General features: G+C 44.1%; 3 protein-coding genes and 1 long non-coding RNA gene across 18 annotated transcripts in view; 1 reads left to right on the top strand and 3 right to left on the bottom strand.

The window, feature by feature from the left end:
• The first annotated feature begins 29995 nt into the window (after positions 1-29995).
• CELSR1 (cadherin EGF LAG seven-pass G-type receptor 1) lies at positions 29996-198692 on the top strand. 6 transcript variants are annotated; one of them, XM_064445454.1, is made up of 35 exons: positions 29996-33694; positions 101072-101710; positions 118454-118676; positions 122928-123043; positions 126087-126175; positions 147891-148048; positions 149191-149354; positions 151105-151230; positions 156194-156360; positions 156830-157015; positions 157349-157462; positions 157774-157948; positions 158665-158806; positions 160808-160928; positions 162179-162362; positions 163195-163296; positions 165124-165218; positions 165939-166148; positions 168769-168952; positions 171120-171263; positions 172440-172641; positions 172977-173144; positions 175614-175740; positions 176382-176582; positions 181474-181648; positions 186207-186319; positions 187269-187348; positions 188647-188773; positions 190739-190864; positions 191170-191306; positions 191797-191900; positions 192709-192879; positions 193740-193982; positions 194290-194554; positions 196472-198692. In XM_064445454.1, the coding sequence occupies exons 1-35, from the start codon at positions 30511-30513 to the stop codon at positions 196479-196481; spliced, it is 8772 nt and encodes a 2923-aa protein (XP_064301524.1). In that variant the 5' UTR covers positions 29996-30510; the 3' UTR covers positions 196482-198692. The 6 variants fall into 6 exon arrangements, with proteins under 6 accessions (XP_064301524.1, XP_064301523.1, XP_064301526.1 ...); XM_064445453.1 differs by having other exon boundaries at positions 29997-33694; positions 172443-172641; positions 196439-198692; XM_064445456.1 differs by having other exon boundaries at positions 29997-33694; positions 191170-191264; positions 196439-198692.
• On the bottom strand, positions 124473-142595 carry LOC135312385 (uncharacterized). Of its 6 annotated transcripts, XR_010371901.1 has the most exons (5): positions 142091-142594; positions 131800-137739; positions 129090-130545; positions 126780-126924; positions 124473-124743 (listed from the first exon to the last, which is right to left on the bottom strand). It is a non-coding gene; the product is annotated as an uncharacterized LOC135312385 (long non-coding RNA). The 6 variants fall into 6 exon arrangements; XR_010371898.1 differs by lacking the exons at positions 124473-124743; positions 126780-126924 and having other exon boundaries at positions 127385-130545; positions 131800-134313; positions 134527-137739; XR_010371900.1 differs by lacking the exons at positions 124473-124743; positions 126780-126924 and having other exon boundaries at positions 127385-130545; positions 131800-134308; positions 134527-137739.
• Positions 198693-215316: 16624 nt separating the features above from the next.
• Positions 215317-228014, bottom strand: TRMU (tRNA mitochondrial 2-thiouridylase). Of its 3 annotated transcripts, XM_064445444.1 has the most exons (11): positions 227887-228014; positions 227305-227470; positions 224988-225094; positions 224356-224478; positions 222798-222970; positions 221791-221844; positions 221178-221244; positions 220253-220353; positions 219114-219258; positions 218785-218867; positions 215317-217042 (listed from the first exon to the last, which is right to left on the bottom strand). In XM_064445444.1, the coding sequence occupies exons 1-11, from the start codon at positions 227969-227971 to the stop codon at positions 216896-216898; spliced, it is 1251 nt and encodes a 416-aa protein (XP_064301514.1). In that variant the 5' UTR covers positions 227972-228014; the 3' UTR covers positions 215317-216895. The 3 variants fall into 3 exon arrangements, with proteins under 3 accessions (XP_064301514.1, XP_064301519.1, XP_064301521.1); XM_064445449.1 differs by lacking the exon at positions 218785-218867; XM_064445451.1 differs by lacking the exons at positions 227305-227470; positions 227887-228014 and adding an exon at positions 225457-227247.
• A 1402-nt stretch (positions 228015-229416) lies between these two features.
• Positions 229417-234200, bottom strand: part of GTSE1 (G2 and S-phase expressed 1) — a 12114-nt gene continuing 7330 nt past the window's right edge. For 2 of the 3 annotated variants that reach the window (XM_064445432.1, XM_064445435.1), the window contains exons 8-12: positions 234120-234192; positions 233443-233691; positions 232104-232287; positions 230834-230974; positions 229417-229851 (exon numbers count right to left, since the gene is read on the bottom strand). In XM_064445432.1, the coding sequence (XP_064301502.1) occupies positions 229768-229851; positions 230834-230974; positions 232104-232287; positions 233443-233691; positions 234120-234192 (731 nt within the window). In that variant the 3' untranslated portion in view covers positions 229417-229767. The other variant, XM_064445439.1, reaches the window with a different exon arrangement.

Genomic DNA, 234200 nt, shown 5'->3' with positions numbered 1-234200 from the left:
GGTGGTGCAGAACAGACAGCACAGAGGTGTCAGGAGGGGACTGAATATTTGGGAGGGCATCCAGAGCAGGAGCGGAGGTGGTTAGCACAGTCCAGGGGAGAGGCAGGCTCCCCACAGAGGTCACTGTGGGCAGGTCACCTGGCCCTGCCTTCCCCGCTTTATTCCCCGCTTAGAAAGCAAAATCAAAAACTGGGGCTGGGTGGATATACAAGGACACTTGCCTGCATCCCAATGATACTTTAAAGATTAAATAATTTTAAACTACTTCAGATACTCCCCACGTCTTCTCAAAGTCCACAGTAAGGTAAGCAATAATAAAATCCTGATAAAAGCCATAGAGATTAGTGGAGGGACATCTCAGCTGCAGGTTTTTCTTCCCCAAACTGCTGGGTAGCAGAAGAAGAGCATGTGTAGAATTGGTGTGAAGTTGAAGCTTCCTACTCAAAACACAAGATTAGCTAACATTTAAAAAAAAAAAGTCAAAATCTCTGGTAGGCAGTAGCACTCAAAAAATATTCATGTCTTTAAAATAACAACTGCTTTCTGCAGCGTATTCTGTAAATAAAAAGAGCAGCACAGACACAGGATCCAGAACTAAGTGCAGGTTCTCCTCAAGGCTCAAGACCTTGTTTTTAATGAAAAGGTAAATTCATACCCTAAAATAACAAAATTGCAGTACATCTCTCACTTTCCCCTACATATCTCTATCCTGTTTCTTTACACTTTGAGAGTAATGGGGAGCCTTGACAAATTTACGTTGCTTTTGGAGCTGTAGGACTCTGCCGCTCCAGAGATTCACTTATTTCTTGTTTTTATAAGTGTTTATAAGTATTGTAGTCGTTTTCCAGTTGGTCTGAGGAAAGGGCAGCGTAGACCTGCTCAACCAAGAGCACCTCAGAAACCCAAGAGCAGCATGGGGTCCCATGTGGTCTCTGTGCTGGAGCGAAGGTCAATTTGCTTATGGGCTCCTCCGATCCTCCTGCCACGGCTTGGAGTTTGAACACCCCACACCCAAAAAGGGGCTTTCCTCCCATACTTTGCTCAGTGATAGCACACTCCAGCCATGTTTCATACCATAATGCCAGCAGGAATCCCATATAATATCTTTCAGAAGGAGCAAAAGCCAGGTCCCCAGGTGTCAGTGCCCACAATGAGCAGCTCGCAGCAGCAGGACCTGCACTCGTTAGCGCTGGTAACCTGGACCACTTGGCCAGGACACTTTGGAGGTGACAGCTTAGCACTTCCTTTTGTTTTCCAATCAAATAGTCAAAACCAGATACCAGAGATGAAAATGTACCTACAGTGGGCTTAGACCTGCTGTCCTTGGCCCCTCTCCCACCAGAAATCAGACAGCGGATGATGCAGAAGGGGAATATGGGGAGTGAAAGGGTGGCTGGCAGCACTGGAGGTTTCTCCTCCCATTCCTATGAGCTGCAGGTCAGAATTCATCCCACTGGGAAATCGTTCAGTAGGTAGGAATTCAGAGTGGAGTAAATCCACTCCAGTTCAAGCCGCATGTGTGAGCCAGGATACACAATTCTCAGGACTACCCAGCACAGCCTCTAAATCCTGACTCTTTCAAGCAGAGCAGAGTCCTGCTCCAGTCTCCGCAGGCTGCAAGAAATCAGGAAAATAAAATGAGCCATTGTCCCTCCAGGGTCTCCTGGGGAGCTGGGGACAAGGCTGGGTGTTCGGAGGAGAGCTGCTGGTCCCATACATGTACTCAAAGACTGGTCTTAGTTCCTTCTGCCACTGTTGGCACTCTCCATTTTTGGACATTTATTTCAGAGAGAGGAGAAACAGCAATTTAAGGCTATAAAAATACTTGAAGACTTAAAAGATTATTTTTATATTGTCCAAAGCCAGGTGACTGAGACTGGTCATCTCCATCCATTCATAGTTTAGGCTGTCATTTCACACATCATTTGCTCTTCACTCTCCTGTGGTATCACTTTTTTACTAACCCCTGACAATGTGGAGCACAGGATTGAGGTTAAAATGAACCTTTCTTCTTTTTTCTTGCAAGCTTCATTCTAACCCAGTTCTGGTGGCTGCTCTGATCTGTCACTGTCATACAGACACTTGTGCCAGCCAAGGGAAGTGCTGATCCAAGAAAGGCGAGACTGGCGTAAGCTAGGACTGCCTCAGAAAGCAGTTAGAAAATTAATGGCCTTAGTGTCAAAGGAGAAATGAAGAAAGGAAATCTGTGGGAAAGGGACTCTGCTCCCATTCAGCCACCAACCATAGCAGCTGGAGGCTCCTTGTTCAGCAGGCAAACAGCATGACCTTCCCACAGCTGCCTGCTACTGTATAGGCACATGCTCACAGCAGTTTAATGGGAATTATTTTGACTATGATGAGCTAGACTGAGCCTTAAAAGTAGAGGCAATAGAAAATGGACTAAAAGTTCAAGCACTGATTGTCCAGTTAGTCAGCTGAGGTGTGGCATATTCCACAGTTCCCTGGTAAGACAATTTGCTGCAGGAAAAGGGTTCTGCACTTCAGGACCTGTGCTTTTAAAAAATAGGTATTTTCAGCTCTGGAATTATTAAAACATTTTAAAAATTAAGATAATATACTGGGCCCCACTGTTCCTATCTGATTCCCACTGCAATCCCAGAAGCACCTCTGGGACATTCCTGTGTTTTGCAAATTAAAAAAAATATCAATGCAGACTGACAGTTGGAAAAGGAAGCTGAAAAACAGTAATACAGCATTGATATCGACTTCGTAGTAACTCCACAGAGGTCACTGCACTGGGTCATTTTTTTCACATACAATTTAATAGAGAAAATTAGCTGCTGTAGATCTCCTGATTTTTCACCCTGCTTCCCCAGAAAGGCTTAAAGTCCACCCGCCCTTCACGGCAGACCCCAACCTACAGAAGAACCGTGTGGCAGTGTGCACCGAGGTTTGCTCCTGCTCAGGACACACAGGTCTTTAGTCAAGCACGGGGAAAACAAGTAAAAACAAGTGTGGAGGATGAGTGCCTGTCCTGGACACTGCTGCGTGTCCTAGGAAGGGATGCTTGAGCTGGGACTGCTGAAGAGCCCTGCCCAGAGGAGCGACATGGCTGTGTGCCCTTCTCCCCTAACAACAGGCAGCCATGTGGAGGTAGCCCCAACTCCCGGCCACCCCGGAGTCAAGCTTGGCATGGCCCCTGCACAGCTCTGAGCGTTTGTCCTGTCATAGCATTTCCTGACAGTTTACATCCAAGCCAAATTGTTTACAGGGAAAGGAAGAATGTCAACTAAACCATAAAAATCACTTGCTGCCAGAATTTTGGGAATTCCCCAGGACGAGCACCTGGGGAACAATCTCTCTCGTGCTTACTCTCCATGCATGGTATCTTGTGGCTATGTACACAGTTTTTCTGACAGTGTTACATCAAGTATGATCCATGTTATATTACTGCTGATTTATGACCTGTCTTACAGCTAATTACCTGTTTTCTGTTAAATGTATAAATAAAATGTAAATGCCAACCTGTTGAAAGGTGGGCAAGACCCAGCTGTCAGGATGTCTTCGCTTCTGTGGTATCACCGGGCCCCCACAAGTCTGACATTTCTCTTTTGCCATCCTATTTCTTCCAGACCCAGGGTGAGAGCAGCCACCCTTCCAGCAGAGATGGGCACTGGCTCGTCCTGGCAGAGGGTCAGCCATAAACCAGAGCGGCCCCACCACTGAGGGGATGTGTCATGGGCTGCTGCCACAGTCTTTGCAGGGGTGTCACTCACCCCAAACGGGTGCAACATGAACACGTGTGTGTTTGCAAGCACTTCCAGCAAGCTTGCTCCAGGCAGAGCTGAGCCTGCAACCTGTCCCTGCCGCACTCTGGCTCGGAGTGCGCTCTGCCTGGCACCCATCATTTACCCACCAGAATGGGCAACACTTTTGACTTGCACTGACTGAAGCACTGTGAGATTCTGAGGCTGGAAAAGTGCTTTATGCATATTCAGAATTTCTGTTTATCTGAATTAACGATTGCTGCCACTAGAAACATCTTTCCTTGGACTATAGGCAACAAACATGGAATAAGATGTAGCATCTGAAAACCTCAGGAAGGAAGAGATCTTCCTTTTAAAGAATGATTGGTAAATACGCTCAAGTGAAACACTTACCTGCTGGACATCAGCATCATAATGCATGTGCTGGAGTGGGAAATGCGTGTGCCGTGCTAGATGTTATTGTGCTGGAGAAACAAGCTAAGACTTCAGATATGGCATATAACAGAAACTAGAGCCAAAAATATTTAGTGTCTCTTTAAAGATAGACTCATAAGCTTAACATAATGGGGGAAAAGCAGTATTTGGAGAAAAAAAAACAACCCTTATAACTAATTGATCTGAAGTATTTCTTTCCAAAGAAATAAATTATGCTACTTCTAATGATGATTTCCATTTTGATACCCCTTTGCAGTGCAGCACCCACAATGCACTTTCATAACAGACCTGACACCTGGGCCTTGGAAAGACCCAAACAGGTTAAAAAAGCTAAAGCATAACCTGTGGCCATGCTCCTTCAGGATGTTGGGAGATAACTTTTTTAGTTATTCAGTTATTATTGAATTTTATTAACTGGTTATTCAAAGACCATTAGCTGGACTCAGGTACCACATGACTAAAGCTGTTGGAGGAACCAGACACAAGAACTCAGGAGCATCAAAAGAAGCTATGAGAGAACGAGGTTTAAAATAAGTAAAAAGGAGGAGCACTTCATGCAACAGGTAGTCCACCTATTGAGCCCTTTGCCAATGGATGCTGGAGGTGTTACAGTTTTGTTCAAGAACAAATTAATGGAAGATAAATCCACTGATAGTCACTAAACACATATAAACAGTGTTGAAAAGGATTAGAGGCTGGGAGAGTAGGAGGAGGATGTTTCTATATGTGTCTGCCCTATTCCTACAGTCTTCCTTGCCTCTTCTCTCAAGGCCACTGCTGGAAACAAGATTTTGGGCTGGATGCACCAAAGGGCTGATACAGGTTGTCTGCATAAATTAATGTAATGTCTGCCTTGTACTACCCATGAACTGTGGAGGGTTTCAGGCAGTTTTCTTAGGCCTTTGATGCTTAGAAGAAAGTATAAAAGAAACCTTTTTCTCTTCCTTTCCTACATGGATCCTGCACTTGCCTCGGTGGTTATGTGGATCATGTTAGCCTGGCTTACATGAAAGATGTAAGAGATGTTTTGTTTCTAAAATAGTTAGAGTTAATAAACACAGATGGTGTGAGAAAAGAGAGAGGAATGGACCTTCTGCTTTCTCATATAAAGGAAAGCTGTTCTCAAAAACATTTCTCATTTTCTCCCTTGAAGCAGTTGATTTTTTTAAAAAAATTATACACCATTTCCTGCCTTTTAATGTCCATAATGCTAATTCTCCCCCCAAAAAAAAAAAATTCTTACAGAATTTCTTACAGAATTCATTCAGAAAAAAAAAATCTGACAGATTTAACTGTCTTCTAAAGACAGGAGATTGTAACAGTAATAGAAATGGGAAGATAGGTAAGATGGGGAAAGAATGTTAATGACTGGGTGTGAGGCACCAGAAGGGGCCAAAGGCAGGGCACTATAAACGAATGCTGTAAGAGTGGCAGGTGCTGATGGGACCTCGGTGAGGATCCCACCAAGATGCCAGCACACACTGCGTGCGGCTGCTCAGGACACAGTCAGGAAATGAAGGGCAGGGAGTAAATCTGCCTCCCAAATCTGCCAGTCTACACAGAGGTGGAGCAGGATCAGGGACCAATCTAAGGAGAACCCAGGAAATTTGGTGAGGACACAGTGGCACCATTCCTCATCCTCAAAGTCATTGCGAAGACAGACGCATCTTGGTGTCTGCATGCTGGTCAGACGGCTTGGATACACCCATCTGGTGAGTATGTGGGTACAAGAATATGAACGTGAGTCAAATCACTACTGCTTTAAAATAAATTCACCTGCCTACAAGGTGATAAAGTCATCCTCCTTTAGGGAATTGCACTGAGTTTGCTGCGCTGTGGCTGCTCATTTATTATTCGTGTACATCCAGCTTCTGTGCACCTCTCCAATTTATTGGCCATTGAACCTCCTCCTATGCAGGTGTGGGAGACCTAACGTGCCCCATGGGCTAGGACACATCTTGGTGAGTACCAGGCCGCCTCTGAAAAACAGACAGGAGAGCCATGAGCGCTGTCGATAGAAGCACTCAGCCTCCTCTCTTCACCTGAGACTGTCTGGGAGGACCAACAAAAGGAGGGAACATAAGTGCACCATACCCTACTTCATTAAAACTAAGGAAATTTGAGGCTCCTATTTTGCCATTTACCATTTTCTTTTTGTAGGCTTTCTGTTTCTTTGGGGTGCTGCAGTATTCAGGGGTTTCCAGGAAGCCTGGTCCTGAGGGCTCTAATGGAAACAAGCTATTGAACTGCTCCATGTCAACAAAACCTGCTCTTGCAGGAAGCTTTTTGAGGCATGGGTCAGTTCTAGCAAGGTGGGAAACCTGCAACGGCAGGGGCTGCTGGTAAATGGTTGCTTTCTCTGAGAGGTTACTTTCTTGGGATGAGTGTTTATCCCACACCTACTTCCTCCTGTTGTCAGGGTAATAAAATGTCACATCCGAGTGCTGACTTTGGAGATGCAGCTTCCTTCTGTCTCTTCTCACAAACTTGCTGCAATGCCATGTCTGTATGGTCACATCCATGTGAACCCTCATTAAGCTCATACTGCTCCCATACTGACTTGCACTCTGGCCCAAACTGCAGCTTTAAGTGGAAAACTCAGCAGGAGAGCAATATAAGAAAACACAGATTTATCCTCCCCACCACCCTTTTTGCAGCTGGCATTATGGCTAGAGGACCCAGACACTTCTCACCACAGCTGATCTCAGCTAACAAAAGCTGTCTCCATGGGGTCCACCATCAGCCCCTGGTCACTTAGCAGGAAAGAGCCAGAGCTCTTTTTAGCCCAGATGATTCAACACAAAGAAGCCTTTATAGCTCAGCAGCAGGCATCTCGCGCCTCTTCTCATCACGCCTTTTCTCAGGTTTTAAATACAAGGGGACAAACGTTCTTGCAAACCCCCGATTCTGTCAGTTCCTTAAGCATATGCCTGTAATGCTGTTCCTGGCCTGTAAGTGTCTTTAAACGGAAAAGATAGAGCTCAGGAATCACAGGACACTGCATGCACTCTGTCTCTCTCAAAGCCAGCATCTTCCCTGGCATAAGCTAATCACCACTTGTAATGTTCTGCATTTGTAGGGCAGGATACTGAATAACACGGAACTGAAACTTCAATGCAAGCAGCTGTGCTTCATGAAGAACGAACAGGAGGTCCTCCATGCCAAAGGGTATCACAGCAACCATGAGCTCAGCCATATTTTAAAGGGATTAGAAGTGCATAGATGGTAAGAAGAATTTTAATAACAAAAGACTAAATGGATGCAAGTTTGCAAGCACTAGGAGCTCTCCACTTTATTGCAAAGATACGCTAGTTACAAAGGAACAGCAGGAACAAGCCTTATCCCACCCTGCCAGCTGCAGTGAGGCTTGCAGCATCCACAGAAACAGCCCATACCTGTCAGCCCTGGCAAGGAGCCTCCACTAGGTAGCAGCAGAATAGAAATTCATGCTATAACTTCCATATTTATATGAATGACCAGTTCAGAAAGCAATACTCAATTTTTGGATTTTCCCTCTTCTTTTTTGTTTGTGATTTACCATTTGGATCACATTTTCCATGTTTTCTTCAGAATCTCAGGGATTAGCCTGGCTGTGGATACCTTTAACACCAGATACACACCTGCCAAGGCCTGAGCAGGCAGCAGCTCTGGAAGTGACCTGGAAAAATGTGAAGTCAACCTAAATACCTGCAGTTTGCTTCTGGGCACAAAGATGCCAAAGCATCTGTGCCTATACAAGGCTGAACAACTTTGCACTGATACTTAACCCTGATGTTCTTCCAGTTTCTCTCTAGCAAGTTGTCTTCGGAAAAGTAAGAGGACAGAGCCACTGCTTGCTCACTTAATGTATAACTCAGGGGGAAAAAAGCACCCTGATTTCTTTCCTGCCTCTGTTTGGATGAGTGAGTAAGTGAGCTTGAAATAAGACCCCGAGCTGTTAGAAGGAGCACAGGAATCGCTGGCTGTAGCCACCTGCTTTCCAGCTCACAACCCTTAGCCCTGCAGTTACTCCTATTCCTAACCTGGGGCATGCCTTTCTATATCTCTTGCCAAGGCTGGGCCACTATTCAGAAAAAAGAAATCAGGGAAAATACATGAAGGAAGAGGCAAGTGTTTCTGAAGAGGAGGATAAGAGATCAGTACCACAGAAACTGTTTGGTTTTATCCCTTAAAAGATTAATGAGAAAAGTGCACGTGACTTGGAGCAGGAGTCCATTCCACAGCAAGCGCCACCTCCTCCAGGCTTGGCATCAGGTGCACTTCCACTTTCTAATATTTTTGGACAAGGGGTCAATTTAGGACGGCACGAAGGGTGAGGACTCCTTGGAAGTTAGGAACAGCATTATTATTACTCAAATCTTCCACACATCTCTAACACAGCTAAGTGCCTGCACACAGGTGGAAATCCAACCTCTGCTTCTCATTCTAGCTTCAAAACAGTAGTCATCTTAACTGGGTCTGAAGATTCGAGCACTAGTAATAGTAGCATCTCTTGTTGTTGTTGCTGTTTGTCCCTGTCCCTGAAGGCAGTGTAACAATGAAAGCCTTAATATTATTTCAGCACTGAAAATAGTGTCCTCTTATCTTGGTTATGTCACGTTCCTGCACTTGTCAAATGATGACCCAGAAGAGGCAGAGCCATATCAGATGGTCTTCTCAGTTCTCTGGAGTCAGCCAGGTATAAGGTTTGACTGGGCATTATAAAATATTTATCAGAAGACATGTGGTTGAGCTGACATCTCTGATCACTTGTGGGGTTTTATGACACAGCACGTCAGGTTGTGTTTCGCTATGCAGGGCTGTTGTTCTCCTGAACTGGCATCTCCCTGGCTCTATCACTGAGCACTCACAGTCAAGATTTATGATGTGGATGTGCATAGTGTAAACCATACCACGTTATATCCTGTGTGTCTTTCTAGAGGCCCAGTCACTGTGCTCAGTAAGCTCCAGTATAAGATCCTACTTAGATTCTCTGGTTATAACTAAGTGAGATTTCACTAAGAATTGAACAGGTGGAAAAAGTCTTTTTTCATCTTCTGAGACTCAGTTCTCTCCTTCGAGTCACCCACCTGAGACACCTCTGCCAGGGTGCTGCGTCGCACACCGAAGACGGTAGTACCTTGTGCTTACAGAAAGGGGTGTGATATCATCTGGGTTTTGAACCGTGAGCTGAAACAGTGCCCCTGCCATACAAACAAGCTGAGTCACGGAGACAGCCTCAGGGAGAGAGGCCGTGGGCACAGCAAATACAATCCAGTCCAAAGCCCTGTCCCTGAAGGACAACACACACAGAGCTGCTTCCAGCAGCTCCTGTATGAGCTGGCTTAAACCTGCAGCTGACAGTTATTTTCATTCTTATAGATAAAGATAAGCTTTGGATACGGCAGAGCGGTATTTGGTGTAAATCAGTTCATTGAAGCTCAGCCAACTTGTGTCAGGGCTGAAATAAAACTGAAAAGAATAAGTCATCCATCCCAATTATTTTATTTTTATTTCAGCAGTTCTAAAATAATTCAAATGACAGCAGGTCTTGACAGCAAAGAAAACATCTTCTGTGCCAGAGAGCCTGCTCACAGGCACAGGGAGAGGATTGCAGGCTGGCAAGGTCACGGAGAGGTGGAGCACACCAAGGGACCCTACCAGGGTGCAGAAGGCGAGTGCGTCTCCCTGGCCCCGCTGACCTGCCCTGCCCCTTACTGACCGTTTGCAATCTGCTCAGTCTTGGGCAGGTCCCAGCGGTGCCCCATTGATGAGGTACAGCCTACACTTGCTCCAGGCTCCTGGAGAGAGGTTGTGACACCGCCATGTGCAGCCATTTATAGGGGACATTGGATAGTGGAGATTTATGCCTGATGATTTGGTCTGCTTGGCATAGAAAATGGCTGTTTTCTAGGCAAAAGTAGCCTATAGGCTGTTGTCCGTGATGTCTACTCCCATATTTCATGATCTGCAATAGCAGCAAGCTGTAGGCAGCAGGCAGGGGGTGGTGGCTGTTTTATTTCACCACTACAGCCAGAGGGAGCATGGGGCTAAACCTGGCCACCTCTAGCTTAGACTTTACAGGTGATCCTCTCTTGATTCAGCACTGACAATCGCATCACGTTGAGGAATTTTTCAGAGAAGATCCTGGTGACTGCCTCCATTTTGTTTTCTGCAGGTCTCTAACTGTTTCCAGACACATGCATGGCACCCCTTGTTGCAGTCTGTTTGGTTAACATAAAACCACAGTGTCAGCATCTGCTTATATCCTACCTTGTCCTCCACAGCTTTCCAGCTTCTCCAGCCAAGTGCTGGCCTCACCAGGTCTCTGTCAGCTCAGAATCCTTTCTGCAAAGTTTCGTTAAGCCTCCCCCTCTTTTTTCTGCTCCTCACTGCAGGTGGCTTTGGCCAGCTCTTCCCTAACAGGCAAGGAGGTACCATTTCCCTCTCTCTCTGGGCTCTTGTCTCCAGAAGTAGATTAAACTTCAAGAAATGAGATTTTTATCTGCCTCAAAGCCCCTTACCACAAAGCACAGGTGAAAAGGCCTCAAAGGATTGCTTATCATGCTGCCATGATGGAGGAGGCTGAGCACTTACAGTGCAGTTGAAAGGGAGTTGCAGTCCTCGCACACACTGGCAGCTGCAAAAACCCAGCACTGATGAAGTAACATCATATTGCTTTACTCTGCTCTGCCTGGATGACTAGTGCAGGTGCTGGTATCTCTCATCACTGGAGCGAAGAGCAATTTCCGTGCTGTGAGCCAGTTGACCTGCACCAGGATGAAGTGACCTACTCCCCAGGAGTGCACATTTCTCTCATTTTACAATGGAGGGAGCATGAAAACCTTCCTTGAAAACCAATATCTGAAATTAGGCAAGTTTGTAGTAGGTAGGATATGGCAGAGGGAGAACACAGACCCACAAAGGGCTCATCCAGCAGTGCCTGATGGCTGTGCCTCCCCCAGGATATCGCATCCCTGACCCTCCCACCAGCAGTCGTATGTAGGCTATTAAGTGTTCGCCATGGCAAGCTGCTGTGCTGAGAGATGCTGAACCACATCTGGTCCAGCTCAGCATGCTGGAGGCTGGCACAGGCATCCTCTCCACAGACCTCCTCTCCACAGACCTGATCCTCACCAGAACCAGGGACATACCCCTGCCAAAAGTCTTTCCAGAACTACTACATTTCTGGGATTCCCTTTATCATCTTTGTGCATTTTAAGGCAGAAATTCTGCCTGAGCCACCTCCCAGCAGGGTTTATCTGAAAGCAGCACATCAGGGACACGGGTTATGCCATCTTGGGCAGTGGAGACCCCCTTGAGAAGATTATGCCTGTGGCTCTGCTCTTAGTCACCCGCTCAGCTGGCAGAGCTGCCTTGCCTTCCCCACAGGAAGCATTTCCACTGAAAGGGAAAACTCAGTGCTTGTTTCTGAATCCCACAGAGAGCAAGACAAATCCACCTGTGGGAAAAAAAAGAAGAAATAGAGTGTGCAAGTTTTGCAGGCAGCTCTCGTGACACCTGGCATCAGTTGCACACCTCTGTCCTGCCTGCAGGCACTACAGAAGTCTTCTGCCCTTCCCAAATCTGTCCTGGAAGAGCTTGTCTCCCTGCTGTTCGGAGATTGTGGGCACAAGCAGGAGCTTGAGAACAGTCCTGGACTTCAGGAGTTTCAGCTTTACCTGCCTGTGGCATAGGCTTGACACCAAAATGGTATCCCTAAGCCACCTGGTTGTGCTTCTCTTGCACTGGGCCATGGCAGGAGCAGAATGAAGCTGGGCAAATTCAGCCTACAGCTTCTCACGGACTCAGTTCATGCCTAGTGCCAGTGGTCACAGAGTGGCCTACACACACCCTTTCATCTTCTGGTTAGTAATAAAACAGGAAAATTATCCTTCCTCTTACTCTGCCTCCCTTAAGGAAAGGGGTAAGGAAAGCATACATCCCTGAAGCTCATGGAAGGTGGTTAAATATCGTCACAGACTGAATGAGCATTGTATTCAGCCATCCCTCAGTGCTTCTTCTGCCTACCAGCACTGGTCAAAACTACGATGCTAATGTGGGTGTACTCCCATGGGCATATTCTGCAGCAGAGTTTTGATTCTGTTGTGAGGTGGGTGTTAGCTTCACCAGCATCGTCATTTTGAAGGTGGGAGCACAGGTTTTCTCCTCTACCGATGCCTTGGAGATGCCCTGAGGCAGACAAATCTGTGTACTTGCACAGAGGCAGCAGGAGGATTAGGGACAGTTTTTTAAGCCTGAGTCACTCCTCCTGATGCTGAAGGGCTTACTCCCATTGCACCAGTGTGGCAGGGGCAGAAGATGGCTCCATTTGAGTTTGGCTTCCCTTAGCTAGAAGAGCATGGTGCTTTCCTCAGGCAGCAGAACAGGCTGTGTTCCTTACTCTGTGTTTAAATCCAGGAGATTTGGGTTTCTTCGATTCTTCTTGCAAGTCATATCCTGTACTTTGCAACTAATTTCATAAAATACTTGTGGGAACAGAATCGGACATGCTGCATCTCTCCCTAAAACTAACATGATCCTACTAGAGTGGGAGTTTGGGGGATTAGTAGCACTTAATTCCACAGTTCTTTGAGTAGTATGAATCTTCCTCGTACGCAGGTTGGAAGAGTCACAAGCTAATGACAAATATTTGTTCTCTTTAATTATGTGTAGCAAGGAAGGACAGCCCAGCTCCCTCCAGCTTTCTTTCTTCATCACTCCGACAGCCTCAACACCACCTGTTCTTAGAGCAAAGCAGGCACAGAAATAAAATCCACACTGAATTTTGGACAGGGCATCACAGACTTGTAATGTGAGCACATGCACTTTATTTATAAGTACCAGCACACCTAAGACATCACAGACCTTCCTGATCACAGAATCACAGAATCATAAAATCACTTAGGTTGGAAAAGACCTTTAAGATCATTGAGTCCAACCATAAACCTAACACTGCCAAGTCCACCATTAAACCATGTCACTAAGCACATCTACACATCTTTTAAAGACCTCCAGGGACGGTGACTCAACCACTTCCCTGGGCAGCCTGTTCCAATGCTTGACAAACCTTTCAGTGAAGAAATTTTTCCTAATATTCAACCTAAACCTCCCCTGGTGCAGCTTGAGGCCATTTCCTCTCAGCCTATCGCTTGTTACTTGGGAAAAGAGACCAACACCCACCCCATTGCAACCTTCTTTCAGGTAGTTGTGGAGAGTGATAAGGTCTCCCCTCAGCCTCCTTTTCTCCAGACTAAACAACCCTAGTTCCCTCAGCTACTCCTCATCAGACTTGTTCTCCAGACCCTTCACCAGCTTCATTGCCCTTCTCTGGACACGCTCCAGCACCTCAATGTCCTTCTTGTAGTGAGGGGCACAAAACTGAACTCAATATTTGAGGTGCAGCTTCACCAGTGCCAAGTACAGGGGCATGATCAGTGCGCTACTCCTGCTGGCCACACTATTCCTGAGACAAGCCAGGATGCTGTCGGCTTTCTTGGCCACCTGGGCACACTGCTGGCTCATATTCAGGGTTGTTGTGACCCCAGTGCACGACCTGGCACTTAGCCTTGTTGAACCTCATACAGTTGGCCTTGGCCCAATGAGCCAGCCTGTCCAGATCCCTCAGTAGAGCCTTTCAACACTCCCGCCCAACTTGATGTCACCTGTAAACTTACTGAGGGTGTACTCAATCCCCTCATCCAGATCCTTGATAAAGATTTTAAACAGAACTGGCTCCAAAGCCGAACCCTGGGAACACCACTTGTGACCAGCCGCCAACTGGATTTAACTCCATTCACTACAACTCTTTGGGCCCAGCCACCCAGCCATTTACCCAGTAACCTTTCTTGCCTTCTTACCTTCACTTGCCTTTTAGAAGGCCCACCCCTAGCAAATTGTTCAGGTGAAGCAGGGAATTAATGTATTATTTCTGGTCACCGAAGGATTTCTAGATGTTGTGGAACACAGAGGCATCACTGCAGTTCTTCCACAGTCAGACAGAAAGGAAGGGAGCGGGGCTGTAGCTGCTGTCAGTTGTGAAACGCTCCACAACGTGAAGGGAAAGCCATACCTGACAGCTGCAGAATAACTACCTGGTCCATCTATCCAGCTCATTTGGGCATCTATGGGAAGAATTTTGATGTAAATACACATGAAAAAAGCTTACCAGCAGTGAGCAGACGGACATCAGCCCCTTTTTTGAAGCAGATGGGTTTTTGTGACCCATGTGCCCTCTGGGCACAGAAAGTTCATCTGAACCGAGCAAAGGCACTTCTCCATTATTGAAGTGTTCGAGGTCAGGCTGGACAGAGCTTTGAGCAGCCTGACCTAGTGATAGATGTTCCTGCCTGTGGCAGGGTCTTGAACCAGATGATCTTTGAAGGTCCCTTCCAACTCAAACCATCCTGTGATCTGAAGAGAGTGAAGGCAGCTGTCACCTGCATCTCCACGCCACTGACCTGGTGGCTGCCAAGCACAGGACAGTCACCCCTTGCTGTCACACTCAGGGGCTTAAAAATAGGGTTTTTACCTGAAGCTGCATAGCTGGGACTTACCCAGCCTGACCCCAGGCCCATGCTAGGCCTCCCCGCCCACAGCTGGCGCTTTGTGTCACAGCTCCTGTTTTGGGATGTGTCCACTTCAGACAGCAAGCCCTCAGGCTGATTAGATCTTTTCCTGAGGGTCAGTTAATCTTGTCAGTCCAGAAGAAGTGAAAAAAAAAATCCGTCTGGTCTTTCCCCTGAGCTGCTTTTCCTGTACATCACTGTTATTCTTCTACTGCCCTTCCTCCGTGCCCCCATCCCTCACAAGCCTTGTTGCTGAAATTCCCTCGGGAGCCAGGACCAACCTCGCAGGCTCCCACTGCTTCACCTCGCTTCTCACCCACCAAGGACCTTGAGCACTCTCCCTTGCCTTCCAGGATCTCCCAAAAATGGCTCCTACTCCCCAACAGCTCTTCTCCTCCTTGTCTTCCTCATCATCATCATGTGTTCACCCCTCTCCTTCATCTCTTTCATCTGGGAAGACAGATTAAGCCTCCCTCTGCTTTGACCAAACCCTAAAAGTGTTGGATCACCCTGATACTGAATCCACTTTCAGACTAATCAAATTTCAGTCTTTAGTGGTAAATCACATCATATAATCTCTGCCTCTATCAGCCAAAGGGTCTTACAAGGGTATCCTTGGAAAAACAGAGCTTCCTGCTCATTTCAGGAGAAGCAAGCGCTGATGATCCCTCTTCCATTTTGAGAAGAAAGGGGTTTCCTCTGAAATGTAATGAAACTTGTACAGAAGATAGCTCAAAAATGGGTACAATCATCACTCCAGGACCAGGTGTTGATCTTCACCAAAGTCTTGGCCTGCACCACTATGCTATGTCTGAAGCAGCATCCTTAACCTGAGGATATTATTAAATGGCACATATTATTTTTGCATTTAAAAATATTCAACAAAAGCTAAAATTAAAGGAGCATGCTCTTCAAAGCCAGGCTGGACAGACCAAAGCACTGCCAGCTCTACCTCTCACCACTCTGACACTCAACCCCTTCCCTGTGGTCCTCCTGCTCTGCCTGGCATTCCCGGCTCACTGCTGGCTTGCAGGGCCCTTCTCTGGTTTATTTCTGCTAAGTAATCAGACAAAAAAAGAAGTTCCTGCTCTTCTTGTGTAGCTCTCAGGTGGTGAAAAACCACGTTCAACACATTAAATTACTGGTGTAAACATGTTGCAGTGAGGAGACTGGAAGAGCTGACCCAGCAGGCCGGTCTCACCCTGCAACACACGGTTGGGTTTCACAGAGTTTACCAGCAAATGGAATAAAATGCATTTAAAGGCATCCTGAAGCTTCAGACCAAAACACCGGAGGGGTAACCAGACCTCAGTAAGTGCCAGACCCCAGGCTTTCAGGAATCTATGGCAGCAGGAGGATGGCGTGAAAAGAAACCCAGAAGCTGCTTTTCGATAGGAGTGTCAGCCTGCTGAGTGCCAGCAGCGTGCTGTGAAGCCGTGCGTCTCCCAGTGCTGCCCGCCATGCTCCGATGGCAAAGAGGATGTCATGCAGCCATGCTGGGACCTTCCACAGCAACACCTGGCTGGTGGAGCCACATCTCCATAACCCACAACCCCATCCTGGGGTGTCCTACAGCACACTCCAGATGTGGGACTGGGCTCAGCATTTATACCTTCTGCTCTGTGGGGCTGAGAGATAACGTTTTCAGGCAAGAGCTTGCCAACTGATGACCTTTCCTTCTGGACTGATTCTGGGAAAAGGGAAGGAATAACCCGAAGAGTGTCTAGGCCTGGAATTTTGGGTTGCTGAGAGAAGTTTCCTAGCACCTATAGCCCAAATCCATCCTGATGTAGTTGGATGTCTTTTGAGTTTTTTAAATGGTAAAACCAGGAAATGCTTCAGGTGAGATGAAATCTTTACAGTAAAGCACTGACAGCAGGGAGAAATCCAACACCTCCCATACTATCAGCAGCCAGCTGAGCAGTGTCCTCCCATCCTGAGCCCCAGCAGTGCTGCAGGGGGAGGCAGGGAAATTCACCTCCCCAGGTCCAGAGGACACTGGGAGGTGCTGTCTTGGTTTTGGTGGTGATAGAGTTAATTTTCTTCCTGGTAGTAGTAGAATGCTGTTTTTTTCAATTTAGTATGAGAATAATGCTGATTCCACACTGATGTTTTAGTTGTTGCTAAGTAGTGTTCACACTAAGTCAAGGACTTTTCAGCTCTCCATGCTCTTCCAGGTGCACGAGAAGCTGGGAGGGGGACAGGTGGGACAGCTGACCCCAACAGACCAAAGGGATATTCCATACCATATGACATTATGCTCAGTATATAAATTGGGGGTGTTGGCCAGGCTGAGGGACCACTGCTCAGGGACTGGCTGGGTGTCAGTTGGCAGGTGGTGAGCAATTGCATTGTGCATCACTTATTTTGTATATCATTATTATTATTAGTAGTAGCAGTATTAGTATTTTCCCTTCCTTTTCCGTCCTATTAAACTGTCTTTATCTCAACCAATTAATTTTATTTTATTTTTCTGATTCTCTCCCCCATCCCACTGGGGTGGGGGGGGGAGCAAATGGCTGCATAGTGTTTAGCTGCCTGCTGTGTTAAACCACAGCAGGTGCGTACCACCCCTCCCCCTTGCCAGCACCCTCTGCCCAGGGCCCTTGAGACTATTCAAAATGTGTAATCTTATATAACTTAATCATAACGAAATTCCAATAATTTGTATTCAGTTATATTCATATAAAATTAATCATCAGAGGCATTATTTTGCATGTATCGAATTCTGCTCCTCTGATAGATTTTAGGAAACCAGCAAGCATATCACTTCACTGTTCTTCATACAGTACTTCTAAGCTCAAAATCCTATGACATCTGAGAAAATCTTAAAATATCTATCAGTTTCACCAAATTGAAATGTTGGTGTACTTTAACTGCAGTTTTAATAGACTTTCCAGGTTTTCAAATACTTTTACTCAAAAGTACACTCAAAGGTTTGGGGGGGTTTTGTGGTTCGGTTTTGTTTAGTTTGGGGTGTTTTTTTTTTTGACTGCTGAATGAGCAGTTTTGTATGCTGTAATTATGGGGGAGAGCTGAACATCCACAACGCTGCTCCTCCAAGACAGGCATGGATTATAGGTAGTGTCATTCAACCTTTTACATGCAGAGTCTGTGGTGTAATGGGGTCCTGATCCACATGAGCTGCTGCAATATGGATAATAATAGGTACAGCTGATATATAAGGTCAAGAAAAGATTTATGTCATTGAAAGATCAGGATTGAATGCTGCTCCTGTACAGAGAATAAATTATACATGTAAATTTGGTCCTCAGCAGCCCAATACCTTACATTTGTTTGTTTCTTCTCCTTGTAAGTAATGCCTGAAAACTCATGAAAAGACCATGAATGTAATACAGATACTGCTGTGCATATTTAGTGTTTAATATCTTTGAGTTTTGGTGCTAACATTTGGCTCTTTTTTTAATAACACTTTCATAAGGCCAGACTTGAAAAATCTGTGACTTAGAGAACTCTCAAAAGACAAATTATTACATTTTCCACAGAAAAGAAAAAACACCTTATTCTAAAGAGCTTCACTGGATGGTCTTTGAGAGTCTTAACACTTACTCTACTGTTTCTATCTTTGTCTTGAAAGGTAGAGCAACTCTACCATGATTAATTTTTCATGGGTTCTGTAGGAAGGGATAATTAGAGTGTTCTTCGTACCTATTGTCTCCAACTGCTTTCTAATTAACTAATTGACTACAGAGCTAATGAGATTCAAAATTAATTTTTATATTTTAATTTGTCAAGACCTATTTTAAGAACCATGAATACAGATTGGCCAGAAGATTTCATTTTATGTCAATCAGACCCGTATTTTGGAAATACTGTTATATTATCACTTGGGTATCTATTTTGCAATGGCTTTTGCCTCTACCTGGTGGCTGGAAGATGAATTGCATGATTCCCAGTTTTTCTTTGGTGGGAGGCAGGCAGCCTTGTTGGATAAGATTATATAGAAACATGAAAAATACTCTAAGCTTTCATTATCTAAGGACTTTTTTTTTTTTCCCATTCCACAGTCGGGTCAAGAAACTATTGGAAAGGATAGGTAGTGTGGATATGTGAATAAATATATTCATCACAGCATCAGCGGTCATGACTCACATATCTGTAAGATTTCTTTGAAAGCATTGACAAGCGAGTGTCAACAGACAAGCAAAATCCTACAGATACAGTCAACTTGATTTTCAAAAGGCATTGGGGAAATCCTTCAACAGCAGCTCATAAAGTAGCTGCCATGGATTAAGAAAGAATGTCTTCATGTGAGCAAGCAATTGGCAAAAACCAGGAACACACTAGCAATATTCACAGGGAAGGGGAGTCCCAGCTGTACATAACTGTCCCAAGTAATAAGGATGAAAGTTACTGCAGCAGTTGCAAAAGGGTTTCAGAATACCCAGAAATCGGACTGCAAAGTGGCAGGTGAAAATTGCAGATAAAAGGTAGATAAGTTTAAGTCAAACCCATTAGCGAACCCAATTCTAATTTCCAATATGCAGAGATACAACCTGAACCAGCTATGGTAAATCAAAACATGATGTGCAGTTTAGGGCCCCCATCTCAAGGCAAATAAAATGAAAAAAAAACAAGTTACAGAAAACAGTTACAGCCATTAAACCTGAAAATAAATAATTGAGGGGGGACTATGATGGCTGCCCATGAAGTCCTGAGCAGTATGAGGAAAGCGAGCAGAGGGACTGTCTGAGGGTGTCTTAGACCCCGAGCAGGTGACAGATTCTACAGGGAGGGAAGGGGAAGGTTCTTCACACAACACGTGCTGAAGCTTCACAGCAGTTTGTGGGAGGATGCCAGAGTTTACAAGCCTCAGAAAGCAACCAGCCAAATTTGTGGAAGATAAATCCATTTGGCACTATTAAAAACAAAGGTATCATTTCTGGTCAGGAAGTCTTTGTACCACAAATGGTTGCAGTCTGCAAGCATTTTTGGGAAGCGCCAGTACCTGCTTGTCTTCTCCTTACACTCTGCCTGCAGGACCTGTTACTGGCCACCACCAGAGATGGGAACAAGCCAGGAAGCCTTCTGGTCTGCTTATTCTTGATTTTTATGTATCGCTCACATCCAGTACCTACCACGTTTGAGGAGAAACCCCAAAGGACACTAAGCATTTGCTGGAGCACATCTCATCTCCCACCAGATTACATTTCAAACCTCACCAGGAGCTGTTTATTTACAGGGTCTGTGCTAGGAATGGAGAAAGATAACCAGAAAAGCCTCAGCTAAATGTGAAAGAGGGCTAAAATCTTTTCCATTTTTAAGTCCATAGTGTACAACAAGTGTTACGCTGAGAAACTGCAACATATTCCCATAATACATGTACTTAAGGAGGATGTGTAGCATGCATAAGTCACCTTAATTCTGGCATACTCTCAAGAGCTTGACTTAGCAAAGGAAGTAATATTAACTTAATTTGATCTGTGTGTGTTTTTGGGTGAATCATTAATATGAATGATTTATAAAATCAGCAACACGCTACATTTGTGCTCATTTTGAGATGACTTTCCTTTATCAGACCCAGTGTGGCTCAAGCTGCCTGTTCTGTTCCTGTAAGTGCAGGCAAAGCCTGTGCCAAACACGAACACCGACCCATTGGAGGGTCCTGTCTGCCTGCATCCTTCGGTCAGACTGTGTCTCAGGGCAGCCAGTACTCCCACAGTGCTGAAACCCCACAGTGAGCACCGGTGCTTGGTGGATTCAGCCTGAGAGATGCTGAGCACTTGCTGCCATGGCCACCCCTCTTGCGGGCATGGTCCCCACTGCATGGCCAGCCTCTGGCAGCATCAAGAGCAAGGAGGCAGGTCTGTATGTCTTTCAGATATGCCTATGGGTGCCAGATAAACTCTTGCAACGACAGTGCTAATAACAGTGACACAGCAGCAATCCAGCCCAAGCAAGGAAGCTGGGCTCAGACCGCCAGCAGAAAACACGTCAGCTATGATTATCACATCCCAGTATATCTCACTTAGCAAAACTGTCAATGGGTAATTCAGCAATCTAAACGAACACTGCTGGTGAGGCCTGCCGGGGAGGTCCACCCAGCACTGTGTGGTTTTGATGCGCCAGCTGCTTCTGATAGAGCACTGCAGCGCTGCAAGTTCATGCCCTGAAGCAGTTCCAGTTGCCAGGATCCAGACTCCAAGGGAGAGGGAAAATCACAGAAAAATGCTTGATTAGGAGCCACATCTCTCGGATCACTCTGCCATCACCTCTGCACATCCACAGGAAACCTCTGTGTCCATACCTAGGTGATGAAGTGCAGGGACAGAGCAGATACTGGGCAGTTCTGGCACTTCCAGGTTTCACTGGCTCAGTATCGCAGGAGGGCAGGCTAGCTTGGCACAGGCTAACTACAAACCACTGACAACCATCCTGAGAAATTCAGTACCAGGTAGGAAGCCTAGCTGTGAGATTATTTCCATTTTCCAGCTTGTAGCCACTTTATATCTCATTAAGTCCTAAGAGAGTCTGGTTTCAGATGGGACCAGAAGAGAGGGAATGCTAAGTGATGATCCCTCCTGGCAGTCTTGACCCTCTCTTCTGTCCTGCCTCACTCCATCTTTCTTGCTCTGTTTTATCCTGCCCCTTCTCTGCTGCTTACTATGCTGTTTTGAATCACAGAATCACAAAACTATTGCAGTTGGAAGGAACCTCTGGGGCTCAGCTGGTCCAATCCCCTGCACAAGCAGGACCACCGATAGCAGGTTGCCCAGGGCCAAGTCCAGACGGCTTTTGAGTATCTCCAAGGATGGAGACCCCACAACCTCCCTGGGCAGCCTGTGCCAGTGCTTGGTCACCCTCACAGTGCAAAAGTGTTTCCTGATGTTCAGGTGGACCCTCCTGTGTTTCAGTTTGTCCCCACTGCCTCTGGTCCTGTCACTGGGCATCACCGAGAAGAGCCTGGCTCTATCATCTTTGCACCCTCCCTTTAGGTGTTTATATGTGTTTATAAGAATCTCCCCTTGAGCCTTCTCTTCTTCAGGCTGAACAGTCCCAGCTGTCTCAGCCTTTCCTCACAGGAGAGATGCTCCAGCCTCTCCATTGTCTCTGTGGCCCTTCACTGGACTCTCTCCAGTACGTCCATGACTCTCCTGTATTGGGGAGCCCAGAACTGGCCCCAGCACTCCAGCTGTGGCCTCCCCAGTGCTGAGCAGAGGGGAAGGATCACCTCCCTCCACCTGCTGGCAATACTTTGCCTAATGCAGCCCAGGATACTGTTAGCTTGCTTTGTGGAGAGGGCACATCACAGCATCACTGGCTCGGTAGTCCTGGCCTTGAGCACAGTAGGCCAAATTCCACTTTCAGCTATTCCCATGATTTAAGAAGATTTTCTGTTTCACAATTCAGAATTAATTTGGCTGCACTAGCTATGTCAGTATAACAGGGAAGGTAGAGAAGCAGAGGTTTTGCTCTGAGCTCATTTGTGGCAGACACATTCAGTATTACAGTTTGGCTGAAAAGACTTGCACAACCTCAAGAAAACCAAACTGTTGCTCACCAGAAGTAGCAAGGAAAATGAGGCAAAGAAACGAGCAGAAAACCTGATAAACAGCAGTTGCCTCCAGGAGAAAAATGCTGCAGAGCTCATCTGAGGAGAGAGGTTTCAGTGAAAGTACCCTAATAGCCACCAAGTTCCTACCTAATGGTTTAAAAAGGCTGACCCCTTCTCTATTTTAGAAAAATGCTCCCTTAGGGGTGAGCAAACGACCTGAATAGAATTACCTCTTCCAAACAAAAAGACCGAAGGCTTCCCTTCATCCCCTTTCCCAAGAAGCGACCCATTAGCACCCAGTGATATCCACACAAGAAGCTCAGCATCCCAACATTATGCCCCATAACTAAGCCAGGACCCTTCTCTGCCCCTGCCTGTGCTGACAGCTGGTTAAAATTTTCAGAGTAAGCCAATTTTGACAACGTTTTTCATTGGTGACTGTGGCAGCTGCAGGAATATTTTTAGTTCCAAGTCTCTCAACCTCCTCATAGTTCAGAAAATATTTTATCTTTTGCACTGTGGGTGGAAATGGAGATTAGCGCTTCCTGATGTTGCAGCAATGCTCCCTAGATGAGTAGCAGAGATGACGGTGGGAGTCTCAGCACTTTGCCCGTGGCCTGCAAAACCCAGGGGCACTCTGCATCTTCCTGATGTGACATGGCAGAAGGTGCAACTAATTGTAGAGACAGCAGCTAGGGGTGATGCTGCACACTCCAGAAGGAATGGTTAGAGATATTCCCAGAGGATTTTTTTCACCTGAAAGTGTATTTTCTGCCCCTGAGGACAAACAAATCATCAAGACAGCATTTATAGCTGTAGGTCAGCTCTGGAGAAGCAGGCAGGGTGTTATGGATCTGTTTTGGCTCTGCAGAGCCCTGTGCGTTTTCCCTGGGAACCATTGCTGTGGCAAGAGTGACGGTGGGATTTGAAACCAAAGTCACTCCATGAGAAGCTGTCTCATGTGTCTCCTGTTTCTTTGAGGACTGTGGGACCCATGTCTGTTGGTATAGGGAAGATCAGCCTGGCAGCAGCAGTAGGGATGAATTACAAGCCTGACAGCCTCACAACCTTCCCACTCCCCAGCCTGTGTGACCAGTGATTATTTTTGCCCTTTTTCCTGACTACAGCTTCCAGGCTACAACATCTGAAGATAAGGGTGTTTCAGGGAATGCCAGGCAGAATAAAAAATGACCCCTGGCTGTACCTGAGCAAGAAAGTGGGTACCCTTGTTTGCACATGGCTCATCCTCCCACAGCCACTGCCGTGCTGCTGGTGAGACTGCTGCATGCAGAGGGGCTCCAGCCGCTGCAAATAGGCTTGACCAATTTTACTCAAAGAGCAGAATTTGGACCGTTTCCCAGATTACAATTACCTATATATAAACATAATGATAATTATGCTACTTAACCAAGACCTCGGAGCGCAAAGCTGACAAGCGATGACAACTAAATTCATTAAGAGTGTGAATGTTCTTCCTCTCTTTTATGAAACATATTGATTGATCCCCAAAGAAATCCAACAACCAGACACATGATCTGCTAATAAGTGGTGAGCCCGGTGAAGGCTGCTGGAGAGGCAGGATAACCGATCCTCCCCAGGAAGAGCCTTGGTGCTATATAGCTAGTAGAAGAGCAGAAAAGTGGACCATTAAAACATTGCATTTTGAAAATGCAATATGTTTCATGCATTTGGAGTGAAACCTATTTTTTCACTTTATTTAGACAGGGAAATAAATCAGGGCAGGGGCTGTTCTTTGGCACAGAGGCCAACTGATATGGCATGGCTTGCACCCAGAGAAAAGCTCTTTTACCTTTCCCAACAAACACAGGGTAACCCCATCCACATTTCTCACTGGGCATGGTCCCAGGGCTGTGCCAAGCCCAGCCTGGCGTGGGCTGGCCGAGGGGGTGAGCTGGCATGGGACAAAGCTCAGCCTGAGAGCACAGCAGTGGTGCAACATGGCAGTCGTGCACCAGCACTCGGTCCTGACCCCTCTGGATGTCTGCAGGACGACAGGCTGTCTCTGCGTACCAGTCCCAGAACCAGAGAGAGTCTAGACTGGGGCCCGTCACAGTCTTACTGATGTTTTTTTATGCCATTTGGTATACTGATTTTTCAAACGCTTTCTATTTTTTCAGTCACAGGTGCCAAGCCCTAGGTATGATGACAAACACTCAGAAATATGTTACAAAATGCATCTACAAAAAAAAAAAATTACTCTTCCTAGGCTTCTTGGGAAAAGACAAAAAGGGATTGTGGTGCATGGTGTGCTTCCAGACCAGCACTAGAAACCAAGACTATATCTTCCCATTGAACTCTAGGTATGAAATAGCACTAAGAAAGGGGAAGAAATAGCAATGGCATAATACTTCATCTGCAGAAAATACAATGATTGAAAGACATGCTGAAGACCTACATCACCTTCTTGGTCTTTTTGCCGAGATAGCCACAAAGCCTCAAACCTCACCATTATCCGAGCAACCTGTTATGCTGCCTCCATATTCCCATGTTAAGCATTTCAGTTGATGTTTTTATTTTTCCAACAGGTCAAATAATCCCCTGCCTGCAAGTGTTTCATTACAGTTGCGTGCTTCCTCCCCTAACAGTCTGAAATACCTTGTCTTTGAATGTTGTTGAACTTCTGGAAAAGGAACAGTTCAGACCAAAGTCACAGTGTCCTTGCTTTCACTCTGCCTCCATGCCCATCCACCAGCAGCTCTTTAAATACTCTTTCATAAGCAGTTGAAAGAGTTTCTCGTGATGGTTTTCCTGAGCAAATGTTACTGTGTCCAAGGAGCACATGGCAAGCTTATGGAAAACAGGCTACAAAGCCCCACTGCCAGGAAAGAGCTGAACAGAAAGGTGACTGAGTGTGTAGTTGTTACAAAAATAGCCAGGACTGTTGAATCTAATGACATCAAATCTAAGATGCCTCTGGAGGGATGAAGAATATCATGATGCTGAGCGAGTGGGCAATAAAATGGCAGATGATATTCAGTGCTGATAAGAACAAAATAAGGGAGATTGGAGGAAAAAGCCTAATCACGTCTCTATGTAAACCATAAAAAGTTCAAAAAATATTATCTGTAGACCTGGACTTTCCGCTCCACTTACTTGAACTGGATCATTAATCTCAGGTTTTGTACACTATTTTGTTACAGAATTTGTTCCAGAACTTGTTAGTTTGTAGAACTACATTTCCGATGCACTAGCCTCTGCATCACTCTTCCCATAAATAAAAGTTGAGCTGTATTCAGCTTTTATTTGCTCTTGGCCACCGTGCAATTTTTTGCTCTTCTGTTGGTTTGTTTGTCTGTTTGCATGTTGCAACTAGTGGAGCCTTTAGCTAATGTAACTGAGGAGGGAAAAAAATACCCAAACCAATTTAGAGTGAGGAAATTCACAGGCAGTGTTTGAGAAGGGTGGAGCTGAGCTCCTTAGGGTAAATTATAAATGGATGGCATTAAGTCCATTAAGGAAATAAACAAGTTCCAACACTGAATCACTGCTATCTCCACCAAGGATTTTAAAAGAAGCAACAGTATGATTGGCTACAACCAAACTCGCTGTCTAAGAGCTCTAAATTGTTTCTTCTCTTTCTACAAAAGAGAAGCTACATACAGCCATAAAGCCTTCAACATCATTCCTGCAATAAGGATCCCATCATTTTGGAATCTGTTCTTGGCTTTAAGAATAATGAACATTAGCAATAAAAGTATTTTCTGAAACGTTTCCAAACCCATGTGGTTCCTGCAATAGGTGAAGGTTCAAGTTTCACCTTATGGAGCTCAAACTAATTCTTTTATTCTTAAAATAAACTCAGATGAAACATTAAAATAAAAATTTTTTTTGTTCATTTGAGCTTTTTTTGGGCTGGACGTGGAACAGATTCGTAGAGGGATCGGAAGTCCAAACGCCTGTTCAGAGAGCAACTTGTTATCATGCTTTCTTTCTGTAGAGGTTGGAGAAATTGTCTAAAATCCTGGTTTTATCCAAGATTTTTAAATTCACTAGAATGACACTGGGACTCAGCTCCAGTCCTGGGACCAGTTTACATGCTGTGCTGGGACGAGGCCTCCTGCGGGTGCTTTGGGCAGATGAGCACCCCTCTGTGGTGCCCAGCCCCAGAGAACCAGGGACAAGTCAGCCAGGGCAGCACCGGGCTCCCACCTGGCTCCTGCCATGGGCGGGGGGCACATCAGAGCAAGGCTCACCTCCGAAGTTGTGGAATTCTTCTTAGCTTGCCCCTGTCTTTTTTGGTTAGACTTTGCGTGGGATCTCAGAATACTGACCTCTGCTGATGTGCGCTCCCAGACCCAACCTTGAGGGTAGGATATAACAGCAACCAGCACAGGTAGCCTAAAAACAAGCAAGTTGTTTGTTATCCGGATTTCTTTTTTTCATGTCAATTTCAATGCAATATGTTGTCAATTTATTTGAAATCACGGCTAATAAATAATGTTCCCCTCCAGAACCTAGTTTTGTTCACTTCTAACGTGTGGCACAAAACTTCTAGTTTCTTTCCAGGTGCTGGAAAATTGGAAGGTTGAAGAATAAAGTGTGGTTAAAGGCTGCTTTACTGCTGCCTGTTGTGGTTTCTCAGATTATTTTCTCAAAGCATTACTTCAGCAGGAATAGATCACCGGTGCATTTGTGAAGTAAATAAACGCTGTTATGAATGCGTGTTACATGTATTAGTTTATGTTAACACTATGTATACAGAGATCCTGTACAAGATACAGTTTGCGCTGCATCGATGCCTAAATGTGAGGATAATTTTCCTTCTCGTGCATTACTTCCCCCCAAACAAGAGTTTAGAAGATAAAACCACTGGTTGGTGGGGTGGAGGACACGCTACAGAATAATCTTTTTGCAATATACCTCACAAATCCCATGACAAAAACATTTTCACCACTCTTATTCTTTGAAGTGAACCATTTGTAACACAGCATTACTGAACACAAATTTTTCTTTCCTCCAAGTACTGATGGCCCAAGGTGAGATAAGCTCTCTCCTTCCAGAGAAGCACCTCCTCCGCCGGGGTGGATGTTACACTGAAGCGCTTCATTCCCCAAAATGTGATTGGCTCTAGATGCAGGCAACCCCAGCTCTGCATTCCTCTTCCTCCGGGCCACAGATCTCACAGCAGAGTTTCAATTAAGGAATGATTCTTGGTCTCTTCCCTGGTCTCATAAACTTCATGTTTTAAGAAAATCCCTTAAAGTTTAATTATTTTTTTTTTAAGAGCTGAGCACTGAACTTTTTTCCTTTTTTTAGCTTCTCAGTTTTGTTTTAAATTCACTTTGGAAAGAAACTCGAAATACTTCACTCCCGGACAAGTCGAAACAGAGCATTTTTTGAACTGTGAAATGAGTATGTCGTCGATTGGTACCAAGGAAACAAAGGGTCAGGCAAAACCTCACCCACTTGCATATTTTTGTGGCTGTCGCCCATCATGGTGATGTCAGTGTGATTTCTTCTATAGGAGAGGGCAGCTTATAGCAGAAAATCTGCAGAAACAGTCCCAAAGGGAGTATCTGATTTTCATAGAAGGATCAGACTTCATTGAAACCCTGCCTGTTGAAACACAAGACACATGTAATTCTGATTCTCCTCTGCACCTTCAGTTGCCTTTACCAACCGTTTGGTTTTGCCATTGCCTTCTCCAACTCTTCCTGACCCACAGAAGCAGCGGCAGAGGCGGATCACGCCAGCCCCGACCTCTGTCCAAGCTGCGACCCCTGTTTCTGTACGGAGCGATATGGGAACAGGCGTGAGACATCTCACCACTGCCTGTGTGTCTGAACACGTCAAATAACCAACATGTCAAATAACCCACTCCTTTCATGAGGGCAACGAGTCGGCCTTCAATACTGTATTCACCATTTGCATTTAAAATATATTTTTACAGTAAAATTACATGCCAAGTTGTGTAACGCATGAAAGGAACAATAGGGACTATGCAATTAATGAGAAAACGGTGAAATATGTCAGATAACCAAGACAAAATTAACTGAAAATAGAGGGCAAGTCACGCAAACAGGAATGGGATGGAATAATCAGCCAGGAATAGGATGTGTAATTATGCACGTAATTGGTTTCATCCAGATGCCTTTACAATACCTCCCCTTTCCAGACTCATGGATATTGCCTCTTCTTGCAATAAAATGGAAAGAAAAAAGTTTGAGCTGTCTTTTCTTGCAATCTGTTTAATCTAATAGAAACTCTGGAAACGTACACAGATCTCACTTTTAAAAAGATGCAGAGAAGGATTTTTTGTAACAAAAGCTTATTTTTCAGAGCATTGGCATTAAGCATCACAGCAAGGAAATGTAGAGAGAGGTGAGGAAAAGATGGACTTAAAGTAGGGCTTTCTTACACAGATCCCAGGTTAATATTGGTATGATTTAACCCAGCTACAGAGTGAGCTGCTTGGCTTTCGGAGTGTAAAACAGATCACCACATCCACTCAGACTTGTTTAATTTTTTTAAGACCTATTTCTTTCCTCTTCCTTTTCACGAGCTATCATTTTCGTCGGAGGATCTGAAAAACCAGCTAGGCTTCTAAATTCCATTAAAAAAAATTCTAATTGAGTAAAGCTGAATCAGCTAAACATCTTCCAAAACTGCAATTTATAAAGCTTTTTCCCCCCTGACAGACATCTTGGCAATAATCCAGGTGGGGTTTTCCCTCCCTTGCAATAATGCAGTTCCGGGGATGAAAGCAGTTGAAAGAACCTGTTTTTTTCACAGCCTTCTTGTAAGTGTTGAAAAGCCCGAACTGACAGTAACAGACCGCTCTGAAAGCTGCCTTCCAGCTCCAACGCGGCACAGCGTTTTGCAAAACCCCAGTCGGCAACCTTTGGCGGCTTACTGCTCGCCGCCCCCCGGGCTTCTTTGGACGGAAAGCTCTTGCGCCCGAGCTCCTGGAGGTCAGCAGGGGTGCGGTGGGGCGACGCGCCCCACCGGGGGGCGACCCGCGCGGCCGCTCCCGCGGGCGGCTCCGCGTCCCGCGCCCTGCCCGCCGCACCCGCAAGAGGACGCTGCAGCCGCGGGGATGAGGGCTCGGCCCGGGCGCGCCGCGCCGGCGCGCGCGGGAGAGGCGAAAACCTGAACCGATATAACGCGTTAGGCGTAAATTCATAGAACTGACATTCTAATGACACGAGGGGCTTGGCTTTGCTTCTTCCCACAAGCTACCTAAGTTTGCGTCTTGTATATAATTATTTGCAATAGCCCCAAAGAAATCTTTGACTCAAGGCTCCGGGTCCTGCCGGCTGTTTTGCGCGGTTCAAAGCGGGAGCGTGTCGGCGAAGCCCACCGCCGGGGCGCAGGGCAGCCCCTCGGCCGGGCAGAGGGCGCGGGCTTCGCCCTGAAAGGTAATTTCGCTCTGTTTCTCCCTCCACAGGGAGAACGAAAAGAAAAAAAAAAAATCAGTTTAACTTTGTTCTGGGCGACGGACCGGGGACGACAGGTGGCTGCTGGGAGGGGGGGCTGCTGTGACCCGCAGCACCCCTCGGAGCACCCGGTCTGGCGGGGACAGCGGGGCTGCAGCAGCGGTACCTGCTCCGCCGCCCCCCGCCGGGGAGGGCAGCGCTGCCGGGGCCGGGCCGGGGCCACGGCTGGGGCCGGGGCCGACCGCCGACAGGCGCCGGGCGGCGGGGCGGGAGCCCCGCGGGGAGGGACCCGGCCCGGCCCCCGCCGCCGCCGCCGCCGCCCGGGAGGGGCCGGGCGGGGCCGCAGGAAACCCCGCCCCGGGCAGCGCCCGCCGCGCTCCGCGCAGCCTGCGCCGCTCAGCGCCGCCGCGGAGCCCGGCGGAGCGGAGCGGAGCGGGGCGGCAGGAGCGGGACGGGACGGGACACGGGGTGGCTCCGCTGCGTCGCGCAGCCACGCGAGACCGCGTCGCCCGTGGGTCGACCCCGCCGCTGGGGGGGACTTCGGAATTTAATTTTCTTTTTTTTTTTTTTTTTTTTTTTTTTTGGCGACGGAGACGAGCAGCAGGTTTATGCTAATCACCCTCTCGGGAGCGGCAGTGGGAGGAGGAGGAGGAGGAGAGGAGCCATTTTGAACTCACTTCAAAGTTTAAGGTGGAAAAGTTGGAGCTCTCCAGCCCGCTGCCCGGGGACGGGGCGCGGGGCCGGCGGAGCCCGGGCGGCGGCGGCGCGGGGCGGGGGGAGCGGGGCCGAGCCGGCGGCTGATGGATGAGGGCGGGCGGGCAGCCCGGCGGGTGGATGGATTGTGCGGCAGCCCTCTGCCCGGCACCGCTGCCCGCTGAGCCCCGGAGATGCTGCGGCTGTCCGCCGCCGCCTGCGTGTCCTGGGCCGCGCTGCTCTGCGCCCTGGCGCCGGCGGGCGGCGGGGAGCTGCGGCCGCCCCGCGCCGCCCCGCTCCTCCACCTGCCCCCGGGGGCGGCGGGGCGCCGCGCCGCCCCCGATCCGCCGGCGGTGCCGCCCGCCGGGCGCCTGAGGGCGGCGGGGGCCGCGCTGCGCCGCGCTCCGCCCGCCGAGCCCCGCGCCGGCCCCGGCCCCGGCCCCGGCCCGCGGCACGGCCGGCGGGGGGCGGCCGCCGAGCCCCGCGGAGCCGCCGGCGGCTGCACCCTGCTGCCGCGGGAGGAGGGCGCCGGGCGGCGAGCGGCGCGGCGGGCGCGAAGCCCCAACAGCCCCCCGCAGTTCCAGCTGCCCAGCTACCAGGTCTCCATCGCCGAGAACGAGCCGGCCGGCACGCCGGTCATCGTGCTGCGGGCCCAGGACCCCGACGAGGGGGAAGCCGGCCGGCTGACGTACTCCATGGAGGCGCTCTTCGACGAGCGCTCCAATGACTACTTCTCCATCGATGCCGAGACGGGCGGCGTGGTCACCGCCCGCAGCCTCGACCGAGAGACCAAGGACACCCATGTGCTGAAGGTGACCGCCTCCGACCACGGCTCCCCACGCCGCCGCTCGGCCACCACCTATCTGACAGTGACCGTGAGCGACACCAACGACCATGAGCCGGTGTTTGAGCAGCCCGAGTACCGGGAGAGCATCCGGGAGAACCTGGAGGTGGGTTACGAGGTGCTGACCATCCGTGCCACCGATGGCGATGCCCCAGCCAATGCCAACATGCTTTACCGCCTGCTGGAGCCGGGAGCTGGTGACGGGGTCTTCGAGATCGACCCGCGCTCCGGGGTTGTGAGGACGCGAGCCCCAGTGGACCGTGAGGAGGTCTCCGAGTACCACCTGGTGGTGGAAGCCAATGACCAGGGCAAGGATCCGGGACCACGCAGCGCCACGGCTATGGTGCACATCACCGTCGAGGATGAGAACGACAACTACCCTCAGTTCAGCGAGAAACGCTATCTGGTCCAAGTGCCAGAGGACGCCCCAGTCAACAGCCAGATACTGCAGGTGCAGGCCACAGATCGGGACCGGGGTAGCAATGCCCAGGTGCACTACAGCATTGTGAGCGGCAACCTGAAAGGCCAGTTCTACATCCACTCTTTTTCTGGTGCCATTGACCTGATCAACCCTCTGGATTATGAGACTATTCGGGAGTACACGCTCCGGATCAAAGCCCAGGATGGGGGCAGGCCTCCCCTGATCAACTCCAGCGGCATGGTGTCGGTGCAGGTCGTGGACGTGAATGACAATGCCCCCATCTTTGTGAGCACTCCCTTCCAGGCCACGGTGCTGGAGAACGTTCCTCTGGGCTACTCAGTGCTGCACATCCAGGCCGTGGACGCTGACTCTGGGGAGAACGCCCGCCTGGAGTACAAACTCATAGAGATGGCACCCTCCACCGGAGGTGCCCCTGTAGCAGCTGACGCTGGGTTTCCTTTTCAGATCAACAACAGTACGGGGTGGATCACAGTGGCTGCAGAGCTAGATCGAGAGACTGTGGAGAACTATCACTTTGGGGTGGAAGCCAGGGATCATGGCGTGCCAGTCATGACTTCCTCAGCCAGCGTGTCCATCACTGTCTTGGACGTGAACGACAACAACCCCACCTTCACAGAGAAGGTGTATCACCTCAGACTGAATGAGGATGCGGCTGTGGGCAGCAGTGTCCTGACCCTGACAGCAGTGGACAGGGACGTTAACAGTGTTGTGACTTACCAGATCACTAGTGGCAACACCAGGAACCGTTTTGCCATCACCAGTCAGAGCGGAGGGGGGCTGATCACACTGGCCTTGCCCCTGGATTACAAGCAAGAAAGGCAGTATGTGCTCACAGTCACTGCCTCTGACGGCACTCGCTTTGACACCGTCCAGGTCTTCATCAATGTCACGGATGCCAACACGCACCGCCCAGTCTTCCAGAGCTCCCACTACACAGTGAGCGTCAGCGAGGACAAGCCCATCGGCACCTCTATTGTCACCATCAGTGCCACCGATGAAGACACGGGGGAGAACGCGAGAATCACTTACATTTTGGACGATAATATCCCCCAGTTCCGCATCGACCCTGACACAGGCACCATCACCACCCTGATGGAGCTGGACTATGAGGACCAGGCCTCCTATACGTTGGCCATTACAGCCCATGACAATGGCATCCCCCAGAAATCAGACACGACCTATGTTGAGATCCTCATCCTGGATGCCAATGACAATGCACCCCGCTTCCTGCGCGACCGCTACCAGGGCTCAGTTTTTGAGGATGTGCCGCTCTCCACCAGTGTCCTGCAGCTGTCTGCCACTGACCGTGACTCAGGCCTCAATGGCCGTCTCCTCTACACATTCCAAGGTGGTGATGATGGAGATGGAGACTTCTACATCGAGCCCACTTCTGGAGTGATACGCACACTGCGTAAGTTGGACCGCGAGAATGTGGCTGTCTACAGCCTGCGGGCCTTCGCTGTGGACAGGGGCAGCCCACCGCTGAAAGCCTCTGTGGATATCCAAGTGACCGTGCTGGACATCAATGACAACCCCCCTGTCTTTGAAAAGGATGAATTTGACATCTTCGTGGAGGAGAACAGCCCTGTAGGCTCTATTGTGGCACGAATCAGTGCAGCTGACCCTGACGAGGGGACCAATGCACAGATCATGTACCAGATTGTAGAGGGGAACATCCCTGAGGTCTTCCAGCTGGACTTGCTCAATGGAGACCTCACAGCCCTGATGGACCTGGATTATGAGAGCCGGACAGAGTACGTAATCGTGGTGCAGGCTACTTCTGCCCCTCTTGTGAGCCGGGCAACAGTGCACATCCGCCTCCTGGATCAGAACGATAACCCGCCTGTGCTGCAGGACTTCCAGATCCTCTTCAACAACTACGTGACCAACAAGTCTAACAGCTTCCCCTCTGGCGTGATTGGCAAGATCCCAGCTCATGATCCCGATGTGTCTGACAGCCTGGCCTACACCTTTGTGCAAGGCAATGATTTAAACTTGCTCCTTTTGGACTCTGCCACCGGGGAACTCAAACTCAGTCGCGATCTGGACAACAACAGACCCCTGGAAGCCCTCATGAAAGTGTCAGTCTCAGGTAAGCATGCGTTCGAGGCTCATAAAGTGCGTAATTCTGCTTGTCAGACCAGTACGGGGGCATGGGCAGAAATAACCCACTTGCAGTTTAGCGCGCAGCTATCGGTTTCCCAAGGCAGCAATTTATCTGTGAAATTTTTGGAGAGGAACCACAAAAATGTATCAAGCCCATGTGCTGTGGATTGAAGTGGTGCATTGAAATTGTTTAGTAAATGTAGGTCACAAGGGTAAATAAATATGTGTGTGCGTGGATGGGTATATACTCCCTCAGTTGAGGTGGTACCTGGGCGGAAGGTTTTCTGATGTGGTTGAATAGAGGTAATAAATGAAGTAACTTGCAAAGATGTAAGGAATGCACATGAATCTGTAATGCTGCCTCCCCTCCCTTGTTTTTTCCCTCTTAGGGGGGGAAGAAAAAAGTTGAGGTTTGGTATCTCTACTTTTTTAGCAACAAAACATGTTTAGTTCCTTCTGCATCCCAGAGGTTTGTCTGGCAGGTCCTTGGACCTCAGACCAGTCTTCTGCTGGCGTGGCCCGGTGGATGTGACGCTGGTGGAGCTGCGCTGGTTTGCATTGCTGGTGTGTGTTCCTGTGGGAAATGGCGACACTGAAAGCAGTGACTTATGGCTGTGTGATAGCTGTGTAACGCTGCTAATGGCACTGGAGTTGCTTTAGTAGAGCTAGGGGCAGGTGCTGGCCAAATAGAGCCCCCAAATCAGCGCTGTTGGGGGGAGAGAGGGGTACTGTGCCATTAACTTCCTCAGAGAATTTGTGTCTCTGTGTCTGTGAAGACTGTTCGATATCGTCCAGCGTATACTGTTATATGAGCACATATATGGTCTTAGGATATAATTCTTTTTCTGCTTGGTTGCTTGTTTATCATGGAATTACTTTTTGTGCCTCTAATTGTGGCATCAGTCATGCAATGAGTAATTTCCTCTGCAGGTGCCACTCTATAAAGTTTACTGTGGACCTGATCCCATACTTCTGTTGACTTTCAGAAGTTTAACCAGATACTTTCCTCGCTGCCTCTCTCTGCAACCTAAAGCTAATATTTGTATTCTTTGTGCAAAAAATAGCTAAAGTACTAGGTACATAAAATGACACTTTGGGAGATGCTTCATTTTGGATTACTGTATTGAAAAAATATTAATCAAACTGTGACACAATCCTGGCAGCGCTTTTTTTAATGTAAGTAGTCATGGTTTTGCAGCGGGGCCTCGGGGAAGTGAGCCATGCTCTCCCTTGTGTTGGCAGGCTTGAGGTCCTTTTTGCTGCAGGAAAATGAAAGTGGTATTAACTGAACTGATTGAATTTACTGTTGTGCATTACTTGACAAGCCACTCCTGTTTCTTCCAAAATGCTGGGGGGCAGCTAATGTGGTAAGGTAGATCATAAATGCCATTTCCATGTCCTGTGAGGACTTGCAGAAAAAACCAGGCAGTTGGCTTGTGACCTTAAAGAAAAACATTTGGATTAAGGTGCAGGTGATTGCGTGGTCATTGTCTGTCTGAACCAGTAGCTCCTTATCTAGTAGCAGAAGATAAGAACTTGACTTGGAGCAAGAAGCTTCGTTAGACCAGGTGAGGAGAGTGTTCAGAACAGAAAAATAGATTGCATGACCTATTCCTTTCTCAATCTAATGATTTGCGCAGTTTAAGTGGATGAAATCTCAGGTAGGAATGAAGACCTCTCCTTCCTTAAGTAACCAGGAGCTTGATCATTCCAACGTTGTTTTCTTGTTTGGTGAAGGTGTGAACTTTGAAACTCTGCTGTGATGTTGATCAAAATTGGCTGTCCGCTGGATGTCTTGAGATATTTGAAAGATTGAAGCTTTTGATGGGTAGGATTTTAAACTGATTTTGACAAGCACTGAACTCCATTTGACGTTAATCTGGAGAAGTTTGCTGTTTGGAAATTGAAAGGGCAGAAGTTTGAGATTTGGCAGTGTGTGATTGTGTCCAGAAAGTCTCACCTGCCTGCTTTCTCTGGTTTATCAGATGCTTTTGAAAATAAAATAAAAAAAAAAAAAAAAGCAGCAGCTCAGATAGAAGTACTCCACCACAAGGTTATCTCTAAGTGTTGCAAAAGACCTGCAAATCATCTGCTAAAATGACCTGCCAGTTAACTGAAAAATGTGTCTATGGAGTAGCCATTAACCTCTCAACCCAGACAAACCCCAAGTCCTGCCTTGCTCACAGCTGCCCTTCAGGTCAGGGAAGGATTGGAGCTCTTGACAAACTTGGGGAGTTTGAGCAATATCTGAGTCGGAAGTAGCACTGCTGCTATAAAAATGTTACTTCCACATAACGATGTGTTGTGCTGTGGAGGCATGTCAGTGTGTGCGATGCTAGTGAGGAACCATGCTACTCAGTTAAATGAGTTTGAGACTTTGGTACTTAGCTAAAACCAGCATTTTTTCATTTGATATGGGGATTATTCAAATAAGCACGGTAATTTTGGTCTTCTGCATATAAACAAAGCCTTAAGAATCATGAAAACGAAGCAAACAAAGCTAAGAAATTTCATAAAACCTGAGAACAGCACACTCAGTGTTTAAAACTTTCCCTAACAGCGCAGACATTGTCAGAAGCTACATGGGAAGGTGGGCAGCCCTGGGCAGGCTTGGCCCATGCGTGGCGCTGCCTTCGCCCTGGGGCCGGGGTACCTGTGCGGCTGTGCCCCCGCAGCTGGTCAGGAACCCACCCAAGCCGAGGAGGGAAGAATGTGGGTGGTGTGGATATTAGCATTTTGCTTTGGATCTGGAGGGAGCTTTTGAAGTCAATCTCTTTTGAAGTGAATTTCTCTGGGTGCCCTTCTGCCTTTGCCTGTTGCACAGAACCATCTGAGTGAACAAACCGGACCCCTTTGGAATGAAACTAATCCAGATATGCTCCAGGGGTGCCCCAAGGGGACCCTTAAAAAGATGCATTTTCCTTTTTCCATTCTACCTTCAAGCCTTTTCTACAGAAAAGCAGAGCTTGACTTTATATCCCCACGCCTGCACATAGCGTCGTTAGGTTTATGTTGTTTCAACTGGGGTGAAGTGTGGACCCTGCTGAAACCCTCCCTCGCTTTCCAGGGGGGCAGGATTTTCGCTGGGCTTCTGAAACAGGTGGTCAGGGGTTGATCAGTCTGTGATGTCTTAGTGTTATTAATAAATATATGGCTTAAATTGACAGGATCATTAAAAAATTAGGTTTTGTCCACAGTGATGTTCACAATAACATCAAATTGGGATTTATCCGGTCAAAAAATGGGTTAAACATTGCTCAGGTCCCATTGCATTTGCCCATGTTAAACATTATACTGCGGTCCCCACCGGTGCTAGGGGGGAAGGCTGGTGCTAGCCTCAACTTTGCACAAATGTTGCACAGGTTTGCCTGAGTATCACGTTGCAAACGCTGCTGGCACCTGCTTGGCTGTGCTGCCACAAGTACTCCCACTTATCAACGACAGCTTGCCGGGATACAATAGATGTGTGCGCAAACTCCCCTGGGAACCCAGCCTAACTCACCAGTGCAGGCAAAACCCAACCTGACTGTATGCTACAGCTTTTGAGCGGTCCAGATAAATGTAGAGTATCATGGTGTGACATACAGTTCTGGAAAGGTAGTGCTCCTCAGGAGAGCTGGTTTTCCGCACTGAGGGATAGACACCCAAGCGTTTTTGAGGACATGCAAGCTCAAGTGTCGCCTTTTACATTTCTTTGGCTTTTAATCTCTAGTGGCATTTAGTGGGGTTATTGACTATCAACAAATACAAATTAAGAGAGAGCTCATTTGTGCTGCAGTAAACTTGGGATTTTTACTGAAGGCTTGTTAAAGGATCTTCATTATTATTGTAATGTAAAAGTCATTATGCTAATGATCCTGGATCTCCAGCTCTGTGCCTTCTCCATACAAATGTAACAGAAGATGGAATACTTTGGTTTAGCCCTTCTGATGAAACGGTATGGCCACAGGTGTGCCTGAGATGCATGGCATGGGGGCGTTATTTGTGTGTGTGAAAACGATTTGAGATTAAAGGGGGGAAAACAAACTCGAGGGAAAAGACGTCTCTGTAAGTGCAGGAGCACCTTTGGGCGCAGAAGGTGAGCACAGGGCGACAGCTTGGGATGCAGGCCAGGCGCCTCGGCAGCACCGGGGTGTGCCCTGGCCTCATGCCCCCACCTTGGGTCAGCGGGGCAGATGGGGCTGCTGGGGCCTTGTGAGTTCTGGGGGGCAGATCTGCAGGGCGACTGGTTCTTTTAGGGGTGATGCTTCTGGCTGCCTGCAAGGACTTGCTTTCAGGGTCACCAAGGGGCAGTTAGCACCGGAACTATTCTCCATGGCTCCCCCCGCCCAAAGAAACACATTCTCTCACATGGCTGCGGTGGGATCCCTGCAGGTTATACAGTTAGGAGATGATGGAAACGGACGGGTGGAGGCTCCTGTCTCCCCCCCTCCCTCCAGTGGGAGGAGGTGTGTTGGTGTGTTGTGTGGCTGCAGGACTTTTGCACACTTGTGTTCCTGGGGACTTTCGGGCTCTTGCACTTCGCACGCGCATCCTGCACTAAGGGGGGAGAAAGCAGCAGCTTGAAGCCTGCAAAGACCAGGGACGCAATGATGAGGAACCTTGTTTAGGAAGATGGTGTGCTACTGTGAGCTGTGAGATGGCAGCCTGGGTTGTTACTTGGTGTATTAAGTGGGGCTGAAGTGAAGGATGACCCGTAATGGTTAGTAGCATTGGTTTTTAACACTTATTTTCCTAAAAGAGCAAAGCAAGAATAGTGCCCATCATTTTAAAGTTAGGGTAGCTTCTGGATCTGGTCTGGCTACCTAAATCCTTTATTCCAGCCATATAGGTTTTATATTCTGTTCTGCTTTATAGGCAAGATGCATTTTAGATATCTGAGCCTCCAGCCTGCAGGAATTCGACTTTCCCTCTTCAGCTGTATGATCTGTTCCAGCTGATAAAAAGCTGTGGCTGCCGTGTTGCTTTTGTATGTGCTTCCTTCCACTTCATCCCTGGATTTTATAGGAGTGGTGTATTTTTGTTTCAAAAGACAGGAAAACGTCTGTGGCTATGCGAGGAAAATATTTAATGGAAGGCTGACTGACAAAATAACTTTTTACTGAGATAAAAGCAATCTTCTGCATGGAAATAAATAAAATAGGGAGTTATCTGCAGCTCAAGTTACTGTAAATAAGCAATTTATTTGCTCAAACAGTTATCCCCAGTAATAAAAAGAGAAATGTTTACCACAGCACACTTCAGAAAGTAAATGAGATGTTTTAACTCAGATAAAAGATATTTTGTCCATCAACTTCTTTCATTTCAGAAAATGCTACTGTGCATTGTAGCTGTCTCTAAAAACGTTTGTTTCTCCCTGTTTCTGTCTGTGTGCAGTGCAGGCTATATATTTCCATTTTTTGTTACACAGTTTTTAACCAGATATTTCTACCTTAGTGTGCCTTGGTGGTTGAAGTATACACAGATGGCACTTCTTAACCTCACCCCAGAAAGTGAAGCTTTGAACTATAAATACTAGAGGTCACAACTGGTTCCTGGAGAAAAAAAAATAGTGTATATCAAAGCCCCATGTAAACCCAAACTCAGCAATGCAGCTTAGAAACTGAAGGGTGTGTTTGTATTTGCAGCATCTTCTTGTTGAGATTTCTGTACAAGCTATTCGGTTGCCTTGATTGAGAAGGCATGAGAAATGGCTTATTGAGGTTGCAGGGTGTTTGGGCTGCTTTTGTACACGCTTTGCTCAGCCTACTGATAATTTTTTGTTGTTGTTGCCTAAATGTTGATGCTTTTCTCAGTGATTTCTGGGAAAGAGCAAGACTTTAGGATAATAGGAAGAAGGTATAAGAAGAACAAGGCTGAAGGTGTGAGAGGGAGAAAGATCTACTAGGCTTTACTTGATAATCAAATCCCAAGGGATAGAAATTAAATTTAGGGAAGTATGATGGTGGGATTGCCTGGAAAACTTTTTTTCCCCTATTTTAAAATTAATTGCAAATGGGGAGATAGGTGTAATAACCATTTTTAAATTGGATTAGTAATTGTTGTATGTTTTTTTGGTTACTTTTTAAGCTCCAGGGTGTACTAATGAATTTGTTTCCTTGGTGTTTTCCCTTGTTGTGATTTGCTTCCCTCTTAGAAGTCACTGAAGTGCTGTTACTTCTGACTTGCACTTGTGGGTTGGGAAGAATCCTCTTTTGTTCTGTTGTTCTGGTCGCACGTTTCCTTGCAGTTCAGAATTGGTTTAGGCTGGGGTTGTGGAGCCTGCTGCAAACTGCCAAATAAAGAATAAACATGAAGTTGTTGTTCAGGGTAATGACAGAAGAACCCTTTGTTTAGAGTACAGTTTTCTAGGTTTGGATATTAGGATGATAGTAAACGTGCAGTACAATTGGTGGTAGGGAAAGTAGGTGATGTGAAGCAGTGGGATTTTGTACTTCATTATCTCAACATCCCAAGTGCCACCTGAGGAAGTGGCTGGCTGCTGATAAACTGTATAATTTAACATTTTCTCATTGAATTGTCCATTTTCCTTCAGCATATGTACTTAATATCTTGAAACTCCCTTTTATTGTTGACTCCCATCTTTGAGCTGAATGGGTTTTCTCAGATATCCCACAACCAAGGAAAGTAATGCTGGGTTTTACAGTATGACATTAGGTGAAGGTAGGTAGCGTGCTCACTACTCTTTTGGTAGGGCTCTTACTGGTGGCACCCTTAACAGACACTTGGATGGGACCTCAGGCATCCTCATGTTTCCACCAGTCTGATCAGAGCATGGCCTTGGTGTCTCCCAGCATCTTTATGGAAGGGTTGAAGAGGCTCATCCATATTCTCCTGCCTCTTCCTCAGAGTGTGCTGCAGGTCCACCAGACACCCCTGCAGCTGGCGGGTTGTCTCAGGTGTTTAGGCTGGCTGGGTGCTCAGGGTTCATGGGTTCAGGGATATGTGATAGCACGCAGCACCTAGGACGGTGTTTACAGTTCAGCCAGATATGTAGCTGCTGCATACGTTGGCACAGCTGAGATTGCTTTCATCTGGTTATTTTGGGTACAGATGGCAATGACTGCACCGTAGCATGGCTTTGGCTTGAGATCTCACAGGGCCTCTGGATTCCCTTTTGGGTCAGGTGAGACAGATACAAAGATTGTGGGAACGTGACCACTATTAAAAGTTGGGAGCAGAATTACTTTCTGGGAGGAAATGAGCAAACGTGAAGCAGAAACCTCTTCTAAACCTATGTGCTACAAATACCTTTTCAATATTTAGCAGCGTAGGCAACTCTACCTGTAACACTCATGCATGGAAGATGAGTAAGGGGAGGATCAAATGTTGGACACAAGATCTATTTTTTCCATCCCTTATCCCTCTCTTTTTTAAGCCCTTGGGATTTTGAGAGCCAGTTGGTGGGGACAGACTCGCTATGTTTGAGTGCTTGAGATAACAGAATTTAGCTGCTTACCTCAGTATTGCCTAATTTACAGGATTTGGGCATCTGTCTCTCTTGGCTTCCCTTGGCATACTGACTTGTATTTCCAAAAATATCTACAGAGAGTCTCTAGGAAACATAGGAGAGTTAGTAGACCTGAAGATACTCAGATCAGATCTCATGATCCTTTTTTGGCAATATTCCATGTTACAGTCTTTCTGTCCTGGTTTCTGTGGGAATAGTGATGTTTTCAGGTAAAACAGTAGCTACTCTGACATAGGCTTTGCCATTTAAGAGACAAGTATGGCAGTGCTGTCTTTTATGAATTATAGGCTTTTTTGTTGTCTGCTTCTTAAGGCAATTTGGTCAAAAGATTGCATAAACCAGAGTACAGAACAAGTTGACGAGGGGCTCAGTTCCTCAAAGCCTTGTTTGCAGTGGTTGTCCACTTGAAAGAAAGAACATCTGAGACCTGAATAAATTCAGTTTTTCCACTTTGTGTTTCTCTGACAAGCGACAGTTTTATTATTTTCGCCCCAGTGCAGCTTTTTTTCCAGTGTTGAAAAACACTCACCTATTTATAGATGTAACACAAGTTTCCAAAAGGGGCAGGATGTAATCTGCTTGGAAAATTTTGAAATCTGCCATCGAGCGAGCTTTTGTTTGTTTGGCAAGGATCTGCCTAACAGCTTTTTTTTTGTAAGACCTGGGTACATACACTTCTGTTGAGATTTCATTGCGATGTGTTGATTTTGTTGGATTGAAACAGCATAATCAACAGTATGGCTTGGGTCTTACGGTCAGATTTGTATCACCCTCCATGATCTGCCCAAGAAATCAGGTACCTCGTCAAAGGCGATCGTGCAGGCTGCAGCCATGACTGGCTGATAGGCAGGAGGGCTGCTGGCTGGGCATGCCCATCTCACCTCACTGATTAAAGAGGGAACACAAATGACTGACTTAGGCTGATTGCCTTGTTGTTAGGTGGCTAAAGTTCGATGGGATGAACCCATCCTGAATGTGTGGCCCAGGACAGAAGGGTTATTTTTCTTTTGTAGCAATGATTGTACTCATTTCTGTTACAGCAAACTACCTGTAGTAACAGGTGTAGCAGACTAGATGGAAAGAAGAGGGGAGGTTATAATTTGCAAACAGGAAAATGTTTTCCCATTAATAATGTTAGGAGAGACTTCAAATATTGTCAAGAGTTTGAGTGAACGAAGAGGGAAAGTATGCTTTTATGGGGGTTTGGCATTCAACAAAGAAATAAAATTTTAAAATACTTCAGAAAGGTGATATTTGCACTTGAAGAAAAAACAATTGGAGAAAAAAGTAGGATTTGCTGGAGAGAAAAGAAAACTTTTGGACTTTGTTTCAACAAGTCATTAATGCTGCTAAGCTGTAACCACATTCGTATTTATTCCAGTATTTACACTAGACAAGCACAAAAAAGCAAATAAATGAAAGGGTAAACCTGTAATAAATCCTCAGGGGACCACATAATAAACATAGGCATGTTCTGCTTATCAAATACAAAGGAAAGTAATCTGTTTTCAACACCATTGCAGAATGTGTGATAGATGCTACATTCTGTCAGGTCTCCAGCACTTTTGGAAATGATGCATCTGGTCAAAATATTTCAGCACTTTTTGAAGGAGGGAGGAGAGGCCATTGTTAACAGCCATTGTCAACACGGCATCTCCTGCCTGCTGCAGAGTCTGTGGGCTAGGTCCAGTTTCAGGGGGAAGCAAAAGCACCTGGACCTCATCAAAAGGGGCAAAGCAGGGACTATATTATTAGATTTGAGTTTCACAGACATGATGGCCAGCACCTAGCAGTCTGTCTTTGCTGTGAAGTCCCAACGGGCTATTAGGCTTGGAAGCAAATGTACTCAAGGTGATTCTCTGTAGCTGCCATGCCACCAGAGCATGCATCATGAGTACAAAGAGCTGCTGGATCAGTTGGGTTTGCTCTTTCCTTTCCCTAGCTCCAGATCAGACACCTTGGCCCTATTTAAAACTGATGTTAGGAAGTCACTGAGTTTATTGGATTGTTCTGTCATCGCACTTTTGGACTTTCCAGGAACCAGCCCAGTCTCTCATTTACTTGTGTGCTTGCAGCAATGCTCATGCTCGGTGTAATTCTAAAGGAGAGCCTTTAACATACAAGCTGTGACTTTTGTTTTTAAAATTTATTTATTTATTTAGCTGTCTGAATTTATTTTAAATCATGTAAAAGCTGTCCCACACTAATGTATTACTTGTTTTAGCAGAGCGTGATTGTCAGCCAGCAGACGATGCAGGCACAGCTCAGCATGGCTAGAAAGAGGCATTTGGCACCTCTCACAGCTTAAGTCCAGTATAGAGAACTTGTAGCTAACCACCAAATGCCACAGCGCCTCGCTTTTAGGTGCCTGTTCCCTACAGTGGTATCCTGTTTTAGGCAGTTAAGTGTCCTATAAAGTGCGAGTACTTGAAATACCATCCCGTTACAGCCTGGGCTCTTCACTCACCATAGCAATCAGGACACTTAGCGAGGGCAGAGATGGGCTGGGCTCCAGCCCTTGATCTCAAGGCTCTGACTGTGCTATGCATTAAAGAGGAGCCGAATAAGGTACGGAAGCCATTGTGGGACTCATGTTTCCCATCTCTTAGGTAAGTGCCATAAGCTACAGGGTCATGCTGACACTTGCAGGGTGCTAGAGAGAAGGCTTTCTGGCTCATGTTCATGCATGTGGGCACCTCCGCTTCAGTCGAGCAGAGGTATGGGCAGTCTGGCTTTAACCCTCAGCTGCTGGATTTTGTTTATGCCACAATAAAAGCTGGATCATGAACCGTTCAGGCTGTGTCAGGACTAGGTCAGTTCTGCCTGTAGCCAGGGACTTGGCTTTTCCCACCTGGGAACTCAAAGGTAAAATAAACAAGAATCCCAGGGCTTTCCAGGGAGTACTTTCCTATTGATCAGAGCAGATTTGTTTGTCTTCTGGCTTTAACTATTTGTAAATGTATTTTGCTTTTATGTGGAGCGGCCCCCAGATGGGCTAAAGGGTCAGTTATGGAAGGATTCACAGGCTCAGACTTAAATTACACTGCTAAATATCAACCATAGTTCAACCCATCTTCGCCTACTGTTTAATCCTCTTTCTCACTGCAGTTTGCCCTGATGATAGACTTGCTAGTAATTATCGACATGTTGCTGCTCGTTGCTTGGATCCTGTGGCTTTTCCCGCAATGTGCTCATTGACGCTATAACTAGCCGACATTGTCCTGACACATACAGTAAAGGTCTCTTGGCAGCAATGACTGGGTTGAACTACCCTGTCGTTGACTCGGTTTCCCTTCTCACAGGGTGTATTTCTGATGTTGGCCTCCTTTTATTGACACAGTGTAATTTAGCAATGTGTGTTCTGCATGATGAGCTCTCCATCTGGCAGATAATTGCCTGCTAGTTTAAATCCCATCTTAACTTCAGTTTCTTGAGATCATGAAACCTGCTGGTGTCTTCTGGTTGGTTTTGCAGGCTGTTTGCAAAAGGGTTCATTACAAGCTAAAGCGATGCGAACACATTTCTGTGAGTTTTTTGGAATGTTAGGTAACACAGATTAACTTTTAGGTCCTGGTTACTAAGCTACCCAACATTATTCTGCATTGAGTTTGGCAATCTAACACTTACTTTTGTTGACCAAGCTGCTGAGAGTAGGTGCTGGTTGTTTGCACTGGTTATGCAAAGTTGGAACCTTGGGTACATTTTAGGACCTGGTGGATGTTGAAGGGTTGTTAGGCAAAACACACTGGTGTTTCTCTTTCCTTTTTGCTTATCTTCTTCTCACCTCTCCCTTTGTGTTCATTTGATCTGTTTACCATGTGCTGTTTTGCAGTGAGGTGCCACATCTGTGGAGTTTGCCTGCTGCAAATTTGTACAGGGCCATGCGCAGTGGAGACTTCATGGGGGCTGCTGTAAATAATTAGGATTGCCACCAGACATCGACTGACCAGCAACCCCATGAGATCGCCAGATACAGAGGGCGGCGCTGGGGACTGCCCCGGGCCTGGCCGACGGTGTGTCCCGCAGGTGCTGGGAGCTGGCTGGCGCCTGCCCACCAGGCACGGTGCTTGACAATGGTGTGGGGGCACCCTTTCTCGCTGCCTCCCCTCTTGCCTTTGAGGGGGCAGGGCAGGTTTCTTATCTGTCCCTCGCTCTCTTCTGACCACTGTGCTGTTAGTGGCTATTAGGTGAGTGCTTTGGCCCAAGGCAAGGGGCAGGGTCGGTCCCTTCCAGGGGTGCCCTGTGAGATGCTGCCAGTGATCTGGTGACAGGCATCACATCACCCTCATGCTGCCAGTGGGTGCTTTGGGGTTAGGATCTCAGTGGTGCTGGCTGTCGGGTGCAGCTTCCAGAGGTTTTGCAGGTGCAGCCCTTTGGCCTGGTCTTGCACAGGGTCCCAGGGGCCATGGCATGAGGTGTTGGTGGTCCCACGGTGGTTTTGCTGCCCGACATGGACAGTCGCAGGATGGCTGTGGCCAGCCCTGGGTCATGGGGCACACTGCACACTGAATGCTGGTGCTTGTCATCTTTGCAGTCCATGGGAGCAACACCTGTACCCATGAACTAGAAATTTAGCCCAGTTTGTGTATAAATGGTGACTTTAGGTTTTTTTCTGTCCCTTGTGACAAGTTGCAGTCGCCTTTAGTGGCTCATTCCTTCATGTGCTGGCCCCCTTATGGCTCAGCCAATAGCAGTGTCTGGGACTTTATTCAGCGTTAAGAAGCTTTAAACTAAGACATTCCTATTTACTACCACCAGCATTGATGGACGTGACCAATTAATGGCAATAAACTCAGGTGAGAACTGAGAGACGAGGATATTCTTTATAGTGTATGCAGTGAACTTGTTTGTTTTGTATGAATGAGTTTTATGAACTTTTGTACGATCTGCTTTTAAAATATGTCCCTTGCCAAATTGTTGGGGATTTCTTAAGCTGAGATGACTGATTCATTCCTTGGCTCAGCCAGTGTACATCAGGCTGTGCTGAAGCCAAGGTGCTGAGATGATCTGATAAAATTACCCAAATTCTTCACACCACCCTGGCAGTTGAGCATCCATCCCCTTTTTTTCCTGGGGGTAAGTCCTCCAGGAGAGGCCATTTTGCCTGCTCTGAGGTAGTGTTGATGACTCCCTGGGTTTTTGCTCTGGGTCTCCTTGATCAGACTTTATCTGTCACAAGATCCTATCATTCTTTTCAAGGGAAAAGAACACTTTCCCTAAAGGGAAAGTAACGTGACAACTTTGATGGCCAGTTTGAAAGCTTTCTCAGACTGGAAAGTGTCCCATGAGGTAAACAACTTTACTCCCATTCTGCCCATCCCACACTGATCATACAGGATGGTGTTTTACTGGCTTACTGCTGCATAAAGTTGGGATATTGTGCATTTCCAGGTATCTAAATGAACTTCTGTAAATGACTAATGGTAAAACAGACTAATTAAATTTTATTCCTGTGCTGAAACTGAATTTTAAAGAAATCAGTCTGAGATGCCAGCAGTAGTGAAATTTGCAGTGTTGCTCTTTGTACTGTAGAGCCTTTGTGCTTACTGCTGTAGTCACGTTACACAACATTGCCTAATACCCGGCAAGGTGTATTCTTGGCTCATTCAGCAGGTAAGACTCCCTCAGGGTCACTGAATCCCTCCATGTACTCAGCAAAGAGCTCAGCTTGATGATTTTATGGCCACACATCTGTGTTCACATTTCCAGTGCCTTTTCCTTTTTCCCTTTTATGGTATGGTGATTATTAAAAGCAGGGTTCTGACTAGTTTGTGACCAGTGTCATCCCTCCCTGCTTCCCACTCCAGGCAGTCACTTGGTGGTGGTCTGTCCTGGGGATGGGATTTTTGCTGTTGAACACCTGCTCCATTCTCGTGGTGCGGTGGAAGAGGCTGACAGGTGTAGGCACCATGGGGAGATGTTCAGGTCCTGGGTTAGGGGCTCGAGCTTGCAGCAGAGAGCTGGTCCTGTAGCAGATGAGGTGCTGATCCATTAGAGCTTCAACATGATTTAATAGATTTTGGAAAGCACAATAGTTAATAATCCCACACTAAGAAACTGACACTGCTTCTGTTTTGTATTAGACATCTTAATTAGTTTATTTTCCATTTCTCTTCTTAGGGATTTCATAGCATTTAATTTTCTCTACAATAATTTATGAGTCACGAGATCTCTTGGAACAGGTTAGCCTCTGAGTGATGGTGTTTCAGCACCTCTTGTATTTCCTTCAGTTGGATCGTGTGTTGCTGCTTGTTTAGAGGCATCGCTGCCACTTTCCTGAGGAAGACAATATATTTTTACCTGGGTGCGATCTGCCAGGACCACACTGCCTTCTCTTTGGAGTCAGGCTCTCCACCTACTTAGGCAGTATTTAAAGTGCTTATCAAATACTGGGTTGGAAAATTATTCCATTTTCTGAAATGACAGTATTTGGGTAACTCACTTTTGTTGTCCAGCCACTGCCTGTGTGTTTGAGTTGGTTCAGAAAGATGGAAGCAACAGACCAGCTGAAAAATGCATTGGCGCATGGGGCTTCCACCGCAGGGGTTTGTTAAGTGGGATGGGTTTATTAAAGAAAGTGAGGTATTACATGCTGTTGTACAAGGCACTGCGAATATCTCATCTCTGTACTATTCTGATAGCTCCTAGTCAAGAAAAGTTCATTTATATTATAAAGAGAACAAGTTGAGGAACAGAGAATTTGTTTCACTGGAGGTATCATTTATGGTAGAAGATTGCATCTTTCGTATTGCAAAATGAAAACCAGAGAGGACTATGATTGCTACCTACCTCTCTGAAGTACTTATGGAAAACAAAGTTAGGAGCAGGGCAGTTTAAAGGAAAAAAAGTCTGTAAGTGAACCGACTCTCAATAAATTTAGGTGGGATGTTAGAAGGCAGTTTGAAACCTTTGGGGAAGCAAATTTCTGGAACAACCTCTCTGTGAAGGGCTGCAAAGAAGTGTTGCTGGGTTTAAGATGAAGCTTGATAATGAAGGCTTGATAGTTTATGAGTAGTATTATGTATATACAACACACTTCCTTAAGAAGCTTCCTTGAACAGAAAATTGAACTTGCTGGTGGGAAAATTATTTCCTGTTCTCTTCTAGCTGCAGAAATTAAACACACATATTAACAAATAGTAAATGCATTAGCACTTTGAACTGCCTCAGCTTGTGCAAGTTGTTGTGTGTTGATAACAGCATTGCTATCTTCTCCTAAACTTGGTATCAAAAGAAGATAAAGAATCCACAGGGCAGCATGGTTCAGCAGATAAACGAATAGGGCTGGAAGTTATTCACAAATGTCACAGGCTGCAAGTTGCAGCAAATCTGAGCCAATCTTGCTTCTGGCTGTTACAGTCTTTCCCTTCCAGCACCTGTATTACATTGTGCTGGGCTGTTTCCATGCACCAATTTGCTAAAAGCCAACCTGCCATTAAAAAAACTTCAAAACAAAGTTCTGACTTAGCATGAAGAAACAGCTCAGTCCATCAAATGAGTATCAGAGACAGTGCCAGGGACGATGAAAGTTGATAAAAAGCCAAACTCCCAATAAAAACCAAACCAACAAACAAGTTCTGGCTTAGTGTGGACAAACAGTTCAATGCAGTATGAGATGAGTGCCAATGCAGAAGAGGAGAGGGACTGCGGCAGTCAGCCTTTAGATGAGCATAGGGCTGCTGTGCATTTACAACCAAAGCCCAAAGAAAAACATTCATTTTTGTTGGGTTTTTGAGCAGGATTTTTATTACCTTGTGCTGGAACAGTTCAGCATGGTCGGGCAGGTACCAGGGATGGTGTAAAAGAGGAGGCAGTAATTAGGCGGGTTTAGGCTCTACCTTTGGCTTGGTGGGTTCTCTGCAGCTTCTTCTGGGAGGAGATTATAAATGTTTGCCTATGTTTGCATTTTGTTCCTCCTGGAAGGTAGAAAGTCTCTAGAAAGTCCTTTCAACATATGAGAAGGTTATGCTGTCCCTCCCTTAGGCATGTGCGACCACATTGACTTAAACTAAGGGGAGAACTTGTTCCAGTGCTCTGTACACAATACTCAGCACCTAACCCATGTAGGCAAGTGTGTCAGCACTCGCCACTCTTCATCTGAGGGTACAAAACTCCCAGCTTTCATTTGTATGAAGTTCTGCCACCTGGACGTTCTACAGCTTGAACCTACCACAGATTTTGCGATGCAAAATTCAGATGCGTTGTGCTAACATCAAAACCGTAGGAGATTCAGTAAACATGTTTAAAAACACCTGTCTTGGAAACACACAGAGTGCAAGAAAATATTGTAGTAAATGAATGCAAAAATAAACAACTGAATAATATTAGTTCTTTATTCCCTGTAGATTGCTGCCTTTCTAGGTTTGTTAATAAAAAAAAATAACAACAAATTTTTGGTTAAAAAAGGTAAGAAATTCTCTGGTAGTAAGGATTTTGCATTGAGAAAGTGTATGTATTTATGAGTTCTGGCTCAGTCCTTTGAATTATCTAGGCACTACTGTAACCGATAAGTGAATGCTGATAATACTGCTAATATTTCAAGGACTCTTTGCAGCTATAGGGAAGTAGTCAGTAACTATCACACTCCTCTGCATTGCAGGACAGTTTTTTTTATTTGCTATCTTAATGGTGTTATATACATACAGTTTTTCTGAGCTCTGGTCACCTTGTCATGCAGCAGGTCCTTGGGAAGCAGCCTCATGAACTCTTTAAGATGCTTCTTACAGCGGCTGGGCTCATTGCCTGCCCTGGTGTGGATGGGATTTGGATTGCAAATTCCTGATCTAAACAAAGACGAGGACTAGAAAAGGCTGGTCTTTGGCCTCTCTCACACTTTAGGAAACCTTGCTGGCTTCAGGGGATTGTACTCATAACTGACTACACTTAAAAAAAAACCTCCCAAACTTCTGTCCTTGCAAAGATGGGTGCAGCCCCACCAGTAGGCACATTGCCAGAGGAGGGAAGAGAGAGTTGGCTCCAGGGGGCTGCTGGGATTTCAGGCATCATCTTATCTAGAGCTACTTCGAGCTTTGTCCACACGGGTTCCCTTTTTCTCTTTCCCGCTACTTTGTCTCTTCAGAACTACAGGGCTGGAAAACAGTGTTTTTGGAAAAGGCAGAGGGTCAGAGAAAAACTGGGTGGAGGCAAACTGTGTGTGCAGGATGTGTTCCCTCACTGCGCTCGTCAGCTGCACCCAAAGGCCGTACAATCTCAGAAGCAGCTTCCTTTAATTGCTTTCACGAGACAGTATCAACTGGTCCGGATTTGGCCTGTAGTGGCTTGTGTTTGGTGAGAAGCAGAGGAGATCAGTCTAACTAAACAGGGTGACTCATCAGAATTGGGCTCGTGCAATGGTTTGTGTGTATAAAAGCGCTTAAAGTTGGGAAATGGGCTGTCGTGTTCGTGAAATCATTATCTCCCTTTGGTTTGCCACTCTTCAGAGCTGTTGAAGATGACCTGTAAAGGCAGTGTCAGCCGTAGTCAGAGCAAAAGGTGACTGTGCTTTGCTGACACCTAATTCCCCAGGGGCTGTGGGCAGGGACACTCATGTTACTGCGAGGCAACCAACGAGACTAAACTTGTGTCCTTGCAGCTGGGGTTTTTGCCATCTTCATCATCGAAGGTGATCAAAAAAGCTCAAACCACTCGTTTGTGTGGAAACCTGTATGGACAACTTTGCACAATAGTTAGCACTGAATTAAGTGTCATGTAATTATTCATCAGTTGGGTTTAGAAAGTGTGGCAGTTGCTTCCCTGAAGCCAGGATTGTGTAGCATGGCAAGGAAAGCTGATTTCATGTCTCCTGAGCTGTGTTTTGATTTGAAACCATACTCCCTCTTACTCTTCTCTCGGGTATCCTTGTTTTAAAGATATTCACCACACGCTGAGATCTCCACCTCTCTTGTGGCATAAAGTCACAGGTCTTCATCTTAATGGACTCAGAGGAGCCAGGTGGAGGCAGAGAGAGCATATCCAGATGGACACCAGGATTACCCTGCTCCTTACCCTGGGAATCCAGTCAGGGATGCACGAGAACCCTCCTTAGGAGGGGAACTGGAAGGTAGACCCAGCTGCAAAGGCTTGGGAGGAGAATCTGGTTTGATCTGCAGATGAGAGCTCTTGCAGACACAGAGCCAGAGCGGTGGCCGGGAGCTGCCGCGGGGCCTGAGGGCCGTGCTCGGCGGGAAAGAGCCCCGGGGCTCCCTCACACCGATCTCTGCAGACGGGAACAGTCTCTCATTAAAATGATGTCTTGAATATAATATGCACAAAACCAGCCTCTGGGAAAAGCTGGTGCTTGCTGGAGAAGTTTTTTGGGTGTATCCTGCTCTGTGAGTGAGTTACAATTTCTGTGAGGTACAACACACCCTGTTTGGATGTGTTTGTTAGTCAAAAAGTACACTGACTTCCTTCTGCTTCAGAAGAAGTGTCTGAAGGAGAGGCAGGTAAACAGTGAAAGCGGATCTCCTCGCACAGCTCGTTCTGGGGCTAGAGGCTGCACAGGGACTGGGGTTTAGCTGGGCTGTCTGATTCAGCACCCTGTGTAGGTAATTAAGGTATACCCTCCAATTAGCCTAAGCGGCCGTTTTATTGATGTGTGAGATCAATGGGCCTAACTGCCGTACAGATAGCAGAAAATAGTCTGGATTATTTTAACCACTGTTTTGCATGTTTAAGTAATTCAAAGTAGAAAAGACCTGCCCTGCTAGTGTTTACAGAAGCTCATTAAGCAAGGCAGGGATGCTTGCCTGCTCCGGAGGCTAAATGGCAGAGCCTGGCTGGGCCGGCACGGCTCCCTCTGCTCTGTCCCATCCTGGCGTGGCCAGGATCCGTCCCTACAAGGGAGCCAGCTTGGCAGGGCGCTACCGCACCGGCCAAAAACTGCACCAGGTCCAGCACTGATGCTGCTGCAGGTGATGGTACGCAGCGCCTTGTTTTATTTACTACCATAAGCATCACCTCTCAGACCTGCTAAATTATATGAGGCCAAAGGGATGCCTAAGCTAATATCCCCAATCTAGCTCTGCCTAGTAACAAATACTAAGGAAAGAGTGTGAGAAATAGGACAAGTACAGACTGGTCCTTCCCTTCTTGCACTGTCCCAGCTCCTGGCAGGCAGATAGCTTTTGGGGCTACAGGCTTCCCTCAGATCACGGTGTTGACTTGCCATGGGGCAAGTCAGTGCCACAATCCACGGCCCCGTCATCTCTCAATTTGTTTAATCCCTCTCTGAGGTTTATGTGTTCCCAATGCCTGATCACAGTCCTCACTGTTCAGATGCACACACTTACAGAAATTGTTTCCTGTTAAAACATGTTGCCTGATCATTTCACTGCATGATCTTCAGTTCTTATATTGTGAGGAACAGGGATTATTTGTTCTTTGTTCCCCATCTTATTGTGATTTTATATTTCTTTGTCATGCCTCCCTTACCCCTCTGTGTTCCCATCCTACGAGGAGTGCTCCTAGTCGTGTAACGTACTGTGAAGATGATTTCTCCAGATGTGCCTGACTTGCCCAGGAGGGTATACATTAAAGTATCCCACTGTAAATGGGTGCATTTATGCCCAAACCATTTCCAGGGAAAGGGCAAATTACGGATTTGGTAACTGTCTGCAATGTTCTCAGATGCTTTGAGCTTCTTTTTTTTCCTGCGAATTTTTTAGTGTGTTTACATCATTCTTTAAAACTCATTTACAAAACTTACAAAGCTTCGGCCATAGACCCACCACTCCCTGGATAGCTGCTGCTGGTGGCTGCTGGCTACTGTCTGAAAAGCAGTGGGGTGCCCCATCTAGGTTTTTGTTATTCTCTTTGCTTATCCCTCTAACTGCGGTGTTTTGGGTACATCTAATACCCATTTCAATACACAAGTAGTAGATATATTGCCCCACCACTCATGGTAAGCAAAGCTTAGTCATGTGCTTCAGAGAAGAATAAAGAACTAGGTACAGCGAATGTATTTTTACATTTTTATTTGTATTTGTTGGCAGCCTTTTAGCCTGCAGATTGCCAACACAAACATGGGCAGGAGAGCTGTGCTAAGCAGGGTTTGCTGTCCTGCCCGTGCTGCAGGTGATACAGGGTAGCCATGACCTGGGCTGGGTTTCTTGTCAAAATTAAGAAGTTTGTCCTTATTTGACTTTCAGTTCCATTCGGGCCTGTCTTCAGGTAATTGCTAGTTGTGGAAACAACCAGGAGAAGAGGAGGGTGGGAGATACCCATGACTTCAGGGTCTCTGCTCGCCTTAAGCCAGTGTGGGCGTATCACACCTGCCGAGCTGACCCCTGTGCTGTTCCTGCACCGGGAGCAGGGACCGTCGTGGCGCTCTCATCCCTAAGGGAAGAGCTCAACTCAAGCTAAACATTTCCCTCCATTTGCCTGTTTATTTATTTGTCTGGGTACTTTTGCTATTATAACCACATTAATTGTGAGTGCATCTGAACCTCATACTTTAATTGCTGTATGAATCACCTTTGGATCGCTAAGGAAAATCCCTGTATTTTTCTTCAACAATTAATGCTGCCTTCCTGGTCAGGATTTTGCTTTGAGGTGGGACAGGTACAGCTGCCTGGTTTCTTAGATGTCTTGCTGAGCCCCTTGTTATAGAAAGACCAAGGTGAGTGTACGTGGCCAGATTTTTTTCTACAAGAGCTCTTTCCACTAAAATCAGAACACACTGCACTTCTTTACTAAGCCAAAATCCGTTCAGGAAAGATTACTGTAGGCTTCAAAAAAAGACCAAAGCAGTGAGAATATTATCTAGATAGCATAAGGAGTTCAGAGCTTTGGGAGCCTCATAGTGCTGGGGGAGAAGCTCTTCACAGGTCTCTGTCACCAGCCCATCAGAGAACAGCTTTACCCAAAATGGGAGCTCAGAACTTGCCTTGAGGCTAACAACATTGGATGCATATTATTTTTAGGTGTTAGGTTTTAATTTGTCTCTATTTACTGGTTTTAAAAAAAAAAACAAAACCCAAAAACCCAGAAAATCTTCAGCAATGTTGTTCAAAGGACATCAAAAGGAAGGTGTTTGCTGTATTTCTTGTGTTTATGTTTGTAGAGCATAGGGTCTTGGTCTTGGTCCCATTTTGGATTATAAATCACTATAATAAAATGAAAAAAAGCTAGCAACTCTGCTTTGCCTTGCACACAAGTATGATAGAACATTTCCTTTATTTAATTTTTTTAAGATTTCCGTATATGTTTTGGACTCCACTTTTAGCAGGTGAGACTTAACTGGAATCTTACTGGTGCTGTCTCAGTCACAGATGATTGAGCAGGGAATTATTAACCCAGAATAAGAGCTAACATGAGGATTACTGTAAAGTTCCTGCCTCTGTCAGCTTTAAGTGAACTGTGTTACTGCAAAAGCTGTGGAAAGTTCAAATTGCTTGAGATCATGCCAAAGGACTGTCAGTGGTCTTTTGTTAGACACTGACCACCTCAGGCAGGGCTCACAAAGAGAGCCTATTTTGTTTAAACTGAGCAGTGCTAGCTCTGTGCTCCAAAGTTACAGCCTAGCTACCTTCCCCTACATCAGTGTTTGGGTATTAAAACTGATTAGCAGTGTCTCTGCAAAAGCCTCCAGGAGAGAACCTGGCAGCAGTGTGACTCGCGTCTTCCTAGCTTTAATGGAAACTAACTGCAAAGCCCCTGTAGTCCTGTGGACTACCTCCGTGTTTACCTGAATCATAAAACTTGGTTTTGACCAAACACTGCTGGTTGACCCCTCCATATTGCTGGCACCTGAGTTCACCAGGCTGAAATGGACATCTCTGCTGTCATTGAGCTCTGTCAGGTTGATAGATCATTAAAACAGAGCAATACTCTGGACCCTGGACAGTCCAGATGAGGCTCTGCATCTCTTAAGCAGTGCAAAGCTGTGATGGAGACATCTGCAAGGCTCCTTTTGTGGTTGAGATCTGGGGATCAGGTCTCTTTGGCCACCAGTTCCCGTCTCACTGTTGCTGAGAGATGCCCTCTCCATTGCACATTCTCCTCTGAACAGCTTGCATTCCTCTGGGGGATCTCAAACATTGCACTGCCGTAGTTCTTGTGGAGCAGAAAATCCTGAAATGTCGTCAGCTGCACTGAGGAGCAAGGTCTTCAGTGGCCAAATGGGGCCATTGTGGCCAAACCTTTCTTATCAACTAGAACTGGAGTTGGGAGGCTGGACAACCTGTTTCTCATATTGTCATTTAAAGCATCCTCCACTGTAGAAATGGTGTCCTTGATGCCAATATCTGCAACATCTGGATTTTACCTCATTTTAGCAGGAACTTTTCTAGGTTGCCAAACCCTTGGAGACAGAGGAAGTGGTGATATCAGCAGACCCAGGAACTATTATTCTTCATTGTCAGCTCCTGGAGAGGTTGAGATCACCCTCCAGGAACTGGAGGATGTTGAAACCTGTTGTACCTTGCAATGGGAAACATCTAAGTGGTGCCTTCAAGAGGCCAGTTACAGGGCAGAGCAGTGGGGACTGGAGGGGTTTCCATCAGTTCCCCAAACTGCCCATGTCTATCAAAGCCATATGTTGCCAGCAGCTGCCCTGAGTATGTGACCACAGGTTTCCCAGGTGTTCGTGGAGGAAGCTGAGAGGACCAGCTGGAGAGCTGTGTACCCTTGTTGCCAGTGGAGCTTGATGCTCTGTGGGTAGAGTATCCTGACAGAAGTCTCCAAACTTGAATGCATTTTGTTAAAATAACCTGGTTGGTGGCACTGTGCCAGCAAAATTCATGACTCTCACCTCTTTTCTAGATTGACTGACCTGTGTCTTTAGCTTTAGCTTGGGAGGTGTTGCCTTCTGGGCTGATTTTTTTCCATCATTGTCAGGAGATTGGTGGGGTTGTGTCTGGCTTTCTGTACCTGTGCCTCGTTGACTTTGATGGATGCACGAGTTTGTCACTGTTCAAGCTACTCCCAGCTTGGCCAGCATCAGTTCTGGAGGACTAGACAAGGACCAGCCTTTGTCTTAGCTGAGAGACAATGTCATCTATGTACGGAAGCTATAGATAGCCTAGAGCTAAATGTATGCTCGCATAGCTCTGCTGTCCTCAGAGCAAGAGGCCACATTTCAGGAAAGGAATTTGTCGCTCTCATAATTCAGTGAAGAGCAGCATGGCCAGTCCTGCCCCGTCAGCATGTCCTGCTCCCAGCGGTCCTCACTAAAAGGCCTTTTTGCTCGCTCTTGGGGGCTGTGGACGCACAGCCTTAACTGGGCATCGTGTCTTGAAGTGGGATCTGGCTGCCAGTCCCTTTACTGATGTAATTTTTCTGACAAAGCTTATTTTCATTAGTCAAATGTATAGGCATTCATAAATGTTTTGTAGGAAAATTCCTAGATCCCCTGGCTGAATGCTTTGGAGCTTAGTTTCCTTTTCTCTAATGTCAGAGACACAAGTATTACCAGTTATTGGTGGTTTATATACTCTGAGAGGTCTACAAATATCCTTAAATTGCAATATTTTTCATGTTTACTGTGTGTTTGTATGTGACCATATCCCAGTATATCACTGCAACTATTTTTGAGGTCAAAATATTGAGATCCACTGTTCTGATATTTTAACTCATAGATAGAGGCAGTAGCAAGATACAAGATCTTGTACTAGTTTGACAATTTAAATCACTTTCTGAAGCAGTAGATCCTAGTGAGAGTCAAAAGCATGGATATGCGGGGTTATGTGGATTCTTCCAGAACCAAAGATGTTTCCCCAACCCCTTTATGTGTTGTGGTTTTTATTGTAATGTCTCTGTTGTAACATACGTGCTGCTTCTAGAGGAGAAGGCTCAGTACAGTAGTTGTACTCTTACCAAGTCAAAGGCTAGCCTGGAGGATTACATTCTACTCAGGCATGTCTTACATAAAATTGCCTCCTTTCTTTTAACTATTGTATATTTTATACCACTGTATTGTTATTGTATAACATTGAAACCCTCTTTTTTTGTGTGCATACCTACACGTGGGAAGAACACCACTGCGATAAAAGCGAACAATTCTTGCAACACGTCGTTACGGCTGCCAGTGCAGGTGGTTGGTTGTGTGCATGGCCTTTCCATCCCTCAGATTCAATAGCAACAGCTGCTAGGGCTTTTGTGTCAGCTACGATTGGATGGCAAAACTATTCTCTGCCTGTTTCTTCCCGTGCCGCTCCGCCACCCCTGCAGCAGGCTTCCTGTGAGCTCTGGGTAGTGAGACTGTTTGTGCAGGGTGAGGCTCCAAAATCCTCGTTTTGCACTCCAGCATCTGCCACTGATTTACTGCAAGCTGTTTTAGCTCTGCCATGTAACCTGGGTTAATTTATTTCCCTGTGAAATTAGTAACAGGTCAGAAATCAGAGTAGAAAATGAGCTTGCTGGAACCTGGGTGGGTGGAAAGCCTCACTGAACGGGAAAACCAGGCGGCCACATGGCTGCAAACCACCCCGCGGGAATGCAGAGTCTGTACGGGGCTGCGCTAATGTGCCTCTAAATTGACACCGGGTTGGGACTGTGCTGTGAATATTGAAGAGTCTCCTTTATCGTATTCCCCATGAGGTAATTCTTACAGAATAACATCAAATCACTGATGAAAGGAAAACCCTTTATTTGCTTATTCTAGAGAGAGATGGCAATACAGTACAAGAAACACTCTGTAAATACGAGTTGTGAGAAAAGGTTGCATTTGATTTTGTTGATGAAGATGTAGCAGAGACTTAGCAAATAAAAATGGCAAATGTTAAAGAATCTTTATTGTGGATTGAAATAAAATGTGGATTTGGAGCAGGTACCTCATATTCTCCTTATGCGTCCCTTACATAACGCATCTTTATAGGTTTGCAAACTCCCCAAGTGCCAAAACCATTAGACCCCAGAACGCCCATGTTTTACACAAATGATGCTTATGGCAGATTGTTGGTTGGTTATTTTTTTTTCTTATTCTCTCTACTGTTTTTTCCCTTTACAGCAGCAATCTTTTGGCCAACGATAATGCAAAATTCCCAGTCCTTTTCGAAAGCTGATGTTTGCCAAAACAGTAACCTCATAGATTATCTTCTTGTCAGTAAGGCTTTTAACCACAGTTTTGGCAGAGCCTTGAAACATGCCCTTTCTCAGGAAAAAGTTGTCTGGGCTAGAAAAGCATTGGCATTAAAAAGAGGTTGTCATAGTGATTGAAACCTCCTCATAGACATTCCTCAGGAAAAGTAGGCTGCAAGATGCACCTTTGTAGTCCCTTTTTTAAGTAAGGGACCCTTTAAATTGAAGAGCCGATTTCATTGTCTAAATGCAGATTTCTGTCACTTGTAAAACAATAGGACTCTGGAGTGCTGTTTGTGTATCAATGCTTATTTTAATTACTTTCTACAAGAAATGGCTCAATGGGTATTAAGTTCCAATTTCTTGCTATTGCAAGGCTCCAGGTTTTTTTAGGTCTAAACCAGAATCACAGCTTGGTTCCCTAGATTAATAGGAAAAGATTCGAGGAAGACACTCAAACTGAGCCCTGAATGACCGGCCCTGAGCAGGCTTGAAAAGCACAGCCTGGGAAATCTGTCCTTGTAGATGTTTGGTCTTTTACCTGAAAGGCCTAAAAAAGGTCAGGACTTCACTGTTATCTCTCAAGCAGGCAGATCCACATGTATGACCGATGTGTTTGGCTCTGGACAGAACTGTGTGCAGATAAAATAAGAGAGAATTCAGAATATAAACAAATAATTTTTATATTAAGTCTAGAAATATAGCATTTAATCGGTATGTTTTTTATCTAGAGGTGCAATTATTCATTTGAATCACTGTTATATCTGTGTTATATTTGTTTACCAAAATAAAATGAGGAAGCATACGTTTCTATGTCAGGGTCTTCACTATAAAGTGCAGCAAAATATATGCTGGATAATCTGGGACAATACTGGAAGATAATTAAGCTAGGAATGAAATATATGCAGGGGGTGGGGTGAGATTGTAGAAGTCCCCTGGCAATTATGTCTTTCAGTGCTTGGAGTCTCTGGCTGTGCCTTATTCCATACACTTACTTTCAATTCTTTCATAACACATGCACACACAAGGAATATTAATTAGATGAAAACTAAACTCATGGCTAGCCCAGAGCCATCTGTTACAGACCCACTTTTTTTACCTGGCTGCCCAACAAGAAAGGTCTAATCCTGAGACGTTTGGAGGTGGTGGCAGAATGCGAGGTGTTGATGTGAGCTGCGCTGGATTTCAATGCTTACTCCTGCAACAAAATTAACCCCAAATTCCAATCCTGTTGGGATTAAAGGAAGAGACAAAGAAAGAGACCTTTGGGAAGATCTTGTTATTTCTGGAAGTACCTAAACCCTGCTGGGAACGGGGCCTAATGAGAACCTATTATTGTTCTTATTGTTCTCTCTGAAGTCAAAGGGACTTCTGCAATCGACTTGAAAGGAGCAGGACTTGGGAGCCATTTATTTTACTTTCATCCCCTGTGTGAGAGTTCATCAGTTCTAAAATAGTGACTTTGGGGTTCGCGGGTGAGAAACGGGCTCGTTTTTTATGTTGCATCAGGGTGTCTGGGAAACTGGGCAAAGCTGTGTTGTAGTTTAAATCTGGCTCACAGTGCGTGCATCTGCCCCTTTCAGTTCAGATCACAAGTGTGCTTTTGAAGCAGATCTGCTGATCATTCCCACTTACTCCACTTCGATGTGCATCGTGGAGTCGCCTGGGAGCACATGAAATGGGCTCCTCCCAGACAAAACTAATCCAGTGGATGTACTCTATCTGCGATCACGCAGTCCTTGGGACTGAACCAGGGCGGGCAAGACCAGGAACCCCTGCAATGGTTGAGAGAGGCTGTCGGCCCCCTCTGTTTCACCCAACAGATCCTATTGCACTGCCGTGTCTACATCATGTGCTTGTGCTGCTACAGCAGCCTGGAGGGGAATACATGCTTGACCCTGAGTATCCTGGTTGTCCATCCTTGCCTGGGTGTCGGGCTGTAGTCTAGAGCAAGTCCGCGGGGTGTGGAAAATCCATGTGAGGGACACCAAGCTCCCAAGATCTTCAATAGTGAGAGACGGGTTTTGTCATTTCAGCACACAGCCGTGCTCGCCCAGTGTCTGCCTCCTCTTGCTCTTGGGATGCTGCAGCAGGCGCCGGATTACTGCTTTCATGGAAAAGTTTTTTCCTTTCACATAAGCAGCTGACTTTAAATACTTAAGAAATATTCCTGGGCTGATTGAAATATGTTGGGCAATAGATTTTTAAAGCAGCACAACATGTCGGACTCGGAGTTCCACTTGGCAAAGTGATTGCTATAGGTGAACTGTGGTTGAAACAATGTTACGAAAAATTTTTTGTCTGCTCTTTCTTCTTGAAAGCCCCAAAGTTAAGGAGGACCAAAATCTGGATCCAGTTCAGAGCTTTGTGGCTGAAGTTCCTCTTACATGTTATTCTCCACATGAGAAATTGCTATAAGTGCTCATTCAAAAATTCTTTAGGAAGAATAATAAAGGCATTTCAAGAAATTTGCTTTAATATTTGCTTTATGGCGACTCCCACCAGCTACAGGTGTCTCTCCAGCTGCACTTTCAGCTTGGCAACTTTCCTGGTCCGCCTTCCCTGGCGTTTGTTTCATGCTGCAGCCTTTCATCCCTCGTTCCCTGGCCGGCCGGCGTTAGGGACCTGGTGGGAGCGCTGGGTATGTGCCTTTGTCCCCAGGTTACTCATCAACCGGAGGGGCTGGCGGGGCTCGGGGGGCGCCCAGTTACTGTGGTTACCGGCGGCATCGTGCTCTGCTTGTAAATGCGATCTTTGACCGTAGCTCCGGAGGAATTTTCACAGCTCCCGGAGAAGACAAAACTCCAGGAGTCGGGATGTAAAAGGTTATCTGATACAAGGCAGATGAAGCAGAGGCTTGTTCTGTGGGAAAGCAAATCCCTCTGCCTCACAACGAGGGAAATGTTGCAAGGTTTTTCAGTTTCAGGCGTATTCCTTTGCAGCTATGGGCTCATTAAACTTGTTTTCTCTAGCTCTGGTACAAGGGTCATGTCATGCACAGTGGTAGGGGTTTGGTCGTTGGCTGTTTGGAGAAGTATAAGGTCACTCAAAATTGTTCTTCTGCTTGTGTGTTTGCAGCAAGAAAATTTTATTGAGTCTTTCATCAGTAGTAGCCAGATCGTATCTGCTCCAGGGTATCACTCATCTGGCCCAGCAGAGTTAGCACATTGAATGCCCTGAGCTAGGGGCTGAACTTACAGAAAGTAAGCTTGAGACTTTGTCTGCATAGTCACAGCAACAAAACCGTGGCTGAACTATAAGTTTCTCCAGGATCTCACAATAAATGTGTTTTAGCCTGAAAGGTTGCTGTCACCTGCCTGTGGGAGGGTGTTCTTAGTTGGGACTGTTTTAATTTTGTTTCTGTCTGCTGAAAAAAGATACGTCCCTGGATAACAGAAATCAGGGCCAGAGCACTAGACACATGATAATATTGCTTCATTTACCTTTGTACTTTGTCTTACAATCACTGTTACATTACTTTAATGACTTTAGTTTTCAGAGGATCTTGCATCCATAGACCACATATATCTATTCCACATCGCATCGTTGTTTACTTGAATTACTTAAAACATTTCATTCCTGGTGTGGGTTTAACAGGGGAAGGGGTTGGTGGTCCCCAGTGTTGCTGCAGCAGAAGGGGAAGCACAAGGGGTGTAAGTACTGAGATTGCCCCCCATTGCCAGGACTCTGCCCCCTCCTACCCGCTTCAGATGCTCACTCCAAGCTCTGCTTGGGATTCTGGGAGCAGTCCTTGCTTCTTATCACTCCTAGTACATCCCCGGAGTTCAGTCTTCACTGCCTTTATTCTTTTAATACTTATATGGAAAATAAGCCGGCACCTGTGCAGTTGATGAAAACACCCAAGAAATTATTGCCTACCTGAGTTTAAAATCTGGGTGAGCAGATCCTCAGCCCTTACGGTGGGAAGATGGCAGCTGGCTGCTGGCAGTGGAGGTCCTGCCCTTGGGTCAGAGGAGAAGAAGAGGCAACAGTGGAGCACTGTGTTGGCTCCTGGTCCTGGGAAGGGGGTGAAGGGGGAAGCCAGTCTGTTTTGGATGGTGTCAGGAACAAAACCATGGGAGCAAATGCAGTTAAGACGGTATCAATTTTTTTTTCTCAGTTCCCTTTTTGCTTATATGGGAAGTTCCCAAACCGGGTATGATTCAGTGCGGCCCGACAACATGGGTGTTTGAGGACACTCCCCTTGCACAACGTCAGGAGCTGCAGACGCAGAGCTTGAGGGGTGCTGTGAGGAGAGATGTCCCAAGGCAAATGTGCGGGTAAAGGGAGCCAGAGTGGTGTAACAGGCGGGGGCTGTGTGCTGCTGTGAGATTACAGCCCCAAATGGAGATGATAGGCCAGATACAGTTTCACCAGGGCTTGTTCCATTGCATAAAGGGTTCTTTTTAGTGCAGCCAAGAATCCCATTAGCCTTTTCTTTTCCTGAACAACCTGCCTCCTATCCATTGGCAGTACATTTTAGTTACCTAGCATCATATAGTGCATCTTATGTGGTTTAGCTGTAAAATGCATCTCTACATGTGTTCACATTACAGTGAAGTCTGTCGCTGCTACGACCAGCCCCTATGAGCCTTAGTCACGCAGTGTCCTGCCTGACTCCATGGGTCTGTCCCAGCGGGAGATGAGCAGGATTTGGCTGATAGTGTGGCTACAGCCTAGCACAGTCTTGGGGAATTAAATGTATCAAATTGATTTGAGTGGTCTGGGATGTGATGCCTTAGAGCCTGCAGCATTGCAGTGATGAAATTTTTGTGAGGTGTTTGACTTGTGGGAAATATTTTGCTCCTTTCCTGTTATTTTTTAACATCTATATAATTTTCAAGACAGAAATCCTCCACCTCTTCCCCTTGAATAGACTGAGAAAGCAACTCTCTTTCTGTGTTATAAACATTTTAATATTAGCTATGTTCACCTTCTAGTTCCTATAATGTCACATTACTCTGGACTAGGAGCTTGAGAAGGTATTTGCTTCCAAATGTTAACTGCTGTATATGAAATGATAAATTAGAAAAATTATTCATTTAATTAGTTTAATTGAAAGAGCACCCAAAATATCCAAATGTTGTTTAATCAAAATTAAAATAGTAGATATTAGGCAATATCACTCTTATGTTAGTATCTTCATCTGCATTAGAGGAAATCTGCCCTATGAAAATCCTTTTATCTGTGTATAGAAGTATCTTAAAACTGTTTATAATCTTGCTGAATTACATTTGAGTTGTCCTTCTGCTGTGAGAGGTAAATACTAATTTAATTTCACTTTTTGATGGAGCTGTTCCATGTGGATACCAACAGCTTATAATTAGTCATGCCATCACGCACTGCAGAAGGTGTACCATCCAGTGTTGTTTCTCAGAATAAATTGCTTCGAAAAACTGTGAGCAAAGAGGCTATTGCAATTAGACAATTTAGAACAGTGCTAATGAAGATAAAGCTGCAGGGATATTTGGCCTAAGTCAATGTGGCTAGCAATGACGGCCTCTGCTGTTTCTGCCTGAAATACTAGAATACGTGTAATTTGGCTGCAAGCAGTAACAGTTTTCAGGTATAAACAGGTCAATTCACTGTAAAGCATAGAGACACAGAAACTTATTATAATAATTTTCAGGTCTAAAAATTCTGTCTGTCCCTCATAAACATTTCTCCAGGCACCGACGCTGCAAATTCTTCCCTGGGTGAGCTGTCCTCTCGTCCCTGAGCAATTTCTGTATCTTCACTGTAACAGCCTGGGTAGAAAGAGGTTTTCAAGACCAGGTCAACAGTTTGACTTCCTTTCCCTCGGGGTGCTAGAGTTTATTATAACAAACCGATTTTTGCCATTTTCAACTCATTTTTAAGAGGACAGACTATTTTTGGTAAGCAGTCTAGACCTGTTGTTTGTCCTCTTTTCATATGGATTTTGTAATGCTTTCCTCCGTTGAGATCTGTTCTTACTAGAATTGTTATTTTGGCAAAAGCTGTACGCTGACAGCGGTGTGCATACCTAAAATGCTGAGGTCGCTTGTACAGTGATGCCGTTAGGTTTCTGTGTCTCGTGTATTTGTCTCCCTGTCGGATTAGCCATTCTTGCTACGCCACCAAGAACATCTGTCAATCTTTTCTGTGCTGTCTGGCAGCTTCATTAAGGATCTCAGATGCATGTAAACACCTTGGGGACTGGGGCGCTCTCTGACTTTTCTCTTGGCCAGTGCAGTGCATTTAGCCAGTGCTTAACCTGCTACATTTCTGAGTAATAATGACACAGATACTATGTGAGTACTCATAAAAAGCAGACAATTCATGGTCTCATTTTGAAGGGTTTGGGAACCGGCCTCTCCCACAAAGGTCATTGGGGTAGGGAGAACTCAGACTTTTCCATGTCAAGCTTTTAATGTCCAGAATGTCCTTTTTACTTCAAAAAGGCAAAGTTGTCCCGCTGGCTGTTGTTACTGCAGGATGTTCCCAGGTCATGTTCTGCACTGTGATTTACTGGTGGAAAGGTATTTGAGGTCCTGGTAACTGTATTTGTTTATTTAGGTGGGCTTTTTTTGTGTGATTGCTTGAGGGAATCAATGACTTCTTTTGTTTTTCTTAATTTTATTTTCTACCTGCATCATAAGTTGTTGGACAGATCAGAGGCAGTTTTCTCGTGGTACCTGCACTTCAGGTGACATTTCCAATGGCAGTCACATGAAAAAGAAGGCAAACAAACATAGTAGATGCAATCCTTCCTTAGGGTACAATTACTTTTTAGATGGTGCAATAGTGGAATATGCCTTCTAATCAGGAGGTACATTGAGGAGAGGGCGAGAGCGTCACTGCGCGGGTAGGAAGGCAGAGGGCTGGGGCTGGTGGTCACGGGGCCTTTGGCTGCAGAGCGCTTGTGGAGCGTTATGCCCGGAGGTGTGCGTCAGGCAGAGCTGCCCCAAAATACAAGGCCTCCTTTCCCTGTTGGGGTGGGGTTTGTCTTTTTTTGGAATCCTAGGGCTGAGCATAATTCAAATAACCTGTGATTGATAGCTGTTATTAGTGCTTCTCTTTTCAGATAGAGTTCAGGGAGGGTGTGAAGATCGAGCAACCAGGAGCTAGATCTGTCCTGTCTGGGGTGGATCTTTTCCATCCATACCTGGCATCTGTGCTTCTGAAATGATGCAAAGACTTTATTAGCGGATGAGTTCTGTATTTTTTCCTCCAAACTTTATGCAATGGCAGGCGTAGTTTCTCTGCCTAAAATACCTACTTCTTGAGGTTGTTTTCACTATGGAAAATATGTTGTATTTTCTGAATCGGCTCGAACAGTTCACTTCAGTTACCCAAGGCACAGCATCAAGAAAGTGAGGGACTTCTGTAATCCTCTTGCAAATTTGCTGAGGTCAGTAGAGTTGTCTTATCTGAGCCCTGTGAGCTGACCTTACAGAAGACAGGAGTGCCTTATCTTGACTGTATTTCCCTCAGGGTCGGTGACATGCACTAGTTAACTGCAGTTAAAATAAAACAAAAACCTCCCTCCCATGAATTCAGATCCCAAATATTCTGCTAAACTTCCTTCCTGTGCTTCTGTGGATATTGCCAGTGCTAACATAGCCCTTGCTACCAGAGTCTGTGGTGCTCCTTCCCATTGGATGTGGATGACGATCTAGAAGAAGGGTCCGTATGTGTACCCAAATACAGAAGGCAAAGGGCTGTAGCTGTATCTCACAGGAGAGTTTGTTTTGTTGTTTCGCTGTAGCTTTAGATCAGTCTGTTTTCCACGGCATGCAGTTGGCCCGGTTTTAAATATTGTACAGGCTTGGATTTCTGCTGCGTATTTTTCTGTATAAATTATCTCTGTATATATTCATGAATGTATCAATATCTCTGTGTATTTCTCTTATAAAAAATTTAAAACTCCATAGAGCTTTTTACGGCAATGACATAAACTATGGTGTTATTAAAAGACATGAACATGTTGCCTTGTTCTTATATTTAGCCCAAATTAAAGTGAGTGGAGAGTGATTTAGATGGCTTTGAGGATGTAATGAGTGCATTAGCAGTCTTAAAAAATCAGTTTGTGAATCAAATCTTGACTCATGCACAAGAACTTTTGACTTGCTGAGTTAGTCTGTTGGATTTCACAGAGCCAGCAAATTCACGAAGTATATGAATTACTGGCCTCTCGGCAATTCCTTTTTCCTTTTTTAAAATACGTCAGATTTTCTAATACTGAAAAAGTTGTTTTCATTGTAAGCATGGTCATTTCATATTATCAAACTATTTTGGTAACTGTAGACTCCTACGCAGCAGTTTTCTGGCCTTTCTTCATAAAGCTGATGTTCAGGTTTCCAGGAGATTTGCATTGGCACAAATCACTGTCCAGCCTCAAAGGGCCGCAGGTGCCTCCTGCACACAGACTGTGCCTCTCCTCCTCCCTTCGAGCTGCTCTTTGCTCCTTGAGCAGTCATGGCATGGTCACGGCAAGGTTCCTTAGCCAGAGGAGAGTCCTGGAGACAACATTACCATTTTTTTTTCTGGTGTGAAACTCTTGCAAGCAAGCACGCTTACTGGTTTTCTTAATGCCCTCACACCTGGAGCTCTGCTATTTCACAGGAATCTGTTTCCCATTCTAAGAAAGGTGGTTTTCTAGAGAAGCTTCAGGAGCCCCCAGTCCCCAGTATCATTAAGTGTCTTAACTTTATAGCACGAATAGTAAGATACCAACATTTGTTTTTACTTGGATAAACCTCCGTGCTCTTTTTGAGGCTTAGCTCCTGATTTCTGAGGGCATTGGAAAAAATATTATAAACATTCAAATACTTTTGTAAAGGAATTCTCTCAGGCTGCAAGCTGGGAGAGCTAATATTCTTGCATTAGTATGGAAATGCCTTAGGCCTTTCTTTGTTCTCCTTTATTGATACTATCTGAAGCATCTTTAGAATCAGGTTCTAGATTCATTAAGTCTGGATTTATATGGGTGAGGCATTGCTAATTAGCCATCACACTCTGTTCACATCAGTCCAGCTGACACTGCTCTTCACAGAAATCTGTAGAATTACGTGATTTACGTGGATATCACAACAAGTGTACGTCCCCTTACAACAAGTAAGGTCAGGGGACTTTACCAGGTTCGAGCATGACAGGCTGGGTGGCAATTAGCAACTTTGATCATTATTGGAGCATTACCGTGCTTTGCTGCCGTGCCTCTTCTTCATGTACAGCGTAAATTGGGTTAACCCTGGCTGTAAAGCTCCTCTAACAATTTGAAGTAGTGTTGTTACAGCTAATGGGACTTGCACATCCTAATCTTTTAGATCACTTTGAGCATCTTAGACTAAATTAAAAACAAAAGGGAGAAAAAACCAGTGTTAAGCTAATGTTACGGATCTAACTTAAACTCTCAAAAAACAAGAGGATTTGGCATCATTATCTCTGCCTGTTGTTCCTGGGTATTACTGCTATTGTGATCCCTTATAAGAAAGAGACTGACCTGCAGGAGATTGAGAGCTTGGGTGAAAAAAATAAACCCCTTTAGTGAGCAAACATTTAACAGCTTTAATACAAGATTTCCCAACCTGCTTCAATTTACTTTTAAAATCATGTGTTGTTATGAAAAAGCAATACTCTTGACAGTTGTGCCGTGTTTTAATAGTCCTAGGGCCTAATTCTGCCATGCTTGCATTACGGAACAACTTTGTTCCAGGAGCAGTCATATGGCAATTACCAAGTGTACGCTACTGCACACCATGAGTAAGCATGTGATTTAATTGCCTGGTGGGAGAGTCTCAGTAGTGTAAAAAGAAATATTGACCTTTCTAAAGCCTAATACCTGAAGTTTAGCAAAACTAGATAAAGCTGTTTTCTATCTAAAAGCCAAGAATATTCATTGAGCATTGGGAACTCCATGTAAAAATGTGATGAGAAAAGTTGGCCACAGCTCTGGAAGAAGTGTGGTACAGGTTGGAACCTGCACCATTCCCGGGGATGGGAATTTTTCCTTTGACTGGGCGGAGAGCAAGATAAAGATCGGTTTGCTGAGCTCTGAGGGACCAGTTAAACAACTCTGGTGTTGGTCGTGTTCTCATGGAAGGCCTATGGACTAAAAACGTACAACTACTTCACCAAGTAAATGCCTCTAAATTAACACTGATAAATTAACTAACCTAAACCTTTACTGTTCTGTGCCATATTTTAGCATGTTGGGATCTGAAAAGATATATAACAGAAGAGCAGAGTATGCACTCTGATGAGGGAGAGTAACAGTCTGCAAGCACATCTTACATATACCTTACTTTTAGGGATCTTAACTGGGCCTTAATCAGTGTATAGTTCATTAGCAAAATTGTCCTTTCAAGTCTATTTACATAAAACACACCGATCGCCTTTCATCAGATTTTCTTTTAGAGGGAGTGGCAAGAATCTCTGACGACAATTTTCTTAATTTCTCACACGATTTTCTTAATTTTTTTGGTTGTTCTTCATTGAGTGTCTTAGTTGTTTTCATTTGAAAGATGTTTTGCTGCCCTGTAGATTTCTCTATTGTTTGTCGCTATAAAGCTGTTGAGCTGGATTCTCAGCTAAGCTCTCTTCTGGAAGTGCATCTTCTCAGATGATGGTTTCGAAGTTGGAAGCCAAGAGAGCAGAAGATCTTGGTGTGTGCTCACACAGAGGTAGAATGGCTCTGACCAGGACAGCTGCTGAGTGTAGCCATGGTGTGGTGGTTACATTGACCTCAGGTCAGGACAGCCACAGGAAGAAAACCTAGGAGAGATGAGACAAATGGGGATTATAGGGTGGAGGTTTGGCCTGGGAGGGAAGAGTGCTCTCTCCTTAAAAAAAATAACAAAACAAATTACATGTGGTTTGCTTCTGTGAATGGAACTCATTTGGTGCACTGAAAAGCTTTAGAGCAACAGCATTAGCCAACAGCATTTAACAGTTATCTTCCAATAGCTAAAGAGTTGGTTTCATGGGGTAAGGAATCGGATCTGCCTCCTTTCCTCACTGAGCCCTTTCTGGTTTGCAGACAAGCCAGGTTGCCTGTCTTGTCTTCTCCACTTGACCGTATTGCAGCTAACATTGTAGCACATGCCATGGTGAAGAAAGGGTGCGTGGAAATGCTACGGCAGGGCGTGAGCCCACGAAGAGCTCTTCAGTGTTAGAGTTGCCTTTGCTTCCCAAGTGACACATCCTGAGGGTTACACAGTGTATCGTTTTGGTCATTGTCTGAAAATTATTTGTGACTGGGGATGTCCATTATCTACAGTCTGTTTATTCATAAATATCAGCCCATTAATTTCATTTAACCTTTCTGACTTTATCTTGGCAAATAGTTATCTGCGGTACTATAGACCGTAAGTGCCTATAGATGCTGTGCCTTTTTGATTTTTATCAGGGGCTTACCTTGGCCTTCAGAGAAATGCAGAGAAAAAATAATTAACTGTATAACATCTGCTCAGACAACTTACTGACTGACTTGCAGATGTGGTTGGATTCATATGCACTGTTGGTATGTTTGCTTTGTGGTATATTTGACCAAATTTGTGTGCCAGGTTGATGGAATACAGTAGACATCAAGTCTACCATACCTTCTGCATAGTGCCACTGTCATGCAGAATATTCCTACCCTGTGTCACAGAAATATCTCAGGTAGTTCTCATTCCCACAACAAGGAAAACAGATTTCTTATTTCATTACTTTTGCACCGCAAAGCACTGGGTGAGGACTCTGTGGCAGGCAGCGTTGAAATGTTCAAAAACAGAAGATAATGGAAGGACAAAAATAGGTTTTCCCTCATGGCAGGAATCCCTCTCTACTAAAGTAAACAGAGAAAGAATTAATCTATAAATTCCATTTTAAAACTTCTGTCTATTAAAATAGGATTATTTAACCAACATAATACAGGAAGTTATGTAAAGATTTTAATGATGTGCCATGTACTGCTTTCAATTATTAATAGACATCTCTTTCATGAATTGTATTTTGCTCTTTTGATGAGTAAGTGTTTTCACCTGAAGATGATGAGTGAAAACTATGCATGTTTTGGTGGAGCGCATCGCTCTGGCGGATGGATGGCCCCAGACCTGCTCGGGGCATCTTGTCAAGTAGGTGCCCATTGCTCCTGAGGCATCGGTGGGAGCGGCTTGAGGGGAAGCAGTGCTTGATGTCTCATCCTGGTGGCAGCCATGCTGCTTTGATGGATACGGCAGTAAAAGAGCCCAGTTTATGCCACTTTGAGTAAGAGCTTGATCATACAAGCCTTACTTCATCAGAATTGTCTTCTTAGCACAAGACCAAAGGTCATTGCAGAGTGTTTCTCTGAGAAGTAACTCTTACAAGGGTGGACCTGAGTTGACTCCTCTGGCATGGGCTGTAGTTCCTCACAGCTTAGGCCTCGCAGTTAGATTCTTCAGAGGTGTGAGGGTTTCTAGGATCGAAAGAGTAGACTAACAGAGAAGTGTTTAATACAGAGATTTATGAACTTTCTGTATCACACATGGAGATAGATATTTAAGAACTAAAGTGACCACAAATGGCATGTGTTGTACGGTTTCCCAGCTGTGGCATGTGGGGCAACGTAACTGTCCCCTTTGGTCACAGCTCATTGTCTCCGACTGGAAATGTCAGCCCTCTTTTTTATTCTTTTTGTGCTGCTTTTATAAACCTTTGGGTAGGAGCACATTCTTGGCATTGTTGGGTGTTTTTGGGGAAAGCAATTCCATGCATTCTTAGCTTTGGGAAGTGATCAGGCAGAAAGGCGTGAGCTAACGTTAGATGATTTATCATTGTTCCACCAGAAAAGGGACAGAAGACATTAAACAACTACTGCCTGTATAAGCCCAGAAAGTTATTTTACATAGGGTTGCTTAAGCCTGAAACAGGAGTAGTGACAGCCTTGCGTACTGCAGAGGTGCACTCTTGTTTAAAACCACAGGCGTTTCATACTTGCATGTTAATTTTGATAATGCAATAATATGAAAAAGTGTAAAAAGGAGAGATTTGCATTCAGGAAGAATATTAAGACTGTGAAGGCTTAATATGTCAAAATGTTGGGTACTTTGTTCAGTGCGGGAGGTCTTTATCTTTGTGTTTATAACAATGGTCTTCTCCAGTCTAGGATTTAAGTTCATTGATGTACTGTCTTGGTGAATGAAGAACTCCCTTTCTGTGATACTGAGAGAAAGAAAACAGCCTACTTTACTGAGATTCCCCTTTTATTAGATCCAAAATCAATTACTGGACATCTGATCTTATGTTCCCAAGTTATTCATAGCAGAATCCTTGCATTTAAGCCCCTTTCTTATTCTACTGCATATACTGTGTAGTAGAAATTGGCTAATTTAAATACAATACTTGTAAAAGGAATATGTCAAGTGCTGTCTCAACTTCACTGTCTTTCAGAAAGCACTAGCAAATCAGATAGGCAGTAAATTGTTCTAATCTGGTTGTGAATACAGTAAGAATTATCTACAAAGCCATCACACTTCTAGGTTTTCTTGGACAAGCCTCCTTTCTGTTCCCAGCAATTTTGTCCAGGCAGAAAAACAGTATTTTGCCTATATGAAAGCATGTATGTTGGGCCCTTAGATACATTCTGTAACTGTGTGAAACTTTTGCCTAAGGAGATATTTGATAATTAAACTAACTAACAGCAAGCACTAGGGCAGATTCGCTGAAGATATTTATGAAAGTTGTTTCTCTGTATAAACAGAAAGAAAGAAATAGGAGCAAGAAAAAATACAGAAGTAATTATAAAGGGTGAACCTCACCTTAATGTACAGCTTTTAGATTCGCTTAGGTTTTTCCTCTTGCTGTAAGCAGTCTCTGAACATCTCCATACAGAGGTGATGCAAAAGGACCCACCTTCCACATCGGTTTGACTGTCATGTCAGAAGTGCTACTTAAAAGGATGAAAACTTTATTTTGGCATTCTTCAGGCCTGAACCAGAACAATAACTAGCACAGCTGCTACTTTGGCTTTAAAGATAACACTACTGTGAAGAGTGTCTGATTTTTTGGTACATAGTTTTCTGGGTGATAGTCTTCTGAAGTTTGCGATGGACTACTTTGTACAAACACGTGCATGAAGTGTTTCCAGCCCTGCATCACGATAAAGCCTCTTTAAAAGAAATCAAGCAGTGATTTTGCTCTGGTTCGTAAAAGTGGCATTGAATAACATAGTAAAAACCTTTGCTACCTAGTGAACTGGGAGAGAAACAGCAGTCTGGCCCTGGAGGGAAGACAGTAGTGATGTACAGAGCCTCGAGAAGGTGAGGTCTCAGGGCCTTGGGGTTTATATTCCAAAAGAAATAAGGTAAATTTTATTTTAGAGACAAGTCAGTCTAATTCTGACTTCCTTCAGATGGGAACCGCGGGCAGAGTCAGGAGCTAACTGTGAAGCAAAGTTGTGAGAACTGAGGGACGTCAGAGGGAAAAGAAAAGGCTTCTGTTGTGGGAAGCTGCTGGTGTTGGACACACTTAATCCCAAAGGTTTACTTTTCCTGACTGACCTGGAGTTCCCTCCCAGCCCTCCTGGGTGAGAAATACCTGGTACCCTGGACTTCACAAAACGTCCATCTCTGAAGGCGTAGAGATTCCTGTTTACAGCTTTATTGAGAGAGGGAATATGTGGAAGGGGAGAGTGGGAGGGGAGGAATATGGGGTGGGTCCTGGGGGATGTGTTGTGTTTCCCAGCATGCGAAGCACATGGGAGTTAAACTCACTGCTTGGAAAATATGACTGTCAATATATGTGTTTGTCCTCAGTCCATACATATATATATATATGTGTGTGTGTATGTGTATGACTCTCTAATATATAGTCAAATGTTGGGATTTTATATGGCAATGCAACTTCCAGTTTTGTAGAGACAGTGTTGAGTGAGAAATTGCTTATATTGTTATATAATTACTTAGTAGCATTTGGACTAGATGGAAAATAGTAAACAAAAGTACTTGAGTGAAAAAAACCCCTAACACCAAAACAAAACAAAACCTCCATTCCTAAAATGAAAAATTACCATATTCAGCATCTGCAGCTGGAAATGGTCCACCTTCAAACTTGAAAGTGAAAACTTCTTAGAATAAAGAGTTGGGGAAAAAGAAAAAAATCATAAACCCAGGAATGTACATTCAATTTTAGAAATTTGAGCTTTAATACTCCTAAGAAAGGTGAAGGCATTTGTCTTTATGCAGTATGCATACACTTGTGTCTGTTTTCATTTGCAGTAGTATAAACCTCATCAGAACCCCTGGGATTATTTCATGCTGGCATCTGTGAATGTGAGAATAATATTTGGCTTGTGATCTTAATGTTTTAGCTTCTCACCAGAACTCAAAACCACAGGTAAAACACACTGATATTTTCCTGTGACAGTGTGAATTCACAAAGGAAAAAAAAAAGAATGCATGGAATAATATAGTTAATTTTGAATTAAAAGTAAATTTAGAGAATTCTCTCTAAAGAGAAATTATGCCAAGTCCTAAACCGCAGATACTTAGGCTCACATCTACTTCCATTATAGGTAATGCCAAAACTCCTATTGTTTTCACTGGGAGCTGGATTGGGACTGTTATTGATGTTGTGCCAGTTTGAATTCCTTCTCCTGATCTTGAGCTTGATCTTGACAATCACTTTTTCCATTACAGTTCCATTAGAGATTTAAAACACAGTATAATAAAACTCAGTGCAAAAATAACTTAATGCACCTAAATTATTATGCAAATGGTACAAATTTAAACTCATGCACATCATTTTAGTTCTCTCTTCTCACTGAACAATAGGATCTAAACTTTATTCTTTTCACTTGCTAATAAATTTTTAGTTCACTGTCTTTTTTTTCAGGGGTTTCTGGAGTATCAAAATAATTTAAAATAATTGGTCTTTCAGATGTTTTACAGTTATTACTTGGATAATGAAAAATGGAACAGATTATGCGTGTTGTATTTTAATAAAACAATTAATTATTATTCAGTGGCCCTTATTCAGTGGCCTCTGTGGAGTATGCCTGGCAGCGCTCAGCCCCAAACCGATGGAGACCAGTCCAGATCACAGAACTGGCCTGTGTATTTTGGCAGCAACTGAAATTGCTTATTATCGAGTCTCCACAAGGAAACAAAAATAAAACTATGGAACTATCCTTTTTTTCCCTGGGAGAAGTTGCTGCTGCAGAGATTTGGGTGCAGGGGCAGCGCAGAGGCTGCACGTATCAGAGGATGCCAGGTCAGCGACATCTCTTCTTCATTTGCTTTGGCATTTTTTCTAAGACTGAGGTGGCGGTGTCTATTTTAGGACCATATGTAGATCTAAATAAATAGACCTTAGTCAATATCAATGTAGCAAATTCAATCACAGGTGACATCAGTATGGCAATATTATGTATTTACATAATTCTGAAAAATTGTAAACTTGATTTTAAAGACTGTTGGCTCAGAATTTGCCTGTAGAAATAAATGGGTATTAACTGGAGCTGCTACTGGCTTTCAGCGTGCAACTTTGCTGTCATTCAGACTGACCGTGATTTATTTTTGTTTCTATGGTTTTGATATTAATTTGGTAGATATGATATGAATGAATACAATAGATATGAAGATATGGTTTGAATGAAATTGATATACAAACATCCAAGATGTTTGCAGTGGAGAACCAAAGCGTTTTCTTCCATTTTGGTTGTGGGTCTCCGTGACGTGAGTTCATTTGCCTCCAGCTTCTGCATAGGGTAGCTGTAGGAGCATTGCTGTACTGTTTTACCCCTTCATCTGGCAAATATTAAAGACAGTTGAAGACAGTTTGAAAAATGACTGTGTTTTTCAGATTTGAAAGAGCTTTTACGAATAGAGAGGCCTCTTGTTCACAGTCAATATACAACACAGCTTTCATATTATGCCAAGTAATAGTGCCTGATGCAGACAAGGGAAGTTCTGCAAGTGCCGAATCCCTGTGGGGTGTCAGGAGCTGAATGTCGTGGGACATTCCTATGGCTTATCTACATTAGCAGGGTCTTCAGGTACGGCATACAGACACTTAGTATATAGTGGTATGGTAAGAGGCATTGTTCCTTCTTCTGTAAATAAGGGCACACAAGCATTAGATGCAGAGTCTTAAGTCAGTCACAGCAGCCTGTTGTTCCCTGTGAAGCTCAGGCCAGTACATAGGCTGGTTAATGAAGCAGATGTGCATGGCCTCCAAAACTTTTGCTGTTCTTATAACCAGGCAGTTTTTTAATAGAATAATGTGGGGCTAGGGAGCCTGTCACGTCACCCAGTGCTGGCTCTGTGGTGGCTGTTAGAGAGCATGAGCATGTTCATGCATTTTCCCTGTGTGGTTGGACCAGGAAAAGGAGAGTAGATTAGATAAACGCAGTTGATGGAAATATTAGAGACATGTTATACCTAGGTTTTTTCCCCTTCTTTTCATGCATTTTATTCTACATACATTTCAAGCAGAATGAGAATTGCCAAAAGGAACAAGTGCTGTACAGGGAGGATGAAACCTGAATTTGGCAGCCTGCTGAGGGCTGGGAGCTGGGGTATGCAGCCTTCACGGGCGCCAGACCAGGTAGGCTAGTCACATGCAAATCCTCATTTGAACTGCAAAAACACTTTTGAGGTGGATCTTCCTGGGACGGGTGTTCCAGATCATTCTCATATTCCCAAGACACGTGTATTACTGTTTCAGCATGTGGTTGAGACTCACAGAGCTAAGTTAGCTTTAGTGTTGAAATCAGGTTTGCCAAGTTCAGTAACAGTTGTCTAAACCTCGTCAAAATTGATGGAGATACTTCATGTTGTCATCTTTTGGGGGTGGGGACAGTGATGTTTAGCTTGCCACCAGACTTCAAGTACGCAGATAAAAAGGAACTGGTTTCTTTTGCCTTGCTACAAACCAACCAGCTTTGCTTTAACCAGATTTGAATGAGTTTTAGTGGCCTGAGCCTTCCATACGTCATGCATGAAGCATGGTGCAAAGCTGTTCTGCTCGAGCTCTCGTGCTCCCTCGCTTTGTAACAGCTCTGTTCACATGCTCACAGGTGGGCAGGTTTGCCTGGAAACGTGCATCGAACCAATGTGGTTTCATTCTTCAAGGGTCTTCTAATACTCCACCCAAAAGTTGCTGATAAAATTGTTCTTTCCCTGCAGATTTAGAAAGATCTCTCGGCTCTGCTTTCAAGTAAATTTACATTATTTAATGGCATATGGTGACAAATCTTAGGTGTTGCGCAGCACTGGCGTGAGTTCTGCGCCTGCAGCTGCAGGGGCAGCTCTGGCTTGATACCCCTTTAGGGTCCCAGTACTGTGTACCCAGCCCTAAACAGCATTTCTGAATTTCTCTAACAGAGTTTTAGGGGGTATTTAATCATTATACACAAACACATGCAAAAATCTGTATCTCTTATGACCGCAGTAGGTTTATGGGCTATGCAAAGGGATCTCACTAAGGAGGGATGCTGGGGGGGAAGGTGTGATCCAGGCTGGTGCAGCTGCAAGGACATCAGCAGAGCCATTGCTAGTGGCTTTCTGCTTTCTTCTTTTGAAGGAGAGACAGATACTTTCTGTGGCCAGTGTGGAGTGTCTCCTGCCTTAAAAAATCCCCTGGTCCTCTACGCTCTCTGCAGGACCTCTCAGGTGGGTGAACACAAGCTTAGTAGAACACAATAGCTCAAATACTACTTAGGTGGTTGTTTGGATAGTAATATTTTTTTATCCTTTTCTTCACAAAAGGCTTCAGCAAGGTGTGGGTTACTTGTTAACAGCTGAAGTCAAGTAGTGATAGGCAAACCAGTTCTCTCTATTTACACAACATAACGCAAGAAAGCTGTGTTTTTGAATAGTCTGTGTAAGGACTGTAAAAACAAATGTCTCCACCCTTCACAAACAAAGGCTTTACTGGAAAGGCCATTTGCCAACTATAGAGTAGAGAAAAAGGAACAAAAAGAGGTAAAAATACCCTGTTCTCTGTAGAAATGAGACCCCTGGACAATCTTTCCTCCATGTTTGCAAACACATCTCTGGTCATTCCATGAGCTCTGCAGAGCTGAGCACAAGGGAGGGAGAGAAAGGCTTGGGGTGAACAGTCAACACATCGCCCAAACCAGTGCATTTCTGAAACAGGTATGAGAAGAGGCTAATGCCAGCTGGCTCCTCTGAGCTCCTCAGCATAGATTGCTGATGGGGGACTTGGTTCCTGAAGGTTGATGCTTGCTATTTCTGAAGGCTGGTGCTTGGCTATACCTCACTTCTGCCCTGAAGATACCCATTACTGTGCTAGTTAGTCACCCATCTTATATTTTGTACGTGCTAGCTGCTGCTTCCAGAGTAACCAGAGGTGCTCCACAAACAGGTTGCAACAAGACCCTTTAAAATGCAGAAAGGTTAGAATGCAGCAAGTGGATTTTTCAGCACATTAAAAAAAAACCTTGTAAACCTTTCATCCCCAAATTTTTAGTGTCTGTGTATCTTTCTAGGAAAAAAATTTACTTAAGAAGATCTAGAAGCATAAATTCAACTGTAAATTTAATTGGGAAGGAACGTAAAATGAGACTCTTCTCCAGCATTTTCGAAATTGTGCAGTGCAAGACCTTGTAATGATTTTTCTGTTGCTTAATTTTATTTTTTTTTTAATACGGCCAGCTTTCTCTCTGCCTCTTTTTCTTCAAAATGAGGCTTGGTATGAATTGGGAGGTATCTCAGATCTTAGCAAATAGGGTATCTGAGCTCTACACCAACTGCAGTTGCAGGTCTCCCCCACGTCAAAAAAAAATCCCAGAAAGAAGCATTTTTCTCTCCCTGTCTATGCTGACCAGAGGAACACTTGGTTGTCTTCTCCTTCCTTGCGCTGAAAAAGGTCTGCAATAGAGGCTTCATTTGCAGAACACAAGGCTGTTCAAAGTCTCTTAGGCTCCTGTTTCTGAAATAGTGGTCTGCAAAATAGCACAGAGAGACCATTTGGTGCGTTTTGGAAACTGTGTAGTGCTTTCCATTTAACATTTGCTGTTAAGGTCATGTTTTGGTGCTCAGAAAAGTCAGGTGGCCCAAAAAGTATGGACATTGCTGCTGCAGATCTTTTCTAGAGGGGACTCTAAAAGACATTAGCCGAGGCAGTGGTCAGCAACCCGCAGCGTGCCAGAAGTGGTACGTGGGCAGCGTTGAGTGACATGGCACGGGGCAGGCGATGGGGAGCGGAGTGGGAGCCACCACTGCGGTGGCCCCATGCCCTGCCCAGGGACGCTTGTACGTAGGACATTTTAGCAAAATTCAGTGCTGGGGTGTAAAGGAGTTAAGCAGTTCAATGTGTCTTTTTATTGTTTAAATTGCCTAATTGCTGCGTTCTATGGAAGTATTATTTTACTCAATGTATTATTCTTTAATTTGTAAGGTAAACTTTAATTCATTGTCAAAAGGTCAGCTCATTAATATTTTTTAATTTTTAGTTATTTAACTTTGCTTTTAAGAAGTCTGTCAATGACCAACATATGCAACTTTACTATGCTAATTCTCTGTGTCCTGTGAAATCACTCTTGAATTCTACTGAATAAACTAGAAAGAAGAAACACAGGGGGATGATCAATAAAATTTGTGACAAGCCGTGTGCCACTGGGTTGCCCAGGCCTAAACACTATCGATCAGTGATCACTGGGTCTACACCATGTTAGCCAGTACAGCAGCAGCAGCTTGTCCAGGAACTTGCTTAGTTTCTCTTGGCAAAGGTAGCCTCTGATGCAAGGAGGAAGAACATCCCCTGGGTGCCAGCCTTGAACGGCTGCCGACCCCTGCGCTAACCTGCATTAGTGTAGTGGAGACAGATCAATGTGCTTCTCCCAGCATGTTTAAAAATATTGCTAAAACCTTCCAAATGCTAGTCTATACAAGTTAACCAAATTAATTTTCTCCCTCTTCAGTGCTGTAGGAAGGCATACTGTTTGTGTCTGAGCTTTACCTGAGCTCGGTTGTTTGCACTGGTTTGGAGTAATATGGGAATAGCAGATAATATACATTCTTTCTCACAAACGTATTCTTTTTTCCATACTCCTGCTTGAATGAGCTTGTGCCAGAAGTCACTGAGATGTTAGGAAGCCTCCGGAAGCTGGTAATTTGCTCACTTAGAGCTCCACAAAAGATACCAATTTTTTGTATAGTTCTTACCATCTAAAGGCAAATATAATTAAGAAATTGAGTCAGTTTACAAATGGGTCATGGATCATGTAATAAACTGCAATTGTTGACATTTATGGAGGCTTTTTTTCCCAAACATTGTTTATGAAAGGCAACTGGCAAAGGCAGCGAGACAAAAACTGCTGTAGGCTCCTTTTCTGGGCAGCGCTCAGCCTCCCCAGCTCCTCCTTTCTCCTCAGCATGTCTTTTGAAGCTCCCTTTTAGTATTTTCATGTACGTACATGTGCTACACTTCAAGTGGTGCAGTAGTTGATTTTCTTGTACTGAGAGCTGTGGGATGTTAATTGCTGGGCTGGTTTTAATGGGTTTCACCTGAGTGCTGGCTTTCCCCCGGGGAGGCTGCAGTGCACATCCATGATTTCAGCTGTTGTCTGGAGCTTAGCAAAGCCGCACAGGGTGGGTGACCCAAGCGAGGTGCAGTGTCCTGCCAGGCTGCCAGACGTCCTGCAGGACCGTCACCTTCACCAGGTCAGTGTGGAGACCTCCAGCTGTCTCCAGCAGCGCAGACCTTTGTGCATTGCAGCCCCAAATTAACCTCTGGAACAGCTGTAGGCACACGTACGGTCTTGCTCTTTCCAGGAGAGCAGCAGTACGTCAAAGCATTGTAGCTGTTGTAGTCAAGAAAGGGTCAAGGTATAGCCTGTTCTTGAAGCAGCCAGTAAATTAGCCGTCGGGTTTTTCATATTTCTGTGTGCTGTGGGTTGCATCCCATTCTTGTACCAGAATCATCTACTCCAGTCAGAGGCAGCTGATCTGAATGAAAAAACCTCTTGCTTGAGGCAAAATGCATATTCTCTCTTCATTACCCACACCAGACTGGTGAGAAAAAACGAAGGTGGGGAAGGCAGCAAAAACCAGATCAGGAACAGAGTTGAAAGACCTGGGGCTGAGCTGAAGCCTCAGCTGTGTTCATTTTTTTCTCCCATATCTTGTGTGCTCAGAGGTATAGTTAGTTGGATTCAGGAGAAGGAAAATAACGGTTAGCCAAGGGATGACCTGGAGCTGAGCTTTTCCAAAGCTGGCAGTGTTGGGATGCAAAGTTGTTTTTCAGCCCTGTTGGTAAGGAGGCAAGGTCAGGGCCAAACAGGGTAGAAGCTGCATCCTGTGGGTATCTTCGAGGAACAATAACATCTTTCATACTTCATGGCTATAAAATGCATGAATCAACTCACCTGAGGCAGGAGAAGTCAGGAGCGGCTGACATCAGCCACAGGAGCCGAGTTGCTCATTCTTTTAGGGTTAGCACATTTTCCAACTGACCCAGTGTGTGCTCCTGAGGCTGTCTCCCTCCCTCCCCATTGATATGAGCCAGGGACAGATGTTTCACAGAATCACAGAATCACAGGTTGGAAGGGACCTCAGGGATCACCTAGTCCAACCTTTCTAGGAAGAGCACAGTCTGGACAAGATGGCCCAGCACCCTGTCCAGCCAACTCTTGAAGGTGTCCAACGTGGCCGAGTTTCATATACTTCTTTCATTGCATCAGATGACTTGCCTCTCCCGCAGAGCCCACCAAGTAGAAGCATAGTGAGAGACCTAGGTGGATGCTTCTGTTGCTGGACATAACCCTGGGCAAGAGGCATTGTTGTGGCGATGGTGGCATCCTCACCCAGGTGTGGTACCCTGCTCCGTGCAGGGTGTCAAGGACAGTCCTGCCCAGCACGGCCTGGGGACAGCCCTGCTCTCCCTCCCGATGGGCAGCTGGAGATCAGCATGCAGGGCTTGGCTTTTTGGATAGTCCATGTGAAGTCCCACAGTCAAGTCTGAGAGGCCACCTTTTTTCCCCCCAAAAATTATGTAGTTGGAATTTTAGTGCAAAAGGTACAAGAGTGACTGAGCTGGGATTGAACCTATCCATGAGAAAACCCCTTGGTGCAAAATACCCCCCTCCTCATGCTGCATGAGTTGGTGTTTGCGACACCGATAAAAGCCAGAAAGAAGCCAAGTTAAATTCATTTAATCTTTGTCTTTTGCTGCGGTGCTCAACCTGGTGTCAAAGACTCGTATTAATAGGATTATTCTCTTGTCAGATGGGAGCTGGAGATAGTTGTCCCAGATGTGCACGCCTGGTTTGAAGGCCTGATTATCTTGTTGGTGTCAGTTCTTGGCCTCTTATCAAAGGGACTCTCATGCACGTCACCTTTCAGCTCTTCAGTCTCAGCTCTGCAAGGAGGAGTAAACTGAAACAATTTCCAGCTAGTAAGCCGACATTTGTCATTTTTTTCCTCCAGGGCAGTAGTGTTAAGATGAACAGGCTCCTAAGCTTGTCAGGTAGGAGGTAAGATGTCAGGTTTCTCGTGGTTGAGGGCGATAGGTGAGGACAGAACTGCCACGCCGCAGCGGGAGGGTTACTGTGTGGCTTATTGCCAAGAACATGGCGCTGTTGGAGCCTTTTGGGTGGCTGGTATATGGTTTATGGCAGAAGATCGTGTCTTTGCTCTGCCGACAGCAGGGTGTATCTGCTCAAGAAACAGCAAAATGTTGCATTGCTTTTGGTGGGCATCATTTAAGAAGACCCTTTACTGGTAAAATGCAGCTTAAAATCTGAAAGTGTTACCGACTGTCTCAAGAGGTGAGCTTAGAAAGCAATCGGAAATTGAGTAAGTATTCACTTTTAGAAAATCACCTCTTATTTCACTTTTATCAATATATCAAAGAGATGAACTAGGAAGTCTAGTGTTTCTGGATTCACTTACACGAACCACTTAGTATCTATTTGTAATGAAGGTATCAAGAAGAGAAACCAACTGTGTTTCCCACCTCTAAAATCTCCAAACATCATTTGGTGCCTGTCTCTGTGTCACCAGGCTGAACACGGGCGTACATCCTTCTGAAACCAGACAGAATATAATAAATACAAGGACCTTCAATCTCTGTCATTCACTGGAAGGCAAAGCTTGTCCTTTCCCAAGGCACGTTGACGAGTGGCTGTTTAATTGAGCTGAACAAACCAGTACTTGGGGGACTGTGCTGCGATGGGGGGGAGCTGCTGGAAGAAGAGCAGCACTGGCCTGCAGGGCAGCTGAATTGGCTGGGAAACCCGCACTCAGCAAGGAGTCCTGGCTTGAAATGTTGAATCTGCATTCTCTGGATGACTTCATGAAGTGCCGAGAGCCAAGCCCACATGCTGCACTGCAACCGGCAGCCAGAGAGATAAATCAAACTAGAGGTGGTGGCAGTTAAGTAAGAAGGTGTGTCGCCCCCAGTTAGATCTGCAGATGCAGCCATTGTGGCCATCTCTTGGGTCCAGGCAGACTGGAAGTTACTTCTGTAATTCAACAAAAACACTCCAAAAATATTCAGCTTTTATCATGTATCATTAAAATCAGTAACTAGTCTATGTAAGGAAAGTGCAGCCAGTGAAGTTTGTGTTGGGTTAGGTTAGCTTGTGTCGTGTTTGAATCCTGCAGGTAGTGGCATCACTAGAATTAAAGGTTTTCTTGTTGCATTTGGCAAATCACTTTTAAGTATGCTGGCTGCTCTGTTCATTACTAGCCCACGGTTACTAAAACTGCCATGTTGTTGCATTCCCAGCTACTTCTTGTTTTCATTTGTAAGACCTCTCAAGTCTCTTTTCTTGTCATTAGATTCTACTATTTCTGTACCACAGAACTGTTCTATAGCCCTGCTAGCAGAAAATGAAGATATTTTTGTTACAATGTGTGAAAACACAGTGTGTTAAAACGCCCTACCTCTTTGAACGGTGTGAAAAGCCAAGCAAGCTTATATTGCCCTGTGATCTTTACCTGATGTCCAAATTCAGTTGCCGCTTACAGTTGCTTTGGTTTTCACTCCATTTAATCTATCCCATAATGTTTCACCTCCTTATTCTTCTGTGTTACCAGTTGCTTTTGCTTTTCTTAGCAATGTCTAGCATTGCATCACCTACCCTTCCACCTCTGTCTCTGTTCTCTCTCCTCATTGCAAGTCCAAGAATCATTGTTCTCTGTTTAGTGATGTTGCCTAGGTCACAAATTCACAGACTAAATTGCATCATTTATTAACGGTTTTACCATTGCTTGCTTGTTTCCCATACCCTCTACATTGTGTGTGCATCCATTAATGTAGTTGTCAATGAGTGTTTATATGTTATTCTAATTAATATTTTTACTTTTGGGGTTTTTTTAAGCCATAAAGAGTGCCAACAGAGAGTTGGATTTGCAGAGTCACATATTCAGCCATTCCCCCAGCCTTGCATAAAAGCCAAATTACATAGACCCGAGAGGCATGTGTGTGTTAGGATGATGTTTACATACTGAGGAGCTGGCGGCAGCAGAAGCAAACACCAGCCATCAGCATACAATGTGTGTCTTAGCTTCATGTAATGTGTATTGTGGTGCTAAACTGAGATGTGAAAATACATATTTAGGAAGTAAGAAAAATAATTAATTTATCTTTTCTTTTATGCTTTATGCTGGAGCAGTGATGGGACCTCTGAGCCAAGTGCCTCCCCTGTTTTTTTCCACTTATCTTGAAGCTCTTCTGAATTGTCAGCTGTGAACACAGGGAGGTTAGCACCCTCTTTGCTTAAGACCATTTAATCTTAGTACTAACCTTTCATCGCAGAAAGCACCCATGAGCCCTGCCAATGCAGGTCTGTTTCTGCAGCACTCCTGCATCCTTTGGCTGCTCCGTGGTGTCTCTGCTGACCTGTGGTGGGTGCCAGAACAGTCTCGGAGAGGGCTTCCCCTTGGCTTTTCCAGTCTCACATTTCTAATGTGATCCTGTTAAGCATTGACTTGCCTGCTGCTCGTCTCATTAGTTTTCACTTGGAAATAGTGACTTGGAAATTTCCCCTGTATTCCTGAGGTTATTTTCCCTCCATACATTTACTATATTAATCCCATCGTAGCTCACGGAAGGCAGCAGCACATCCCATTCTCCTTGTTACAGACTACAGGTGTGGCTCCACACCATGAAGCTACCAGTCACGGTCACTTATTTCATCCCCCTGTCTCATGTTTGCTCCCTGATTGTGAGTTTGGAGAGTTCTGGGTATGCGTCCCTTTGCCCATGCAGTGGTCTCTGTGGGAGCGGCAGCTCAGTCAGTCTGAGCCGTCCCTGAGGCCACGCAGTAAATTCTCCACAAACGTATGTATTGGGACCACAAATCCTTTTCTGCAGAGGCTCCTCTTGCTGTGTTACTGTTATCTTCTTGCTGAGAGCCAGAGCAAGATGTACAAACACAGGACAGACATCCGTCCCTTGGGGCTGAGAAAAGAGATGGTATAAGTTTGTCAGGCTCACTCAGGGTGAGGGGTGGTAGAGGCAAGGCCAAAAGTCAGCCATGTACATTTACATCTATGTTTGCAGTTGGGACCCTTCTTTATACACATTAGCGTATGAAGAAGGTATCAGTGACTTAAGCCACTTGTGCCTGCTCTCACCTGCCATCACAGGCAGGCAGTTTCCCATAGGCGCCTCAGAAGAGAGAAGTTTACAGTGAGAATAGGAGTGAGGGCTTTGTGGCCACTCAGAGGTGGAGGAAGGGGCAAACACGTGAGAGGAGATGAAACATGGGGGAAATCTGATACTGGGAGACGGAGCCCCACCATGTTGGCAGGGTAGAGGGTAAGTAGCAATGTGTCATGAGTAGAGGCAGCAGAGTGACCATAATGGTGCAGAAATCTCAATGTGCCATGCCTTCAGCAAAATGTGAGCTCTCTGACGCAGTTCCCTGGCTCATGAGGATCCTACAAGCCACTACATTACTGCTTTGAGGACTAAATTTGCTTTAATTGGTGTGCTAGTTCTCCTTTCTTTGAACTCTTGTAGTGAGGACTTCCTACAGTTGTCAGTTTCCTTCTTTGCAAGCTCTGCAGGTCTCTCTGCATCTGCTCCAACAGAAGCATCTGCTCCAGACGGGCTGACAGGACCTGAGCCCACACCAGTAGTACTGAACAAAAAAAAATATGTCGTTACGCTTGAATGATTAATTTTCATATCTCCATTCATGGTTTTCCCCTGCTTGTGCTTCTCTGCCCTACTTCTTTACTGACTGTTGACAATTTGCATTTGAAGTAGTTGGCTTCAGTATTAGTAGATGTTTTGCGACAGTTTGGGATGCCAAACTCGGCCCTGTTCGCCTCCCCAAATGTGCATCTGCCTCCTTGCCCTGCTTTGCAAATCTAGCAGTTGAGAGGGATTATCCTCTAGACAGGGCTTTCAGAAACAGACTTTAATTAGAGGTGCAGGATGGATCTCAGTGATCACCTCTGATTACTGGTGCAAATGCTTTAAGAAGACAAATTAGAGCAATGGCGTATTAAGAGGTGGGTTCTCAGGTCTTAATATCTCAAGTAGTTCAGTCCTTTTTAAAGTGATTTGGTTAGATTCTGCCTTCTGGTACCTGTGTGCAAATCTGGAGTAATCCCAGTACACCAAAGATGTTACAGAGCAGAGTTATTTTGCTTGAGGCAATTCAGCATCCCTGTCCCTTCACCATGTGCTCCTTCAAGTAGAGACTGTTTCAGTTCAGTGCTGCTGAGCACATTACTCAGAAAGGAGAGAGGGAAGCACCATATTTATTTTACAGTGGTAAGTTGTAATAGAAAACTATTCTGTGTTTCATACTTGTTGGTGTCACATTATTTCTTACTACTCAGCTTCTGCTGGTAACTTGGGATTACGTTTGGTATTTTCTAGGACGGTGTAATTATTCAAATCTCACCACTTACACAGCAGTGCACAGCGTGCAGCAAGTGAGATCAGTGCTTTTAAAGTAATTACAGAAGCATCATTGCTTGACTGGCAAGTTAAACCATTTGTGAAAGAGAGGTACAAGATGCACTCAGAGACTTAAGGACCCCCCCTGTTCTTCTATGGTCTCCAAAGCATCCTGTACTTCCCAGACAACTCAGTAAAATGCAATAGATGTTAAATGATACTATATATTAATAAATAGCAATATCCTGTCTATTGGCCTTGGGTAGTGTCTGAGTATGAGTCATGGACCTGTACAAAAAACCTGCCAAATTCTGGTTACAACTGTGGATGTAAGGGGAAAAAAGCACATTAGGTAGGTAATATTAAAGTGTTTCCTCTCTTTGAGCGCTGACTTAACTTTAACCACCTGTTAAAGCATTTTCTGAAGCCTGGGGTAACTGCGATAGAAACAACATGCAGGAGGTGTCTTGAGCCAACTGAGAAAGCGAGTTGAGAGAGGCCATTTTACAGAGCTTGAGCTGTTTTAAAGAGTAAGTTGCCCAGCACAAGAGCCTGGTGTCATAGGACAGTTTCCTGTCTCAAGAGCCTCTTTCAAAGATAAATGGAAAGGATTCAGCCATGAAACACAGCCGGCAGCAATCCTGGAGTGAGAACGTGGAGTTGGATTTCCCTAAGAGGAGACTATGAAATGTCTTCTTTGTGAAACAGGTGTCTGAAGAGGAGGCAAAGACAAATCGGTAATTTGGTGGGGAGGGGGGGCTAGAATATTTTATTAGAGCTTGAAAGTTCTTTGAAATTTTACTGCTTTTTAAAATTTTTAATTATACATCCCTCCTTAATTAGAAAGGTGGGGTATTTTTTTGTAAAACTGAAGCGAAAGGTAAATTTGGCAACTGAGGAACCCCTTTTCAATTTTACTGCAATGAAATTAAAGTAAGTTAGAGGTCATCAAGGCTCAAGTTTGGCTAAATATACCCCACCCTGCAGGCTTCATGCCTGTGAAGTTTCCCCCCCTCCCCAAAATGCAGTGTGAAAGTTTGGTTCTGCTTTGCTGCTCAGCATAACTCGCCCCTGTGAACTGTCCTGCTCCACCTCTACATCCTTGTAGTTACAAATACAGAAGTCTGTTTTGGCTTGGAAGGAAGAAAGAAAATACAAAGAGGAGTAAAAGCCAGCTTCTCTGGGGTAATTCTTTGCTCTTGGCGGGTGGTATTAGAGGAAGAGCTGCTTCCACCTCTCGTTAGCAGTCACGGGAGTCAGCTGTAATGGGGACAGCCTGAGCTGGAGCTCAAAAGCAGGGACTCTGTACAGTTGTTCTTACCAGTACAGGATTTTGAGTTATATATGGATATCAAAAATATATATATGGGGTGATAGAAGTTATCAACGTCTTTCCCAATTAAAGTCTCACTGGAGTGGATACGTTTCTGTTAATTTATATTGGTTTCAGTGACACGATACTGGGAGGTTTCCAGTAGAAATGGTTTTTCTCCACTAGATGCTTTCTGCAGCCGTTGCAGCCAGCTGTCGTTACACCTTTGTGTGTCTCTTGCTCTGTGTTTATTTGACACAAGGGATGATGTCTGCATGACGAATTGGGGAGCCAGGTTGGGTGACAGCCAGGTATCACCGCTGCCCCAGCCCTCCCTCCCTCTGACCTGGAGCGCGCCAAAGCCCTCTCCCTTCCTGGCACATGTTTATGGGTGTTTTTCTGTCCTTTCCACAAAGGTTGCCCCATGCTGTGCCACTGCTGCCTGTGCTGTTCAAGCATCCCAGCAGCCCTATAAACTTCTGATCCATGTTGCAGCTGTTTAGCCTTTCTCCCCATCACCAGCTGTCATGTCCAGAGAGAAATACTTATTTCCATGCAAATCCTGGATCTCTGCTTTCCTTTCTGAAGAGTCCACCTGTGAGACATTCAAGGAAATTAATGCTTCGAGCAGCCAGTGCTGTGAGGTCCTGCAGCTGTGGACCACCATGGGAAGGATTTGGCCACCCCAGACATGAGCGGGTTTCTTGCAGGCTGGGAGGCAGAGAAGGGTTTCTGGTGTGCCCTGCAGAGAGGAGTGGGTCTCTTCGTGGCCCCACAGGACATTTGCAGGGGTTATTGACCCAGTGCAGTGACTGGGTGCTATAACTGGGTGCCCTGTCAGCCTTTAGAAAGCTCCTTCGTGAAGATGCTCAGCACTAGCCAAGTACAGTAATATCAGCCTAAGTCTAATCAAAGCTAAAGAGGTTTCTGAAAACTGAGGAAGTTTTAGAAAATACCTAAAATAGACTTTTCTTCCGAGAACTCTATCGCTAGATTGATGCCATGACATAAGCCTGATTTTATCGGTGGAGAGAGAGAGGACTGGCTGCACTCAAGGGCACGGTCTGCAGAGCTGATGTCCTGTATGTACAGATGGCCCAGGAGCTCAGGTGATGAAAAAGTGTGCTCTGGATGCTGAAACAGCAAATCCTTTCTACTAATTAAACTTGACCAATTATCTGAGCTCTTGGGAAATGACTCCACAGTACAAAGCATCATGCAGGAATTCAGATAAACTCTTTGCAGAGAAAATCCTGACTTACAGACAGCTGCTTTTCAGAGTTTGTAGTACAAAATTTTATAAAGGAGCATTTTTTTTAAATAAAATTTGTATTTATACTCACTCAGGGATAATATTTATCCCATATTGTATGCATACAAATGGCTGATGTAGGGGTTTGGTATGTTTTATGGAAAGGTGATAAGATGTCTACTAATGTTTGGTGCAATCTTGCCCTTCTGACTCAGTGGTTTCTCAGGAAGCTGTGCTACCTTGGAGTCATACCAAAGTACAGTCTGTGAGCTCGGGCTGAAGGCTTCGAGTCCAGCGGTCCCGTAATGCTCAGGCCCTGCTGGTATCAGTGGGACTATATGGGCAAGGATTCCTAGAATGAGGATTTTCATGTTTTCCCTGGATGATTCACATTTTAAGACTCAACGTTAACGGTGACAGCTTTTGATGATGTTTTGCATGGGCCCTGTATTTTCTGTTTTTCCATAAAATACAATTAAAACAATGAAGAAGAATGCCTTTAAAGATATTAATAGCAATCTACTGCTACTGTAATGAAGGAAAGATTTATATTCATTAGATTTTGTAGAAAATACAGCCTTGAGAAAACTCAGTATACCATGAAGCTTTTTCCATGGGTAGTTTATTCATGGGAGTCAAAAAGTCATGGCACCATTAAGGTCACCGTATATCCAGCTTTTGCTGGATATGTCCTCTTTCCCACTTGGAAATTTTGCATGGGTTGATAAAGAGGACTTTGCTACTGGATGTCAGAATGTCCGGCGAACTGGTAGGAGCAGTAGTTTCAATGGGATGTCTGGAAATGGTGGATAAATTGTCACTGCACTGGTAAAACTGTGCTGTGCGTGATGCAGGTGGCATGAGGAATCATCCTGCTCTGCCGACGCGATGGCATGGTGGCGGGCATGTGCCTGCTGGCTGTTGGCACTGGCCTGTGATGAGTTGTTGTCTGGATCATCTGCAGCCTTGGCACAGTAGGAAGGAAAGAACCATTACCCAGAAGAGAAAGACAGTCATCCAGCCCTTGGCCAGAAGCATGAGACTGCCAGGCAGAGTCTAGCCTGGTATGCTGCTGGTGTAGCCCTGCTAACGCTGTGGTAAGATCAAGGATGTATTGAGAGCACCAGTGTTTTCCTCTGTTATCCAGTGCAGTAAATTCCTTTAAAGATGATCTTTTGCTTATAGAAATTGTTGGGTAGCATTATATTAGTTCTAGAATGCAAAATACCTGTTATGCTTAAGATTTGTGTCTTACAAAGTGTCTGGCAAAAAATTTTATCTAATTCTTAAGGAAGTGAATCATGTAGGTCTGAATCCATTTCTACAGCTCAGCTGAATAGAAATCATTAGATAGGCATTTGAGATTACGGTATCATTTCTGAAGATCAGTGTAGCTGCTGCTTTTCACCAGTGGCTCCGAGTCACTGATGTTACCCATTTGTCATAATCTGTTATAACTTGACCTACCCTTTCTCTGCATCAGCTTCCCAAGGTGACGTACGGCGATAGGAGTCAAGCTCTTGCATTCTCCTGATTCTGTCTGTGGGGCTGCTTTTCTCTTTGGGAAGGTTTTGGAGAGAAAAATACCCACAAAATACTCAAGACTATAGAAACAGGAAACGAGTGCTTTGTCCTTCTTGATTCATGTCCAGCATGCTAGTTTTAACGGCAGGGATCCAAGAATAATCTTCTCAGTTGACCGTATGGCCAAAAATACGATGATCTCATTGCCAGTGGCAAGTGACACGTAGATGGTTAGCTAACCAGAGTTCTTTTTTATTTTTACATTGCATTTTCAAAAGATTGTGAGGGTTGCCTGTCAACAGAGAATCTGGACAAAGTACAAGGAATTGTTTCTATAGATATTGCCGGTGCCCGGTGAGCCTTTTCTAAAACTGCAAAAGTTTGGTAAGGGTGTTTTCACCTGTTTATTTTATCTTTCTGGTTTTATTTCTCTATTTTAATCACATGATGCAAGCAAATAGTTTTTATTTCAGTTTCTTATATGCTTAAGTTTTATTTACTGAAGTTTCTTATTTGCTTCTTATTCCGCTTAACTCAGCAGACCTCAGTTAACAGAAAAGGTCAGCAAAACTGGTCAGTTGGAAATCTAGTAAGAAAAAAGAAAACCTATTCCCTTTGAAACAAAAAACGGGGGAAAATGTGATATTTTGTTGAAAATATTTTCAGTCAGGGGATTTCTAATCAAGTCAAGCTAATTGAAAGTCTGAATTCTTCAGACTGTGGGAGATGGGTGTATTTTGTGTTGGATCCCAGATGGACCTTGATGCTTCCCATCACTTCTCTTGATTTTCATCCATTTCTTATTAAAAAGTCTTAAACATTAATTGAACTTGAGAGGGAAAGAGAAAAGAGAGAGTTATAAAGGCTGTGAAACATTTCCTTTAGGACATGGGTGTTACAGGTGGGGCATCTGTGCCCCAGTCATTGCTCCCATCAACAAACGTGAGGTGAACTGAAGCAGCATGAGAGCGTTACCCTGATTGTGTGGGTCCCTTGTGTTCAAGTGTGTTCAAATCTCCTGGGGCAGAAGGAGTAGCTGAACCAACCTTTCCTGTGCCCAGTGCATGGGGAAGCTGACACATAGCCATTACTGCTTGTCCTTCCCCAGATCGATAGTCCTCTGTTTTTCCTTGTATTAATTTGAAATGGTCTTGCGATAACTGAAACTGCAGAAAACTGGGGGGGGGGGGGGGGGGGGGAAGAAAGAAAAAAGATCATATGCCTAAGAACCCTCATAGTTTCCCAAGCTGTGCTTCTGCACAACACAAACAGTCAGCAACCCGTTCAGCTACCACAGCTGAGTTTTCCTGGTGGTTTTTCTGTTTCAGGGGGCTGGGCAAGGTTCTGCACTGCCCTGTATATCAATAACTCTTTCAGCTGATATGTAGCTGTTTTGAAAGCTTGGCTGTAAACAGAAATGACATCAGAAAAACGTGACCATCGTCTTTTTTCATTGTTCCCTCCTTTGTTTTCCAGTCAAGATAGCAAACCTGAACTCCATCCAGCGGGAAGTGTCCCCATGATTTCACTGTGGGTCACAGCAAGGAGCAGAGCGTCTCTCCAGACAAAAGGAACATGGGAATATGGAGGCATTTAGAAAAATAAACGTGACAGATTTAATTTTGCTGACACTGTTTTTGAAAGGATCATTCTGAGGTGACTAGTACGCAGTATGAGTGCAAACACTGAGGCAGAAAAGCTGTTTCCTTATTGCTGCTCCTGGTTTTCAAGCTCCCAGGCCCCCAACCCAACTCCTTCCACCCCTCTTGCAATCTCCGAAATAGTTTTCATCCACTCCTGGTTTGAAACTGCAAAGAGATTTGAGTGGAGCCCTGGCTTGCCTGGGGAAGCCCTTGCTTTAATCAGACTGAGTGAGTACAAATGTTTGCAAGGGGGTGCGTAGCTATGAGGAGAATGGAGGCTTTTGTGGGGACCGATCATTGGTTGCTCCCCCGGCAGCGCAGCCAGGCACCCCGAGCGGGGGCTGTCTCGTTTGAAGTGAGGTTAGTGACGTAAAAACGTATCTTGGGGTAGACAGGCTGCTGTTGTCTTACTCTGTACAAAATGCATCATTTACTTGAAGTCTCCTGAATGGAGATTTACGCCGGAGCATCCCATGACTGCAGTTTACTTTGTCTGGTGCTTTCATGGATCTTTAAGAAACCTGTTTTGAGTCCTGTATACAATCGGTTACATCTGGAAAGGTAGAGATGCCAATGAATAACCCTTTGGCTTTGGGGTGAGTGGGTAACTGGACTCCCCACACCTGGGCTTTCTGCACCCTGATGCTCGCCAGCATCTCCCCCTGCCCCACAGTGCCCTCTCCAAGCCTCTGTGGCCAGGGCTGGGGTGCACTGCAACAAGTGGCTGCAGGCAATGCGAGCCTGCTGTGAAACCAACACTTGTCTTTTAGCTGTGGACATTTAGCTAAGCATTTAATTAGAATTAAAATGTAAATGATATTAAAATCCTCTCCTTTTAAAGTTCAGAGAGGCTTAAAAATTATCGCAGTAACAAGGCAAAAGTTTTCATTATATATGAAAGGAGATCAAGCTTTACGGGAGGTGGCAGAGCCCCCAGCAAGTCAGTCTGTGAGTCTATCTGGTATAGTGATCTGGAGTGGAGTTTTTCATCTGAACAGGTCCGATGAGTGCCGTAAGACGTGCTGTCTCCATGGACATTAGCATGAAATGGAAACCCGCCTCTTCGGCTGGAGTTTAAAAGCTGCTTCGCAGCTGGCGTGCTGGCTGTGGAGCAGCAGCAGGGTGGGCTCCTGGGCGGCGCATCCCCTCCAAGGGCCTGGGCGGCTGGGAGCCGGGCAGCAGAGCGCTGCCGGTGATGGCAGGCAGGGAACTGGCCTGAGCCATGATGCTGGGCAGGCTCAGTCCCGCTTCCGAGTGTGGCTAGGCAGAGTCTTGCCAGTCCTTGCTATAAAGGAAAAGCAGCTGAGGTATGCAGAGATGTGCAGAGCCCGGGAAGGAAAATCAGTTTGCATTTTAGCTAGCAGAGAAATCTCATCAGTAAAATGATCTGGAAGGAGCTGGTTATTAGCACCTGTACTCACAATATCTTCCCACATACTGTACTTCCCTCTAAGTATCATTCATCCTTGTGCTTTCTGCTCAGGACAGGGACTTATTTCCACTGGCCCGCCTTGCCACTGCTGCATCCCTGCCAGCTTCCCTTGCCTGCATCTCATCCCCCACAGCAGTTATACCCTGTGTGCACCAGCACATGTGCCTGAAGAGCAAGAGGTGATGCTTTGGGAGGGTGTTAGGAAGTTAAGTGTCTTTTCAGCCCCGCTGTAGTCAGAATTCAAGAGTGCTTATTCCTGCCAGCGGATCCAACTTGCCTTACTTCCCACCCTCCGGAAATACTCCCCCAGACTAGTGTTATCAACCCCATTAGCATTTCAGAATTCTCAGCTTGCAGGTACTGGTTTCAGAAAAGCTAATGGCAATCTTGTACAATGTTGAGCAATCCAGTTGGCACCAATTTGTTCTTAATCCCCTGTTCAAGCTGCAAACCAAAATAGGTCTTTTTTCTTTCCAGTATTGTATACAAAGTAAATAATCCTGAATACCACAGGCTACATTAAAGATAATGATGCCAAAATTAGTCTGTTTTTTTCTCGTATACACATCAGGAATTCACAGTTGCTTTGTGCACAGTTTCTCCTCCCACAGCTTGGTTGTTTTTCAGCTGTCTGATTTAGCAGGTAGTGCTATGGCTGTGGCCAAGGGGGCTGCGGAGTGAGAGCTGCCGTGCGTCACAAGCCCCAAGTCCCACTGCCCACCTTCCCCAGGTGTCCCAGATACCCATCTCTGTTAGGATGAAGAGATGAATCATCTTGCAAAAAGAAGTACCTGGAAGTTTGACTTGAAGTGTTTTTAGGAGTGTCTGCAGCCTGTGAGCATTAGGGGTGGCTTCACCTGGAAGTGTCTGGACAGACTCATTGCGATCCTTTGCTTGCACTTACCCTGACATCATTTCACAAGCACAGGTGTGGCTAACACTGCCAGTGGCAGGGCACAAGTGGGCATAGCCACAAGCCAGGTATGTACCCCGTGTCCTGGGTGGGCCGGGGCAGACCCTCAGGTGCTCTGAGCTGCTGCGGTGGCAGCAGGATGGTGCTGGAGGCTGTGTGGTTAACCCTGCTTTAGGAAGAGCTGGTTGCTGGTGCAGGCATGCAGAGGCACCCACTCTGTGCCTATGTGGACCATTGTCTGTCCTCTGGCAATCTTCCAGCCTTGGACTAGTTAATCCCAGATACCTTCTTTTCCCCCCAAAGACATGTTTTCCCCAGGACACTTCCCTCCCATGTAGCTCAGTCAGGACTGAGCCCCCATTGCTGGTGTGCTTGCATACCCTGTGCGGCTCAGCTGCCTTCTGTTTTACTTTGCCTTGTAATCTAAAATCCCCCCATAACGCCACGTAACACGTCTTTCTCTTCCTCCTTCTTGTGGCCCTTCCAAACCCTTTTCTTTCCAAAGGACACCGGGCAACATTGGCCAGTGTTTTCAAAACCATGTATCTGCAGAATTGGGGCTGCAGCTACTCATCCTTCCTGGAGTTTAGAGATGTCGAGGTATGGATTCAGACACCCAATTTTAGGAAAACCCCTATGACCATTACATCTCATGCTGTGCAGTCCATGTTGCATGCTTCTACTGCCTACACACTTGCCCTGCTCATCTCTCATCTTTTGCTTTCTACTCTTCCCATCTTGATTTTCAACCGAGCCTTCTCCTGGGCAGACTGCTGCTCTTGTTTGGGGCTGCCGGGTTGGGAATGAGGCTCTGCACGTGTGCACTGGCAAGGACTCAGGGAATTAGGCTCTAGGCCCAATTTTGGCCGGGACTGAAGCCCACTGAAGTAAATGGGAATCTTCCTGTTGATGTAATGGGGTTTGGAGCAGACCTGGACTTCAACGTTCTTCAGAGCAGTGATTCCCACATGAACCTTTGGCACTGTGTGAATAATAGATAATTATTTTTATATATCCTTTCCAAAGCCCACAATTTGTGTTGGCAGTCAGTGCTCCTAAATGTGCAAAGCTGAGACTAGCAGTCTGAAAAGAAGGGACAAAAGCAATGACCAAAGCTTCATGTGGCCAAGGGGAATCATTTCTGTGTCATTTCATCTGGCTTGATATAAAGCAGGAATTGCTCGTCAGCGGCCTTTCTGATCATGACGAAAGGGGGCTTTGACAGAATCCATTAGTGCCTGTCTAAGAAATGATAGGACATTATACAAAATATGTTTATGATTTTCCAAAAGGAGTTGTATATCTCAAGGACATTACTTTTCTGTTATTGCACCATTTAGTATCACTTTTCTCTAGCAGAAGAGAAATTTGTACTTTCATCAGTTCCTACCAAAAACCAGGAACTATTTAGGGATGCATGGCAGACATTTCCGCTGCCCGTTGCTCTGGCCTTTCAGAGATCTAAGGCCAACACCGTTCCCTGTGTCCTTTGCCAAGCTGCCCTGAAGGCGCTCAAACTGGGGTCACGTACACAGCTTCTGCCCTGAAACACTTCTCCAGTGAGGTTGCTCGCTAACTGGGAAGTCGCTGGGGTAGGGTCTCTGTAAATTCACAGTTATGCCTATTTTCATTTTCCTTTCTGGTAATGTTTTCTGCTGCTTTGGCAAAGAATCTTACGTAGGTTGCCACCTGCTATCTTCTGTGCAGTTTGCTTTCTTTCAGGGTATTTTCTCTGTGCTATCAGTCCCTGAATTTTTCTGTAATGCAGAAAATATTTTATAGAGTTTTCTTATGGATGCTCGTAGACATCTCATTTCTAGTCATAGAAGTGAAGCTTTGTAGTGCCAACAGCAGTGGTTTGGAAGGGACGATATTAATACACTGATATTTTATGTATTTTAGATTTGTTTCCATGGTCATGGAAGCACAATGCAAGGAAGGGACTCAGCCCTGCAAGACTTGCAGACTTTCTGAGGTAAACTGAAGCTTAGTGCAGGACTGTGCATCTCACTTATGTGGGCATCTGCTGATTTTTTACTGCTGTTGGTTCAGCAGGAAGCATGGTTTGGGTTCCAGCTCTGCTCAGGCAGCCAAGTATTGCCTGTGTTCTCCATTGCTATGAGCTGGTGCTACTTACCTACTACTGCTGCCCACGCAGCAGAGCGGATGCTAGAAGTATGGCATCCTCATCATTAAATCAAGGCTTAGTACTGGACTAGGTGTGTTTTAGCTTGCATATGTAAAGACATGGCTGGAAGCAATGAGGGGTGGATTGGGTTACTATTCAAAGGCATGTTACCAAGCAATGTTTGCTACCCATGGGCACACCTGCTTCTTATGAGCTGTGAAGAGCAAGAAGTTATTTGAACCAATGGAGCATCCTTATTTTATGTTTTGCTAGCGAAGGAGTTTGCATGGCTGTTGTAAACTCTGACATCTGTTACTTCCAGGTGCATTATAAAGCACAGTTAGAATAGATGTGGGTTGGGCTATCTATGAAGAAAGTCTGATGCTAAAGTATTTACATAAAATATTCAGCTTTGATATGAAGCTCAAAGACTTTTGTATGTAATAAACAAAAAAACGTGTTAATTATTTTATTTCTGTCAACTTAAAAAACAAACAAAAAGATCCTTTCTGGCCAGGTACTTCCATTGCCAAATGTGCTTTTCAGTTAAACTTTGCTGTGTTTACATTTCTAGATAATAAAATTATTTGGTTTATGAACTGCCAGGAGACAGAAAGCTGAGATTAAAGTCTTGAATTTGATTGGGTTTGTCATAAAGTAAGGGTAATCATAAAACAATTACTATTTAATCAATTCTTAGTTATTAGTGTATTTTAGAGAGGTTTAAGCTTTTGTCAGCCTTACTGTCTTCTTTTTTTTTTTTTTTTCGCAGTGCATCAGCATATGTGATTGCTATTAAATCTTTTCATTAGTTTGGTGGAGGATGAAGATGGGTAGTTCTGTTTTTAAGGAGCCTATTCAGCAATAACAATGACACAAAAGGCAACAGTCTGCTTTGATTTCCACCTTCTGGAGATTTCTTTTGTAGAAAACATACATAAAATAATTTTGCCAGGATATAAATTTGGTGTGCAGGGACTGCGTTTGTAAAGGACACCTCTTCTGTGCGACCACCTGGCCGTCCAGAATCCTCTTTGTCCATTCACTGACATATAGGATGCTAAAAGTATTTTATTTTAATCTTCCACCTTGTTTTTGATAAACTGAGCTGCAACAGCTTTTGAAAGAACCTTTTACAATTTGTTTAGGATATTCATGTTGCCTTCATTACCCCAGTATCTCAGCATTTCAGCATATGCACCCACTACTCCGCAATATACATATAAGTGCCATTATCCCACTTCACAGAAGAGAAACTCGAGGGCAGAGTGACAAAGGTCATTGGTACAAGGGTTTTAGGAGCCAACCCCACAAAAGGATGGATCAAATCCTATCTTCCTCCTCGGTCTGTCCTGCATTTCCCTTTTCTGAGGCTATCTGGGTGTCAGGGGCTTGGGCTGCTAAGATCCAGGCTGTCTGCCCAAGCCACTCTTAGCAGGATGCCTATGTGTCCCATCTGCCAGCACAGCTCATGTTTTTAGATCTCCTTCAGGAAGACTCTCGAATCCAGCTGGTTTTCTGAAGCCAAGCAGATGATGGCTGTGAGAACCTGTGACAGCTAAGGCTTACATATGTGTATGTATCTGTGTGAAGGTCTGCTCCAAAGAGTAAAGTGTAGCCAGAGTCCCTCCTGTGTAGCATCACTTGAAGGGTGTTTCACACCCTTGACTGAAGCCATCTTGCATCTGCCAAAACGCGATAGGGACGTTTTATAGCTGTATCATAAGACCTTTGAAAAATCAGGTTGTTAGAGCCATTTTAGCAGAATAACAGATTGGTTGTGCGCATATATCAGCTGCATATGGTAGGCATGTCAGACAGTGAAAGGACATAAAGTATTATGGCTCCTCAACATAGTACCTCTTAATATTTTTCTCACATTCCTGGCAGTAAACATTTGAAGCTTCCATGGAGTATTTGGCCTGTGAATCTCAAAGCACCTATCATGTATTTAGGGCTTCATTCAATTCCCAGTAAAGACAAGGACAAAATTTCCACTTCCTTTATTGCACTTGTTCCAGCCCTCAAAGCGAATGTTGTCTGTTGGAAGTAGAATAGATACTAATTTGGTCCCATAAAACCACAGATTGTTTCAACTTTCCATGAATTTCTGAATGAATAGATGAGCAGATCCCATGATGCTGCTCTCAGACTTGCTGGTGATATGAAAGAGGCGCTTGTCCAGCAGGCTGTATAGCCGTGCTGCTCTTTTGTTGCATATAGTACACATGCTCAGTTCCTTTTTACTCGTCTATTTTAATGCTCTGCAACAGGGCTGCACAAAGACAAATTGGCTTTAAAAACACAACTTCATTTTGCAGCTATACGTCTGTGCCCAGTTTTCTTTTGTGCTGCCTGCAGAACACAGAGGCTGTGTGGTATCTGACACCAGGCTTTTTCCAGTGATTTATTAACTGTGTCAGAATGGCTGTTGTGAATGCTGGGAAGCTCTTGCATATTGTGACAGTTGATATTGATTATGACAGTTTGTAGACTCTAGGTCGTTGTCAGACAGTGGATCGTATTTTGTCTCTTTACTATACATACCATGGGCTGTAGATCATAGTGTTTTCTTAAGAAAAGGACCCATTGTCCAGCATTCTCGCTGGTATGAGAGAACTTCTGTAGCATATTGTGCAACAAATAGCAAAATAGTTCAGGCACCCTATGGGACAGGCAGGCAAATGTCAATTGCTTTAGGAAAAAAAAATGCGAATAGTTTGTTCTGCTTCTGGCCTTTCAGGGGAATGAGCCATGCAGTTGACAGAAGTGGGTAAACTAGTCTGAGGATGTCATCGATGAAAATACGGTGCATCCTGTATTGTGTGTTGGCCAGAAATCCACAGACCATGCAGGAGGAGGAGGAGGTTGCAATGAGGATTTTGGCTACCCATCATTTTTAATAGTTGCTTTGGGTCTTGGTAGAGACCGAACCTCCATGTTTCTAGAATGAGTCTGAGGAAGAGGAGATAAAGATTTCTGCAAACTTGGGAGAAAGTGAAAGCTGGCGTGTGAGCTTCTGTGAGGGGCACATCAAACAGATCACCCCGAATAATGGTCTCTTCTGACTGTTTGGTTTTAGCTAGGCAGTAGTAAAGTAGCACACAGGAGAAAAGATTTTGCTATTTGCCTAAAAGCTGCTTTAGTGTGGAAACAATTCAACAGCTGAGCTTTTACAGATAACCTCATCAGGAGGAGGGAGTCAAAAGCCATTTGGTTAATTATGCTGCCATAATTTACTATATTGCTACTATATTGTTGGAGGAAAAATCTTCCAACAATACATTCCCTTTTAAAAGAAAACCACTTGAGGTGTAGCAGTGACAGAGAATAGAAAAGGAGACATTCTGATTTTTCTGTTCTTGAAAGACCTTTTATAAGAGACCATAATGGGTCATAAACTTTCACTTTGAGATAGCGAAATGTAGGAAAATGACCTTTTAGCAATACGTACTATTAGAATTTTAATCTCACATTGGGTTTAGATTGATTCAATTGCAGTTTCTGCTGCGATGTTACACTGATGTGATTCAAAGTCCATTTTTCCATGTGTTTCCATAGTTTAATTGAAACAAACGTAGTATCAGGCCACTTGTGACACGATTATTTCTGGAAAACTTTGGGCCAAGAGTACGGCACTGAGCTAGGACCTAGGGAAACTGGATTCAGTTCTTAACCCCACTGTGGGCCTGATATTGGCCACTCAAACCAGTTCATCTCTCTCATGAGATGAACTCACCCCCATTTCTGGTTGTTTATTGACACTATGAGATCTTTGAGAAGGAACGTTTCCTGTCAGAAGCCTGTTTTGATCTCTCATGGTATTTCTAGATGCTGCTGTAGAACTAACCATATTTTCTGTAATGTGATCTGTATTTTCTTAATGACTCCTTGATGTTAGCAAGGAGACAGAATTAAAGTAAGTGGTTTGGTTTCAGTGACGACACAACTTCCCATTCCATCTCACATTGCATTTGGATTAATTATAGCACTAACTGTGTTACAATTATGTTTCATAATGGTAGAATGCTCTAGACTTTGTACATTCACAGCACTACTGTAAGCCTCAGGGTGTACGGAGATTTTATGGTGGCATCTCTCAGTCCAGTGTTGGGTATTAGTGCTATATTTATATATTTATGGGTTTTATTGCAGAACATCCACATATATGAGAAATGCTTTAAAGGAAAGATAAAATGGAAGAATTTTTTTAATGTCTGTTTTTCACTATGGACGTATTTTATTCAGGGTTTTTTTTTCTAATTTCATAAAGTATTTTGAAGAAGTTAGGTGTGAGGAATGAAGAATTTCAGGTGGTCAGATGTGAAGACTTGTTTCCTTAGGTGACTTTTATCTAAAGCTCTGGTCACAATTCTCTCTCTGTGCATAGTTCTGGCTCCTTAAGCCTGAGACCATGCCTGGAGAAGGTAATTCTGGTCTTGTGCTGTGAAAAGCGACAGCTTCCCAGCACCAATTGTAGACTAGCAGTGACTTGTATGAAGATCCATTCAGTCACTGTCATGAGAGGCCCCTTCCCCTTGGCCATCCTGGGGATCTCAGGCTATCCGTTTGCTCACTACCCGTTGCCAGTTGTTTGCCTGGGATGTTCTCCAGGTGTCCTGCGCTCTTCAAGATGTCTCTGGTCCTTTGAGTTGCAATCCTTAAGAGATTTTGTTTTGTTTTCCTGAGTAAAGGCATTGTTAATCACTGCAGAAGGTGGATACATTTGCCTCTCCCATTCTGGTGCCCTGAAATGCCTCGCAGGTCTGTTTTATTTCCAGGAGACTGCAGAAGCCTCCTTGTCCGTCGGTTGAAGGCTGCTCTCTGACATCACTGTTATCTTTCTCTCTTCCCTTCAGACGGTGTCCACAGTGTCACAGCAGTCTGTACCCTGCGCGTCACCATCATCACAGATGACATGCTCACCAACAGTATCACGGTGCGGCTGGAGAACATGTCCCAGGAGAGGTTCCTTTCTCCCCTCCTGTCCCTGTTCGTGGAGGGGGTGGCGACAGTGCTTTCTACCGCCAAGGACGGCATCTTTGTTTTCAATATCCAAAATGACACAGATGTCAGCTCCAATATTCTGAACGTGACCTTCTCGGCTTTGCTCCCTGGTGGCATTCGAAACAAGTTCTTCCCCTCTGAGGATCTGCAGGAGCAGATCTACCTCAACAGGACCCTGCTGACCATGATTTCCACGCAGAGAGTGCTGCCCTTTGATGACAACATCTGCTTGCGCGAGCCCTGTGAGAACTACATGAAATGCGTCTCCGTCCTGAAGTTCGACAGCTCAGCTCCGTTCATCAGCTCCAACACCGTCCTGTTCCGCCCCATCCACCCCATCAACGGGCTGCGGTGCCGATGCCCCCCGGGCTTCACAGGTGACTACTGTGAGACAGAGATTGATCTCTGCTACTCCAACCCCTGTGGGAGCAACGGGCTCTGCCGGAGCCGAGAAGGGGGCTACACTTGTGAATGCTACGAGGACTACACTGGTATGTGTTTTTCTTATCTTTGACCCATGATTTATATGTTAGACCAGGCCGGCTTATTTATAAGCCAGGTCAGCTCTGTGTCAGGCTGAAATTGCTGACATTCTTAGTCAAAGGGAGAAAAACTCCTGGTGCTGCCTTCTGGATGGGTAAAGGCTTGTGAATGTCACACGTCACCTAGGCTAAGTCGTATGTCACTTAAGCAGGTCCTGTATCTTCGTGCACATGTGGTGGTAGGAACTGTGCGTTTCTCCAGGCCATGCAGGCGGCCAGCAGCTGCTGAAGCAACTCGCATTGTGTGAGTTTCTTGTCAAAATGCTTTATGCAAACATATTTCTTTTATCTGGAAGAGGAAGGTGGTACACATCCCCTGATTCATGGTTTTCCATGTTAACACCTTCCTGGCTCCTTAGCAGTCCCCTCGTGCCAGGGTATAGTAGGGGTGCGCAGCCTTCGTAGGAGGTCGTCAATGCTTGGTTGTCAACAAGCGCAGAGCATGAGGATGGTTCATGGTCCCAATATGTCTACAAACTCCAGAAGGACGTAGCTGCTTCCAGGCCTGTCTCCAGTGGCCTGCTGAGGAACATACTTTGCCTCATCATGGAGTTGACAGCTAACAAAGATCAAAGTGCTGCTTCTTAAATACACCTGAGCAGTTATGGAAGAATACTAGCTGCTTGTTTTCCGGTGCTTCAGTAAAGTCAGTGAGATTATTTGTATTTGAAATTGCACGCGCAGTTAAGTGTTCTGCAGTGACGTGCTGCCAGCTGTAATTTGTGCTGATGGCTCAGCAATGTCTTCTGTGACTCCCACAAACAAGGGATGAAGCAGAGGGGGCTGTTCCCAGTGCTGCCTCTCACTGCTGAAGTTATAAAAAATTAAAAGTGTAAATTACTTAAGTCTCCATGCAAAAAAATCTAGATGATGTGTATGTCTACTGGGCTGGATCCAGCCCTCCACGTGGAAGGGTTTGCCTTCGTTTTTCAGTGGCTTTTGGCTCAGGGCTGCAATTAAAAATGCCGTGGTGGAAGGAGCCGGGAGTCAGTCAGGAGGGACGTGACAGCAAGTGAGCCGGGCTTTCCCCAGCAAAGGGGACAGGAGATGCTCTCTGAGATCAGAGCGGGGCTTAGGGCAGCAGGACCTTCCCGAGATGCAGGCAAACTTTTGCCTGACCAGTGAAACCCTGAATAGAGCGGTGAGGTGCTGGGGAGATTTGGTCTTTGCTGAGGAGTGATTTTCCTGCCAGGCTTCCCATGAATGACTTCCACAGTAAAATACATTATGAATTTCATTATCCATTACATACAGCTAATGCAAAATACGTGCAGCATTGGGCATCGCAAAATAGATTTTATGACCAATTGGTTTCATTTAACATGTTTATGTACTATTATACTGTAAAAAGGAATGGTTAGAAGTAGCAAGTTTCATTAAACAAAATACACATATAAATAGAGTTAATTCATACATATCTTAGGTTTTAGAATGACATGCATTCTTACATCACATTTTGAGGGTCTCTTGCTAGAAATCTTCAAGAAAAAAAAGGTGAAATGTACTTCAAAAATGAAAGAGTATAATATTATATTAATAATTGATGAATATATTTAATTATTAACGCTGCAGTCAGAACAGACACGGTACATATTTAGAGGAGAGGCACCATATTATTCATACACAAAGAAAGATTTGATCTGTAACTGTATTTCAGTGCATAGTTGTTGAGTTAAAAATTAACTGCCCTGCTGCCAGGATATTAAAGTGCTCAGAAGTCAAGAAGTGAGCACTGCTTATAGCCTTTAGGTTTTAGGGTTAACTGTGCTTCAGTGAAATACTTTATTCTTTGGAAGGACAGTTTGGGTCATGATCACAGTCAGGTTGGCCAGGGGAAAACACACCCAACCATGGTCAGGAGTGCTCTGGAATCCCTTATCCTGTAAATTGATATAAATATTATTGATTATTTCTGTTTTATTGCTGAATAAATGCAGTAGAAATTTAGTATCTACTCTGTGGTTGGTTTATGTTACATTAGTTCCTTTAGGCTCCATCTTGTATGAGAATGTTTTTTCCGTCAAACCTGATGCACTTACCCCCACGTATGGTGGTCATTAGTTGGTTGATTTTCATACCCTTTATAGAATGAGGTGGAAAATGTTATCAACAACTAATCTGTTACCAGAAGTATTTTATGAAGATGCATTACTGAATCTTGTCCCAGTCTCCCTTAAGAACTTTTATTTTACCGATGACTTTTGTCCTGTCTTCAAATATATTCATATCCATTTTTCAAGTTCAGTTAATATTTGTTAATCATAATACTGTGTTTTCTGCTTGTATATAAATATTTATTGTTTGCAATGATCCTGATTTTATATCTATTTAATATTTGATAACAGAATAGGGTGGTTTCCATAGCAGCAGTGTGTGTTGACTCACGGAATGCAGCGATCATAAATCGGAATGAGCAGAGAATAGCTAAGGCTGAAAGTTGGGAGATTCTGGTGTTATTAAAATGTTACCACAGTATTAACTCAGTGTAGTAACATACCGGTGTGAGGTAGTAATGAATCTTTGAATTAATTGGAAAAGATTAAATACAAATAGTAGTAGTCAGTGAAATGCAGCCTGCTCTGGGAGCTCTCATGTTTCCATTTTCCAGTTAAGAGCCTATGTAGAAAAATAATTACAAGAAAATACTAAGATCTGTCATCTCTCTGGGGACATATGCTGCAACTCGATAAGAAATCCCTACACACTCATAACCCTGTACTGAGTCTACCTGACTGATCACCTGTTAAAAATATAGCATTTGTTTCCTGTAGAAGATAATTACGTCCTATCTTAATCAGATGGAATTTCCCCCCATTTTTTTCCACCCTGCTTTGAAGCCCTCCATTTGTTTTGATGTAATTGTTAGTCATTTGTGCATGATGAAAGTTTCTCTGTCTTCAGGAGTCTTTTGTTACGGGTGCAAAGGTAAACTGAGCTTCCACAAGATATTTCTGAAACCTGAGTACTGGCTAGTTTGTGGTGATTTGGAATTAGTTTCACTTCCTGTGATGTAGGGACATGAGTGAAGAAGGACATATATTTTTAATCATGTTTTTTAAGAATAGCAACCCCTTTAACTTATTTTCTCTATAAACAAATTAGTATAGAGAAGTGAACAGTGTACAACACTAACAATCATACTGTTGATGGCAGTGAGTTATGTGCATGGCTAACAGGTTAAAGTATATAATTTAAGTTACGCAAACAAATTTCATGAACTTGAACACTGTGGAAAGCCTGTGAAGTTTTTCCAGCTTTATTTCATGTATCTTTAAGCGCTGCAGAAGCAGCTGAGATGAACTATAGGTGAAGGTTTGGACAGAGTTGGGATTATCTGTGCTCCCCAGGGGCAAACCCCAGAAAAGCAAATGCATCGTGTCATCCGTACTGGTTTTGGAAGCACGATTGCCCCGGCAGTTCCTGAATGCGCTGTACTTCCAGCCCCATTCTGATGCCTCCTATAGGACATACCACTGTGGCCGTAAGTCGCCACCTTTTCAGGTGTGAATTCCCATGATTCCTGCCCTGCTGTGCGCGGGGTCCTCCCACAGCTCTCGCTGCAGTTCGATGCCCATGGACCTTCTGCTCAGCAGCTGCCGTAACTGCTCTCCTCTGTGGTTGTGCTCCCAAAAAGTAAAATATAATTTTCACAGAACAAAAGCACTCCAAGGGGAAAAAAACCCCAACACCTGAAATAAGGAAGAGATTTAATGTTCCCACAGTTTTCCTTAGCACAGGGCATTCTCTCTGCCTCCCTTGCTACCTAACCCCTAACAAGGAACAATTTCTAGGGAAAAAGATCATCAGAGAATGTCCCATATCCTCTGCATCTCTCCTTGGATTTCACTTCAGAGAGGGGAGAAATCTTAAGTGGTTCCAAATCTTCTAGTAATCAAATACAGCAATTAGTGATTTTTTGCGTCTTATACATTTTTCCTCCTAATTTATTTTTGTGATACCATATTGACATGAGCAATCACGACATCTAACTTGGCCGCCATGAATTCTGACTTCATGTCATGAGAAGGTAATTATAGCTGTTTTCACAGCATCGTGCCAGAAGTCCCTATTCATGTTGTTTAGTAAGTTCTCAGTGTTTGGCTCTTGTGAACATATAGCAGTAAAAGTAAATGTGAAGATTTGCTTCTGTGTTATCTTTACTTATATCCATTCTACAGATAGTAATTTCCCAGCTCAGTCTGATACCAGGTTCTCAATTTTCAGGTGAGAGAGGTTTATTTGGGAGAATTTCAGCTTTCAAGTAGAGAAATCTGGCAGCCAGGGTAGCCATAATGAGTGTTTTATCTTGGACGAAACGGTCTGAAATTCCACTCTTGATTACACTTCTGCAGCTCTGCTGGAGCGGTGGGATCACAGGTGTGTAACAGCCAAAATCCTGTACAGCAAACCTTCATTTGATCCCTTCGGGTTCCCCACTGCATCTTTAACTCCTTGTTTAGCTTGTGAAAGGCCATGGCTTTGCAATGGCAACGCTGAACAAAGATTATCCCCACAGTATCATGGGGCTTTGCTAGCACTTTCAAACAGCTGTGACCAAGTTTGTCTTTGCCATAGAACACCAAATAAGAAATTCTGTTGTTCCAAACACTCTCAGAAATGTAGGGATATTGTCCGCAGTATGGGACAACTTCATGGGTCATCTCTCACCCTTCATTCAGATGTTAAGGCGTTGCAGTGAAGGCGCTAAAATGTTTTGTATCGTTGCTGCCTTAACAGTGTCCCTTAGTCCAGGCCTTCAAAGTTATGCTGCTGGATTCCAGGTGCATTTGTGTAATAAACACACAAAACCAGTGGCAAGGTCTAATGCTGTTAGAAATAGTATATTCATTTTCAAGAGTTTAATTACAGCTACTGGGGCACTGGGTGATTTGCACCATTTTCATAATTTAAAGGCTGTATCTTTTCCCATTCGCAAAAGTCTTAGCAGTTTTTAATGAAGTTTTTCTGCTGATTCTGGATACAGGAATAGTCAAGTGCTGACTGTCAGCCTTTTAATAACTTCCGTTGTTTCTTGGTGCCTCAGAGGAGAATACCTGTTTGCCTTTACTTGCAGTTTCTGTATGGCAATACCGTGAGAAAGCTTGCGTAGGGTGGATGCACCCCAGTGAAGGCCTGTATAAAGTTGCAGGTCTGAAAATTTTTCTTCTTTTTTCCTGGCTCTAAATACAAAACTGGGAAACAAAACTGGGAAGCCCCTTTACAATTCAGTAAGACTGAATTATGAAAAACCTATTTGGCTTCTGTAGTACATATTCATAATTCCCAAGTTAGACATTTTTATTTTCATCAGCAGATAAACAACAGGAAAGTAGCAGGAAGGATAGTTGGGTGCAGAGATGAGGGTATCAGGACGATGTCCTGTTAAGGAGGAAAAAAGTATAAAGTAGTTTCTTGTTTGTCTGTTCTTTGTGTTACGAAGACTGAAAGTTTTGACAGTTGAGCACCAGACTGAGGCGCTTGGTCTTGAACATCAAGATAATTACAGTTCTGCAATACAGTTGTGCAGAGCATGGTGGGAACCACAACTTCATTGTTGTTGCAAATGCCCTTTTGTTTAGAGCATCATGGTTCAGTGCCTGCATCCCAGCCCCTGCTCCTCCTGGGGCAGGTTTTGTTCTGCGACGCACACTGTACGGTGCCCTTGAATCGCAGCTTCGCGAGCAGTCGTCAGCCTGAACTTTCAGTTTCTAGAAATCAAGGTGAAGATACTTTACTTCAGGCTGTCTCTCAGATTCTCCACATCTAAGCATATGAGAGCTATTATACAGTGTTCTATAATATAATTATTAAAAATATATTTTAGGTAGATAGGGACACCCAGCTTCAAGGGGTCAGCACACTGACTACATATTGTAAGAAACATTATTATGAAGCTGAGTGTCTTATATTAATAAATAAACACAACCTAGATGACACAGTAAAGTATATTAACTCTAAGAAGACGGTAACCATTTAAAATGACTTTAAAATGAAATCATATTTTACACAAAGGCTGAATTTTAATCTACTAAACTTGTAACAAGAGTTAAGTATAAGTTGTGGAAGCTGGCTGGATTAATTTTTGAAGAGTGTTAAAAAATTTTAAGAAAATGTAACTTTTTAATTTCTACCTAATCTGTAGATTTAAAATTACACTGAATTTGAGATTTTCTGTGTGAGTTATGTGAGACATTACAGTGCCTTTTTCAAGAGTCATTAAGAAAAAGTCGGCTTCACTGATTAGGTTGCTTTTTGTTTTCAGATTATGTTTACTGACCTGTGTAGGAAGCATTTGGAAGTATGGGCATATCTTTTTAACCCTAATCCTTTTAATTTGACAAGCAAAGGGACATTTTTGATTTTTTTTCAGAATTTGCCTTCAGTGTACAACAATGGAAAGTTGATAAACATTGGATTGTGTTTGCCAGTTCAATCGACTCCATCAAGCAAAACCTCGGAACTCATATGATCCACAATAAAGATAGTTATTTTAACCTAATACTTCTCATATAAAATGAAAATACAAAGCTCTGAAATTCCAGCTTCCTAAGATGTAATTACAATAGTAGATTTACTTTAAGCATGTTTTTCAGTTGCATTATTAATATTTTATGGCTACTCTTCAATTATTCTCACTAATTGGCCATTATGCTTCTTTCCACCAGAGCTTCTGGGACCACCTAGGACGTTAAGGAGCACAATTTGGTTTGAGGTCTGCCTATTTCTAAATGCCATCATTTTTACTGTAGTGTTGGATTATGCAGAAGATGTGAAAGTGAGATTTTCCTGTGAAACATTATAATTTTCCATAAACACAAAATGCAGGCTCTCACCAATCTTCCTTTAATGGAGGTGTGCAGAGTTAGCTGCTTGTGCAGTTAATCCCAGCGGGCTGCTGGGGACCAGGGCAGGTGGTTTCTTCGGTGCTTTGTCTCTTGTTCTGAGACAAAACATCAAGTACATAACAGCTACACGGAGAAATTTCAACAGGATCTTAGTGGAATAAGGGCTGGACTTTTCTAAAGAAAACAGTGATGTTTGCTATTGAGAGGAAGACCCTGATCTCCTTTTCCCTATATTCCTGAGCTCTTTTCTTTCTTCCTCTCTTTTTAAGGTCAATTATTTGCAGGTATGTTCCCTTTTTCAACTGCTTCAAGATGTTAACTTGCTCAAAAATAACTGCTAGAGCTTTCCCCTTCCCTACAAATTTGGGAACTGGGAGTTGCAGCCCTTTGGCGTCCTCCTCTGTGGAAAGCAGCTTAGGGAAAGCAGGCTGGAAGTGAGCAGGATGCCTGATGGTTCCTGAAAGCACCTCTGGTTTTCCAACTCCTGAGTTCCTGTTGATAAAAGATGTTATTGCATACACACCCCTGGCACAGCCACCACGCCTTGCTTGCTTTCCTCATTCACATAAATAGCTTAATGTACTTTGAAAAGCCCAGTGTGAGGCCACAGTGGCCTGTGGAACAGCAGCCTCGGGGAATTAATGCTCCCAGTGGTGGCATTCAGTGCCCAGTAAAAATTAAAATTTTGCGTGATGAAATAGCGTTTGTTGTCATCTGAGCAGGGGCACACCGAGTTTGTGAGTACCCTTTTTCTTTCTCACTGCTGCCTGTGGAAGGAGGTGAGAACTAGGCATGGCAGCTGGTTCCCATGCTGAAGTGCCTGCAGGTGTGCAGGGATGCAAATACAGACCAGGCTGCAAAGGCTGTCTCTAAGGGAATGTGTCCTGCAAGCCAGGGTGGCTGCTCCAGCCCTCAGTTCCTTCCACGTGCCCCTCCTCGAGGAACGGTCCTGGAGATAAATCGAGGGGCATAGAGAGCAGAGAAAAAAAAAAATCAGATGTGTACAATAGTAAAGGTAGAGGATGATTGTTTCTCTTAAAAATAAATGGAGGGAGGGATATTCCTCTGTAAATGAATATAAGTATGTTATGCAGAGGTGTGTTTTGTTCTTACACCTCCAGGTTTTTCATTGGTTTTAAGGTGGGTTTTTTAGGAAGAGATTTATTCCAAGTAAGACATAATGCAAATTGCAGACACAATGGCATAATCTAATTTGGGATTTATCTTTGACATCTACAGTAGTGTTTTCTTCCTACTAAATACATCCAGAGATAAAGCTTAAGCTTTTGAAAGGCACTGCTTGGTCACCGTATCTTACCCTAAATAAGTGCAATTTGCATTTTAATAAATTGTCTTACATATAAACTTTCTGCAGAACTCAATATAAACCGGAAATTTTGGTGTGTTTCTTTTTTCTCTTGGGTAGATTTGTGCTGTGTATAGTCCTGGGTGAAAGACAGAACCTAAAAAGGTCTCCAAAGCTTTTCCTTAGAGGTCAAATGCAGAGGGAGATGGCACCTTGTGAGGGCACTGTACATTGCAACAAATGGTTCAATAATTTACAGAGCTTAGAAATAGTTGGAAAATCAGCCAAGAGTAAAGATTAAGATGTTAAGAAATCAGCCGCTGGATCCCATAGAGCAAAAACTGTTGGTAGGTAGCTGTGGCAGGCTGAATGCATGGATGTTTTATTTCTCATTCTTCACCACATCTAACACATTCGAAAAAAGTGCTTTTCCATTTCCTCAGAAGTCTGGGGGTGATTGTGCCTGTGGGAGCAGGCAGCAGGGAGAGGCCAGCCACATAGCGTGCACCTCCTTTTTATTGTAGTACCTGGCTCATCAGAGTGCTAAAGGGAAAAAAAAAATCACAATACTTGTGATAACTGTTGGTAGTGCTTCTGGCGCTCACACCACTCCTGGCCTCGTTGCTGGAAGGTGAAAGGTGAGCTATCTGGTATAGAGTAGAAGCTTAATGAATGAGAATTTTTAATCCTCAACAAACAGACAAGGAAGAGACAACAGGTATTAAAGACTCAGTTGTGACTTTTGTCTGTGCTCTGTTCCTGCCAGCACTGGTGCAAGTTGCATGGGAGGACAAGGTCCAGTCACCATTCAAAGTGAGCATATATCATTATGCTCGTAGTTTCTGGAATCCACAGACTAATTCATTTCTCCAACAGATGTGCCCCAAATATCACTAATCCTCCTCAGTATTGTTTCTTTTTTTTTCCCCCAATTATTCCTTCTCATTTAAATGCAAAAACTCAAAAAAACCCCAAATCCCGAATCATCCATCCATCCACCCAGCCCTGCAGGGTCTCTTTTGTTTTGCTTTGTTTTGTGACCAGGGAAGGGGAGAAGGCGAGGAGAAGAGGAACGTCTTTGCTCATGCCAGTGCTGCGCATAGGGCCTTGGTCCTGATTTTGGACTGGCAAGGAGTCAGGCACCATTTCAGTGGCTGCTCTGCGTGTGTGGTGCACCGGCGGGCACGGCTCAAAGCAGCTTGAGAGATGGAGACCTGAGCCTTTCCTGCTCTTGATTTTGTGAAATCCATTTTAGCTTGGTTGCTAGTGGGGAAGGATGAGGAGGTGGATGGGGTCCTGGCCTTTGACTTGCCTGTGTGGCTGGGGGAGTTTTTGATTGTGGTCCTCCCCCTCCCAGGAGCTTGCAAGACCCCGGAGCAGCTGGGTGCAGACGCTGGCCCCAAGGGACCCCAGTGGGAAGAAGAGCTGGGAAGGGTCGAGTAGCATCTTCCTCCTGGGGTGGAAGTGGGAATGGGAGTTCCCTCAGAGCAGCCAGTGTTGGTTGTGTGTTTTGGGCTGGAATTTGATCACCAAGAACTCTCACAGGCCTTGGGGCCAGCAGATGCCACCCGCAGCTTCAGAGGCAAATAAAAGAAAATAAAAAGCCTCCCATATTAATTTCGGAGCATCTCATGATTAAAGATCTCATGACCTTTATTTAGCCCAGTCTCATGATTTTTGGAAATCTGATTCATGAGATATCAGGAATGCCCAGCGGGAACTTTGTGGAAGAAGGCACAGGGAAGAGAGAAGGGTGAAACTAGATCTAGAGATAGAACAATGATTTCCAGAGTATCTTATTATAGGATCATTTTCTATCTGTCACCCCAGAGTGCTACTTGGGGAGCTATATATATGTGTGTGTGTGTGTGTGTATATATATATATATATAGTGTGTATGAGAGGAGTGTTTTTGTTGTTATTTTGCTTAGTGTTTCAAGTTCTTGCAAATACATCTTCTTAAATCTGGAATGGTTAGCAACTTAAATTATGAAGGACAGCTGTCATTACGAGTCACTGGGATTTAGTCCTGAACAGTGCGAGTGTATGTCTCTTTGTGTGGTGTGTGCTTGCATGTGTTTATGTATTTATGTATTATTTTACTTTAACCTGTTTCTCATAACCTGCCTTTATAGTGCAGAAAGCAGCAAAGGGAAGGAGGGTGACCCCAAAGTGGCCTTAAGCTTATGTTTCTTCCTGTAAGTGTTGGGGCTCATTTTAATGTTCCTAGATTAGTTCCAATTCTAAAAACATAAATTAATAGGTAAAAGGAACATTCAAATTTGAATGTTTAGTAGCAGTGTAATGTAGAAACCTCATGAAGTGACGACCAGCCATGTCAGTATTAAGTCTAATGAATGCATCTGCACGGCCTCTCTGAAGTGGCAGTAGATGTTTGGCATTGATTTCTAAGGGACCCAGATTTTAGCTCTGCCCTTCAAATAGCACTTCTGAGTTATCTGTGCAAAACAGTACATTAATATAATTGTCCCCTGATTAATCACAGTCACTGGTACACCAGTGGCTTCTAACTTCTATTCGGTCCAGCTTCTCCTTCATTCAGAATTACTTTGTTACTTTTTTCTGTGTAACTGCTTTCTAACTTCTCTCATAAAACCAGTAGATTTTGTTTGCTTGGGGTTTTTTTTTTGTATAATGTTTCATTGGTAAGTGGCATTTGCTGGGAGGTAAGGCTGACTTTTCCTGTTTGGTTCTGAGAGTAGGCTCATGCACCACAGAGCCACTGAAGTAATGAATTTCCCTTTATGGGCAAAATCCAGTATTCATTTTTATTATTTGACTTGCACCAACGTTTTAGGCAAATTTCCTTGCAGTACATCCCTGCATAGGCAGTGGAGAGAGGTGTGTATCCACTGACGGTGTTGATCCAGTTCACCTAAGTCAAGCATGAGCCACCTAAATTGGCTTACAGATGTTATTTCCATAACAGTTAAACCTTTCTAAGACCATTCTTTCATTCTTATTCCTGGGTGCATGGTCCTGCCTCCTTCCCCTGTGCCTGCTGTGCTATTCATCCCATCAATCCTAGGAGGGACCTAATCAGAAGATCACTAACCCTAGAATAAAGAAATGAATGGTGTTTTGCCACCTTAGTTCCACAAATTGGTCAACAGCAGGATTATATGAATGCCAACACAAGAGAGGGGGAGGAAAGTGCAATGAGTTTGGGGAAAGGAGGGGACTATGGTAACTCCCACTCAGCCTAAACTATGGTGAAACGACCCCTAAAGTGGGTGCGTTGGATCCCAGCTTCTTTATCTCTTGTCCCAGTAGAGATTTCCAGGCTGATTCTGCAGCTAATTTTTTTTTAGCAACCTTCTTATTACTCAGTGCACTGATTGCTTTAGTGCCAATTGTCATTTAAGGTTAGTAGCAGTTTAGTTACTAAAGGGAGAGGAGGATTGATTTTCCCATAATGTGCAAGGTAGCAAATACATTTTTAATGATAGTTTGTTCTTTATTAGGGCAATGGGTCAATGGGAATTCTTTGAAGAATGTAGTTGCCCTATTTCTTGTTTCTGCTTTTGCCCTGTTTCTTGTTGTTTCTGCTTTTCACTTTAAAGTAAATAATTTTAGGCTGGCTGGTTAAATCAGCTTCTCAAAATGTTTTCCATTCTGTTGAAGCAAGTACAAACATGGGGAAGATTAATATGTATCTAGAGCAAATGGCAGGATGGAGGAAAGGACAGAAGAATCAGTTCAAGTCAAACAATTACAGATACTGAGTGAAAAATTAACGTGTCTAGGAAACTGGAAAAAAAGAAGCACATCAGTGCAGGTCTGCTGCTTCATGTAAATATATATTTAATGTAGTATTTCCATTGAAAACAATCAGAGAATTGTACAAATTTTTGAGGGCTGGTCCCTAAACAAGGATATTGGGGAAACACGTTGCAGCAAACTGAAATGTAGAGTAATTCTGTATTTATTCCAATGCCATCATGTTGTTTCCAGCAAGCTTTCTAATGTTATACATTGTCTGTCATTGTAAGGTCAAGCAACTCACCAGCAAAACCACAGGCAGATTTCTGCAAAGACCGGCTCATTGATGCACACCAGTGTGCTCTTTGAAACCCATAATGTTCAGCTCACAAGGTATTTGCAATTGTGAGATTATTTTTAAATTTTTCAGATAGCTTATCTGTATTTCTTTTCACTTTTTAAATCATCATTTATTGTTTATTCATTAAACTCTTCCGTTACTTTACTTGGAATAAGTCAGAGGAAGACCAATATTCTAGCCAGTCTTTTGCTTTGCCTTTCTGGTTATGTTACACCTGATATTGTGGTGTCCTCACTTACATAAAATTAATAGGAGAAATTTTATGATTAACATCTTTGTAAAGTTAGTCCTAAAACTGGAGAAGAGGTATATGACGGTTGAGAACAGGAAGCAGTGTCGAAAGCAGCTATCACGTGGTGATCTCAAGGGCTTTAAAACTGGGAAGCAGTACCTAAAGGGCTGTGTAAAAGCCACAGGACTGTAGCTTTAAGAGTCATCAATATTAATTGAGAGCATATGAGATCAGCTACTACCCTGTAACAGTAAACCGTTTGCTGGCTTGGGCCAGGATTTTTTCAGAGCCCAGGAATCTCCCAGCAGATAACAGGCAGCCATGGCCCATGTTATCTGACAGCGCATGCTTTAGATATAGCAGCTGGAGGGACTAAGCTTCATGTCTCCTGCTTGGATTTCAGACAGTTGTGATTTATAACTAGTTTTTTAAGTGATTCCTAAAATGCTGGCCAAAAATGCGTTTTTTGGCAAAAAAAAAAAAAAATTATATTAGCGAAGGGAATGCTGTGAGGAGCGAAGGGGTGTTTCACGGGCTGGGTGAGGGGTGAGGCATGCTGGCATCACTGGTGTCGCAGACCCTCCCCAGGCCATGTGTGGCAGCTGTCTGGGTGGTGGCTGTGCTCTTATCAGCCAAGTCCCCCCAGACCCTCACTGCAGAGCAGATCTCCCTCCTTCTGTACTATTTTTTCCCCTGGACTGCGAGACATCCCCTCTGACAGTGCGTCCCAGCCCTCTGACCTTCAGCTGCGAGCAAGCACAGAGGCACTTTTCATCCCGAAGGCTGGCGGATGCAGATCCCTTACTTTTCAGCTCCCCAAGTAGCCCTTCCCTTAGGGCTTTCTGACTCCAGCCCCAGCCAGCAACCAGCCCATCCTTCAAGTCCACGCGAGCTTAGATTCAAATTTTGAGGGCGCTTTTCAGGCCGTGCCACAAAGCTCCCGCGGGGCAGTGCTGTGGGACGGCAATATGTCCGGGATGAGGTGGCCGCCCTTGGAAGTGACAAACCCAAGAGCAACAAAAAGTGTGTTCTGTGGCCGAAAGAGATTAGGTGCTCCTGATCAAAGCCCTGCTCTGAATACTTGCTCAGATGGCTACGTCGTAAAGCCAAATATGCCATGTTTCTAAATAATTTCAGGCACTTTTTTTACTTTTGGGAAAAAAGGGGTAAATAGGGATTTATCAAGTTTCTTAGTAGACCTTTGTGCCTTGAAGCACAGTGATGTCTTGGAGTTTCTGTAGAGATTTCAAAACCACTATTTTAATACATTTTTCTAAATATACATAAAATATGAAAATTCAACATCAAAGAATACGCATCAAATGCAGTTCTCATTTACATTACAGACTAAAGAGAATTCAGAATAATTTTAGTAACTGGGACATCAGTGGTGCTACAGCTGAATGAATATAGGACAAAGGATCTTATTTAAAGATGAACTACATTCTTTTAAATTACTTCTTTAAGCATCATAATGAAAAGCAGTAATAAACAGAATTCAATAGAACTTTTCTGTACATGTTCTTTTCTCTTAAATAGTTATATGCCTGTATAGGTATCTAAACAAATGGTCTATACATTCTTGTTATATCACAGAATTAATACAGAACCATCAATGACTTCCAGCTTAGGCTTTTATACTTTGCCTCCGTATTGCCATGGCATTGCCACAGCGTGCTACAGTGCCAGGAATCTCTCCTTTTAGCTCACTCCTTTTTCTCCCTGTGTATTCAAGCCTGTGTGTTATTTGCTTTTGCCAAATATATCATTCTGTTTTCACAAAGCCTTGAAGATTACATTCCTCTCTGAGCTGGAGAACTATTTCGCAAAATATCCTACTACTTTTTTTAAAGTGACAAACCTGCATTTATTATTTCTATAGGAATTGTGGTTTTCCAGTTTTTTGAGAGTTTTGGTATACAAGATGCGTGTGTGTTAAGGGGGATTGGATGTGCTTATGCAGTGGATCATCAAGAAGCCCCTTCTGTAGCGCCCTCTTAGAGAATCTGATGTATGTGTGCGCTTTGTTTGGCATATCCAGTACACTGAGGGAATTTTCTGTCTTGGATTATATATACAATTTCTCCCAAAAGAAACACATTGTAGAAGATTTTAAAGTATCAAGGAGGGTGTATTCACATAATCTTGCCTGATACTCACTGTTAATAAAAGGAAACGGGAAGATTTATCAAGTGGTTTTCACAGCATTTGATGTTAATATGTTACAGTGAGAATATAGGAATATCGGTGCTGAATCAGAAAAGCTCTAAGCACAGGCTTGGCATTGAACTCTGAGCTATATGGTTTATTACTTCAGAGGTTTTGGCTTCCACTCCCTGTAGGATGACGGGAAAGATTTATTTCTTAATTTGTTAACTGTGAGAATTTTTATTATAGAGAGATGTGTTCAGCTCCCATGTCCTTTGTGTTACATCCTTTTTAAATACGCTGAAACACCCCAGTATATTGTTCACCAGGAGACAGTCACAAATGTGCTCGTCAGGAGGCAGTTGTACAAAGGCTTCGCTCATCATGGGGAGCATGGAATGGGACCGGAGGTCCATTCTCCGGAGCTGAGCCCACCTGGATGGGGCATGCATTTGGCTGACTGCATGATCACAACACTCTGTGTTTGCTCCTGCATTTTGCCAGTGTACATCATACTTGCCTGAGAGGCACGTGATGTTGATGTGAGAGGAGAAAGGCAGCAAGGGTGGAGAGCTGAAACAGCCAGGCTATCCACCTCACCTCTCTCAGAGATGGCTATCCCTGGGGCAGTGGCTAAACCAGCTTGGCATAGAAAAGAGGGGCAGATCCAGGTCTGTATGTGGCAATACTGCTGGCTGCAGCCTGCCGCCCAGCGCGGGGCAGCTTTGGCGTGGGAACCTGTGGGAGCAGCGACTGAAGCAAAACTTTCCGTTTTAATTTGCCTTTGTTTGTGAGTCACTGCCCACAGCTCCTGCTGCTTTTACTTTCCTCCAGGAATGCATTTGCACGGTTTTAACTGTGCTTGAATTAATCTAATTGTGTAAGCTGGTAGCAAGTAATCATGCAAATATCAAACTGTTGCAGATGTATTCATTCCTTCAGCTGGATGTGTTGTGTCATTTTGCTCTATGTTTATTTCTCAGACATTGTTACTAAGTAAAATTCAACTATATATGCCACCTTCAATTTCTCTGAGCAATTTTATGTGCAGGTTCTGAACACGCTTTACATCTTAGGAAGACACATGCCAAAATATAAATGTTAATTAATTAACTGACATAGAGGGTTTAGCTTCCTGTACAATGATTAATTCAGCAGTTGCTTTTGTCCCAACCACAGATTTTTTAAGTGGATATCCTCTCTACCTTATGAACACAAATTATTATTATCACAAATTACTTTTTGAAGTTGTGATTCACTCTCAGTTTTGGGCAAATGCAGGAAAAATTATGGCCTATGCACAAAGCAAGACACCCAATTTTTTAGTACTTGCATTTAACACATCTTGATACAGACTTTGAATAGAATAAGGTCGAAGCATTTGGGGGGAAAACAGCTTCAGCAAGCAGTACACAGAATCTGTAACTTCCACAGAATGCTACTGCACACATCTCTGAAAGGTTCAGAAAATGGCTGTCACCTGCAGGGTACAGGGGAAAATGTGGAAGCAATATGTATGTCATTGGCATCCTGTTTATTCTTTCTACAAACATTTTGCAAGCACTGTCACAAGCTCAGCTGTGCCCTGCCACCACCATGGGCAGCAAAGCTAAATTCCACTTGAGGCAAAGTGCAAACATTTATCTGTTTACACAATTTCCAACCCGTAGCAAAACCCCGGAATAATTTACACGTATTTTGGTTGACAGGGAGCGTGCAAGTTTTTAACTGGTGGTGTTACTTCCTCCCATATAGATCTATCTGTCACCAGCTTTATATTTATCACCAGGTCTGGAAGCACCCAAGGAATCTGAAAACTAGGGCCAACATTGTCAGACATTTGCAAGAGGACTGCTCAGCAAAACATATCCCACACCCCCCTGAGAATTCAGATTTGAAAGACAATGAAGCATCCTTACCCCCCTGCAATTACAGGCTCTTACCTCGATTGCAGAGGGGGTCAGGTGCAGAGGTTTGGAAGCAGCTTAATCTTTATCAAACACTTAGGTAGCTGAGTGTCACAGTTTAGTGCCGTGGTGAGGTGTTGCCTTCCCTGATGTCTGCTTCTCTGCTTCAGGAGAGTACTGCGAGGTGAATGCTCGCTCTGGCCGCTGTGCTCCGGGGGTGTGTAAGAACGGAGGAACCTGCGTGAACCTGCTCATCGGGGGCTTCAAGTGTGAGTGTCCCCCAGGTGAATATGAGCGGCCATACTGCGAGATGACCACCAGGAGCTTCCCACCACAGTCCTTCATCACCTTCAAGGGGCTGCGGCAGCGCTTCCACTTCACAGTCTCCCTCATGTAAGTCCCTGTGGGGAAGGGCTCTGTGGCTGGTGGCTTCTCCACTTGAGCTTGGCGGCTGTTTGTTAAATGTTGTCAGCAACCGAATTATCTACACGTAGAGGTCACTCTGGGTATTTCTGACAGTGACTCCGAGTCGGGCGCAATCGTGGTGTTTGAAAGGTTTTGGTTTCTGCCCTGCTGAGGGTGTCACTGAGGTGTTTACTACTGACCTTCCTCTGCTGCAGTGCAGGGCGATGGCGTAGAGAGAGGGGACAACCAGGGCCTCCCTGGCCACCTCTCTGCAACCCTCATCAGGGGAGGTGTGAGGAGGGGCGGTGGGTTTGCTGCCTCTCGAGCATGTCAGGTGTTCTTCTAGTTGTGCCTGTGGCCTCCTGACTTTCAGGCTCAGGCTGCTAGTTTGTGCTGCTTGTTTGGGAGCGCTCCTCCCCTCTCATGTTTCCCGGCCTGTTAGAGGACCTGGTCTCCTCAGGCCATGGCTGAGCACAGACTGGTCCTCCTTGGGTCCTTTCTGCTGATTCCCAGCCTTGGGCTTGAGACAACCCCAACTGTCCCAGCCCCTCACCTCACTCCTCTTGGCCTTCATACCCAGCTTCTGCTTCTGGTCCCATCCCAGCATCCAGGCACAACCAGCCTCATCCCCATCCCAGCTGCCCTGATGTCCCCATGTTGGACAGTCTTCACTTGGGCTGGCTGTCACTTTTCCCTTGGAGGCACTCGGGGAGGTGGGGAGAGAGACGATGGCAGCTGCACTGCATGAACAAGGGCTCTCCTCCCCACAACTGACACATCCCGGGGAAAAAAATAACTCTTCTGGAGAAGACTTCTTGGGTCAGGCATAGGACTTGCCCGCTGTGGAGCCAGAGCTCCAGGTGCACACATGCCTCTTCTCTGGAGAGGTCGTGGGTTTGCAGTTTCCCATGGTTTAGCCAGCCAGGATCAATCTTTGGTTCTCCCTTGTGGTTGACTGTGACTCAATAGCACAAAATATGTTAGCCCTGACCCAGAAGGCCAAGGCTGTGGATTTGTGGTACGACAACAGCTGCGATGACAGACGTGTTTCTGCATCTGTCCAGAGAAAGTGCTCAGGGAAGACACCACCAGGCACATATCCCGTCCAGCACCAAGCAGTTACCTGGTGCTTTACATCTGTCAGGAGCCAGGCAGCTTCCTTCCATTTCATCCTTCATCTGCCTTAATCCTAAAGTCTGAAATTTTATGGCATCTCAACATTTTTCAAACTTAATGATTCTAAGATTCTATTATTTGCTTAAATCAGAAAGCACAGTCATGGTTTGCATGCCAGTCAAGGCAACGAAGAGTTGCATCTGTGAAGATCATTTTAGAGCATCAGATCTAAGTATGCAGAAAAGCTGAGGAGCAAAGGCTCTGTTGGACTCGTCAGACCTACAGTGAATGCAAAAGAGTGGTCTGGGCTGGCTGCCAGCATAAATTACCTGCACTACCCGCACAGCCATGTGGTGTCATTTTTCAGGCTTTCAGGAAGAGATCTCTGACATGTAGGGTGCTTCAGGTGAAAGTGACTCAAATGCTCTGTGTAGGGGTTATTGAGAAATGGCAAACTACTGTAGCAACATAGTGCTTACATCAGGGTTTCTTCACTGTCTTTAAAACCAAGATGGCATATTTAGTCATGAGCTAAACACTCTTCAGTCCACTCAGTGTGATTATAGAGAGTCTAGACCATCATGGGGTTCATCCCACACTGTCTGAGATAACGACACGTTTAGCTATTCATCCCTGAAGCTCACTTTTATTTATCCTTGTTATTTCTTTGGCTTTTATTATCCTTCAGTGCAGGTGGAAAACATTATGTAAGGATAAGCAAGAATTAGCAGTTTGACTAGACGACAATTTGCCTTTACATATTTTGTGATTTAGGAACATTCATAAAATACCAGGGTGTCTAGGTTCCCTCAGCCTCAAGTGACTCATGACCTGCTCCTGGTTGGTAAAGAGCAAGATGTTTGCATTGTCCAGTCTCATGACTAAAATGTATTTTTTAAAAAAAAAGTATTTCGGGTACTGACCTGGCATGTCTTTCTGCTCCCATCATTATACATCTTCCTTGCTTCCTTCTAACGCTAGCTACTCCTTCACTCCAAGAGACACTGTCAGTGGAGAGGTTTTCTCACTGTTTATTCAAAACTCTCTGAGAAGTTGTCTTTTGTTTCCTAATATCCTGAGATTAAAAATTTCCCTTATATCAAAACCAGTGATTTTTAACCCTGCTGGTGATAACCAGACAAGTTCAAAAGCAGTAGTGCTTTAACTATTAGTATGATACAAAGGATGCTTTTGACTAGTGGCAAAGAATGGAACTGAACACACATGGAGTAAAGAAATATAAAAAATAGCTAATAACTTATTAGTTTAATAAATAGTGGTTTAATTAAAATTATGGAGGAGGATTGTAACAGTATCAGAAAAATATATTCAAACAGAACTAAGGTTCCTGTTGTTGCTAATCAAACATAGTCTTTCTGCCCACTGAAGAAGCATCACTCATGTTATTCTTATTTCTTTTGCTCATATATATTCTGGATAGATCTGATCAAAAAAGTTTTGAAGAAGCAGTTATCCACTGAGAAATGCAGTCTTGGGAAATGCTTTACATGAACTGCATTCCTTTGGATGAAATGTTTGATGGTGAAAAGGGAAAACCAGATCAGTGTTTTGATAATATTGAAATATTTCAACAGTACTGTCTTAATTCATTTAGTTTGCCTTTTACTTCTATAATATTATTGTATAATATGTTAAATAAATTTAGAAATAAAGATATATTTCAAAACTGATTAAAAGTAATCAAATATGTTATAATATCTTGATGGACTCTAACAGATACTCTTTGGAGTTTGTGTTTTATTGGAAATGTCAAAATTTTGACTTCTTTTGTTTTGAACCAGAACAATTCATTCTCCTTCAAAAATATTAAAAAATGTATTGAAGAAAAATTCCCATTTCCATGTAGCTCAAATTCATGCTCTTGGTTCTGAAAGGTCTCTACTTGGTGTGATCCACAACATACATATGTCTGACAAAAAACTTCTGTTAAAAGAATTCTTCAGTTTTGAAATTTTTTCTTTCAAATGCCAGACCTTGATGTTCTAAAACACTGCTTCTTTCACATTCTCTGGATGCAGGTTTTGTTGCACTGCATGAGACTCTTGCTAGTAGAAGTGACATGACAGGCATAAGAATAATTTCTTCTGTCCGTGGAATACAGTTTTCATTAGGTCTGTTCAGCTTTTGATTCATTTGTAAGAAAAGTGGGTTAATTTAAATCAGGCATATTTCCTGAAGTTCAAGATACAAAATCAAACTACACTGCCATTTGGAAACACAAGAAATTCCCATGGTTTCTCTCTCTTTCTCTCTTTACATAATATTAATCTTTGTAAAAATTCTTATGTAAAGTGTAATAATTTTTTTGCATTTCTAAGTAGGTGAAAGCTGTATGTAAGTCCCCAAAGATGATAGGATTCAATTAAAAATGGTAAAATACATGGAATGTGCAGAAGTTTGCAAACAAAGTTCTGTGCTGACAGAAAACCCCAAGCTTTTTTAAAAGTGGGGTTGCCTCTTTTCCTGCAGGAGAGGTGTGATACATCCCAGACTAGACGCACAAGAGAAATAAAACCAAAAAGCACCCACTGACACTGATTTAGTGCAATCATTTAAATGTTCAGTTTCCATCCTCCAATTGACTGACCTGCTGATTGTCTACATGGCATTATTAATGTAACTCTTATCTTTCTTCCCCCCTTGCCTCCCCATCAGGTCTTTTTAATCAGTTGATGACTCTTCTTGTACCATGTAGCATTTAGACAGCAAGCAGGCAGCAAGTACTCCCCCTTTGATGTGAAAATGCTTTCTAGCTTTGAGGCTGTTTGCAAAATGTAGTAAGTGCTACTGTTTGGCTAGTGTCAGATACTCACACTGCATCGTGTGTCTGCCTAGTTTTACCCTTTGTGAGGGTCAGCATCCACAGCCAATCTCTGCAGAGTAGATTTCTGTAATTTCCATCTTGCTTGCCTCTGTTGATTGGGAAAGAATTGATTGATGCTGTGGCTGACTCCTCAGTTTTATCATTTTCTGTCTGAAGAAAGATTGAAAGGCTTGCTTTTCTGCTAAATGCATTGTCATCTTTCTTCTGGGCAACTTGGCCATCAGTCTTTAATTCATAAGCCATTAAGCATGAACTAGCCCCTTGTCTCTGTGCTCTAGGTTTGCCACCAGGGAGAGGAACGCTCTCCTCCTCTACAACGGGCGTTTTAATGAGAAGCATGACTTCATTGCCTTGGAGATCATCGAGGAGCAGATCCAGCTCACGTTCTCTGCAGGTGAGGTGTCACTCGAGTCGAGAGTTTCTGCTTGCAGTCAGGACACCTTCTCAACCTGTTTGAAAATGCACTTCAGTGATTTTATACACCTATTTGCTGCCTCGTTAATTGAGTAACCTGCTGACATTGTACAGTGAACAACTGATGCCGGGTGTTGCAGAGTACTTCAGATTGTAGTGGTTTGTGGTGGTAACACTCTCTGTCATAGGCAGGAGCTTGTCAACATATCAGTTATAAAAGCCAGAGTTTATGACTGCTATAAAAGATTGGCACTAGCCTGAAAGTTGTCCTCCAAGCCACTGTTTGCTTAAACAAGACGTCATTTATCACACTATGATAAACATCATGTGTTTATGCGTTTTTACACTACGCCATCAGTGAAACAAGGTGCATAAATGTTATCTAAAAAATGCACACAAGCCAAAGGAAAAGCTAGCTAGCAGACAAGTGAAAACTACCTGCTGTTTGTTAGGGATTTGTGAGGACCAATGCTGTTGCTGGAATCCACTGCTGCACAGTAGAACCACATCCCCTTGGAAGAAGCTATAATCCACGAGGGATTTAGGAGAACTAAGCTGCCTGCTCATTGCTGTGGTGGGCTAGGAAACAAGAAATGGAGGCCTTGGTATTTGCTTGCTTTCTGCGCTAAGACAGAGCTGGTGTCTTTTGGTGCTTGTGGGAGCAGAGAGAGGGGAAGGCAAGTGAAGCTCAGTGTGGCATGTATCCCTGCCACCAGGGCCTTCTCCCAGAGGAGAGCTTTCCTCCCTGAAATCAGCCCTGGCAGTGGCAACACTCTTCCTGACAAAAGTGTAATCAGAAGGAACCCTGAGCGTTCACCCATCAGCAGAGGAGTGTTTCCTGAGTTAAAAAAGCCCAAGTTTCATCCAAAAACTCATGCCCAGCTGTGCTAATTTCCATGACGGGTAGCAGGTGAGGCTGTTAGCACTAGCTGTACAGCATGGTCGAAGCATATTGAAGCCACCAGGAATCACCCCCTGGACTTCAGCAGGCTTGCTGAGGCTCCTGGTGGACCTCTTGGTGGACTGCTTGCATTCCTGCTTCAGCTCAGGAGCAGGTCTGTCAGTTCAGTGGGAAGGCATTGGTGGCTTTACTAAATCTCAGCAGGGCAGACAGCCTCTGGTTGTCACCGGTTTAGGGGATGTTTTCCATCAGGACAGAAACAAATATCTGGGAAGGGCTGTTGTCGTGTAGGTCAAGTGGGGTTACATGTAGGTCAAGTGAGATGTTTGTACCTCTGTACTGGGCACGTAACTCAGGAAATAATCTGGTTATTTCTCATTCTCTGTATTCAGGAGAGACACGTGGGCTAGTCAACTCTTATTTTATTTTTGTGAAGAGTGAGACATTGCAAGCAGTAAAGCAGTAGGAGCAGAGGTGCAACACACATCGGTGTTGCATGCTTACCCCTAGTGATGGTCACTGCCCTCAGATCCCATGGTAAATCCTATGTGACCCCATTGATTTACCGGTGATGCTTAAGTGCATATCTGGCCCTTTGGGCTGTAGATATCCAATTTCATTTCCCCTTTATTATCTTGAAGCTGTCCAAATTAGATTTTAAGGCAGGCTTTTGAATGGATTAGTGTAATGAAATAACATGCTGCAGTTGGAGAGGTCTGCTTTCTTCTGTAGCTCTGCTCCGCCTGTCTAAACTTGAATCAAATTGCTTGGAAGGCACCCTGAGGATGAATGAGAGAAAAAAAAGTACTACTTACATTTATATGCATTTAAATGTGGAGAAACTCCTTTAAAATACATGAAACTAAATTTAGATTTGCACTACTGCACCTGAGAGCAGGTCTGGTCCTGTATATTGCAAATGGTATTTTCTTTGGAAGGAGAATGGTTTGTGTTTTATAGTTTTAAGTGGCTTTTAATGAACAGTACAAGTTTCGGACATCTGATCTGACTGTTTTACCTGTCGCAACAACTTTTTCACAGAAAACAAAGCAAAAGGATTGGAGACTGTTGATCTTCATTTTGCAGAAACTTGCTAGCTGAATAAAAAGCCCAAATTTTGCCACACGTTTTTTATCACTAAAGGGTAAAAAAATCACAGCAAGATGCCAAACATGCTAAGCTGAAATCTGTGTTGTTTAAATAACAGAAGAATATAGGATGGGGGTTAAAGGAGAATAGTGGACACAAGAATAATACTTCACACAGGGAAAAGTACTTGTTGCAAATAGAGAGTAGAAAGTACATTTTAAGCTCAACAATACTGTGAACTTTGTTACCATACAGGAGGGAGTTATTTTTCTTGTGGTTCATTATGTAGCATTTTCCAACTGTTAAAAAAAACAAAGCAGGGGGGAAAAAAAGTAGAAACCTAGCAATCCCTTCTCCATGCTAGGCCTTTTATGTACTTTCAACATGAATGTTTATTTTGCTGCTAGCTCAGAACAGATATGCCTGGTTACTGAGCTGGTTCTGCTAACTCAGACCTGACTTAAAAGCTTCAGCTTTCCAGTTCCAATGGCAAGGACTTGCTTTCAAATTTAAATACTGAAAGGCCACCAATAATTTAATTCATCACTAGTAAAATTTTGCTGGGACAAAGGTTACCATCCATGTGTTTTATACTAGAGTACTTTTGGATTTCACTTTCTCAGCTCTGATGAGGAGTAGGCCTCCCTTCCCTGACAAAATACCCTGGCACAATATTCATCATGTTAAAAAAAAAAATCAAAGTGCTGCTTTTGGCAGAAATGCAGAAAAATTCACGTACATTTTTTCCTCATTTGACCATTTCAGCAATAGCTGTATCTACCCAATGCTCTGCAGAAGCATAATAAAAACTAACGTAAATCACCCAAATGTGCCAGAAGCTATTTTTGTATCTGTGCACCAAAATAATTCCATGAAACTGGGGATATTTACTGTCTCGCAGATGAAAACCCAAAATGTTCCATGATGAAGATGGCTGCATCCAGTGCCTGATGAGGGTCTCTCCATGTTTTGGTTCAGTGCAAAGCAGAGCTTGCTGTGACGTTGACTTTTTCCCTTTTGCCTGCCATTGCAGGGGAGACAACCACTACTGTGGCACCATTCGTTCCCGGAGGGGTCAGTGATGGGCAGTGGCACTCAGTCCAGGTGCAGTACTACAATAAGGTAAGACTAATTGCATTGGTGGCCTATTGTTTGAAAGTAACAGAGGTGTGGCTCATCTAGCTCTGACCTGATGTGTGTTGGTGACCTGAATTTTATCATTTATTTAACTGAGCACATTGCTACAGCTCTGTACAAATGGTACTGGTCTTGCTCACCTTCCCTGGGATGAAAATTCCCTCTGAGGGCTTTTGAGTTTTGTCTCAGCAAACTCAAAACTCACAAAATCAGACCTAGTACACCCTTTTCAGAGGTACTACCAGGGAAACTTTCAGGTACTTGGAACTATTTTAGTTTTCAGTTTTTTAAACCCTCACAAGTGTCAGTGTATCTAAAGCAACTGATTCACTGATCTGGAGCTTTTTAAAGAATTGTGCAGTGCAGCAGCCTTCAGTGTGGTAGCTACTAACCACTACTGTAGAATTTTCTGAGGCAAAGCAAAATTCTTCCCTATAACTGTCTTTTCTTGTGTAAAATGACCAGTTCAGCTAGCACAAGCTTCTCTGGTTTGGAAAATTTGATTATTGTTGTTTGGTTGGTGTGTTTCAGTAATCAAGGGCTATCATACTAAATAACTTTTTTGTCTGCTATATAAAAAAATACGCACAAGAAATGCAAAAAGTGTCGTTGCACACAGTCCATGACTCTCAGAGGTGGGCTCCAGCGTCCCTGTCCCATAGCTACGCCTTTGGTGGCTGCCAGGAGCAGGTTCGGTTTGACTGAACCAAAGGTGGCGACTTTGTGCAAACCAGCTATTTTGTGATGAGACAAAAAGCAGACTTTTAGGGTGTACGATGTCACTGTTTACAGATATATGTCAGAGCTCTTCTGTAATCTATAACAAAAATTAGAGAATTCATTCAGTTACTGAGAAGCGTTGCTTTTAAGCCTGACATGATAGCATTATGGGGAATCGCTTAAGGAAATAGAGGAGCATTGTTGGCTGTTAAAAAGGAAACAGGATACTGGTGTAGGAAGCTGAATGGAAGACGAAGAATTAATGTGATCGGCAAGTTCTTTTTTTCCCAGTGCTGCATCCTTTCATCACAGTTTGTGTAGCAGTTTGAATGGGAGGATTAAAATTTTCTTTGGGCTCCTAGATAGAATCTCCTAGCCTAAAGATATTTTATTAAGGAAATAAAAACACTGTTTAAATTTTAAGAACTTACTTTATGAGTTTTGTACCTTAATATACTCTCTACTCTCCAGAGCACAGAGAAATAGAAGTGAAACTTGGTGTGTCGCCATGCATGCATCTGTGGACACTGTGCGGCTCTTGCTTACGAACTGCAACATGCCATGTTTCCATAGTCTGCATATTTCTTAGTGATTCCCTTTAGCAGAGTAATTGGCACTTGCTGAGGCAGCAGAGGGACACTCCAGCTTTCAAGCTCCTCAGTGGACAAGGAGGGGAGGGCACAGCCATGGGGACAGCCACTGGAGTGGCTTGCTGAAGTGCTGCAGAGCAGATGAGGGGCCCGGGCAGCCCCCCAGGATGCTCTTTAAATGGCAAAGAGATCTGACACTGATGTTTAAAAATAAACCCTTGACTCATTCTCAGGGCTTGCTGCTGTTCAAGCAAACTGGTGGGTGAGCCATGTTAGCAGCTGGTGTTTTCCTATCGTTAGCACATGCACCCTGTCATCATTTTCTTCTTCTGCCCCAGTTTTTCAAAGGGGAACGAGCCAGTCCCCACTGCACAGGAGGAAATTTATGGGAGAGAGGGAGAGCAGAGGGGCCATGCCAGGGAACACCACCGACATCATTGCCTTTGCACTCACATAACGTAAAAGTGATGAAAAGCAGGGTCACTGTGTGGAGAGCAGCACTTTGCCCTTTGCTGTCTGTGTTAGAGACTGAGGTCATCACCTTCCCTTTAGCGGTATTTCATAGCATCACAGAATCAGTGTCCTGAGTTGGAAGGGACCCACAAGGATCACTGAGCCCAACTCCTGTCTCTGCACAGGATAACCCCAGTCTACACCATATTTATTCTAGAATGGTTACATTTAGGCTGGCAGAGGGGAGCTCACAATATTGAGTAAATACCACAAGTAGGATATGCTAACATATATGTATTTAGCATGCTCTCGGGGCTTTTCAGCATGTCTGAGAATTGCATATGTTGCACCAGCTGAAAGAAGAGCAGACACTGCAGGACAGCAGCAGCCGGAGGCAGGGCTGCCCGCCGCACCTTCCAGCAGGGTTAAGCCTTCGCCTCGGCTGGTATTTGTTTGTAAAGCAGTTCCTTGGCTACTTCGTGTTTTAAAAAATCTGGAAGAAAAGTTCCTGTGAGGAGGCTGAAAAGGCAGATAATTTAGGGATTTGGGTTATGCCAAGATAAATGGGATACTGTGTCTAAACTTGACTCAGCTAAGACGTGTTTGAATAACAGAGTACCCAAAACTCATGAGTTTGCTTAAATTATGCACTCATATTATTTTGCAGGTATTGCATCCTTCCACTCTTTCCAAAATCCTTCCGCACAGCGTCAGGTCCTCGTCCCATCACTACTTCAGCCCCTTTTCTCAGCTCAGACACCATGCAGCCTCCCCGAGCAGGCACAGCTCCCCTGAGCCAGCTCCCTCCTCCTGCCTCCAGCTCACATTTGATCCCCACCTCCAGCCCCTCCCTCCCTCTGCCCTCCAGCTTGCTCTGGCATTCTGCAGCATCACTCTATCCCTGGCAGGGGGGCCACAGGGTCTGCCTGCACCAGCACCCCCACAGGGCTCCTTGCCCCTTCTTCTGCTCAGCTGCTTGCCCAGGGAGCTTCTGGTCTTTGCTCCTTTTCAGACATCTCTTCCCAGTGCGGTCCATGGAAGATGGGTAACCCGTCGTTACAGATACCCGTAGAGTATTCATTGTCTGCCCGCATTAAAAAACCCTTACAGTGGTGTTTATACCTTCTCTTTCTTACCCCTCACTTATGTTGAGTTTCATCTCCCTCAATCTGCCTTCTGCTCCATCAGCAGGTTTTCTTTATTTTATAGATACAATCTCTTTTGCCTGTCCATTCATCAGTGCCTTCCTGTGTCACTTCTGTGCTTTTTTTGCACAGCAAAACCCATACAGACTTTTAAAACTTCTCTTATTATTCACCCCTCTACAGCTGAGTGCTGCCAGGCTGCTTGTCCGGCTACTGGGGTTATTACAGCTGTGCCTGTCCTCTTCCTACCCACCACTGTGTCCTCGGGCGGTGACAGGCTTCTTCGAGCTGGACCCTTTCCTCCTGCCTTGGAAATGTGAGACATTGAACCTGTGGTGCAGGTTCAAATAAATACCAATCTAAAATTTTCCTGTTGTGCTCAGAGCAAGCGTTTGGGGTCAGGTACTCTCTTAGCTTCATCCTTCTTTCCCAGTTCCTTTTTTTGTTAAGCTTCTTTAAAGTATCTTTTTAAAAACTAAGGTAGAAACTCTTCAGGTTGTTTCCTTCTTTCCCCATTCGTACAGTATCTAGCAAGAAAAAAAAGGGGCAGGTCTTCTTTGGAGCTTTCAGATAATGCTGTAATTCACATAGGAGTATTAGATTTCATCACAGCTGAGGTTAGTTTTTCATCTTCAGTTTTTGAGGAGAATGACTAGCAGGCTTTGATACATAATCTAAATCGCTTCAGTCCAAAGCAAGTTTTTTGTAGATGAGTTTTCACAGCTCTGAAAGCTGTTGCTGCAATCCAAGTTGATCATGGTCAGATACGAGCAAAGGTTGAGTGGTTTTTGGCACCTGCAGCTCTGTGGATGATATTTGGCTCTCACTGGAATGTGGACACCAAAAATGGGTGACTTGGGTGCGGGGAGGGGGCACTCTGGTGGGAAACTTCTGCAGCAGCTGTTTCCTTAAAGTGGTACACAGTTCTGTGGCATCCTGGTGATGCTGCCACCCTGCACAAAGTCAGTTTGGAAATAAGGAGTGTAGAAATGACTCTTGTAAATTATTTTCTGTACTCAGCTCAGAAGCAATGTGCTTGGCAATATTTATCTTCAGCGTTGTTGAAAAATGTTGTTTTATAACTAACTCCTTATCATGAGGGTCCCCTGCCACTTGGGGACAAACACTGGAGGCTCATTGGCAAGAGGTGAGTCCAGAGCTGACTTTGTGCCACTGCATTTGCAGAGAAGCATCAAACCAGTTCTCTATCAGCTCAAGTATTCGATGCTGTCTTACAAATCCTGGTATGTACATCACTGTAAATTGCTGCAGTAACGAAACAGGTTTTATCAGGAGAAAGGGAAGCAATGTCGTTTCGTTTACTGTGTAGTGATGGAAATGGATGCTTCCTCCCCTGGTAACAGTTGACACACTTGGTTTCAGTGGAAGTGCCTAAGGGAAGCAGATGGATGTTGTACTAAGGAAGTGTTGGCTCTGTATTGGATTTCTGGAAGAGAAAACACCAAGGGGAAGGAATTAGTAGCTATAAGAGAGCAGAAGTGAACTAGGGAGTGTTAATAACAACCGTTCTCTAGTTTCAGTTATATATTAAAAGTCTTGTCAGCTACCCAGTAGCAAGGTATCAGTTTACCTGTTAGCAGTGTTACTTGCCATTATAGACGTTTGCTGACAGTGTGGGGAGGGCAGGGAGGAAAGCTACTCCCTGACTCTGTTAGCTCAAACATATTATCTTCTGGGATCCTGATCTTGCAGGCATTAAAATCAATGGGAGGTATTAAGTTAAAGGTGACCTCTGTGTGACCTGCTTTCTCAAGAGGTATATAAATTGATAAGAAATTCAGAAGAAATGGGATTTTTTAATGGGATTTTGGAAGGAAAGGAGGGATAAGGGGGAATATTTCAGCCTGGCAAATAAAACCGATGAAAAATAGCAGAAACAACTTGCTGCTTGTTCACAGGGTAGCTGGCATAAGTGGCAGCCGCAATGTGAGCTGCCCTCTTTGCCTTGGTAATGCACATCCTTTCCACATGATGGGAGCACAGTCAGCCTCTGATGGAATTTTGTCCTTACCCTTTGGCTCTCCTGAGCCTGCCAGCATGAGTGACAGTCAGTAGGTTTAACGATGCTGATATTCATTTGGAATAGGAGTAAAACCACCAGGATGTTTGATGGTAACAATGCTCAGCATCGATCATATTCCATGAATTATCTGACATTCATGTCACGTACAGGATCATGTATGATCGTAGTAGTGCTTGCAACAGGAGATTTTAATGAGCCTGCTGGTGGGTGGTGTTTTTAATTAAGTGAAAACTTCAAGCCACTCTCCCAAACTTCTGATAGAAATGCAATTTTGTTCAGAATTTGAGATATACCATCAAATTTATGTTAGTGTTTTACCTGATTCATTACCTCAGGGTAGAATTCATCATTTGGCACAAGATAAAAATGTTTTTTGTATGGACATGTTCCTTTAATTATAAAGGGCATGTACATGTGTATTTATATACTGTGTATCTTCTATGTTACTTATACATATATGACATCAAAGTCACTTAAGGATGTTACTGTTCTGTAGGCAGAATCTCCTTCTGCATCTGTTTAAGGGAGCACAGGATAATTTTACCCAAATGAAAGAAACCAGAAGAGCAGAGAGAAACATGCTATCACTGTTGTGCAGTACAGTAATTCTGGGGGGTGGGATGAACAAATCCCTGAATGACTCACGGAATGACTCACAGAAGTAACGACTGTAAGACTGGGCAATGCGTGTGCATGGGATCCTCTTCCATGGTCAGGAGGTGTAAAACGATGGGTGCCTCAAAGAGTATCTCAGCTGTACTGGTTACTTGAGCCTGTAGGCTCCTAGGATGAGATAGTCAGGACAAACATTATCCTTTTTCCATACCTGGGCTAAGTTTTCTTCTCATATTTTATAAGTGATAGTAAGCCGCTGTTCTTTTACTCCTTCCTTGCATTTCTTTATGCTGAAGAGTGCCACGGGTGTCGTTTCAGATGCTTGCCTGTCTTAGGAGTAGCCCACCCTTTCACAGAGGTTGCAGTTAGCAGTTACCTGCTGCTTTCCATACCTGTGCGCTTCCCACCCAGCAGAGCCCAGACCTGCGTTTAGCCTGAAGACAGCTGCCAGAGAAAACAGGCAAATTCTTCAGTTAGAGATAAACTTAAAAGAAATGAGGTCTGCTTAGAGCTGATCTTCAGTGCACTGTGAATTCAAAGCACAGGAGGTACATTGCTCTAAATCAGACTCACATATGCTTTCGAAAATCGCCTGCCTGTGGTAAACAATGGTTTCTCTTGAGTTAGCTGGCCTTCATCTGGGGCAAGCTGGAGCTTGAGTATTGCTGAAGTCTGAGCTAATGCTGTAGAGATTTAGCGCTCAGCCCACTTGCACACTAGAATTTGCCAGTACCTTTCCTTCCCAGGGAGGATCTATCCCTCACTCACTGGCTGAAAGCTGTTTCCAGGTGCCAAAACACCCTCTGTTTCAGTGCCAGGACCCGCACTGTAATTGATTTTCCGTACCTTGGGTGCATGCTGCAGCTCTCCCCTTGTGCTTGCTCAGCCAGCAGGCGAGTGGGCGGGAGGGCAGCTTTCTCCTTTGCCCGTGGGTTCCTTGGCCAAAGCTGATCCCAAAGGGTTATTTAACTGTGACTGTACAACTGTGCTGTGGCACCAGCAGAACTTACCTTTTTGAGTCTGCATCCACAAGTCCTCCATACCGTGTGTCACAGACTGACCATCCCTGCTGGGAAGTGGTGTACCTCTGGGCGAAAACCGACCAGCCCTATTTCTGGGGAGGCCTCAGTGAGCCCCGTTTGTTCGCAGTGCAGTCTCAGTGAGAGCTCTTCAGCACTGCTGCACAGAGTTTGTGCGCCCTCCCTGGCTGCTGGGCTCTGGACAGAGCTGGGGGCAGCAGAGGGTCTTGGAGGTGATGTGGAGTTGGGACTGCTGCCAGCTCAGGTAGGCTTGGGATGAAGCAGGTTGCAACAGAGCAACAAATCCCATCTGCACTTGCCTGGGACTTGGAGAATGAAGTGGAAGGAAGGACAGAGTCAGGGAGGAAAAGACAGGAAGAAAAAAGCAGCCCCAGGCGAGGTCAGGGCTTCATTTGCTGATGTTTATGTAGTCAGGCAATTTGTTGGTCAGAAATGTAGTATGGGAGCTCTGGAAATATAAATGTCTGAAGTGGCATAAGTTGAGAGTATACCTCTTGGAAGACAGTATTTGTCAATGCTCTTACTGTTAAAATAAAACAAAAAGCATTGGCAGGTCTGTTCCAAACCACCCACCGTCACTCCACGCACACTGTCCACCTCCATGTGCATTTTTTGTCATGTCCAAGTGTGCTGGTTTTGGCTGAGGTAGAGTTAATTTTTTTCATAGTAGCTGGTATGGGGCTGTGTTTTGGATCTGTGACGAAAACAGCAGTGATAACAGAGGGATGTTTTAGCTAATGCTGAGCAGTGCTTACACAGTGTCAAGGCCTTTTCTGCTCCTCACACTGCCCTGCTAGTGAGTAGGCTGGGGGGGCATAAGAAGTTGGGAGAGGGCGTAGCTGGGACAGCTGACCCCAACTGACCAAAGTCATATTCCACACCGTATGATGTCATGCTCAGCAATAAAAGCTCTGGGGAAGAAAGAGGAAGGGAGAGACATTCAGAGTTATGGTGTTTGTCTTCCCAAGTCACCGTTGTGTGTGATGGAGCCCTGCTTTCCTGGAGGTGGCTGAACACCTGCCTGCCCATGGGAAGGAGTGAATGAATTCCTTGTTTTGCTTTGCTTGCATGCGCGGTTTTTGCTTTACCTGTTAAACTGTCTTTATCTCAATCCAGGAGTTTTCTTACTTTTACCCTTCTGATTCTCTCCGCCATCCCACTGTGGGGCAGTGAGTGAGCAACTGTGTGGGACTTAGCTGCCCACAGGGGTTAAACCATGACACTAAGCAAGAAATGAGAAGCACTTTACAACAGGCTTGGTGTTCAGCAGCTTCAGGATAAAGGCTTTCCATAATGGACAGGACCAAAGGCTTGAGATAAAAATTGCAACATTTACCTGGCAAAGTTGGAGATGTAAAGGGAAGGTTCTTGGGTTTTGGGTTTGTTGGGTTTTTTTTGATGGGGGGGAGAGTCCCTGTCTTCTAAATGAAGCAGAAGAATCGAGCCAGTTTCTTTGCTTGCAAGGCTTTTCTGCAGAGGTGCCCTCCAGATCTCCAGTCCAATGGCAGCCTCTGGTCTAGCAGAAGGAAAAGGGTGAGTAAATGTACAGACTTGACAGAAAGCCCAACGAACCCAGTGAGCTCCCAAGGGAGATGTAAGCGGGGAAGCAGCAGTCTCGCGGGGCAGCTGCAGAGGTGGTGGGAGCAGGCAGTGCGCAGTAGCCACCAGGGCCCACCAGCAGATGTGGAGGGGACAGTTGCACACTGCAGCAAGGATGGCACAAATTTACCTTAGACACGTGATGTGTCTCACTGGAGCGTGCCTTGCTCATACAGAGCACTTGCTTCAGCTGACCGTGTGGTGTACATAAGCTCTCAGGTTCAGTCTTGTACAACGCCTGCATTTTCTCATTCTCCTACATGTGTTATGCCTGCAACTCATTAGCAGAATTATCTTTAGGAATATCTTTATAGCAAATCTCTAACATTCATCACTGCCTTTGTTTTACTAGAGCCTCTGTTTTGATTCTGGGAACCCGTGTCACACAACTGCCTAGCAATGGCCAGAGGCAGAACACTTCTGAAGGACTTAAGGATACAAAGCTTCCCTTTTGACAACTCAAGTCTACCTGTTTTCCCACCCAAAAGCTGCCTGGGACCACATTTCATCCAGCCACCAGGCTGTGGTGAGGTGACACAGCTGTACCCAAAAAGTCAAGACCTACAGGGCTGCATGCTGATGCACTCATGGGGACCTGGAAGCTCAGTGGCCATTTGCATTCCCCTGCTGTGGACAGGCAGGACCTGCCCTTTAATCCAAACTCCTTGTATAAGCACAAGCATTGCGGGCAGTTGCAGGCAGTGGGAGTGGTGCTCGTCTGTGTTGGAGAGGTTAATGTAGCACTTTGTTTTGAAAAGGGTGGGTTGAAATACAGCAACCTCTGACAGTCTGCTATGGAGATGAGCACAAGCCCTGCTGGCTACAGCACACGTGCCCCCACACCGGGTGCCTGTGGAGCTGACAGATAGGTTATCTTGTTCCTTCTGAAAACACAGACCCTCTCTGATGATGGCAAATTCACCTGTCATGGAAATATAATTATTCTTTATTCAGGGACAATAATTGATCTTGCCCCTTTGCCTTTGGGGGGAAAAAAGGCAGATACCAATATTTTAGTAAAAATCATTGTGACAGCTGTGTCAAAAGACTCTGAGGACATGGGTTACTGCTTTCTCTTCTATAAAGGGGACTAACTCTTGTTAGAAGTGCAGAGTCCATGGTGCCCTGTCCCCCAAGGATCAACAAGTGAACAGGAACATTGCGCTGCTGCTCAGCTTCGCCATGCCACCCCACCGCCACACTGTCCCTCGGGCGGGAGGCTCCCGTTTCAGCACGAAAGCCTTGTTTGCTCAGCTCTCAGTCTCCCTGCCGAACCTGCCAACAAGGCTGCCAGCACCGCGGGTGATTTATGAGGCAGGCACATGCCTGCAGCTGAATAGGGATTGCCAGCTCCTTGGAGAAAAGCCAGCTAGCTGCCACCAGCTAGGCATAACTTTTAGTCACTGGACCCAAGGTGAAAGACTTTGCCCTGAAAGTATCCAGGACACCATCCAGTGTCACTTACTTCTTAATCTAAATGGTCAGGAAAAGTGGTTGGCAATTACATTCTTAGGTATTAGGTGTTACACCCTCTGCCGGGTGCACCTCTTTCACCAGGGCATGGTTGCCGCTGCAGAGTGCTGCATTTTGTAACTCAGTTGGAAAAGATAGACCCCAGTGGTAGTCATATCACTGCAAATGCAATTAGTAATAAAGGCTGGGTAGGACTTATGCAAATGTCTATCGCTCATGATATCTGAGCAGATCTAATTGCAATCTGAGGGAGAATTTCTGAAGTTAATCCCCCCAGTGGCTTCCAGACTAATTTGTTAAGGGATTGAGGAAGACTTTCTAAATAAACAATGCAGTTGTTGAAGATTATGATAATGCCACTGTTTATCAAATGTGGGCCTGTCAGAGTTTGGATTTTGCTGTCTAGGAGTGACTTGCCGTGTTTACAGCATCCGTGATCAACACAGACCCACTCTAGCATTGCTCAGCGTTTTCTGGTAAAGAAAAATGTGGAACATTAATTGCAATGTTAAGCAAATACTGTGGGGGGAGGTGCTGCAAATACTGAAAACGTCATTCAGTTAAGAACAGCCTACTTCTCTGGGCATATTTTTCCAGGAAGAAATACAATTTTGTGTATCTGCATTTCCAAACCTAAACTCATAATATCTCTAAGAAATGTCAATATAGCTTTTAAAGGCTCCCTCAACTGTGCAAGGCAGAAATCATGTTAAAATGTAGTGCTTCCTCTTGAAACAAATCATGTTGTCTTACTTAAGATTTAGCCATATTTCTAATTTTATCATTTCCTTATCACCCATCTCATTGGGAATATTTAATATTTAATAACAGAAGGTACTGGCAGGGCTATAGATGTCAGTGGCAGCACAGTGAGGAGGAGGCAGTAGACAGTGCTAATTTCCAGCAGAGCGCTGATGGTATCCTTCACCAGATCATCAATTTGTGCTGGAGGCCTTCCTTCTACGGTATTTTTATGGGATCAAAAGTTCTGCTTCAGCACGAGAAAGATTGCAGGACACCAAAGACACAGGGAGCATGATCACAGTCAAGTCTTTAGCTCTAGTTTTGAGAAGGACTTATCTGTGGTTACCTGTGTAAATGCAAAGCCTCTTCTTCACAGGGAAAACTGCTGGGGTTTCTTCAGTTGTACAAGGAAGAAAAGCAATTCAGATGAAGAAGTCACTTTCTTTGCTAGTCGCAAGCAGAATGTTTGCCAGCATCCTGAGGGACACGCATGTTTGATTTACCTTCCAATTCAAGAGGTCAAGGAGCTTTTACTGGATTACCAATATTGGTAGCCAGATAGAGGATATGATAGTTGTTAACAATTTTCTTAGAAGAACAAAAGTAACTGCATCAGCAGATTATTGTGCTTTTTGGTGGGCAGGCTTGAATACTTACAAAGCGTGATGGTAGGTAGTGCTGGGGGCATATGTACAGTACGAGTGTATGAGGAATTTGTAGCCATGCATCTGTATTATTTGTCTGCACTGTGTATTTTGGTGTTAGTGGGCATGGTCATTTAAAAAAACTATAGCAATTAAAATTACAAGCATCTAAAGGAAGGGAAAGAAATCAGATTTTCCATGGCTGAATGCATGCCAGGGCTTTACATTTAAAGTTCAAAATGTTGTTCTAGTCAAAGATATAAAATATGTTCTTCATGTCTGGATGCAAAACATGTCATTTCCTACATGCTCAGAACTCAATTTTTAAAATGCCACAAGAGAAGGTAATCTCTGCAGAAATAGTTCAGTTTATGAGTAATTTCCTGGCATTCAGGCTGAAGATTCAGAGACTCCCATCCTTGCTGGGGCCCAGTTCATCCTCTTCCACCCAAATGCAGAGGATCATCAATGAAAGTCCTAGTCTAGATAAGACCATAGATTTGATATATAGAAACTGAAGCTTGACAGATTCTGATTAGAAATAGGACACAACATTGTTAATAGTGAGGGTATATAATCTGCATGATAGTCTGCCCAGAGTTCTGATGGTCTTGCTGTCCTTTGAAATCTTTAAATCAAGTTAGTATTTCCCTTTCTAAAGGAAGATTTTAGCTCAAGTGCAAGCCTTGTTACTGAGGCAGGACTCAGTGGGTGACGTTCTGTGGCTGTATAAGGCAAAAGGCTGATTAGATGATAACATGAGTCCCTTCTGTCCATAAAATGTGGCAGTATTCTGTGAAAACATGTCTCGAGCTCCAGCCTGCAGTATTGCAGGTGAGAAGCCGAGAGCCAGGAGGACAGGAGAAGAGTTGCTGCCCATTTGTCCTGTTCTTATGCTCTTCCACGGCATCTACTGCTCCCTCACCATGTCTTTGGTCTGTCAACCATTTATGTTCCTAACAACTTCTAAAAAGTGTTAAAGGGCTGATTGGCTAATACTTGATTTTTCTTGGTCCTGCTCAGGCATGGTTGCGGAGCCCTTGCAGGTGGTAGTGAGTGTAACAGGGGCAGCTGATCTGCCCTTGCAGAGTAGGCACACACTGGAGCCTGGACTTCAGAAGCCCCTCCCTGCATTTATTCATGTGAATTTCAATTAATAGTAATTGGTTTTGTTGATTTTTGGTTGTTTTTTTTTTTCTGGTAGAGAGTAAGTGCAAAGAGATTGATATCTGGGAAAGGAAATCAGGATTTGGCGGTAGAGCAACATTCCATTGTCTTGACATGAAATAACAAATAACCGTAAATCTGTGTCTTGGGAAATGAAAGTGTAAAGCAGTGAAAGTCACTTGGAGGTCATTGAGATGCAAAGTGTGTCCCCAGCCCTGAGTTGCTCAGCTCTCCATGACAGCTTTGAGAAATCTCTCAGGCAGCTGGGGAGGAGAGGGCAAGCACATACCCAGTGCCTGACTCCTTCTCTCCTGCGCCTGCTTTTGGAAGTGTTGCTCTCACAGAGTTTGCAAACGCCACCTGAAAACACTCATTGTGGCAGTGATTTTATACACAAATGCAAGCAGTAACTTGTCAGAAACTGTCCCCAGGGTTTTTGCTCTGCAGGTGACAGTAGGAACCATGTTGTGTCAAAACCAACCCAAGCCCCTGCTCTTCTGGAAGCCTCATCCTCGGCAAGTCTGCTTAACGCTTACTCCTCTTGCTCCCCCCAGGATTTAAAAGCCCTGACTTGTGTGCTCATTTACAGCACTGCCACTTCTAGGTCTGTGCCCACCCCACACCTGAGCTGGCTCCCAGCTGCATGGCTTTCCCTGTGGTGTGGGGCTCTCAGATCACACTGGGGAACCTGGCACCCAACAGTGCTCCTTGTGCCCAGGTTCGCTCAAGCCATCTAACACCTCCATGCTGCAAAACTCCTCAGAGGTTAAATGGCACCTCCCAAAATGGTGATTTTCAGCTCCCCCTGAAGGCTAAGGAGATACGAGGGACCTCCATGAGAGCTGGCAGAGTCCGAATGGCCGTTGGCTCACCGTAAGTCCCTGAGGACTGTGCTTGAAGGCTGTGCTGCGCAGAGCTTCTGCAAAGCCAGCGGAGTCATTGAAATGGCACCTCAGGAATTTGGTTCGAGTGCTTTGAAGTGCACTGTTATCTCCATTTAATCACACAGTAAATCTACTCACAGTAGCTCACTGATTTGCAGTAACTTTTCAGATATTTTGCATCTGTCTGTGGACTGAGGTGAAGCAGCACTTTGCAATTACCCGGCCACGCAGGAGTCTGCCTGTACCAGGAGATCCTCATAAAGATCCAGCCATGACAGGATGTAGCCCATAGAGCATCACTGGATTCTTGGATTTGTAGACCCAGTTGTGTCCCATAACCCACACTGAGCAGCAATTTGCTTGGCAAGGTGTCACCAGGGATGAGTCCGAGGAGGAGTTAGTTGTTGTGAATAAGTGTCACGCTGTGCTATTTCTGGGTATTTCTTGGACTATGACAGCAATAACGTTTGCATCCTGGATGCACAAATAAGTCATAAACCACAAGATTTATATAAAGCTGAAAATATTTGAGAGTGGTACTTTGGCAGACAGATAGGTACAAATAGCAAAGGGAGAAGGGTTTGCTGAACTGGGAGAGGAGAGCATGTGAAGGAGAAGGATGCTCTTCCAATATCCTTCACGTGCTCTCCTCTCTCAGTTCTCCGAGGGTGCTGGAAGAGCATCCTTGTTGGTGGAAGGGTTGGTGCAAGGGAGGGTGGCAGCAAAATAGGCAGAAAAAGAGTTCAGAGGGCAGGAGAGGGCAGGGAGAAGGCACACCAGCCACAGGGGCAGGTCAGAGGGGAGGAGAGGGCTGCAGAGGGTGGATGAGGGGACCCGCAGCAGTGGAGCACTGTGGTGAGTGGTGTCTCCCCGTGGAAAGCTGGATGTTGCCTTGAGGGGTGGGTATGGTCTCTCAGCAGCCAAAACAGGTCCTTTTTGCTGTGTCACTGATTCTGGGAATACGAATTTGAGGATAAAATTTCCATTTGCAGGCAAGACTCATTCTTCCCATCAATACTACAGCAGCCTTTGCCAAAATTAGTCAAATCCAAGAATACAGCCTTTGCAGGAGCTGGATGATATTTGTGAAGATACTGGTACTGGTCTGTCGAGGGAAGGTGCATGTCTGAATGCCATGTGTGTGTAACCATGGCTTTTCACAGCCTTGCCGCGCCTTTGCTGCATGGTGGGACAGGAGGGCTCCCCCCCTCACCCCACTGAAAGAGCAGCAGCAATTCAGGCAGCAGCATTCACATGTGCCAGGTCTCGTAGCTGTGCCGAAAGCCTTCTGCTTTGAATATCAAAGTTTAGCCTCTGGATGCGGCCACGAAGGAGATGATAACAGATCAGGCTAGTAAAACTCGCTTGACTTTGTGGCTCAGCCTGGATCATGGGATTGGTGTTTCAGGGATTTTGTCTAGGAAAAGGAGCTGGTCTGGTGGCTTTTCAGGATTTGCATTTTTGACTCATCGATGGGAAGCTTTTTTGTTTTCCTTTTCACTGTCACAGGCTCTCATGTTTCTCTGCAGACTCGAGCCAAGTTTGTATAAAGAAATGCCATTAAAATATTCAGGGAATAAAGGGGATACATACATCAAAGGAGTAAGGGGTTTATGTGAAATGATTTGTCCTGCCTTTCCCTGGTGACTAATCAGGATGTGTAAAAGATTCTCAGGTCTTCACACCACCTTATTTTAAGGGTGCTCTGGAAAGCTGCAGGGGGAAGCTTTAAAAAGCAGAGATTAACATTAATGGTTTCTCTTAATCTGGCCTAATTTGGAGTTTCCCAATTGATCAGAATGGTCTGCAAGTCCTTGCCACAGTGCTAAGCTGCTCTGGCATTTCCTAGTCTCCCCCCATGGGATTGCAAGCACGGTGCTTTCCCCATTTGTTTTTTCCTGTTTACTTATTTATTTTCCTTACAGGGGGCCGGGCTCTGGCCGCTTGCCCAGGGAGACCGCTGCTGCTGCGGGCCCTTAATGAGCTTTTTGACCACTGAAGCAGCACAGCATCGCCTGGGAATCAGAGGGGGTTTCTCCCTTCCCTGTGTTAGATAGCGGAGCAGAGGCCGGCAGGTTAACGAAGGAGCCAGGGCGGCTGGCGGGCTGCCTAATGAGTGCCAGGGAGCCAGCAAGGGGAGACCCCAGCAGTGGCCAGAGCCCCAGCAGCAGCCTCCCGTGGGACCCGATGCCAGTTGCTCCATTTTTTCCCATTATTACTGTAGCTGGAAGCGTTGGAAAGTGAAGAGCCCCAAAGAGTATGAATGTGAGGCATTTTCCACCCAACACTTTTGGGGGTGGTGGGGTCTGAACCAGCACATTAACAATGGAGAGGAGTGCTTTTTTTGTATTAAAAATAACTAGGAAACAGATTCTTTTTAACCTTTAACCACTCCAAACAGTCAATAAATCATTAGCTACTGATTAACAAAAACAGAAGGGTAACACTGTCCAGCAAGCAAACTCTTGGAAGCACTGAAAGGCTGGCACAGACTTCAGGGTGGCTTTTCTTTTTACACATTTGCACTTATTAAAAAGACAAACAAGCCAAGCTCTGCATATTAAGCCACGCCACACAAAGCATTATGCTAAAAGACCAACTTTCTAAAGTAGATATATTTTTAATGTGTACAGTGAGCTGAGCAAATGCAGTATTTATGATATGCAACATTATATCTGTCCTCCAAGAAAAGAGGTCTCCTCATGCCGAGCATAAAGAGGTGGGTTGTGTCTCACTTGCAAGGATTCCCAGTTTATGTTCTCAAAGTCTTGGCCATACTTACAGTCAGCTGCTGAATCGTCTCCTCAGCTCCTTCAAAAGACTCAATGGGGTGGCTAACGCAGGCGGAAGTCCTCATGGCCGAGGTTCAGGCTGGAGAGCACAGCTTTCAGTTTGAGTTCAGGGAATACCCTTGAAGCTGGAACACTCTCCCGTGGCCGACCAAAACCACTCTCCCTTTTTCCATCTGAGCAAAAAGTCAAGTGGCAATTTTTTATCTAAGAATGGAAGTTGGAAAAAGGTGTTCCTGGTGGAGGAAATGCTTGTGGGACCTTTGGAAAAGCAGATTAATTAATAAAAGGGTGAGATCCAGGAATCTGAGTGTCATCACTGCTGCTGATTCACTAAACAAACATTTGCAGTTTGTACTATTACTATTTTATGTACAGTGTCCAGTCTGGTTTAGTTCAAAGTAAGTCTGCCAAAGATTGGACTATTTGCTTAAACCTCTCCAACAATTTTGCATCGTGGCTTTTGAAAACAGTAGTATTTATAATGTAAAAAGGTAATGGTTAAATATTTAAGACAAGGCTTCCATTGTCCATTAATCTGTATGTCTTTTCCTTTCACTGCGCATCGTTAGACCATCTGTTTCTTTAATAAGTAACTGTGTGGGCTCTTGCAGTTTAAATATTTACTTTAAAATAATAGAGGATCCAAATGAAACTGAGATACATGAGAATATCTGTGTCTGATGTTTTAAGTGGAACGGGAGTAGATTTGTGCAGTAGATTTGCAAACTATAAACAGATGTGTTTTGATGACCTTCTCTCCTCTGTCTGGTCTCCATTTATAAAACACAAGTCCACAGATTAAGCTTCACAGCACTACACATGCACCTGGGAGAATCTACATGTGTTTCTTTCTGTTGAAGCTATGGGCAGAAGTTCAAACAGTTCATTGCTCCATACTTGAGTTTCATGAATCAGATTTGGCATCAGTAGAAAAATACCTTTGCAGCGGTGTTCTCTCACTCCCCTGTCGCCTGCAACCTGAGAGAGTCACTGCAGGTGGCCAAAGGGAGTTACGTGCAACCTTTGCAGCTTGAGAAGGTCACTCCTCCAGATCACCACTGAGGACAGGAGATGGGTGAGTCTCACTGTTAACTATGGTCAGAAAGGGAAGTGCAATTTTCACAAGACATCCTGTGAGTCTGGCACTCCTGCAGTCACAGTCTGCCTGTAACTCTGTCTGGGCAAGGGAGAATGCCATGGGTTAGACATGAGGTTTGAGATTGTCCACCCATATATTGGAACCACTAATCTCCTTCATGAAAGCTCAAAGAGGGAAAGTTAAGTTTTGTGACATTGTGTACAATTTTATGTATTAATTGCCATTATTTGAGAAATATAAATATGGTTCATCTTGTTTCACAGTTAGCGAAAAGGGAAGGTGGCTTCTGCTCTCACATGTGGCTCCTGAGTCAGAGCTGCTTCTTTCTCTTCTCCAAGTGATTCTGTATGCGACTATATCCAGCAAGCATAAGTGTCAGTACAACAAACACAACGTACTTTAGTATGGGGTGCACAGCATTTTTTAAGAACCACTGTGTGATGGTGATAATACACAGTGACACTCAGGGCTGCTCCCCCCCCCCTTTTTTTTTTTTTGAATCCAGGATGAATCCACTTCATTCATAGTTTGTTTAAGGGAGACCGAGTTCTCCCTCTGGCACTGTTTGGTACCTCTTCTTGCTATTCATTTGTACAGCATGTGGTCTTTGAAGTTTGAATTCCAACCTCTTTCTGGAGGAGCACTAAGTAAAAAGGCAGCCTTTTGGGTTAGGCAGCGCAAGGTAAATTTTCAGCCCCATGAACAGGAACTCAGTTACATGACTTGCATTACCATTAATGGGGGTCATGCTGGTAAATTCTTGTACACCACATTGAACATTTACTCATGAGTGCAGAATTGGCACAGCTAATGAAACTTGCCTTTCGGGTAGCATGGTGTTTCAGGAGATGAGTCTGACAGGCAGAAAGGACTGCTAAGTACCCAGATGAAAGTCTGGCTTTTAACTCCTTGAAGATATTTCCAGAAAATAATAGTGTGAATTAATGCCGGTTAGTGTTAGCTCTTCCTACTGTTAGGGATCAGTCTTGCTCCAGTAGGATTCCGCAGAAGCAAAGATGATGCCTGAAATGTGAATGTGTGCGCTGTTATTTGGTGGTGGCAGTTTGCTTTCTTGTGTATTTTCCAAGTACTACTTACTTACTTTCTTTTGAATGTAGGCCAGCCCTCTTGCTAACACCAGCTTCATAATCACAAAAAGTTTAAGTTATTTTAATAATTCTAACCCATGCTGCTTTCCCAAAGGTGACCCCTCCTATGGCTGGGCATCACTTGCTGATTTCCAGCTTACATTACTCATGAGCATCTTATCCCCATTGTTTCTGTGTCCTTTGCATTGATGGCATCTTCTCATTTCCAGAACTATTCCTTAGCCTTTACTTTGCTAGGCTAAACACGACAAGTCCTTTTTGTCTGTTTGATAAGGTAAGCTTTTCATTGCCCTGGCTCCAGTTCTGTGCATTTGCTCTAATTGGAAGTTATTTTTAATAAATGAAATCAAAATTGTCCACAATAGTCTATCCTATTCAGTGTCATAAAATTTCCCTCTTACCTGTCTTCATAACAACCCACTGTTGTATTGCCTTTTTTATATTTTAATCACACTGTGGTTCAGAACTGTTTTGTAGTCAATTAATACGGCTAATTTTTTCTTATTTTACTTCGTTTATGGCAGATGATCTTTGAGCCTGCAACAGAAATTCTTGTCGCTAGATCCCAAGTTTCATGTTCTGTGATTAATTCTCTTTCTAGGACTCAGCTATTCAAAGTGATTCCTTTTTTTAATGAATGATACTCTAAATATCCTTTGTGTCACCAGTAAACTTATTTAGTATTAATCAAAATATTAAATTAATGAAATAAATTTCATTTTTCAGTTCTGAAGGAACTCCTAACTTGGGCTCCCTCTGTTCCAATCTTTTATTTATTTCACATTATTTCAGTTACAAAGTATTACCTGTACTAGGTGGTGAGAAGATAAATAGTGTAGTACTTGCCAAATATAAGAGAAAAAACAGCCCATGATACACTAAATCACTCAGAGAATCCCTCTTTCCTTTCCCAGCAACATATTCTTCCATTTAGGCAAAAGCCTGTTCTGCCAAATGGGTCATTTAACATGGTCAGAAAATAGCTACGTGTTTGAACTAAGCATGGTTTGAACTACCAGTAGGTCCCTCTTCATTCACCAGAATATTCCATTTCTCTTCATCGGCTTATGGTTCTGTGAGGTCATCAGAGCCGAAGAGATGCCAGCGATCTGCACTGCAATGACCAGTCGACATCTAGAGAAACACTTTGCAATTTCTATGTTAAATAAAAGTAAGGGGGGAAAATCAATCTGCCACTGCAGCTAGTTGACTGTGAAGGAGCAGCTGCAAACTGCTGAGTCTCATCAGGTTGCAATCTTGATTAACATTGGGCAGATCCCCCCTGCTGCGAGAATAAATACCCTGCCTTTGTCAAGGCTCCCATGTAAGAAACAATAGGTTATTTCAGTGAAGCACAAGAACATAAATGTTAATCGAATCATTCCTCCAAATGAATAGAAGTAGTACCCATAATGTAAACATTTTAATTTTGGAAGGAAAGGCCTGTCTGTCAGTTGGTTAATTTTCTATGTATTTTTTATTTACTCTGAAAAGCTGCTCACTAACACTGCCATTACTGCATACAATAACATTTTCAGCACTGCAAATATGTATGCTTCCTGTCTTTCCAAGCTAGGCAGTGGCAAAGTCCAGGGAGTATCGGAAAAAATAAAATCTGCCTTACGATCAGTCAAGAGAGGTCAAAACTTTATACTGTATAACTGCCAAACTATGTGATCACATTAGTTCTTGGTAGAGGAAATGGAAAATACTTTCCAACTGGAATTGAGACCAGGAAACATCTTTTAAAAATGTTTTTATATGTTGGGATAATTACCCTTAGAAATAAATCTCTCTCTTTACACATGATGAAAGTGACTTCAGGTATTTTAACAAATTTATGTGCATACAAGCAGAACAAAAAGAATAGGCATTTATCCCCTTACTCCTTCCTTGTTTGCTGTACAAGTAAGGTATTTTGGTACACAGTTGAGCAATATGTTTTAAAGCTAGTGTACAGCAAACTACAGTGTGATGCCCAGACACCTTCCGTTTTCATCTGGTTACAGCTATTGTTGATCAACACATCATAAAAGTATCTTTTGGCTTTCAGTTGTGCTGTATGTCTGGGTCAGATCCTGGTGACTTCACTCTTGTGAGGTGTCCCTTTGCCCATGGAGGAACAGCAGCAAAGCCAGGGGAGGTCAGCTCATTGCTTCTGTTGTACCCATAAAGTTCTCAGAGGTCCTGCACCTGTGGTGGATTAGGACTCTGGAGCTCTCTGCAAACACTGAATATGGAAATCGTTTTTTTACAGAATTTGCTGGTTCTTCACTGAGGCTGATACACTGCTGTTTATACATGGACTCTTTTTTAACAGTCATGATGTACTTCTCCACTGCAGGAATCTGTCTCTTGAGTTTCTGTGTAGCCGATATGGTCTCCTGTCAGTCACACTGGAGTACATCTTGTCAATTAGGAAATTAGTGGAGATGAAGGATGTGTTTGTGGTAGAGGCACAGAAGTTTGGTGTTTAGGGTTGGATTCCCGGTGGTCCTGTAGGCTTTCCTGCTTGTTGGGATCACTGAATTTCCCCAGTTGTCAGCAGTTGCTGGAGTGGGGAGAACACCACCTGCCAGCAGGGTGACTAGCAGAGTGAGCCAGTAACGGCAGAGGTGTGAACCTGAGTGTGATAACTCTAGTTTTGTGACCCTGGTTTTGTTCAACAGGACGCTTTGTGGGTGGGTGGGTGGGTGGGCAGGAGTTTCCTCCTGCCTGGGTGAAGCCAGAGATCCGGACAAGCCAGAACATTTGTTGCCACTCTAAAACACTTTCTTCCCATCTTCCATGTGCCACCCATGGTGGTGGTCTGCGTGCTTGTACCAAAGCAGCTGCATGAGCAAGCTCAGACCCATCCTTTATTTTTGATTGACCGACTCTGTGGGTTGATGATCTCTATTTCCCTGTGACTAGAAACCAGGGGAGCTTCTCTGCCAGCTCAGCCATCAGCAGTGGGTTTCCATGCCCTCCATCTTGTAGCCAGGAGGCACTCCCAGCAGGCACAAGCAGTCTTCATCTAAGCTCTCTCCTGGTCATCGGACAAACTTTTGCTACAGCCTTTATGGGAACCTGCATTTGGGTTGTGGTCGCCCCAACAGAGTACCCCCATCGCAGCAAATCTGATTTAAGCCTTTAGCCTCACTTGTGATGTTACATCATTTTATGATTTCCTGTCTTTGGACAGAAACAACAGTAACTTGAATGTTAAAATTCAAGTAACAGCATTCACCTGAGATGAAAAGTTGCAAATGAGCAGAATTTATTTGAGATTGCTGTGCAAAAGTAAGAAAAACACCTCTTTGAAGTGATTTGGGCCAAAGTGGTTCAGCAGTGGAAAAGACCAAAGCCACTTCTGAGCATGCTGTGTATCACGCTGAGCAGGTATAGACCCTCTTTAGAGTCATCCATTGGGTTTTTTCTTGCCTAGATATTGTAGGTCAACTTAATTTCTGCTGGTTTATTTACACATCCTATTTCAGTCCCCTTGGGGGAATAAGAAGTATGTTGTTGAGCTGGCTGAACTAGCATTTAAATCCCATGTGTATGCAGCACCGTATGACACGTGCCATTTATTTCTTGAAGCCCAACATTGGGCGACTAGGAATTCCTCATGGGCCTTCAGGAGAGAAGGTGGCTGTGGTGACTGTGGACGACTGTGACACAGCAGTGGCTGTGCGCTTCGGGAGCCTCATCGGAAACTATACCTGCGCTGCCCAGGGTACTCAGACAGGCTCAAAGAAGTAAGGATTCCCTATGTTTGCATTTTCTACTCATTCTCTTCTTCCAGGGGGGAGTCAACAGTATGTGATTAACCACTAAACAAATAAAGTTGGGAAAGTACATATGATTTAACAAGAAAACGTAACACGGTTTAGTTTGGTAGATGGAATTTGTTGGAGGCTACTGCAACTGTCAGTACACTGGGTGGAATGCAGAGTTTTGTGTAGCTACAGACATGTGCCCAAATTACTTGTAAAATGAAAAAAAAAAAAGACTTGGAGGTCAGTGTGGATTGCCCCAAAAAGTATCTATTTAGTAAGAAAATGTAGAAAGAAGGGTAAATAAAATGGTAGACCGTATTGATGAAGGGGATGGCTGAAGAGCTGATTACTTCCATCATTTAAGTTAACAGTCCTATCTTACGAGGAGATAGAAATTAAGGAAGTACAGAAAAGGCCGTTGAAAAATCATCAGGTATTAAAAAAAACTTTCCTGTGAGGAAAGACCAAAAAGATTAGTACCACTGGGTTTAAAGAGGAGATGGACAGCAAGCAACATAGCAGGGATATAAAATAATAAGTTATAGCAGAAAGACTGTTGAGATGCACATGGTGCTCTAAAATCCCAAGAGAAGGAGGGACCATAAAAATTAGGGCTAATTCAAACTGGGCAAATGATATCCTTTTCACACAGTGTGGAGTCACTCAGTGGAACCTGCCTCCACCAGATGTTATTAAGGCTAAGGTCTTCAGAGGATTTAAAAAGGGTTGGCACTGTATAATAATTAAGTCATTATATCAAAATCCACAGCATTTCAGCCCTTGTGCTGAGGAGCATAAGTAAGCCTCTAGGTGACTGGAGTCAGAAAGATGTGTCCTGTGGCCGCACATTTTTCCAAAATTTTCATTTTCTTCTTCATATTGACCACTGTTAGGGACAGGTCATTGGATTCTGTATGTATATGACAGCTCCTAAGTTAAAAGTGTGGCGTTTCTGGAAGATCCTTTGATTATAAGCTCTGGAAGTGCTGATGTAGCAGAGGGAAGTGCGTGGCAACACGGGTGAACTAACAGCTCGATTGTGCTTATGGAAGCAGTAAGATAAAGAACAAAAGAAAACAAACTCTGTGCAAGAAATTATGAGCATTTCTTTCTTTCTTCAGATCTTTGGACCTAACTGGTCCTCTCCTCCTTGGTGGTGTCCCAAACTTGCCTGAAGATTTCCCAGTGCACAACAGACAGTTTATCGGCTGCATGAGGAACCTCTCTATCGACAGCAAGCCAATCGACATGGCTAGTTTCATTGCCAATAACGGCACTCTGCCAGGTATGAGTGACCACCGCCTTAAAAGTCAACACAAGAAAGCTCTCTGCCATAGCTATGTATAACAGGGCTTAGGATGACAAAGGGGCCAGCACTGGGGGGAAGCCCAGGGAGCGGCAGCTTTCGGAGGGTTCTGAAACAGCCCCTGTCCCCACGTTAGTGCCACTGTGCACAAAGCATTTGCCCCAAACCATGTGGCAGGGGCTCAGAGTGCTGCTGAGAGTTGCACTGCCACCGTGTCACTGTTGCAGCTACATCCAGACCTGCTTGATGCACTTCATTTGTTTGAGCAAGGTGCAGTCTGCACCCACGCTAGGGACGCACACAATAGCCCGTGACACAGCACACACTTACAGGATTAAGTGGCACGCAGGAAAGGACTGGGCTTGTTTAGACCTTCTGCATTGCTACAAGTTTCACCAAGGGATTTACTCCTAAATGAACTTTTCCTCTTTTTTTTTTTTCTTAATTACCTATTAAATGTCACTTTGCTCTGAAAGCCATTGGGATTAGTTCATTAAAAAGACAACATTTTTAATGACTTTTTCATAAATTATATTTGTTCTGTAAATCAAATTCTGCAGTCCTCCAAATCTGAAACCTCCCTCATGAAGCAGCCTGTTGGAGTTTCTGATTTGGTTTCCAGTCCCTGGATCCCTGATCAGGATTAGTTCTGGTGTACATATAACTTGCTCTTACATGCAGGAGAGGCAAGTCCCTTCCTTCCACCCTGCTGAAGGTCTGTGTAAGAGCTAAATTGCAGTACTTAGGTAAGGTAGTCAAAGCATAAGCTTCAAATTGCTATTTTATCTTGGAGCCCTTTTTTAACAGTTATGTCTCTATTATTAGTTAAATACAAGTTTTAACATATTGAAATATACATCAGGAGGGACATAAAGTGTAAAGTGTTTTCTTTAGGATGAATTTTTTTTTCCTCATTTGGAAATGTGTTTCTGTATAGTTTAAAACAATGATGTATAGTAGTGTTACTCCACTGTGTAACGCTGCACAGTGGCTTTCCCTGGTTAGTGTCTCAGTTAGATGACAGTAAGTTGTGAACGGTGGTGCTGCATCATGGCACCAGTCAATCTGCCTGTCTCCAGCAGTGGATGCCAGGGAAGAGTATATCACCACAGGACAAGCATGTGGTGATATATCCCAAAATCTTCTCTTAGTCCCCCGAGATTTACAGCTCAGTGAATGTATTTAACAGCCTTTGATAGATTTGTCTTTACGAATTTGACACTTCTGCCATCCACATTTTGCTTTGCTGCCTTCAAGGATATTAAAAAATGTCCAAAACCTATAAAGGTTATGTCTTCTTTTTACATAAAAAATCAGATACAATCATTCATCTTGTCAATACCTATAAATATCTGAAGGGCGGATGTCAAGAGGATGGGGCCAGACTCTTTCCAGTAGTGCCCGATGACAGGACAGGGGGCAATGGGCACAAGCTGGAACACAGGAAGTGCCACTTACTAAACATGAGAAGAAACTTCTTTCCTGTGAGGGTGGCAGAGCAGTGGCACAGGCTGCCCAGGGAGGCTGTGGAGTCTCCTTCCTTGGAGACATTCAAAACCCACCTGGACATGTTCCTGTGCCCCCTGCTCTGGGTGCGCCTGCTCAAGCAGGAGGGTTGGACAAGGTGATCTCCAGAGGTCCCTCCCAACCCCTGCCATTCTGTGATTCTGTGATTCAGAGCCTTTTTCTTGTTAAAACTATGCAAAGTAACTGTTTTCCTGAATTTCAGGCTGTGCAGCGCAGCAGAACTATTGCGAAACCAACTGGTGCCAGAATGGAGGCACGTGTGTCAACAAGTGGAACACGTACATCTGCGAGTGCCCTGTACGCTATGGAGGGAAAAACTGTGAGCAAGGTAAGATGCAAACACCTCTTCATGCGTAGTCACGTGTGCAGGTTTCATTACCCATCATTAACATCTCATAGCATATATGTCAAATTCTGATGCTTAAGGGATAGGTAACAGAAGATTGCAATTAAGACTAAAAATCACCCATTATCTATTTGAAACAATTTCAGAGATTGCCTATATAATAAATATGATAGCTGACGTACTGTCAGGAGTAACAGCAGCTTTCACTGATTTACTTAACATAAGCAAAGTAGTTCCCCAGAACTTGGCAGTATTTAGTGATTTGTTTATGGTAAAAATGTCTGATTGTAAGCCCCTTTAAATCAGTGGAAAGAATCCTGCTGACTTTATTGGGCTTTGACTCAAACCAGGGATGAATGTGCAGTTTTAATCACCACTTTCTTGGCAAGAAGACAGTCTCTGCTGAGTAAGAGCGCTTCCAGTTTTTTGGGTTTTTCTCTGATTGAACACAATGTGTGTATATGCGTAAAACCTTATTAATAAAGGTTGATGAAGGAGCAGCAGATATGTTTTATAGGGCGTGAAGAACTTGCAGTTAGTTTCTTCCCAAGGAACCAAGGAGTTGTCTGCGTCAGGGGTCCCATGGGGTCAGTGCATCAGTGGGCTGCTTGCTGTAAGGTGACACCTCCACATCTGGTGGAGGGTTGCTCATTTGGAGTCTTTCTGGAGGCTTCCAGGAAAGGAAACATGCTTAAACCTAGGCATGGCTTTCCTAGAAACAGAAGGCCAAATTCTGGCCTCTGATGCAGATGTGGTAGGTCTTTGTTTCCATTATCCCCCCATGACAGCCCAGAATAGTTTGCAGTGTGATCAAGGATTTTGTTCTTTTGATGTATCTACCCCGAATCAGACATTCTTGATTACTCTCAGCAGGGCATGGAGCCTGGAATAGCAGGTCTCCAAGCTGAGGTGCACACACCACAGTGATTTGCAGACCACTTTAGCACAGTATGCCTCGGCCTGGGCCAGATCTAGGTGGTGACAACTACTCTCCCCTTGCCTGAGAGGCATCAGCTTAGGAGGAGAGGACACATAAGTTTCTGGCTTGGAAATAAGGGTTTGCAGAGTGAGGGATGGGGGAAAGGAATGATGGAAGCCTTTTCCTATGTCCCACCTCATGCAGAGCCCAGAGCTGCTATTACTGTTGCTAGCAAGGTACCTGCTTTCTGTAGAAGCTCCTCAAATATTTTGAGCTCTCCAGGTTTGTATGAAGACCTAATTTTCCCATGTGTCTCACACCAGACATCTTTGTCAGTGAAGTTCTGGTGTTTTCTTCATGATAGGCTGGTCTCTGAGGTACAAACCCACACTGATGACTCCTGAGAGTGTGCCAGGGCCCAACTCTGGTGTGACCTGTACTGGGGTAAATGGGGAGTAGCAATATCACATGGAAAGACTATCCTTCCTTCTGTCTTTATCTTCATTTTGAAATGGAATTTCAAAATTCTATCAAATAAGTGTTTTATTCATCATTTTCTTATCCCAAGCCCAGGACTAAAACATGAAGTTTGGAATTTAAAAAATCACCTCAGAACTGCCCTGTAGCCATAACTCAAAATTTAAGTTCGAGTAAAACAGATGATGACAGTCACAGCATTACTGTTCCCCCCACCCGCAGCAGTCTTCTCTGCCTCCAGTGATGTGCATTCCTGCATGTTCCTTTTGTCATTCGGGTAACCCTATGTTCTTGCTGATGCCTCAATTTGTGTGCGTTTTTTATAGTTTTAGGGCAGCAGGCTGCTTGCTTGTTTGATATTTGTGGGGCAAAATGTCCCTAAGAAAAAATTGCAAGCAAAGAAAGAAACAAAGTTTTCTGAAATATGACCAAAGATTTTAGGAGCCTGAAGTTAAAGTCAGGAGTAATCACTGATATACAATACTCCTGGCTTTCAGGTTGCTCATTTGAGTGCTCAGATATGATCCTAACGGCATTAGCTATTATTAGGCAGCTATGTTTTAAAAAGTCTTAGCTGGAATATTTGCATTCTTGTGGAGGAGTGATTGGCCGATGCATTTTTTCAATCCCTTTAGCAGTGCTGGATCTGCTTCAGGTTCGCAGACAGCAATGGCTTTGGCAGGTTCAACTTTTTCTGTTGCCCGCTTTTCAGAAACTCTGGGATCTGGTCTGCACCAGTCAGGACAGGGTGTTTTACCTTTACCACCTTCCTAGGACCTGCTGACTCACCTTCTGGCAGCTCCCATCTCCCTCTTCTGACATATAGAAGGGAGAGAAAGTTAGGGGAAAATTAGTTTCGCCTTAGGTGTAGTTTAATTCTTTTAAAAATTGAGATATTGCAATGCTGTGAAGATCTAGCAGCTGTGCCCAACTCACTCTTGGATGGCTAATATTGCACAAGCCTTGGGCTGAACACCACAGGTTTGCACCAAAACATAAGCTGTCGCATGTCCTACACCCAAACTGCAGGTGAAATCCCACTGTTGGCAGTGTGTTTCCCCAGGACCTCTGTCTGCACAGTGAATAACCCTCATGTCTTTCTGATGGCCTCTTAAATGTAGGAGCCTCTTAGAAGTGTATGTAGATACACAGGCAGTGCTTCAAAGTGACAAACCCTGAGAAAACAGTTAGTTTGCATCACTGCATAGCTAATGGCAGGGAAATGCAGTGCTTGGAAGCACGTGCGCTCATCTCTGTGGTGACAGGGGTGGTCAGGCCCCATCGGGGTACATCGGATGTGGCCACCAGCTCCTCTGTGGAGACCCCCAGTCCCAGGCACGGGGAAGGGCTTGGGGGAGGAGGGAGGTCAGAGGGGGCTGACGGATGGGGTTTGCTGTTTTACTAGCAGAGGAAGGTGCACCCTGGCCCCAGGGAAGGGAGGGGAGTTGGGAGGAGGTGTGGGAAGGGAATGGTATTTGCAAGCACTGAAAGCCACCACTGGTGAGAAAAGGAAGAAGGTGGCTAATTGCCATGCCAGTCCAGTTCTCCCAGGAGCCGAGCTGAAACGCTTGCAAACTGCATTCCCAGCCTCCAGCAGGTGGGAAGCCTGCAAGGTTTGCATCCTGACTCCACTCTCCAGAGGCAGGTGGACTTAAAAATCTCAGCAACAGTCTAGAAAAACACTAGCAAGGAAGTTGGAATTTGAGGTCATTGTGAAGGTCAGCAGGGGAGGAAGGAGAAGGTTGACTTTTGCATATGTGGAGCAGAAGGAGGAAATGATCATGCTCAACACTCATGTCCCACTTACTTTTACACTGATGTGGTATAGTGCAGGCTCATGAATCATACCCTGGCCCAGACAGCCAGAGCTTAAGCACCAAATTCAAGTTTTAAGCAAGCTGGGGACATCTATGTCTGATGGAAAACCGATTTAAATTGCTGTCTGGGTTTCAAGAGCACGCTGAACTTCAGTTGTTCCAGCATATGCCTCCACTAGCATTCATGGAGGACTGGGTGTGGCTGCAGAGGGGAGATCACAGCCTGCAGTCGGGGGAAGAGGCGCTGCCAGCACTGACCCAGGGTGGGGTGGTCAGGTAACCACACCTTAGACAGGGCAAGTCAAGTTACACCTCTGGCTTGGCTAGTGGTAGTCCACTAGTCACTAACATCTTGTTTCTCATAAATAGGGAGCTGAAGAACTTGCAGACAGCACTTTCCTCCAACCCCTGCACTCCCCGTCCCCAGCCTTCCCCTTTATGGAGACTGGCAAGGCAGATATCAGAATTTGGGGGGGGCAGAGGGGGGTGTTCCTCAAAAACAGCTTCATATCATCCTGACTCCATCTTCTGCGATTATGTTGTCCCTCTACCTTTTTCTAAGGGCGTGCCATTTTAAAGTAACATACACATTTGTATATACATAATCTCTTTTACTACAAGAAAATTCGTAAGAGTCAGCGGATAGGATAGTGTGGAGCAGAAGAGGAAGGAGACTTAATCCCCGTCATCTCACGGACCATCCACGTGGGCTCAGTGCATGACAAGATACAAGGCTGGGTGCCAATCCGTGATGGTTGTACCCAGTCTCTAAGGCCTGCTTCCACTTGCAAAAAGCTGCCATGAACTTCACCAGTATGCCTGCAAGTGAGGACATCAGGCAGGGGCTGACTGCAGACCCCACCTGACTGCAGATCCCACTACAAGGTGCCCCGCATGGTGGAGGTGCTGTATGAGATGCTGCAAATAGCATAAAGCTCCCACAGCTTACTTTGTGCTTCTAATCAGTGGGATCAACTAATCCATGGTACTGTAGCTCCTCTTACCTGAGGTAGCTACTTTAAAAGTCCAAAGGGTGGGTGTTCCCCTATTTTTCATCAGCAAAGTGCTTTTCATTGAAGGCTGTTATTAGTGTCTCCCTGTAGGAACAGTGTTTGTGCAGGGTTAGAGAGAGGGCCACTCTTCAGCCCTCTTCAGGTATTTAAGGCAGACAACTTAGGCAATTCCACCCAAGTTTTCTCCCTGTGAAAAGGCCGTATAAGTGAGACAGCTGAATGATCTGGCCCTGGAGTATTTATAATTAATTAATATTTCCTGTTGCCTCCCAGCCTTTTCCACTGTGTTTAATCTGTTAATTAGAAGCAGGGGTAATCAAGGATATGTTGAAAACATCTGCAGCAAGTGTTGCCCTCATACTTCCTGCTCTGTCCACCCACTCATCAGCAGAAGTGTATCAGTAGAGATCCTGAGCTCACCTTTCTAGGAATGCCTGTCACCTGTGTAATGCCATAGCAGTGTGGAGGTGCCGTCTTTGAGTGCACGCACTGAGACAAGGTGCCTACCCCACAACAAGGGTAGGTTGTGAATTTACAGTATTATCAGCTGATTCGTAGTAACCCCCCTAGCCTGGCTCTTATTCCATAGTACATTAGAAGTAGCTCAGTGGAGGAGGGACTAGCTACCTTGTGCCATCACAGTGACATAGCATCATTTCTCCTCTTAACCTTTGTCCTGAAGCATATCAACTCTTTCTCTTCTGTCTTTTGATTTACAGCAATGCCTTCTCCTCAGCGTTTCAGTGGTGAAAGCATTATCATTTGGAGTGACCTGGACATTACCATCTCTGTGCCATGGTACATTGGGCTGATGTTCAGAACCCGGAAAGTCAATGGCATGTTAATGCAAGCCAATGCTGGGTCTGCATCCAAGATCAACATTCAGGTAAAAATGTGGCTGCCTTTGGGTAGAAAAGAATTAAGGCATTCTCCTCCATCACTGGATATGGCCACATGAGCTACATAGCTTCATCCACCCAGCTAAATGCCCATCAATCAATACAAATTATTTCTTCAGCCTTTTACAAAGATCAAAAGATCAACGACCAAAAGTTCATTCTAAAATTTAGATTCATTGGTTTAAGATTATTTTTTTAAACAGAGGTAGTAGTATGCATTAATATAGATGCAAACAGTGTGTCTCTTGATTGTTCTGGGGTTTTTTTGTCAGTAGGGTAAGTTAGAGTCTGAATGTCCAAAGTTATATGAGGAGTTATTGCAAGTGTTTCCTTCTTTACTGTTTGGGCTTTTTTTCCTTCTTGGGCTGTCTTAGGAAACATTATTTTCTTGCCTTGTGCCCCTTTCTGCATCAAATACAAATATGTGGCAAAAAATAGTCATGTTTTTTTTAACAGATTCTGAACAACTATGTGCAGTTTGAAGTGTACACTGGCCTGAGCCAGGTTGCTAGTTTGAAGATGAGCCAGTCACGAGTCAGTGATGGGGAATGGCATCATTTATTAGTCGAGCTGAAGAGTGCTAAAGATGGTAAAGACATCAAGTACCTTGCTGTCATGTCCTTGGACTATGGGATGTACCAGGTAAGGCACCATCATAACTTTGCCACTAAGCACTACAGAAATGTTTTTAGGAGAAGGCAGGATAACGCACTGTGGACAAACACTTATGCTGTAAGCCATATTCTGCAGTGCTTTATCCCTAACGAAGTTACATTAATTGATTAAGCCTAATAATAAGATATCTTGTGAACAAGTCTGTAAGAAGCCACATTCAGATGTCTAGCTCCTCACTGCTTTGATATTTTTCCTGTAGTCTACTGGCAGCTACTGCTTGACTCTGTCACTACAGAAAGTAGGCTGTCTGTGTCACAGAAGATGACAGTGCTTCTTATCAACTGTCCTTTTCTTCAACAGAGCACTGTACAGATTGGAAATCAACTACCTGGACTGAAAATGAAAAGCATCATTGTGGGAGGTGTCTCTGGAGACCAAGTCTCTGTTCAGCAGGGATTTTATGGCTGTATGCAGGTATGGAATGAAAAGCATAGCAACAAACTTCAAACTTTTAAAGAAAATACCCATGTCAAAATGTGGTATTTTCTTTTTCATCCATCCCTGAACATTTCTGTTTCCTACATCAAAATATTAAAGTCTACCCACTTTCCCAGATACAAATCTGGTCTCACAGGGGAACAGCATTTGAAAAAGAATCTGGGTTTGTCTCATCAGATGATGTTTCTTTAAATTGTAGCCCCATGGATTAATGGAAGTAGTGAAGCACATAGTACTGTATTCTGAATGGAGACTCTAATTGAAGAATAATTGTCTTTTGTCACCAGGGAGTAAGAATGGGAGAGACATCTACAAATATAGCTACACTTAACATGAAACAGGCTATCAAGATCAATGTGAAGGAGGGTTGTGAAGTGGATAACCCCTGTGATTCCAACCCGTGTCCCCAGCACAGCTACTGCAGTGACGACTGGGACAGCTACTCCTGTGTCTGTGACCCAGGTAACCCAGTGACCCTCCTGTGCACTCATCCAGGACCTGGATCACATCTTCATGCACTCATCAGAAGAAAAGCAGCGGCGGCAGCAGCATGCTTGCAAAGTGCTCCTCTTCTGATTCTTCCTCTTCCAATCATTATTATTTTTCTCAGTCTTACTGTAGCACCCTTGAAGCTGAAGTCATGGACTAAGGATCATTTGTTCTAGGCAACATATCAACCAAACAGAAAGACAGGATTTTTGGTCCAAAGGGCTCTTTCTGTGCACGTCCCCTTTTCTTTTTGTCTCTTTTTCTTTTTCTTTCCCAGGCTTTTCTGCTGTTGGATTTCAATCTCACACCCTGCATCCTAATCGAGATACTTTGAATGTTTTCTCTGTTTTGGTGCATGTAGTCAGCACATGCTGTCAGCACCCAGCACAGTCACCTCCCATACGTGCAGGGAGAGAATACAAAACTATTTGTAACACATGCCCTGAATATAGAACTGGGAACCAAAGGCACAAGGGTGCCTCAAGCATGTTAACAGACCGTTGAAAAGAACAGCCCACTATCTTTTTTGCTGAGAGGGAAAAGAGTACCTTCTTTCTGACAGTATCTCAGAGGGAATCTACTGATTATTGAAGATGTGTTATTAGTGTGTAAGCCTAAAATGGTCTTTTGGAGACATGCAAATCATAAATTACAATGGTTGCCGTAATTTTATGACCTTGTCTCCCCAGGGTACTTCGGGAGAGACTGTGTTGATGTATGTAACTTGAATCCATGTGAGCATGTCTCCACGTGCGTGCACAAACCTAGCTCATCCCATGGCTACACCTGCGAATGTGGACAAAGCTACTATGGACAGTACTGCGAGAGCAAGTAAGAGAATTACTTTTTTTCTTGGTTTCTTGATCCGTCCAGGTACCCCTTCCCATAAGACAGCAGTCCTCCCCCTTCCTTTTTTGCTTCTGTTAGCTTTCCCGTTACAATTTGAGTGTTCACAGTAGATGGTATTTGCAGGCTCCAGGCTCTGTGCCCTTCAGCAGTCCTGTGCTCTCTCCCCAGAGACCAGGCAAACTTCCATATACTCAGGGGCCACTTTTCTTCAGTAGCAGCTATGGGGCTAGACCAACTGTGCTGTGTTACACAGCACTGCATCTGACCTGTACTTTGTTGTGGGCTTTGCTTTAGTTTGCTCTCACCTTTCCTTCAGCTCTCCCAGCACACAGACAGAATGAGCAACCAGTCAGGTGGCCTGTGGCCAGATGAAATGGTTTTGCAGTTCGGGTCAAAAAAGCCATCTTTCTTCTGGACAGTCTGGGAGGCCTATGTCCTGTTGCTGTGTAGAGGAAATGTGCTGATTCCCTTGTGACCAGCTTCCTGGTCTCAGATAAGCATTCAGCAACTGACCTCCTCTTATCCCAGAGACAGCACTTTGATTTACTGTAATATGGGCTATTCATGATGTGCAAATGAAGTGCATTAGCCTGCCCATTTAGGAATAGCTCGTGTGATATTTCCTTCCCTTTGAAAACTGTGAGTTTCTTCCTCTGCCCTTTGTTGTGTGGGCTTTCAAATGTTGGTCATGCTGTTGCCAGGTTCATCTTTCGTTCCTCTGGATTAGTGACGCAGAGACATTGTCCTTGAATTATCTGCTGACATCATGTCAAGTGCGGCGTTATGGTTTTTCATATTAGAAAGCCTAGGAGTACAAACTTGGCAATTACCATAAACAAAATTTGGCGTGGTCTTTGAAACAGACGGCAAACAGCTTTTCTTTCCTAAAATGAGCAGCAGGGAGGGGATTCCTTGTGCATTATGCAGATCACAGACTCAACGGTATTGTCCTTCAGGCTATTGCTTTACAAAGACTTCCAGCTAGCAAAGACCCTGGTCACTGCCCCAGCCCCTTCCCAGAGCTCTCCTTGCCAGCACTAGTGTTGGGGCGTCTGTGGGGCAACCTGCTCAGAAGCTCAACCAGAAGAAACAGAAACAGCAAAAACAAGGGTTATCCTTCAGCAGGGGCAGCTTTTGGGTTGCTGCACAGCCTCCAACGAGCTGTGCTGCACCACTCATAGTCTGAGTCATAGTCTTTGATTCTTAGTCTGGGTCAAAGCATCCACCCTTCCCTCTTCCATGTCCCCATCCACATGGGTCACCCTCCTCCCCTGTGGCAGACCAGAGCTTTTCAGACCCTGTGGTGAGCTGGCTGAGAAAGCCAGGTTGGCTGAAAGTAGTGACTTTTCGTTACAGGATAAGCTTGCAGCCAGCTTTGCATCTGAGCTGGTGTCCCCACAAACTGAACAAGCGCTGCTACCCAAGGCAGGGCTGGGACAGGAACCCGTGGGGATGAGGGGGTGGGATATAAAGAGTTGGGGAGCTGTACCCTGAAGCTGTTTGTGGTGGTAGGTAAACCAGGGCACAGGCTCAGCACTGCCTGCAGTTGCTGGAACTGTTAAGTGCTAGCACAGGCTGACACAGGCTGTCCAGCCTGCCCCAGCAAGTGCTTTCCCCAGCATGGGGCTGGGACTGGTTGGAACAGGACCATTTCCACTAGGCAGTGTGGGTCCCATCACCCTCTCCTAGAGGAAAGAGCACTTTATTTACTCAGACAGATGAATACTCCTTACATAGAGGAGCTGGTCTTGAAAACATTTAGACAAGCATCCCCTATAGGGTTTCATACCACTGATGATCTTCATTTTCTTTTATTACAGTGGATATGTATTCATATATGTATTGATTGATGGCTGCTGCAGTGAGATACATTACACTCTATAAGCTGATGGAGTTGAGTGCAGATGTGGCCAAAGCTCTTTTTTCTCACCTTTTAAGAGGAAGCTTAAAAGAACTTTCTTTCAATTTGATTTTCTTTTATAGGATCGACCTGCCCTGTCCCAGAGGCTGGTGGGGAAATCCTATCTGTGGCCCATGTAATTGTGAGACCAGTAAAGGGTTTGATTCTGATTGCAATAAGACCAACGGAGAATGCCACTGCAAGGTAAGCAAAATCAACCAGTCTTAAGCCAAAATTTCTTTAATTTAAGAAGTAACTATACCGCTAATAGCTACAACAAGTGCATATCTGAGACAAAGTACACAGAATTGTGCGTAGAATCATATATATATATACATGCACAGTGTAGTTAATCTTTACCTAAAACATTTTGCTGGCACCACCCTCCACAAAATCATACTGTGCAGCTCTTATCTTATTTGCATTTGGAAAGCAAAACTGAGAGGATGAAAGCCTGACTCTGATCTCTCTGAAGTGCAGCCTGGTTTATCGGGGGAGATCAGACCTGGCGCAGAGGAGTGTGCTGGTGGTGTTTTGTGTATCACAAGTGAGTAATAGCCATGAAACAGCTCGGGCCAGCTGGGTGAAGCTCTCCCCTGTACAATGGCCAGCAAAGGCTTAGCAGCTGGAGAAAGGTAAATAATACAAGAGGCTAAACGCTTTTCTCAGTGACAGCTCTGTTGAGTTTAAGAGGAATTTGTCTGTCGTGGACAGGCAGGGACAGACGGGGGATGCAGGAGGGGAGGCACCTCCCTCCCGAAGGCTTTACAAAGGACTTCTCACAATACGTTTTACAATAGGCTTGAATGACATCAGAGGAGCTGTGCCTGTGCAGACCAGCAGCAGCAAATCTGGCCCCGTACTCCTTTCTGAAATGCCAGCAGGACACACAGCAACTGTTGCGTTAAATCGAGTCAGTGGGGTGCCAGCACCAAGCTCTTGTGTAATCATGTAACGCCTCAGATCAAAAGCATTTGCAGATGCGATTTGAATACGTGATCGTTGGTTGCTCTCCAACCTGTACATGAAATAAGTGGACGGTGCAAGAAGTTTCCTTATTGGCTTGTTCATGCCATACAAGAGTGGAATTGCAAAACAGAGAACACTGCAAATCCTCCAAGAATACCTTTGCTGGACACTGGCTGCAAGTACACGAGTAACATGGGCCCCCCGCCCTTGCTGCAAACGGTGGTCCAAACCCCGGGTCTCTGTGATGCAGGGCAGCCCAGCCATCCCCCCTGGCACTCAGCTGTGCCTCTCTATATTGCCAGGGCTAACACAGCACACTTCCCATAGCTATTACATTTTCTGTTAGTAGTAATATCGTTATTACCCCATGCTTTGCAAAATTAGCCCTTTTACGATGCACATGCTGCTAGAGCAGGATTTTAGAAACACAAGAAATTTGGAATATGAATCAAATACCTTGTGTCTGTCATTTTGGGTTTTTGTAGGCAAATTACTACAGGCCTCAGAGCAGTGACACCTGCTACCCCTGCGACTGCTTCCCGTCTGGCTCCCACACACGCGCCTGCGACATGGAGACGGGACAGTGTCCTTGCAAACCTGGCGTCATAGGGCGGCAGTGCAACCGCTGCGACAACCCGTTTGCTGAAGTTACCATGAAGGGCTGTGAAGGTACCTCCTGTCCAGCAAGCGCTGCTGATCAGCCAGGCTGATCCTGTAGTTGCAGGATCAGAGCCACTAGCAACAGGGAGATAGGGGGTGCACAGCGGTGGGTGTGCAGCTGCATCCTGGGGCACACATGAGCCCAAAGGGCTGACTCCGGCAGGGGCAATGGAAGCTGCAGCAGCCTGAACATGCACCCCTCCTCCAGAGCCTGTGCCAACATGACTCATGGGGGCTGGGGAGAAAGAAAAAAGCTCATATTTCTTTAACTTTCATCAAATGGAAATACAGCAAGCTTGGGGGGGAGAGCAAAACACTAATCCCAATTTAACTTGAAACCTGAGTTCATCTGCCAGTGCAGCATTGTATTGCTGGGCTGCAGCTGAAGAGGCAGGCGAGAGCCCTTGTGCCTTCTGCCCCCAAAGGCTGTGGCTGTACGCCTAGTGCCCTCTGCTTTTCTTCCCCCTCTTGCCAGTCCTGCCTTTCCTCTCACCCACCCACCCTCCTCTGATCAGCACAAAACTGCTGCAGCATCCATCTCGCCAGTGTGTGGGTGAAATGAAGGGGAAGCGTTTTCCCACAACAAAGTAGAGGCAGAGATAGGCAGAGCTAAAAGCCAGAGCCCCATAATCATCCTGAGCTCTCCTCTGCCTGTACCTGTCTGCTCACATTGCTAGATAAGGAGCAACCAATAGGTTACAGCGTGGAAGGCACTGCAGAGGGCAGGTATCCTGGCAGAGCTTGGGCATTACAGGAAGGTCCTTTAGGCAGGTTGAAATATCTCCTTGTTGTGATTTTTATCTTGTCAGAAAAATTGCATAATTTCATTTTCTGTTTTCAGTAATTTATAATGGCTGTCCCAAAGCTTTCGAGGCTGGTATTTGGTGGCCACAGACCAAGTTTGGCCAGCCAGCTGCTGTGCCATGCCCTAAGGGATCAGTGGGTAAGTTCCCTGGGTAAAACATTAACTATTTTGTCTATGTGCTTGTCGGGGGGGGGGGGGGGGGGGGAAGCAAAAAAACCCATGAATATAGGGAATGGCATTAATTCATTGGGTCTAGAGATTATAGATAGCTCGTGTGTATCATAAGCAGAAAAGTTTAGCTAGCTGAAACTCAAGAACTGTTAACAAATACAGTTGGAGTAGTAGCAAAAAATAAATACAAAAGTGCAGCAGATAAACACATATAAAGAACAGAAATTCTGTATCTGTATTTTCAAAAACCAGAGTACAATTTTCTATTTTCTGTTTATCAAGCAATTCGTACACACATAACTTTCAGTTTCTAGCGACTTGTTCATGTTCTTTAGCAATACAGCTCATTTGGGCAAATATAAAATGAGGAAAGTAATTTCTGTGATGACTGCTTTACTGGCGTTGTAGGCTAATGAAGCTAAGAGTTACAGCAGAACTTGTTTTTTTCCACCCGACATCTTTCCTCTAACCCGTAATTCAGGCGGCTGAAAAATGCATCTTATGAGGCACGTGAGCTGTGTCATTTTGTACAGCAAACAAATGACAATCTGCTTTTTCATGCATGTCCCTGAAAATGTTTATCAGATTTTTGAAAATGGAGTTCACAAACTTTTCCGAAGGCTGTTCTGTGGGAAATCAAACCTCTGTCTCATTTCTGGGCCTGGTAACTCTCTGCTGCAAGCACTCCTCAGGCTCAATGAATTATAAATGGTTATGTGACTTCTCCAAATATTACCTGGGAGAGGTCACTGCCTGTAGGTGTGCAGGAGATTTGTGGTCAACCAAGCTCCTGTTCTGAGGATTTGAGGAGATAGAATTAATTTTTTTTTAGGTGAAGAATATTTACATTATTAAACAGTATAAAGTTGAATTAAAATAAGTTTTCTGCACTGTTTGTTGGGTTGACCCTAGTGTGTCTTCTAGCAAATAGGCTAGCAGGCAAGGGTACTTATAGGAACTGCATGCTTTAAGTGAATTTTACAGAACATTCAAAAAAAGTAAGCTTTATGATAATGAATATTCAGATTAAGAACCTAAGGCTTAATCATAGTCACCTAATCATGGAAGAGAAATAACATAATTAGATATTGTTCAGTTAATGATAATTCTTATTTAGGTATTAGTCATTAAATGGCTTAGGCACGTGCAATATGTTATGTGCAAGTTAACTAGCACAATGCAAATCTTTAATTTGACAACTTGCAATTCACTGTAAAGGAATCACAGCCAAGAATTGCATCTTAAAATGATTTGACAAATAGTACAAAATAGTAGGCTAAATTAAACACTAAGCTGCTCACAGACCATTCACAAGTGGCAAAAGGCAATTATATGTGTTGGCTGAAGTGTTTACCGTGTGCAGCGTGCAAAGGTGCTGGCATGTTTTGACATGAAGACAGCATTTATCTGGGAGGTCTTTCTATATAGGCTGTTGCACAGAAATCTGAGCAGGGATATGTTTTCAGAAATATTTAGGAAGTGCACAATCTTTCTCATATTTGGTATAAATTGCTAAATTCATTTGGGGATGTTAGGGCAGCAAGGCTGTGAGAGTGGTTGGGCAGATCTTGAAGTTGGCCTAACTTTCCTCTAAAGCCTGAGGAGATGATTCATGACTATTAATAGTCTTTAACTTTTCTCAGACAGGGATCCCAGTTTGGAAAGTGAAATGTGTGTAGCTCTAAGAACCTTGAAAACGTAGGAAATCTGAAAGTCTAGGTTATTTCAAATCTACAAAGATTTACCCAGCACAGTTCAGAACATTATTTACCATGATCATTTTGTTTCCTCCAGGAAACGCTGTTCGCCATTGTAACATTGAGAAGGGCTGGCTGCCTCCTGAGCTTTTCAACTGCACCACCAGCACTTTTGTGGATCTAAAAATCATGGTAAGCTGTGTTTTCTTGGTTTTGCCTTTATTTTGTAAATGATCATCCATTCAGACTCCAGTTCGATATCCCCTGACTCCATTTTCTGACTGAGTCACAGAATCACAGGATGGTAGGGGTTGGGAGGGACCTCTGGAGATCACCCTGTCCAACCCTCCTGCTTGAGCAGGCGCACCCAGAGCAGGGGGCACAGGAACGCGTCCAGGCAGGTTTTGAATGTCTCCAAGGAAGGAGACTCCACAGCCTCCCTGGGTAGCCTGTGCCACTGCTCTGCCACCCTCACAGGAAAGAAGTTTCTTCTCATGTTTAGTAAGTGGCACTTCCTGTGTTCCAGCTTGTGCCCATTGCCCCTTGTCCTGTCATTGGGCACTACTGAAAAGAGTCTGGCCCCATCTTCCTGACACCCACCCTTTAGATATTTATAGGTATTGATGAAATCCCCCCTCAGACTTCTCTTGTCCAGGCTGAACAAACCCAAGTCTCTCAGCCAAGGGAGTCCTTGAACCCCCTCATTTCCCATCAGGACCCTTGTGTTTTTCTGGCTCTCTGTTATATTTTCGATTGAGTTGTCCTGTCAACCCTTCCTCAAGACAAACAGCATTTTGATCAAACAACTCCTTTCTGCCAAAAATTCCTAAATTATTATTGTCTTTGTAACTAGAATGAAAAAAGAAAAAACATCCATCATTGAGTTTTTCGTCCTTCTTGTCTCTGATTCAGAATGAAAAGTTACACCGCAATGAGACCAAGTTGGATGGAGACAAAACCATAAGGATTGTGAGAGTGCTGCACAATGCCACCAAATACACACATGGCTTGTATGGCAACGATGTGAGGACAGCTTACCAGATGATGATCCGGGTCCTCCAATATGAGAGCCAGCAGCAAGGGTTTGACTTGGCAGCCACGAGGGATGTAGAATTCAATGAAGTAAGAGAGATACTATATACTGTACCTAGCCTTTACAGTTCACCTTAGAAATTCTTTGGCAATGGATAATTAAATTGGTCTTTGACCAAGGTGGAGCAAATGTCATGTAATTGCTTAATCTGTTGCACAAATGAGTTAGTCTTCTCAATTTAGAATGGAAAGTTGGTTATGCAAGTGCATACGTGTACGTGTGTATAATGCAACTATTGTAGAAGGTGCTGTTGTAATAAATATCATCATAGTAACAACCAAAAGCAAAAATCCCCAAATGAAAAAAATAATCAAGTTGATATGTTATTCCTGGATAAAAGAGCTTTGTGTACCATATACAATTTTGATGGAAAACCTGCCTAATGTGATGACTTTCATTTAAATGTGCAGTGAACTAACTCTGAGCCAGTTACTGACTCTGAAGGTTTCTTACAATTCAGTTTGGAAACACTTAAGTCATATTTATTAAAGAGTTGATACATGGAAAGAACTTCATACCGTATTGATATTTTAAGTGATGCAGGCACATACCAAAATACATGCCAGAGGGCTTCTGCTACTCAGGGCATTCATGAAAGACCGGGTTATTACCAAAGACCTGACCAGGTCTAGCAAACAAGCTGTAGCACCCTCTTGGTCTTGGGGAGACACATAGTTGTGGTGGAAAAATGTGAGATGTGGAAGAAGTTGGGAGTTTTCTGCAGTCTGAAAAAGTGAAGGTTGGATGACCCAGTAGGCTCGTAGAGCTCTCTGTGTTCCCATGTGTGCTGTGGGGTACTGCTGTCATGCTTGCCAACACTATTTCCAAGGTCCCAACCATGGCACAGCACAGAGTCCAAGCTAAAATGTACTGCACTGCTGGGCCTGTACTAGCAGAGCCTGGAGCTTGGGCACCAGTGTAGGGATGCTCGATCAACCCTCCATGGGCCAAGACTGGCCTCTGTGCTGGCCAAAGATGGTCTGGCTCCCTGTGAAGGTGTGCTACACCCAGTGTACTCCTCACAGTGCTCCAGGAGGATCAGCCAGGTCAGGCAGACTTTGGGGTGAACTTGGAGACCCTGTGCAAGGCCAAGCTGCACCACGAGAGGATGTCCCTGGGGAGGTGGGAGCAGGAGGAAATGTGACTGAGAAAATTCCTCAGTGTCTGGGGCTGTATAGTCAACAGAGTGGAGAACTTCTGAAACACTGAACATTTTAGATACACAGATTTTAAGAGATTCATTTTTTCCTTTGCTAAGGACACACTGTGCTGACAAACCTGTATCTGTGGGCTGTGAAGTGAATTAATTTCCCCATTCAGACCTTGAGAAGGAACTTTTGTTTTTAGCATGTTTTGTTAATAAAAATAAGAACAATAAGCCAAAAAGTGTTTTGGAAACCCCTGCTTTAATTTATTATTCTCTGTGCTTGGCACTGAAACTCATACAGATGATGTTTTCAAGAACTCCCTAAATATTTTTAGGACAGGTCAGGGATTTGAAAACTAATCAGTAAAGCTCATGAGAAAAAGAAGTTAACATCATAGGCTGAGGGAACACAAGGGGAGAATGATTTTTTTTTTAATAGTCTCAGGTAGAAGCCTGAGAAATAGATAATAAAAAAACATAAATAATGTTCACAAGGACCAAGGAGGCCTGGTATCAAGTACAGCATGTGTCTCCTGTGTTCCTGGGGAACCATGTAGTGCTTCTTCCCCTAGATAAAGGTAGTCATACTGGCAGCCTCTTTTATCTCAGATACACATTTGCAACCTCAGACAATATAGCATCTTCCCTGTCTGCTTCTAAATGAAGGGTTATGTGTATCCAAAGGTTTGCCGTGGCTATTTCAGAGCTTGAGGTGATTAATTCCTACCATCCTTTATGCAAATTATAACTTAATTAGGAATCAGGTTTTGACACGCTCTCTTTTGGGGTCTTCTTCAATTCAGCCTGTGAGGGTCCCTTTGGATAGTCTTGTAAGAAGGGGCAGAAGGGACAGATCCTCAGCTAGAACATCTTATTTAACACCATTTGTAAGCAACATAAAAATAGGGGGAGAACAACATAACTTAAGTTCTCTTATCTATCTTCAAGTTTGTAAATGCAAGTTAATATTCGCTCCTGTCATTCTTCACCATGTAAGTTGTCCTAGTTACCCAGGAATCAACAAAGTAAAAAAAAAAAAAGAAACAGAGTAGGTGATATTGCTATCTCTAGACTTCATTTATAACATAGCACATTATTTTGATTCTCTGGGGGAGTTCTTCAGTGTACATACCAAGCACTCTGCTTTTCTTGTCTCTCATCTCTCCAAGACAAAGAAAATATGGTTAGGTTTTCCTTCTGCATTTTGCTTACTAGGTTTCCTGTCTTAAAAGGGAAAGAAAGTAGGCAGTTCTCATATAGCCTCCAATTTTGGTTTACTTTGCTCATAAAAACTTTGGAGGGATTTGCTTTATGTAGCAAAAAAACCTCAGGGTGAGTAACTGGTGTGCATATTTTCATAAAGCTGCTGTAGAACATGCCTGCATTAAAATATTTCATTATACGCTCACCTGAGGCAGTAATGCCAATCATTTTCAGTATTCCTCACTTGAAACCCAGTGCTTTGGTTGCCTCATCATTTAGGCTTGTACTTTGTTTCTCAGAATATTATCAAAGTGGGTAGCGCTCTACTGGACCCCAGCAACAAGGAGCACTGGGAGCACATTCAGCGAACGGAGGGTGGCACCGCTCACCTGCTCAGGCACTACGAGGAATATTTCAACAATGTGGCCCAGAACATGAAGAAAACATACATGAGACCTTTTGTCATTGTTGCCACTAACATGAGTGAGTATCTGTGTTGAAAACTGCCATTTTGTATTAGAACTTTAAAAATGTGCTAGATAGAGGTGCTAGCTATTTGTTTTAATAGTAGCCACTGAGAAACAACATACTTGGATTTTCTAACCTAATCAGTGCATTCAAGTTAATTGATCCATATCTGTCAGTTGCCATGGGGAGTCTCCTGGCAGACTCATCTGTTTTCCCCCTGGGCCATGGCACTGCTCCCTGTGTATTTTATTGCAGTGACAGTGCTGTACAGATGGCAGGAACGACAAAGTTTGTAAGTAAAGGTAATGCCTTTTGAGACCAGCTAGTATAGTTGAACATAAGTAGATTATGTTTTTGAAAGAATTACCCCACTGCCACCTGAAGAATTACTGCAGTACAAGGAAAAAACCTTACTGTTAATTGTATACCTCTGATTTTCACATTTTCCTACCCTGGAACCTATCCAGAAAATCATCTTCTGTAGAATTTCTTATACTGAAAGGTATTTTCTCAGAATCACCCATCCAAGCCTTGAAACACCTGTACAGCCTTGCAAAATCCATCATCAGAGGAAAATCCTTGGGGCCCAAAATATCCAGAATGGGTCTAAACTGAGAAGGTACCATCAGGCATGCCCAGATATTTTCCCTACCTGTCACAGTAAATGCCTCCTCTAACAAGCAAATAGCAGTTCCTGCACTTGCAGGACTGTGATGAACTTCACAGATGTCCCCATGGTACACGTGCAGGTGAAGCACAGCAACCACAGCCTGGTCAGCCTCTTTACCCATTTTGTCCCCTGCCCTCTCTATTTCATTTTCTCCCCAGGTGCCAACAGTCTGAGCTGATCAGGTGCTGGGGATAGTCCTGCTCTGAGCAGGAGGTGAGACTGACATGGGTGACTTTCAGAGGTCTCTCCCAAGCAGCATTGCTATCCGTTTTTTATTTCAGACCTGAAGAAGGGCTTATGTGCCCAAAAGCTTCTCTTACTTTCTGAACTATACCCGTTGGTATAAGAAGTGAATTTACATTTGCCTACAAATCTTGGGCATAAAAAGCAAAGGCATGAGACAGTCAAGCTACAAAGTTTATAAAGTCCTGCATCAGCTCCAAGGGGGACGGATTATTGTTGAACTAAGCCAAACTGAAACACTTGATTTCTGTTTAATGAACCAAGACTGAAATATTTCCTTTTGATTCAAGACTATCGTAATCAAAATATTTTTATCTTCACACTCAGAAAAAAAAAGTATGCTTAGCATTTTAACCCAACTGAACTGAGATGAAAACAAAAACCAGAATTTCTTGTGGGTTGTAAATCATTTTTTTCTACTAGCTCTTCCTGAGCGAAAAGACATGAGCTTGGGAGGGATGAGGCAACTCTGGCCTGAAAGGGGTCTGTTTTCTTCTGAAAGTTTTCCCAGGTGAGCATGGTGTTAATAGAGTTTCCTAATGGCTCATCTGGGAGTTATTTAGAGACTAGGAAAGGAATGGGAATTTGCAGATCTTAACTTGGATATTTCTTCAGATAGAAACTTACAGTGGATCACAGCTTTCGGCGTAGGGTTACCCCCAGGACTTCCAGCTTCTCACTTTTTTAGAATATCTAAATTGGCACTGAGTGACTTCTCTTGAATGGGGAAGTTCAAGCCAACTCAGCAGCTTTTAAATATTTCAGCAGAGGCAACAGGCAGAGCTGATGAGGTAAGCCAGAGAGGAACTGCTAGTGTAGAAGGAGAAATGGAGGGCTAAGGTATAGTCCCAAGTAAAATCCAGGTTTTTTTCTTCGCTTAGCTGACTTTGCAGTTTAACAGATGCAGAAGAAGTATATTTCTGAAGCAGCAGATTTAGCCTTCCCTACAAGAAGCAAGTCTGAAATTTCTATGTATCCAGTGTTTGTGAAGGTGTTTTCCTGGTATGAGATACTGTCTTGTGAGTTCCTTTCCACTGCCTATGCAAAATAAATTTGTAATTTGACAAAGGTAATGTAATGCTGAAACATAAGCTTTTAGTTGTCACTTAAAGTATTGAGAGAAATTAGATCGGCCTTTGATTTTTGGGGTTTAAATTTCTTCTCCATGTTGTGCAGGTATTTTAACCTTTCAGTCGTGTTTCATTTTGTAGTAATATCATATTTGAAAGCATTGAAGTTAATTTTATGGGAAACTTCTTTCCCCCCCAGTTATTGCCGTTGACATCTTTGACAAGAGCAATTTCACGGGAGCTAGAATACCACGATTTCACGAGATTAAAGAAGATTATCCAAAAGATCTGGAGTCATCGGTTGTCTTCCCTGATACTTTGTTCAGACCTTCAGACAGGAAAGGTAAAACCCTTCTGCTGCTGTTTGGAGGGAAATTTTGACTAGCTCACAAGAAGCAAGATTAATCCTTGTGAAGCAGAGGGGTACTAGGGTGAGAGCAGGGCAGCCATCTACACAAGCAAACATTATTTAGAGATGGAGCAGCTGTGCATGCTTCTGAAGTATTTTGCCTGCCGGCAGCAACGGGAAGCATGGGGGGCTGCGTAACTGGCTGTACCTGTCTGTCAGGTCTCACTAGTGGCCCCTCAAACCACCCTGTCAATGCGGGAGAACTGCTTTGCCTCTGTTCCCACCGGGATGGGAAGGGACAGCTGCCTGGAACCTGCAGACCCACAGCCACCTTCCCCTAGTCCCGATGGAGGGAGGCAGTGTGAGAGATGGAGAATCCAAATCTGGGCGCGGAGCTGTGTTATCAGAACCTGACAGCAAATAAAGTCTTGAGCTGCGTGGGGAGATGGGTGATAAGGGAGAATATATGGGCAATTACGGGCTTCCCAGTGTCTCTGAAGTACCTGGAAATGGCTGAGAGGAACCACAAGTTAGTTATCTTGGGCAAGGGAAGAGAGAGAGGGTAACCCAAAGTGCAATAATTATACACATACCGTGGCTGAATATCCTCTAAATGGGGAAATAGTAACACTTGTGAAGATAACACATAATAATTTATAAGCTAATACGTATTTATCACTTTTTCCTCAGAAAATAGGGCACCTGCTTGTATGACTTGCATCTTTTTCTGTAAGGAAAAAGGGAACGTGAATTTTAAGACACACTGCCAATATTGAAAGCTCATTATGTGACAGAATTAGCAGAGAGAAATCCCTTGTGACCAATTGTCATATTTATAACACTAGCTTTGCCATATATAAAGGTACATGCAATTTAATAGCATGCATATTGTTTTAATGTTCTCCTTGAATCAAGCACAGAGTATTTATATGCTTCTGGATCTTCTAGCTTAGAAATGGCTTATTTTCTAGCTAGACTAAATGGTTATTCATGGTTCTATAGTTATTTGATTACAAATTTTATTAAAAATATCAAATGTAATGTTAGTGTTATAAGCCTAGAGTTACAACAACAGTAACATTTCTGTATCTTTGCAAAGCAAAATTACCAGTTTAAATGATACATCTAAAGTTGTGTGGGAAGAATATAATATTTGTGCTAATTCCATAGCAGTGCCTACAATGAAGCCTTCAAATCAAAAATTATCCTCTAAGATGAACAGTGATGCAGTAAGCCCTGAGAGTGCATTTGCAAAGAGAAAGAAGCGACACCCAGATGACTCAACACATCATACCGTTGCCATGGTCGTTATATACCGATCCCTGGGACACCTCCTGCCTGAAAACTATGATCCTGACCGAAGGAGCTTGAGGTAAACTTCAGTCCTATTTGTGAATTGTGCAGATCCCTTCTTCCACTTCCTCTGAGTGTGCAGGGAAAGCAGAGATGCTTTTATGCTGACCAAAAGTCATCTGCTGCAGTTGTCACTGCGGTACTGTCTCTTGTCCTCCTCTGGCACACCGTGGGAGAATAAGCACCTCAGTAGTGCGAGCAGCTTTTGGAAACACAGCTGTGTGGAAGGCTGACTGTGCATCTACTTCACTTTCTGAGTGGAAGCTACTGGAAATCTTTTATTTGCAGAACCTACCAAATAAATGCTCTGCATTTTAACTTTTAGATAATTTTGCAATTTTCCCCCTTCTGCAGATTGCCAAATCGCCCTATTATTAACACACCTGTAGTGAGCACAGCCGTTCACAGTGATGGGGAGCTTCCTCCCAACCTGATGGAAAAGCCCATCATAGTGGAGTACACCATGCTGGAAACGGAGGAGAGAACAAAGCCCGTCTGTGTCTTCTGGAATCATTCCATCACGTAAGTATCCTGCTTGCTTTAGGGCTGTGCATGGCAACTGTCTCAGTAGCAGGTAAGTTCTACCTGGGAAGACAATTCTGGAGGGAAAACCTTTTTACTCAGTTTATTCAACTGGCAACTGATTCCTAGTGGAATAGGGCCATATAATGACTTCCCACCAACCTGAGAAAAATGAAAATAATCTTCATAAGTCCTCAAACAAAGGATTAGCCATGTGGTTCCCAACAAACAGTGCCATCATGTCTTTCTGCAGGGTTCATTTTCACCCAGAAGTAATAAATCTCACAGTTTTCCTGCTATTTACTGATGCTTTTTGTCCATACATGTCTACCTGGACAGGCATAGTCCAACTCCAGTGCCTGAATTCATGGCTCATCTGAGGTCCCTAAGTCAGGACTCTCATTGCCCCATGCCCTCTTTTAAGGAGGGCATCTCCAGGAGATGATTCAGTTCTTATATGGGATGAATCTTCTCCTGTCACACTCCAGTGACTATGAACAGAGTACATGGCAAGCAGGCACAAAGCCTTAATGCCTCAGCCAGGGCCAGTGCAAAAACGTACAAAACCAAGCTTTCATGTTGGTAAAAAGGAGGACTGAGGTTTTGCAGTTAGACTTACATGAGTAGAGATTATAAATTTTTGAATCTCAAATTTTTGAATCCAAAGTCAACCCAAAGACAGTTGCATTGATAAGAAGCAACTTACCTTTTATTCCATCATCTCTTGTGGATTTGATTTCATTTGTTTTAGTGAAAAACTGGAGGGAGAGGAATTATCTTCTTTGGGAGTTTAGACCTCTTCCAGTTGTTAGGAAGCAATCCCAATACCTAAGCAGAACATAAGCAAGGAGTATTTGACTCTCTAGGAGGGAATTGTGATGGAAAAGAAGAAATATTCTGAAAATGGCTCATTTAGGCCTTTGTATTCAGTAAAGTTAAAGATACAGACATATTTTTCTTGCAAATGTGAAAAATATTAAGAACTGTATATGCTTGAGAGTCTTTTGTTGGGTTTATGGCATTCTAGAAACAGCACAGTCCTGTTGGACGTACTTCAAGAGCGTCGATAAAATGAAAGAAAATGTGCTGAGAGGTAACTACATGCTCTGGACGTTATGATTTCACAATACTGTAACTATTGCATATATAATGCAATTTTCAACCATAAAACCAGGTACATAGTGATAGGTTGATACTGTGTGCCCAGGGTAAGAGTAATAGCTGTTACACGTTTCCTAATGACCCAAAACCTCTAGTAACTCTAGTAAACCTACGGAGAAATCCATTAAAAAGCAATATCCTGTGCTGGAAATAAAAGAGCAAACTAACCTAGGAAATGTTTGCCTCCTAGTCAAAACCTTTAGGAGATTATGTCGTTGAAAGGATTGAAGAGGCAGCAGAAATCTGTTATGTTAGCAATAATAAACTACTTTATTTGCCTGCATGTAAAGCAGTGTAATTGCTGCTATGTACAGATGATTCTGCCAACTATGAGGGAATGGCAAGTCCTTTTTCATAAATTTTTAAACATCGTATGGGCTTGAATAACTCATTAGCTCTAAAGTGATTCATTTATTAGCTATTTGCTGGCAACTTCAATGGCATTGTTGTCTGTGTTACATCTTCCTACAGCCACAGTTAAAAAGCAGCTCTTAAACTGCGTGTAACTGCATGTAATAAAGGAGTTTTTAAAAAGTGAGTACTTCTCAAGAGAAAGTGATACTAAAACTGTTTAACAAATATTTTATTGCTGAATGAAAAAAATCTTCTGTAAAATCTAGTTAAAAACTCTTTCAGTAACAACAAGAGTATTTTTATGGCTCATTGACTACAGAATAGAGTATTTAATATTGATACAAAATAATTTCTGAAGTCACTGGAGTTAACTAAGGCTGAACAGGGAACAATTTTTAAGGGAGCAGTTTCTCCCCAATGTTAATACAAGAGGGCTCCTGATAGAAAATTTTATTTACTGTTTCTAACCTTTTCTTGTCTACTTTTTAGAGGAACGCTATGATAAAATCATATTACTGCTGAAACATATTTCATGTAAGAGTTTTACAAGCAGTGTCTAAATCTAGGGAAATAGAGATGACTCAAAAACATGTGTATTTCTGTGGTTTTTGGAAGTTTTTGCCTTTGTTACAGTCAGCTTGCTCTGTGCAATGACTTCCCCATATTGCTTGTGTGGTCACTGACCCAAAAGCAAAGGTGTTTGGTTTTTTTTTTTAAACTCAAAACAGGTTGTTATAAAACCACAAAATTTGGCCGACAAAACCAGGTGTCACATCAGAAGCTGCTTCAACTGAAGGCTTTTTAAATTGATGATATTCTTTCAGGCAGGTGACAGCTATAAATATTTCTGTCTTGGTACAGTCCTCTTTGGTTGCAGAGCAAGAGCTGCAATAGCAGCAGGAGGTGAGGGGGGATCAGAGGACGGCTCTCAGAAATGCCTTTTTTTCCCTGCAGGACTGGTGGGACAGGTGCCTGGTCCTCCAGAGGATGTGAGCTGTTTTCCAGAAACCAGAGCCATATTGCTTGCCAGTGTAACCATGTAACCAGCTTTGCCGTCCTGATGGACATTTCGAAACGAGAGGTGGGTGATGCCACGCTCATGATTTTTGAGGGCTTTAGTTTTCAAGAGCTTTGATTCAGAGTTTGAGCTTCAGCTTTGGACATGACTCAGAGAATCGTCGGCAGATCGATCCCATGTTGCAGAGTGTCAGAAGAGCGTTGCCCCGTGCCTGACAGCACCCGTCGCTGGGTCTGCTGAAAGGAGCTTCTTGCCTGGTTGGTGCACAGTGCAGCCAGCAATGCAGAACTGCACCAGACTGTGCTGCAGAGAGCCGTGCAGAGAAGGGAGTGAGACAAGGATTACAGCAGACACCTGGTAGTTGTGGCATCACTTGATATTGGGTCCATCGAGAATTACAATAGCAGGGACAATGACGTAAACACCATAGGTTTTTCAGCATCTCAGGATGGCCTGAACAGGGGCAGTGCAGCATCAAATTCACTGGGGTTCTTGCTTAACTCTGCTCCCTTCAGGTACTGCCCATACACACTCAACAGGTTGAATGACTTAAGAGGTGGCATCATCCACTCCTGTTGGTCCTAAAGCAAATCTGTGCATTGGCTCAGTAGTAATGAAAACATTGACTTTCTGAGTAGTAGGTTCAGTTGGAGGAAAAGGAATGATAAAACTCCCAGAGGTCCTGTCAATCTGTCTTTTTACAGAATGGGGAGGTGCTTCCTCTGAAGATCGTCACTTACACAACTGTGTCCATCTCGCTGGTGGCTTTGCTGATCACCTTCATACTGCTGGTCCTGATCCGCACGCTACGTTCCAACTTGCACAGTATCCACAAAAACCTGGTGGCTGCCCTTTTCTTCTCTGAACTCGTCTTTCTTATTGGAATCAACCAGACTGAAAACCCGGTAAGAGTTACTCTGTGCTTATTGCTAGAGTTGCTGTCAAGCTTTAAATCGGGGTTCACGCTGCGACTTATACCTGCTCCCATCTGTTGCACTTTCTCTTTTTTACTTCTGCTTGGCCTCAACAGTCATTTGAAAAACATCAGACTTAAAATATATTCTTGTGTTTTATATGATCAATAGCAATGCAAGGAGATAGGACTATATCTTATTTTCAGAGAACAAATGACAGCAGCCCTGTTAAAGGCTTATCCCAGGAACTGAACCCTGAATGCTGATTTCTTCCTTCTTTTCCATCAGTATGTTTTCTGTCTTGCTTTGTCTGTTTAGTAGGAGGGTCTCCAGTTTCTCCTGCAGCAGGTACCTCACAAGCCCAAATGACTCCTGGTGTTGACTGGTAGGTTGTCAACTAACTATGTGCTAATATGCATGTTGCACACCCGCCATGGCCATTCTGGAGAAGCCACTTGCCAGGCATGGGACAGCTTGCTACATCCAAGAATAAGTAGGAAACCTGTCGGCTTTGCTTTGTGCCTTCCAGCCACAGTGATTGTTGGCTTCGGCCCATCATATCCGTTGCCAAAGCTTAGTGCGGGCACCTCCAGCATTGTGCATGTCAAGAAATGCAAGCTATGAATGGGCTAAATATGAGATATACGCCACACATGAAGTGTGTATGTTCTGTGACTAGGATCTCATTGCTATCTTAACTATGTAGCATTATATGTAGTATTGATGCTAATTCTTAGTAGCACCCGTCTCAAGAGTCATGATTACCATTCAGTCAGGTAGGAGACAAGCAAGCAAGGGTTCCAGCGCTGCCAAGCTTCACAGTTTCCTTTACCAGTCAGTAGCAGATGGGAGATGACACGCAAAAAAAGCATGTCCTTAACAGATATGAAGACTATTCAGAATGCTAGTGTAGGGATTATCTGAACACTCTGAAGAAAATTTATATTCTAGAAATCCTTTACTGTACATGTTTCAATCTAAATTTTGAGAGGGAATTAGAATCTTGAGATGAAAACACACACACAAAAAATAAACCATGCTGATTCCACGTTGTCCAAGCAGCAGAAATGGGAGAAAAAGGCTACATTCAATGGGTATCATCACTGTTACGCTAATGACACCATTGTGCCTGACCACGTAGCCTCACTTAATATATAACTTAGGCCTAAACTGTGTCACCCTGGATTCTGATATCCATTTGAGCTATAGCATGCATTTTGGAAAGTATCTGACCTTGACTTAGAGATTTGGTGTGATGGCAGAGTCCCTTACCTCTGTTAGTGTAAGGTGTCATAGTGTCTCATCCCAGTTAAACATGCTGTCAGATTTTGTCTCATTTCAGCTTCCAGTAACTAGGTGCTGTCAAGACCTTTTCCTAGGAAATTTGAGAGACCTCTCTGTTCAATAGTATTTCTTTTGGAAAACCAAATAAAATTAAGCTGTTTAAATTCTTCAGTTTCTAAGATTCAGGTTATTCTGTTGCCTTTTTTCTGGGCTTTCTTCCCCCAGTTTACCTTTTGGAAGATTATGCACACTAAACCAGCCAAAGCTTTCCAGCTGGTAATATTGCTTCCAGTCCTGTATTCCACTATTCTCGTGCACAAGGAACTCCACTTATCTGCTACTATGGTGAGGTCTTCTGCAGTGACCTGCCCTCTAGGATATGGTCTCACATCATGTGTGACCCACGTTGTCTTTGTTGCATAATATGCAAGTTTGCATTTTAAAATAACTTTGCCCAAATGAACTCACCTTGCCAGTTGATCCACAGCATTCCCTGTAACTTGACCATTCCCGTGCCTTCTTGAGCGCACCACTCATTTTTCACAGCATTTCACTAGTGGGGAGTTTATACTCTTTCAGTTCTCTGACATGAATACTGAGGAGCAGGGAGCCAAGCCCACATCCCTGCAGGATCTTACCAAAAATTATGCTGTAAGTAATGGCTCCTCATTTCCAGATTCCTTTAATAGTATCATGAAGCACCAAGCAAAGGTTTATAAGACTAGTAAAGCAGTTCATTACAGCAATACCACAAATATTAATGGTCGTACTTGGTGAGATTGTTCTCTTTTGCTCCTTCTCATTTTCATGCTTTGGGGCTTATGGTGTGATTGTGTCCTGTGCTGTTACCGGGACTCAGTGAAACACCCCAAACCTTTAACCCACTTACAAAGGTCTTTTAAGTTACAGAATGTATTTCATACAGGAGAAGGCCACTCCTTGGAGCCTACCCAGTCAATTTGAGAAATTAGGAGGGCTGTAAGCCATGTCTGCTTGAGACAATTATTCATCTGTCTGTATGGAATGAGAGCTGTCTAACGAGTCATGCACTGATGAACATAAAGAGGGAAAGAATGCTGGAGCACAAATAATGCTGTGCTGCTTGGCACCCAGCCTGGCTTTTATGGGTTTCTGTAAATTAACAGTCACATTTCTGGGCGAGGTTTTAATCTTTCCCTGGACTATTGATAGAAAGTGATTTATTTTCTTTCTTTTTTCTTACCTGAAAAAGGTAATGTTCAGGGCAGCAGTCTACTCATATGCATGTGCCAGTAGGAACAAAAAAAGCCCTGCTTACATAGAGGGAAGAAAGGTCTTTTATTTGGTGAGCTACATTTTATTATAACACTTGGTGTTATAATAAAGCTGATGCAGTAAGTGAATCCAGAAAGTCGGCAGTCTGTATGATTCCTTCACTCAGCAAAGTTAAACAGGGAAACTTATGTCTCTGAGTATTATACCATGAAAAAACACTAAAAAGTCATGCCAGAATCTGAAAGCAGGGTCAGTGCTGATGGGAACAAAAGGATCGAAAACACAATGTAAAACAAAAATTGAATAGTTACACAAAGTGCTCTTAATTCAAGCTTATCAGGAGATCATAGGTAGAATCTTTTGCTTTGCTTCTGAAAGGAGAAGGTTAATTGTGAGATTTCAATTCAGGTGTTGGATGCTTGCGGTCATTCCTGTTTTCAGCCATCAAACCATTAAGTTGGGAAGGAAAGCTGGTTAGCAGATATTACAGAAATGCAAGTCTGTGAAGGTCAGAGGTTTCAAGGTGGCCATTTGGTCACAACGATGACTTCAGCGATCAGTTTGCCCACTGTAGCTGTTTCTCCTAGTTACACTACGGACTCAGTCTTTATGGTCTCAGCAGGTCTTTCATTTTTGCTGCTCTCAGCCTGGCAGAGCTAAGTGGTCCGCCTTGTACTGCTGACACAGGATAAAAAACAAATCCAGACCTGGGGCTGGAAGCTCCAGATCCCCTTATTCCTAGTTGAACCCATGAACTACCCAGCCGGCACTAGCCTGCTTCCTGCTTGTCCTCATGACTTCTGTGCCTGACTGCAAGTAGCACAGCCTCAAGAGGAGGGTAGAACTGAGTGTTTCTGGATGCAGAATATCCTACAGCATGGTGGTTAGGGTGGTTTTCTGCAGCGGATGAGAAGAGGGATAACCCCCCTGCTCAAGCCAGATAAGGCCTAGAAGCCACTCTCCGACTTTGTAGTCAAATACTCTGATTCTGACGTTAGATAAAAGGTTGATTCCACTCTTTGGATTTATCTGTAGAGTAGGTGGTGATTTACTTCTCTCTGCATCATTTTAGTCCAGTGATAACAGCCAGGCATCCTCCGTGACTCGTTAAACTATAGATGTGCAAGGTCAGTGAAGGGCAGATCTGCAAGGACAAAAGAGACAGCCACTGCCTTAGCCCATGGAGGCACCCATGCTTTCATTTCTCAGGTTTTTTTATAAAAGAGTCCTAGAAAAGGAGATGTAGATGGAACAGACCTTTTCAGACCTATGACACAGTCACGTAGGGGCAAAATGGTCTGCTGATATTATGCTAGATCATAAGGTCACGTCAAATTTTGCCTATTTGTGAGACAGACATTTCATTTAACTGATAAGAAAATTCCTCAAAGAAAGGCTGAATTTGTTTGGTTAAGGTCTATGGATCATTTGTTGCTCATGTTCAGCATGTTCACTTCTGATGAGCTGAAGCTTCATGGATTTCTGTCCCCAGAAGTGAAGTTTTTCAGAGCAAGAAGGACTTTCTCAGGAACTGGTCCTAAACTGAAGACCTAAGATCTGTCTCACACCTCTCTCTACCTCTGCCAAACAGAAGGAGAGTTTCTTTGTACTTCTTTATCTACTAATATCAGGCACAAAACAGGATCTACTTTAAGGCAAAACAGAACTGTACCAAAATAACACACTTCCTTGGAGAGAGATCTCTCCCTCTCTGGAAAGAATGAAGTAGCAGAAGAACCCATAGGATGGCCCTTGATGTGGAAATGGGAGACACCAAGTCAGTGCAGGGCTGAAAGTGGCTGTTCTCAGGAGCAGTTTGTTGGCTTTGCAATAAACTGATTTAGCTGATGCCATTAAACACACTGTGGCTGAATTCAGTGTAGTGGCATTGTGCAGGTGAGACTCATACACGAGGCAGGGCAGAGGGTCTGCAGCCTCCTGCTCTGCACCAGGAGAAAGACTCAGGAGCTCTGCCAGCGCTGCCCCTCCTGCAAGCAAAAGGAATTCAGTCAGAATAGCCCAAATCCTCACCTGTGCAGCAAATATACACAGAGAAATTAACCACAGAACGTGGAGGGCAAGGGCAGTGACCAAAAGCATGTTGGGTTGATAGGGTAAAGCTGAACCAGACTCAGAACAGGCCACATAACTTTAAAAAAAAAAAACCACTTTCACAATATGAACAGCTTTTCTGAAACTCTGAAAAACTTAATTAATGGCAGTATATTTGTTCTGCCAAAACCTTTTTATTACACTTGCCTTTAGCTGCACAGGGGTGCTGGTGACTCACCAGGCTGTGATTCAGAAGAGCAACTCTAATTTCCTTGCCCTTTCCCTTCTGCAGTTTGTGTGTACCGTGATTGCCATCCTTCTGCATTATTTCTACATGAGCACCTTTGCATGGATGTTCGTGGAGCAGCTCCACATCTACCGGATGCTGACTGAAGTGAGGAACATCAATTTTGGGCACATGCGGTTCTACTACGTTGTCGGCTGGGGCATTCCTGCCATCATAACAGGTACCCTCACCCACCCCAAAACAGCTTCATTTTCCTTCCCTGCCATCTTCACTGGCCAGACTCAGGAAAGTTACCCCATCCAGCTATGAGTGCATGCAACTACTGCTGTCCCTTCAGTGTTTTCCTGAATGAGGGCAACACCAAATCAAGTCTAGTGGAAGTCAGCCTGAAATTGGCAGCTGGGGTCTGTTGCCCCAGCTGAAGTGATACTGAGGGTTTTACAGTAACATAAACATAATTGCACCTAGATTAAAACAGGACTTGATAACATTGTTTGGGAATAACAGTATTTTTATTTTAACCAGTTTGCCTGTAGCCTTCCGAAATTCTCCTTCCCTGTGCTGGTGCCTCAGGATACAGACACACGGTCTCTCGGGGAGGTTGATGCAGTGGCTTCAGCAGCGATGCTGCCCACAGGGCATTGCTGCCCTTCACTGGACGTTCCCGTTGCCTACCCTCAACCAGCAGTAATTGCTCCCTGAAGGGGATTTCAGCAATTCTGTTTTACTTGGCATAAAAATGAGCTGGGAATACTCAAGCAGCCCTTTACTTCATTTCAGATAGAAAGGCAATAATTTCCAGTTGAAGAAAAGTAATGAAAAGCTGGAGGCAGTAATCTTTTAAACTGTTCCAGGGTGATCCACAGGAGCACATCCATCTCCGCCCTCACCATGCCTATTTTTGCAGTCAGACATTTCCAGTGCTACCCTAAGCACATGGTGCTGCGTTAATTCAGGCAGACAGCTCCTTGGGAAGTGTGCTTCGCAGAACAGTTGGAGCGGCGTGTTTTGGTTCAACTATTTCAGCATGTATCTGTTGCCATATGGGAAATCAGATCATAGGCAGACAGTTAACTTTTATCCAATTACTTTTATTTTTACAGATAGCAACATGCTGTGAGCAGTGGCAGAGATTTAGATGTCTCTCAGATCAAACAAATAGCTATCACTCATATACACTTGGAAAAATACTGTGTAACAAGTTAGAATTTTAAAAACATATGGGTTTTTTTCCTATGTGACTTAAAAAAGTGTAATACGGAAATATAACATAGGTGAGTATAGGTTAGCTTTCATTCTGGAGAGCTAGTAAGTTTTTTCCATATCACCTTCTACATAAATAATTTCTGCTTCTATCAGTTTATCCAGAATGCAGTGGAACATACAGCTCAGAAGGCTCTGCCACTCTAGACATATCTCAGACATTTAAAATAGAAATCGTAATCGAAATTCTAAAATGTTTCAGACCTGTGTAACTTTTATCACTACACACAGGACTACTGCAATATATTTAGGAATGTTTAAGTTCCATCAGATTGTTGGCAGCATCATTTCTGGTAGAGAATAAGTATTATTAAATAGTGCAAAACAATTTGCATTTCAGAAAACAACTCTTTAGAAGAATTTTGTCAGAAGGATTTTCTGTTTCATGTTTAGTTTCTCTTCTGAATTCTAAATTAATTCGGAACTTCTCAACAGCAGTATTATCCAATCTAAGTATTACAAGTACACCATTTTAAAGTTTTCTGCGTAGTTATTGTTCTATATGTGTTATGGAACTATTTTGCACTTCTAAAACTATGAAATATCGTTCCAGGTTGTCTCCCGTAATTTATTTAAACTCTGAATCTACTGAATTTGCAGTTCATTTAAATTAAAATCCCTATTACTAAGCAAGTCAGAGGATTTTTTGAAATGAAAGGTAAAGAAAACTAAGCCCTTAGTTTCCTCTTCCAGGTTTAGAAATCATCTGAAGAGAAAATTAATTCCTCATAAATAGCATGGTGTGTGATTTCTTGCCCCTGGAAAACTTTGTTACTGTACATATTTTAAATAAGCTGCTTTTATAAATTTTAAATTTTAATATCTAAACCATAAAAAGGTTCCAACTACATAACATGATCTTAAATGCAATTGCTTTATGAGAGAAGGATTGTGTATGTTTTTTAATAGTGGAAAAGTCTAGAAATGGGAAAGGATTTTAGTCTTGGACATCCGAAGGACTTTTTTGTTTTATTTGGAAGATAAATATCTAGCCCATTTCATCTTTATCATAGCTATCATGAAAAAAAAAAAATTAACCTACAGTAGCAGTGGCTTTACTCTGTTTTGTTTATTCATTTTTTTTTCTATTTTCCATGATTAAACTGACATTCATTTCAAGCTGGGACATAGTGGTCCTAAGGCAACTGTGATGGGACCAGGCTACTTGCAGAAGGGAACCTTGACCTTTACAGGGAGGGAATCTTAGCAAAATGTTTACATAGGGAACACTCCAGCAGGGAAGAACCACATTTAATCACATCATAGAAGAGCAAATTGCCATGAATAAAAGTAGGATGGAAGTTGGGAGAAGGCTTACAGCCATCAAAAGAGTGGGGATCTGGAATATTTCTCCATGGGGAGCGATAGTGGAACACTGTAAATTTTCTTTAAGCTTACTCATTTTAAAATATAGTTTGATCCATCTAGGAGAGGGGTTTTATGACTTCCTTGCCTCAGGAGCAAAGGGCTGGATTTGGCACCCGGCAAGACCCTTCCAGTTCTACGTGTCTTTGTGGTAACACACTTACTGGCTGGCATGTGTGCTGTAACTGCTTTGCCATGGAGACAGCAGTGTTCATGTTAAAACAGGTTCTTACATAGCTGTAAAACCAATATCCTCCAAAAAAAAGAAGACACTTTCCAAATCTGCTATTTGCTGTGAATACTAAGCAAGGCGATGAGTCAGGAGAGAGGTGAGGCTGACTTGCAGTCTCCTGAGTCCCAAATGGCTGCTGAGCCCGCAGGAACTCAGAAGGTTCAAAACATGCCCCTCTGGCAGCACCTCCCCACATCATGCTCTTGACATGCTCCCAGGATGGGTGCTGGTCCCCACAGGACATTCGGTTCAGCCACAGGACCAGCCCCAGTTTCTGCCAATGTCTATGAGCTGTCATGCAGCCCACACACTTAGTCTGCTCAGGATGACCAGGCTGCAGCATTTAATTGATGTGCCAAATCATTGGCTTAATTCTGCCATTGGGTAAAGAGTTATTTCACATATTGTTAACTCCAGTAAAATTTGAACCATGTACCTGAAGACTGCAACTCGCCACATTTGTTTAATGAAGAACTTTAGGGTAGGATTTTGAGAGTGAAAAAATGTTGCTGTCTGCCAATTACTTTTAGAGCCAGATGTTTGGTCAAAATGTCGTTTAAGTCCCACTAATGGGGAAATCAAGTCCTGGGAAACAGGCTGTGTCTATAGAATTACATCTGTATAAAATACTTTATGGTCCCTTAATCTTTTATGGCTAATTCTTTCTGGATGGCAACTGCTGAAGGGGGTGGTAGAAGGGCCAGTGGGAGCAGGGAGGGAGACCAGTCCTATCTCATTCCACACTTCAGAGAAAACAGATCCAATATCCACTGCTTTGCCAAATAGCCAGTTTAATTTTCATAGACCATAGGCTTGTACCAGATGTGAATATTGGCTGTGGGCCAGCTTTAAGCAGTGAGAGTGAAATGCAGCTACCTCTCCCTTTTTCATTGTCTTTTCATCAAAGCACATGGGCTTCAATTAAAAAAGAGGGCGTTTATTAATGCACATGAATCCTCCTTATGGAGAGTGGCACTGCCGTCAACCTTGGCTGCCTGCTTGAGTTGGGACATACGCTCAACACAATAGGTGCCTCCGATGCCCAGGCAACATGCTGCAGCCATTTACCATATGTCATTGGCCATAGGCCTCATAGGGATCAATTTTTGTGTCTTGAAGAAGGAGGACCTCTGCAGTATTTTGCAGGTCAAAGGCAGCAATCAATCCCAGTCCATCGCCATACGGGCAATGTGTAGGTCAGCAGCTCAGACGGCACTGTAAATCAGCAGGTGGAGGTTGGACTCAGAAACTCCCTTGCAATTGCCCAGGCTTTGAAAAATAAAACAATAAAAGGTGTGTTCTTAACTCAGTTGCCTTGGGGGCATTAGCAAACTCCATTTCAAACAGCACAGAAAACAAGAGGAGGTACCAGGGATGGCAGCTCAAAATGAACCCCACCTGAGCTCAAGCGGTTAACTCCTATGAGTTCCCAGGTTCCTTTGTCTCTGGTGGTGTTTTAGTGACAGCAAGCTCAAGGCAGTTAAGAATGCACTGTTTTTGTAGTATAGACATCTCCTCAGTTATGATTCATGTCATTCTGCTGCATAGGCTTATTGAAATTCCTCAACATGTCACTCACCCTCAAGGCTTCATCACACTGTGTGAGTATAACTATAAAACTGTGCTGAAACAGAATTAATTTGGGGCTTGCATTTATTGTCATTTTTATGCAACTGAACTTTGTTCTGGTAGGCAAAACTCACAGTATCATTCGATATGGCGTGACCAGTTTAAAGGTTTTGATTTACAAAGTTTTATTTCAATATTTGCCTTGATTTTGACTTCCCAGTCTGACCTACTGAACACGTTTTGCCATTACCATTTTGTCTGTCAGACAGTGATTTGAAAATGTGCCTGGTTATATAGAAGGTCTCAGCAGCACCTTTCTGGTGTACTTTCTCTCCATTTTGTGACCCAGGGCTTGCTGTTGGTCTGGATCCACAAGGCTATGGGAACCCTGATTTCTGCTGGTTGTCTGTTCATGACACCCTTATCTGGAGTTTTGCTGGGCCCATCGTAATTGTGGTAGTTGTAAGTATGGTGGAGTTGGCATCCTGAGCTGTCTCTTCCTTAGTACTACTACCTTTTCTTTTATATTTGTCAACCAATAGTCATCTTGTGAAGCGACTGTATTCTTTACATTTGAAACTGATGTATTCAAGCTTGCTTCTTATGCTTAGAAAGATTAAGACATGAACTAGGCTCCTTCAAATCAGACGGCTGCTTGCCGGTGCAAAGATTGCTTGTGGAGCAATGGCTCTATGGCCAGAAACCACTTTTTTTTTCCCTATTTGCTTTGTTCCATGTTTGAAGGGTTGGTCAGTGGGCTTATAAAAGAAATCAACAAAACAAGCCATAATAAGTCCCTTCATCCAGAAGTCCTAAAGGAATATTAAATAATTCCCATTTCATGAATTTAAAAGAATTGGCTAGTGTTTAACTTCTCCCTTAAAACACACCTTAGTAACAGAACACCTTAAGATACATATCTGTGGTGTGAAAGTAACCGGACAAATTCGCAGCATCGATATTCACAATGAATGATTAAGTACGAACACACCACCCCACCTAGTACATCCCAGCTCTGGAAATCAGTGGAGGCTGGAGGAGCATTCAGAGGAATTATTGCTATATGCTTGCTCTGTTACTATATTCTGCCTTGGCCCAGCTGAAACAAGATGCTGGGCTGAGTGGACTCTGGTCTGGACAAGGACAGCCATTCTTGAGTTTTTATGTTTTACTCAAGCCTCTTTGCATAGGGCTGTCTTACTGGGTTTCATCCAAATCAAGTTCCAGGATGTTCTTGACTATGTTGGCTTGAAACAAGATGAATCTTGGGACTTTGAAATGTTTAAATTGGAGGAAAATTATTCTTGGCACCACAAACCATTTTAGGATAAAAATTGCATTGTCATTGAAAACTGAAGCCTTAACAACTTTATAGGAGGAATCCATGCTGTTATTTCAATTTCCCTTTCAGATAAACACTGTCATCTTTGTACTGGCAATGAAAGCATCGTGCAGACGAAGGCAACGTTCGTTTGAAAAAACTGGAGTCGTGTAAGTTTGGGTTCAAAAACCTGTAGAAAAAGTTCTGGCCAGGAATAATAAAGGGACAGAATTGCCTAAAAGCAAGCATTGAGGTGGGAAATAAATATGATATTTGGAGGACACAGTCAGCATTGGTAGAGGTGATTGGAACTACTTCACCAGCAGCTGCTCCTGGGGTTCCCTTGAAGGCTTTGTAAGACCTCCACCATGGTGCTCTGCACCACCACCAAGTGTAGGCAGGAGAAGGGAGGGGAGAGGGAAAGGTCTGGTCTCTAGATGGTATTATTACAGTCCTTCCAGAACTTTCATCGTGCTCCATACTACACTGTCACTTCACCTCCACCCATGGCATGCCCTGGTAGTAGACAGTTCTGGGTCTCCCCATGCTCCCCTGTAGCTCAGAAAGGTCTCCCCTCATGACTGCCTGGGTGACTAGCCATGTTGCAGCAGAGACACGTTGAGGTTCCTGTGCTGAGGGCCACCCTCCCCCCATCCCGCTCCCTGTGGGATGAGCAGAAAGCCTTGCAAGCTGCAGCCTGCTGCCTTCCCAAACTGCTGTGGCACCCTGTTCCCATTAACATCTTTTTTGCCCAAAGCTCAGAATTTACCTGTGAACTGAAACGTTATTAGCTAGTGGCAAGACAGCCCCTTTGGTTGTTTTTTTTTTTTTCAAATCGGTAGCTCTATGAGATTTCAAAAAGCTTCTTCTAGCTATTTATCCAGCCCTGGCTGTTGGGTAATTTTTTAAAGTTTCTTTTTTAAATCTCCCTAAACAAATAGAGTATAATTGCTACTTAATGGCATCTATTTTACTCATAATACAAAACTTTTGCCACTAGAATTGTGACAATCTTTTGAAAGCATCTATGGAAATAATGTTTTTAAGCAAACAAATATTCCCCTGAGTGCCCTCGATCCAAAACTTTAGACTGTAATGTTGAGAAGGAATGTGAGAGTGAACTCAACAAACAAAAATGAGATGGACGTGGCCATTTATGGCTCAGATCTCTTTCTCAGAGTCAACAAGGCTGAACAGCATGGGCTTGGCAAACAGCCTGGTTTGTTTGAAGAATACCTTGGAAACAAACTTGAAAAGGAAACACCTTTTTTTTACCTGAATATGCTAAGTCACTGAGTAGTACAATGAGAGAGTTGGGAACTGGAGCTGGTGAGCACTGCCCTAATTTTCCCAAAGGTCCTTTCCAGTTGGCGAATCTTTGAGCACGTGGCATCGCGCGGGTGGAGAAGTTGGGCTGTTCTCTTGTATCCTGTCACGCTGCAAATGCCCGTCTGTGTTTGCTTTACAGCTCTGTGCTGCGAACGGCATTCCTGCTCCTGCTGCTTATCAGTACCACGTGGCTGCTGGGGCTGATGGCGGTGAACAGTGATGTCATGACGTTTCACTATCTCTTTGCCATTTTCAGCTGCCTGCAGGTAAGCCGGATGGCATCTTGTCCATGTCAGACCTCGGTGAGCATGCTGCTGCACCCAGACCTCTAAAAACCTGCTAAGCATGAGCTGGCTTAAGAAGAACAGAGATGTCAAGTACAATTTTTGCTCTCTCTTCCCAAAGAGAGGGTTCTTTTCACCAAAACCATAAATTTAAGTAATTGCATCTCTCACTTTTAGTCATTCTAAAGATAAGTGCTCTCCTATTGTAACATGTGACAGATAAATAACAGAAGGCAATTATATCTTTGTCTTTCTAGAGACAAAAATCTTTGTTACTTTCTTCTGCCTGCTCATTGTTAACAGTTGTTCTGTTACTACGGCAAACAAGAGACACTTTTATTTCACCCAGAGTGGATGGCTACAAGTTCAAGGCTTTCACAAATTAAGTTACTGTTTCAAGAAATGAGCCAAATAATGATTTTCAAATACAACTTGTTGCATTAGGGATTTACTGGATTGACTGTCCTAGTGTGCACACTTCTTGATTAAAGATGCAGAACATAGCTATTTGTTGGAGACATGGCATGGAAGTAGTCATGAAGCTTCATGTTGGTCACAACTTGAATGTAACCAAGGATGGCAGTAACTGTCATGGCAAGTGCCTGCAGTATTAAGACAGCTACTGTTAGCAGGCCACTCTTGTCAGCTGCAGCACAACAGCCACAAATTGCAACCAATGAGAAAAAGAAGTTTGATGGGTCTCCTCTGGAGACAGCTGTCCATGCCCTGGAAGCACACCTCACAGGCCAGGCTGGAGCAAGGTTATTTTGCCATTGTAACAGGTGTGCTCTGAAATAAATACACCTACTCAGGCTGTAAAACCAGGCTTTCACAAACCTAAAATAAAATTAAATTAAATATAAGCCTGATGAGAGGGAAGAAAGTCAGCAGCTGGAACTCCCCAGATGTGCCTGGAGAGGCACAGTGGTATGTGGTGCTTCACGTCATTGCCTTCTTTGAACTTGTATTTTTAAAAAGACATTTATGTGATCTTTATTAATCAATAATCTCAAAGTGCTAATGCCAGCTAAGGTCACATTTGATTGAATGTTTGGAAAGTGAGCTTGAAGTTTAAAGTTTCTCTAAGTCAATTGCTTTAGCTGAAATCATGAAATGCAGGCATCTTGTGATGTTGGTACAGCTGCAACTTTATGAGTGATTGGCTTCTGTGTACTGTATCTCCAACCAAAATTGATAACAATTTGGCAGCTGCATTAATTTCCTCAGAGCAAATATATCTGAAGGTATACACATGTGTGCCCCCTGCCCCCACCAAAAGCTGTTAATATGTGTTCCTGGCAGCCAACAACTGCCCAGCCCTGAGGATTTCAGTGATTTTCCCACCAGGAGGTATTGCTGAACCGAGGAACATACGGGGCAAAAGTTGGGACCTCTCTGCCCCCAGTATCTTCCAACTTTTCACAAGGCTTTCTAAAGTTCTCTAAGCAACTGTATTAAGGACACCTACCATGGAAGTTCCCACTTCCAGAGGTTTTCACTACAGGCTGTGTTATTTTTTGTGTGCTGGTGTAGAAGCTCTAAAATCTTGCAAGTACAACCCTGAAACTCCCTGAAGTGTCTTCCAATGGAACATTGAGGTCCCTGTTAGGTATTTTTAGAAGAACTTTTCCTCCCAAACAGCAAAGGAGGGTGACACCTACCACAAGCTCTGCTCTGTAAGTCCTGGAGGAACACATTGTGGTGTATATTTTCCCAGGCCCTTTATGCACATTTGAGCATGGAAGCAAATTATGAAGAAGTCCTAGGGGATCAATCAAAGCAATTTCAGTCAAAGACAGAAAATAGCTAATGCAATTGAAATCATGGGCTACAAACTAGACTTCAGAGTTTTTTTCAGAAAGGCTGTCCTCTAATATCTGTTTGTATTTGCAATTTGGTAGTAATGAATCATTTAGATGTATTCTTCCTCTCTCTAAAATGATCCAGGGGCTGTTCATTTTCTTCTTCCACTGCGTGTTTAACAAAGAAGTCAGGAAGCACTTGAAGAACACCTTAACTGGAAAGAAACCTCTTCCAGATGATTCCACTGCAACAAGAGCTACATTATTAACTGTAAGGAAAAACACTGGGGAAAAAAACATCCTCTTGCTGGTAGAAGTTACCAAAATACACTTAGAGGTGGCTTGTCCATAGTTAAGTGAATTGTCTGATTCATTTCAGACTTGGATGACGATTACTGATGGCCTCTCTCAAAAGTTTTTATTATTGTTTTAATTAAAACTTTTGAGAGGAAATAGTTTTTTTCCTCAGCATGAAAAACCACTTGGTTCCTTCAAGACTTTTAATGCAGTTGTGGATAGTATGGGTTTTCAGTAGGATTATTCACTATTGCTTTGTGTCTTTTTTTTTTTCTTCAGAGATCTCTGAACTGTAACAACACATATATAGAAGAGCCAAATATGTATCGCACAACTCTTGGGGAATCCACTGTCTCCCTAGAAAGCACCGTCAGGTCAGCCAAGAGCCACAATAGCTACCTTGCTTATATTCTCAGGTAATCAGGTGGCAGGTGCATGGCTTTCAGGTGCTTGCCTTTCCCTTTTCATTGCTCTTGTGAAAAACAGAAATGTTTTGGTTCAAATGCTATTTATGTCTTAACAGTTCTGTTTTATATGACTGTCATTTTCTTCCATGCATTTCCTTTTGCATGCATCGTCGGTGGGGAGTTCCAACAGTGCAGTAGTTAACTATATGGGCCGTGTGCTACTTACCTGTTAAAATTTAATCATGTCTCAAGGAGTGGGATTTAGCTTATTAACTTCAGGCTTTTTCAGAGTGTGATTCATGTGGCCAGAGGCAGACAGCTACATTAGGGTAGCCTGTGTCTTGCTGTAAAAGTGACCATATTGGCCATCAAGCATGGGCTGGCTAGCATCCACTGCAGCTGTCTGTGTTTGGTCAGAAGGATCTCATCTGCATGTCTGCCTTGTTGCTAGGAACAGTAAAGTGACCAAGAAAGTTGTCCCCTGTTTTTATTCTCTAAGGGATGAGGCTGCCCATAAGCTCAGTGGATCCTCAAGTCAAGCAAGAGCTGGTCAGACTGAAGCAGATTCCTCCATTTTTCATAGGAATCCATCAAAATCCAATGGTAAGAATTATTTCTAAATGCTTTGACCCAGTTGTGCACCTTTTCCTTCTCAGCACTTCTTTTCAAAGGCTTCTATAATAGGAAAAGTAGTTAGTCTGACTTAGTGTGTCTGATTTTCTTGGCATAACAAGCTATGCAATGGTTGCTTTACTAGGGAATCCTGGAATGGAAATATCATGTATCTTTCTTGTGATGGTTTGGTTTTAATCTGACAGCTGCCACAGCTGTTGACAGTTTCTGGCATCCCCTTTCTTTCTCACACATTATGTGCTGTTGCTCCTGTTTTTTAATTGGAGATCTTTTAATGTTTGAGACCTTGAGGCAATATGGTCTTTTACTGCTATGTGTTTTGTACAAGAAAAATGAGAAGTGTCTCTTGCCTGACTTCCTTTCATTTGGGCTCTAAAATTTTGTTGCATTGTAGCAGTTTTTAAGAGTGCATTTGGAGGTTCTTGATATTTCTAGGTACCTTGGTTTGCCTGTGTGTTGCCTTGATTGAGATCCTGCGGAGTTACTGTTCTGCATGTTGAATAGGGTAAAAAGTGTCCCCATTCCGTTCTGCACCTCCCATGCACATAAAAGGTCCTGCCCCCTAGCTGAGCCAAGCAGTAGTGCTTCCATAATTACTTTGATGGATGCCCAGTCCTTGTGAATTAATCCTATGTACACTTACGGATGTGAGATCTCATCCCTGGCATGGCCTGAACCAGGCATCTGCCTTTGCTGTCTCCTTGTGCATTTGTCAGATAGATTTGTTCAGTTCCTGTCTGCACTCTCATAGCTGTGTTTCCCCTTTCTGCATTTTTAGAGCACGATTCAGATTCCGACAGTGAACTGTCCCTCGATGAACACAGCAGCTCTTACGCCTCCTCCCATTCATCAGACAGTGAGGAGGAAGATGGGCTCGAGACGGAGAAAAAGTGGAACACGTCCACTTCCAAAAATAATGAACGTGGCCCGCTCCATAGCACACCCAAAGGTACTCCCAGTGCGAGGGGAGAGCAATGGGCTTATTCTTTTCTTTAAAATAGCTTTAGAGTAGATGGGACAATTTTGCCAGTCTAGCAATACAATTGAGACAGCATCCCTACCACTGTACCTTGCTTTTTCTTCTTCCCAAGGGCTTGTTCACAGGGCTGACTGAGTGCAAGTAGAAGGATGCGTGAGCAAATCTGCAGCTTAGGGTGATCAGACAGACAGCAGTCAGCGGGTTTGCAGGCAGGTGCTACACAGACAGGAAAGTCTCATATGAAGGAAGACGAAGAGTGGGAAGGAACTGGCTGTTTTGAGGGCAGAAGGAAGAAATACCTGCCTCTCCTCATGCAATACAGGCATATGGATTTAGTGGGGTTGGGGAGGTCATGGACCTAAAGAGTGGGAGATCATTGGCCATTGATATCAATACTGTGTGGCAGAGTGCAGGCATTTATAGGCACAGTTCATCTTGTCCTAAAGATAAGTCAACTTAAGAGTGACAAATGGCCAGGTTGTGTGCTGGTGCTCTGCATAGACACAGCACAAGGCGCCTCAGGTGCCCTCAACCACTCAGAGCCAGCATCAGCTGCGGAGAGCTACAAGAGCAGGTTTGACACACACCTCTCAGTAATGGAGCCAGCGACCTTGCTCTGGGAAGGGTTTGGACACCCTGCCATCCTACCAGGTGTGTTTTGTGGGTGTTGCTGCACCCTGAGGGCAGTGCAGTCCAGCAAGGATCATGTGAAACATTGGTCTGGTTTGGCACACAACTCCTCTCCAGCCACAGGGAACAGGACTGGCTGGGCAGGTATTGAGAAAACCTATCAAAAATGGTTTTCGAGCTAGTGTTTTTTTGCATTGCAGTTGATACCCTTCCCAATCATGTGAAACCCTATTGGCCCACAGAGTGCTTAACAGCCAGCGATGGTGAGGACCCCAGCGGGAAACAGAAACTCAAAGTCGAGACCAAGGTCAACGTAGAACTTCACAGGGAAAACCAGGTGAACCACAGCAATGAAGCACCCCAGGACAAGGAGAACGAAGGGCAGCAGAAAGAGAACAGACCTCTGTCCCACCAAAATAACCAGCAGCCGGAGCAGAGAAAAGGTATCACGGCCAATCCAGCCTCACAGCTGGATTGGGAGACCAAGGGCACTAATGAGCGTTAATTAGTTCATATGGAAGCTCTATCAGGGAAGAGCACTTTCCAAATGGGTCCAACCTGTGTGACTAGATATGCCATGGGAAGCTAATAGGTAGTTGCTGAAGTCTAATATTTTGGTTTTGAAATAAAGTGACAAACTAGAATTCTGATTAAGAAATACAAAATGTCACTTCTTGGATGTGTTCAGCTTGATAAATGAAATTACTGATACGTTTTGAAATTCTCATTAGTCCCTCTTTTCTGTTACAGGCATCTTAAAAAATAAAGTCACGTACCCTCCCCCACTGGTGGATAAGAATATGAAGAATCGACTGCGGGAAAAGCTATCGGATTACAATCAGACCACGATTTCATCCAGGACTACATCCCTGGGGACAAATGATGGAGTCCGCCCTCCCTCGGACTCAGGGGTGACAGTAAAAAGTGCTCGGAGAGAGCAGTCTCGAGACCAGCTCAACGGCATAGCCATGAACATCCATGTGGGAACAGGACATGCTGACACCTCAGACTCAGAGTAAGTGCCACGTCGGGATGCCCTGGCCGACCTCCCACGGCTCTGGCATCTCCTTCCGCTTTCTAGTCCCGAACTCCCACTGAGCAAGGATTTCACTTGGTGACTGGGCCAGAGTCCTTCACCAGTGACTGTCCTGAGTGCTTGTCCATACCATGTCTGCAAGTCACGGTGTTTCACCGATGAGAAGGCCAAAAACAGGTATCACGAGCAAGGTACTGTGACAGACACCTGTCACTGATCACCTTGGTATGCTCTGAATTGGCAAGCTGATGTGTTACTGGCATGCTGGGCACTAAAGCAACCTAGCTCTGCCTCATCCCCTTGCCATGGGACTTGCTGAGCTTGGCCTGGTGACCCCTGGTCACAGTGAACCAGGTTCCCACATCCACATAAATTACCTATCCCCTCCCTGCCTAGTAAGCTGCTGAGGTCATCGCCCCCACCGCCCATCAACAGGAGAAGGATGGGACAGCTCAGCAACGTCCACCCATGGTCCTATGAGCCGTGCATGCCCTCAAGGGTGCTTTGCTCTGCTCAGGGCTACCCCTTGCTCCTGCTTCTTTGTCCCCAACCCCTCACCTTCACCCACCTCAGACCATGGGAACAATTGTTTTTTCCTCTGTTTTCCACCTGTCGTCTTCTTTTGCAGCAGGGAGAGTGTTTGGGGCCATCGGGAACCTATTGCTAACAGGGTACAGTTAATTATAGTGTGGCCAGTACCAGGCACCCAAGGCAGGGCAAACATGGAGCAGCACTCCTTGATGCATGTCCAGTAAGGCCAGCAAGGGCTGTTGAGGGTGTCTGGCAGCCAGCATGGAGGAGGGTGGGTGGGGGCAAGACCCCAGTGAAGAGGACACCTGAGGAAGCCCAGTGTTTTGGGGTGGAAAGGTGCTAGGCTGGGGGGAGGGTGGGGTGGGTGTCCAGCTGGGCAGAGGGAAACCATTTCTGGGGCAGGAGATCCAAAGCTGGAGAGAAAGTGCCATGTCAAGCTACTGACCCTAAATTACCAGGTGCACAATTCCCACCCACTGCATGGCAATCAGTGAGCGTATTTGCTGTTATAAGCTAAATCAAACATTAACCAAAGGCTGAGCAAGCCTTCAGCCAAAGGGTGTTCTCAGAAACCTCGTTACTCGTCATAATTCTTGCATTTAAAATGAGGACAACAGCCATACGTAAAGTCTGCACAAAAATTTTACATACAGTCTTCCTTGTATTAATACAAATAATAGTCTCATTCTTTCTCCAAACCAAGAGAAAATTTCTTACCCAGCTTTAACTCTGACATTGTCCCACCATGGTTGAGACACCTGTTGTCTGGGTGCACAGACCATTCCCATCTCACTATAAAAGTACATCTTTGGGTTGCTGGGGACTGGCTGTTGAAATATACCCTGGTTAGCCAGGAAACTGAGATGTCTTTAACTAGCAATAACTAATTGCTGCTACCAGGTAATACCTTCATCACTGGAGGACAACTAGACAACTTGTACTAAGCAACTCTTTTATCTACACACCTCTTGTGTACCGTAAAACTCTGCTGTTTGACAGCAGAATACATGAATCTGTCTGAAATACGAGGCTTCTAACAGCTTGTAAGATTTGTGTGTGAACCTCACATCCTCATCTAAGCATTGGCCAAATACAAGCCCTCTGTAGAGCTTCCTCTGAAGAGCACATCTCTTGTGTACTACCTGGAGTTGTTTCTCCCAGCTGGTCTTCCCCTCCAGGGCAGCATCCCCCTTGCAAGCACTGGATTGGCAAGGCATGGTAACTTCACAGAGCATGAGCCCTTACTAAAAAGGATTAGGTGGTTTCAGGTGGAGTGGTTTGCCTGTGCCTGTTTAACCCTAAGCCTGCATGATTACTTCTTCTCACTAACAGAGGCAGTAATGAAACTTCAATTTGAACCATCAGGAAACTGTGATCGCTGCTGCGTGGTTCTGGACTCCTCGCTGCGGGGTCGCCACCTGCCCGCCTCGGACTTTGTTGGAGTGGCTTCATACTGAGGAGGTGGAGGTGGGCATTGATTCCCGCACGGTTTCACGTTACGGCAGACTCCTGACCGCTCGTGGCAGAGACACAGTGCCCGGATGCGCCTGCGATGAGGCTGCTGTGTGGTACGCTCTGCGTTGCATGAACCCGTGCCAAAATGCGTGGTAATGGCCACAGGAATGCACTGTGAGGGACGGACACCTGCTCGCAGTGCGGACAGTGCTGCAGGGGTTGCTTATTACTGGGGAGAACCAAGGGAAAACACATTACTGTCGCAGTGGACCTACAGAAAGTCAATCCATCAGCCTTAAGACAAGCAGCAGGAGACGTCTCTTGTGGGGTTTTGTCCGGCTACAGTGTGAATCCTTCGGTTTGCTGGGCTCTAGGGAGGAATAGCCCAATAAGTGTCCTTTGTTTCTATGCCAGCATCTCTATCCACCCCCCTATGGACATGTCGTCTTAAGGAAAAGAAAAATTCTTTATATATATATATATATATAAAGTGTAGATACTTTTATATATTTTGTATGGTGTTGCTAAAGAAAAAGTTCTTTGTATATTTTACATTTATACTGATATTCTTGATTTGATAATAGGGAATCAGTTAAAAGAGGTTTTGATATTTTTTATATGAACATTGCACAATTTTACTTGAATTTGGCATTTGATAAAGTAACTGAGGTTTGCATGGAAGCCACCTTAACATGCAGTGCAGTTTTCAAAGTAATACAGTAAAGATTACATTGAAATCTATTACTATAATTTGTAAGTTTTGTTGATAGATTTTGGAACACTTTAAGGACACAGTATGTTTTTTTCATAACCTCTTCTAATACCCACAAAAAATGTTCTATTTTTTCATTTCTTGGGTGTTTTGACCCCCTCTCAAGTGCATTGAAATGTTCAGTAACTGAACTTCAGGACTGAAAATAAGTCATATCTTAGTCTAAGATCTCAACACAGTCCTTGTCTGGAAGAAGTCAAATCAATATTTCCCTTACCAAGAACAAGAAAACAAGCAGTGTCTTTGTATGGTAGGTTTAGACTTTGGTCGGGCTCTGCAACAAAGCAGCACCCTGCATGTTCCAAGAAGAGGGCCCTCATCCCGTGGGGCAAGTTCTGCCTCAGGCGCAGTATTTTATTTTACTGTTAATTTCTTTCCCACTGGAGTCAGCACGTTGCTAACCAAAGCAGAAATGCGAGTCTTTAGGGATGTCCAGGTTTCACTGCCCAGCTCTTTGACAAACCCCTGGCCTTCTTGGTGTTTCAGAAAACATGTGGAAGGCTTAAGGTTTCATGTTTCCAACAAAATATGCTGGTTTCACAAGTATAGGAAAGCGAAGCATGGCCTGTCCGCCGCCTTCACCTTCCTGCAGTGTTTACAAGAAAAGGGAAAATTAAAATGTGAAAAAGTTTGCATCCAACAGCATGGGGCAGAGCTCTCCTGGCAGCTTCCCGTGGTCGGCATACGCAACTCAAAGGGCAACAATGGTGTGGCTGAGACCTGCTCTCTGCCACCAAGGCCTTCAGGAGCTCCTCGCTTGCTGTAGCAGCCCTTTTGGGAGAATTCTAGCTTTCATTTGTGTAACTGTGTATGTGAAAGGGGAAAAAAAACCAGAAAATCAGGCTAAATAAAATGCAGGAATTGAGGAAAGAATGAAACAAATTTTACTGTAATCTTGGTTTCATTAATTGCTATGCATTTTCAAATGCATCGAGGAGGCCTTTGGAAGCAGAGAGGGAGGAAGGCTACTGTTCCTTTAAAAATTATGCAACATACTGTGTGACATTTTCTGACTGAAGAAATTTTTGAATGTTTTAAGGGTCTGGCACTTGGCTGTGTGCTCAGGCATTGTGTATAACCCACGCTAGTTGTTTTTACATCTGTGTATGTATATTTTGTCCCAGTGAGATGTAGGTAGTTTTTTGTTTTGATCGGAATCGTCACAGTAAATGAGGGTCAGTTGTATTAATGACAAAAAAATTAAAACTTATTTTTATGACTTTAAAAGCTTTATGGCAGATTAGACACTGGAGGTTTTTTTTTTAACAAATGTATATTTATTAATGTGCAGAACACTGGAATTGCAGCACAGATGAAAGGAGAATTTACAATAAATTAAGAATTTTTTTGGAACTTTTATTCTTCCTCTGGTGGTTTATTTTAAGTGCAGTACAGGTGCTGAGGGTCCAAATGGCATTTCCTGGGGTTTAGAAAGTAGCAGGAGGCGGGACGTACAGGTACCCATGGCTCTCGCCAGGGAAGCAGAGGCTGTAAAGCATCAGCCACCAGCAGTGCTCCCTGCCGGATGCTTCCAGCCCCAGGTGGTGTCTCATGGCGGGGTTTGCTCCGGACAGACGGACACACACACACACTCCCCACACACCCCGCATGTACCATGTTTCAGTCCAAACCCGTGGCATTTCTCACACCTGGGAAACATTCCATGGAAGAAAAACACCCTCTGCAAAGCCAGAGCAAAGCAGACCACCAGGAAGGCACTGGGGTTAGAAAACAAGGTTTGGAGAGGAGCTGGAGGGGCTGAGGCAGCCAGCCCAGCCCGTGAAAGCCTGCAATGAGAAGGACCTTTTGGACTTCCTTGGCCACATTCTTGGCTTTCTCAAGCCAACTGAGGCCAAGCTGTGATCTTGCTCACTCTGTACTTTTCAGGCTGTTGTGCAAGTCTTCATTCACGCGTCTCACAAGGCACAGCAGTGACCTGCACATGTCTGCCAGCTTTCTGGAAATAAAAGTATTTCTCAGTATCGTCTGGCAAGCTTTTCCATAAATGTTTCTAAACATTAGGCAATAAAATGTGAGGGTGTGAGGTCAGGGGGAGAGAGCCTGGTTACTGTCATGATTTAGGGGCAAAATCAAAGACAGGATCTTCAATTTGCAAACAGCTCTGCCAAAACTTGCCATTAAACAAACCCAAGCCATTAGCCCAAAGGGAAACTGTTCTAAATTTTATTGTACAAGTTCTTTTTTTGGTGGAACACTAATACATGAGTTTGTTCTCAAGTATTATTTCACTTTACTGCACAGCAGTGCTACTGTACTTTTAGCGTTCCTACTTACCCTTCTTCAACCCCTTCCCAGGTCTAATGTAGCCTTTATGGAGATGGGAGAGAGACCAGAGCAGCCCACAAAATGCAAGCGATAGGCCTATCAGCTACCAAAAAAATAACCCAATAATGTCAATTTCTTTCCCATTTTCTGTCCTAATCTTTACAATGACATTTGGCTTAAGCAAATTTTAAGAAAAAAGGCTCCAGAAGAGATGGACCAGTGGCAGCACCATGGCACGATAAGGCTGCCGGAACCTAAGCCATCACATTGCCCAGCCGCTCCAGCAACCCAGGATACTTGGGGATTCAGCTAATGTTCTTAAAACTCTGCATGATGATTCCAGTACCTCTGTGAATAGCCCCTCCTAGCATCACGAGTTAGTTCGTCCATAGCCTTATGTTGCGCTTAGACGCACAGCTCGCTCAGCTGCAGGGATGCTCCTGCCGAGGTCTGGGGGGGAGGGTGCAGGGGTGCGCAAAGGAGATCCCCCGGCAGCCCTGGCGGTGTTCTCATCGGCCACACCAACATCACCTGCAGTGCCAGCGCCAGTCTGGGATGCATTTGGGCCCCACAGCCTCTTCTGCAGAGCTTCTGCCTTGTCTTTATGCTCCTGTGTGCAGAGATGCAGCTCAGTTTTCCTCCCTGTAAGTAGCGATCTGCACTGGACTCACTTTCCAGTTTAGTCTCTTGATTTTTGGACCCACTCTCCAGTTTCTTGTACTCATTTTGGCTTTCAGTCCTGTCCATGAGGATGCCTCGAGTCCTTTGGCAGCATCTGCAGCCTTTACAAGCTACCTTTTATTTCATCATTCAAACCATGAATGAAAATATCAAATAAAACTAAGGCCATGAGGGCTTTTGTAAAATTTGCCTTCTTGCCAAGCAAGTTTTGCACCCACCTCATATCAATTAACATCAGCCTACACTGATTGTGTTTTGTGTAGGCAAATACAGTGTGGGACAGTATGAAACCATTTACTGAAGACATGGCCCATCTGCTGCTGCTCCTTTATCTGCCATGCCAGGCACTATATTAAAGAAGAAAATTTGATTAATCATCTGAGGTGTGTGTTGCAAAGAAACCACGTTAAGTCATTATTGTCCTGTACTTAGAAGTATTAGTAAGTGCCCTTGGGAGCTCCCTGGAGCTCTACTGGGCCGGTGTCGCCCCTTCTGGCTCGGTCAGACATCTGCTGCTACCATCCCTCTGCTCAACGACCGCTGTCGATAGGGTAGCCATGCCTTCAGACTCAAATATTCCATACTCTGAGCATACGTTCTTTATTTGAAGGGAGGCCCAGTCCGATGTCTCTCTGAGCTGGTGCTTTGTGAAGGCAGCCAAGGCTGCTGGGTCAGGAGACACCGCAAAGGCGGCGCGGGACCGAGCAGCCCCTTATGAAGAGGACTGTGCTTCAGCTGAGACATGCCCCATCTCTGACAGCTACCATGTGTCCCAGGGCCATCCTCAGCCAAAACATGGGACAACCCCTGCCCAGTGTGGCCTAAGGCTTCCGGAGCCCACCCTGACCTTCACAAAGCCATCATTTTACATCAGAGCTACTCATGAACTAGAAATGAACTCAAAGCTCCAGCTTTCCAGGTGCTGTCACTCTCTTTCATTAAAATAGTTGCAGTGCATCCAGTTGGGCGGTTTCCAGTATTACTTTCTACAGACTGCGGTTTTTTCACCCTCTGCAAGTAAAATGGCTTGCAGAAACACCAACCCCTCAGGCTAACATGTAGGAAAACCTCTTGCTTTTGGTCATTTGATGTCAGCTCTTTGGAAGTCCATCTTGAATGATCTTGTTCATATGTTAAGCCTATATCACACTTCCTCAGTGGAGAACATAGGGTTGGGTCTGTGTTTTTGTTAGATACGCATATCCTCAAGGAAATACTCAGCATGTGAAGTCCTGTGCATGTACAAACAGGGCAACTGAGGTCCCTGGGTATGATCTTTTTAAACGCAGTGAAAGTATTTATAAAGTATGAGTGACTCCAGCACCAGCTCTGCTGGGTGAGAAGCAGAGGAAGGAACAGGTCTCCCACGGAACCCCCACAAGCAGATGCTGCCCTGCTGCTGTTCCGTCTGTGTGGGCAAGTGATGGATGTGACTGGTGGGGCAAGGGAAGACCTTAGAATAGCACCAGCTGGGAGAGCCCATGCCAGCACTCACCCCTGCAGCCACACGGTCCCCCAGAGCCCACTGGTGCTGCACAGCTGGGGCAAGAGTAAAAGGGTGAGAAAAATACAGCAGTGAGACGAGCTCCACGTGGGATGCACCAGATGGTCCTCGGCCAGGCAGAGCATCAGTAAGAGGAGGCAGGTCCCAGCCTGGCTCCCGCAGAGACAGCGATCCCTAGGGAGCCTCCATAGCCCGCAGCTCCTGCACTGAGCTGCTGGAAAAATCACCCAGCAGGAGCAAAACTTCCATCAGTAGTGAGCACTCGCCAAAGCCGACTGGAGGCTTTGCAGTGGCAAGGCAAACAGGCAGGTTCTGCAATGACATGATTACTCAGAAAGGAAAAAAAAAAAAACAAGCCCACATTTATGGCACATGGTAAGCCACCCATAATAAAATAGCTGTGCTGGAGCAAGAACCCCGAAGGTACAAAGAGATAAGCGCACTCTTCAATCAAAACAGCTGCATTTCTAGCGCATGCTCATCAGATATTAAAAAAAAAGAACCTGCAGCAGTAATTTCATTAGTTATAAAAGCAGATCCTAAAAGGCCGTCATGTTGTAAGAGGGGAAAGGATACCTGGTTTTAAAGGAAACAAATACTCTTTTCACCTGGATCCATTCCACACTGTCCCTTCAGTTTGGGACTATCCCGCTGAATCCAGTACAAAACAGCAGCAGCTGCAGTTGGGAGCCAGCGAAGTGAACAAGTTTCCAGGTGAAGCAGTAAATCAGGCATTGACTTCGAGAAAAAGCAGTACATTTTATTACATTTCAATTTTCTGGATGAAACAAATGAGAAAGTCTGGTATGGTTAACTCCTTTGCTTCCAGCTGCACAGGGAGCAAGGTTCAGGGATGGAAAGAGTCAGAGAAAAGCCCTGCTGGCTTAGGGCTAGGCTTCCTTCTGCTGGCACGAAACAGCCAAACTAAGGGGAGCAAGCCAGCAGTCAGGAGGGCCTGAGCTGCCGTGCCACCAAAGCAGGCCTGACACACAGCTCTTCTCCACCAGGTTGCCCAAAGGAAAACACTTTCCTGGCTGATCTCATCTAGGTTATGCCAAGCACAAACCCAAAAGCAGCTTGTGTATTTTCTTTCTCACTCGCTCGAGCTTCCCAAGTAGCCGTCCGCCCCAAGCATGGCTTCCCTGCGGGCAGCGCTCGGCAGCAGAGCCAGCACCATCACAACCGAGGTGACCCCAAAGAGGTTTCTACTGATGCTGGTTCCTCTCCCTGGAGCAGACCGTCAGCAGAGCACTCCTGTTTCTCACAGAGCATTTAGCTTGCCTCTATAGGTGATGCAGATACAGGCTGTGCATCCCTTGGGATTTGCTGCAAGCTCGGTCTGTGTTAAACCTGCCTCTCCCTAACTGGAGAGGAGCCTTGCCTCCACTGGGCTGGATTTTCATGGCAGGTGGTCGGCAGCATTAGCTATGGGGATGAGTTACTGCTGATGCCCATTGCAATGAAGAGGTTAGATAGTTGTGGCAAGCAGCACACAAGCAGAGTTGCCTGCTCTGATTCCCTTTTGTGCTTAGAGAGTATCTGCATGCTCCTTCTGATCCGTCAGTGCTGCTCAGCCTCTGGATTCAGAAACATGGTAACTTGCAGGGAGCCACCTTAAAATTCATCTATCTCAGATCCTCTCAGCAGTGAATTCTCCTGCTTTCTCTGTATTTGAAGCGCTGCTGTTGTATTGCAGTGCAGAAGAGACACACCAGATGAGGGCAGGCTCTGCTCCATGAAATGGCCATGTGGCTTGAATAAGGTTCAACACCTGGCTACTAACAAGTTCACAGAGACTTTTCTTGTGCTATCATCTCCTTCACCCTAAATGCTAGGTGTAAAACTAGCTCAGTGAAAAAATCTTATAGTATATAAAGTGATCTTCAGTTTAAAAGCCATGCCTGAAACCTTTCAAACTTGTAATAAATCGATCACACAATTTTACTACGTATAGCAAATTTGCTAACAGAGTTCCTTGGCCATGGAGCTGGTTGGTGTGACACAACCTGTAGAGTCCTTCACATACTCCCAGAGAAGAGCGATAGATAAAAATGTGTGAACAGTGGAAAAAACACAACTTACGTAACTAGATAAAAATAAAAACTATTTTTAATCTAGCACTGATCTTAAACCCACCAGATGCCTCATATCTAGTTACCTCATTTTTGTATGCCAGGCCTTTTTATGTTTATAATCCATCCTTCTTTGATGTTTATAATTTCATACGAAGCCTCGTCTACCATAACAAAGCCATACCAGATGGGCTGAGTTTGCCTTGCCATCAGGCAGGAGCTGCAGCAGGGCTGGGGACGCAGCCTTTGAGATGTACAGATTTGTCATGGTTTAACCCCAGCTGGCAACTAAGCACCACCAGCCGCTCGATCACTCCCGCCCACCCCCATGGGATAGAGGAGAAAATCGGAAGAGTTTTGAATGTCCCACCACATATTGCTCTCAGTGTAGTCTTTAACAGTCCATCCTATCATTCGGTTTTCCCAGAGGCTGGTGCATGATAGAGGATATGATACACCCACTCAATGCCGTGCTCTTTGGCCCAAGTGTCTATGAGGATGTTTCGGAAATGAGTCCCGTTGTCTGACTCAGTTCTCTCTGGGGTGCCATGTCGCCACAGGACTTGTTTTTCTAGACCCAGGGTAGTGTTCCAGGCAGTGGCGTGGGGGACGGGGTATGTTTCCAGCCAGCCAGTTGTTGTTTCTACCATTGTAAGCACATGGCGCTTGCCTTGGCGGGTCTGTGGGAGTGTGATATAGTCAATTTGCCAGGCCTCCCCATATTTACATTTCAGCCATCGTCCCCCATACCACAGAGGCTTTACCCGCTTCGCTTGCTTGATTGCAGCGCATGTGTCACATTTGTGGATAACCTGTGCAATAGCATCCATGGTCAAGTCCACCCCTCGATCACGAGCCCACCTGTATGTTGCATCTCTCCCTTGATGGCCTGAGGTGTCATGGGCCCATCGAGCAAGAAATAGTTCACCCTTATGTTGCCAGCCCAGATCCACCTCAGCCACTTCAATCTTGGCAGCCTGATCTACCTGCTGGTTGTTTCGATGTTCTTCAGTGGCCCGACTCTTGGGGACGTGAGCATCCACATGCCGTACCTTTACAACCAGGTTCTCTACCCGGGCAGCAATATCTTGCCACAGTGCGGCAGCCCAGATGGGTTTGCCTCTGCGCTGCCAGTTGCTTTGCTTCCGCTGCTGCAGCCAGCCCCACAGGGCACTTGCCACCATCCAGGAGTCAGTATACAGATAGAGCACTGGCCACTTTTCCCATTCAGTGATGTCTAAGGCCAGCTGGATGGCCTTTACCTCTGCAAACTGGCTTGATTCACCTTCTCCTTCAGCAGTTTCTGCTACTTGTCGTGTAGGACTCCATACAGCAGCCTTCCATCTCCGGTGCTTTCCCACAAGGCGACAGAACCCATCAGTGAACAGGGCATACTGCTTCTCATCTTCTGGCAGTGTGTTATACAGTGGGGCTTCTTCAGCACGTGTCACCTCCTCCTCTGGTGATAATCCAAAATCTTTGCCTTCTGGCCAGTCCATAATCACTTCCAAGGTTCCTGGGTGACTGGGGTTTCCTACTCGAGCCTGCTGGGTGATCAGTGCAACCCATTTACTCCACGTAGCATCAGTCGCATGGTGTGTAGAGGGGATGTTTCCTTTGAACATCCAGCCCAGCACTGGCAGTCGGGGTGCCAGGAGCAACTGTGCCTCAGTACCAACCACTTCTGAGGCAGCTCGGACCCCTTCATATGCTGCCAATATCTCTTTCTCGGTTGGAGTATAGCGGGCTTCGGACCCTCTGTATCCCCGACTCCAAAACCCTAGGGTCAACCTCCGGTCTCCCCTGGTGCTTTCTGCCAGAGGCTCCAGGTAGGGCCATTCTCCCCGGCTGCGGTTTAGAGCACATTTTTTACACCTTGCCCTGCCCAGACTGGCCCTAGGGCTACTGCATGAACTATCTCCTGTTTAATCTGTTGAAAGGCTTGTGGTTGCTCAGGGCCCCATTTGAAATCATTCTTCTGGGTCACTTGATAGAGAGGGCTTACGATCAGACTGCAATCTGGAATATGCATTCTCCAAAGCCCCACAACACCTAAAAAAGCTTGTGTTTCCTTTTTGCTAGCTGGTGAGGACACAGCTGTTATTTTGTTGATCTCATCCATTGGGATCAATCATTGGGTTTGCGTGGCAAGGTTTTGGTAGTGGAGAGGCTACAGGGGTGACTTCTGTGAGAAGATGCCAGAAGCTTCCTCTGCATCCAATAGAGCCAATGCCAGCTGGCTCCAAGACAGACCCACCGCTGGACAAGTATGAGCCCATCAGTGACAGTGGTAGCACTTCTGGGATAATGTATTTAAGAAGGGGGAACAAAAAAATCCTGTGCAACAGCAGCTGGAGAGAGGAGTGAGAATATGTGGGAGGAACAACTCTGCAGACACCAAGGTCAGTGAAGAAGGAGGGGGAGGAGGTGCTCCAGGTACTGGAGCAGAGATTCCCCTGCAGCCTGTGGTGAAGACCATGGTGAGGCAGGTTGTCCCCTGCAGCCAGTGGAGGTTATGGTGGAGCAGATATCCCCCTGCAGCCTATGGAGGATGAGGAGTAAGATCAGCCATTCTACTCTGTCTGGGAAACTGCCCACTGGAAACTGGAGCAGTAATTTCCCTGAAAGAAGCCCCTTTGTGACTGTTTTCTCCTTGCAATTAAGGTACCTTTGCCTCTAGGGTCAAGGTAGATCATAGAATCATTAAGGTTGGAAAAGACCTCTAGAATCATCAAGTCCAACCATTTTCCATCCCACTTCCTCATGTCTTCTCCATGGTCATGTAGGTAAAACCACAGGGTGCCCGGTGGTGCATGCCCTCTATATCCTCTCCCTTGAGCAGAGAAATGCTTACTCCTAATAAGCCGAGATACTGGTCCATGCGGGTGGGGAGTAGGACATATCCTCTTCAAGTTGCTGGACCTTCCAGAACAGTTTCTCCACAGCCAAGATGAAGGAGGAAGAGATATTCTCTTATTCTCTTCATATTGCTGGAGCTGGCCAACCACTTCATCCACCATTGGCCCCTCTCCATTTTTCCAGGTCATTACTGCCAGTGACTTGTCATACGACGCTGGTGCACTCTGTACAAACTTCGGCCACATGGATTGTGTGCACAGGACTTCATCTGGATCTTTGGATAACTGCTCGTTATCCAGGTCACCATAAATCACCTCCAGCACAGCTAATTCCATCAGGTACTGGATACGTCTCTCCATGATGGTCCACTTGCCTGGATGACATGTAACATCTTCTTTGAACGAATATCTTTCCTTCACACCTGACAGGAGTCACCTCCAGAAGCTGAGGGCTCGTGCCTCTTTTCCAATCGCTTTGTCAATGTTCCCTTCCCTAGAAAGGGATGCCAGCTGCTTCGCTTCCCTACCCTCTAATTCCAGGCTACTGGCCCCGCTATCCCAGCCTCAGAGCAGCCAGGTGACAAGGTGCTTGCCTGGATGATGGCTGAAATCTTTTCACATACCCTGCAGCTCACTCAGGGATAGGGATCAGGTGGTTATTGTCTCATTTATGAGTTCTTCCTCTTCTTGTGATGGCCCTGCTTTTTCATCATCCCTTACTAAACAAGCTGACTTTTGCTTCCAAGATTTCTTCTTGTGTATAGGGGTGACTGATACCAGCACGGGTTTGTTCCCTGGTTCAGCTGCAGCGCCTGAGCCGGGGTTGGAGTAGCCACAGTGCCTGTCATTTTGTCATCAGATCCAGAGACCTTCTCTTCCCTTTGAGGGTACTGAATTGTGTTGAACAGGGTTCGGTAGGCATGGGCCAGGCCCCAGCACGTTGCAGTGATTTGTGCCTCTCTGGAATTGCACAGTTTTTCCAAATACTTCACTAGTTTTTCAGGACTCTGTACTTGTCTGGTGGTGAAGTTCCATAACATTGGAAGTACCCACTGTCCTAGGTACTTGCCCATACTATGCCACACACCCTGCCACTTGTAATTATCCAGCCTCAGGGCAGGTCTCTGGGTGGCATTTTTAAACAGTTGTTTAACCCTAAGCAAGACCTGAAACACATTCAGGAGACATAGCAATATTGAATATCCCAAGGATATTCAAAATTCTCAAGAGCTACTAATAGCCTGGAGAAGGGGAGGATAAAGGAAGGTGTCTCCCCCATAGACTGACTCTCTGAGAAGAAAAAGTAAAAAGTGTAATTATTAATAGCTTCTGATGGCTCCCAAAGTACAGAGATGACAGTAATGCCCAGTACAAATACCAGATTGGTCTCACGACCAATAATTTTATCATACCATAAACCAATGTTACACAGTACAGCAAAGCAGTAATCTTAATCCAACTCCCAGAGGTGATAAATAGCATCTAAATACTGATAAACAGTATACAGGGCAAGTAAGGTGTTACATAAACAATTCTGAGAGCAAATAAATCAACATTGTGACCAACGACTACTAAACTAATGCTATCAATGCTTATAACAAATTTGTTTTAACACGCTCTGGTCAGATCTATTGTTATCTCGAACCCTTCAAGCCCCATGTTGGGTGCCAAAAGAGACTGTCATGGTGTAACCCCAGCTGGCAACTCAGCCCCACACAGCCGTTCGCTTACTCCCCCACAGTGGGACGGGGGAGAGAATCAGAAGAGTAAATGTTACAAAATTCATGGATTAAGATAAAGACAGTCTAATAGGTAAAGCAAAAGCTGCTCACACAAGCAAAGCAAAACAAGTAATTCATTCCCTCCTTCCCATGGGCAGGCAGGCGTTCAGCCATCCCCAGGAAAGCAGGGCTGCATCACACGTAACAGTAACTTGGGAAGACAAACGCCATCACTCTGAACAACACCCCCCCCTTCCTCTTCCCCCAGCTTTATATGCTGAGCATCACGTCATAAGGGTGGGGTATCCCTAGGGTCAGTTGGGGTCAGCTGTCCCAGCCGTGTCCCCTCCAGACTTCTTGTCTATCTCCAGCCTTCTCTGCCAGTAGAGCAAGAAAAGCTGGAAAGTCTTTGACTTATTATAAGCACCACTTAGCAACAACTAAAACGTCAGTGTGATATCAACATTATTCTCATACTAAATCCAAAACACAGCAATATACCAGCTACAGTGAAGAAAATGAACTCTAACCCAGCTGAATCCAGGACAAGATTGCCAAAGAGATCTGTGCTACTACTCAGCCTTTTTTTTTTTTTTTATTAATGAAATTTCCCCGAGTCCTTCAAATAAGAGAAGAAATGTTACATGGCTGATTCTAACTCCTCAGTCTCTCCTCCAGCGTTGCAGTGTGCAGTGGGCACAGCCCAGGATTTTCCTGCCGTACTGGTGTTCATCAGCCCTGGAGAAAGCAGCAGACTGGGAGACAGAGAGAGGGAATCGGCACACCACCCGCCCCAGGGGAGAGGAGCATACAAGGCACCTTCTCTGCTCCAGAGGATGTGAGAGAACCTCTGGTTCCTGTTCTGACCAAATTTCATTAAAATCAGGTGGGAACTGGATTCACAGAGGGGTGAAACAGCTGGCTCCCATCAAGCTGATGCTACATATCTTTGAGTCTCCTCTTCCTACCTAGGGGCTTTCTCAGAGCAAAAGAAGAAAAAGAGGAATTCACCATTTGTCCACAAGTCCAACTCAGAGTTTGGCAGGACAACCCAGATGGCCCATCTGCCAGCCAGAACTGCTGGATAACAGCTACCACCAGCATGCTTGCAGAGTGCTTCCAGCTCATTGCAGCCCCAGAGACACAAACCCAGGAGCCCTGCAGGAATGCAAAGCACCAGAGGAATTTCCATCATGAGCCTCCACAGCACTACAGAGAAATCCAGGATGGAGCAGTCATGTCACTTTTCTCTTGAAACTTCTTACTGGAAGTCAGTCTCCTGTTGCTTTTCCCCACAGCACCTGATATGCTGTGATTATAAGGCTGGTGTTTTCCTGGGGGCATCCTCAAAAGATGGTGCTACTGAATGGGAATGGTGCCAATGAATTATCCAAGTCTGGAGTGGGGCAGTCCCGTGGGAAAATTTCATTTCTCCAGGTAGGGTCTAATTAAGGGGAATCTCTCCATGTATTTAATTGTTTCTAGGACCATAAAACTTTCAGAGGAAGTTTGAAGATCTTTTGGATTGAAGAAATTACTCTATATGCTGTAAAATTGCAAAGAATGAGGAGTCCATTGACTTTTTCCATTCTCAAGTTTCTCTAGCTGATGCTATACATTTAGTAAAAAGCAAGACATTTTAAAAAAAGAAAAAAAAAATCCCTAGAGATTCATCAAACCAAACCCAGAAGTTAGTGTTCATCAGACCCCTCACACACAAAAATAAGTGTAAGAATCCAGTGCTAGCTCTCAAAAAAACCCAAAAAAACTCCTTTTTACCTCCAGCCATTCAAGGGCCAGATGAAGTTTAAGAGTGACTGTGAATGACCAGCACAGTACAGTACCAGGGAGGGAGGACAGGCAGGACCTGAACTCTAAAAAAGGAAAAAAGCGTGTGTTTGCTCTGCTGCCGGGGCTGTCACTGGCCTGACTCGTACTGTCATCGCTGCCTGGCCCTAATGGAAGTTAGGCTCTAAAAAGCTACTGTTTGTCACCCAGCTCATAGTGTGCTGAAATGACCGTGCGGATTTACCCTTGCCTTGAGCAAACCCACCGAGTGACAATTCCTCCAATGTACTGGCTCAGCAAAAATCTTATAAAAAAAGAAAAAACTTGACAACTATGGATGTGTTGATTGTTCTTCCCATAGCCACCACCTCCCAAAGATGCATGGCTCACCACCTCGTGCATGGCTGGGAGGGATGAACGTTATGTCCTGGTGCCTCCTGGTGCTGAAGCTGGAAATGGCACGCCGCTTTGCTCCATCATCCAAGCATGCCTCATGGTGATTATCACATTTATGATGGGTAATTTCGTTGTGTTTAACTCATTAAGCATGTAAATACATATAAATGCAGAGGCAACGTTTTTAAAATGTTAATCATAAACTGTGCGTGGTTGCAGGTATGATCCTGATCAGCGGGACTTCTGCTTCACCTACTGTCACCATCATCTCCTAAATGCATGTGCTACCACAACGCTCATAACAGCCACGTTTCCCAGGCCACAAGGCCAGAACCTATCCCCTCATCCATTTTTCTCCATGTTTCTTGCATGGAAAACGAATCCTTTTTGTTTGCTTACCTGTTTGGGTTTGAGGGTTTTTTTGCCCTTGGTAGTAGTCAGGGCTGTTGGTCTTTCTTTGCTTGGAGAAATTAAACAACCTGGATCTGTTTAGAGAAACCAGCGTCTAAGGCATTCAGAGAAATCTGCAGTTTCAACCTCACTTTCTTGGATCCATGCTCATCCTTACTGATAGATCAGCTGGCACCAACCTCCCCAGCTCACACACACTATTTTTGCCGTAGCCTCGCTCCACATCAGCTTTTCACATTTGCTCCCTTCCCATGAACAGCCTCTTGCCTTCAGAAGCTTCTTCCTGGCTTCCAGCCTGCCAGACCTCTGGATAAGCTGAAGAAATGTTCATTAGTATCAGGACCAGCAGGCAGGAGATGGAAGGGCTTAATCTGCGGTGGCAGCTCCCACTGAGACTCGCTTACAGCCGTGGTGAAACCTCAGCTCTTCTTTATTTTTGGACAGTACCACAGATGTGACTGACAAGGGAGTCACGTGCCCATGGGGAGCAACCAGGAGACGCACTTCGCTGTGCACCCTCCGTATTATGTGCTCCGTCTTCTAAAGGGGAGCCAGCCTGAAGAAGGAATCGCTGCAGAGCACACAGCGCTGCGTGCCTCCACGGCCTGACTCCGAGGCTGTTTGGTGGCACAGAGGTCCCCCTGCAGCTCATTCCGCTGTCCCGGGCCGCAGAACCCAACACCTTCCCATGTAACGAAGGGAGAGCAGAGACACTTGCCAGACCTTCCTGCGCTGAAGGCTTCAAGCTAAAATGGGGCGTTTGGACAAAAAGAGATTTGAAAATTCTGGTTTGGGAATAAAGGTGGAAGGGGAAGTTTTATCCTTAACCCTGAAAGAGCATGACCCTGAAATCCAGGCAGCAGAGCCTGCCCTGTGAATCTTCACTCCGGTCCCATCCCGGTCCCTGCGGCGGCAAGTCAGCACAGGTGACACAGTCATCTCCCAGCTTCCAGGGAGGGCGCAGCCTTGTCCACAGGGGCTGAATTGTGAGACAGATACATAACGATACAGATGTATAGAGATATGTATGTACGAACTTAAATGTTGCATCCAAAGATTATATTTTGCTTGTAAGTATGCTGAAAAGATAGATCTAGATCTAGTCTAAAAAGACAAAAAAAAAAAAAGCACTTCATAAAAACAGCATGTTAGCTTTGTTCCCTGCTGTTCGCAGGTAAAGAGAGAAAGCATGTGAACACTTAATTTTGAAGCAGGAGAATGAAAGCTTCTTTCAGTCCTACAAGCCAAGGCAAACACTAAGAGCCAATGCTTTTACTGCCGGATCATAAATACTGAGCTGCCGCAGTGTGAATTAAGGCCCTCCCAGCACCTGTGTGCTGTCTCACCTCTGCAAAGAAGCTATCCAGGTGAGAACAGACTCAGAGGACAACCCTGCTCTCCTTGCGAGGCGGACAGCCTTGTCCTCCAGCTCTGCAGGACCAGCTGGCGCAGGAACACTGCCAAGATGGAGCGAAACCAGGAGAGCAATTAGGACAAGTTTTACACAAGCATTTTTTGAATAAAACTGCACTTGGAGTGCAATTTTTCAGCCATTCTACACCCAGCAACACAGGTTTCAAACATATTCACAGGGTACAACAGAGATTTCAATTCAGTCCCAGCCTTAGCTGACAGGAGTTGTGGTTTTCCAGTTACACGATCCAGATCTTGTTACCATGTTCTCTACTTTGGAAGGGAAAAGTCCTCATTTTAAACAGTTATTAACTTGAGTCTTTGAAGCCAAACACCTCAAGACCTGAAAAGCTTAATGACAACTTGAAAGTGAAATCACTTGCTTGAAATTTGTTGCCCAAAGTGGGAGAAAAATGACAAAAAAAGCGAAAAGCCAATGAATTTTAAAAAGTGTGTTGATGTTTATCTTCTATAGCAGAGAAAAAAACTCCACCTGCCAGTCAAACTGTTCTTACACATTCAAGCTAAACCTTGGCCCAATAAAAAGCTGAGGAAGGGTGAAAAAAGTCCTTTCTTTTTCAGAGGTTAAGGAAACGCATTCAGGCCACGGGGAAACACATCCCCCTGACTGAACAAGCCATCCCCTGGAGTTAGGTGCTTTCTTACTGTGCTCATAGCCAGCAACAATTTACCCAGGCAGCAAAGCAGAGCTTAAACCACCCAGCAGCTCCACCCATCACCAAAGCAACGCTCACACCCAGAAAACCACAAGTAACTACTAAGCCTATAGGGCAGGAAGAGTTTCTTGCAAAAAAATAGCACATTTATCAAAATTACTGTGGGATTTTTTTGTTCTGAAAATATTTGCAAAGCCTATTCTAATTCATCAAACCTTTTTTTTTGCCTAGAAAACCTTTTTGGACCAGATTCAAATGACTGTCTAAGAGCAAATGAATTTAAAACCAGAAGGATGGGAACCAGTTGTATGGCTCTTGGTTCCTTCCACCTGAGCTCCAAGCAGAGTCCGGTCCCTCAGTGTCCCCAAGCTGATGTGATTTCAGTGGGTTTGGGCAGGTCCAGAAGCAGATATTTTTAGGCAGCTCTGAGAACTTACCTTGTTGACACTTCAGCAAGTCCAGGGGTCACAGGTGGCTATACAATAGCTAAATTTTGGAGTTTTAGAGCCAAAATAATGCACGAATTTAAATCTATGTAGGCACATAGGAAAGGAAACACTCCCTAGGAGAAACATGAAAATTAGAAGGAGGTAAGGACTCATTATACAGGAGAAATGTTAATGGTTGGAAACTACTAGTGTAAGCAGATCTTTAAGCTGAACAAAATTACCAGCTGGGAGCATCGCTGGTTTGGCAGTTGTTTACCAACTCTAAAGATCTGACTTTCATTTCCAGGTGGTGGCAACCACAACAGTATCTATTCAGCAACTTCAGGACTTAAAAACCAGTAACTCGCATTTTTTTAAAGAATGAAGACATGTTAAGTGACCCCAACTCAGGCCAAGCTCCTGAGGGAGGGCGCAGCCCCCCAGGCCTGGCAGAGCTGGGCTCCTGGCCTGCAGGAGGTGGGCATGGTGGAGGGTCTCATTCACCGGGAGCATGGCAGGAGGTCTGCAGCCTGGCCCACATTAGGGGTGATGAAGCAGAGATTAATTGGATGTCCCCTGAAACCCTGCAGCCTTTACGGCCCAAACCCACCACTGTACAGGAGAGACAGGCAAGAGTGACAACAGCAAGACACCCCTAACACAGGGGACAGAAGTTCCAGTTGCTGACCCGACCTGGTGTCCGGGGAGGTTTGCTGCTCACCAGGCACTTAAATCCAGGATGGGATGGTATGGGGAGACCCACTGGTGGACTGGGTTGGCAAGCTAAGGTGGTGGGGTGATCCAGGCAGGATCTTGAAAACGTAACAGGCAGGTCAGGCCTCTCTAGATGCCCCTCCGAAGTGCCCATACACTACACATGCAGCACGGGCAACATGCAAGAGGAGTTAGAAGTCTGTGAGCAGCTGCATGGGCTGATCGCACTGGGATCATGAAGGCATGGTGGGACAGGTCACACAGCCAAAGTGCTGCCGTGGATGCGTACAGGATCTCTGAGAATGATGGAACGGGAAGGGGAGGTTGGGAAGTCATCCTGGATGTGAGGGAGCCGCAGGACCGCATGGAGCTCTGGCTGGGGGTGGGCAACGAGGCAGCTGAGAGCATGTGGGTTAGGATCAGAGGGGCAACCTACATGGGTAACATTGCTGCAGGTGTCTGCTACTGACTGTGTGATCGGGAAGAAAAACAACTGGAAGAAGCCTCGTGTTTGCAGGCCCTTGTCCTCATGGAGGACTTAAGCCACTCTGATACCTGAGGGAGGGAGAACACATTAGGCACAAGTAGTCCAGGAGGTCTCTAGAGTACTGATAACTTCCTGACACAGATACGGAAGAGCTGATGAGGGGGTAATTGAGCATCTGTCATACAGGGAGAAGCTGAGAGAAGGCTGTTCAGCCTTGAGAAGGCTCAGGGAGATCTTATCAGGGCAGGTTGCGGAGTCTCTGCCCTTGGAGATATTCAAAACATGACAACAAAGCATTGAGCAACCTGCTTTAGCTGCCCCTGCTTTGAGCAGCGGAGTCGGACTAGATGATCTCCAGAGGTCCTTGCCAACCTCTGCAATTCTGTGAATTTTAAAAGAAAGTGAATTTTGAAGACATAGAAATGGCTATGTCCTTTTTGATGCCCTCACAGTTGAACCTACCTCTATCAGTACAGTATCAAACAACAAACATACCTGAGAGTGTTGTGAGATGAAGTAATAATAAAAACCACACTAGTACAAGACAAAACATTTGTGAAGATTTTAATTGGGACGTTTAATGGAAAACTCAGATGAGGACAATGTGGAACATTAACTCCTTAGTAATTAATTCCACATTTTGCAAAGGCAAAGTTTCAGAAAAGGTAAGGAAAGCATTAGGAAAACAGAAGTCATGACCAGAACCCATAACACAACTAACCTAACACAAATCAGGAGTTGAGGTGGAACATGAGTAGTCTTTAGTTAGCCTGCACATGGATAGACACTCTGAAGACACACTATTAAATTGAACTGATTTTGGCACTGGTGAAAAAGGATGGCTTTCTTCCCCTCTCAAGCAGATCTACTGTAGTGTTAAAAAAATACGTAAGAATCTAACAGCCTAGGTTTCTTCCTTAGGGCTCCCTGAACTGTGTGTTTAACTTTACCAGACGAGCAGGTAGACACTGAAGTGTCTTCCTCCCCCTTTTACTTCCACACTTTGAAGAAAAGAGACTACCTTTTACTTTTCTTATCAGAAGAAATAAATGGAATTCTTAGAAGATACTAAGACAACAGAAAAGGACATACATGTAATCCAAGCCTTCAGATCTCCTGAAAAGATCTATTCACAGTACAGCTTCCCTACGGCCCAAACTGGATGCAAATCTCAAAATTCTACACCCATCTGGAAAGTCCTGCTCCTGCACAGCTGTACTTTAGGGACAGTTACCATGTTGAAAGACAGGAATTAATTTTTGTTGACTTGCTGTAATAAAGTTTTATTCTAAGCTTAGGGTGTCCTCAGTATGCACCCAATCCTTATAAACGTAGATAATTTGGACAGGGGTAATTCAGCTCTTCCTGATACCACTCCATTTTGACATATGGCAAGGTCTCCATTAAGTTAGCTACCTAATAAGGAAATGCATACGAGTTTGCATTTTTTGAAGCACAATGCATTCTCTTCTCCAGGAGACAAACCAAACAGCCTCTGCCCTCAGCAGTTAACAAAGAATTAGTCAGTTGTGTGAAAAAATTTAACCATCAAGACTGTTTTAAGCCCCTAGATTTGTAATTCTTAGTTATGTAAACATCTGAAACCACTACTTAACACAGCTTAAAAATCTGAAGCACTTCTTATAAAACTATATAAAATGAAAAATATCTGATGCTTGTAGTTCATTCAAAATGCTGAACTTAAATATTATTCATCCCTTTCTCAGACAAAAGCACAACCATACATTTACTGTAAAACAACGTATGTACTTTACCTAGGGACAGGTATCTTCAAGTAAGAAAAAAAATATTTCACTTATGCATAAAAGATATTTATGATTTTAGACACGATTTTTACATTAAAATTCTTGTATGTGTAACTACTATTACAGAACAACTTTAAGACATCCCTTGATATGTATTAACATAGGTATCACCATCCAGTCCAGTAAAATTGTACCAAACTGGCCTTAGTTTTCAATTTGTTCAGTGCTAACAGTCAAGAGCTGGGACTTGATGGTCAACTGACCTTTAGAACATACGGATCAACAAAAAACATCTATTATTGTTTTTATTATTCTCAGGCAGCAAATTCTCCAAAGTCCTTCAATAAACAAACCCAGGTGTTATGTTGCCGGATCTAACTTGTCAATCTCTTCCTTCTTTGGACCCTCCTCTCGGTTTTTGCCCTGTTGCATGGTATACACCGATGGGCCCATCCTTAGGATCTTCCCGCTGCCCAAGCACTCGTCACCCTTGTAGAACACGGCAAACTAGGACATAACCACAGGGAGAATCTTTTCAGCAGCTGCAAACGGCATGGTGAGCCACTGCAGGCCGTGCAAGACCTGCTGGACAGTGAGTGTATTTACTTATATTTGTTCTAAATCTTTTTTTTAAAAAAAGAATAAAAAATGCAAGGGATTCTTTGGCTCATATGAGTGTAAATATAAACACGTTGGTGGAAATTCCATCATGAACTTCTACAAGATTATCTCAAACCTGTTCAGTTATTGAGGTGGAATGGATTGTGCATAACATCTGCATTTTCACTGGACCTCCAGGCTATAGTGGCACTTCTCAAAACAGGAAGGGGACCAAGGACTACTGGAGCAGACCATCTGGAAGGAAGCGACTGGGGCTCCCTGATGTGCTCAGCAGGTTCTTGAAGGACAGGAGGAGCACGGACCTTCCAGCCTTGTCTTATTACCTTGCAGTAAAGAGCCCAGCTACAGGCCCAGCAGCTCCTGGTAGTCTGGGGCTTCTCATGCCTATCATCAGCTCTGGCTGGAGTCTTCTCAGCTCAGCTCACTTCTCTTATAAGTGTATCCCTCTCTCCATCACAAACAACTCTCAATCTCCCTCCTGATGTGTCCCACAGGCCCCCAAGTTTCGGGGAGCGAGAGGGAGGGTGGAACGTATGCTGGGAGAGGGCATGCAGAAAATGAGAACTGCTGGTTTACGATGCGATGGAGTATCTTTATATTAGCAATGTTAAAAGGCATCACTACACAATACCTTTTCTTAGTACTGTTCTGGGACAATGAAATGCACTGGACAGACATCCTCACTAAACAAATTTGAACACTAAAACCATACTAAGCAGCCAATTACCAAACTAATGCCTATTTAAATCTATTTCTTGAACACAACAACAGATTCCATTTCTGCAAATACAATTGATTACCAGAGATGTTTTCATGTATTTCTAAAACTTGTAATCCAGTTTCCCAGACCACTGAAAACTAGAAACAATCCTTCAAAACAGTTGATGAATTGTCAATATAGAGCTAACTGCTCTCACATGCAAATAAATTAACTATTTTGCCTCAGCTAATAAAAACAGTACTGTTTTTTTAGCCAGTGTCATGGTTTCAGCTGGGATAGAGTGAATTTTCTTCACTGCAGCTGGAACACTGCTGTGCTTTGGACTTAGTATGAAAACAATGTTGATAACACACAGATGCTTTGGTTGTTGCTGGGTAGTGCTTGCACTAGTCAAGGGCTTTTCCAGCTTCCCATGCTCTGCTGGGTGCACAAGAGGCCGGGAGGGGAGGGGACACAGCTAAGAGAGCTGATCCAAACTGACCAAAGGGATATTCCATATCATGTAACGTTATGCCCAGTATGTTAACTGGGAGGAGCTGGCTGGGGGAGGGGGGAGCAATCGCGGCTCGGGGATGGGCAGCGTCGGTCAGCAGGTGGTGAGCGGTTGTATCATTTGTGGTTGTGTTTTTTTCCTTTTTCCCTTTTTCTTTTTATTATATTATCATTATTATTATTATTATCATAATCATTATTATTCTTTTATTTTAATTACTAAACTGTTCTTATCTCAACCCCCAAGTTGTTTTTTTTTTGCTTTTGGTCTTCCGATTGTCTCCCCCGTCCCACAGGGGTGGGGGGAGCGAGCGAGCGGCTGCGTGGTGTTTAGTTGCCAACTGGGGCTGAACAACGACAGCCAGATAAGCCAAAACACGAAAAAAAGGAAAGAAAATCACTTCTAATAATTTACCTGCCCAGGGGTGATAGCTCTTGTTGGCTTCACTAGTGTCACCCACACACTCCCATCTTGGTTTAGAGTCAGCACACAAGGCACTAGAGCAGAAAAATGGCCAAACATCTGCCAGTTAATCCTTATATTCCCAGTAAAAATGAAAAACCTTCATCACTAAGTTAAGCAGATCTAAGTCAAGATACTACTACACAGAATTGTTTTATGCAGACACTATAGAAACAGAAAGGCAAGCCAAAACATTTCAACTATTTCGCAAAATGACACTGAACATACTACCACAGTTTCACAAACTCAGTAAAACAAAAAACAAAACAAGGTTTGATTACCCAGTGTCATCTGGTGCTGAAACCTGAAATGACATTCCATCATTTTATCTCTAATAAGCTCTGCAGGAGGCTCCTCTGCTATCCAATGCACTCGGTTTGTCCGCAACAGGTCTCTGTACAGAGCAGGGTGATCTGTTGATGGTGCCTTAAAATACAACGTTTATTTAATGCTGATGTTTTTGCCAGAGGGTGTGTAACTTGTAAAGTAAAGCATGAAATATAGAAGAAGAATCAAGCCATATCAAAAGGAAGGCAAAGTAAGAAAGCACACATTTATTAGCACTTAATCAGCTTCCAGGTGGAAGCCTTTAATGAAAAAAAATAGGCTAAAGCAAGCCTGAATTATTTGTCAGTCATCTGCATCTCAGTCATGTCACTGCTTGTATTCTTTTTCCTCCAATCATGTTTCTGCCTTCTTTAGACTAAGTTCAGACATCTACTGTCCTCCTTATCCTACCTAAACAAGATGCTACCTCCCTCTTCTCCAATTTCCCAACTCAACACCTCCCCAGCAAAGGCGTTGCACATGCACCACCTCACTGTAGGGCATATAAAAATTTCTTAGTGGTCCTGCCTGTTTCCTCTCAACTCTCATTTTGATTATGAAATTTCCTCCCCCAGGCACATCAACAAGTAGCAGAACACCTCATTATAATCACATCAGTATCAAATAAGAATAACAGCTGCATGAACAGCAAGAAACTGACAACGCTAGCAAGCTGCAGAACTCCCAGTCATCTCTTGTGATTAGTCATTAACACACTCATTATTTGCAGTATCATACATATTGTGCCTCAGTTTTCAAAATGATAGAACTGTATTACTGGCTACTACTTCTTTTACTAGAAAAAGAAAGTAGCAATACGTAGTAAAATAAGATAATACACATTTTATATGATTCTTTTCAGTATTTGCCCTTTGTCTAGAAAAGGTCTATGACAAAATCTAAACCAATTTTCTACCCAAGAAAAGCCAGTTTGGACAAGATGTTTCAAATCTGCTGATGCTGCACTAGTTGATTCTTGTTTCCCCCAAGAGGAAAGCCAAGAACCCTGTCCAGGTTAGAATCACATTCCATACAGCAGGAGTCATAAAATGTTTGCATTAGTCATTTGCAATACCAGTGTTAATTAACTTACCACAAAGACATCTCCAGTGCGGACATCTTTGTCTACAACGAACCAAGCATCCTTCAGGCCTGCTAGCCTAGCCCTCTGGCCTATTGTGTAGAGGAACCAACCTAAAGAAATAAGAAATTGTAATGCTGCTAGCAACTTTTAATCTTTTGCTTTCAGAAAAATATGTTAAAACAATTTACTGGAAACTTTACTACTAAACAACGAACAATGAACCAAGTTGCCCTGGAGAAGTGTGCCAATCACAAACTAAACTAACCTCTCCTTGAAATTTTTTATCTGTACCTGAAGCACATTATTTCAAACTAATCAGTTTCAATTATGGTATTCTTAGGGTTTATAGAAGACAAACATTTCTTTATTTCAGCTTCAATTTGCAGTTTTGCTACCACTCAGTCTTACCAGTTTCCCTTACTTTTATGTACTAGTAGAACATCCTACTTCCATAAATTACTTGGGAGTGGAACCCAGTTCTGGCAGCTAGAACTGAGGAGAGCCAAGGAAGGACACACAGAAGGAAAGGAAAAGGTAAGCTGCCCATGTTTGGTGATGTCCTACTGCGCATCACTGAGGTGTGCGGTTATTTCTTTTGCAAAGTTTAGGCACTAAAGAATCTGGAACTGAAGCACAGTCATTTTGACAAAATTAAATGAACAACAGTTGCTTGTTATTAAATTAACAACCACTTAGTATCACCAGGGTAACCCTAATAATTATCATTTGCCTTCTTGCAACATGGAACAAAATTGAGAATCAGTTGTAGTTCAAGGCTCTATTGTATAAAGCAAGTTTTCCACAATTATTGGAGTTATCAAACTGGGAAAAACCTGTAGACTGGTTTGGAATTTCACAAAATTTGTCCCTCCAAATATAAGCAGTATTGTTCCATTTATCTAAAAGCAGTTATTAAGGTGGGTTAGCCAATTACCTTTGTGTGTTCCCATCACCTTCTTATCTTCAATGGAAACAAAGTTACCTGGTTGAGGTTCTAAATACTACCAAATAGGAAGAGATTGTTTAAGTCACAAGATGGCCCAAAAAAACCTCATCGTATATTTCAGGTTCGGTCACTACATGCTTCTGAAGTTGGAAAATAACTTTTAAAGAAGCAAACTCTGCCCAGGCAGCTTACTGCCTCTTCCCTGATGCTGCTTTAGAGAGGGAAGTAGGAAGGGCAGTCCCCAGCACCAGTGATTCTGGGCTTCACTTCCCCCATCCTCACTTATGCCAGGGGACAGCAGGATTCAGCCATTGGCCCCTCTCACATCCCAACCACTTGCCAGAGCCTGGCAGGCACAGGAGTGAAAGTTCACACACTCCTCCTGCTACAGAAAGAGACTGACTGGTCGCTGGTGGAAGAGTGACTTCCTACAGGCTGTTGGCGTTAGCTTCTGGGTAGGCTTGGGACGCACAGGGAGATGGGACACTGCTACTTAGTGTGGGCCACAAGCTGTTGGGGATTTCTCGGTAGTCAAGGTTACAAATTACTACTGAAAACCAGAGCAGAACAAAAAGATTGTCATAGAGTTAATGCTGCTCACCTCAAGAAGGAAATTTTCAAAGTTTCTTTCACCAATGAAACAGACTCCCATACTCTGAAAAGGAAGTGGCATTGAATCCATAAAGCAGAGGAAAAAATCTGAAATAATGCCTATTAATAATCTGTCCAAGATGGATTTTTCCCCCACTATGTATGCCAAACTATGCTAGGCATCTCATAAAATAAACAAAACCACAATATCTGCTCCAACATAGGTAAACTAATTCTGTATAGTATCAGCGAGAGCTGTAAGCCCAGAAGAGAAATAAGAAATAGAACACATGTTCAATAAATAAATACATTAACTTTGGTAACTATATTGTATGTATATTAAAAACAGAAATCTCTTTCAGATTAAAGTACAAAAGTAACAAATTATATAGTAATATTATATGTCTTGAAAAACAACTTTCAAAAACAAATAGGTTTTCCTTTTCCTTTCAGTTACTACCTACATTCCTCAAGCACCCATTTACAGTGGACAAATGTAAACATTAAAAGCAATCAAGACGGCATCAGCAATACAACTGCTGCTTGCATTACCATTTTTGTAGGATCAAGTCATGAAGTGTTAGCTCTCAGAGAAACAGAACTTTTTTTTTAATAGACTATGGAAAAACAGTATGATCCAATTTCTATAAAGACATATTGAAAAAACAATTAGCGTGAGGAAGCCTCTAAAAGCTATGGAAAATAAATACCAAAGGCCTCTCTCCTGCTGTGATACAGAATGCTCTCCTTAAGGCTCACAGCATCATAACACATCCACCTTCACCCTAGTTCTTCTGAGATACAATGGCAGACAAATTATCTGCAAGCTAAAGTACACAACTAACCACAAGCTCACAAAAGTACTTTTAAGCAAGCAGACAGCTATAAAACTGCTTCCCAACCTATTCTGTTATGATGCCCAGAAACAGACCAGTTGTCACATATTCAAGTTCAAAAAGTTCAGGAAAATCTATTTTAGAGAGAAATACAAATCAGAAGAGTTAAGTGTTACCATGCCTCTTTTTTCTTTAACACATGATGAAGGCCATGTTCTGCTGCTATCTTCTTCACGAAAGTTTTTGTTAAATCCCCTAAAGGGAAAATGGTTTTCCTCAAAGCATCCTGCGAGATCTGACTTAGAAAGAAGGTCTGGTCCTTAAAGAGGTCAGCCCCTTGAAGGAGTTTCACAGCTGTGAAGTGCAGAACACAAAGAATCTTAACACAACCCCCTTTAGTAGTTCGACTTCGTTTAGTATTTTATTTCACAACAAACAGTTTTAGTATTTCCAAACACATGTTACAGACAGTATTTTTCAGGTTTTTCAAAATCTAACTGAAAGTGTTTGGGTATTTTCTCACCACTAAAAATATCTAGAAAGATTCTGATTTTGTACAATGCAGAATCTTACCAAGTCTAACATTGCCTCATCTATTACACACTGCCTGTGTCACTGGCAAGAATATCAACAATAAGAAAAACAAAAGAACTTTCCTGTTTCATGTGAGAGAGAATGAAGATTGAAATACCTGAGAGTACACTGTTCTTCAAAAAAGACATTCAGTTTTGCCCTGAAATCACACTGCTATAAATCAACGATCTGAACGACCGGCAGAGGTATTCCCAATGCTCAGAGAGGAGGGTTTGACCTTTTTCTTTAAAATACATGAAGCCTCCTGATTGCCCAGAAGAAATAAAATTGGTGTAGTTTTTCAGTCATGTTCTGTCCACTCTCTTTAGGAGCTAACAGACCTGCTGTTGTAAAAACTCTGCTTACGTGTTTCTTGACTCAATCGAACACTAACTACAGGCCAATAGTTCAGTCACAACCAATAACACAAAATCTCGGCAAGAGGGCAGGAAGCCTGTTTAGAGCATCACAAAACACTACAACTGTGAACCACAGCTTGTCACAAGCACAGACCACTGGTCCCGCTGGGGCCATTCCAACTTTCCAAAAATAAAATTTCAACAAAGAAACAAATAAACCCCTTTATGTCCAGAACAAACAAATGGAAGTGGGGAAGAATATAGAGTCCAATTACTGTAAAGAAGTATGTTACTAATCTTAATGTTTCAAAGCATTAATTCTAAAATTCTGCTTAAGCACATCCCCATGATGAATTCTACCTCTACTACACACTGAATAGCCAAAGAATACATTCCCTAAAATACATTCCCTATAATAGAAGCAACATTCAGAAAGAAAATTTTATGTCAGTCATGGAAATACTTGATAAAAATTTCTTGAAATACTTCTCCAGGGTATAGAAGATAGGCCTGTCTCCTTAACCCACATTACAGCTCTTCCAGAACGTTGACTATTACTGAAATGCTTATTCTTACCTTTACACCTGGACTGGAACTCTTAAAATAGAAAATGTAATACTTGACTAGTCAGGGTAATTTTTAGTAATGTAAATCCCGTTTTGCGCAATCAACCTTCTACAAAGGCTGGGATTGAAATGGCAATCACTGTGAGAAAGGTAACGAACTTTCCTGATTCTGTGACACCAAATATAGTTTAAATTCCTCTTTCCTATCTAGGATGAAATATGAAATGAAGAAACCACTTACTATTTCTAACTTCAAAACGGTTTCTGAAAAGCCTTTGTGGTCTTTTAATATGTTTCTGTTGAAACACTTCCTCATCCTCTAGGGAGGTCCTAGCATAATGCCCCGTAGCAATTGCATCTGCTCCTACCAAGACAAAAAGCCCAAAGAAATTCCCAGTTTAAAACAGGATTATAAACATCCAGTAAGAAAAGCAAAAAGCAATGAAGGAAAAAAACCTGTAGAGAAGTCTTATACTGGCAATAATCATACTCCTGCTACTAAAATAATGTAAACTATTCATCAGCATCAACTTTAAGGACCACCTAAGAATGTAAAGCTTATCAGTCAGGTCGAAGTTATGTCTTGAATTAAATCTGTTCCCACATATGAGCAACCTGATCTAGTTGAAGATGTCCCTGCCCATGGCAGGGGGGTTGGACTAGATGATCTTTAAAGGTCCCTTCCAACCCAAACCATTATGGAAAAGCAAACTTAAAACCAAATACTTTGCAGATATTGAAATGCTGCCACAGAGATATGTGACTTAGGCACACACAGGAACTCATGGTTTTTCCCCACCTTTTCAAGAGTTTATATCCCTGAAGCATTTACATGGCACACACTCTGTACTGACACACTTGAAAATGCCTTACCAAGGTTATCCATCGCGTAATGAAGAAAGTGGTTGAATTTGATGTGCTTGTTACAGACAATATCAGGATTAGGAGTCCTTCCCAATTCATACTCTTTTAAGAGGTCACTGTAAAATAAAGATTCAAGTGTGCATCAACATTATTAACACTGCCTAATACTATCCAAGACCAAACGACCTCTTTAAACATGAGAGCTTGAGACCCAGCCATACTAAGTGTTTTATGTAAGAAATAAATTCACTTAGATTTTAACCTGTAAAAAACAGTGTTTGGAGGATTTTCTCCAAAGTACACTGAGGACGTGGTCAAATGATCACTCACAATCTTGTAACCGTGTTTTATTAAGTCAGTACTGCCTCAGGGGAGACACGGCTGCCCACTGTGCACATCCCGCCCATCAAAACACTTACTTTCAGAATTAAACAACCCTGTTTAATTTTTCAAAGTGTCAGTGCAGTGGAGTACACACCCGGAGTTGCTGTGTCTCAGCTGAATGGACAACATAATCTGCAATAATGCCACCAGAAGCAGTCATGGGTTTTAACTTCAGAGAGATTTTTTCCTGTCTTTTCTTTTGCCTTCAAGAAATTTAAGTAATTTCACAAGGTCACATTGCAGTTTTACACTCACATGTAATTAAAGTGCTTAGCATTATTTCTTGAAAACACTGAAATAATAACTAATAAAAGTAAACCAGCGTACAGTGACTCACTGAGATACCAACCGGCCTGACTGCTGCATTGTTCTACTTGTCCTCAGTAGTCACTGCAGGCAACAGGAACCGAGGGCAGAGACCAGATTTAAAGAACACCAGCAACCCCAGTATTGGGTTTTACTTTCCACCCTCTGAAACATAATCAAATGCTGCTTCCTTGCTGTGTTATACTTACATTCATAAATAAAAAATAAAGCAACACATCTTTTATTTTGTCTAATTCAGTAGTTCTGAATTCAACAATTCATACTAATAATTAAATCACTTGGGCCTACCCAGAGCTGACTCCCTCTTCCTGGCTCAGCACTGCACTCTTACAGTAACACAATACTCCTTTGTAAATGCTGCAAGAGCACGCTGGAAGCTTTATAAAAGACACAGCATAAAGCCAGGCTCACATTGTTCAGAACTTCAAGTAAAGTACAGAACCAGAGAAAAGGCAACGAAGGATGCCCACTGAACCTCTCTCCGATGTCAAGATCTGAAACAGACTTTGCACAAAGCATGGGGAAGACAAGACCTGGAATACTTCTCTTGATAAAAGATGTTTTTTTGATTAATAACCCTTTAAAAAGAGGCCCAGAGGAGGAGTAAATCCAAGGTCAGTGATGACAGTAAAGAAAAAAGGATTCCGAAACAAAGTAAGACACTTGCAGCAGACTGTTTGGGAACACTGGGCATGATGAGAAGCAAAAGAAAAGCTGATCTTATACAATCATTGATTCACAGACACCCCACGCCCCTCAAGAATTTTGATAACATTTACCCATTCTCTCACACCAGGAGGGAAAAACGGAGTGAACTTTCCCAGAACAGGGCTCTTTTCCCCACTAACTGTACAAAATTTTAGTGCTCAACTTGATGTCATTTCAACATGAAGCAGAAGTCGTGCGACTAGGCTATTCCTAAGACAAGGCAACAGCAGCACTACTTAAAGGGGGATGACGAAGATCAGGGAAAAACTTTTACATACTTAGGTCGAGTGCGTAAAAGATAAATTATGTTGTTATACCAATAGTTCCCCTCTCCTGCCTCCCAAAAAAACCTCTCAGCTTTTCTGTGCAGAACTTTCTTCCCTTAAAGTGGAACAAATTCACAGAAAATCTGAATGCCCTCTTTAGAGAACGGTTTCAAATTTGTTATGCTTGAAGAAGCAAGGTTAGCTCATGACCGCTTTGTGGTAAACTGGATTCAGTATACATTAACAGAAAATGCACTGCATAAATGACACACACAGACAATAACAGCACCCCATTAAATAGTTTTTTCTGAAGTTGCAGTAAGGTTGGGCCAGTATGTGGGAAGCAGGAGAAATGAGCTGCAACAAAGCAACTGCTACACGCTTGTAATAACTAGGGAGAAATCTCCTATCAATTTCAAAAATAACAAACGCATTAAAACCAACATATAAATGCTGATCTTAAATACAAATAAGAGAAAAAGTAATTCCTCTGATATTTAACAGGCTCCAGTACTTTCTCTTAGCACCAATAATACTGTAATAAATTGCTGTTGCCCATTACCTGTCCATCCTTACTTTTTACAGTAACATGGTACTACACCAATATACTGAAAGACCATCTATTTTAAATGTGTTTCTACCTGAATACTTCATTCCAGTATTCTTTTACGTAGGAAACCTGGTGAAAAGGAATGTCAAGCTTCTGACAAACCCGGTAAGCATCTTCGCAATCTCTGTCAATGGAGCAAGCTCCTTGCTCGTCCAGAGGGTCCCAGTTCTTCATAAAGACACCTGTCACCTGGTAGCCTATGAAATGAAGGTAAGAATGACTTACAAAGTGAAATTCTTGTAGCCTGGACCCAAATCTGCGTCTTTCAAGACTTGCTTGAGTGACTGCTCCCTTCAGAAGGTGCAAGCAGTCCCGTACAAAGCAAACATCCTGCTCAGCTTCACAGTGCAGTTACTGTATTTTTTCCCACAGCCAACACCTCAGGTAAAAACGAGCTCTTCCGGCAACCCACCGCGGTGACGGGTCATAACTCCCGGTGCCTCCCATCCTTTCCTTTACCGCTCCCTCCTTGCTGCCCCCGGCTCCCCGGGGTGCTCTGCCCGGAGGGGGGCTGCCCCACCGCCAGGGTGGCGGTGCGCAGCCGGGCCGGAGGGCCGAGAGCGGGCCGGGAGGTGCCGCCCGGCCCCGCCGCTCTCCCCACCCACGCACGCACCTCGGCGTCGCAGCAGCAGGGCGGCCACAGCACTGTCCACCCCGCCGGAGACGGCGCAGGCCACCCGCCGCCCCGCCGCCAGCATCGTCCCCCTCCCTCCCCGCCACCGCTTCCGCCCGCGCGACGGCCACTTCCGGCGGCCCCGCAGCCGGGCGGCGCGGCGCCCAACGGTGCTCGGGGGAAAACGCGTCCTGCCTCTGGGGTTCCGGCGGCGGGCGGGGACACCCCGCGAAGGCGGCCGCGGCCGCCGCCAGCTCGCCGGTAAGGGCGCGACCCGGGCGGCACTCGCGGTGCTCCAGCCGGGGACCGGGCCCACGGGAGGCGCTGTCAGGCATCGCTCAGCTGGCCGGGGGCTCCAACGCAGATGGCTCGTTGTTGGTTGTAAGGGGTCACAGTCGTGCTCAAAACCCACATTTAGAGGGTGCATATGCCGTATATTCTTTTGGATATATATTGCAAAAGTGTATAAATATTCAGAAAATGTAGCTCTCAAGGGGCACAGAATGCTTGGCACTCCTGCAAGTCCCTGAAGCATAGGGCATAAACCCATTTACCTCTTTTAAAAGAAACCACAAATTGTCACTAATAAGAAAAAAAAGTTCATTTTCTTTTAAAAACATCTTCCTCTGTTTCAATTTAGCAATATACAACCAAACTCATTTGTTCCCCTATCCAAAGGCTAGTTGAGGAGCTGGTTTGAACATGGCTCATCAGAGGCAATTCAGAAGCAGCCTTCCTGCTTTGCACAGAAGGAAAGCAGGAACAAGCACAGACAAGACAAAATTCACATTTTTATGGTTCATATTTGACAGGGGGAGGTAGCATGGGTGTTTCCTCTGATGCAGAAGAGTCTTCACAGTCCATCCAAAGGCCCCCAGAGTCTGACACTGCAATGACCACAGAAAAGGCAGCTGCACTGAGGAATAGGCAAGTGCCTTCAGATAAAGCCAAGGCAGCAGCCTTGTTCAGCATCACAGTATGACAGACCCACTGAACACTTCTTCCTACTTAAACACTCAGACCCGCCAGCTTCCACCACTTCTTGAATTAATACAAGCAGCTGAAAATATATCTCTTGCTAAACTTTCATAAACATTAAGCTGGTACAGACATGGCAGAAGTCTCTAGTCTCCAAGGCAGATTAGTTGCTTCAACATTTATGGGCTACTACACTGTGCATTTTTCTTTACATTCACCTCCCTGTATTTAAAAATCTCCATGTGTTATCTAAGTGTGGCAAATTCAGGCAAGAAAGCATTTTTTCTACTTTTTGAGAAAGTTCAAGTCTAACCTTCAAATGTTAAGACTAAACCATCTGGGAATAACAAGCTGTTGCTTTCTCCTTTGAATCACACAAATTCAGCTGTTGCTCTTCGTGTTGTTCACTAGCATTCAACACTAAAACATTTATTTCCAGACTTGCTACACTTTGTATGAAAAACCACCCTGAAGTCCACTAGCCTTACCTACATCTTAACATGTTAGTGAAACACTAATAGTCTAACCAAAGCCTGTAATAAAAGATTGCTATTTTGTACAAGTTTGTTGAACAACTCATTTATTTTCAATTAAATCTTCATTGCACTTAGGGGATAAGGAATCAAAGGACAATTGGTAGGAAATAAAAAGACAGGCTTACAATAAGGAGAGTATCCCTTTTTGCCTTAGAGCAACACAGTTTAAATACATCCATTGCAGCACATCCACGAACGGAACCATTAATCAGGCTCAGTTTGACTATATCAAGACTGTTAGAATTCTATTGTGTTAACACAGTTTGTCAGGTAAGCTATAGCCATCTTCAAAAAAAACTATGAGTGAAGAATAACATGTAAACACTTTAAAGATCAGATGCCAAGAATTCTTCATTTCAATTCAAGTTCAGAACTTGAGTAGAGGGGAATCCAGATTTTCTTTGTTTACATCGGGACTCAGAGTGATAAGAGGTGAACTCAAATCAATTAGCTGAAAGAAAAACAATAAAATTTAGCTGTTGGAGTCAGCTGTTGTAAGTAACTACTACCAGCAATAATCTCTGTTAACAGTCTTCTCAAGTACTACTTTTTTGTTTAGGATTCCTATTAGTATCCAGAAGACAGATGTAAGCACCATACAAGCGTTTAGGTTCAGGTTTTCAACCATCTAAGCTCATTCTTTGACAAGCACAGACTTCTCACGAGGTGAGTATTGCCTGTACTCACCTTAAAAGCCCAACAGGCATTTCTGTGTGTCACTACCATGCATATTGAAGTGACACTGTCATCCAGGCAGGGCAGAGCACCTCTGAACTCGCCCCCAGAAGTCAGACTGCTGTGACCCTCTTTTGAGATACTTTGAAGGACCTGGTATTAAATTGATCCCAACTACATCTAATGTCAAATGCTACATCCTCATGGTTACCACCATTCATCTGACAATATCTAAAGGCATCTACCTTCAAGCCACTAATGCAGAAAACCCACTTGCCCAGAAACGCTTGTCAGATTTAAAGTAGATTCCAATGTACATCTGTCAAGTGAGGATTAGGAGAGGAGTTAAACAGGAGACAGACATGCTTTTTTGCTGAAAATGAGCAGCTGCTAAGAGCTGAAAATTTGCAAGAAAAGGAAAAGAAGAGTCATCATGCCTACTCTACTGGAGACAGCATTCACTTCCTGCTTCAGAACAGTTTAATTCCTTAAGAACTGCTTTAAACATTAAGCTCTTTCTCTATCACCCTCCTTTTCCTATTTGCAGATTGCTTGAGTTCTAGTTTAGAGCATATTGTTTGATTTTAAACATTTTGTTCTCTTAAAAGCACCTCACTATGTAGTATCATATAGATCATATTGAGCTATTATTAAATAATTATTGAAGTATTGTGGAGCTGCTCTGCAGACGACTATATGCAGCCAGCTGAAATTTTTCTGCTAGCAGATTTGCACTAGAAGACTTAAATATAACTTACCTTTACCTGCCCTGAGAATGTAGGCTTTAGAGGAGCAATCTTATTCACTTCAGGAGTATTAGAAAGGTCAATCAGAGGTCTACTTTCACATTCCAAAGTGTGTAGGAGAGATTTGTCTACTCCAATATCTACCAGTAAGGCCTTAAAAACCAAAAAAGGTAGTTCAGGTTTTCCCCTCCGTTCTCCATGCTTCCTTCATGAACACATTTAGGCAGTCAGTTTAGCTTATACAGCCGTAATAATCACAGGACAGCCTTAATTTACAGGTTGGGTATTTTTCATGCAGGATTGCTTGCACACAGTGTAAAAACCTCAGCTCTTGCTCTGCCATCACAAATAGGGAAAATGCAGTGAGACAAAGCAAAAAAGCTCCTTGGGGCATAAAATAAATTTTCACTTAAAAGCAGAGTGAAGTCAAATTTAAAACAGAATAGTAATAACTCTTAATATTTAAATGACTCAATTACAATTTTTATGCAATATTATTTAGCCATAATAGCTAATCTGTAGAACTCCAAACTTCAGTTATGCTTTTGTCCAGGTGAACGACTCTATACATGTGCTAAGCAATTCTCTAACAGATACTTCATGTCATCAAGTAAGCTTACAAGGAAAATACTGATGCAATAACATCAAGTCATTAATCTACAGCTTATTCTACACCTGAATATCTGTAAATCAACAGCCACTTTGACCGGTTAATATTTCAGAACTACCAGCTCAGTCCTTTCTCCTTAACGCCTGTGGTGTGCAGCTTTGCACACAAAGCCAGTAGATTCTTGGGAAAGGGGAAAAGCATTCACTGGACCAAGTACGTAACACTTAACTAAGTTTACTGCTACATGGTGGTGTAATCCTCACTCATCGTATGCAGATTTGCACTACTGTTAGGTTATTTAGGTGATTTAGGAATTTAGCTACAGCAGTGCATTTTTTTACCCCCAGAAGGGCTTTATGGCAGCAATGGGAACTGCCCTGTGACACTGCTTTTCTAATCAAAGCCACAAGGATTTCACAGCACTTATCCAGAAGTGGAAGTTTAACACAAAATCTGCAAGTATTTGATCATTCAGCTTTGAGATGGAACAAACTTAGTGGAAACACTGAACAGATGTTCAGTGCTAAAAATAGGCACTAGAGGGTGCACACGCTTAGAGTTTTAACTTCATGTGCACTGAAGTAGCTTTCCTACTTATCACCAATCTCAAAATAATTTCTTTTCAAGCAGTTTACTTACTAGTTCTGTAAAAAGTGTCTTGTCATTTCTTACCTCAGTTTGTTTCTCTTGAGCCAGCTGATTTTGTACTTCAGCCTCTTTTAATTCATTTTCTACTACTACTTCTGTAGCAATTTTTTCTGGTGAGAAGTTAAGTGCAAGAGGTAGCACAGGTGGGGGAGATATATCATCATCTGAAGAAGATATCTGTGTCTTACCCTCTTTTGTCTGTTTAGAACTAGAGAAAAAGAGCATTGGCAATAATTGAGTTCTTTAATCAACATGAACTACTGAAGACAGACAAGCCAATGCCCTAACCTCATTTTCTCCTTTTTTACCCCAAGTTTTAATGGCCAAAGGCTTCCCATGTTTTCATCGAAAAGTATGCTAGTTACCTGCAAAATACAAGATATTTCATGCTGCAATAAATTTATAGCCTACCCATGCAAAAAATGAGCTAATGACTTCAGGATGATGATGAATTTAATCTGAAATGGACATATACAGGCAGCTTGAATTTAACACATGGGACTTTGTTTTTTTCAGACTTTAAAAAAACAACTAGCAAACAAGTACTGATATCGCATATCACTGAGCAACCCATTTCAGACCCTGCTGAGAGGAAGCACTGACACCAGCTGGAGGGCCGGGGGTTGTAATCTGATCAGTATGATAAAGTCATTGTAGAAAGATAGTAGCTTCCTTGAGAGAAAAGACTATTTTGGACATTTACCCTAAGTAACCTGACATATAGGAAGAGTTTCCTACCCATGAATCATTCCTGCTTTAATCATGTTCATCTCTACCAACCATGAACCAAGACTGCATACATATATATGGCATCTGTGAGAAGATGTTGGGCTGATAATATGAAGCAGCAACATTATTTTCACAGAAAACAATTTGCAACAGTGTAGGATTCACCCATTCTGCAAGCAATTATTTCAAATGAAACAGAGGTAAACCTAATAAACTAAAGTTCAGTCAACTAAATCCTTGGCTTTTTGATGCTTTAACAAAATATAATTTTACAGAAGCATTGGCAACAGTATAAAACAAAGTTAAGAGTAATATGTGTTTTAACTGGCTACTTTCCTCCATCAGATGTTCTGACTGAACATCACATACAAGTCTTAAGTTGTCTGCTAGCTCAAGAAATACAAGAATTATAATCTCTAATAGGAAGTTAACGTTAGATATTGACTCATCTCAGCAAGGTTTATAGTATTTAACTAGTCACAAGACAAATCTTTATTAGGCCTATATAGCATCTATATTTAAATGCTTTATTCTAACATTTAGCAGAGATCCTTGGAACCTGAAAGTCATCAAAATTCACTTAAAGGCATTTTGCTTACAATAGGAATTTCATATATGGAGGTTTCTGTCTTACCCAGTTGTAAGAGTCTTTCTGGTAGAAAAGCTGGAATTTTTGTCAACAGATGTAGGATGTGGAGAAAATGCCATTCTTGATGAGGTTTTAGGAGTAACTGCTGGAAATCCTGAGATACGACGAACAGGTGTAGGTAAGCCAGACCGTTTCAGACTGGCAGGAGTCATGAAGACAGACCTCTCAGGAAAACAAGACTTCTGAAAGATCCCATCTCCTGAGGCTTTCATAGGAGTGCTGACTGCCATGGCACTAAAAAAGGAACATGCATTATGCAACAGCTTCTAGAAACAGTTTTATTCAAACTATTCTACCAAACAACAGAAATCAATTTCCCTTTGGTCAGTAAGGGAACAATAATAATTTTAAAGTTGATAATCACAGCATAGTAAGGGCATTACCTCATAAGAATTCTTTCATGAATGGCTCTAGTCTATTTAGCACTGCAAAGAAAACCCTCTTCAGAAGAGAGTGGGGGTGTTGTTTGGTTTAGTTTTGGGTTTTGGTTCTGTTTGACTTTTTTTATTTTAAATCCGTTCCAACAGGCATTAACACAGCTAACCTGGAGGGTCTCAAGGGACCAGACAATGACGTTAGAACTTTAAGATTGTTGCAACACCCAACCATGTTGTATTTTAAGAAGTAAGCCTCAGTACATTAAATTTTCAGTTAAGGCCTACCTTCCAAGTGTGCCACAAAATGTTAATCCAAGAGACGGTGTTGCTTTTGGTGCTGATTTGTCTGGTGGTGTATCTAAAAAG

The sequence above is a fragment of the Phalacrocorax carbo genome, chromosome 1 (genome assembly GCF_963921805.1).
Source record: "Phalacrocorax carbo chromosome 1, bPhaCar2.1, whole genome shotgun sequence".
Lineage (NCBI taxonomy): Eukaryota > Metazoa > Chordata > Aves > Suliformes > Phalacrocoracidae > Phalacrocorax > Phalacrocorax carbo.
This window is presented reverse-complemented; position numbering and strand designations above follow the sequence as displayed.

Coding starts and splice junctions, on each gene's coding strand:
- CELSR1 (XM_064445452.1), top strand. CDS start 30,511: ATGCTGCGGCTGTCCGCCGCCGCCTGCGTGTCCTGGGCCGCGCTGCTC. Junction 166,149..168,768: donor GGGATGTAGAATTCAATGAA/GTAAGAGAGATA, acceptor TTTGTTTCTCAG/AATATTATCAAAGTGGGTAG. Junction 188,774..190,738: donor CCATTTTCAGCTGCCTGCAG/GTAAGCCGGATG, acceptor AAAATGATCCAG/GGGCTGTTCATTTTCTTCTT.
- TRMU (XM_064445444.1), bottom strand. CDS start 227,971: ATGCTGGCGGCGGGGCGGCGGGTGGCCTGCGCCGTCTCCGGCGGGGTG. Junction 225,095..227,304: donor TACTGGAATGAAGTATTCAG/GTAGAAACACAT, acceptor TTTATTTTACAG/TGACCTCTTAAAAGAGTATG. Junction 217,043..218,784: donor GAGCTATCACCCCTGGGCAG/GTAAATTATTAG, acceptor GTTATGTCCTAG/TTTGCCGTGTTCTACAAGGG.